Source organism: Stegostoma tigrinum, chromosome 10 (genome assembly GCF_030684315.1).
Source record: "Stegostoma tigrinum isolate sSteTig4 chromosome 10, sSteTig4.hap1, whole genome shotgun sequence".
Lineage (NCBI taxonomy): Eukaryota > Metazoa > Chordata > Chondrichthyes > Orectolobiformes > Stegostomatidae > Stegostoma > Stegostoma tigrinum.
The window spans coordinates 15,271,291-15,559,648 of NC_081363.1; the positions used below are offsets into that span (position 1 = coordinate 15,271,291).

Sequence of the window (288,358 nt, forward strand, 5' to 3'; positions counted from 1 at the left end):
GCTAATGTTGTTCCATTGTTTGACAGGTAGTGAACTCAAGTCAGGGAATTACAGGCCAGTGAGCCTGACATCAGTGGTCGGTGGAGAGGATACTGAGGGACGGGATCAACCAACATATGGATAGTCAAGGTGTAATAGGGATAGTCAGCATGGATTTGTCTGCGGGAAATCATGTCTGACAAATCTTTTAGCGTTTGCTTGAAGAGGTAACCAAGAGAATGGATGATAGTAAGGCAGTGAATGTTGCCTATATGGACTAGAGTAAGGCCTTTGAAAAGGTCTCATATGGCAGGCTAGTCATGAAATTTCAGTTGCATGGGATCTAGGGAGAGCTGCTAATTGGATTCAAAATTGGCTTGATGGTAGGAAGCCGACGGTGATGGTTGAAGGTTGTTTCTCAGACTGGAAGCCTGTGAGTAGCGGTGTGTAATGGTGGTCGGTGTTGGGACCTTTGTTATTTGTTACTTAAATGATCTGGATGTAAATGTAAGAGGCATGATTAGTAAGTTTGCAGGTAATACAAAATAAAGTACAAAATACCAAAAAGAGTGTTGTGGAACTGAGGGACTGAGGAGTACAAGGACATAGTTTGTTGAAGTGGTGTCATAGGGTGGTGGAGAAGACTTTAAGCATGCTGGCATTTATTGGTCAAGGCATTGAGTATAGGAGTGGGGACGTTATGTTACAGTTGTATAAGTCATTGGTGAGGCCGTACTTGGAATATTGTGTACAGTTTTGGTCACTCTGTTGTAGGGAAGACATAGTTAAACTGGTAAGTGTGCAAAGAAGATTTACGAGGATGTTGCCAGGACTAGCAGGCCTGAGTAATAGAGAGAGGACTTTATTCCTTGGAACGTAGGAGAATGAGGGGTAACCTTACTGACATGTATAAAATCATGAAGGGCATAGATAGGTTGAATGCATACAGTCTTTTTTCCCTGGATGAGGAATTGAAAACTAGACAGCATAGGTTTAAGTTGAGAGGGGATAAATTTAAGAAGGATCTGAGGGGCAACTTTTTCAGGCAGACAGTGGTGCCTATATAGAATGGGTTGCTGGAGAAATTGGTGAGACAGGTACAATAGCCACAAATAAAATAGATTCGAATAGGCACATGGATGGGAAGGGTTCAGAGGGATATGGGCCAAAAGTGGATGATTGGAACTATGAGTGGGCACCATGATCAGCATGGACCGGTTGGGGCTGAAGGGCCTGTTTCCATGTTGTATTGCTTTGACTCTATGATTCTATTCAATACCAGTGGCTGTAGACATAGGATAGTAACAAATACATCCAATGAGTAACTCAGAAACTTCTGTATCCGGAGAGTAGCTAGAATGTGGAACTTCTTACTACAAGAAGCAGCTAAGATGAATAATATAGGTGCATCTAAGAAGCAGTTAGATCAGTACGGGGGAAGGAATAGAAGAATATGCTGATAGAATTAAATGAAGTCGGATAAGAAGAAATAAATATGGAGTTGGGTTGAATGGTCTGTTTCATTGTAAAGCCTGCAACTTACCAGTAAATTACAGAGTTGCTGGGAGAACTGAATATGTTACATTGTGCACATCAATCCTTATATAATCTTGCGATTTATTGTATTTCACCTTTGTACTGGACAAGCGTCAATTGTTGAAAACTGAAGATATCTTTAATGATGTAGTCCAGAGGGAACATACTTGTTATTTCAATAAATGAGGACAATATGAATTAGGAAATACAATGCAAGCTAGTTAATTAGGATTTTGCTCATTTTAAAAAAAGTCTGTTTTCTTAAAACATGGGATTTGTTATTTCACTATCTGTGAATTAAAAGTACGTGGTTTGCTTGCTGTTTCATTTGAATTTTAAATGAAGGAACACGGAATCCTAATTAGATTTCTCTGCCTGAGACTGAAATTGAGAATGAATTCCAATGAGATATCCTGTAACACCGAGACAATGATTGGCAGCTTGAATAAGCCAGGACCTGTTCAGGCACTGGCATCAGGGAGATTGGTTTTTAATGTATCCCAACCGATTACACCATCCCAGTTCAGAATTACAGCCGAGAGGTTTGTGGGTTAGCAAAAGAAATGGAGAGTGAACTTCTTCAGATGATTTGTACTGTTGGTCTGAGCAGTAAAAAGCAACTTCAAAAGTCTCTCTCTCTCTCTCTCTCTCTCTCTCTCTCTCTCTCTCTCTCTCTCTCTCTCTCTCTCTCTCTCCATTTATCTTGATGACTCTCCGATCATAGATTCTTTCTCATTGCAGTAGTAGTTCTTGGACCCTGAATGACGGGAGTTTTAGCTTCACTTAGACATAGTGAATTAGGTTACCTCAATAACTTAGAATACCAGGCCAACTAACAGAAACACCAGCATCTCCAACTTCACCCTCTTATTTGGACGGCATTTGTCCCCTTTGGCTGATTCAAACCCAAGGATTCCCTTCCCTAACATCAGTATGGAATAACTGTCAGTATAAGGGCTGCACTTTTCAAAGGGAATGGGGAAGTGAACATTTTCATCCTGATTTCCAGTGTTACCATCCCAGATGATGTGTTGACTAACTGAGTCATATCCCAGACAGGAACCTAGTTTGATAGATTATATTTTTATTTATGTCGGTTTTGACTGAGAGATTTCTCACTGAAACATAAGCGTGCAGTGCTGCAGATTTTGGTTTATGTTTTGAATTCATTCACAGGATGAAGGCATTGCTGGCCATGCCAGCATTTATTGCCCATCCCTAATTGTTCAGGGAGCAGTTAAGAATTAACCACATTGCTTAAGTCCTGAGTCACGTGATGGTCTGGCCTGGTAAGGTTGGCAGTTTCCTTCCCCATAGGACATTAGCGAGAACTGGATGGGTTTTTCCTGACAATCAACAAAGGTCATTTGTCACCAAAACGTTACTTGTGGAATAATCACCCGAGAGTCCCTGTACTTAACACCTTGGTAGGTCGAGGGCACTTCTGACTTTAATTTTTGGAACGGCAATTGCTTCTTCCTTGAGTTACTATATTCAACAGGCTTTACTGCAGTCTGATTTCACCTCTCCATGGGTTTTTAACCCAACACTTCTGAGCTGAGACTAATACTAAGTCTTTACGCCAAGGAAATCTAATTCACTTCATCTGTTGTTCTCTTCTCAGAAGTACTGCTGTAAACAACCTTTCTTTTCAAGGACTTCACAGGACTGGCTCACTCAAAGTCAAAGTAAAATTCTTTCTTTCTCAGCTTCGGGCATTTTGCTTAAGTCTAAAAATGAAGAGATTCCAGAAACGGCTAACAAATCTGAGGTCCCATTATTTACCATGCTGGGTCACAAAACAAATCTAAATGACGCAACAATTCATGAGTACACAAAATGCATTCACTCTGCAGCCAGGCTTCAAGAACAGCTTTAAAAGTTATTGCCATAGTTACAAATATTTGCAAATTAATAATTAACTTCAGACACATCAAAAAGCCCCACTGGTTACTAAATCAAAAACCAGAAGCCTAAACTCACAGCAAAGAATATTGAAATAATGTAATTCTCACGGTTTGCAACTCATCAGGAGCAGTGCCATACCTATGACTCTCCCATGTTGCAGTTCTACTCTTCTCACCAATAGATGGATAGATATGGAGTCAGTAAGCACCACAGAGAAGCCCATAAAGTAAAATCTTAGCTCTTTGTTTAAGATTACTAGGTTCATCCATCAGTGGATTTGTTTCTTCTGTATGTATGTAGCAAGTTAAACAACTGTGCTGCTGTGCAACAATCGCCACACTCCAGGTCAGAGAAGGTGAAGTTAGAGCTCCTTGTTACAAACATACAGGAGAAATTCAAACTCCAAATCTTCTGTCTTTCAAAGCCTCTGTCTCCCTTTCCGTCACTGAAAGTCTCTTGAAGCTGCTCACTAAAACCCCTACGCCTCTCTTTTGCTATCCGACTGTCTCCTCTCCATTGCTGCAAGACCCGGCAGAGCAAGCAAGATTTATTTATATAAAATTCTAACAAAAAAAAGCAAATACAACACTAGCTTCATAATATTCCACTATCATTTGCCTGTGTTCTCTCAGCCTCGGCAATTTCCTCTGGAAAGCATATCCTATTAAGTTCTCACAGATGAGTAGACTATTAGCAAAGCTAGAGAAGTGAATAAAAGAGAGAAAATAAAGGCCAGACTCTGAACCACAGTAACTTCATCTCTCGTCAGTCTATTAACATCTTCATTTTTTGCACCGTACTGTCTGAAATCTGCATTGTCCTCTGTCTGTCTGAAGCCTTTGGCACACTTGCCTATGAATGTTGGTGAGGCTTCTTCTAGACTACTGTGTGTAGTTCTGGTCACCCTGTTACAGGAGGGGAATATTATTAAAAGGGGGTGGGTTCAGAAAAGATTTGCCAGGATGTTGTTGGGAATGGAGGATTTAACATCTAAAAATAGACTAGCAAGACTGGGACTTGTAGGGGGTTGAGGGCTGACATTATTGATGTTGATGAAATCATGAGGGGCATGGACAAGGTGAATGACAAGGATCTTTCCCCGATGACGGGGGAGTTCAAAACGTGGGGTCAGATTTTTAGGGTGAGAGCAGAGAGATTTTAAAAAGGACATGAGAAGCAACATTTTTACACTTGTTTCTATGTGGAATGAACTGCTAAAGAAACTGTTGGATGCAGGTGGAGTTTCAATATTTAAAAGATATTTGAATTTGTGAATAGGAAAGGTCTGGAGGGATATGGGCCAAAGGCAGGCAGGTTTGTGACTGGTTTTGTTTGGGAACATGGTTGGTCTCGACTGGTTGGATCAAAGGGTCTATTTCCATGCTGTATGGCTCTATGACTCTATAATGCATCCAGTCAGCTGGGATAGCACTTACCTGGAATAAAGAACAAAGAAAATTACAGCACAGGAACAGGTCCCTCGGCCCTCCAGCCTGTGTCGATCGAGATCCTCTGTCTAAACCTGTGCTCTATTTTCTAACGGTCTGTGTCCATTTGCTCCCTGCCCATCCATGTACCTGTCCAGATAAATCTTAAAAGACGCTAACGTGTCTCGCCTACCACCTCTGCTGGCAATGCGTTCCAGGCACCCACCAATCTCTGCGTAAAGAACTTTCCACATAGCTCCCCGAAACTTTCCATCTCTCACTTTGAACTCATGACCCCTAGTAATTGAGTCCCCCACTCTGGGGGAAAAAGCTTTTTGCTATTCACCCTGTCTATACCCCTCATGATTTTGTAGACCTCAATCAGGTCCCCCCTCAATCCCCGTCTTTCTAATGAAAATAATCCTAACCTACTCAACCTTTCTTCATAGTTAGCACTCTCCATAGCAGGCAACATCCTGGTGAACATCCTCTGCACCCTCTCAAAAGCATCCACATCGTTTTTGTAATGTGGCGACCAGACATGTTTGCAGTACTCTAAATGTGGCTGACCCAAGTCTTATACAACTGCAACATGACCTGCCAAATCTTGTACTCAATACCCTGTCCAATGAAGGAAAGCATGCCGTATGCCGCCTTGACCACTCTATTGGCTTGCGTTGCCACCTTTAGGGAACAATGGACCTGAACACTCAGATCTCTCTGTTCATCAATTTCCCGAGGACTTTTCCATTTACTGTATAGATCGCTCTTGAATTAGATCTTCCAAAATGCATCACCTCGCATTTACCCGGATTGAATTCCATCTGCCATTTATCTGCCCAACTCTCCAGTCAATCTACATTCTGCTGTAATCTCCGACAGTCCCCTTCACTATCTGCTACTCCACCAATCTTAGTGTCATCTGCAAACTTGCTGTTCAGATCACCTACACCTTCCTCCAAATCATTGACGTATTTACATACATTTATGTATCATATACATAGACCTTTGTCTTTATCTGACAAATGGTAACCAGAGACCAATTGTAATGGTTTCTGTTTGCACCCATTGAAAAACATAGCATTGGATTTTTCCATGTGTGTGCTGACACATGCAGGATAATGAAACTTTTCAAATGTGGTTTTTAAAAGAGGGCTTCCTCAGAGAACCCAGGTGTTGATGTCATTTTGTATTGCAAACTAACCACCTGAGCTAACCGATCGTCTAACTAAGAGAACTGCCTCCTACCAGCTGAGGTTATTGCAAAGGTCCCACCTTCTCAATCTTCTCCATGTGGTTTTCCTCGGGTTAAGCAAACACCAGTCATCTCTCTCTAATAACAGAGCAGACCCGTGGTCCCCTGGGACTACAGTTACTTTGCCTTTAACTATGGAGGCAAAGTAATTGCTGGTCTAAACTTAGTGACTATCAAAAGTTCTATGTGGGGCTGTTGGGAATTAACAACTGGATGAATCAAAGAACCTTCAAGTAGACTTGAGGTATGACCTGTTGTGGCCACTAATGACACCTGCACAATAGCAAGTCACCCCAAACTACAGACATTTTGGTCTTTTTTTCCCCTTGGGAGAATTCTCAAGGACTGCTGTTAAAAGCCAGATTCAGCACAACTAGTGTGTTCTGGTGCCATTGAACATTCTTGTGAAAGTTGGCATTCTGTGCCAAATAACTCACCTGCCTCCCTGGCACCTCTCCACCATCTTTCAGGCACAAGCCAGGAGTGTGATGGGATAGTCCCCACTTGCCTGAATGGGTGCAGCTCCAAAAACACACAAGAAGGTTGACACCCACAAAAGGAAAAGGAATCCTACATGATTGGCACCAGATCCACAAGCATTTATTCCTTCCAACATCTAACAGTAGCAATAGTATACACCATTTGTATGCTGAAGCAGAGACAATGGCCTAGTACTATTATTACTAGATTGTTAAGCAAGAAACTCAGCTAATGTTCTGGGGACTTGGGTTTGAATCCTGCCACAGCAGATGACAGAATTTGAATTCAATGAAAATCTGGAATTAAAAATTTACTGATGATCATGAAACCATTGTTAATTGTCAGAAAAAACCTACATGGTTCACCAATGCACTTCAGGGAAGGAAATCTACCATCCTAAATGGTCTACTTGTGTTTCCAGATCAACAGCAATGTAGTTGACTCTCTATTGCCCTCTGAAATGACCCAGCAAGCTATTCAGTTGGGCCAATCATTAAGGTCTCAAAGAAATGAAATTGCACGGATTACCTGGCATCCACCTAGGCACTACGAAAGACAATAGCAGAGGCAGCACTGTTGACCCTGCAAAATCCTCCTTACTAATAACTAGAGACTAGTGCTAAAACTGGGAGAGCTTGGCATCAGTGCTACTGATTGAGCTGGTTGTCCTCAAGGGCATCGCTTCCAGACTGAGTCTGCGCAGGTGGTGAGGGAACCAACAAGAGGGAAAAACATACTTGCCCTCATCCTTACCATTCTTCTGACTACAGATGCATTTGTCCATGACAGTATTGGTAAGAATGGCTACCACACATTCCTCGTAGAGATGAAGTCCCGCCTTCATATTGGGAATAACTTCCATCGTGTTGTGTGGCACCATCATTGTGCTAAATGGGACAGACTTCAAACAGATTTAGCCACTTAAGACTGGGCATCTGTGAGGCACTGTGGGCCATCAGTAGCAACAGGAATGTACTCCAGCACAATCTGCAACCTCATGGCCTGATATATCCCCAGCTCAACCATCGCCATCAAGCCAGGAAATCAACCTTGGGTCAATGGAGAGTATCGGAGGGCATGTCAGGAGCAGTACCAGATATACCTGAAGATGAGATATCAACCTTCTGAAGCCACCGAACAGGACTACTTGCATGCCAAACAGAATAAACAGCAGTTCCACACTGTGTTGTCTCTGGCTCCAGCATCAGCAGTTTTTACTATTAAAAGATCCAACCCGGCCAACTACTGCTCATCAGTCTACTCTTGATCATCAATAAAGAGATGAAACGTGTCATCAACAGTGCTATCACGCAGTGTCTTCTCAGCAATAACTTGCTCAATGATGCCCAGGGTGGGATGACTCTTTGATTATGTTGGCTGCATTTCCAAGGCAGTGAGATCACAGATGGAGTCAATGGAGAGAAGGCTGGTTTGTAAGATGGACTGGGCTGTGTTCACAACTCTGTAGTTTCTTATAGTCTTGGGCAGAACAGTTGCTGTACCAAACAGTGATGCATCCAGATGGAATGCTTTCTATGGTGCATCTGTAAACGTTGGTAGGACTCTTTATGGACATGTCAGATTTCCTCAGCCTCTGAGAAAGGAGAGGTGGTGCTGTGCTTTCTTGATCATTTTAATAGTCACATGAGCGTACAAAAATTGTTTTTAGATTTTGAGATAGAATTAACCACTAACCATTGGTCACTCTTCAGACTATAAAAGAAATAGCTAATGCAAAGATTTAGGTGGAGGCTAATTAGATAGGATTCAACAACTGAATACATTGAGGAGTAGTACCAAATAACAGCAGACATCAGTCCCTGATAAGGAAAGCAGCGGCACAACAGAAATTCCAAAACATCTACCAGTTACAGAAAGGAAAATGCAAGAAATTTGAGAAGCACAACAACATAATGAAGAACGTGTTCTGATAACTAAATGAGGTCTGTAAGGTTGACCTTCTATGCACTTAATAATACTGCGGCAGTAATTCTAACAGAGCAGAGATCTCTCAGTTACTGATGAATTGTTAGTCTTTAACAACAGAGTAGTAACATTAACAGCTCTTAGCCTTGAAATTCTTAAGAGAATTAATCAGGGTCATTCGACCATTATAATGCATGTCCAAGACTAAAACAGTCAATATTGAATTGAATGATTTATTGTCATGTGTTTCTGAAAGAAAATACAGTGAAAAGCTTCAACTATTGCTATTCTCCACGTCATTTTGAATAATCCAAGCAAAGGTACAACTGGGTCTATCGTTTCCCTCATACACCTCTCTGACACTGCTGCTACACATCAGCACCAGAAATGATCAATAATTACATTTTGTGAATGTGAACAGCAAGAGAAAGAACTAGCATTACCATCAACTTCTCCATCAAGGCTATAGGAGCCAATGATGTGGAGGTGCTGGTGTTAGACTGGGGTGAACAAAGTCAGAAGTCTCATGACACCACATAACTTCACCTGGTGAGGGAAAAGCGCTCTGATATCTCGTGATTTTAAATAAACCTGTTGGACTATCACCAGGATAATAAAATGTGAGGCTAGATGAACACAGCAGGCCAAGCAGCATCTCAGGAGCACAAAAGCCGACGTTTCGGGCCTAGAACCTTCATCAGAGAGGGGATGGAGAGAGGGAGCTGGAATAAATAGGGAGAGAGGGGGAGGCGGACCGAAGATGGAGAGTAAAGAAGATAGGTGGAGAGGAGAGTATAGGTGGGGAGGTAGAGAGGGGATAGGTCAGTCCAGGGAAGACGGACAGGTCATGGAGGTGGGATGAGGTTAGTAGGTAGATGGGGGTGCGGCTTGGGGTGGGAGGAAGGGATGGGTGAGAGGAAGAACCGGTTAGGGAGGCAGAGGCAGGTTGGACTGGTTTTGGGATGCAGTGGGTGGGGGGGGGGGGGGGGGGGGAGAGGGAAGACCTCGGCTCCTGCATCCCAAAACCAGTCCAACCTGTCTCTGCCTCCCTAACCGGTTCTTCCTCTCACCCATCCCTTCCTCCCACCCCAAGCCGCACCCCCATCTACCTACTAACCTCATCCCACCTCCTTGACCTGTCCGTCTTCCCTGGACTGACCTATCCCCTCCCTACCTCTCCACCTATCTTCCTTACTCTCCATCTTCGCTCCGCCTCCCCCTCTCTCCCTATTTATTCCAGTTCCCTCTCCCCATCCCCCTCTCTGATGAAGGGTCTAGGCCCGAAACGTCAGCTTTTGTGCTCCTGAGATGCTGCTTGGCCTGCTGTGTTCATCCAGCCTCACATTTTATTATCTTGGAATTCTCCAGCATCTGCAGTTCCCATTATCTCTGGACTATCACCAGGAGTTGAGACTTCTGTCTTCAGCTATAGGTGTGTTTAGGAATGGATTTACTTGAGTTAAAAGGCAAATTCTGTTATCGTCATAGTCAATGACCCAAGGTGGGTTGAGGTAACCAATTTGTGCGAAAGATGCTTTGATAGAATGCTGGAAGAAAGTTTTCTCAGTGTATGGTATTCCAGACACTGTAGTCTCAAACAATGGTGCGCTGTTTTCAAATGAGTATCTTTATAGATTTGCACATAAATACGATTTAATTCATGTCACAACATCAATACAAGCGTCAACTAGACGGAGAAGCTGGATGAGGAGTTTGTATAATAAAATCATAATTAACAAGAAATGAGGATTTACCTCTTTCAGGACTAAGCTACAGGTCATCATCACAGTTCTCACAGGGTTTTGTGAAAGAACATGTGTCTATATGTTGCAAATAAGGAAGGTATAATAGACTCCAAGAAGCAGTACTTTCAGAGCCTAAATAGATCCTATATACATGACAAGAAACTGCCCAATTCTATTTTGTCACCACTCTCTCAATTCACTCACTGCTGATAAATGATCAGACTGCTTACTTACCATTCAGTCTAGGTGAGGAGAAAATTCCTCGAATCATTATAGGAAAGAATGAAGCCTTGGCTCTGGACCTCACTACAAATGCCACTAGGTAGCTACTGACTCGTTTCTGTCCATGGTAATATTCTGAGAATAAGCCAGTCAATTCACAACCTTGGTGTCTGTTTGATCCCAAGTCCACCTAGTTGTGCTATCACTAAGACCTCCTTTATTATACTTAGCTTATCTGTTTCTGAAATCACCATCCAGGCCTTTGTAGACTTAATGGTTCTAATGTGTTTATTGATACATTGTAATTCTCGCCTTGTTCACCAATTATGCCTGTGCTTGCTAACTTGCTTTGGCTCCTTGTCAAGCAAAACTTTGAATACAATCTCCTTCGACTCCACAACCCTCTGAGATCTCTGCTTATTTTGCTTCTTAGATCCTAATTTTGATTGTTTCATCATTTGTTATTGTGACTTCAAATGACAAAGGCCCAATTTCTGGAATTTCCTCCTTACATGTCTCTGCCTCACTTTCCTTCTTTAAGGCACTCTTTAAAATCTTTCATCCAGATTTGCTTTTCTATGAAGCACATTAAGGCACTTTATTGCATTAGAAATGCTATATAAGTACAAGCTCTTGTCGTGTATATCTTCCCTTGGAAAATAGTATGCAGTATCACAAAGACTGTAGGATGAATAACAAGATAACAAAGCGTGGAGCTGGATGAGCACAGCAGCCAAGCAGCATCTCAGGAGCACAGAAGCTGATGTTTCGGGCCTAGACCCCTCATCAGAGAGGGGGATGGGGAGAGGGTTTCCCCCATCCCCCTCTCTGATGAAGGGTCTAGGCCCGAAATGTCAGCTTTTGTGCTCCTGAGATGCTGCTTGGCTGCTGTGTTCATCCAGCTCCACGCTTTGTTATCTCGGATTCTCCAGCATTTGCAGTTCCCATTATCTCTGACTGATGTAGGTTGATTTGTAAACAAATGTATGGGAGAAGAAAACGAAGAACTAATGCTGGAAATCAGAAATTGCTGGAAAAATCTCAACAGGTCTGGCAGCATCTGTGGGCAGAAAGCAGAGTCAACATTTCAGGTCCAGTTCCAAAGAAGGATCATCGGATGCTTTAATTCTGCTTTCCCTCTACAAATGCTGCCAGAGCTGCTGTGTTTTCTGTCTAGTACTGTTTTTGTTTGTGATGGGAGAAAAACCATTTTCACACAGCGAGTAGTTTGGGTCTGGAATGAACAGTCTGGAAATAGGTGGAGGTAGATTCAGTTAGACATTGGATAATTATTTGAACAGAAACAATTTTCAGTCATGGGGAGAACGCAGGAGAATAGCTTTACGTCCTAATGCTCATAAGGCCATAAGAAATATGAACAGGAGTAGGCCATTTGGCCCCTTGATTCTGTTTTGCCATTCAATACAATCAATGCTAACACTTATGAACAGTTTCCTGTCCTTTCCCTGCAACCCCTGATTGCTCTCCTGATTAAGGATCTATTGATCTTGGCCTTAAACATTGTGTGATACCACAGCTTTATGAGGCTATGTTGCCCTGGTTTACTTTGAATACAAGTTTTAAGACCGAGGCACTGAAGAATAAACCAGAGCCAATGGAGTTATCAGCTTGAGACCGAGGTTTTTTTCTTAAGTTAGAACAATAGAAGCATCCTGAATACACATCCCAAATACACATCCCATTGAAACGACAGGCAGATGAGCAGAGGGGGTAGGGTTGCCTTGTTAGTAAGAAATTAAATTAAATCAAAAGCCAGAAGTGAGATAGAATAAGAAAGTGTGGAACCTTCACAGGCCTGGCAGCATCTGTGAAAGATAAAACAGACTTAACGTTTCGGGTCCAGTGACCCTTCCTCAGAACTGGTACATATTATAGTTGAGAGAAACTGCCATTTTCCCAGCCACCATCAGTTCTGAGGAAGGGTCACCGACCCGAAATGTTAACTCTGTTTATTCCGTCAAAGATGCCGCCAGACATGCTGAGCTTTTCCAGCAGCTTCCATTATTGTTCCTGATTTACAGCATCTGCAGTTCTTCTGGTTTTTTTTAAGTAGAGTTGAAGAATCACAAAGGGAAAAATGATTGCGATGGGGTATGTGAACAGGCTGTAGTAAGGAAGACCCTTTAGAACTGAGATAAGGAGGAATTTCTCCAGCCAGAGGGTGATTACTCTGTGGAATTCGTTGCCGCTGTAGAGGCCAATTCATCGAGTGTATTTGAGACAGAGAAAGGTAGGCTTCCATTAGTAAGGAGATCAAAGATTATGGGGAGAAGGTGGTTGAGAAGCATTTTTATTTCTGTATTCATTCACAGGATGAGGGCATCACTGGCCAGGCAGCATTTATTGCCCATCCCTAATTGCCCAGAGGGCTGTTAGGAGTCAACCACATTGTTGTGAGTCTGGAGTCACACGTGGGCCAGACCAGGTAAGGATGGCAGTTTCCTTCCCTAAAGGACATTGGGTTTTTCCCCAAAAATCAACAATGGATTCATGGTCATCATTAGATTCTTAATTCCAGATATTTTGTTGAATTCAAATTCCACCATCTGCCTTGGTGGGATTCGAGCCTGTGTCCCCAGAACATTATCTGGGATATTGGATTAACAGTCTAGTGAAAATACCACTAGGCCATCGCCTCCCCCATATCAGGCATGATTGAATGGTCGAGCAGACTCGATGGGCTGAATGGCCTAATTGTGATCCTATATCTTATGGCCTAAAATCATTACCTGGTTGATGCTCAAACAGGAGAATGTCAAGAAAAACAGCACCACAGTGATGGTTCAACTCTTCCGACTTGAGCCTCTCCAGCATTCTTGCTCTTATGGCTTATTAATTGGATGGGAATTTATCAACTCCGGAAGAATCTTTTCTTTTAATGTAATAGCACACGATGTCCAAGATGAGATCATCCGTAATGCTGACTGGGCGATGAAATGTGAATCTTATGCAGTCAGCCTGAATTGAAATTGTCTAATTGAGTGTTATGCAGTAATCTGCACTTGCGCCAGGGGTTTCAAACTCTGCCAGCATTTTTTTTGGCTTTAACTTGATCTTTTCTGATTACTCCTTACTTCAGGGGACTTGCCAGAGTTTACACATAATACCTTCTATCATGTCCAATTAGCATTCTGCCTTTCTGCTCAGGCAGGCAAACATTCACTCTTTTTAGAGATGGTAAGAACTGCCAGTGCTGGAGTGGGTGTGGAGCTAGGGGAACTCAGCAGGCCAGGCAGCATCAGAGGAGCAGGAAATCTGACATTTCACTCCTCTGATGCTGCCTGGCCTGCTGTGTTCCTCCAGCTCCTCACATTCTTGAGGTTCTATGAAAGTAGTGGTACAAGTTTTAAAGAGACAGGTCATACAGGAGGGTATGCAAGCACCAGTTACACTGCACCAAGCAGAAGCTCGACATGGAAATGAGGGAAGTGTCTACACCCAGTGCCAGTCCTTCCTCCCTCCTGAGGCTGGTGACTCACTCTGTTTCCAATATTCTCTCTCTTTAATCCAAACGTACAGACTAAGATGGAAGAAATGGAGGTTTTAGAACAGTAAGGGCTATTGGGAGGGTTGGGGGTGGGGAGAGGAGGTGGAGTGTGGATTTAATAAAGGTGTTAGATGTTAATAAAATTGCTGGAAAATCTCAGCAGGTCTGGCAGCATCTGCGAAGAAAAAAGTCACATTTAATGTTTCGGGTCCGTTGACTCTTCCTCAGAACTGATGTTGACTGGGAAAACATCAGTTTATATGCAGAAAATAGTGGGGGGGGAGCGGGTGTGGGGTTTGGAGTAAATGATAGGATAGAGCCTAAAGAGAGAGAAGAGCAGTTGGACAGGTAAAGGAGTTGATGATGATCAGGCTGGGAGGGTGAATAGTTAATGGGCAACTAGTGATTAGCAACATGGGCTGTGTACTGGCAGTCTGTGATAATAAGGCCTGGTGTGTGGGGTAGGGGCCTAGGACATGCGAGAGTTTAGACCCTAAAATTACGGAACTTGACATTGAGTCTGGAGGGCTGCAGGATCCCCAAGCGGAAATTGAGCTTCACTGGAGCACTGCAGCAAGCCAGAGACTGGGATATTGGCCAGGGAACAAGGTGTGTTAAAGTGGCAGGCAACAGGTAGGTTCCCTATTTTCTGCATGTAAACTGATGTTTTCCAGCCACCGTCAGTTCTGTGCTGAAATGCTAACTGAGTTTTTCTTCACAGATGCTGCCAGACCTGCTGAGCTTTTCCAGCAACTTTGTTTTTGTTCCTGGTTTACAGCATCTGCAGTTATTTTGGTTTTTATTTAGAATCACAGAACTCTACAGCCCAGAAGAAAGGTCCTTCAGCCCATTGAGACTGCGCAGGTCAAAAACAATCCCATTTTCCAGCACTTGGCTCAAAGCCTTGTACGCCTTGACATTACAAGTGTACATCTAAATACTTTGTAAAACGGACGGTTTCTGCTTCTACCACATGTACAGGCAGTGAGTTCCGGATTCTCACCATCTTCTTGGTGTAAAAACTCTTTCCTCGCACTCCCTGTAACTTTCTGCCCCTAACCCTGAGAGTGAAAGATGTGTTTGTGGAACCATCACATGGTTCTGGTAGACTGCTTCCACCAACCTTCCTTCTTGTATTGAGTTTGAGACTTGTTAAACACAAGTGGTAGAGTGACCATTAGTGAGTCTTAACAAGGAGAGGCACCTGGCTTTACAGCACCAAGTAGTTCAATGCATGTTCCATTTTTGATGAACAGAATGTGAGGAATAAGGGTTACCACATCTGACCAGACCGCAATCTAAAACTGGACTCCTCGACACTCCACTAAGATTGTGTGGTGTCATCAAATTGATTGGAGCCTAATGCAGTGTCCAATATTAACCCTTTCAGAACCATTGCCTGATACGACAAAAAGAACATGACCAGGCACATATTTACAAAAGGTGGGAGAAATTGAGCTGCATACAACTGCACCTCCTCCTCCTTCCACAGGATCCTCATGACAGTGGTCACAGGTGGGTCAGGTCTTGGCTTGTATTTCCTCCATTCTCCCTCCCCATCTCCTTGTTTATTTCTGATCCCAGTCAACATTGCTCAGCAATGAATGATGACTAATGAGAGGCAATTTTCTGAGTTTTCACTATCAATGTGGAACATTAATCAACAGTTGCACATATCAGGCTTCCCTCCCAGTGCATTGTGAATTATGCTGTTGTCCAGTGCTTATGCTGAAAATCCACCTTACAATTTAATAGGCCCTCTCCAGATTCATCAGTGAGTAATGAAGTAACATTCTCAGCACATTGAAGAAGAGAAAAAGAATCCAAAATATCAGATCACCATTTTTCTTGACATTATATGAGATCCAAATGAAGGATGACATAAATTATATACCATTCTATATCTATGTTAACCAAACCTACAGAAGAAAAGTTCTATTAAACTTTTAAGAGTGATAAATTCTGAGTTGAAAATATGAACCTGTGTTCCCTGGGGCTATTTCAATCCTTGTTAATGAAGCCTCATCTTTTTAGCATTCAGAATGTGCGTCTGACCATAAATTGTTCTGTTCAAGAATATAACCTGTTCGGATCTGCTAGTACATTTAAACCCGGAGCTAGAAGATAGGTTTTATGAATCTGTAACCTCAACAGAGCTTCATGCACCGGGGATAGCTATCAAGAATTGAGATTGAGTTAATTATATTCCGTACAAAGTCTCTATCCATGAGATTTATTTCACATTTCTCATTATAAATTGACCAACACTGACGTATGCTTTGGAAAAATGCAATTGCTCTCTACTGGCCAAACTGGGCAAAGGGTGATGTATGCATTGCATGTGCAGAGACTGACAAAAATGGAACTGCCTACAGTTAGCACAAAGTTTTGTGATTGAATGGTAACATTCTTTATGGCCATATCTTTCGGGTAACCTACATAAAACATAACTGGAAATGAGAGTGCATGCCATTTTTCTTTTGTATTTTTGTGAAAGAGGAATGATTAGATAAATGTAATTAGGCTGGAAGTACTGGCTGGATTACCACGTGAGCCTAGCCTCAGCTCTTAGTGCCTGTGTGCGCAGTCTGTGGCAGTCATTAACTCCAACACAGAACATGTCTTTAGAGAAGGCACAGATTACATTGAGACACAGAAGGCACATTGTCCCTCCAGAAAGAACAAGAATTACGGCCCTTCACGTACAAGATCTGGTCAGCACACTGCCTGAAGGATGTGGGTGGTTTGGAGAGGGTACAGAAAAGGTTTACCAGGATGTTGCCTGATATGGGGGATTTCAGCTAGAAGAAACGTTGCATAGACTGGAAAATCGCCCCGCTCTGATCGCATCCCAAAACCAGCCCAGCTCATCGCTGCTTCCCTGACCTGTCTGTCCTTTCTCCCACCTATCCCCCCCCTCCCACCTCAACCCCCACTCCACCTCCTACCGATCAGCCTCAACCCTGCCTCCTTGACCTGTCTGCCTTCCCTGGACTGACCAACCCAAACCCCAACACTCACCTGTACTGGTTCCATCCCCGCCTCTTTGACCTGTTTATCTCTTCTCCTTTAATCCATCTTCTACTCGCCTCCCCCGTCTCCCTATTTATTTCAGAATCCCCTTCCCCTCCCCCATTTCTGAAGAAGAGCCCAGACCCGAAACGTCAGCTTTCCTGCTCCTCTGATGCTGCTTGACCTGCTGTGTTCATTCAGCTCTACACCTTGTTATTTTGTATAGACTGGGTTTGTTTTCACTGGCACACAAGAAGTTGGGGGGAAACCTGACAGAAGTTTATAAGATTGTGAACTGCATGGATGGAGTGTAAAGCATGAGGCTTTGTTTCAGGATGGAGGGGTCAATTATTAGGGGACACAGATTCAAGGTGCGAGGTTGGGGGGGGTGCTTAAAAAAGAAGTGTGAGGAAGGTTTTTCACACAAACGGTGGTGAGTACCATGAGCGTGTCGCCAGAGGAGGTGGTGGGAGCATACACATTAGCAGCTTTCAAAAAGCACCTGGATGAATACTTGAATAGGAAGGGGATAGAGGTATATGGATCCTGTGAGTGAAGACAGTTTTAGTATGGAAGGGCAAAATATGTTGGTGCCGGCTTGGATGGCCGAAGGGCCTGCTCCTGTGTTGCACTGTTCTTTGTTCGGACTCCCTGTTGCCTCTGGCTTGATCCTTCCACTTTGGAAAAAGTCTGCCGACTCTTTTCTTTCCTGTACAACACCTTTAAAAAGCGAGTCGCTGACCTGGAATGAATGTACAGGAGAATAATCATATCAAGGTGTGGCAATTGCTTGCTCACAGCCCATGAACACAGATGCTGAAGCCTGAAATTGCAGTGCTACCTTTATGACCTTTCAGATGCTAGGTCAATATCACTTTTTTTTTCATTTTTGGCAAGCATGAAATGAAAGTGCTGTGTTCGATTGCTAACTTCAGGAGAATTGGCTCCAGTACAAGTGGAATCAGGCATAGAGAAATGCCAAGGACAAATACTGATAGATTTAGACAGATGTTTTGCTCTTTTGAGCAGAAAATTCAACGTTTCTCAGTGGGCTTGAAGTACAATATTTAGTTTGCCGTCAGTAGCAAGCTTGTAATCCCATTCGGCCCTGCTTACCATGCAAAATGAATGGTGTAACTGTTGGTGGAATCACAGACAGTCCAGCCATTTGAATGGTGGTGGGCACTAAATCACACATTGCAGGAGTAGACAGCACCTCCCATCCCCATCTGCAGTGATGGGTGAGTACAGCTTATAAGAACAAAAAAAAACGGTGAAATGCTTGCGACTGTCTCTCTTTGGAATGCCAATTGGATGATCAAGTTCAGTTTCCTTCTGGGCGCACCACCCTCGCAGATACCAGCCATGAGACAATTCAATGCACTCCAGGTGATTCCAAAAAACACATCTGTCCACTAGATACCGCCATGATCATTGATTCTGACATGGTAATTCTGCAGACTTCAGAACGAGTCACACTCCAAGCCAACCCAGGTCACATTAGTGAAAAACAGAAAAATTTCCCCATCTGTCCTTTCTGCAAACAGAAAATACCAATTTCAATTTGCGGGTCTGTTTTCAGTTTTGAGCAACCTAATGGAAAAGTGGTTATCAAGTGTGCTACCAAGTAGCTCTTGCTCATCAACAACCTGCTCACTGATGTTCAATAAGGGTTCCAACGAGACCATATGTTTCCAAGCCTCATCACCTCATGTTTCAAGATTCAACAAATTATCTGAATTTCAAGGTTACATAATTGTGCCGGTTCTAACAGCAAGGCAATGTCAATTGAACAGGGCATTAAACCACCTTTGTTATATTGAAATCAATAACAGTTAGGAGTCTGCCATAGCCAATTGGCAGATAGCGATCATCTTTAACAAGAGAAACTCTAGCCATGTCCCATTGATAATCAATGGTATTGCCATCATTGAGAGATCATTATTGATGAGGGACTGTGACAGTACATTATTAAGCATGTCTGCATGAAGAGGTCAAAAGCTGGGAACACACCAGTGAATATTTCAGAGCCCTGGCTCTCCAGAAACAGCCCACCATCTACAAGGCATATGATTATGACAGAATGCTCTCACTTTGTCTCAGTGATTCACCATTCAGGGCTGAACAACCTGCTTGATTTTGTACTTCTACTTACTACTGTGCCAATAGTGTGCAGCATCTGTTAAAGGCACTACAGCAGCTCACTGGAGTTTCTGCAACAGCACTCTCAAGGCCATGATCTCTACCAGCTTGGAAGGACGAGGGCAGTGAGTGCATGGGAACACAGATGCAAGTTCCCTTCCAAGTCACACATCAGCTTGATCTTGAAATAGTGTTGTTCCTAGTCAAAATAAATGCTCTCCTTGTGAGACATGGCCCATTAATAAAAGAAATTGCAGTAATATTGCAAAAAGTCCTTCTCCTTGAATTATTACAGTTTACAATTCCTGTGCAAGATACATAATTATCTTGTCTTTAGGGCAAGATTGAAGATGACAAGGACCATTCCAGTCAAGAAGGAAATACTGGTAATATACACATTTGTTAGCATTTATGAGTTCTTGGTAAGTGGGCTAGCATCATTGATTGTCCCTAATTGCCCCTATGAAAGTCGTGGTGAGTTTTATCTTGAATCACAGTGCTCCATCCTGTATGTGTGCACCCACAGTGATTTCAAGTAGACTTTCAGGAACATGCTCTAGTGACAGTGACGGTGCCGATGATTACGCCACACTTTATTATGTCACTGAAGATCTTCACAGAGTCAATTACTTTATGAGGGGCTAATGTCGTCTGAGAGGCTTGGGGGAGGAATTATCTGAGGATTGCGCAGGAGTGAATTGACTGCCCCTGACCCGAGGATAATATTGTGGCTACTGAAGTCTCTAATTTCTATAAATTGAGTGGAATATTTAACCAGTCAGAGCAGACTGCTGTAATCAGTCTGCAAATTACTTTAGTAAGAGACTCCCTGACTTAAGTGAAGTGTGTGCTGATTGTCAGTCAACATCAAGCTGCTCTTGTATAGACACCAGGTTCTTTAACAGTAACTGGAATCGCCAATTTGCAAAAGAAATTACAGACAGATTCTGATTGTTGCTGTGTTTTAGTTTTAACGTTTAATGGGAGAAATTATTGCAGACTATTTACTTGCTTCCCAGTTGGGATGAACTTTAAAACAACAGTCTTAGTCATTTTTGCTACAGTTCCCCTTTCCAACTCGCGGACTGCCATGCTCCCCCTAGTGGTAATGTTTCCCATAAACACAGCTTTTCCTAATATGGTGACTAAACAGTAAAGGATGCTCAAAGTCAGGTCAAACCAAGATTCTCGTTTCTCAACTCCCAAAGAGGAGAACGTTCTCCAGTGCCACAACAACTTTGACTTGTGACATTCCTTCAAAGTAGACAGATAGATGTGGATGAGAATGTGGGAGGAATGATACGTAAAGTTGCAGATGGCACTAAGATTGGCTGTGTGGTTGAAGATGAGGAGTAAGATCTTGGGTTATAGGACAATAGGAATAAATTGGTCAGATGAATAGCGGCAGATAGAATTTAACCCTGATAAGTGTGAGGTGGTGCACTTCGGAAGAATTTACAACAGAAGTGAGTACTCAATGAACATCCGGACATTAGGGATCACAGTGGAACAGAGGAATCTTGTTTACTGATCTCTGAAGGCAACAAGTTAGATTAATAGGGTGGGAAAGGAAGCAACCAGGACGCTTGCCTTTATCAATCAAGGGACAGATTACAACAGCAAGGAGATTCTCTTCGAGCTGGACAGGACTTGGTTAGGATAACAAAGTGTGGAGCTGGATGAACACAGCATCTCAGGAGGACAAAAGCTGACGTTTCGAGCCTAGACCCTTCACAGAAATGGGGATGGGGAGAGGGTTCTGAAATAAATAGGGAGAGAGTGGGAGGTGGATTGAAGATGGAGAGAGGAGAAGATGTGACTTGGTTAGGATACAGCTGGAATATGGCCTGCAGCTCTGGTATTGGCGCGATAGGAAGGATGTGAATGCTCTGGAGGAGAATCACCAAGATGTTACCTGGGATGGAACCTTTCAGCAATGAAGAGAAGCTGGACAGGCTTGAGGTGTTATCTTTGGAGCAGAGAAGGCCGAGAGGAGACCTGATAAAGGCATATAAGATTATGAGAGACATGGACAAGGTGAATGGGAAGTAGTTGTCCCCCTTGGTTGCTGGGTCAGTAACAAGGCAGCATTATTTTAAGGTGAAAGGCAGGAAGCATAGAAAATACGTGCAGAAATAGGCCCATTTGGCCCTTTGACGCTGCACTACTATTCAATATGATCATGGATGGTCATGCAATGTCAGTTTTCCATTCCCGCTTTTTCTCCCTGCCCCTTGATCCCTTTAGCTGGAAGGGCCATATCCAGCTCCCCGTTGAGTGTATCAAATGAACTGGCCCCAACAGCTTCCTGTGGGATGGAATTCTCTCCGAGTGAAGAAATTCTTTCTCAATCTCAGTCCAGGATGACTTACCCTCTGTTCTTAGACTGTGACCCCTAGTTCTGGACTTCCCCAACATCAGGAACATTCTTCCCCATCTAGCCTGTCCACTCCCATCAAGATTTTATATGTTTCTATGAGATCTCCCCTCATTCTTGTAAATTCCAGCGAGTACAAGACAAGTCGACCCAGTCTTTCCTCATATGTCAGGTCTGCCAACTCAGGGATCAATCTGATGAACCTTCGCTGGATTTCCTCAATAACAAGAATGTCCTTCCTCAGACTAGGAGACCAAAGCTGCACACATTACTCAAGATGTGGCCTCACTAAGGCCTGTCTCACTGCAGCAGGACAATCTCGTTCTGACACTCAAATCTCCTTACTATGAAGGCCAGCATGCCATTAGCTTTCCTCACTGCCTGCTGTACCTGCATACCAACCTTCAGTGACTGTTCCACCATGACACTCAGGTCTCATTGCATCTCACCTTTTCCTAAACTGCCACCATTCAGATAATAACCTGGAAGTTTAAAATGGATGCGCTGAAAAACCTTTTCATCCAGAGGGGATTCTGGAATACGCTGTCTGGGAGAATAGTTGAGATCCAAAACTCAAATTTTGAAATGGCCTTGGATGAGAATTTGAAATGTCATAAGATTCAAGATTGTGGGCCAAGTGCTGGAAAGTGGGACGAGAGTAAATTTAGGGTCATTTTGTTGGTACAGATTCGATGGGCTGAAGGGCTTGTTCTTTACTGTATGACTCTAGGAATAATGTCTCAAGGGGTTTTGCAAATAAATAATAACACTTTGCCATTGAAGGTGGCTTGAAGGAAGAGAGGGAGATGAAGGGACTTGAAATACAATGTCAAAATTTGAGTCCAGGCCTAATGAGCAGAGCCAGCACCAGTGAGGAAGTCGTAATTGGGAATGTATTTTTGTCATTTCCTGGCATGGGGTCAAGTCACCATAGGCCCAATATTGGACTTTCTAAATGGACTCTCATCTGGAAAAATCAGAAAATTGGCTAAACTCAATAGAGCAGCAGCCAGAACCAATCAGTTATACAGAACAGTGGAAACCAAACTCCAAGAGACCATGAGATCATAAGACCATTAGATATAGGACAGAATTAAGCATTCAGCCCATCGAGTCTGCTCCAACATTTGATCATGGATGATATGTTTCTCAAACCCTATTCTCTCCATAACCCTTGATTCCCTTACTAATATGGGAGGCAAATGGCCCAATGGCATCATCACTTGACTAATTCCAGAGACACAGGCAATGCTCTGATATTGGAATTTGAATCCAATAACAATATCTGGAATTAAGAGCCTAATGATGATCTTGAAATTGTTGTTGATGGTCGGAAAAACACATCTGGTTCAATAATGCCCTTTAGAGAAGGAAACTATTGTCCGTACTGACCTTATAGAGGTTTATAAAATGATGTGGGCCATAGATGAGGTGAATAGCAATGGTCTTTTCCCTAGGGGGCACATTTTTAAGGTGAGGGGAGAAAGTTTTGAAAAGAATGAGAGGAAATGTTTTTACCTGGGAGTGGTTTTTATGTGGAATGAACTGCCAGAGGAAGTGTTAGATGCAGGCACAGCTACAACATTTAAAAGACATTTGGATAAATTTATAAATAGGAAAGATTTGGAGGGATCTGGGCCAAATACAGGCGAATGGCACTAGTATAGTTTGAAAATGTGGTCAACATGGACTGGTTGGACTGAAGGGTCTGTTTCTGCGTGATGTGACTCTATGGCCTAGTCTGGCTTATATGTGACTCCAGACCACAGCAAGGTGGTTGACTCTGAACTGCACTCTGGGAAGTTAGGGATGAGAACTAAAGGCTGGCCCAGCTAGCAGTGCCGAGATTCCAAGAAGTAATTAAAAAAAATTCAAGAACCTATCTATCTCTGTCTTAAATACACTCAACGAAATGTCCTCCATCCTTTGTGTCAATAGGTTCCACACACTCATCTGTTTGAAGAAATTCTTCCTCCTCTCAGTTTGAAAGGGTTGTCCTGACCACGAGAAAGCCTGTACATGCTACTGTTTTCTGAAGAAGGGTCTAGGCCTGAAACGTCAGCCTTCCTGCTCCTATGATGCTGCTTGGCCTGCTGTGTTCATCCAGTTCTACACCTTGTTATCTCTGTACACTATTCCTGTCAGGTTTTCTTTTTCTCCGTTACAGTTCCTCAACTCTACCTGCACAGATTCTATGCCTTCTGACTCCAAATGTGGTCCGACCAGAGCCTGATACAGCCTCATTGTATATCTCTGTGCTTGTACTCTAGCCCATGTGAAATGAAAGCTAGCATTGCATTTGTCTTCATGAACCTGCATGTTAACTTTAATTGAGCTAGGACTCCCAAGTCAATTTGTGCTTCAGATTTCTGAAGCCTTTCCTGTTTAGAAAATAGCCTATGCCTCTATTTGTCCTACTGAACCTCACACATGGCCACATTGTATTCCATCAGTCACTTCTTTGCCCACTATCCTGGCCTGTCCAAGTGCTTCTGCTGCCTCCCTATCTCCCAACAATACCTGCTCCTCACCTATCTTTATGCCATTTGCAAACTTAACAACAATGCTCTCAGTTCCTTTGCCCAGAAGGTTAATGTATAATATCAATAGTTATGATCCCTATACTGACCCCTGTTGATCTCCAGTAGTCACTAGCTGCTATCCTGAAAAAGACCCCTTTATCCCGATTCTCTGACCGCGGCCATTCAGTAATCCACTATCCATACCAGTACCTTGCCCATAACACCATGGGCCCTTATCTTACTAAGTAGCTTCCTTTGTGACACCTTGTCAAGGGATAGAGTTTACAGAGGTAAGGGGGCGACCAGTTACAACCAGCCCTAGGGTTGTGAATGGGAAATGTTTTGATTGGACGTTTGGGCATCTTGGCTTCCAGACAGTGCCCAAGGAGATGCACTTCATAGTGACTGTGAAAAGTGTTGCCATTGGATGCTTTGAACCCAGCTCATGATCCCATTCTCCAAAGGCTGCAGAACTTTTCAGGAAGGTCTGGACAAAAGGCGATAGGGACACACCCCTGGAAGCCACCCCCTCAGTGAAGACTCTCAAAAAACACTCACAGAGAAGATTTGTAGCAAAAGACTGTGTAGCAACCCAAGGAGACCCAGGAGAAGATCTGATCTGACCTCCAAGACTCACCTTTGTGGAGGAGATGTTGTTGACTTGCTCGCTGAGCTGGCTTGTTTTTGTTCAGATGTTTCATCACCATTCTAGGTGACAGCATCAGTGCAATCTCTGATGAAGTGATGTTATTCTACTCCGCTTGGAATTTATATTGTATGTTCCATTATGGTGAATAGTGTCATTTCAGGTTTTGTTCTGTCTGGGTTTGTATATGGGGTCCAATTCTATGTGTTTGTTGAGTGCATTACAGGTGAAGAACCATGCCTCTAAGAATTCCCGTGTGTGCCAATGTTTGGCTTGGGCTACTATAGTTACCTTGTCCCAGTTAAAATGATGGCCTTCATTGTCTGAGTGTACTGATATTAAGGAGAGTTCATTCTGTTGTTTTGCTGCTAATTGATGTTCAAATATTCTGATGGCTAGTTTCCTTCCTAATGTTTGTGGCTGTTGTTGCATGGTACTTTGTAAACCCCATTGGTTCTGCATGTTGTGGGAATGAGCTCTTTAATCCTTGTGAGTGTTTGTCGTAGAGTGGCTGTGGGCTTATGGGCCACCAGGGTTCCTAGTGGTCTTAGGAGTCTTGTTGTCAGTTCTGTTATGTTCCTGATGTAGGGCAGTGTGGCCAGTGTGTTAAAGTGTGCTGTGTCCTCCTGTTGTTGACTATTTAATAGGCATCTGCAAGTGAAGTTGTGGGGATATCCGGTTACAGTGAGGTGGTCTTCCTCTTTCCTGTGTAGTTCCGGAGTTTTATCCTGGCCCATTTAAATAGTGCCCGAATACAACTTTGTTTGTGGACGTTGGGATGGTTGCTGTGGAAGTTGAGCATTTGATCAGTGTGGGCTGCTTTCCTGCATGCTGAGGTTTGGAACTCCCCGTTAGTCATACACTCAACTCTGATGTCTAGAAACGGAAGCTGATTATCGTTTTCTTCTTCTCATAAAGCTATCAAAGGATACCATAATATTGTTGTCGCTGATTTTTACATTCTTGAGGGTACTGGGGGAATCTTGGGTTGAGTGGATAGAATAATGGGTGATCCATCGACCAGTTGTTTCAGTCTCTGTTGTAGGTCCTTGGCCAGCTTGTGTGAAGGAGTGGCTGTTAGGGAAACAATGGTTCTGAGGAGACTATCTGGTTTGTGTACAAGTCCATAGAAGTCGGGGTGTTCATGCCTTCTGGTTTCGTTCGCATGTAGTCCGTCTCGGTTATCTGTCCTGCATCCTTTCATCTCTTCAGTGTCTGGCTGATCCCATTACCTCGCTGCGGTGTTGGATCACCTGTTGTAGGTTGTACCTACAAGCAGTGCCTGTGCTTTCTTAATGTAGTCTGGTTTGTTCATAATGACGTTCATGCACCCTTTGTCCACTGGCAGGATTATAATGCTCTTGTCTATTTTTGAGTTACTCATGTGCTTTTCTCTCTGTGTTTAAGGTAACTCCTTTGTTCCTTCTGTGTAGCGTGCGGATTATAGTTTGTCAGAAGGGCTGTTGTGTTTAATCCGTGAGTCTGTTGTCTTTTAATGTAGTCTCCGGGACAGCCATGAAGTCTGTTCTGTTCACATCTTTGTGGTTATGATGCAGTCCATGTAATAGGACAGCTTTCTCAGTTTCTGCGAGTTGTCTGCTGGATAGGTTTCTTATCCATGCGTTGGGCTTATTGTTGTCACTGTCTTTGTGGTGGACCAGTCACTGATCTCTGATCGCTCGCCCTTCAGATCCTGGATGACCTGATGAGTTATCCTGACATTTTCTGCTTTTAATCCAGATTTCCAACATCTGCAGTGCGCAGTTGTTGTTTTGAGCTCTCAAAGTGGGGCCTCAAACCTGAACCTTCTGAATCATAAGTAAACTTGCTATGATGGGTTATGTGAGGTGACTCGATGTCTTCAAATGACAGTGTCATTACAAAATTCACTGCAGAGGAAGACATCACTCTGACTATTGAGCCTTCACTGACGAAAAGCAAGCCACCCCACACAGGGTTGCGTATCAGTATTTGACCATAGCCCCGCACTTGAGGTGCATTTTGTGATACCTTTTAAAAGAATTAGAGTCTTTTGTCACCACTGTCCTTTCAGGCAGTCAGTTCCAGACCTCTATTGCACACTGGGTGAAAAGTTTTCCTCATCTCCCCTGCAGACTTTCTATCAATCACTTTAAATCTATAAGCCCTCGAAGTCACTAACCTCTGTGCTAAAGTTCCCACTTTATCCAGGCCCCTCACAGTGTGTGCATCTAAATCAAATGTCTCTTCCTCTCATCCTTGGAGCATCTCAGTGGCTAGCACAGCTGTTTAACATCACCAGGGGCCTGGGTTCCATTCCATCCTCAGGTGTCTGTCTGTGTGGAGTTTGTAGACTCTCCATGTTTCTGCCAGGGCTTTCTCCAGCTTCCTCCTACTGTTCAAAGATGTGCAGGTTAGGTAGGTTGGCCATGCTAAATTGCCCAGGGATATGTGTGCTAACCATGGGAATTGTGGGGTTACAGGGATAAGGGTTGGATCTAGGAAGAAACAGCAAATGCTGGAAATCACAGCGGGTCAGGCAGCATCCATACAGAGACCAAGCTAATGTTTTGAGTCGAGGTGACTCCTCATCAGAAATGATGGGGAGAGGGCAGCATTTTTGCTATATTCATATTGAGCCCTTTCTCCCTGAGCACTCTACACTCCAACTCCCCTCCCCAACTATACAATATATGATAACCCTTCCACACTTTACATCAGTCTGATATTAGAATAGAATCCCTACAGTGTGGAAATGGGCCATTCAGCCCAATGATTCCATACTGACCCTCTGAAGAATATCCCACTCAGTCTCATGTCCCTCCCAATAATTCCCATGGCTAATCTGCCTAACCAACACACTGGATGCTACGGGCAATTTATTATGGCCAATCCATCTACCTTGCACATCCTTGGACTCCGAGAGGAAACCAGAGCACCCAGATGCAGGGAGAGCATGGAACTCTATTCGGAAAGTCACCCAAGGCCGGGATTGAATGCAGGTCCCTGGTGCTGTAAGACAACAGTACCAAACACTGAACTGTTGTAGACACAACATGCCGAGTGGCCTGCTTCCACACTATAGGGACTCTATCCAATCCTTGCTCATAGCTACAGTTTTCCAGTCTTGGTAACGTTAGTGCAACTCTCCTATGTGTCAAGTCAAGTGTAATTACATCCTTTCTACGATGTACATAAGATGGTTGCAGAAACTGCAGTGTCATTTTTCAATTTGCACCCCAATTATCTTGCGACTTTCCTGGGACAATGTGACGAATTTAGGAAGAAATGAGTTTAAGGAACCCATGTCCATCACTAATTGCCCTTGAGATCAATTAGGAGTTAACCCACATTGCTATGGGTCTGGAGTCACGTGGACACCAGACTGAGGTTGGCACATCTTGCTCCCTAAAAGGGATTAGTGAACCAGATTGATTTTTACAACGATCAATGTTAATTCTCCATTAGCAAGGCTAGTATTCAGTTCTAGATTTTTAAAAATATTTGATTGAATTTAAGTTCCACCCAATACCGTGGGTGGGATTTGAAACAGTCTTCCCTGAAGATTAACCTGAGCCTCTGAGTGTATTATTACATTATTCATACATTATATGTTAATTATATATATATATATATATATATGTGTATATATACACATACATATTCTATAGAATATATATATATTCAAACCATCTTCCATAACAGTACATTTTCAAAGGGAAGTTTTAGCTGAGTCAAAAACACTTGTATGCAGTTAAAATCAGGCTCAATGTTTACATTAGTGAAAAAATTAAAAATTATAATTGCCATCAATTATGTGAAACATATGAGCAAATGCAACTAAATATATTTCAGTAACACAACATAATTGATTTATACTTGAGTTTTTAAAAGTGTTAACATTTCAAGAACAGCAGCAATCTCTGTTTAAAAAAAGACTAATCTCTCCAAGCGATGAAGTCGATTACATATTTTCAGAGGATTAAAACCTCAAGGCCCTAAACTGTTTTAATTATTAAGTGAGTTCATTGGTTACATTTTACTTACAAAGAAACTTTCATTTAATTCCTGCTTGCTGTTGGGAGATGAAATTAAATTAGCACAGCTACATTTTCTCAGGTATGAAGGAAAACAGGCTAATCAGGCTCAAGGGAGTGAAATTTACATAACCCAGTTGGAGAAATATTGGGACATTTGTATTTTCATAAATATTAGACATGACAACAAAATGTTGGTAATACAGTTCATTTTGATTTTTTCAGTATTGTGTGGTGCAGGTGAATGGGAACTGGGTGAAAGTATTTTCCCAAAATGCTGGGCAACTTGGAATGATTCTAAATGACAAAAAAAACTTTGAAGTTAACTGATTTAAAGCAGGTAGGAAGAATGCTTTCTGTTTTTAGAAAATCTTGCAGGATTAAGGATGACTTGTATCCACACTGGTTTAATGGGCACTGAGAGGTTAGGTCTATCCAAATAGTGATCTCAGGTTCTGGCACATGTTGGGGCAGGTAGTGTTTAAAATGCCTAATTGTGAGTTTTTTTTCCATTATTCATTTGTGGAATGTGGGTGTCGCTGGCTGGTCAGCATTTCTTGCCCATCCCTAGTTGCCCTTGAGAAGGTGGTGGTGAGCTGCCTTCTTGAATTGCTGCAATCCATGTGCTGTGGGTTGATCCACAATGCTGTTAGGGAGGGAATTCCAGGATTTTGACCCAGTGACAGTGAAGGAATGGTGATATATTTCCAAGAGTGGATGGTGAATAGCTTGGAGGGAAACTTGCAGTGGTGTTCCTATGTATTTGCTGCCCTTGTCCTTCTCAGATGGAAGTGTTTGTGGGTCTGGAAGGTGCTCGCTCAGGATCTTTGGTGAATTCCTGCAGTGCATCCTGTAGATACACACACTGCTGCTACTGAGTATTGGCGGTGGAGGGGGTGGATGCTTGTGGATGTGGTGCCGATCAAGTGGGATGCTTTGTCCTGGATTGTGTCAAACTTCTTGAGTGTTGTTGGAGCTGCACTCATCCAGGCAAGTGGGGAGTATTCCATCACACTCCTGACTTGTAAGATAATAAAATGTGAGGCTGGATGAACACAGCAGGCCAAGCAGCATCTCAGGAGCACAAAAGCTGACGTTTCGGGCCTAGACCCTTCATCAGAGAGGGGGATGGGGAGAGGGAGCTGGAATAAATAGGGAGAGAGGGGGAGGCGGACCGAAGATGGAGAGTAAAGAAGATAGGTGGAGAGAGTATAGGTAGGGAGGGGATAGGTCAGTCCAGGGAAGACAGACAGGTCAAGGAGGTGGGATGGGGTTAGTAGGTAGCTGGGGGTGCGGCTTGGGGTGGGAGGAAGGGATGGGTGAGAGGAAGAACCGGTTAGGGAGGCAGAGACAGGTTGGACTGGTTTTGGGATGCAGTGGGTGGGGGGGGGGGGAAGAGCTGGGCTGGTTGTGTGGTGCAGTGGGGGGAGGGAACGAACTAGGCTGGTTTAGGGATGCAGTAGGGGAAGGGGAGATTTTGAAACTGGTGAAGTCCACATTGATACCATATGGCTGCAGGGTTCCCAGGCGGAATATGAGTTGCTGTTCCTGCAACCTTCGGGTGGCATCATTGTGGCAGTGCAGGAGGCCCATGATGGACATGTCATCTAGAGAATGGGAGGGGGAGTGGAAGTGGTTTGCGACTGGGAGGTGCAGTTGTTTGTTGCGAACTGAGCGGAGGTGTTCTGCAAAGCGGTCTCCAAGCCTCCGCTTGGTTTCCCCAATGTAGAGGAAGCCGCACCGGGTACAATGGAGGCAGTATACCACATTGGCAGATGTGCAGGTGAACCTCTGCTTAATGTGGAATGTCATCTTGGGGCCTGGGATGCGGGTGAGGGAGGAGGTGTGGGGGCAAGTGTAACATTTCCTGCGGTTGCAGGGGAAGGTGCCGGGTGTGGTGGGGTTGGAGGGCAGTGTGGAGCGAACAAGGGAGTCACGGAGAGAGTGGTCTCTCTGGAAAGCTGACAGGGGAGGGGATGGAAAAATGTCTTGGGTGGTGTGGTCGGATTGTAAATAGCGGAAGTGTCGGAGGATGATGCGTTGTATCCGGAGGTTGGTAGGGTGGTGTGTGAGAACGAGGGGGATCCTCTTAGGGCGGTTGTGGCGGGGGCGGGGTGTGAGGGATGTGTTGCGGGAAATACGGGAGACGCGGTCAAGGGCGTTCTCGATCACTGTGGGGGGGAAAGTTGCGGTCCTTAAAGAACTTGGACATCTGGGATGTGCGGGAGTGGAATGTCTTATCGTGGGAGCAGATGCGGCGGAGGCGGAGGAATTGGGAATAGGGGATGGAATTTTTGCAGGAGGGTGGGTGGGAGGAATACACCTCCTCCCACCCACCCTCCTGCAAAAATTCCATCCCCTATTCCCAATTCCTCCGCCTCCGCCGCATCTGCTCCCACGATAAGACATTCCACTCCCGCACATCCCAGATGTCCAAGTTCTTTAAGGACCGCAACTTTCCCCCCCACAGTGATCGAGAACGCCCTTGACCGCGTCTCCCGTATTTCCCGCAACACATCCCTCACACCCCGCCCCCGCCACAACCGCCCTAAGAGGATCCCCCTCGTTCTCACACACCACCCTACCAACCTCCGGATACAACGCATCATCCTCCGACACTTCCGCCATTTACAATCCGACCCCACCACCCAAGACATTTTTCCATCCCCTCCCCTGTCTGCTTTCCGGAGAGACCACTCTCTCCGTGACTCCCTTGTTCGCTCCACACTGCCCTCCAACCCCACCACACCCGGCACCTTCCCCTGCAATCGCAGGAAATGCTACACTTGTCCCCACACCTCCTCCCTCACCCCTATCCCAGGCTCCAAGATGACATTCCACATTAAGCAGAGGTTCACCTGCACATCTGCCAATGTGGTATACTGCCTCCATTGTACCCGGTGCGGCTTCCTCTACATTGGGGAACCCAAGCGGAGGCTTGGAGACCGCTTTGCAGAACACCTCCGCTCAGTTCGCAACAAACAACTGCACCTCCCAGTCGCAAACCATTTCCACTCCCCCTCCCATTCTCTAGATGACATGTCCATCATGGGCCTCCTGCACTGCCACAATGATGCCACCCGAAGGTTGCAGGAACAGCAACTCATATTCCGCCTGGGAACCCTGCAGCCATATGGTATCAATGTGGACTTCACCAGTTTCAAAATCTCCTTTTCCCCTACTGCATCCCTAAACCAGCCTAGTTCGTTCCCTCCCCCCCACTGCACCACACAACCAGCCCAGCTCTTCCCCCCCCCCCCACCCACTGCATCCCAAAACCAGTCCAACCTGTCTCTGCCTCCCTAACCGGTTCTTCCTCTCACCCATCCCTTCCTCCCACACCAAGCCGCACCCCCAGCTACCTACTAACCTCATCCCACCTCCTTGACCTGTCTGTCTTCCCTGGACTGACCTATCCCCTCCCTACCTCCCCCACCTATACTCTCTCCACCTATCTTCTTTACTCTCCATCTTCGGTCCGCCTCCCCCTCTCTCCCTATTTATTCCAGCTCCCTCTCCCCATTCCCCTCTCTGATGAAGGGTCTAGGCCCGAAACGTCAGCTTTTGTGCTCCTGAGATGCTGCTTGGCCTGCTGTGTTCATCCAGCCTCACATTTTATTATCTTGGAATTCTCCAGCGTCTGCAGTTCCCATTATCTCTGACACTCCTGACTTGTGCCTTGTTGACAGCAGACAGGTTTTAGGGAGTTAGGAAGTGAGTTACTCACCGCAGGTTTCTGTGTTATCTGATAACTCAGTGCACCTCTGCGTCCTTCCAATGAAGTCTTTTGATGGGTCTGGTGCCTTCCAAAATTAACCTTCTTTGTTTTAGTTAATCAGTAACTAGGGACTCCAATAAGTTAGTGTCTCAGAGAAATGTCAAGCCCATCGCTACGGCACTGCGATCAAGTTCAGAGTTGAGTGTTCACTCTGAGAGCATGGTTTCAGGTGTACGAGCAACATGTCACTTGCAGCCAAGCTGCTTTGCAGTCGTTCGTGCTTAGATGCGGGGAACGCAGGTTTAAAGAATGGATTAGGTTCCTCACTTGGCAAAAAATATTGCTTTTGAAAATCTTTCATGCATCTGTCACAAATCTGTACAGCATGTTGTGTAATATAGGAGCTTACTGGTAATGCAGTTTTTCTAATGTGGAAGGTCACGGCTCATCTGTATTATCCCATCTGTAACATGTGGGGCTGTAACATGAAGGCCTGTCCATTCTATTGTGTTTGTGAGCTATTTGAGCGAACAATGTTTTGGCCAGATCTACATTGGATGGGTTCAGATATCTGGCTCCTTGCCTTTTGCAATGTTTCATACCTGAATTCATTCCTAACTAGGAGCTCAAAGTTGTAGGACAGTGGTTCAGAACACTGACCATTTACTCCGAGTCAGAATCTGTACCTGACACCAGGGATGAGAGGTTGTTTTTCGTGACAAATGTTATTAACACATGAAAATAGGTCATTTGCATACAAATAACCGAAGGGTCCAGGCCTGAAACGTCAGCTTTCCTGCTGCTTTGTTGCTGCTTGGCCTGCTGTGTTCATCCAGCTCTGCACCTTGTTATCATCATTTCATGCTAACTGTTGTTGACCAAAGACAAGAGGCCATAAGCTGTGGCAATGGAGATACTGCCATCCTGCTGAGTGAGGTGATTGGAGACTGAGATTGATGGCATTAGGAGAAGATAGTGCAAACGTGGATCAGCCTGCCCAAGGAGCATCATAGATACAGTCATTAACCTTTACAGCATTTAAAAGGTCCTTCAGCCCATTAAGTCTGTGCCAGGCAAAAATGACCACCTAACTTTTGTTGATTTGTGACCAGGCCAGCATTTATTGCCCATTCTCAACTGCCCACAGGACAGCTAAGACAGGACATTGCTGTGTGTTTGAAGTCATATGTAGGCCAGACTAAGTGAGGATAACAGTTTCCTTCCCTAAAAGGACAATAGTGAGTCAGCTGGGCTTTATCTTCCTAACAAAAGACAATGGTCATCATGAGAAAGTTCGTTCTTGTATTTAACTGAATACAAATCCCACTATCTGCCTTATCAAGTTTCAAACCCGGGTATCCAGAACATTATCTGGTTCTCGGGATTAATAGTCTGCTGATAATACTGCTGGATTGTCACCTTCCCTGGTATAATCCCATTTTCTAACACTTGGCCCAGTGCTTTGTATGCCTTGGAATCGCAAGCGCACATCTAACTATTAAACAAGGTGTTTGTGTCTGTCCAAGTGTAATCTTGGTAAGCCGGAGACTAATCTCCCGTCTCTGCCCCTGCTGAAATAGCATGATGAATATGAACAGAAGTGTATTAGTGGTGACGTTATCAGTGACAAGCTGTGGTAATGTTCCTTCAGTCCAGCAGCAGTGTTGATAAAACCTTTGACCACGGTAAAGGTCTTTCTTCATGTTATCGGCTTCAATGAAAAATACGTTGCAGGCGTCCATTGAAGTTAGTTTGATTTCTGTTCAGTGCTTGTTCCAGTGATGAAAGGTCATGTCTCTAGAGTCTTAATGGTTCCTGTCTCCGGTTATCTGGGATTGACCACTGCCATCAAGGCCTGGGGCACAAGGTTTATGCTCAAGGCTCTTCTCAAGCCTCACAAACTTATCTTTTAAATTGCAAATGTGAAAACAGAGCAGTGGGTGATCAAGAGTGGCACACTTGCCAATGTATCACAAGGAGGTTGTTCCCAATGACTGGAGTTAGGAAAATGTTCTTCCTCCAGAGAATGGCAAATCTGTGTTATTCTCTGCCTCATAAAGCTGTAGAGGTCAAAAAATTGAATATTTTCAAGACAGTTCTGAGGACTGACGGGATCAGAGAGTATGAAGTGAAAGTGAGAACAGGGGACTGTTTAGATGGTCAGCCATGAACAGGGGAGCAGGCTCGAAGAGCTGAATGGACTACTCTTGCTCCTGCTTTGCACTTTCCTACTGAATATTTAAAAATGCCAGCAACTTCTCGGGGTTCCAAGTGATGGACAATAGAATATTCACAGGTGACTTAAAAATAAGCATCCTGATGTAACATTTCCTATAATTTATTTATTTTGCCAGCAAACCACTATCTCATTAACTTTGTGCTGAATAATACCGTGGCAGGGAATAAAATTTTGTTTTTTTCCTCCCTCCTGTATATAATGCTGCTGTCCTTTACTGGACTTTAATTTAATAAATCGATAAAGTCCAATATAGTGGCATCAGCAGTTGAAATGCTTCAGCTCTTCATAAAATCACTGTCTGTTATAAAAGGCTTTGACACATGATAAATTACTTATAACAGAATGACAGTTTTCTTCCTGTTGTCACTAAGTCGGTATTATAGAACGTCTGGAAGGCTTGCGCAGTCTCCTGAATTTAATGAGGTTCTTTCTATCCACAAGATATAGTTGGCAATTCCAGTGTCTTTTGAAATCCCGATTTGAGAGAGGGTGGTGGCAAGCTTTGACCCTCTGCTGCCCACCTGAGGTGTAGATGCGCGCATGTTGGTAATGATGGGGACACAACATAGGAGTTTGAGGTTGAGATCAGACAAGGATGAGCCTGTGAGTGAGCAGGCCGGCTGAAATGCCAGTCTTCCTTCCCTGGTCCTTGGTTAATCTCTTCTGGCCAACACTGGGATGCCACCCTCACCAAGCAAAGCCATCTGCTCCTGTGTAGCAGGCAGAGCCTTCACCTGGCCGTGAGCCTTGTTAAACTGCCCGGGAACAGGAGGCGAGCAGAGGGCCAAGGTAGACAGGGAATGGTAATGTTGCACAAAGACTGAGAGGTTTGCTTGCCTGGGTAGGGGCCAGACCATGACTGTCCATGGGCATCCCTCCCTGTTCAATGGTGCATCTTCTGCTTTAAAATAAAATTTTTATTCAAGAAACAATTCGGTACATTCAACCTTTTGCCATGTTCCGTTCAGTGACTGAAAAACCCCTTATTTTTGTTACACTTCATTCGGGGAAGGTGGGTGTTATCAGCTGGGCTACAAACACGCTCACCATCTTCAAGTGAACAGGGAACGTGTCTCCATAAGGGGTTGACCCAATTAAACATCCATACATAGCTGTCCCTAAGTCCCTCCTGAGGGATGTGTTGAGGACTCAAAGAAAATGGCCTGGATCCCTATTTCCTGCCAACAGTGTATAAATCAGCTTGAACTTCAGGTTCCAGATTGTAAGGCCAACGCAGCTTTAGCTGGACACTCCAAATCTGGATTGATTAATATCGAGAATGCTGAAAAGAACGCCAGACTGCAGGAATACAAATATCTCAGGAAAAAAAAATAACGGAGAAGTCAGGGAAATGAGTACGAGAGTCAGGATGCCGTATTACAGCTTTATAAGACTTCGGTTGGGCCACACTTAGAATATTGCATTCAATTCTGGTTGCCACATTACAGGAAGGATGTCAGCGGGGGGGGGGCTTTGGAAAAGAGGTTTACCTGGATGCTGCCTGGATTAGAGGTATGTGCTATAAGGAGAGGCTAGAAAAACCCGGGTTGTTTTCTTTTGAGCAGCGGAGACTGAGGGGAGAATTGATAAGGTGGCACGGTGGCTCAGTGGTTAGCACTGCTGTCTCACTGTGCCAGGGACCTGGGTTCGATTCCACACTTGGGCAACTGTCTGTGTGGATTTGGCATGTTCTCCCTGTTGGTTTCCTCCGGGTCCTCTGGTTTCCTCCCACAGTCCAAAGATGTGCAGGCTGTGTGGATCGGCCATGCTAAATTGCCCGTAGTGTTCAGGGAGTTGTGGATAAGATGGGTTATAGGGGGATTGGTCCAGAGAGGATGTTCCAAGGGTCAGTGTGGACTTGTTGGGCAGAAGGGCCTGCTTCCACACTGTCGGGATTCTATGATCAATAAAATTATGAGACACATTGGTAATGTTGACAGTCAGAATATTTTTCTCAGAGTTGAAATGTCTAATACAAGGGGACATGCATTTAACGTGAGAGGGGCAAAGTTCAAAGGAGATGTGAGGGACAAATTTTTTACACAGAGCATGATAGAAGTCTGGCACATGCTGTCGGGGCAGTGGTGGAGGCAGGTGTGATAGGGCACTTAAGGGACTTTAAGATAATAACATGAATATGCAAGGAATGGAGGGGCATGGACCACGGCCAGGTAGAAGAGATTAGTTTCATTTGGCATCATGTTCGGCACAACACATGGGGCCAAAGGGGCCAATTCTGTGCTATCCAGTTCTCTGTTCTACATTCTAATTCTCTGAGGAGGTGATGAGAAAGTGAGGCAAAGGAGAGCCAGTGAGCATGATCTATTTGGATTTCCAGAGGTCTTTGACAAGATGTCACATGGGAGGCTGCTAAATAAGACAAGGGCGCATGGTGTTAGGGGCAATGTACTGGCATAGATACAGGATTGACTGGCTGGCTGAAGGCAGAGAGTAGGAATAATGGGGTCTTTTTCAGGATTGCAGCTGGTGACTATGTTGGGGCCGCAGCTATTTAAAATGTGCATTATGAAGGAACTGATAGCATTGTTGCTAAGTTTGCACAGGACATAAAGAGAGACAGATAGTGTTGAGGAAACAGGAAGGCTGCAGAAGGACTTGGACAGGCTGGAAGAGTGGGCAAAGAAGTAACAGATGGAATACAATGTGGGAAATTGTGAGCTTATGCTCTTTGGTAGGAAGAATAGAGGCATAGACTATTTTCTAAACAGGGAAAGGCTTTGGAAATCTGATGCAAAGGGCCTTGAGAGTCCCCGTTTAGGATTTTCCTAAGGTTTACTAGCAGGTTCAAATGGCAGTTGGGAAGGCCAAAGGAACATATTCATTTCAGGAGGACAATACAAGAGAAGGGAAATACTGCTGAGGATCCATAAGTCTTTGGTCAGATGCATTTGGGAAATTAGCAATCATTCGTTTTCCCGAACTGGCTTTTACTCACTCCTCTGTCTGACCGACTGGTTTCCTCTCTCAGTATGGCCTCCTTCTGTCATTTAATCTTGCCCCCTCCCCCAGCACCTTTTCTAGTTTAGAAACCAGCCTTTCTGAGCTAATGTCAAATATGAAGACGGGTACTGGACCCAAACATTAACTGCTTTCTCTCAACAGTTGCTGCCAGACCTGCTGAGTTTTTTTTAGTAATTTTTGTTTGTGTTTATGATTTCCAGAATCCACGGTTCCTGCTTTGTTGGAATATTGAGTGTAGTTTTGGGCTCTATATCTGAGTATGTGCTTGCATTGGAGTGTGACCACTGCAGGTTTACAAGATTGATCCCGGGGATGAAGGGCTCGCCGTATGAGGTTGGAGACTGAGGACTGTGAGGAATAGAGAAGGATAAGGGTGGGGGTGGGGCGGTGGTGGTTGGAATTTGATTGAAATGTACAGAATACTGAGAGGCTTGGTTAGAATGGATGTGGAAAAGATGTTTTCATTAGCAGGAGAGATTAGGACACAGCCTCAGAGTGAAGGAATGGCCTTTTAGAATTCAGATGAGGAGGAATTTCTTCAGCCAAATGGTGGTGAATCTGTGGAATACATTGCTGCAGATGGCTGTTGAGGACCAGTCATTGAGTATCTTTAAGACTAGGAGGGATAGGTTCTTAGAAAAGCTCAGCAGGTCTGGCAGAATCTGTGAAGCAAAAAAACAGAGTTAACGTTTCGTTAACTAACCCAGTTCTAAGCAAGGGTCACCGGACCCAAAATGTTATCTCTGACTTTTTTCTTCACAGATGCTGCCAGGGCTGCTGATCTTTTGAGCAACTTCTATTTTTGTTCCTGATTTACAGCATTCGGAGTTCTTTCATTTTAAGATAGGTTCTTGATTAGTAAATAGGGAGAAGGCAGGAGAATGGAGTTGAGAAACAAATCAACCATGATTGAATTGCGGAACAGACTCAATGGGCTGAATGGCCTAGTTTGGCTCCTACACCTTTATGGTCCTATTTTTGGGCTGAGATTATCACTAACTCTATAAAGTCACGCTGATTGTTTCTTTTCAGGAATACTGATCTGTATCGCCATCTTCAACCAAAGTCTTTACAACTTTAAAACTTTGGTTAGACCGCACTTGGAATACTGCGTCCAGTTCTGGGCGCCCTATTATAGGAAAGATGTGGATGCTTTGGAGAGGGTTCAGAGGAGGTTTACCAGGATGCTGCCTGGACTGGAGGGCTTATCTTATGAAGAGAGGTTGACTGAGCTCGGTCTCTTTTCATTGGAGAAAAGGAGGAGGAGAGGGGACCTAATTGAGGTATACAAGATAATGAGAGGCATAGATAGAGTTGATAGCCAGAGACTATTTCCCAGGGCAGAAATGGCTAGCACGAGGGGTCATAGTTTTAAGCTGGTTGGTGGAAAGTATAGAGGGGATGTCAGAGGCGGGTTCTTTACACAGAGAGTTGTGAGAGCATGGAATGCGTTGCCAGCAGCAGTTGTGGAAGCAAGGTCATTGGGGTCATTTAAGAGACTGCTGGACATGTATATGGTCACAGAAATTTGAGGGTGCATACATGAGGATCTATGGTCGGCACAACATTGTGGGCTGAAGGGCCTGTTCTGTGCTGTACTGTTCTATGTTCTATGTTCTATGTTTACAGGGTTATGTAAACACAGCAAGAATGAAAAACTGATCTCCCTCTCTAAGCTATGGGTGTTTCCTTTGTTTCAGAGATAATGGGAACTGCAGATGCTGGAGAATCTGAGATAACAAAGTGTGGAGCTGGATGAACACAGCAGGCCAAGCAGCATCTTAGGAGCACAAAAGCTGACGTTTCAGGCCCAGACCCTTTCTGATGAAGCAAAGCTTGGAAAATGCAGAAATGGTGAGACTTACCATCTCACTCGCCTCAAGATTCACTGAGTAATGAGACCATTAGCATGTTTGTATAATAATGAGGTGAAAGCATACGATTATACACAAAATTCGCTCTAGGCTGGAGCAGAGTTGATGCGATGAAACTCACTCACCACCACACTTTAACAGGAAATTCCCAGCCACACTGTATTGGGAGACACAGTGTTGTGGGAATGACTGTGTACTATGAGAGATACTGTACTGGGAGAGGCACTGTACTGAGATAGAGGGTGTTTTGGGATTGACACTGTACTGGGAGAGGCATTGTTCTGGGAGTGTCACTATAGTGGGATAGACAGTGTACTGGAGGATACACTGCGCTGGGAGAGACACTCTGTTGGGAGAGATAGTGTACTGGGAGAAATGGTGTACTGGGAGTAGCAAAGTATTTAACGTTTAAGATGATGACTTCCTCTGAGATGGTTGAACAGTGCAATGCTGTGTTAGTTTCACACAAATCGCTTCAGGTGAGGAATCGTCTCATAAATGCGAACTATCCCTGCTTGTTTCCTCACTAAATCATGAAGGGGAAAATCTGTTTTCCCATATGGTGCAATACTCATCAGCATTGGGGAAAACGGCTGGAGTTTGCAAAATCACCGCACGTCAAACTGTGTGAGCGACCACATAAATAAGTCTGTCAGAGGGCGATTCATACATCAAGTTTATAACTGCTCACAGAGTCTTTAAAAGAGGCATTTACTTTCCTCAGGATACTTTATCACAAAAATTGATTTATTTTGTGCTGTCAGTCAACGCTGCTATCCACATTTTCAAATACTGTTCTTGAGTATGTTGGGAGGTAGGTGGCTGTAGATACATTGTCCCTGAGGCAGCGTACTCCCTATCTCTAAGGAAAACTCTTCAATTCTTCATGTACTAAAACCTTGCTTGTTAAGGTCTGAGTATCGTAGGCTATCAAATACAGATCTGTAGTGTCTAAGGCCTCTCTTTCTTCACAAGCTCACTCTTGACTGAAGTCTTCTCTCTGATTTTGCCATCAAAATCATGGGATCAGGTACATCACCATGGTTTACATGAATCTCAAAATGTCATTTCTCAACCCAGGTTTGTCTAGATGTGGAGGTGCCTGTGTTGGACTAGAAGTAGACAAGGCCAGAAATCACCTGACACCAGGTTATAGTCCAACAGTTTTGTTTGAAAACACAAGCTTTCAGAGCCTCACTCCTCCTTCAGGTGTTAATGAGAGAGATGGCATCAGATACAGAATTTATAAGTAAAAGATCAAAGGTTTGCACCATTGAGGATGTACTAAAGAAACCTAAGACGCTGTTAACTCTTTAATCATTTAGAAGGTGTTAATTGATTAATATGTCTATGTGAAGCCCCAAATTCCTTTCAAGTCACGGTCCAGAGGTACCTTTCCAAGTATTCCACCATCTTGTTCTTAAGAATGGATTCTAAAATCTTACCCACAGCTGAGATCAGGTTAACATGCCTGTAATTTCCTGTGTTCTACCTCTCTATCTCTCTTCTTGAACAGGCGTGTTACATTTTCCATTTTCCAGTCGTCTGGGACTTTCCCTGACCCCAGTGATTCCTGAAAGATCACCACCAATCATGCGACAATCTCCTCAGCTACTTCCTTCAGAACTCTGGCGTGCAATCAATTTGGTCCAGGTGACTTATCCACCCTCAGCCCTTTCAGTTTCCCCAAAACCTTCTCCTTAGTGTTGGCCACTAAACTTAACCTCCACCCCCTGACTCTCGTGAAATTCTGGTATGTTGCTGATGCATACCACTGTGAAAGCTGATGCGAAGTTCCTCCACCATTTCTTTCTCCCAAATTACTACTTCTCCAGCCTCATTTTCCAGTGGCCCTATGTTCACTATTGCCTCATTGCACATCACCAAATCAAGAATTGGTCTGTTCCCTAGTGGGCTGAAGGTTATACACATTCCACAAATGCCCTTGCTTGACATTCATTACCAACCTGATTTTCCCAGTACACTTACATTTTGAAGCCCTCCATGAATATTGCAAAAGTATATTTACTGCATGCCTTTTCTATCCCCTGATTTATTTTCTTTGCTACACCTTGGCTACTGCAAAGCGGTCTGTACATATCTCCTATCAGGTTCATTTTTTTCCCTTTGTGGTTCCTCAACTCTACCCACACAGATTCTACTTCTTCTGACTCTATACCATTTCCTGCTATCAATGTAATCTAATTTCTCACTAACAAGGCAGCTCGCTCCCTCTGCCTGACTGTGTGTCCTATCATTAGAAGTTGCTGGAAAAGCTCAGCAGGTCTGACAGCATCTGTGGAGAGAATCAGAGTTACCATTTAGCGTCTAGTGACCCTTCCTCAGAAGAACGAAATGATAACTCTGATTTTTTCTTCACAGATGCTGCCAGACCTGCGAGCATTTTTTTTCCCTTTATTCATTCACAGGATCAGGGTGTCGCTGGCGAGGCAGCATTTATTGCCCATCCCTAAATGCCCCAGAGGGGCAACCACTTTGCGGTGGACTCACGTGTAGGCCAGACCGGGTAAGGATGGTAGTTTCCTTCCCTAAAGGGCATTAATGAACCAGATGCGCTTTCCCCCTGACAATTGGCAATGGATTCACGGTCATTATTAGACTCTCTTAATTCCAGATATTTATTGAGTTCAAATTCCACCATCAGCCGTGGCGGGAGTCCCCAGAATGTTAATCCAGATTCCCAGAAAATAGTCTAGCAATAATACCACAAGGCTATCGGCTACTCTTGAGTATTTTCAGCAACTTCTGTTTTAGTTCCTGATTTACAGCAGCCGCAGTTCTTTTGGTCTCTCCTGTATCAATCTCTGAACCATGCATTTACCTCTTTAATCTTGTTGAGCCTGTGCCAACTAGCTTGTGGCTCAGGTAATAATCCCTCTTCAGTTCTGCTTTGTAATTAACCCCCTGGTTGCCCATACTCCCTTAGGAGAATCTCCTTCCTCTTTCTACCTATGTCATTGGTACCTGTGTGGACCATAATAACTGGATCTTTCCCATCTCTAGCTTTCTCTGCAGCCCAGATGAGAAATCCTGAACCTGGGTACTGGGCAGGCAACCCAGCCTGGGGGAACAAACCTCAAACCTGTTAGACAAGCTCAAGGACTGAGACTACTTCAGCACTTACCTCCGGGATTCCTTTACCTATCTCGCTATTAGTCACATGCTCTGTCCCTGAGCATTGGTCGAATTCAAAGTAGTTAATCTAAATGGTGTGCCTGCCTCCTGATACACTGTGTCCAGATAACTCTGTCTCTCCCTAACGTGTTGTAGTGTTCGAAGCTCAGACTCCAGCTTATCAACTCTGACCCTGGGTTCTTCAATTAACCACCAATTGCTACAGATCTAGCGAATGGGGCATCAGTGATATCTCAGATGCATTAATGACTGGAGGACTAAGAGATACCACTGAGCTACTCAGTTGCTCCTTGAAATGTGCCACTAGTTTAATGGCAACTGTGACCTTAGTGGCCACCCAGTCTTGGGGCACAGATCCTCATCCAGTAGCTGGCATAGCTCTGAGTTGGTGGAGCAGGGCACTGGTGTTCAGCCATTTACACAGAAAAGACCCTGGAGGAAAAACCTCTTCACCCAGAGAGTGGTGGATACATGGAATGCTCTACCCCAGAAGGCAGTGGAGGCCAACTCTCTGGATACTTTCAAGAAAGAGATAGATAGAGCTCTTAAAGACAGTGGAATCAAGGGTTATGGGGATAAGGCAGGAACAGGATACTGATTGTGGATGATCAGCCATGATCATAATGAATGGTGGTGCTGGCTTAAAGGGCCGAATGGCCTACTCCAGCACCTTTTGTCTATTGTCTATAAACCCTATGTCTCCCTATTCTCCTTCTCAGGTCTACACAACTTGTTGGCTAAATTCCATGACAATTACTGATCTCTGGATGAACAGGAAATTGAAAGCAGACAAGAGGAGATGTTCCACCATAGAACATAGAACATATAGCAGTGCAGCACAGTACAGGCCCTTCGGCCCACGATGTTGTGCCAAACTTTTACCCTCAACCTAAAGTCTATCTAACCTCCACCCCTACCTTATTCTATCATCCATATGTCTATCTAATAGTCGCTTAAATGCCCCTAATGAGGCCGATTCCACTACCCTCTCCGGAAATGCATTCCATATCCCTACCACTCTCCGAGAAAAGTGGGAGCATGGTTCCTGCCATGGCTCCAATCATGGTCACAAAGAAACAGAACTGATTAATCTCCCCCCCAAATCTCCAGGCCCTCTCTCGTTCACTTTGAAGCCCTACTCAATGATGTGCAGTAGCCTTCATCACGGGTGACCATTCCCTCAGAGGCTCTGTATTTGACCTGCCTGCTTTCTCAAGGACGCTGTGGATAAGTCCCCTATTGCTCTCTTGACCTGGGCCAAACCCTTCTCTGTGGAGGTACCCTGTGACTAATTGGGACCCAGCCTTACTCCAATGACCAGTCCTCCCCTTAAATTTCCTGCCATCCCCTTTTACTTCAAGAATGTGCATTGGGCAGGCTACCACGGCTCTAAAATTGACATTGCACCATGCTGCTCATCGCCTCTCTGACTAAGACACTCACTCTTCTGATTAATGTCTGGTAAACTTTAATGGAGTTGATTGAAAACATGAAAAATATATCCTAAGGGAATACTAATCCCTGGTTAAGGGCAAGAATATGTCCAGTAATCCCAAATATCACCGAGTGTGCTGAAACAACTTCTATAATGACTTGCAAGTATACATGTAAATATATTTACTTGTCTAAGCTGCTGCAATTTATACTTTGCTGTGAAGAATTTCAGACTGATCGCCAAGAAGATTAAAATGATGGATTTGAGACCTTAAATTTCCAAGTGAAGAGAACTGTCAGCTGAAAATCACAGTGACGGCCCTGGCTTGTTGTCCAGAAAGCTTGGAGAGAGAAAGATGTGCCTCAGCTAAAACCAAATGGAGATACCAACAGATAAAATCTGAAGTGACGACTGAGAAGAGATAATGCTGACGGGTTGCAAAGATAAGGAAGCTGGGCCTGCAAGCTAACGAGCTAACAAACGTCCCTCAAACTGCATGGTAATCAGGAGCAGAACCTGTCGAGTAATCCCTATAAAACAATCCCGCCCATGACAGCGCGACTCACAATCCGGGCAGGATTACTTCGGGAAAGTGACCGAGTCAGTACTTTTGTCTCTGATCCAGTTTAAGAGTCGCACCATGACACGAGAGCCCTCATCAAGACTGACACAGTGCTAAGGAAGTGATGCATTGTTGGAGACAAACTCACTGGGCTGAAATTTTCAAACATGTTCTATTTGTCCTTTCAGGACAAATTTCGAAATGCAGCAGAATTATCCCAAACGTCCCTCGCAAATATTTACAACCAAAAATAGATAACCTGGCCACTCTCCCAATGCTGCCTAGGTATGGGAAAATAGTTTGTATAGGGAGCTATTATTTTCTTTCTGGAAAAAAATCTAACAACAGTTTCTGGTGCTTTTAAAAAACAAACTTATGCATTCAAACAGGTGAGAAAGCACAATAACAACAGCAGAAAGTGCTACACAAGATCAGCAGATCTAAGGAGAAAGGGTGGGCCATTTAGAACTGAGGCGTGGAGAAATTTCTTCACCCAGAGAGAATGCTGAGCCCATGGAATTCTCTACCACAGAAAGCAAGTGAGGCCAAGACACAGTATTTTTTAATGAGGAATTAGATACAGTTCTTGAGGCTAAAGGGATCAAAGGGTATGGGGAGAACAGAGTACTGAGTTGGATGATCATATTGAATAGTGGAGCAAGCTGGACAGACCAAATAGCCTGTTCCTATTTTCTATATTTCTATGTGTGGCAGCATCCGTGAGAGAGAAATTAGTGAATGTTTGGAGTCCAGTGATTCTTCTTTGGAACACATAAAGTGCAGTGACCGAAACAGAAACAGAGATGTAATATCTGCAAGCCAGGGCTAACAAGCTTAAACACAGTGCACACACATCGCATCTGTATGGGCTAAAACTGACTACACCTGAGATTGGATACTTGACGATAATAGAGAGCTCCATTTCCCTACTGCTGTCTAATGAGATGGAGAATGAAAAAAGTGTTTTGTTGGTAATGACATGTTGTGACCTCACTTGCCCTGAACTTGGTTTCTCTTGTACCTCTCCCTTGCTCCCCCTGCCAAAAAGCTGCTTTCTCCTCATCTTACACCTGGTAATCTGTCCTACAGTCCCATTGTAGTGTGTGCTCCAGTTTCCTCTCCTTTCTGGAGCGAGTAGAGTGCAGGATGTGTCAGAGAGCCAGAGGGTTGTACAGCACGGAAGCAGACCTTGCAACTCGTCCATGCCAACCAGATGTAAAGTACTCTAGTCCCATTTCCCTCGAAACGCTTCCTATCCATATACCCAGCCAGATTCCTTTTAAACATTATAATTGCATCAGTCTCCACCAGCTCTGGCAACTCATTCCATCTATGCAGCGCCTTCTGCATGAAAAAGTTGCCCATTAGGCTCCTTTTATATCTTTCCTTTCTTACTTTAAACCTATGCCCTGCAGTTTTGGATTCCCCCACCCTGGGGAAGAAACCTTGGCTATTCACCCTATCCATGCCCCTCATGATTTTATAAACCTCTGTAAGGTCACCCCTCAGCATCCAACACTTCAGGGAAAATAGCCCCAGCCTATGAATGAATGGGTAATGGCCCCAGGATCTCCAAACTGAGGGACGGTCCTGATAGCATCTGCCTCTCTCTCCACCTAGTGACTTGTGTAAGGGTCAATCTTTTGCCAGGGTCTAACACCAGACTTTTGATGCCCTAATTAAAGTCCTTCTGGTTATTCATCAAGCCAATAGTTGTTCTGCTTGGCCTTATATATAAATAAAAAGATGTTTGAAAATAAGAAGAAAAACCATTTGCAGAATAGAAACAGATTAAGAGCTTATTATGGATTGTGACATTGTTTCTCAATCAATCAGAATGTACCACACATAATCTGTACCTCAGATAAACTTACAAAACACCCACTGAACAGGCATCAAGGCAAAAAAGGGAAAAAAGATACTGGAAATTACAAAAACCATTTAGAATCCAAAATATACGAAATACTCCACATATTACACTTGTCCATTTTAGAATGGGCATTACAATGTTTGATAAGTGCATGTTGAATAGATTTTATACCTATACACATTGGACAATAACAGAGAGGTGAGGTCACAGAATTCTGTTTCAGAAAGATGGGGGGGCGGGGTGCAGACAGGGTTTGGAGTGGTGAAGTTGGTTTTGCATATTTTGGTCCAGAGTCAATCCAGAAACACACAAGAACAGCAAACCTAGGCATAAATGGCACAACACTGATATTTGTTTTCATTAGCGCTTCATAGATTGCTGAAGTACATCCTGACCCCAATCACCACGACCTTCACAATGAGCCAACAGGTCAGCCATGAGGCGGGAGAGTTTGGGGAGCGATGGAACCATGTTGAGGAACTGAGCAGGAGAAGTGCAGAATAAAGGCACTCCATTGAGATGAAGGGTATGTTCAAGGTCAGGTCGGTTTCAAGCATAGCACCTTCCCTGGGACCTGTTGGCAAATGCATGCCATGCATTTGGGAATTGCATTGGGGCATTATGTTGACTTGCTGCTATTCACTGCAAACTGAAACAAGTGATAATGATAGGTATGCACAAGGAAATGAAAGGCTTGCATTTATATGGACCTGGATGTCCCTAAGCACTTAACAGTTAATTAAGTCATTTTGAAGTTATCAATATTGCAATGAGACAGCGAAAACTGCTCTCAGTAAACTCCCAGGTTAACAGCTCAATTGAAAGCCAGTGCCCCACAACAGTCAGCACACCCACATCAACATACCAGAGGGCCAGGCTTGGTTTCTGTGCAGAAGGTTTGCAGTGTGTCTTCAACCCAGAACCTTGGAAGTGGAGTGTCTTATTAACTGAATCATATCTAACAGTCAAGGTGTAATCACATTGTGCCAGTTTGTCACCTTCTCCTCAGAGTATGTACATGATTAGCACTTAAAGATGTAAAGCTCACACCACAGGCTGATACTGAGCGAGAGTTTCTGAAACAGCAGTGAATCATGGAATCTCTGCAGTGCAGCAAGAGGCCATTTGGCTCATCAAATCTGCACTGGCCCTCTGAAGAGCACCCACCCTATCTCGTAACTCCACAGTTACCATGACAAATCCACCTAGAGTGCACATTCCTAGACAATTTACATGACCATGCTACCTAACCGCCACATCTTTAAACTGTGGGAGGAAACTGGAGCACCTGGAGGAAACGCACACAGACAGTCACCCAATGCTGGAATTGTATCTGGGACTCTGGTGGTTTGAGGCAGCAGGGATAACCACTGTACCACCTATACAGGATATTATGGTTAGGATCTGTTTCAGTAACTCAGGATGGTATTAAAAGACTTACTGGTGTTCATCCAAGGTGGAGCTTCTCCTGGTCTCCTGTTAAGAATCCCTTTATCAAAACCACAGTCCAATTAATGCTTGACTAGAGTTAGTGATTGAAGAGTCCGGGCAAATTTAAGATTAAGTTAGATCAGAACTTAAAGGGAAGCAGGATAAATGATTCGGATTAGCCCTTGTTTCATCTGAAATAAAGCACCCCATGGAGGGGTTGTACAGAATGACTGATCTGTTTCCATGTTTGTGCATCAACACCAAAATAAATCAGCGCAAGTTTGAATTTGGAAACAACTCTGTAAAACCAAATGGGGCAGTGTCAGCCTAGTGATATTATTGCTGGACTGTTAACCTAGAGACCCAGGCAATGTTCTGGGGACACATCAGATGGTTGAATTTGAATTCAATAAAACTCTGGAATTAAGAGTCAAATAATGGCCATGAGTCCATTGTTCATTGCTGGAGAAAACTATTTGGTTCACTACTGTCCTTCAGGAAAGGAAACTGCCATCTTTACCTGGTCTGGCATAGATGTGACAGTAATGTGGTTGACTCTTTGCTACCCACTGGGCAATTAGAGGTGGACAATAAATGCTGGCTTAGTCGGTGATGCTCCCATCCCTTTCAAGCTCTATTGACTAATTCTCAAGTTTACCTGGTCTCTTCAATAACTCGCTCTGGTCAGGCATTAATTGGATAGTAGTTTTGATTAATGTATTGTTAACCAGGAGACCAGGAGAAATTTCCACTTGGATGAGCACCAGAACATCTTTTAATATCGTCTGGAACTATGGAAACAGATCCTAACCTTATAAACAGCAAAAATTGAAACAATCCATGGTAAAACATATGCACTGGCATGATATCTTTTCTTCGATCCTACTCAGATATATAGCAAACTAGAAAAGTGATCATGCTTGCATCTCTCAACAATATCTTTCCACTCATACATCAATGTGATTGTTTGCTTGTAATCTTCACTATTAATGCTAATGGAATGGTGTCTGTAGGCTGTCATTTCTGGTGTTTGTGCTGGGCTGGACTCTCAATCTTTGCTGAACTTGTCATTGCCTGCATAAGCAGGGCCAGAGACGTCAACCAATTCACATAACTTCAGGTGCTTGACACAGGAGCTAGGGCCTTGTGTATACTCTAAATATTTTCTATCAACCTATTAAGAGATGTTATTAAATATCTCTTGAGCAGTTGGGACTTGAACCTAGGTCAGACAGCACCGCTGTGCCACAAGAGCCCAAAGGCACAGATATATTACATGGTGCACTGATATTCTTTCACAGCAGTTGGTCTGACAACATCTTCCATACTGGCCATGATGGCTCTGATGTGGGGTTGGGTGTTGAGCCTGGGGGGCCACAGAAATCCTGACCTTAACCAGATCTGACAAGGCAGATACCAGAGAGACCAGCACTTGCTTTTTTTCCTGATATGTATCTTTACATGTCCATTTCCCTCTAACTCTATGAAGGCTTTTCTGTTCTTTCACAGGATGTCCTCATTGCTGGCTGGACCAACATTCATTGTCTATTCCTAATTAACCTTGAGAACATGGTGATGAACTGCTGCAGACACTGGGAGTAGGTAGGCGGACCGTTTAACTGGGAATGGAATTCTAGGGATGTTATCCGGTGGCATGAAAGGAATATCAATATTTATCCAAATCAGGACTGTGAATACAGCAAGCCACGCAGCATCGTAGGAGCACAAAATCTGGGCCTAGAATACGGGGAGGGGGAGAGGATTCTGAAATAAATAGGGAGAGTGGGGAGGCAGATCGAAGATAAATGGAGGAGAAGAAAGGTGGAGAGGAGACAGACAAATTAAAGAGGCAGGGATGGAGCCTGTAGGGGTGAGTGTAGTTGGGGAGGTAGGTCAGTCTGGGGAGGACACCTCACACCCTGTCCCCGCAAACACCACCAAAAGAGAATCCCCCTCATCCCCACCAACCTCCGGATCCAACACATCGTCCTCCGACACTTCCGCCATCTACAATCCAACCCCACCCCAAAGACATTTTTCCCTCCCCACCCTTGTCTGCCTTCCAGAGAGACCACTCTCTCCGTGACTCCCTTGTCTGCTCCACACTCCCCTCCAACCCCACCACACCCGGCACCTTCCGCTGCAACCGCAGGAAGTGCTATACCTGCCCCCACACCTCCTCCCTCACCCCCATCCCAGGCCCCAAGAAGACTTTCCACATCGAGCAGATGTTCACCATCACATGCTAATATGGTATATTGCATCCGCTGTACCAGTTGTGGACTCCTCTACATTGGGGAAACCAAGCAGAAGCTTGGGGATCGCTTTGCAGAACACCTACACTCAGTTCTCAATAAACAGCTGCACCTCCCAGTCACGAACCATTTCAACTTCCCCTCCCATTCCTTAGACAACATGTCCATCCTGGGCCTCCTACAGTGCCACAACGATGCCACCTCAAGGTTGTAGGAACAGCAACTCATATTCCGCTTGGGAACCCTGCAGCCCAATGGTATCAATGTGGACTTCACAAGCTTCAAAATCTCCCCTCCCCCCACTGCATCCCAAAACCAGTCCAACCTGTCTCTGCCTCCCTAACCTGTTCTTCCTCTCACCTATCCCCTCCTCCCACCTCAAGCCACACCTCCATTTCCTTCCTACTAACCTCATCCCGACCCCTTGACCTGTCCGTCTTCCCTGGACTGACCTATCCCCTCCCTACCTCCCCACCTACACTCACCTTTACTGGCTCCATCCCCACCCCTTTAACTTGTCTGTCTCCTCTCCACCTACCTTCTCCTTTAACCATCTTCAGTCCGCCTCCCCTCTCTCCCTATTTATTCCAGTTCCCTCTCCCCATCCCCCTCTCTGATGAAGGGCCTAGGCCCAAAATGTCAGCTTTTGTGCTCCTGAGATGCTGCTTGGCCTGCTGTGTTCATCCAGCCTCACACTTTGTTATCTCAGATTCTCCAGCATCTGCAGTTCCTAATATCTCTGGATAGTGAATGGCTTAGATGAGAACTTGCAGTTGATGTTTTCTGAACCATCTGTTGCCTTTGTTCTTCTGGATGGTAAAGGTCTCAAATTTGGAAGCTGCTATTCGAGGAACTTTGATGAGATATTTTAGTGCAACTTGTAGATGATGCACACTTTTGCTGCTGTGCGTTAGTTTGTGGAGGGAGTGAATATTGAGGTAGATGATGTGCTGCTTTGTCTTGGATGGTGCTGCTTGTGACTGTTACTCGTGCTGTACTTCTCCAAGACAAGTTTAATCATTTTAGTATGGAGTCATAAAGTTGTAAAGCATGGAAACAGACCCTTCAGCCCAACTAGTTCATGCCGACCAGATAAATAAGTAAGTCCCATTTGCCAGTATTTGGCCCATTTCCCTTGAAACCATTTTAAATTCAGATACCCATCCAAATACCTTTCAAATGTTATAACTCTACCCATCTACGTCTCTTCTTCTGGCAGGACATTTCATATACTCACCATCCTCTGTGTGAAAAAGTTGCTCCTCAGGGCCCTTTAGTATCTTTCCCCTCTTTCTTTAAACCTGTGTCCTCTAGTTTTGAACTCCCTCATCTTGGGGAATGAACCATGCCTATTTATCCTATCTGTGCCCCTCATAATATTCTAAACCTCTATAAGGTCACCCCTCAGCATCCGATGCTCCAGGGAAAATAGCGCCAGTCTATTTAGCGTCTCCCTATAGCTCAAACCCTCCAAACCTGACCGTAAATCTTTTCTGAACTCGTTCAAGTTTCACTACATCCCTCCTAGAGCAGGGAGACCAGAATTGAGCTCAATATTCCAAAAGCGGCTGAACCAATGTCCTGTACGGCTGCAACATGACCTCCCAACTCCTATTCTCAATGCACTGTTCAATAAAGACAAATAAACCAAGTACCTCTTCACTACCCTATCTACCTGTGACTCCACTTTCAAAGAACTATGAACCTGCACTCTGAGGTCTCTTTGTCCAGCAACAGTCCTCAGGACCTTATCATTAAGTGTATAAGTCCTGCCTTAATTTGCCTTTCAAAAATGTGGCAGCACACATTTATCTAAATTAAACTCCGTCTGCCAGTCCTTGGCCCAAAGACCCATCTGATCAAGGTCGTGTTGTACTCTGAGGTAGCCTTCTGCACTGTCCACTACACTTCCAACTTTGATGTCACATCTAAATCATTGATACAAGTGACAAAAATCAATGGATCCAGCACCAATCCTTGTGGCACACTGCTGGTCACAGGCCTCCAGTCTGAATAGCAACCCTTCACCACTACCTTAAGCTAGTTCTGTATCCAAATGGCTCGTTCTCCCTGTATTCCATGTGATATAACCTTGCTAACCAGTCTACCGTGAGCAATGTTGTAGAATGCATTTCTGAAGTCCATATAGATTATGTTCACTGTTCTATCGTCATCAATCCTCTTTGTTACTTCTTCAAAAGACTCAATCAAGTTAGTGAGACATGATTTCCCACACACAAAGCCATGTTGACTATCACCAATCAGATCTTGCCTTTCCAAATTCATGTAAATCCAGTCCCTCAGCATTCCCTCCAGCAATGTGCTTACCACGATGTCAGGCTCACTGGTCTATAGTTCCCTGGGTTTTCCTTACCATCTTTCTTTAATAGTGAACTACATTAGCTAATCTCCAGTCTTCTGGCACCTCACCTGTGGCTATTAATGATACAAATACCTCAGTGAGGGAGCCAGCAGGCACTTCCCACAGAGTTCTAGGGTATACCTGATCAGGTCCTGGGTATTTATCCACCTTTATGCATTTTAAGACATCCGGCACCACCTCCTGTGGACATTTTTCAAGATCATAGAATCCCTACAGTGTGGGAACAGGCCCTTTAGCCCAACAAGTTCACACCGACCTTCAGAGCATCCCACTCAGACCCATCCCCCTATAACCCACCAAATCTACGCATCCCTAAACACCAGGGTCAATTTAGCACAGCCCGTCCACCCAACCTGCACATCTTTGGACTGTGGGAGGAAACCGGAACAGCCGGAGGAAACCCATGCAGACACGGGGAAAATGTACAAACTCCGCACAGACAGTCGCCCGAGGGTGGAATTGAACTTGGGTCCCTGGCACAATGAGGCAGCTGTGCTGACCGCTGAGCCACCGTGCCACCTAATTCCCCACTTTCTCTATCTTCCATATCCCTCCCACAGTAAAAACTGATGCAAAATATTTTCACATCTCCTGTGATTCCAGACATAGGCAGCCTTGCTGATCTTTAAGCAGCCCTATTCTCTCCCTAGTTGCTTACAAAATCCCTTTGGATTCTCCTTAACACTTTTTGCCAAGGATATCTCACGTCCCCTTTCTTCCCTCCTGATTGCCCTCTTAAGTGTATTCTTACTGCCTTTGAATTCTTACAGGGATTCACTTCATCTCTGGTGTCTGTACCTGACATATGCTTGTTTTCTTGAGTCATACAGCATTCCCTTCACCTCCCAGCCTTGGCTTTTGCCCTAACAGGAACATATTGCCTCTGGATAACAAAGTGTGGAGCTGGATGAACACAGCAGGCCAAGCAGCATCTCAGGAGCACAAAAGCTGACGTTTCGGGCCTAGACCCTTCATCAGAGAGGGGGATGGGGAGAGGGTTCTGAAATAAATAGGGAGAGAAGGGGAGGTGGACCAAAGTTGGATAGAGGAGAAGATAGGTGGAGAGGAGAGTATAGGTGGGGATGTGGGGAGGGGATAGGTCAGCCTGGGGAGGACGGACAGGTCAAGGAGGCGGGATGAGGTTGGTAGGTAGGAGATGGAGGCGCGGCTTGAGGTGGGAGGAGGGGATAGGTGAGAGGAAGAACAAGTTAGGCAGGTGGGGACGAGCTGGGTTGGTTTTGGGATGCAGTGGGGGAAGGGGAGATTTTGAAGCTCGTGAAATCCACATCGATACAATTACGCTGCAGGGTTCCCAAGCGGAATATGAGTAGCTGTTCCTGCAACCTGCGACTCTGGTTATTTCATATTTGAAGGCTTCCAATTTTCCAGCCATCCCTTTACTTGCAAACATCCACCCCCAATTAACTTAGTTTTATCAAACAAATGATTATAATGTTCAGATTCCACACAATCCAAATTTCAGCCATAACTTGTTTGGTCCAACTGACTTCTGCCAGTGTTAGCCTTTCACATAAATCTCCTTCCACTCTAAATATCTCTTCTCACTTCAGCTCTATGGCCCTTTGCATTGAATACTGAACTACCTTCCTTTTCATGGATCTTAATAACCAATCCCCAAGTTTCCTGCCTTGCATTTGTTCACAATACAAAAAAGAACCTCTTGTTAATGTAGAGAAACACTGCTGGGTGCTGTCCAGAAAGAGGCCATCTAACTTGGTGCATGCTGTCTCTCCGAAGAAGAAATTTACCTAGTGCCTCTCTCCTATCCTCATCCTGTAATCTAGTACATCATTATTTTTCCGATAGTGTTACAATTCCATCTTGAAGCCACAATCGAATGCCTCCATGTCCCCTCAGGCAGCATATTTCCAGAAACAAATCAGAAATTGCTGGAAAAATGCAGCAGGTCTGGCAGCATCTGAGGAGTGAAAGTACAGTTCCTGCTTTGGGCTGACTGACCCTTATTCAGAATGGATTTGAAATGTTAGCTCTGCTTTCTCTTTCCAAGGGTACAAAGGCAGTAAGAGTACACTTAAAAGGGCAATCTTGCGGGAAGAAATGGGACATGAGGTAGACTGGGCAAAAAGTGTTAAGGAGAATCCAAAGGGATCTTGTAAGTACATTAAGGACGAAAGAGTAACCAGTGAGAGAATAGGGCCCCTTAAAGATCAGCAATGCCACCTTTGTGAGAGATCCTACCAGACCTGCTGAGCTTTTCCAGCAATTTCATGTCATTGCTTCATTTTGCCAATTAACTGACATTCCAAGTCAATCTAGATTCCAGTGTTAATATCTGTTATTCACAGACTCTCCTTTAAAGTCACATGAAGAAATTGTTTGTCTTCAGTTCCCACTTTCAAAGTGATTCCTTGCAACATAAACTATGTTGGTATCATCAACAACTTTCCTAAGATACGCCTTAACTGATTGGCCATTTGTATCCATTCTCATGCAACCCTATTCGAAACATCAATCCATTTTAAACCCTTTACCACAACCCAGGCAGATTTTAAACCGAGCTCCTAATCTCTGATAGGAGCTTTGACAAAAATGCAGATATTCATGAAAAGCCTAGGTGGATAGGGCATGAGTGAGGGCCTGTGTCAAATTTGGAGACTTACCTTGCTGTGTTTAGTGAGCAGCAGTAATTTAAGTACAAAATTCCCGGGATTAATTCATCGATCGAGATCTCCTACCAACTTGAAGTGCTCTTACTGTTGTCGTTGGATGGCTTGCCGAGCTGGTTCATTGTTCTGTAAACATTTCATTACCTTGCTGGGTAATGTCATCAGTTCAGCCTCCGATGAAGCATTGGTGTGTTTTCCTGCCTGGTTTTTAAACTCTGGTGCCCATTGAGCTGGGTTACCTCACTTCCGCTTTTTTCTTTGTATTGGAAAGTATGTGTTTAATGATGGGTTTCTTAGAGGAGTACCAGGTTTCTAGGAATTTCTGTGCTTTGCCTCTGCTTTGCTTGTCCCAGGATCCTCGTGTTGTCCCAATCAAATTGGTGGTTCTCCTTATCCATGTGGATGGAGATTAGTGAGTATTAGTGTGTCGTTTGGTTGCCAATTGATGTTCGCATACCCTTGTGGCTAGTTTCCTTCCTGTTTGTCCAATGTAGTGTTTGTTGCACAACATCCACAACCTGAGCTACAAATCTACTCTAAAAACCTGCTCTTATTGTTCTATGTTTCTCTATTTCCATTTTCTCTACTCCCTGTTAGGACACTCCCTCATAAATGTCAGCCTGAGTGGCCCGTTATGTCGAGGGTGAACTTTATACCCATCTTTACAAATGTTTGGAATGATTGTCTTTCTCAAACTACTGGGCACTGTGTGCAACAAAGTTCCTAATAATGTTTGTCATATGTGACCAAAGTCTTTCAGGATTGTTTGGCTGTGTGTCTTGTCGGATTCTTTCTGCTAACTAAGAAGCCATGGCATCCTCATTCTGATTTGCCATTTAATTAAGTGTATTGAAATAGCATATATAAAATATCTCATAAGAACTTAACTATATACACTAAATAGTAAGGTCCTGGGGAGTGTTGTTGGGGACCTTGGAGTGCAGGTTGATAGTTCCTTGTAAGTGGAGTCACAGGTAGACGGGGTAATGAAGAAGGTGTTTGATATGCTTACCTTTAATGGTCAGTGCATTGAGTATGGGAGTTGGGAGGTCATGTTGTGGCTGTATAGGACGTTGGTTCGGCCAATTTTGGAATATAGTGTGCACTTCTAGTCTCCCTGCTATAGGAAGGATGAGAAAATTGAAAGTGTTCAGAAAAGATTTACAAGGATGTTGTCAGGACTGGAGAGTTTGAGCTATAGGGAGAGGCTGAATAGGCTGGGGCTGTTTTCCTGGACTGTCAGAAGCCGAGGAGTGACCTGATAAAGGTTTATAAAGTCATGAGAGGCGTGGATAGGGTGAATAGTCAAAGTCTTTTCCCCAGGGTTGGGGAATCCAAAACTAGTGGGCATATGTATAAGGTGAGACGGGTAAGATTTAAAGGGAACCTAAGGGTTAACATTTTCATACAGGGTGTGGTGCGTGTATGGAACGGGATGTCAGAGGAAGTGGTGGAGGCTGGTACAATGACAACATTTAAAAGGCATCTGGGCAGGTGTATGAATAGGAAGGATTTCGAGTGGGGTTAGATTAATTTAGGATATGTGGTTGGCATGGACAAGTTGGGCCAAAGGGTCTGTTTCTGTGCTGTACAGCTCTGTGACTCTTTGACTCTAGCATAAGAGCAAGAGTTGGCATTCACCTCCTCGGACCTGCTCTGCCATTTGAAATGATCATGGCCGATCATATCTGGGCCCCAACGTCACTCTCCTGCTGGCCTAATTAACCCTTCAACCCATTACTCATTCAAAATCTGTCTATCTCCTTTTTAAATGGACCAGCTTCCATTGCATTCTTCCTCTCACCTATCCCCTCCTCCCACCTCAAGCTGTACCTCCATTTCATACCTACTAACCTAATCCTGCCCCCTTGACTTGTCTGTCCTCCCCAGACCGACCTATCCCCTCCCGACCTCCCCACCTATACTCACTTCTACAGGCTCCATCCCCGCCCCTTTAACTTGTCTGTCTCCTCTCCACCTATCTTCTCCTCTACCCATCTTCAATCAGCCTCCCCCACTCTCCCTATTTCTTTCAGACCCCTCTACCCCTCCCCCTTTTCTGATGAAGGGTTGAGGCCCGAAACGTCAGCTTTTGTGCTCCTGAGATGCTGCTTGGCCTGCTGTGTTCATCCAGCTCCACACTTTGTTATCTCAGCTTCCATTGCACTCTGGGGTAGTGAATTTCACAGAGTTACGATGGTTTGAAAGAAGTAGTTTCTCTTCATCTCTTTTCAACCTTTTAGACCTTATCCTAAAGCAATGACCTCTCATTCTTACTGATGTTAAGTCCATTGTTTTTCAATCTCATTTTATCAATTCTTCTTTTGAATAAATGTATTATTCCTCTTGATGTAGTGACATAAACCATTCCTTTTTGTGTCGAAACCCCTCATAACTGCTGATCGTAAGAATTAAATGGATTTGTGCTTTATAAGCTTGACTTGGTTCTAGGGTTGGTGGAATCCCTATTAATGCTGTTGTAGGTATGCAATCTTGGGCCTGTTGACATTTTGTCAACGCTCAGATACTTAGTAAAGCTGAGGTTGATGTTAAGCAAATGTCAGAAGGAACAAATATAACCCAGCGAAACCATACTCCTTTTTCATTAACACACATTTACCAAAAGAAAACAGAACTTTAGATACAGGGGGATCCATTGACTGTGGTGACAGGTTAACGTGTGATTTCAATTGGAGGGGAACTAAATAGAAATTTAAAAACAAGGTAAACCCAATCAATGTCCATGACGGGGAATGATAAATGGTGAAACAGATATTTCTTATTAGCTGGATCCTGAAGGTCGCAATGTTGTGAACCTGTGTTTGTCATATCTGAGTGTTCGATGTGTAGGTTGATAATAGTCAAGGCATGATATTAGCTTTGGATGAAATCAGATTTCAGTTTTAAAAAGTCACATTTCATTTTCAGAATATTTTTGACTTCCACAAAATAAAACAGTATGATTGTACATTTATAATGGGATCCAGGCCTTTTTTTTATGTCACACAGCGTTTAGAACAGACCGAGCATAATCAGAGGTAGACTTTATGACACAGCTACATTAACATTAAACAGCTAATTATGGCATAATTGGCTTATTGAGAGAGAATGACCCAGGGCATAGTTTGCTTAGCAACAGCAAATGGCCTATTTCAATAACATTGGCTTACCTACTCTTGCCCTAGACCAGTTATTTACATTTGTACAGAATTATTTCCTGTCCCCTTGCCTTAATCTCCTTCAATTTTGGCATTTCCTGTTCTTCCTGCTTCCTTTAAGCCATCAAAAGAGGGAAGGTGAGGCTACTCTTTTCTCCCCCATCTGCAGCACCATCCCCAATTATGTGTTAGCTCAACAGGGTAAGATGGCAATGTGGTAGGGTGTCCCTCAATCCCGCTTCCCTTCCATCGTAAAGTGCTTTGTTTCTTCCAAGGCATCTCACATGGCTGTCCAGTCCAGGACTGAGGAGACACTAATGGACTCGAGACTTGGCTACTGTTACCACTCAAAAGCTCCCAGTGCAGAGGTATGAAGCAAGCATCTTAGCCCTCCTCATTACCACATAGCACATCCAAAATGGTCATACGATGAAAAATACACACAGGTTACTCAATTAACAGGGCAATAAAATTGGATAATCAAACAGCTGAAGAACCATCACTCGAAGACCAGTCTGGAGTTCAACACTATACATGTCCTGGCTTTGACAAGTATGCAATGAGAGCCACAATGACTCCCACATACACTCCTGTCCCAATGGTGATTGAGAGTGCTGCTAGGAATAGGGCTCTTCGCGAAGCTGAGGTCGCACGCTGATAGTCTCCTTTTGCAATAGCCTTGCTTGTCTGAAAAATAAGAAGTCATTTATTAGCACCAAAATTATTCATTCTTATAGTGAAGATTTTAACCCACCCTTGTCAGTAGTGGCTGATTGTGTGTTAATCAGCCAATATGAAATAGAATGATGAAATCCTGTTAAACATGGCTAATGACATCTCACATAATCTTTGGCATAAACAATCAATCACAATGTCACTTATGGATCACTCCAGTTCGCACAGCCGCCAACACAGTCACATCAATCTCACGCTGGCAGTAACCTAGTTCACCAGTAGTCATATCTCATCTCTGACAGGGCCTGATGTTGGCCTAATTCCACCAATTACAGTTTCAGAACCATCTCCTCCCATCATTCCCCACTCCGATCCCAGTGACAGGAAATCACCCCATCACTGTGTACTCTGAATCCAAATAGCATCACTTGACACACATCCAAGACTGGTGTAGGGAACTTCCAGCTTTTGGGGGTGCCTTGTCAGGGCTGAATAGATGGAGATTGAAAAAATATTCAGGCATAATATAACCTAATGATTCGAACATCCAACATCACACACTATTTGGTAACTGCTAAATTCTAACTATGAGGTATTTTTAAGGAAGCAGTTCTACGGCCTAGTTTTTATTGGACTCAGCCTCCCTGCACATGTAAAGCCATTCAGGTCAATGTTAACCACCTTCATTGGTGCCTATTAGAGTACTTCTGCTGCACAAAAGCAGCAAAATCCCTTGGAACCCAGGAGAAGGTTTGGCATCATTTAGTTTTGGGATATGGATGGTCCATAGAATCTATGCTAAGAAAGTCTTTGGAGTTGCTTCTGTTCTGCTGTTGTAACTTTTTACAGAACCTGGAGAGAAGCTTTCACCAGGGTACAGTTTCTTCTGGCCTAGAGTCCTACTGGAGCAAGTACAGTACTGATCACCTTCTAATTTTGCAATACAATCATTGACATCACCTTATCCACCAATGAAATGAAAGTAAACTGGAACTTGGAACAGAGTCTATTTTACAGCAAGCAGAGTTGACTTAAACACTTTACACATCACAGAACGTTAGGTCTATAGGAACCACAGCAAACATTGTTCATGACTGGAACTACAGCACAACCTCCCAATAAAGGTAAGATTAACTCAGTATTAGTTATTTGCACAAATCAATCTAGTCATCTCATTCATCCTCATTCTGGTCAGGACTGTGTGTCCAATGTTTTCGATGATTTCAAAAATTTTTATTGCTCATATTGTCAGTGGCAGAGATATTCTTCTCAACTTTTAAACTTTAAAGACAATTATTAATTGTTTAATTTGCAAATCACAAAGGAAAGATGCCAGCAGTAAATTGGAGATTGATTTAATAACACATTTCCCTTATAAAGCATTGACAAGGCATTCTAATGTGACATGTGAGGACAGTGTCCTTTATTTTGTGCATTTTATAAAAACTGTGGACAGAAATTAGACAGAGCCACTTTATAATCAGTGTTTGAAAGGCTTGCTGTATGTTTTGAAAGCAGGCAACATTGTAGACATCTTCTGAGCAACTGTGAGATCAAGCAATAATTGAGGTTAGACTTGCAGATGATTAAGAGACAAAAGAGTATAATAGACCCAGCTTTTGCTGGCAATGAAATGCTAATTGGTCTATGGGCTAGTGACCAGTTAACAATGACAGAGACCTTGTTTTCTGCAAATAGCTGTGATTGGATCTCAGGTCACAGAACAGCCTGCAGCTAGGAGTAAGTTGATGAGAAAGAGAGAGATGTTCAGTTCTTTCCTCAACTCGGGAGAGGCCACCCTGTTCTCTGCAGTCAAAACTTGCAGTAATATTTTAAAAAATCAGTTTATCTTTCTTGAACAGTTGTTGTAAACTCTTGACTTTTAACAAATTAGTCAGAAACTTGTCATTAGTAAACCAGCCACTTTGTGTTTCTTACCAACAAGTGGAAGCATCTAGAGAAAGACAACTGAAGCAACTTGCTGACCAGCAGAAGAGTCATAAAGATCACCTTAACAACTAAACCTAGGAACTATGTCCGCTGATTAGTCTCTGTGTGAGTGTGTGTGTGTGTGTTGGTGTGGTGCTACCTGTAGCTACAGTCCAATTGCTTATAATAAACAGCAATTCTTGTTTAGTACAAAAACCTGATCCATGATTTGCAATGATGCAGCAATAGTGGAGGATACTTTCCAGTGCACTTTCGATGATTCAGTTTACATTGAAAACAACATGGCTATTTCCTGTTTATCATGTAGCAGCAAAATGAAGACTTTTAAGAAGATCTTGAAGATCTTCAAGAAGGCAGCGAGTGGTAGTAGAAGGAAAATATTCTGCCTGGAAGTCAGTGGTGAGTGGTGTTCCACAGGGCTCTGTCCTTGGGCCTCTACTGTTTGTAATTTTTATTAATGACTTGGATAAGGGGATTGAAGGATGGGTCAGCAAGTTTGCAGATGACACAAAGGTCGGAGGTGTCGTTGACAGTATAGAGGGCTGTTGTAGGCTGCAGCGGGACATTGACAGGATGCAGAGATGGGCTGAGAGGTGGCAGATGGAGTTCAACCTGGATAAATGCGAGGTGATGCATTTTGGAAGGTCGAATTTGAAAGCCGAGTACAGGATTAAGGATAGGATTCTTGGCAGTGTGGAGGAACAGAGGGATCTTGTTGTGCAGATACATAGATCCCTTAAAATGGCCACCCAAGTGGACAGGGTTGTTAAGAAAGCATATGGTGTTTTGGCTTTCATTAGCAGGGGGATTGAGTTGAAGAGTCGTGAGATCTTGTTGCAGCTCTATAAAACTTTGGTTAGACCGCACTTGGAATACTGCGTCCAGTTCTGGTTGCCCTATTATAGGAAAGATGTGGATGCTTTGGAGAGGGTTCAGAGGAGGTTTACCAGGATGCTGCCTGGACTGGAGGGCTTATCTTATGAAGAGAGGTTGACTGAGCTCAGACTCTTTTCATTGGATAAAAGGAGGAGGAGAGGGGACCTAATTGAGGTATACAAGATAATGAGAGGCATAGATAGAGTTGATAGCCAGAGACTATTTCCCAGGGCAGAAATGGCTAACATGAGGGGTCATAGTTTTAAGCTAGTTGGAGGAAAGTATAGAGGGGATGTCAGAGGTGGGTTCTTTACATAGTGAGTTGTGAGAGCATGGAATGCGTTGCCAGCAGCAGTTATGGAAGCAAGGTCATTGGGGTCATTTAAGAGACTGCTGGACATGCATATGGTCACAGAAATTTGAGGGTGCATACATGAGGATCTATGGTCGGCACAACATCGTGGGCTGAAGGGCCTGTTCTGTGCTGTACTGTTCTATGTTCTATGTTCTATCACATGAATGTACATTTGTTAAGAAAGTTTGTTTACTCCGTTACAGAAGCAACCGGGACCATTATTGTATAATTGATTGGGCTTGTTAATGATTTCGCACCATCTGTCACAATGTGTTTACAATGTCTAACAACAATGAAGTCCATAATAGAGACCATCACATATTGAAATATGTTGAAATGGGCTCAACATGTTCTTTAGTCACATTGCAAATGACCTAATTTACAGAAACAAGGATTGGAGCAAATGGAATTCATTGGAAGAGGCTTGCTGAGTTGACTACTGAAGGAACCATACTATCTTCTTCCCCAAAGGTGACATGGAAATTTTAGGCAGTTATTATGACAACACACAACATGCACAAAAACCTAAAAATACAAAGTCAGAATTGACCAGAATTGTAGGACAGAAGTGAGCCCACCCTGATAGCAAAGTGTGAAGCTGGATGAATACAGCAGGTGTAGCAGCAGCCAAGCAGCATCTCAGGAGCACAAAAGCTGACGTTTCGGGCCTAGACCTTTCATCAGAGAGGGGGATGGGGAGAGGGAACTGAAATAAATAGGGAGAGAGGGGAAGGCGGACCGAAGATGGATAGAGGAGAAGATAGGTGGAGAGTAGAGTATAGGTGGGGAGGTAGGGAGGGGATAGATCAGTCCGGGGAGGACAGACAGGTCAAGGAGGTGGGATGAGGTTAGGAGGTAGGAAATGGAGCTGTGGTTTGAGGTGGGAGGAGGGGATAGGTGAGAGGAAGAAGAGGTTAGGGAGGCAGGGACGAGCTGGTTGGTTTTGGGATGCAGTGGGGGGAGGGGACGAGCTGGGCTGGTTTTGGGATGCAGTGGGGCAAGGAGAGATTTTGAAGCTTGTGAAGTCCACATTGATACCATCCCCTATTCCCAATTCCTTCGCCTCTGCCGCATCTGCTCCCAGGATGAGGCATTCCACTCCCGCACATCCCAGATGGCCGCGTTCTTCAAAGACCGCAACTTCCCCCCAGCAGTGGTCGAGAGCGCCCCAGACCATGTCTCCCGCATTTCCCGCAACACATCCCTCACAGCGTGCCCCCGCAATAACCACCCAAAGAGAATCTCCCTTGACCTCATACCACCCCACCAACCACCGGATACAACGTATCATCCTCCAACACTTCCGCCATCTACAATCCGACCCCACCACCCAAGACATTTTTCCATCCCCACCCTTGCCTGCCTTCCGGAGAGACCACTCTCTCCGTGACTCCCTTGTCCGCTACACATTCCCCTGCAACCCCACCACACCCGGCACCTTCCCCTGCAACCGCAGGAAGTGCTACACTTGCCCCCACACCTCCTCCCTCACCCCCATCCCAGGCCCCAAGAAGACTTTCCATATTAAGCAGATGTTCACCTGCACATCTGCCAATGTGGTATACTGTATCCACTGTACCCAGTGTGGCTTCCTCTACATTGGGGAAACCAAGTGGAGGCTTGGGGACCGCTTTGCAGAACATCTCTGCTCGGTTCGCAACAAACAACTACACCTCCCAGTCGCGAACCATTTTAACTCCCCCTCCCATTCTTTAGATGACATGTCCATCATGGGCCTCCTGCAGTGCCACAATGATGCCACCCGAAGGTTGCAGGAACAGCAACTCATATTCCGCTTGGGAACCCTGCAGCCTAATGGTATCAATGTGGGCTTCACAAGCTTCAAAATCTCCCCTCACACTACTCATAACACACCAGACAATTCAAATTCCAAGTGGAGTAGAAAATATTGCTTCATCAGAGGCCTCACTGACAATGTCACCATGCTGGATGATGAAACATCTGAACGAGAACAAGCCAGCTCAGCGAGCAAGTCAACAACCTCACCCACAATGCGAACTACAGATCTTTGCTAAATCTTCAAACCCTGAAGAAAAGATAGATGGCTTAAACTCATCCACCAGTCACTGCTATTGTCGATGGTTAATAAAGATGCATACTAACAGCTGGGGTTGATGGTTCTCTAGATATTACCTACTATCCTGATCAGAGATAATGGGAACTGCAGATGCTGGAGAATTCGAGATAACAAAGAGTAGAGCTGGATGAACACAGCAGGCCAAGCAGCCTAAGATGCTGCTTGCCCTGCTGTGTTCCTCCAGCTCCACACTTCGTTACTTACTATCCTGATCTCTGTGGAGTACCTCATTGCATGGCATGGCTGAGACTATTAGGTTTCAGACCATTACTGTTCACATCCAGCCAAATACTGCTGTACTTTGATGTTCTAACGTGTTCAGTGGATTCCTATAGTAACAGTCATGTTTAAGGGATATTTCATGAATAAAACAGGCAATGTCATTTTACAAAGCGTGTGACTGGACTTAAAGAAGTGACATAAAATGTTGTAAGGATGGCTGTGAAAAAGCATGTGATTTTTGGTATTTGGACTATTGACAGCATTAAGTCTCCTGCGAATACCTAATTAAACATGGATGTAAGTGAGGTCCATTGTGAAATTCACAAGATTCAGTTGTTTTGGGATGGGCTGAGACAAAGCGATGGTGGAATTTTTGGAACGTTTATCACCATATTTTATGCTGGCCAAAGAGAAAAATGAAATTCTGTGGCTGTTATGAACATTCTATTGTGTTACAAGGGCCTCCCCACATCAAAACTAGGCTGGGGGAGACTTAGAAAGGCTAACCAACCACACAGAATGTGGAATCAACATGAACACAACCTCGTACTTGTAAAATAACCTGTGAAAATCTACATGGTGGGACAACCCTGTTTTTTGGCTCTTCTAAAGTTCAGCAGTTTGTAGTTAGCTCCAACAGAGCCATCAGTTGACAGCCAGCCTGAGAACCAGAAAGGGAAATGGGCTGCGAGCCATCAAGCAGCAAAAGCACTTGATCTGTTCCAATTTCAAAGTTCACCTGGGAAAGAAACTCACTGATATTTCACCACAAGAAACCTCACAATCTGCTGTGAACCTCTCACTACACAAGATCTTCATTTTAACCTGAAAACATTGAAGCCATTCATGAAACCACAGATGCTATCACATGGGAGATCATGGATTCCTGAGTTCTGTGCCAATGCACTGTCATTTTCTGTTTCTAAGCTTTGTTGTGAGGCTGAGAACGTGCAATTGTGTTAAGTTGGGATGAGAGCTTGGGAATAAATAAACTGCTTCATTTTATGAACTCACCAAAGCTTGCTGCTGACTTACTGAATTGGAATATACGCTCCAAGGGCACAACAAAACACAACTGTTTCCATACAAAACCTACTGATTATGGGCAGTAACACAACACACTCGTTCTTGTCTATGACAGGTACGTAGGAACATAGGAATAGGAGTATGCTGTTCAGCCCCTCCATCCTATTCTGTTGCTCAGTGAGATCATGGCTGATCTATGGCCAGCCTCCAGATTCATACTTCCAGTCCATATCCCTTAATCCCCTTGCTTAACAATAAATAATCACCTTCAGATTTAAAATGTCCAAAATCCACTTTTGAGGAAGACAGTTCCAAACATCTATGGCCCTTTATGTGTAGAAGTGTTTCCTAACATCTCTCCTGAATGATCTGGTCCTAATTTTTAGACTATGCCTCTGAATTCTGGAATCCCCAACAACTGGAACTAGTTTATCTTTATTTGCTCTATCTGTTCCTGTTAATATCTTGAAGATCATAAATTCTAGGGAAAACAGGCCTACTTTGTATCGTATCTCCTCACAACACTCGAGGTCCAGGTGTCATTCCTGTATACCTACCTCCAAGGCCAATATGCCCTTCCTAAAGTACAATGCCCAGATCCGCTCAGAGTACTCCAAGTGGGGTCTAATCAGGGTTTGAATTCTGTGCTTCATTCTTCCAATTGACTGGAAGCATGTTTTGGATTTAACTGTTCAATCCTGACACTGTTGGACAAAGCTCAGAAATATTCTCCATGCAAATACAAATGATTGACAAAAACAGAAGAGAATGAACATTCTTCAGACAGTCTGTCTCTCTGCTGAGGATAGATTTGAGAAAGTTGCTGTGATGTTGAAAGATACCACCTGAACGTTGGATGATTGAAAAATGGTAGGTTAAATTCCCAGTGCGGACTGCACACTGGGGGCCTCCTTATCATAAGATTATCACCGTAGGTTTTCACCAGGAATCCAAGAGCATATATTGGAAAATCGCAACAGCCTGTGATAGATCTTGTGAAGTGTGAAGATGGGAAGTTGCCAGGTCAATATGTCAACAGGAGGAATATTAGTTTTCTCAAAAAGCATTACTCATGAGCAAGAGATGAAGAGTCTCTCCATCCAACTCATGCCTGACTTTAGGATTCAACTCCACTTTCCTGCCCTCTCCCCATATTTCTTGATTTCCTGAGAGACCAAATAATATCTCTCCCATTTTAAATGTATTCAAGAATGGAAAATCCACAATGTTCTGAGGTATGGAATTCTGCAGAGCCATGAGATTTTTAGTGAATAAATTTATCTTCATCTCGGTCCTAACTGATCAGACCGGGAATTTAGATTGCTCAGCTAGGGGTAATAATCTCTCTGTGCCCACCCTGTAAAGCCCCTTCTGAATCATACACGTTTCAATGTGAACAACTCACCAAGGAATCTCGGTGCAACGTATGCGGCTTGTCATATTGGAGATAAGTCTCATATTCTAGTAATCGCTGTAACAGCTCCTACTCAAGGATGGGGTACAATAAATGGCTCAGTTTTGAAAAGTGCTGACAAATAGAGATGTCACATAGCTGCTAATCCTTAAACATGGGATAGCAAGTTAATAAGGTGATTGAGGATGCTAAAGGAAGCAGGGAAGCACATTGTCAACACACTAACTGAAATCTTTCAGAATTCTCTAGATACAGGAAATCATCTCTCTGGATTGGAAAATTGCATGTTACTCATGTTTTAAGAAGTGGGAAAGAGGAAAACCAGACTGTAACACTGGTGTGGTATTACAGGCCAGTTAACTTAACACATGTGGTGGGGACATGGTTGGAGTTTATAATCAAGGATGGGGTAACTGAACACTTTGAAAAAGCAGCGGCCCAATATCCACTCTTGCCTCTCTCTTATCTCTTAGATATCGAATAAAGACTCATGCAAAACTCTTCTATATTACTTGCCAGCTTCCTCGCATATTTCTTTTTCTCAGCCCATTATCAGTGTTACATCAACAATTCATACAAGTTGCAATTCAAATAAACCTCATTAAGAGTCAGTTTCAGGTATCGTTCACCTAATCCATAATATAAGTAGTTGCTCTGTTGCCTTCTATGGCTCAGTACAATTCACACTATAACAGCCAGGAGATATGCAAGTGCGCAAATGACCTCTTTATTTTATCAACCTTATAACAGTGATATTGGCTGAGAAATAGACCATAAATTTTAATTCATTGAGATTGCTTTTTAGACTATTAAACTGTGTCATCTTGGGTCAGTAATTATGAATTCCTATCTCTGCACCCAGCAGTAATGTATTTCGGCGTGTTCTTCTAGCTGATGTTAGTGCTACACAGAGGGAGTACAGCTGGAGGTTTGGTCATTTCGGTCATCTTTGGACACAAGATGCACTGATTTCAGGCAGCCTTGGAATCTTCTGAAAAATGTTGCCTGCCACTCAATATTGCCCATTAGCAGATCAATGTCCTTGCTGGATTGTAAGAATGTTGCCAGCACACAGTGGGATTTGATTCAAATAACAATCATTAAATACGAAGCTAACTATGATCAGAGGCATTGGAAGAGCTTTCAATTCTGTAAGAGTTTCAGGAAATTCCATAAAAATATGGTTTTTATGGTCCACAACATACTTTTGCAAAGTGTGGTAACTGTGAAAAAGTGGCAGTGCATTTTTACACAGTATGATCCCAGATGGCCATATTTGTTTTAGTCATTCGTGGGTCAAGGGCATTGCTGGCTGGGCCAGTATTTACTGCCCAGAGGGCAGTTAAGAGTCAACCCATTGCTGTGGGACTGGAGTAATATGTAGACCAGACCAGGTAAGGATGGCAGTTTCCTTCCCTAAAGGGCATTAATGAATCACATGGGTTTCTTCATCAATCAACAATGGTTTAACGTTCATCTTCAGACCTTAATTCCAGATTATTTGTTATTGAATTAATACATCTGCCATGGCGGGATTTGAACCTGGGTTCCCAGAACATTATCCGGGTCTCTGGATTAACAGTCCAGCAATAATACCACTTGGCCATCACCTCCTCATAATCTTCTACCTGCCCCATGGTCTATATCCCTCCATTCCTTGCTTATTCATTCGCTTGTACAAATGTCCCTTAAATGCCCCTATCATATCTGCATGCCCCTATTGCATTCCAACACATAGGTAGAATAGGTAAGTTGGGAAGAGGGCAAAAGAATATCAGTACCTTGAATCAGTGAACACAGATCTGCCAAACAGAACGGAAAGAACACAATTATGCCCATTTTGGCAGGAAGAGTAATGAAGAAGTATATCATCTAAATGGTGAGAGATTTCAGAACTCTGAGATTGCAGAAGGACCTGGGTATCCGCATTCATGAATTGCAAATAAATGCAATGCAGGAACAGCAGGTGATCAGGAAAGCTCATAGAATATTTATTAATGTTTACTGTGGGGAGAATTGAATACAATAGACAGGAGCTTAAGTTTCAATTATACAGGGCACAACCTATGGAATTTGCATCTGGAGTAGTGGAGCATCGGACATCTTATTTATGGAAGGATATAAATCTGGTTGAAGCATTTCATGAAAGGTTATTAAATCGTGACCTGGAATATCTGGGTTGTCTTATGGCTGAGCAAGTATGATGTGCCTGTTGGAGTTTGGAAGGGTGAGAAGTTTAAAGATCTGTAGCCTGGGTTGTGGGTGAGGTTGCTGACTTGCTCTCTGAGCTGGCTTGTTCTCGTTCAGACATTTCAACACCATGCTAGGTGGCATCGTGATGTTACCTAGTATGGTAATGAAACGTCTGAACGAGGACAAGCCAGCTCAGTGAGCAAGTCAGTAACCTCAGAGTGAGAGGTGAATTAATTGAGGGATACAAAATCCTAGGTGGACTTGAAGGGTGGAAACAATGTGACGTCCTGAGGGCGATCCTGCCACTAAGGGTCACTGTTTCAAAATAAAGCATTAGCCTTGTGTTGTGCGTCTTTGGGACTTTCCTTCTGATTGAATAGAGCTTTTGAATATTTGAAGGGAGAGGCGGACACAATCTTGAAAAACAATTGGTAAAAGATTAATTGAGGAGCAGGAATGTGGAGCAATCAGATCAGATGTGATCTTTGTGAGTAGTGAAACGGGGTCAAGCAGCTGGGTGGCTTAGTCCTGCTCCACATTAATATGTCTGTACATGTGTTCACAAGTGGGTATAGTGGCAGGTGGGTAAGGTGGCATGTGGTTAGGATGGATGAGATGGCTGAAGTTGATGGACGAGTGTACGGGTTATCATTTTAAGGGAGGGTCCCATCAGCAGGTTGGGTTTGGAGTTGCAGTTGGATAATGGGGGGACAGTCAGATTCATTCAGAGAGAGGATAGTTTGGCTGAGCAGCCAATCAGTTTGACATGGCAATTGGGCATTGAAGAGCATAGAACGGGGACGGGCATTGTCAAACCTGGTTGAGTTGTGTGTACTTGGGTCAGATCTAACAATGGGATAGTTAGACCATGAGGCCATAAGACATAGGAGTGGAAGTAACGTCATTCAGCCCATCAAGTCCACTCCGCCATTTAAATCATGGCTGATGGGCATTTCAACTCCACTTCCAAGCACTCTCCCTGTAGCCCTTGATTCTGTGTGAGATCAAGAATTTGCCGATCTCTGCCTTGAAGGCATCTAACGTCCCGGGGTAGTTGGGAGAGAGGGATTGATGGAAGGTGGGGGAACTAGTAAGGTCAGTTTTTTTCTCTTCATTCATTAACAGGATGACGGCATCACTGACCAGGCAGCATTTATTGCCCATCCCTAATTGCCAATAGGGCAGTTCAGAGTCAACCACATTGCTGTGGGTCTGCAGTCACATGTAGGCCAGACCAGGTAAGGATGGTTTCCTTCCCTAAAGGACATTAGTGAACCAGATGGGTTTTTCTGACAATTGTCAATGGGTTCATGGTCATCATTAGATTCTTAATTCCAGATATTTCACTGAATTCAAATTCCATCATCTGTCACAACAGGGTTCAAATCCAGGTCCCCAGAGCATTATCTGGAGCTCTGGATTAAAAGCCTAGTGATAATACCTCTAGGCCATCACCTCCCCTTGGGGAATGGTCAAGAGGTTGAGGAGATGTAGTTGAGGACTCAGGGAGGTTAGTCCAGGGAAATGAGAGGGATCAGGGTGGTGTCAGTTTATGTGATGACTCTGTTGGGGACTGTGGAGGGCGGGGGATGTGAGGACGTGGCCTGCTGGTGGGGATGGGAGAGGCTAATTGTGCCATTATCCAGGATTTATACTAATCTTTTTTGGATCTAACATCTGAGGGTAACTATCTGGGCAAATACTTTAAAACTGTACAAATTCTCTGACTCTCACTCAGAATCGAAGCCTTTAACAGAGATTTCAGGGTAGAGGGGGAATTGTGGGTCAGAAGCTCAAGCTTCCCAGGCAATTCCATGAATGGCAACAAATCAACACTTTTGTGGCAAATCATGGGTCACACTTTGCCATGACCATGTTCCGAACCCTGCAGTAACATTATGGCCGTTTGCAACTTGTAATTCTAAAATGGGGCACAGTCGCTCAGCATTTATCATCACCAGGGACCTGGGTTCGATTCCAATCGTGGGCAACTGTCTGTGTGGAGTTTGCATGTTCTCCCCGTGTCTGCATGGATTTCATCTGGGTGCTCCAGTTTCCTCGCGCAGTCCAAAGATGTTTGGGTTAGCTGGATTGGCCATGGGAAATGAAGAGTTATGGGGTGAGCACCTGGGTCTGTGTTGGATCCTCCTCAAAGTGTTGGTGTAGACTCAATGGGCCGAACGGCCTCTTTCCGCAGTGTATGTATTCTGTGAGAAGAGAACTGATACAGTCAAAAATAGCTATGGATGAAAATTAAGCTGCTGCCTAGAGATAGCAAGCCCTGTGAAATGTCACACCTAAAGATGCAAAGGGAACTTCAAACAATTTCCAACCAAAATAAACAACCAGTTATGTCAAAACAGACTGTTTTTTTGTGGTTACAGTGATAATGAGGAGTTGACAAGTCATTGATTAACAACAGGCATCCCTGATGGATGATGTACCAAACTGCAGGCATCATTTATGCAGTTTCCCCCTAGAGAATGCATAAGGATAGGGGTTAAAAATGCCAGTTTCATCTCTAGTGGAGTGTGTTTGTGGGACTGAATGTTGTCATGTGAGCCAACAGGCTAAGGGACTGAAGTGCACTCGCCTGGGTTTAAGCAATAGCCTGCCCTGAAGCTGTCAGTCAAAGAACCGTCCCCGATTTCTTGTGCGTTGCTGGTAAATGAATTCTCTCATTCTGAGTACTAGACATCAGATCACTGGCAAAGCAGACAAAAGGAACAGAGCATTTAAAGTGCTTGAACACACCCTGAATGCACCTGGAATTTAGCTATGGGTTGAAAGGTATCGGCATAACAGAATCTCAAACAATCGCAAAAGGATCGCAATATTGATAACTCAATTAACAACACCGATGCTACCAGTAATCTCCACTGAAGTGGCTGCAATATTCTATTATCTACTCTTTAGGAATCATTCAGAGATCAACCTGCATTTTTAAAAAAATTTTTAACTTTTGAACTCATCTCTGATTTCTATCCTGTGTGTTGTGTCACTAATTCGTTGCTTTAGAAATGAATAAACTCTTTGTTGACTCAAGGAACGCTGGATAATGAGAACTTCTTAAAACATAATCCAATTCGGATTTAGGAGCAAGATATTCACAAGGGAAGTGATCAGTTTTTAAATTGACCTTGTAGTGAAATTTGAAGATTTTATAAACATAAGTTACAACAGGATTAAGGTGACATCTTACAAGCTAGTATTATAAGTCACACTTTAACAGGTGTGAACATTGAACACTCTAAATGTTCACATCAGCACAAATAATCTTGTACACATTAAAGTCTGTATCAGCCTTGATGGCAGATTATAGACAGCAACTGATAAAGACCCAGGAAGGAAGATTACTGTTTATGGTACAACATTGCAATAAAATCAATGCACGTGTATAAAGGTTGATGATTTTCTGTATGTATCAGACAAATGTGAGACAGACATAGGACCGGCTTTGGGCTGGATAGGACAGATGTGGAATGGATTTGGGACAGAGTATCTGACAGATTTTTCTTTAGCCAGTCTAGTTTTGAGGTTTTTTAAATAAGCACAAAGCTAACCTGCCCACACAAATCCTCCTGGGGTCTCTTTAAGGACCTTGTTACTGCCCTCCAAGTTGGTGAGTCAAAACAGCTCCTCCCTCCACACTCAGAGCCTTTGATGATTTTGAACGTCTGGTCTGGATAACAAATTGGGGAAGTTTGCCTAGGATCTGAACACTGCAATATCCACTTTCTGATGATCGGGACAGCAGAAGGTCTGGACTTAAGCAAACGGTTGATACTCAGAGCATCCAGCACAATTGCATCAGAGTGAGTTATCCCTTTGGAAATGCCTACATTCTTTGAACATATCCTTCTGCAAATTAGAACTAGAATTTGAAGGGTCTAGGCCTGAAACATCAGCTTTACTGCTCCTAAGATGCTGCTTGTCCTGCTGTGTTCATCCAGCTCCACACCTTGTTATTTCAGATTTCCCAGCATCTGTAGTTCCTATTATCTCTGATACTCTTCAACTACTTAGAACAATTGGTTCAATACAAAGCCTGAGCAAACATTTCTCAGAGAGAAATCAAACTGAGCTCCCACTAAATGTCAATAAATCTATTCTCTAGATTTCCAAAGTTAAGACGAGAGTTGAAGATTTTGCACTTCCTGGAATTCCTGATGGATTTACTTTGCACCAGTTCCTTCACTTTTTATTCTATTGTATAACCTCACAAGGAGAAGCTCCAGCAGCAGATGGCTTTGCTGCTGTACTCTGCAGTTGCTGATGTCATACTGAGATGAGAACCCTTGCACATCTCATCAGGTTAGGCCATAGAGTTAAAGGAACACTACCTCAATAAAAGATGCTTGAGAAAAATCCTTTCATTTGATGTAATGGACAGTGAAATAATGTGGGAATGGTGCTGATCAGACCTATGCCACTTGTCATGGTGCCTCAATGGTTAGCACATACACCTAACAGCACCAGGAACAGTGATTCGATTCCAGCCTCAGGTGACTATCTGCGTCGTGTTTGGATATCCTCTCCCCCTCACCTACCCTGTGGTGTCACTGGGTGTTCTGTTTTTCCTCCCACAGTCGAGACATGTGCAGGCTAGGTACCCAGCACATAGCACACAGCACACTGGCTGTGCTAAATTGCCCATAACTTCTGGGATGTGCAGGTTAGGTGGACTGGCCATGGTTACAGGGATAGGGGAGTGGGGTGGGGTGGGTCTAGGTGGGATGTTCTTCAGAGGGTTGGTGTGGACTTGATGGGCTGAATGGCTTTCTCCCACATTGTAAGGATTCTGTAATTCCTGATGTTGTGCTAGTGTTGGACTGGGGTAGACAAAGTCACACGTTACCAGATAATAGTCCAAAAGATTCATTTGAAATCAAGAGCTTTTGGAGCATTGCTGTGAAAGCTTGTGATTTCCAATCAAGCCATTGAATTACAACCTGGTGTTGTGTGATAATGGGAGCTGCAGATGCTGGAGAATCTGAGATAACAAAGTGTGAAGCTGGATGAACACAGCAGGCTGAGCAGCATCTGAGGAGCACAAAAGCTGATGTTTCGGGCCTCGACCCTTCATCAGAAAAGGGGGATGGGGAAATGGTTCTGAAATAAATAGAGAGAGAGGGGGAGGTGGTCCTCAGGGGATCTCTATCCATCTTCAGTCCGCCTCCCCCTCTCTTTCTATTTATTTCAGAACCCTCTCTCCATCCCCCTCTCTGATGAAGGGTCTAGGCCCGAAACGTCAGCCCTAAGATGCTGCTTGGCCTGCTGTGTTCATCCAGCTCCACACTTTGTTACCTGGTGTCATGTGACCACTTTTCCTATCAGTACTTGGCACCATCAATCACAACAAAAAAAGGTTCTATTCCCTAGCAACATTGCCACTTGCCTTTCCAAGCAGTCAAATGAACGGCAAGAAAAGTAACCGCGAAGTGAACATTTCGCCAAAAGCTCTGAGCATTTGCAAAGAATCTTCAGCCTCCAGCATCCTAATTCCTTTGACGTTTTAGTATCACCCTATAAATATATTAATGATTGCTGAAGATTCCCTTGCTGAGATGTTGCTGGGTATGGAAAGTTCGAGCTACAAAGTAAGGTCGGGCAGGCTGGGTCTTTATCGACCGCAGTGCACGAGGTTGAGGTGTGGACCTTATAGAAGTTTATAAAATCGTGAGGGTTATAGATAGGGTTAATGGCAGGTGTGTTTTCCCAAGGATGCGCGATTTCAAGACTAGGTGGCACATTTGTAAGGTGACAGGAGAAAGATTCAAAAAATCACACGGAGGGCAAATTTTTTACACAGAGAGTAGTTTGGGTGGGTTCAGAGGAAGTGGTGGATCTGGGTACAATTACAACATTTAAAAGACATTTGGATAAGCACTTGAATAGGAATGTTTAGAGGGAACTGGGCCAGGAGGGGGCAGGTGGGACCAGTTCAGTTTGGTATTATGGTCAGCATGGATCAGTTGGATTGAAGGGTCTGCGTCTGTGCGAGATGATTAAAAAACGTTAAAACGGTGGAAGAGAATGAATAAGTGAACAAAAGGGAAGAAAAGAAGAATGAAGATAAAGAAAGAAGGATAAGAAAATATAGGGACAGAACAGAATGTGTGAATGTAGCAATTTAAAAGAGAAAAGTACAGAAAGAAAATAAATGAAAGAAATGAAAAAAAAGTGATTGAAAAACGAGGAAGCGACAGGAAAGAAGTAAAGACTTTAAGGCAGCACAAGGAAATAAAGCCACAGAAAGGAAACAGAAAAATTAAGTGGAAGAAAGGAATGAGGAAGTGAGACAAACAAAAACTGAGGTCTTGCATGTTATAAGGTGTAGAGCAGGATGAACACAGCAGGCCAAGCAGCATCATAGGAGCAGGAAAACTGATATTTCAGGCCTAGATCCTTCATCAGAACCAGACCTGCAGCATTTCTGATGAAGGGTCTAGGCCCAAAATGTCAGCCTTCCTGCTCCTATGATGCTGCTTGGCCTGCTGTGTTCGACTAGCTCCACCCCTTTTTATCTCGGATTCTCCAGCATCTGCAGTTCCTATTATCTCTTGCATATTATACCACCTGCCCTGGGGACATCAGAAAGATTCGCAGTAATGAAGGGCTTTTGACATCTAGGTGTTCTCATGCAGTGAAGTTGGAAGGGAAACAGGTGAAATAAGTGAATAAAAATTAATTTACACTGACTGATCCTTCAACACCTCTTCATCCAGATGAGACAGAAAGCGCTGTTGTGACTTTCTGACCTTACTACAATTCTATAATAATGATGTTTCAAATGGCCTTCAATCTGGATGTCCCCCAGGGACAGAAGTTGGGAGATTGGCCACTATACAATATTGACTCTGGGAGTAAGACTATTTACTGAGGCTACATCATGTCAGTCAAGGTTAAAAGCTGGCTCCTTCTTTTGATAGCGGTGAGATAAAAATTAAGCCGTGCAACGTAATGATGAAAAACTGGAGAATGTTCCACTTGAGAGCAGTTCCCAAAGACAAACTATTTTCTCCCTGGCAAGAACAAGGCATTTGAAGGGAGGCCCCAAAGTATCAAAACATTTGTTGCGAACAATGACAGACTTTGAGAGCTCGTGATAGAAAATCAAAGGATTTCTCATGCCCCTGATGATTCCTGTGGCTGAAATTAAATATTATCGTAATCTTCCATTAGTTTCTCTCCCTTGAAACACACGCCTTCATGTCAGATTTTGTTTTAATTATCTGCTTACATTTCTGAAGATTGAAATGTTGCGAATGAAGTGAGTTACCCACTTAATGAGTTTTCTGCAGCCAGTCATGAATGATATTAATGGTCCTTTACAGCACATCTTTTACATTCATGTGAGTGGTTTTAGTTAAGACTGGAAATTTTCTTCTTAGATCTTAGATCTTAGAACCTGTATGGTGTGGAAACAGGCCCTATGGCCCAACAAGTCCACGCTGACCCTCAGAGCATCCCACTCAGACCCAGTTCCTCAAGCACCCACTTCCCTGAGCACTACGGGAAATTTAGCATGGCCAAACCACCGAGCCTGCATATCTTTGGACTGTGAGAGGAAACAAGTGGAGGAAGCCCACATAGACGCAGGGAGAATATGCAAACTCTACACAGACAGTCGCCCGAGGGTGGTATCAAACCCGGGTCCCTGGCGCAGTGAGGAAGCAGTGCTCACCACTGAGCCAAGAAACAAATGCAACTCCATGTCTATTAGTAGTCAATCATCACCAAGGAAATTGCCAGGAAGGAGGGTGGAATACTTTGAATGTGTCCAGAATATTCCAAACAAACATCAGTGATGCAATTGCTTGCCTTGAGTGAAAGAATGAGATAAACCTATTTCACATATCAGGCATTAGAAAGCTAATGGAAGCATAGGGATTGTTGGTGTGAAAGGCACAGAAGAAGATTGGAATTATGTACAGGGTCGTTATCGAAACTAAGGAAGCGAATGCGTTAATCAGGAAAATGTGATGAGAAGAGAAATTGCCAGAGAAACTGAGCAGGTCTGGCAGGTTCATTGGAGAGAAAACAGAATTACCATGTCCAGCCCAGTGGCCCTGCTTCAAAATAGACATAAGCAGTGAAAAGATGAGATATAACAAAGTGTGGAGCTGGCTGACCACAGCAGGCCAAGCAGCATCTTGGTAAGATGCTGCTTGGCCTGCTGTGTTCATCCAGCTCCACTCTTTGTGATCTCGGTTTCTCTAGCAGTTCCCATTATCTCAAAGATGGGATATATGCTGATGACAGGAGGTGCGGAGGAGAAGGAGTAGGCAGATAGGTAGAGATGGATTTGAGAGAGAGAGAAAGGAGAAGGAATGGTTGATCATGAGCCCGGGAGGAAGAGAAGCTGATAATAGGCAACATGAGTAGTTGAAAATGAGTTGGCTGTGCTGAAGGAAGCCCTGGGATGTTGGTAAAGGACACGGAAGAAGATGTTCAGGTCCTGAAATTATCGCACTCGATGCTGAGCTCTGAAAGCTGTAGGGCCCCCAAGCAGAAAACAAGATGTTATAATGCAGAGGCTGGGAATGCATTAAAGGGGACCTGTGACTGGGTCAGAATCTTTGGAACTGTCTTCCCAACATCATTGTCCACCTCGAGGATTGCGACAGCTTAGTAAAGCAGCACACCACTACCTTCCACAGGCCAATTAGCAACAGGCAATAAAAACTCTGTCAGCAATGGCCACATCCTATGACCATCTGAAAAGAAACAATTGTGGGTACAGATTGGAAACGAGACTGAAGGCGGCCAATTTTCTCTCTCTTTGTTATTGTCTTGTTCTCTCCCTCTCTCTGCAATCCTAGCTCTCTTTGGTGAATTAATAGGCATCCGAAATGGCACAATTTTTTTTACAAACAACTACCTATGGCGATAGCTGGCAGATGGAATAGCAGGAATCCTCATTCTGGGTCCAGGCTACAACTTGGGAGAATTTGATAGAATACAAGTGCTTTAAAAATGGAGTGAAAATACAGAATTCTCCCTTCGAAAATGTGAAGGAGTGCTCCAGCTAGGATTTCACACGCCATATTTCAACACTCCTGATTGTGCTGCATTTGGAAACACTTCCCACTGACATGAGAAAGTTTCACGAAATCTTGATTAATGCTAGAAGTCCATGTGCGTAATCAACTGTACAATGTGGGCATTACATCTGTACCCAGCAGATGGGAGAATAAATCAGGGGAAGGGAAACTTTTGAAAACTGATACCATTAAAATAACAATGAGTTTTACCTTTAATGATTTTGACAACAACAACTTCAGAATTTTCTATCCCAATGACAAACGTTTCCTCGCATTTGCTTTGATTAAGTAAGAAAATGGGGAGAAGTTAAAAAAGATATGGCAGTGCTCTGGTGGGATTGAGAATTGGCTTCACAGCTCCCCCGCAGAGACTGTAAGGCAATCTCTCTCATGAATGGTAGATTTTCGAATCGATGTTAATTGAATCAGTGAGCAAACCTGCTGGGTGAATGACAAGTGGAATCTTTGGTTTTATTTATTCATGGGATGGGGCATTGTTGGTTGCGTGAGCATTTATTACCCATCACTAATTGCTCAGAGGGCAATTAAGAATCAGCCACATTGCTGTGGATCTGGAGTCAAACGTAGGGCCAGAAAAGGCAAGGACAGCTGTTTTCTTCCCTAAAGGAGGTTAGGGAACCACATGAGATTATCCCAACAGTTGTTAGTCTCTGAAATAATTGCACAGAGGCTGGTATCCCATCACCAAGTCACCCTTTAGTTACATGAGTACAATAACCTGGCTGTGACCAGCCAGCTCAGAGTCAGTCCCCAAAGCCAGGAGACTCTGTGACTCCCCATGTTTATATCTGCCAGCCACGGATCCCTGATTGACCAAGGTTAATAACTTTAATCAAGGATCTCATAGTCAGTGGATCCGCCTGGTTCTAACCACGACAGATTCTCAGTTCCTGAGCTTTATTGAATTCAAATTCCACCATCTACTAGGGGGCAAATTGAGCTCAAGTCTCCAGACCATTACCTGGGTCCCTGGATTAATGGTACTGCAATAGTACCATTAGGCCATGACTACACAAATTCAAAATATACCAATATCCTCTTTTTTTTAAGTATGTACTCAGAAGCAGAACACTTTTTAAGATCCTAGAGTGGAAAGAGGCAAATTTTAGGGGACTTCACCTGTTGGGCATCAGCACTTCAATCAACCTTCTGGTGTATTATGATGCAGCTCTGATGTCGGAGGGACCTGAACATGGACCTCCTGTCTCATAAGTAGGGACACTATAGCTATACCAGAAGGCCCCCATGTGCTGGGTATTGAACATAGAACATAGAACACTACAGCACAGTACAGGCCCTTTGGCCCTCGATGTTGTGCCTACCTGTCATACCGATCTGAAGCCCATCTAACCTACACTATTCCATGTACGTCCATATGCTCATCCAATGATGACTTAAATGTACCTAAAGTTGGCGAATCTACTACCGTTGCAGGCAAAGCGTTCCATTCCCTTACTACTCTCTGAGTAAAGAAACTACCTCTGACATCTGTCCTATATCTTTCACCCCTCAATTTAAACGCTATGCCCCCTCGTGCTCGCCGTCACCATCCTAGGAAAAAGGCTCTCCCTATCCACCCTATCTAACCCTCTGATTATTTTATATGTTTCAATTAAGTCACCTCTCAACCTTCTTCTCTCTAATGAAAACAGCCTCAAGTCCCTCAGCCTTTCCTCGTAAGACCTTCCCTCCATACCAGGCAACATCCTAGTAAATCTCCTCTGCACCCTTTTCAAAGCTTCCACATCCTTCTTATAATGCGGTGACCAGAACTGTACACAATACTCCAAGTGTGGCCGCACCAGAGTTTTGTACAGCTGCAGCATAACCTCTTGGTTCCGGAACTCGATCCCTCTATTAATAAAAGCTAAAACACTGTACGCCTTCTTAACAGCCCTGTCAACCTGGGTGGCAACTTTCAAGGATCTGTGTACATGAACACCGAGATCTCTCTGCTCATCTACACTACTAAGAATCTTACCATTAGCCCTGTACTTTGCCTTCTGGTCACTCCTACCAAAGTGCATCACCTCACACTTGTCTGCATTAAACTCCATTTGCCACCTCTCAGCCCAGCTCTGCAGCTTATCTATGTCTCTCTGCAATCTACAGCATTCTTCGTCACTATCCACAACTCCACTGGCCTTAGTGTCGTCTGCAAATTTACTAACCCCTCCTTCTACGCCCTCATCCAGGTCATTTATAAAAATGACAAACAGCAGTGGACCCAACACCGACCCTTGCGGTACACCACTAGGAAATGGTCTCCAGGATGAACATTTCCCATCAACTACCACCCTTTGTCTTCTTTCAGCAAGCCAATTTCCGATCCAATAGGCTGTGATTACATTGATTTTTTTGTATTTGTAAGCTGCATTTGTAAATTAATAGGCCACGTATCAATGATTCGAAAATCCCAATTGTTTTAAGGGATACCAGCAGAGGTTGAAGATTTACTCACATTTAATTCTCACCATGGTCATTACTGGATAGCAGACTGACATGTACAGTAAGCATTGGCCAGTAGTTCAACAGATATTGATATGCCTGTGGCCCTTTGTCAGCTCATTAAGTATTGATGCCCACAGAAATCTCCCTCAGATAAGGATGTAGGGAAGGTGTCTAAATAGACCAGTAATATTTAGACCTGATTTGACTGTGTTTGCACCAGCGCACAGTTCAGTGGGAAAGGTCTGAAATGTCAGCTTTCCTGCTCCTCTGATGCTGCTTGTCCTGCTGTGTTACTCCAGCTCCACACTGTTTTATCTCAGTGGGAAAGGTGTTTGACACAGATAGTTGGGGCTAATGGTAGTGTCAAGTCAAAATGTGCAAACCCTGAACCCCACCTCCTCAAAACATTCTTACGTTTATGAGAGTTCCCAAAAAGTGAAAATCTGGTGGTCTGGCTTGTGGGCCATCTATTTAATTTGACAGCTAAGGATAGATTATTAGGAGCAGAAGCGAGCTGCGTTGTCTTAGCCAACATTTCTCATCGTTCATGCTCTGTTCTCCCCAAGGCATGTATGAAATGAGGCATCACATTAGACTATTCCGATTAAGTCGGTTTATGGCTCTCATCACTTGCAGAGTAGGCAATGAACATTTCACTGTGAGCTGCACAGCAGCTCCACAGGGCAGACCAGGCAATGTTAACTGGCCTCTGTGTGTCTGGCAATGGTTTGGAAATGTTTTTATGGAGCATTCTTACTGATTAAAGTACAAACACTTCCCTGAGGGATGGAGATCAGACTCAATGGGCCTTAATGCCATTGTGACAAATTTACTTCATGTTTTCCATGGTAATTGTCTGTAATTATGTTTATAGTTGATGGTGACAGCTGATTAATCACATTTCCCTGAGGGTTAAAGAGCAGACTTGAGTGTTGCATACCAGGGGGCTACTTTATGCCTCCCTTTTCATTCTCTCTTCACTCATATTTATTGTTGGGGGTGCAGATTACTGCAGATCCTGGGATCTGTAATGAAAACAACAAATGCTGGAGATCACTGTAGATCAGACAGCCTCCATGGAGAGAGAGGAAGCTAACATTTCACGTCTAGATGACTTCATCACAGCTGAAGTGAAGAATGGAGGTGGCAGGGTTTATGCTACATTTGGAGGAGGGGATTGAGGTGCAGAGTACTGGGGGAGAAAAGATGTTGATAGCTCACATGAAGTTGTTTTGGCCACATTTGGAATACTGCATTCAATTCTGGTCTCCCTGCTATAGGAAGGATGTTGCAAAAGGGTTCAGAAATGAAAGGGTTCAGAAAAGATTTAAAAGGATGTTGCCAGGGTTGGAGGGTTTGAGCTGTAGGGAGAGGCTGGGGCTATTTTCCCTGGAGCTTAAAAGGTTGAGGGGTGACCTTATAGAGGTTTATAAAATCATGAGGGGCATGGATAGGGTGAATAGCCTTTAACCCACTGAACCATTCTCTCTTAATTTTATATTCGGTCCTCAATGCTATATGACTTTTTCAAATATTACATTTCCTCCTCATGTGGGCCAATCTGGAATGAGAAGTCAGGATGAGAGATCAGGATAGCTTCAGGATAAGGGGGAGCAGATTTAAAATGGGAACGAGGAGAAATGATTTCTCTCGAATTCTCTTAATCTGTGAAATTCACTGCCCCAGAGTGTGGTGGATGCTGCGTAAATTTAAGGGGGAGAGACAGACAGTTTTATTGAGTAATGGGTTGAAGCATTATGGAAAATGGGCAGGAAAGTGGAGTTGCGACTGGGATGGTGATTGTATTAAATGTGGAGCCGGTTGCAGGTACTGAATTGCTTCATCCAGCCCACAGTTCCTCTGTTCTCATGGATTATTCCCCACCATTTCAAACTTGTTCAAAAATTCACAAACACATTTAACCTTGTTCTTCCTGCAAACTACTGATCTTCCCCAACTCCTCCTGCTTTTCAAAGTCCTTGAACCTGTTACATTCTAATTTCATGATCTTTTCTCCCCACAGTGAATCTCTTTAGGCCTACCATCACAAAGGGCACTCTCACCCTTCTGAACTTCTCTGCAATCTTTGGTTCAGTCAACCAAATCAAACCAATAGATGAAACTAGATTTCTGATCAATTTGCCACTAACGTTTGTTCACTTGGAAGCATGGGTAAAGTGTTAGTGTATATGAACATTGTGACCTTTCCATTCCCATTGTGAACGACTGGAGGAGCTGTGGTTTAAAGGAAGGAATCCCTTGTAATATGATAGAGCTCACAAAATCCCCATGTAAGTGAAAATCTATAAATTCTTGTGAAACGTATTGGGTCGATCGACTCTTAATAAAAAAAAAGATTTTCCTTTATTTTCTGCACTTGTGATATTTGTCCTCAAGTTAGGCACACCCCTTTTTCACCAGAACAAGCCTTTCTCTTTTGCAGGAAGGTTTAATAAAGTTGGACTGGGTGACTGAAGCCTCTGTGGGCTTGAAGCTGACAAAATGCATCCCAGTTATTACGTTTTGCCTTAAGCAGAAATAAATAGAACGCCAATGAAAGCAGCATCTGTCTTTCTGCAGGTTGAGGAGATATTACAGATGAAAGCTTCAGTCTCTGGAACACAGAGTTGAAGAACATTCAACTATAAAGCCCACCAGAAAGTTCAGATACAATGCCACCTGGTGCCAAGGAAATCCTGGTGGGATAAATACCACTTAATTATTAGTGGTAATTAATTATTAATTAATTAATTAATGTCAATATTCCAGCTCAGTTGTAGGCTATCGAGTTTTTTTGTGTGCTTTTTGGGGATTTGAACATTTCTTTTGAGAAACTCTAAAAATGACTATTTGCCGCAGGCAGAATCTGACTGTTCAATCGGATTGCATGTTCTGTTGACATCACATGATTAGATATGACCATTTTTCTATTGACTAGTTTACTAAGTAAATTTCAGAGCTTGTGGGAAAATGCCGATAAATAGCTGTGACCTTTCATGAACAAGAAGAAGATTAAAAAAAAATCTGCACTGTCACACCAGGTAATCTAGTGAACTAGTCACCGGAATGTTAAAATTAACACAACATCCAATGTGCAAAGATGTGAGGAATGAAAGAAATTTCACATCTATACAACATCTTGTTCTGTCTTTCAAAGCATCTCAAAACATGTCACATCTAACAAATTGTGTCGAAGTGGCTTTGTTATTGTAGCCAAACACATTTGCGCGCAGCTTGAGTTGGCTCTAGGAAAGCAGGAGGGTATTGGCTCCGGGCCAATTAGCAGTGAGGTTGCTGAGCTGGCGAGAACTGAAGAGGTACAATCTGTTCTTTCTATGTAAGATAATCATAATCCTTTGTTCATCTCTGTATTCCAATCATATTATACTCCATACACCAATATCAACAGCTGCAGTTCAGTTAGGAGCATTAAAGGTGGCATGGTAGCTCACATGGTAGCACTGCTGCCTCACAGCACCAGGGACCTAGGTTTGATTCCACTCTCAGGTGACCAACTGTGTGGAGTTTTCATGTTTTCCCTGTGTCTGCGTGGGCTTCCTCTTACAGTCCGAAGACATGCAGTGTAGGAGGATTGGCCATGCTACATTGCCCATAGTGTCCGAGGATGTGCAGGTTAGGTGGATTAGCCTTTGGGATTGCAGGGACAGGGATGGGGGAATGAGTACGGGTGCAATGATCTTTGGAGGGTCAGTGTGGACTCAATGGGTGGAATGTCCTGCTCTCACACCATAGAGCTTCTGTGATTAAAGGACAAGGAATAAAATCTCTCTTCCGTGGACCCCAGGTCAACCTCTACTGTTGTCTGTACAGCCCGGATCTTTGATTAAGAATTTAAAATTGCAGTTTTGTGGGATCAGTCTGGATAGAGTGATGAGTGAGTGGGATAGCTCAGGGAAGGAAAATGGGTGGCAAAGTTAAAGCTGAATTGGAAACGTGAAGGTTGGATGTTGATAGGTAGGACATCAGTATATCTGCTTCTACAAGCGATGATGCTGGCTGGTGAATGCTTCAGCAGTTGATTAGGTGGCAAGGTGGAAGGTAGAATGAGCATGGCTTTCATGATAGAGAGGCTACATTTTAGTAACTCAGGCTGAAGTTGAATAGATTCCAAGATAGAATTATTTTCATGCATTTGTGGGATGTAGGAGTTACTGACTAGATCAACATTTATTGCCCTTCCGAATTGCCAAGGGGGCAGATAAGAGTCAACAACATTGCTGTGGGTCAGGAGTCACATGTAGGCCAGACCAAGTAAGGATGGCACTTTCCTTCTTGTAGTGATTAGAGCGGAAGGCCAGGTGGATCATATTGATTTTGAGTTCCCTATTGGCCCAGTTTAACAGCCCCAGTCAAGGATCTCATGGTCAGTATGGTCCACCTGGCCCTCATTCCAATCGCTACACTTCTCTGAAAGACATGAGTAAACCAGATGGGATTTTCTGATAATTGACAGTGGTAAGATGATCACCAGTTTTTCTACTCTTGCGAATGGGGCGATTGGGAGGGATGGAATTAGTAGGTAATAGTCACTATTTAACTTGGTACTGAAAACCATGGCTTCAGTTGCATTGATGTCTGACAATTGTGGATTGTATAAAATGTCTGTCCCTCCAAAGAGTGAATCCACTGACCCATTAAGATAGATATCAGGGCACATCGGTTTGCACAGTAAATAAGCTTGAAATCAAATACTTTGGCAATACATTGGTGAGCGTGTGATATAGAATATAACTGAATGCAGTACAATAGCATTGACTACATTTCTATGGTATTACTGAGGCATTTCAGTAACAGCGCTCATAATCACATCAGCTAGGTTGGAAAATATATGTAACCAGAAATTTCACTTCATTGCTATACAATGATTCTCTCTATCGGTTTTAGAATTTGCAAACTTTCAAGGCTTGCCTCTCCACTATAAGATGAAAAGGACATGTTACATAGCTGGGGTTCTACAGTATTCTCAGAGAATAAGGTGAGAGGGAAAAGATATGGTAAAGACCTGAGAGCAACCTTTTCATGCAGAGAGTGGTGCATATACAGAACGAGCTGCTAGAGGAAGTGGTAGAGGTGATTACAATTACAACCTTTAAAAGACTTTTGGACAGATACATGGCTAGTAAAGGTTTAGAGTTTTAGAGATTGTGAATCTGTGGAATTCTCCATGCAGTGAAGCAGTTGAGGCTACCTTGTTGAATGTTTTTGAGGCAAAGATGGATAGATTTTTGAACAGTAGGGAAATTAAAGGTCACAGTGAGTGGGCGGGTAAGTGGAGCTGAGTCATGCAGACATCACCCAGAATATTATTGAATGGCGGACTTGGCTCAATAGGTCAGATGGGCCTACTCCTTCTCCTCTTTTGTATGCCCTTATGTTCTTATATGAACCAAATGCAGACAAATGGGATCAATTTAGTTTTGGAAACTTTGTCGTCATGGACTTGTTGGACTTAAGGGCCTGTTTCCATGCTGTATGAGTCAATGGCTCCACAGTAGGACTGAGCAATTTTGTCAAAAGGTGATTTCTTCATTTCTTGTTATTTTTCTCCATTGTTTTCCTGTACGTGTTCCCATGCTCCTTAGCCTGTGAACCAAAAATGATGCCTGAGCCACTATGGAGTATGTGTTGGACACTGCCCCGTGGAGGTGCTTTGCCTTTGCTGAGGGTTCCAGAGGTTTGTTTAGTTACTATTTTTGGGCAGGGAGATATTCTGCAGTTCATTGTAAGTGAAGAATTAAGTAGGTTATTTTGCTTTATTCTTTATTCGGGTTTGGGCATCACTGACAAGGCCAGTGTTCATTGCCTCACCCCTACTTGCCCTTGCACTGAGTGACTTGCTCGGGCCTTTCAGAGGGCAGCTAAGAGTCACCCACACTGCTGTAGGTCTTGAGTCACAAGTAAGACTTACTCAGTAGGGATGGAAGACTTACTTCCCTGAAGGTTATTAGTAATCTGGTTAGGATTTACAACAACAAAAGGGTAGTTTCATGGTGACCATTACTGAGCCTGGCTTTAGATTCCAAAATTATTCATTTGAATTTAATATCCACCATTTGGTATGGTGGAATTTGGATCCATGTTCCATTAGCTTGGTTACCTCTGGTCACTATTTTAATGAATCACAGGATCATAGAGTTGTTGTTTAGCTCACTATCATCTTCTCAAGGGCAGCAAGGGACAGGCAATAAATACAAGCCCAGCCAGCAGTGTCGACATCCCACAAATGAATAAAAACAAGGAGGCTATTCAGTCCGTCATGTCTGCAAAGACTTTCCATAGGAACATAATGTCCTTGTGCCAATCTCCTGACTTTATCGTTGCACCACGACATGGCCAACAGTAAGCTTTCATTGTTGCATGGCTGTCAGATAGGGACATAGGACTAAAAATGTGCAAGGCATGTAAGAAATAGTTGCATATCGTTGCAGTTCTTCAGATTTTTGTCAAATGGTTTTCCTCCTACAACATACAAGTCATTGTATTAAGCAGGATTGGAGGGAGCATTCAATGGTGTTCACAGGTCAGCCACTTCCCCAGTAAATCAAATACTCATCAAAGGTCATCCAGTGCTGTCACATCTATCCAATAATATGGATTCCAGAAATGCACACAACGCTCTAGCAGTGGTCTAACTAATATTTTATATGGTTTCAACATGGCTTCCCTGCTCTTGACTAATAAATGCAAATATCCTATATGCCTTCTTAATTACTTTACCCACTTGCCTTAATTCCTTAAGGGACTGGTATACAGCCACACCAAAGTCCCTCTGACAGGGTCCTACATCATCGTTTGTCCTGCCTGGGCCATCACCTCAGATTGAATTTCCATTGCAACTGTCCGATGCTGAATCAAACTATTCACAGCCTCGATAAGCAACTCTAAGCGAATGGTCATCCGCATGTACTCACTCCCACTAATCCGACTCATTTCCTCTTCAATGACAACTCTAGAATCTACAACTGATTCAGTTCATCTTCTGCTGAAAGCTTCATTCATGCCTTTGTTACCTTTAGCGTTGACTATTCTAACACTGTTATTGTGGCCCAATAGCAGTGCCCTTTTGTCTGGGCTGGCGTCTCTGGGTCCAAGGCCCATGTTGTTAGCCATGGAATGTGCGTGAAAATCTTGGCAAAAGAGGTAAACCCTTCCAAAAGACCTGGTAGTAGGTGGTAAGAGTGAGAGGACATCCTGGTCAGCTCTCCTGGAGAAGGGTATGGCAAACACTGCAATACTTTTCCTTTAAGTAGTGGGCAGTCAATGGAAGTTCATGACACCGTCAGAGGTGAAGGGTGGGACAAAGACAGGCAGACATTCTCATGCGCTCCTGGCTGGTCTCCCACATCATATCCTCCATAAACGTTGAATCGTTCTAAACTCTGCTGCCCGTGTCTTAATTTGCACCAAGTCCTTTCCACCTATCGCCCAGTGTTTGCTGACGATTAAACAATGTCTTTGTTTTAACATTCTCATCCTTGCTTTTAAACTGTTTGTGACCTTTCCCCTTCCTATCGATGTAATCCCTTCCAGCCAAATAATCCTCCAGGATATCTGAGCCTTTCTAATTCTGGCTTCCTGATTATCCTGATGGTAATCACTCCACCTTTGTTGGCCAATTGTTGACTTGGCCCAGGGCTTAGAAATACACTTCTGAAACTACCTCACCTCACTACCTTGTCTTCCTCAGTGATGACATTGCCACAAAACGCATTTTTCTGACAAAGCTCCCAGTGTCATATTCTGTCATTGTGAAGGTGAAGGTTGGATGTTTTAGGAAATTGGAGTATCTTTGGGAAGAACAAATTGCCCATCTCACGATCCCTGTTAGCCCAGCTCTTCCTAAACTAGTATCCCAAAAGAACATCTGGAGAAGAGAAGAAAGCAAGTTTGCTTCATTATACAGAGCTCACATGCTGGGATACCCAACTGAAGAATGAATTTAAAAGGAACACATGGTGAATCATTTTGTACCGAAGGATAACAGAGTTTTAGAGTCTTTTATCAGGACAGGTTAGTGAATCATTGCATAAGGGATTATTGAGTTTTGGAGAGAGAAGGATTCATTTTCATTTCAATTAAAGATAAAGTAGTCAAATTGTGTCTGTTCTTTAAACACACTTCCAGGGTCATTTATTTACGCAGCTACATTTTACAAGCAAGCACTTCTTGATTCAACAGCAATGGTTTGCAGTCTGTATGTATTGATTCCAATAGAAGTTTGCCAGCACTGAGAAACTAAGTGCTTCTTCTGAAAGGGGCCAGCTAAGTCTTCTCTAAGAAGAAATCTAACCCAGGCAATCACTGCCCCATCAGTCTACTCTCGACCATCAGTAAAGTGATGGAAGGTGTCAATAACAGTGCTATCAAGCAGCACCTGCTCAGCAATAACCCGCTCAGTGACGCCCAGTTTGGGGTCCGCCAGGGCCATTCAGCTCCTGACCTCATTACAGCCTTGGCTCAAACATGGACAAAAGAGATGAATTCCAGAGGTGAGGTGAGAGTGACAGCCCTTCACATGAAGGCTGTATTCAATCGAGTGTGGCATCAAGGAGACATAGCAAAACTGGAATCAATAGATATTGGGGGCAAACTCTCCACTGGTTGGAGTCAAACCGAACACATAGGAAGCTGATTGTGGTTATTGTAGATCATCTCAACTCCAGGACACCTCTTCAGGAGTTCCTCAGGGTAGTGTCCTCGGCCCAAACATCTTCACCTACTTCATCAATGCCCTTACCTCCATCATAAAGTCAGAAGTGGGGATGTTTGTTGATGATTATGCAATGTTCGGCAACATTCACAGCTCCTCAGACACTGAAGCAGTCATATCCAAATGCAACAAGATCTGGACAATATGCAGGCTTGGGCTGACAAGTGGCAAATAACATTCACACCATAAAAATGCCAAGCTATGACCATCTCCAATAAGAGACAGTCTAACCACCGTCCCTTGACATTCAATGGCCTTAATCACCGTTATCTCCCACTATCAATATTTTTTGGGTCACTGTTGAGCGGAAACTCAATAGAACTCACCACATAAACCGTGGCTACAAGATGTGTTCAGAAGCTAGAAATACTGCATCAAGTAACTCACCCCCTGACTCCCTAAAGCTTGTCCATCACCAAAACGGCACAAGTCAGGAATGTGATGCAACACTCCCACAATATTTATGAAGCATGACACCATCAAGGACAACAAGCACCCACTCCCTCCTCCACCAACGCTCAGTAGCAGCAGTGTATACTGTCTACAAGATGCACTGCCGAAAATCACCAAAGATCCTCAGACAGCACCTTCCAAACCCACAATGATCTCCATCTAGAAGGACAAGGGCAGCAGATACATGGGAACATCACCATCTGAAAGTAACCCTCCAAGCCACTCCCCATTCTGACTTGGGGATATTTCACCATTCCTGGGTAAACATCTTACGATTCCCTCCATAACAGCATTGTGGGTCAACCCACAGCAGATGGACCGCAGTGATTCAAGGAGGCAGCTCATTACAACCTTCTCAAGGGCAGCTAGGGATAAATGCTGGCCAGCCAGTAATGCCCACATCAGCCACTTTTAAACTCCCTGAACATTAAGGGGAACTTAGTGAATCAGATAGATTACTGTCATGTTCCTGGAAGTGATAGTGCACCCCAGTAATGCCCCATCTCCCATTTCTCTTCGTGCCCGCTGCTCTGAAAATTTTGTATTGGGCCCATTGCTTTTCCTGGCTTTGTTGGCAACAGTGTCCTGCCGATCAGTTTTTAATTTCTTAGAGATTCCAAGCCAAATCCAGAGGTTGCCTACCTCATCCAAACCCGAGTCTCACAAGGGGATAGGATGGTATAGCATGTTAACCAAAGGGAGATGGCATCTTATGGTAATTCTGGGACCCAGGCTAATGTTTGAGGGATGCAGGGGGAAAATCTCGTGGGTTTAAACTAAATTCAAGTTGGAATTGAAAGTGAGTCGTTGATTGTGGAACTGTATTGAAAGGGTTTTTAAAAAAAATTAATTACCAGAAGGAAATCTGCAATCCTTAGTTGGCCTGTCTGAGATGTGACTTCAAATACACAGCAATGTTGTTGACTCTTACTTCCCCATTGAATTGGCCTAGCAAGCCACTCAGCTCAAGAACAATTCAAGACTGGCAACAGGTACCAGCCTTGCCAGTAATGCCCACATCCCATCAAGAACCTTTTAAAAGCCATTGCTGCTCACTAGCACTGTGGCCTGTATTTTCCTTCCTGTCTCGCCAGATAGTCACCAAAAGATTGTCGATCTGGGGTCCTAACTGGTGTCAGGCCCAGCATCCCTTAGAATGAGTTCAGAAGTAGGGACATTTTAATAAAAAAAAACAAATCATTAATGGGGCATGGGGACCACTGGTTGGGGTAGCCTTTGTTGGTCATCACAAAAATCACAACAAATTGGTTTGCATGTGCAGCAAGTAGTTAAGAAGGCAAATGGAATATTGTCATACACTGCTAGAGGAATGGAGTTTAAGAATAAGGAGGTTACGCTGCAGATATATAGTGTTCTGGTGAAGCCACATCTGGAATACTGTGTACAGTTTTTGTCTCCTTAATTGAGAAAGGGTGCTGGTACTGGAGGGGCAGCAAAGGAGGTCCACTAGGTTGATTCTGCCAATGAAAGGGCTGCCTTAGAGGAGAGATTGAGTTGACTGGAAATATATTCATTGGAATTTACAAGAATAAGGGGAGTAACTGAGGGGAAACTTTTTCACACAGATGGTGGCTCCTGTATGGAATGAGCTGCCAGAGGAATTGGTGGAGGCTGGTACAATTACAACATTTAAAAGGCATCTAGATGACCATATGAATAGGAAGGGTTTAGAGGGATATGGGGCAAATGCTAGCAAATGGGACTAGGTCAGATTAGGTTATCTGGTCGGTATGGACGAGTTGGACCAAAAGGTCTGTTTCCATGCTGTATGACTCTATGAAATCGCGCTGACCCATGATCAGTGCGACATGAACAGCTCATGACCTTGCTACATAGCCAAACCCCTCCAGAACACCAGATCTATATTGGTTTAACTAAAACAAAATCAATCATTTTAATCAGCAGAAAATAAACAAGAATGCCTGCAATAGCATTAAAACCAACCTGTCTTTTTCCCTTACTATTTTAAAAATTTTAAAGTTAGTTCCTCATAAGTGTGTTAACGCTGAGCTGGGCCTAATACCTCCTAATATGCTATACTCCGACTGAACTCTAAAATATATATCAGGTAGCCACTGAAATAACTCTGCAGAGATTGGTATCCCGTCAGCAAGTGACCCTTTATTTATACATGCATAGTCCAGCTTCCTTGGAGCCAGCTCTCAGAGTGAACAGAATCTCCGACAATCCTGTTTATGTCTGTCAGCCAAGGAGGTGCTGCAGAACAGAAATAGCTTTCTTCAACATCCTGTATGTCTTGTACAGAATCAACAGACTCTGGGCACAGTTCTAAACGTGAAAAAGCTTCCAACATATTTTTTTCTGCAGTGCTGGAATATTAATCGGTGCTGTTTGCACTCAAATGAGGTGGAGAATTGATTTTTTTTTCTCTACCCCCAGTATTAGCCAGTCAGTTCCATCGTCTTTTCCCATCAGCCTTTGCCAGGTTAGCGAGTTTAGATAATAGCTTGAAGGTCTCTCTGTTCTGCCCAGCAACACGCCGCAACCTATTCTTCAGAAAAGCATTCCCTGTTATCTCAATGCGACAGTTCCATTTTCCACAGCACTGGCCCCTTGATAACATTGCCAATTTATCACATTTGTGTTCAGCAGACTTCGACTTAGAAGAGGGGTGTGCCCAACGTAATGTCACAGCAGTGCCCTGAGGAGTGTTCATTTTTACTGGCATTTGAATTTAACCAAAAAGGTACCATAAAAAGGCCCAATCAGCAGGCTGGCCTTCCATTTTCCCCAATTATGTCACTTTGCAGAGCTTGAAGCGTTGTCAGGCAGGGAGAATATTTTGAATCTAATTCACATCAATCACCTTTTGTTGTTTTGTATTTTGTGTGACAAAGTGCCACTCATTCAATCGTTTCAGAGCGGATCATTCTGCTGCAAGCGTTTCTCAATTTTATTTTTACAGCGTGTTCTGAAGGTGCTTTGGAAGAAATGTCTGCAGATGATAGAAGTCAGAGTCGATAAAATGTGGAGCTGGTGGAGTACAGCAGGTCAGGCAGCATCAGATGAACAGGAAAGTCGATGTTTCGGGTCAGGACCCATCATCAGGACAGGGAAGGGGGAACGGATCTGGGAAATAAATGGAGGGAAGAGGGGTGGGGCTGGAGGAAGGTAGGTGGGGTGGTGATAGGCAGACGCAGGTAGGGAGTGGTGGGGATTGGTCGGTGGGAAGGGTGGGGCAGATAAGTGAGAAGGAAGATGGACGGGTTGAGTCAGGTCAAGGAAGCAGGGATGAGAGGGAGGGTTGGTCATGGGATGAGGCTGTGGGGTGGGGAGATTTTGAAGCTGGGAACTCTACATTGAGGCAATTGGGCTGTAAGCTCCTAAGGTGGAATAGAAGGAGTTGTTCCTCCAGTTTACGTGTGGCCTCACTGTGACAGTGGAGGAGGCCCAGGATGGTCGTGTTGCTGAGGGAGTGAGAGGGGAAGTTGAAATGACTGGCAACCAGAAGGTGGTGTTGATTGGAGCATACAGAGTGCAGATGCTCCACGAACAGATCCCCGAGTCTGAGAGATAATGGGAACTGCAGATGCTGGAGAATTCCAAGATAATAAAATGTGAGGCTGGATGAACACAGCAGGCCAAGCAGCATCTCAGGAGCACAAAAGCTGACGTTTCGGGCCTGGACCCTTCATCAGAGAGGGGGATGGGGTGAGGGTTCTGGAATAAATAGGGAGAGAGGGGGAGGCAGACCGAAGATGGAGAGTAAAGAAGATAGGTGGAGAGAGTATAGGTGGGGAGGTAGGGAGGGGATAGGTCAGTCCAGGGAAGACGGACAGGTCAAGGAGGAGGGATGAGGTTAGTAGGTAGATGGGGGTGCGGCTTGGGGTGGGAGGAAGGGATGGGTGAGAGGAAGAACCGGTTAGGGAGGCAGAGACAGGTTGGACTGGTTTTAGGATGCAGTGGGTGGGGGGGAAGAGCTGGGCTGGTTGTGTGGTGCAGTGGGGGGAGGGGACGAACTGGGCTGGTTTAGGGATGCGGTGGGGGAAGGGGAGATTTTGAAACTGGTGAAGTCCACATTGATACCATTAGGCTGCAGGGTTCCCAGGCGGAATATGAGTTGCTGTTCCAGCAACCTTCGGGTGGCATCATTGTGGCAGTGCAGGAGGCCCATGATGGACATGTCATCTAAAGAATGGGAGGGGGAGTGGAAATGGTTTGCGACTGGGAGGTGCAGTTGTTTGTTGCGAACTGAGCGGAGGTGTTCTGCAAAGCGGTCTCCAAGCCTCCGCTTGGTTTCCCCAATGTAGAGGAAGCCGCACCGGGTACAGTGGATGCAGTATACCACATTGGCAGATGTGCAGGTGAACCTCTGCTTAATGTGGAATGTCATCTTGGGGCCTGGGATAGGGGTGAGGGAGGAGGTGTGGAGGCAAGTGTAGCATTTCCTGCGGTTGCAGGGGAAGGTATCCTACGAAGAGGCAGGTATGAAGATGGTGTTTGGCATAATTGCCTTTATTGGTCAGACCACTGAGCTCAGGAGTTGGGACATCTGCTATGGCTGTACAAGACATTGGCGAGGCCACTTTTGATGTACTGTGTACAATTCTGGGCACCCTGCCACTGGGAAAGGTGCAAGAGAGATTTACAAAGATCTAACCAAGACTGCAAGGTTTGAGTCATAAGGAGAGGCTGAATAGGTTTTTCCCTGGAGTGTAGGAGGTTGCGGGGTGACCTTGGAGAGGTTTATAAACCTTTATAAAATCGTGAGAGGCATAGATAAGGTGAATAGCCGAGGTCTTTTCCCTAGGGTAGGGGAAGACCATAACTAGAGGATATAAGTTTAAGGTGAGAGGAACAAGATATAAAAGGGATGGGATAACTTTTTCATGTAGAGGGTGGTGCTAATATGGAATGAGCTGCCAGAGGAAGTGGTAGAGGTGGGTGCAAATACAATATTTAAGGATATATGGGCGGTACATAGATGGGAATGGTTAATATGGATATCAGCCAAACAGAGGCAAATGAGACGAGATCAGTTTAGGAAACCTGATCAGCATGGACAAGTTGGACTGAAGAGTTTGTTTTGTGCAGTGATGACTCTATGACTACATCTTGAGGATTCCATGTGAGAAAACAACTATTTTCTCTGAAAGGCTTCTAGAAAACTCAACATCCCGAACAAACTGTGTCTATAGAAATCACAGAGGGATAGCTAAATGTGTATGGTGACTCATCCACTTGTACATGAAAGCCAGATTGACAGCAATTTGAAATATTTCATATCATATCCTCTAATTCACTGAAGATAGACAACTATTGGGGGCAATGTTTTTATCCAATGTGAATATTCAGGGAAAGTTTACTTATTTTTCTTTAACTTGTATTTGTGTGTATTCGGGTTATTTAGAGGGTAAATGTTTATGCCGTCACAACTCACCAGGGAACTGTACTGGAAATGAAATCCCACTGTTACCATAGCCATCACAAAGGTGAAAGGTTTTATCAAACTTTTCAATGTACCCAATTTATCTGATTGACTGATCCAGGCTGAAAGAAAACACTTATTACTTTTCAGTAATTAACAAGAACACTTATTTATTGCATATATTTATTTTATAAATATAAAAATATTTATTTATTTTATAAATAGACACATTCAAACAGAGGCACAAAGAAATGAGACAATGTTATGGGTGAAGAAGGAACAAAATAAGAAACCAGTGAAATACAGGATGGCCATCAGTCTGGATTACAGGTGATGAGATGTGTTCTTTCAGTTCCCTTCCTAATCCTTTCACTCTTTGATGAGGAGTCGCTTTGAGTGAGGGGGACCCCATGCTTCTGAACTAGCTTGGGAAAGAATGGGATAGTAGCTTCATAAAGAGCAACACTGTGGCAGCAATGGAAGAAGATAGAACTGGTAACAGAGAGCCCTTTCAACACACTTGTAGGGTGCCAAAGTGTGACATGACATGAAAACACATAGATGGCTAGAGATAATGGGAACTGCAGGTGCTGGAGAATCCAAGATAACAAAATGTGGAGCTGGATGAACACAGCAGGCCAAGCAGCATCTTAGGAGCACAAAAGCTGACGTTCCAGGCCTATTTCTTTTGTGTCTCTTGATTGGCCAAGTGGTTTAAATCAGAAGGTGCTGCTGAAGCTGAAGAGTATAGTTAAGAAGATTACTTTCAAAATCATTAACATGCAAATTAATTAATAAGCATATAGATCACTGCAAAGGTGATTTGTTCCAACTGTAGTATGTGAGAGCTAGTGGACCTCTGCAATCCATGGTGACAACATTTGCAGCAAGTGTAGGCAACTCCAGGAACTCTGGCTTGGAGTTGATGAGCTGGAGTCCGAGGTGTAGACACAGCAATGCATCAGGGAGGGAGAGAGGTATCCAGATACTGGGTTTCAGGAGACACTCACATTTCTCAGAGTAACCATAATCAAATATGGCCCGTGATCAAGGAAAGAAGTGTGTGAGGCAGTTATAGAGATCCAGAATGTAGCTTTAAGGAGCCTCAGCCCTTGTCCATTGGGTATGAAGCTCTTGCTCCATGTCAATGAGGTTATAGTTGGCAGGCAGGATGAGCAAACTGATTATAGCACCATGCTGAAATGAGGAGAGGAAGGAGAAATGCATTAGGGGCAAGCATAGTTAGGGAAATAGATCTTGTTGTGTGCAGCAAAGGCACAGAGTTTCGAAGGTTGTGCTGCCCACCTGGTGCCAAGGTTTAGGATTTTTTTCTCGGTTTGCTTTGATTTATTGTTGTCACACATACGTCAGTGCAGTGAAACATTTTGTTTTGTGTGCAGTACAGGCAGATTATCCCATACAAAGTATATTAGGATAATAGAACGGAGCGAGGAATGCAACGTTATGGCTGCAGAGAAAGGTGTGCAAAGAGTGAGATCAACATTAAATGTTAAATTTCCGAAGCACATTCAGAAGTTTACTAACAGCGGGGAAGAAACTGTTCTTGAATCTGTTGGTACGTGTGTTTGAGTTTTTGAATTCAATGGTACAGGGTGGAAGAGACTATAACTGGCGTGAGAGGAGCCTTTCACTACGTTGGCTGCCTTCCTGAAGCAATAAGAAGTATAGATGGAATCAATGGATGGAATGTTTTTGAACTGCAGATGAACTTAAGAGCAGGAGAAAGCATCCAGATGTTATGATTCACATATGCACCAACAATATGGGCAGCTCGTGGCTAAGTTACAAGCAGGTGGATGTTGGGTCCTTGGATTTCTGGTAGGCTTTCAATAAGCTATTGCATAAAACACTCATCCATAAGATAAGAATGCAAGGAGTTGCAGGGAATGTATTAGCATGGATAGAGGACTGGCTCACCAATAGAAGGCAGAGAGTTGGGATAGATGGGTATTTCTCTGGTTGGAGATCAGTGGTGAGCGGAGTGCTGCAAGGGTTGGTGTTGGGTCCACAACTGTTCATGACATATATAAATGATTTGGAAGAGGAGACCAAGTGTAACATATCTAAGTTTGCAGCTAGCACTAAATTGAGTGGAAAGGTAAACATTGCAGAGGATGTGGAGAGTCTACAGAGTTTGAGGTACATTAAGTGATTGGGCAAGAGGTCAAGAACACAATGTTGATAAATGTGAGGTCATCCACTTTGGAAATAAAAATAGTAGGTCAGAATATTATTTAAATGGTGAAAGATTGCAGCATGCTGTGGTGTGGAGAAACTTAGGAGTGCTTGTACATGAATTGCTGAGAGTTGGTTTACAGGTCCAAAAAGTAATGAGGAAGGAAAATAGAATGTTGGCTTTCATTGCTCGAGGGATTGAATATAAGAGCAGGGAGGTTCTGATGCAATTGTACAAGATGCTGGTGAGGCTGCACCTGGAATACCGTGCGCAGTTCTGAACTTTGTATTCAAGAAAGGATATACTGGCTTTGGAGGCAGTGCAGAGGAGATTCACCAGGCTGATTCCAGAAATGACAAAGTGTGGAGCTGGATGAACGCAGCAGGGTCTAGGCCCGAAACGACAGCTTTTGTGCTCCTAAGATGCTGCTTGGCCTGTTGTGTTCACCCAGCTCCACACTTTGTTATCTTGGATTCTCCAGCATCTGCAGTTCCCATTATCGCGGATTCCAGAGATGAGCGGGTTATCCTGTGAGGAGATGTTGAGCCACCTGGGACTGTACTCACTAGAATTTAGAAGAATGCGGGGGGTATCTTATGGAAACATATACAATTATGAAGGGGACAGGTAAGATAGAGGCAGGCAAGTTATTTCCACTTGTGGGAGACACTAGGACGAGAGGGAATAACCTCAAGATTAGGGGGAGTGGATTTAGGGCAGAGAATGAGGAGGAGCTGCTTTTCCCAGAGAGTGACGAATCTATGGATTTCTCTGCCCAAGGAAGCAGTAGAGGCAGCTTCATTAAATATATTTAAACCACAGTTGGATAGATTTTTGCATGGTCGGAGGATTAAGGATTATGGGGATAATGAAGGTGGGAGGAGCTGAGACCATGGACAGATAAGCCATGATCTCATTGAATGGGGGAGAAGGCTCAATGGGCCGAATGGCCTATTCCGGCTTCTATCTCTTATGAGCCATGAAGACAACAATCTGAGCCCACAAAAACTGGCAGACGGTAAATAAGAATAGAGAGATAAATGGCCTGGCTCAAAGATTAGTTTAGGGGACAGTGGGTATCTGCTTTATGGGGTGACTGGCACCAGAGCTTGGGAAACAGAGAGCTGTTCGACTGGGTGGACTTTATTTAAACCATGCTGGTAGCATACTCCTGTTGAATGATATGATGGGAAAGTGTGATGGGAAATGGTTGAATATATAAGATTAGATTCCTTACAGTGTGGAGGGCCAACAAGTCCACACCACCCCTTGGAGCATCCCACCCAGACCTAGCCCCCTATAACCCACACACCCCTGAAAACTACGGGCAATTTAGCATGGCCAATCCACCTAGCCTGCACATCTTTGGACTATGGGACGAAACTGGACCACCTGGAGGAAACCCACACAGACACAGGGAGAATGTGCAAACTCCGCACAGAGGCTGGAATGAAACCCGGGTCCCTAGCGCTGTGAGACAGCCGTGCTAACCACTGAGCCATCGTGCCACCCTAAACAGAACAGTGCAGCAGAAATTAAAGGTAAAAAGTTTAAGGCTCTTTACTTGAATGTATGCAGCATTTGTAGCAAGGCAGGTGAGTTGATGGCACAAAAAAAATAAACAAAATGGCTTGATAGTTATTTACGGAGACAGTTACAGGGTAGCCAAGACTGGCAATTTAATATTCAAGTGTATTCGACGTTCCTGGAGAATAGGCAAATAGGAAAATAAGGTGGTGGGATATCTTTTTTAATAAAGAATGGTGTCAGCGAGATATTAATGAATGAAGTGCAATTAGCAGAACCCCATGCCCCAGTTAACTCAGCCACATTAGGTGCATTTAAACAGTCCTTGGATAAGCATATGGATGATGATGGGATAGTGTAGGGGGAGGGGCTTAGATTAGTTCACAGGTTGGCACAACATCGAGGGCCGAAGGGCCTGTTCTGCGCTGTATTGTTCTATGTTCTATGTATTCTGCCGGTATCCCACTCAGGAAGCTAACCCCCTTCTCATCTAAAGCTAACTGGGGTGATGGTGAGTCAAGGCACATATTTGTCCATTAATCAACAACTTAAGAGCCTTATTTGATGATGTATTAGGAAATACCTAAGAGACTCTCTCACTCTCTGGAGAAGCTGTGAAAATGAGACAAGTATCTCACCAAGGCTGACTTGCCTAACTATTTCCCCATCTTGCCATCTTCTCATTATCATCAGGGAGGGGAAAATTCCACCTGTAGGGTGTAACAGAAAATAAATATGTAAATGTGGAGGGAGGAAAGGGGATAGCATTCAGGAAACCTGCTCCTTCTAGCGCCAGGGGACCTCTACAGTCTATTTACTCCCTGAAGTAGGGTAGTGAAGATCTTGTGGTGCAGTGGGTGGTGTCGATGCCTCTCAGCCCGAAGTGCCATGTTCAAGACCTGCTTGTTGGCCAGAAAGTCACATTCACATCAGATGCTGAGTACTAACTTGGAAACCCATCCAGTTCACTCCAACAGCAGGAGGCAACAGTGGGAGAAACTCCTGGTTAGCAATGTGGTGGAAGGGAATTAGAGCATCGACCGTCACGATGCATAGCTCCAGGCTACAACACCTATATACAGAGATAATAGGAACTGCAGATGCTGGAGAATCCAAGATAACAAAGTGTGAAGCTGGATGAGCACAGCAGGCCAAGCCGCATCTCAGGAGCACAAAAGCTGACGTTTTGGGCTTAGACCCTTCATCAGAAAAGGGGGATGGGGAGAGGGTTCTGAAATAAATAGGGAGAGAGTGGGAGGCGGACCGAAGATGGAGAGAAAAGAAGATAGGTGGAGAGGAGAGTATAGGTGGGGAGGTGGGGAGGGGATAGGTCAGTCCAGGGAAGACAGACAGGTCAAGGAGGTGGGATGAGGTTAGTAGGTAGGAAATGGAGGTGCGGCGTGAGGTGGGAGGAAGGGATGGGTGAGAGGAAGAACAGGTTAGGGAGGCGGAGACAGGCTTGGCTGGTTGTGTGATGCAGTGGGTGGAGGGGATGAACTGGGCTGGTTTTGGGCTGCGGTGGGGGAAGGAGAGATTTTGAAGCTTGTGAAGTCCACATTAATACCATTGGGCTGCAGGGTTCCCAAGCGGAATATGAGTTGCTGTTCCTGCAACTTTCGGGTGTCATCATTGTGGCACTGCAGGAGGCCCATGATGGACATGTCGTATATACATGTGTGTCACCACAGCAGCCTGGACCCACTGGTTGGACTGTTTGGCTGAACAGCTAATGTCGATCAGATTGGCACCTAAAACTGATAATTCAATCCCTGTTCTATCTGGGTGGTTTTAGGACCTGCCTGCTTGCCTTGCGCTTGGTGGAGGTCATGGGGTTATGGGTCGGATCTGCCTTCAGACAGCGAACCCATGGAAGGTTGAATATTTCCAATAAAAACTGCTGGAAGATGACAAAGAATACATTGGCTCTTGACAATAAATGAGCTAAAACCGATAGTGAGCAATCAATTGAATGCTAACCACCGCCAACACTGAACACCATCACGTTACATTCCACACACGCAGATGCCAGAACTGGGAACACCATCACTGAGCTGTAGCTTATCATCAGTGCCATCACTTTCCCTGTAATAATTGCAGTTCTAAGCAGAAGCAGTGATTGTAGAAATCATTGAAACGCCTACATTTCATTCCCTCTCAAAATTTCATTCCCCTTCAGAAATCACTGGGTTGCTTTTGGAAGTTTTGTCATCATGCAAGTAAATAGTTTCATAAGTGCCAGTTGTGGAGAGCATGGCTTTTTATTTTGTCTTTTTCTTTAAAAAAATAAATTGTGGATGAAATGAGAAAGAGCTGCTATAAAACCAGTGTTTGAAAGGATAGCCGTATTTTTTGAAAGGAAGTAGACTCACACCCTTTGCAATCAAAATCCCAACAACTTTTTGAACATGCAGTCACTGAAGTTGGAGGTGCAGGCAGCTGAGAGCTGAGATGGTGTACAAATGCTGCATCTGCTGGCAACACAAAGTTGTTTGGTCTATGTATTAGTGACCAGTTATCAATGACAGGGATCTTTTTGCCTGTGTGGTTGGCTGTCAGATAACTGAGCAGCTGGAGCTGGGAACAATTTGCAGAGAGTTAGAAAGAGAGACAAGTGTTCAATTCTTCTCCAACTGAAGAGCGGTCTCTCAGTTTTCTGCAGTCAAAGCTCACTGCCAAACAGAGGAAAGTTCACCTTTCCTGCAATATTTCTTGCAAGCTGTGACTCCTAGCTGATAAATTGGTGACATTTTACTAGTGAAACAACCACCTTGTCTCTCTCACCAATCAGTGAAAGCATCTGGAGAAAGACAATTGAAACAACTGCTGAAGAGACTCTTAACAACATTTTAATATCAGAACTGCGAACAATGTGAAGTTTTTCCCTTCTGTCCATAGCCATTTTACCCTCTGTCAGTGTGTAAGGGGACGTTTACATGGGGATTAAAGTTTTAATTAGTAGTGCATTTGTGCTAATGTTTACCTGTAGCTAATTACTTGTAATAAATAGCAATTCTTGTTCATGCATTCTATCAACTTGGATCTGAAAATCAGGTAAATTGGGGAACATTTTCTAGTGTGTAAAAGCTTTAATTTCTGCAACATCTCTGGGAATAGTGGAGTCAGAAGTCTAATGCACACTACCTCAGTGAGTTTGTAAAGCATTTTCAAAGAAGCACTGTGCTGCATACAACATCCAATGCTAAAGAAATAGGATCCGATTCATTGCACAGTGAGATCAGTGAGAACAGTTCCCCTATTGAAATGCCCCCAAACTGCTGTTAGATTTAAAGGCAGAGACAGGATGGGGCTGAGGTCAGGTATTGTAGCTCACAGCCCTGACTTGGTAAGAAATTCATGATATGGAGATGCCAGTGTTGGACTGGAGTGGACAAAATCAGAAGTCCCCCAACTCTAGGCTATGGTCTTACAGGTTAATAGATTCCCTATAGTGTTGAAACAGACCATTCAGCCCAACGAGTCCACACTGGCCCTCCAAAGAGCACCTCACCCAGACCCATCCCCCTGGACTAACTCTGTAACCCTGCATTTCCCATGGCTAATCCTCCCCCGGCCTGCACACAATGGGCAAAAATTTTTTAAGCACAACCAATTCACCTAATGTGCACAGCTTTGGACTGCGGGAGGAAATCAGCACACCCGCAGGAAGCTCACTTGTACGTGGGCAGAACATCCAAACGCCACACAGACAGTCACCCAGGGCTGGAATCAAACCTGGGTCTCTGGCACTGTGAGGCAGCAGTGCTAACCACTGAGCTATCATGCCAGTTTACTTAAAATTACAAGCTTTCAGAGCGTTGCTCCTTCGTTAGGTGATTTTTAAATAACCATGTCAGACTATAACCTGGTGTCGTGTGTCTTCTGACTTTGTTGAGATATTGAAACTGCTGTATATCTTGCGTTCCTTCCACATGTATTGGATCACTACAGATACTTTCATTTAAGAAATTACTCAGTTATTAATTTCATTTCTTTTGCCAGAAGAGCGTTAATTTGATTTAATAGACATTAGATGGTGTTTTGCAAAAAGTGTTTATTAATTTCATTTCGCAAATGTATAGGATTGAATTAGGACTTTGAAAGAGAGCTCTGGCAATTCAAACAGTTATTGATTTGGGAGACAGAACTGCACATGCCAACATTTAAAAGTATATTTCACAATTACTCTGTTTGATGAATATTTAATTGTTAACGTGACAAGGTATCCTTAGTCTTGAGATAAAACCTACTGTTATTCACCATTTCCTACCTACCTCAGGCTGGTCATCTGTCTTCTCCTGTCAACTGCTTTGGTTTCCATTTTAATTTCCTTGTCATGTTTTAGAAAGGACTATTTATGCATTTTTCTTGCCTTTTCTCTCCACGCCCCGAAAGGAGGTTAGAAATTTAATGATCAGTGAGGGGTTTAGTTGACGGCTTCAGGAGAATATAGACATACTCATGAAATGGGCAGGCAAATGTCAGATAAAATTGAAATTAAAATGAAATAAAATGTAGTGAAGCTGGAATTCTTGACCACAGAAGACTGTGAAGGCCAAGTTTCCAAACATATTTCCGGATAGATAAAATTTTAGATTTTGAAGGCATCAAATGTATAGGGAGACAGTGGGAATACTACATCGAGACAGAGATTCAGCCATGATTGTGATGAATAGCACAGCAGGATCAAAGGACTGAATGGCCTACTCCTGCCGCTAGCTTCTTTCTTTTCAGTGTACTTAAGTGTGAAATGATGCATCCCGGGTGCAGGAGCAATCCAAACTAAGAGGTATATTTTCAATGTTATGATCTGGAATGCGTAACTTGAGAGGTTGGCAGAAACCGATTCAAGCATGAGTATACAGAAACCTAAAAACATAGAAAACAGCAGGTGTAGGTCACTCGGCCCTTCGAGTTTGCTCCGCCATTCAGCATAATCATGGCTGACCATCCAACTCAGTCTCCTGTTTCAGTTTTCTCCCCATGCTGTTTAATTCCTTTGGCTCCAAGGGCTAGGTCTCACCGTAACAGGACCTGGGTTCAGTTCCACCCTCGGGTGACTGTCTTTGCGGAGTTTGCACATTCTCCCCGTGTCTGCGTGGGTTTCCTCCGGGTGCTCCGGTTTCCTCCCACAATCTAAAGATGTGCAGGCTAGGTGGATTGGCCATGCTAAATTGCCCCGTAGTGTTCAGGGTTGTGCAGATTAGTGGGTTATTGAGGTTGGGCCTGGGTGGGATGCTCCGAGGGTCAGAGTAGACTTATTGGGCTGAAGGGCCTGTTTCCACACTGTAGGGATTCTATGAAACTATATCTAAATCCTTCTTGAGAGCATTCAATGTTTTGCCCATAATTGCTTTCTGTGGCAGAGAATTCCAAAGGCTCACCGCCCTCTGAGTGAAGAAATTTCTCCTCATCTCCGTCCTAAATGGCCCACCCTGTATCCTTAGACCGTGACTGTACTTAAAGAGGATTGATAAATGGGCAGGTAGCAGAGAAATGGGTAGAATGGAATGCTTTTTAATAAGGTGCAGCATAGGCATGATAGGCCAAATGGTCCCCTTTTGGGCTGTAAGATTTGATTATTCGAGGAGTCAAAGCTCTACAGGATCCTAACACCCTTTGTCATGTGTCAATTATTCATGTATGTGCCTGAGTGCTAAGTGTTGGATGGCTATTTACTGCAGAGGGAACTCAGCCCAGTTCTGTTTCAGTGATAGCATTAACAGTACGAGTAGCTCAATATTGATTAAGAGTAGGAATGCTGTTGGAATGACTTCTCCCCAACTCAGGACCTATGAGTGCCATTTATTACCTGTCTAATGCTCTGTTCTTCAGACTATCTGGCATCAGTTACAATCAAATATGATGTGATCTCAGGGGAGGAGCTTAGTTCTAAGATTTGATCAAATTTGTCAAGCACAATCTTCCCTTCACAAATCAATGCTGAGTATTCTGGATTAATCATGTGTCTCCAAGTGCTGATATGTTCCTTCAGTAAGAATTCTCTGTAATAACTTTCCAGCAACTGAAATTAGGCTGTCTGATTTATCCTTTCCTTCCTTTTTGAAAAAGAGGACAATGTTACAATCCTCTAATCCTCAAGCACCTCATCTGTAGCCAGAGTGGATTAGAAAATTACTGTGAAAGTGCCCCATATCTCCTCCCTTATCTCTGTTCAACAGCCTGGGATACAGCTTTTTCTTTCTTTTATTCATTCATGGGATGAGGGTGCTGCTGGCCAGGCAGCATTTATTGCCCAACCCTAATTGCCCAGAGGGCAGTTAAGAGTCAACCACATTGCTATGGGTCAGGAGTCATGTGTAGGCCAGGCCAGGTAAGGATGGCAGTTTCATTCCCTGTAGGGGATTAGAGAACTAGTTGGGGTTTTTTTACCCCTGACAATCGACAACAGATTCAAGGTCATCATTAGATTCTTAATTCCAGATATTTATTGAATTCAAATTCCACCATCTGTCATGCTGGGATTCGAACCCAGGCCCCCAGAACATTATATGAATTAACAGTCCAGCAATAATACCACTAGGCCATTGCGTCCCCCTCATCCCTGCCCTGCTTTTAGTACCATTAATCTCTCCACCAGTATTATTTCACTCATGCCATTTTCCTTTCATTTCTCCTTACAAAAGATACTTGTTTCCCCAACACTTTGGGAAAAGGTTTTTGTGTCTTCTTCTCTGAAGACAAAATCAATGTAGCTGTCTAACTGTGTGGCATTTGAACTCCCTAATGGAATTGTGGGTCGGCCCACAGCTGGTGGACCGCAGCAGTTTAAGAAGGCATCTCACCGTCACCTTCTCAAGGGCAACTAGGGAGGGGCAATAAATGCTGGTGACTTTTTTTATGAAAGGACGGAACAGTATAGTGAGTTGGTTTCAGAACTTGGCTGTCATGGCAGGAGAACCTCCTTGGGTAACCAGAGGCCTTATTAGCCATCCCACAGTCCACCATCCATCCTAAAAGTTGCATTAAAAATCATCTGCAGTGAGGTTTCAACATGCTCCTCTGGATCGCTAACTGCCATGGCAACAGACCAAATGTCTTATAAACTTGGTAAACTTTTATTAAAAGAAAGAGCATACAGCTAATTTCAATGGCTGGCCAGGGATATAGAGAGAGAGAGAGAGAGGAAGAGACTGGAAAGCCACGCATGTTCTGAGGAACGGTCACCAGACCCAAAACGTTAACTCTGTTTTCTCCTTCACAGATGCTGCCAGGCCTGCTGAGCTTTTCCAGCAACTTTATTTTTGTTCCTGACTTACAGCATTCGCAGTTCTTTCGGTTTTTATTCGAGTTGTCAGCGATGTTCCAAAGGCATGGATTTAAAAGGGGGAAATTCATTACTAATTAGACTAGAGCGGCCTGAAAATTATTTTGGTCTGTGAACATGATGGGTAAAAGGACATTGTATATTTTCCCCCCTTTCAAAAAAAATACGAACAACCACAGCAGTGTGATTGACTCTGAAATAAGCCAGGTAGCTGCTCAACCATATCAATTGCTACAAAATCTCAACAAAGAAGCAAAACTGGACTGACCACCTGACATTGACCTTGACAATGGAAAACACAATGGCAGAAACAACTCTGAGATACATTTGCATCTATCAGCTATACCTCCCACTATTCTATCCTCAGCATATATACTATTTTTTTCCAAAAGAGGGTCACTGGACCCAAAATTTTAACTGTGTTTTGTCTCTCGAGATGCCGCTGAACCTGTTTTTCCTGCATTTTCTGTTTATATTTCTGATTTCCAGCAGCTGCAGTTTTTTGATCAGAGATAATGGGAACTGCAGATGCTGGAGAATCCAAGATAACAAAGTGTGGAGCTGGATGAACACAGCAGGCCCAGCAGCATCTCAGGAGCACAAAAGCTGACGTTTCGGGCCTAGACCCTCACTGATGAACGGTCTTGGCCTGAAGCGTCAGATTTTGTGCTCCTGAGGCGCTGCTTGGCCTGCTGTGTTCATCCAGCTACACACTTTGTTATCTTAGCTGCAGTCTTTTTTGATTTTTTTTAAACAAGTAGCAGATCCTTACCTGAATATAGGATTGATGTAGCAAATTGACCCCAATACCAATAGTGCAGATAGCCTCTTACAGTACAGTGACCTACAGCAAGGACTGCTCATGCGACACTACCTCCTGCTGTTTGGGTAAGTATTGAAATGCTGCCTATCTCTGTGCCAGTGAGAGTGTTGGGCTAGATGGAAGAGTTGCAAGAAAGGTTTTGATTGGATCTGGACTGTTTAATCTCATGCTAATGTGCTAGTTCCTCCCTGGAGAAGGTGAGGGGGTATCCAATTGAAGCTTAGAGAATACTGAATGGCCTGGAGGGAGTGGACATTAAAACATGTTTCAATTAGCAGGAGAGATTAGGACCCGAGGGCACAGTTTTAGAGTAAAGGGAAGACCCTTTAGAATGGAGATACGGAGAAATGTCTTCAGCCAGAGAGTGGTGAATCTATGGAGTCTGTTGCCACAGAAGGCCGTGGAGGCCAGGTCATTGAGTATATTTAAGACTGAGATGGATAGGTTCTTGATTGTCAAAGGGATCAAATGGGGAGAAACTGGGAGAATGTAGTTGAGAAACTTGTCAGCCATGATTGAATGGTGGAGAAAACTGAATGGGCTGAAAAGCCAAATTTCTGCTCACATGTCTGCTGGTCTTATGGTGTTATTTATACATCTGCCCCCATCAATACTCTGCAAATAACATGACTGTTGCAACTTGTTCACCACAACATAGACGCACGATTAAAACTGACACACACACCTACTCATGCATTCATATCCAAACACAAATGTATACATGCACACAATACGTAAACACAGACACGTACACACACACACACCCACCCAAACACACACACAGACACACACACACGTGCGCACACGCACACACACGCACATATCATCCTGCTTGCAGCTCATGTGAAGAAATGAAACAACACAAGTCTTACCCCTTGGGAGAAGTAGAAAGCAGCAATACCGAGAGGCCAGAAACAGCACAGCATGGAGAAGATGGCCAGGCCCAGGTGGTCACGTGGAGGGATCGTAATAAAGTTGTCTTCACTATCACTGTCACTTGAGCAGTCACTCTAGAGACAAGCAGGAGGAGAATGATTGAGTCCATCAGCGGCAGCTCAACACTGATTTTCATTAATAGCACACAAGTAGATAAAAGACTGAATTACCAAAGCCATTAGGAAAACATTCCCAGTAATCTCATCAGATCACATAATGAAGGGAAATGGTAGCTGGGAAGAAAATGTAGGTCATGGCCTTGGGGAAATGCCTGTAGAACGTTGTTTGTCAATCTCTGTCTCTATGCGTGTGCGTCTGCATGTGCATTTGTGCTTACATATCTTTCTGTGCCTGTGTATGTGTCATTTGTGTGTCTCTGTGTCTCGTAGTGTATCTGTGTCTGAATGCATTACTCTATCTGTGTCTGTATCTGTGTTGCTCTGAGTGTTTGTCCATCTATGTCTGTATTTGTGCATGTACATGAATGTGTATGCCTATGCCTGTTTGTGTGTGCACATGTGTGTGTGTGAGAGAGAGAGTGTGTCTGTGAGAGAAAGTGTGAGTGTGTGCCAATGTGTGAGTGAGTTTGAGTGCATGTGAGTGAGAGTGTGAGAGAGTGTGTGTGGGTGAGAAAGTATGTATGAGAGAGAGAGTGCACAGAGTGAGAATGTAAGTGATTGTGTGTGTGTGTGTGTGTCTGTGCATGTGTGTGTGTATGTGTGAGTGCGTGCGCATGTGCATAAGGAGTATGAGAGTGTGGGTGCATGTGTGAGTGAGTGTGTATGTATCATAATGTATGTCATGGTGTTTGATTGGTTGTGTGTATGTGAGATACTGTGTATGACAGTATGGGAATGTGAGTGAGTGAGTGTGTGCACGTGAGAGTGTGAGTGTATGTGTGCGAGACTATGTGTGTGAGAGAGTGTGCATTTGTCTGTGTGGGTGTCTGCAGGTGTGTGTGTATGTAACCGCCACAACTTGAAATTTCCTTTAGAATCATAGAAGAGGCCTTTTGGCCCATTGAGTTAATACTGCCACATATACATTACTACCTGCACCAGTTCCACTTTGCTGCAGTTGGCACGTAGCCTTACGTGTTACTACACTTCAAATGTTCATCCAAGTACTTTTAGAAAGTTGTGAGGTTTCCTACCTTATCTACTCTCTGGGTGAAAACATTTTCCTCAGATCCCCTGCCATTCACTTTAAAAGTGTGGCCCCTTGTTCTTGACCTTTCTACCAGGGGCAACAGCTGCTTCCAATTCACCTGGCCCATGCCCCTCGTAATCTTACACTCCTTGATCAGATTTCACTCTAACTTCAGTTGTTGGTGAAGTCAAATTTAAAGAGAAGCATAGGAAGATCTAGAGATCAGCTGAATCCATCAGCAGCTTCCACCAACCTGAATGAATGGGCAACTATGTAGTGACATACACAAAATTGAAGATTAAAGTTGACAAAACCTTCATGGTGCAGAGTTTCTGATGGGTGGCACAGCAAATTACACATAAGAATTGACTCCAAAGCCAATTTTCCTGTGTTATTTATATGTATTTGGTATGAAATCAGGAGGATAATTTTACACATTTGCCCCATCAAAAGAAATCCCCAGTTAGCTCCACTCTGCTATTTTCTTGCCCCCTGCCCTGTGATTCCTTCCCAAGTGAATATCCAACTCCCTTTGGAAAGTTATTATTGAACCTGATCTTATGTCACAGTCTATTCTTGATTGCAACAATGCAAGAAGAGCAACCTTTCTCTGATTCTTGGTGCACGCACATTTTGTCACTACACAGGAGAGATTTTTGATATTTTTGGTTTGATCTATTATTGTCACATGTACCTTGGCACAGTGAAAAGTTTTGTCCTGTGTGCAGAAGATCATGCCATACAAAGGTCATTACGGTAGTCAGACAGAGAGAGGAATATGATGTAATGGCTATAAAGAATGTGCACAAGGAACAAGTTCAACACTAAATTTAAAATTTGTGAGTCATAGAGTCATATAGCATGGAAACAGAGACCCTTCAGTCCAACCAGTCCATTGCCGAACATAATCCCAAACTAAACTAATCCCACCTGCCTGTTCCTGGCCCATATCCCTCCAAACTTTTCCTGTTCATGTATTTATTCAAATGTCTTTTAAACATTGTAATGGTACTCACATCCACCACTTCCGCAGAAAGTTCATTCCACACGCAAACTGCCCTCTGTGTAAAAAATTTGCCCTCCATGTCTTTTTTAAATCTCTTTCTTTTCACCTTAAATGTTGAACCCCCTAGTCTTGAAATCCCCCATCCTAGGGAAAAGGCACCTACCATCAATCCTATCTATACCCCTCATGATTAAAAAAAACTTCTATAAAGTCATCTCTCAACATCTTATGCTCCGGTCAAAAATCCCCAGCCTATCCAGCCTTTCTTTATAACTCAAACCTTCCATACCTGGAAACATCCAGGTAAATCTCTTCTGATCATCTCCAGTTTACTAATATCTTTCCTATAACAGGGGGGCTAGAACTGGACACAGTATTCCAGAAGAGGCTTCACTCAGAAATCTAATAACTGCGGGGTAGAAATTGTTATTGAATCTGCTGGAACACGTGTTTCAGCTTTTGTATCTTTTGCCTGATGGAAGAGATCGGAAGGGACTATAACTGGGTTGGGAGGGGTCTTTAATTATGTTGGCTGACATCCTGAGGCACCAAGAGGTATAGATGGAGTCAATGGGTGGAAGGTTGGCTTGTGTGACTGGCGTTGCTGATGCGTTTTCAAGGCATTTAGGAATAAATGAGTATGATACATTGAATGTATTACCTGAGACAATGGTGCTTCATAGGAAGCAACTAGACATGCATTTGAAGAGAACTAATTTGCACCAAAAACGGGGAAAAATCTGGCATGTGGGATTCAGTTGAACAACTGTGAAAGGCCACCTTTCCTATTTCGCAGTACCTAATTTTCATCAACCAAATACATAGAGGAGAGACGAAAATCGAAGTTTATATCTTTGTACCTACATTTATCCATTTAAACTACAATTCTGCTCCAAATAGATATCAAGGTGCCTATTGGACAATAAAGTTAATTGGATATGTTTTTCAAAAAAAAATTCTTTCAAGGGATAAATGTGGTACTGGACAAGTCAACAGTTATTGGCCAAGCAGTATTTAAGATTCAAATGTAGGCCAGACCAGACATAGAAAGCAGGCTAAAAACCAAAAAAAAATGCATATGCTGTGAATCAGAAACAAAAACAGAAATTGCTGGAAAAGCTCAGCAGGTCTGGCAGCATCTGTGGAGAGAAATCAGAGTTAACGTTTCAGGTCAAGTACCCTGATAAAAGATTTCCTTCCTCAAAGGATACCTGCAAAACAGATGGGTTTTAATAGCAGTTGAGAGTGGTAATATGGATAATATTACACTATGTTTTTGTTCAGTGCAAACTTTTATTGAATTCAAATTTCACCATCTTACACGGTGGGATTTGAACCTGTAACCCCAGAATTTTAGCCAGGGATTCTGGATCACTAACCCTATGACAGTACCACTAGCTACCCAATTCTTGCAGGTGCATCCTACATTGTTATTCTGACAGAAGGTAAACATGGCATTCAAGGCTGTAGAGAGAAGGATGCCATACACCCGCACAAACGATGTATTTGCCAACAGACAAACAGTTTTCTGAACATATTATGTCAGTATTTATTCAGAATAGTAGTTCAACAATGGCTTTGAGCTACGATTTTCACAACTGAAGATTACAATGACAGCTCATCTCAGCTATCAGATTTATTCACAGAGACTCCCAAGAGATATGTTTACAATAGCATCATGAGCCTCTCAGTGTAATCTGGAGTTTTGATTGTCAGACCTCGGCCAAAGAGATTCGATGCCTTCCACGTTTTTGCTGGATGGAAGGAGTCAGTGGAATGACAAAGTTCAAGGATCAGTAGATATAGTCCCAAAGGTGGACTATTCCACAGAAATTGGTATCATTAATATCCAGCTGCATAAGAAAAAAAATTAAAATGGAACATTCCTGCAGTAAGTTTGAGTTAAAGTGTATTGAACAACAGGAGAGGCTGATGCTTTGGCTCTTACGGACAATCTGGCTGACCCAGGAGAGTCTGATACAAGAATAGAAAAAAGGTATTTCATTCACTACCAATGGCATCCCTCAGCTTAATGAGCAAAACCACCACAAGCACAATTTATTATTTCTGGAAACCATGAAGCAACTTATAACGTAGCATGGATCTTCTCCAATGGAATTAATAACCATAAGTTTGAACTTGCCTCGTATTGCAGGAGTGCGGGATTTAGCAAATGCATAAAATTCAGTGCCAGCAGATCAGTGCAATTGCACAACTTTATGTTGTGATGAACCGAATGACTGACTGAGATGACCTCAAATTAACCCATTCACCAGACAATGGATCCTGTCCAATATGTCTGTCAGCTCTCTAGCAATATGTTGCTGGCAGGAAAGATTCATCTTTAATGGAACTTCAAAGTGCAGCAATGATAAAAGCAATAACGTAAATAACATTTCTTGGCTTTCCACATTGCAGCTGGACCGTATCTGTCCTGAAAATGCCACTTCAGATTTGGTATGTAACTCCTGATGTCACGCAAGAAGTCAGCTATTTGCCATCTATCAATACAATTTAATTTATGAAAGTGTGTCTTGGGGTCCCATTATTAGTATGATTTTGAGCAGAATGCTAGAACTAGGGGACACAGGCTAAGGATAGAACATCCCAAGTAAGAACCAGGAGCAGGAGCAGGCCATCTGGCCCCTTGAGCCTGTTCTGCCATGCAATAAGATCACGGCTGATCTTTTCATGGGCTCAGCTGCACTTACCTGCCCACTCACCATAACGCTTAATTTCTCTACTATTCAAAAATCTGTCTATGTTTGCCTTAAACTCAACTTAAATACAATGTGACAACACAGTGTGGAGCTAGATGAACACGGCAGGCCAGACAGCATCAGAGGAGCAGGAAAGCTTTCAGATTTCTTCTTCAGGATTTCTGAAGAAGGGTCTCAACCTGAAACATCAGCTTTCCTACTCCTCTGATGCTACCTGGCCTGCTGTGTTCCATCAGCTCCCACTGTGTTATCTCTGACTCCAGCATCGGCATTTCTCACTATCGCTGATTAAATTCAACAAGGTAGCCTCAGCTGATTCACTGGGCAGGAGGTTCCACAGATTCACAACCATTTGGGTGGAGAAGTTACTCCTCAACTCCAATCTTAAATCTGGTCCCCCTTATTTTGAGGCTGTGACCCCTAGGTCTAGTTTCTCTCAGCAGTGGAAACATCCTCCCTGCTTCTATCCTGTTTATTCCCTTCATATTTTTAGATGCTTCTATAAGATCCCACCTCATTCTTCTAAGCTCCAGTGTATATATTCCCAGTCTACTCAATGTCTCCTCATAAGGCAACCTTCCCATTTTCAGATTCAACCTAGTGAATCTCCTCTGCACCCCCTCCAGTGCCAACACATCCTTTCTCAAGTAAGGAGGCCAAAGATGTACAAGTCTCAAGGGTGTGGCCTCACCATCACAATGAATACAACAGCAGCGTGACCTCCCTATTTTTAAAGCCCATCCCTCTAGCGGTGAAGGACAATATTTCATTTGCCTTCAGAATTACCTGCTGCGCCTGCACATCAATGTTTTGTGATTCCTGCACAAGGATACCCAGGTCCCACTGCACAGCAGCATGCTGCAATTTTTCACCACTGTTATTCCCACCAAAATGGATGGCCTCACATTGATGAACATTGTACTCCATCTCCCAGACCCTTGCCCACTTACTTAACTGTCCTATTATCCCTCTGCAAACTTTCAGGGTCCTCTGTACACTTTACTATATCACTTATTTTAGTGTCATGTGCGAACATTTGACACACTATAGTTGGTCCCCAACTCCAAATCATCAATGTGAATTGTTAATACCTTTTAGGACTCCGTTTTAGGATAGAGAGGAAAAGAAGCTTTTTCTCTCTCAGAGAGTCATTTGAATGTGGAATCGTCCTCTCAGAAAGAAGTAGAAGCTGGGCTGTCAATTTGCTTTTTGGCTAAATTACATCGATTTTTGATGGATAAGGCATCAAGGATTTTGAGAGTTGAAGCTATGACCAGAACTGCCATATTGATAGGTTAAGTAACAGCTGAAAACAGAGAAATTAAAGTATAATGAGAGGAAAATAGGAAGTTGTTCACTTTGGAAGGGAGAACAAAAGGGCAGAGTATTATTGAAATGGAGGAAAACTGCAGAGAGCAACAAGGGACTTGTAAATAAAACACAGAAAGCTAGCAAACAGGTGCAGCAGTCAATCCGGAAGGCGAATGGATTTTTGGCCTTTGTTTCCAGGGAGTTTGACTTTCACAGGAGGGATGTCTTACTGCAACTGTACAAGATGGAGCAGGCTTATACAGCCAAATGGTGTAGTCCTGCTCCACATTTGTCACTTCATGTCCTCAAGAATTAAACACACATCACTTCTGAATTTCCTCAGCATACACAGGTCTTGTGGATTATTGAAATTCTGAATTTCCTAATGAATCATCCACAGTGATCCTGAGTGTCCTCAAAGGTCATATATACAATGAACCCTGAATAGCCCTGTACCTTCCTATTAAGGCAATTTTGTGGTATTGCTCGTGCAACCATCTTGAGCTGAAGAAAATTCCTGGTTATTTCAGAACCAGCCATTTTCTGTTTTGGGACATTGCGGCCTTTTATAATTTAAAAGTCTCTGATGCCCAGGGAATGAGTTTTCAAAGTATGTTCCAAATTGTGAGTACACACAACGAGGTGGAATACACCAAGTGTCCAGCTATAAAGGGGATGGAAATATTAAAAGGAAAAAAACAGGGAGAGACCCAAGATCTACAGGTCTGATTCTAACTTCCATAACAATCTATCACGAGTAGTGAGGTATCAAACCAAAGAAGAGAAAATGCATGCTTATGATCAGTGGCTTCTGACACTGTTTCCGACCTCTGCACATTATATGTAAGCCCTTTTATATTTCTTCCATCAAGTTACTTCAGCCAAACTTCCATAGAGTGATGTTTTATTCATTTGATTTACAGATTTTCTGAAATGTTATCAGATAATGGCTTGAGATACTCTTCCTATGTATGTAGCATTTAGGGTCGTGACAGAGGGAATATGTAAGATAGCGCTAAAGCCATGAATTTGGTTCATGCGGCAAATTCAATTCGGAATTTATTTTAACATCTAAAATTTGACTTGCATACTGAAAATTGAAATATCCTCCTCGAGAATTAACGAACAATCAGTTGAAATAATTTCCATGAATTAGTGTTTGCTCATAAGGGAGGATCTTAAACTGTAATTTACGAGTGAGGAGATGCTGATTTCTCAAGGAACAGTGTGAGCAATCGCACAATTTGTGAATCACTGAAAGCGTGAATGAATCCATAAGTAACATAGTGCAATGACTGTAGATGTGTATAACAGTAAGACTGTGCAGTGACTGTGGATGAGTGCATTAGTAACAGACTGCAGTGATTGTAGATGAGTCCATCGGCAACAGAGTGCAGTGACTGTAGATGTGTCCATGAGTAACAGAGTGCAGTGACTGTAGATGAGTCCATCACTAACAGAGTGCAGTGACTGTAGATGTGTCCACCAGCCACACAGGGCAGTGAATGTAAACGAATCCATCAGTAATATAGTGCAGTGACTTTATCTGATTGCAGATGTGTCCTTCAGTGACCGAGTGTAGAGATTGTCAATGTGTCCATCAGTAACAGAGTGCAGTGATTGTAGATTTGTCCATCAGTCACAGTGTGCAGTGCCTCTAGATGAGTCCATCAGTAACAGAGTGCAATGACTGTAGATGTGTCCATCAGTAATAGAGTGCACTGACTGTAGATGACTCCATCTGCAACATACTGCAGTGAATGTAAATGTGTCCGTCAGTAACAGTGTGCAGTACCTTTGGATGAGTCCATCAGTAACAGAGTGCAGTGACTGTAGATGAGTCCATCAGTAACAGAGTGCACTGACCGTAGATGACTCCATCTGTAACAGAGTGCAGTGATTGTATATGAGTCTTTCTGTAACAGAATTCAGTGATAGTAGATGCATCCTTCAGTAACAGAGTGTAGTGATTGTAGGTGTGTCCATCAGAAACAGAGTGCAGTGACTGTAGATGTGCCCATCAGTATGAGTGCAGTGATTGTGAATAAGTCCAAAAGTAATAGAGCGCAGTAATTGTAGATGAGTCCATTAGTAAGAGAGAGCAGGGACTATAGATGTGTGCATCAGTAACAGAGTGCAGTGAGTGTAGATGTCTACATCAGTAACAGTGTGCAGTGACTGTACATGTGTCCAACCATAACACAGCGCAGTGAATGTAGATGTGTATATCAGTAACAGAGTGCAGTGACTGTAGATGTCTACATCAGAAACAGTGCGCAGTGACTGTACATGTGTCCATCACCAAGTTGGGTGGCAGTGTGAAATGTGAGGAGGATGTTATGAGAATATAGGGTGACTTGGTCAGGCTAGGTGAGTGGACGGATGCTTGGCAGATGCAGTTTAATGTGGATAAATGTGTGGTTATACACTTTGGTGGCAAGAACAGGAAGGCAGATTACTATCTCAATGGCGTCGTTAGGTAAAGGGGAAGCACAACGAGATCTAGGTGTTCTTGTACATCAGTCAATGAAAGCAAGCATGCAGGTACAGCAGGCAATGAAGAAAGCTAATAGCATGCTGGCCTTCATCACAAGAGGAATTGAGTATAGGAGCAAAGAGGTCCTTCTGCAGCTGTACAGGGCCCTGGTGAGACCGCACCTGGAGTATTGTGTGCAGTTTTGGTCTCCAAATTTGAGGAAGGACATTCTTGCTATTGAGGGAGTGCAGCATAGGTTCACAAGGTCAATTCCCTTGTGGATGCATCTACTATCACTGAATTCCCGGAATGGCGGGACTATCATATGTTGAAAGACTGGAGCGAACTGGGCTTGTATACACTTGAATTTAGAAGGATGAGAGGGGATCTGATTGAGACGTATAAGATTATTAAGGGATTAGACACTGTGGAGGCAGGAAGCATGTTTCCGCTGATGGGTGAGTCCAGGACCAGAGGACACAGTTTAAAAATAAGGGGTAGGCCATTTAGAACAGAGTTGAGGAAAATCTTCTTCACCTAGAGAGTGGTGGATATATGGAATGCTCTGCCCCAGAAGGCAGTGGAGGCCAACTCTCTGGATGCTTTCAAAAAAGTCTTAGACAGAGCTCTTAAAGATAGTGGAATCAAGGGTTATGGGGATAAGGCAGGAACAGGGCACTGATTGTGGATGATCAGCCATGATCATAATGAATGGTGGTACTGGTTTGAAGGGCCAAATGGCCTACTCCAGCACCTATTGTCTATTGTCTATCCATAACAGAGTGCAGTGAATGTAGATGTGTATATCAGTAAAAGAGTGCGATCATTGTAGATGAGTGCAGCAGTAACAAGTACAGTTATTGTAGATGAGTCCATCAGTAACAAGTGCAGTGACTGTAGATGTGTCCATCAGTAATGGAATGCAGTGACTGTAGATGAGTCCATCAGTAACAGAGTGCAATGATGTAGATGATTCCAACAGTAACAGACTGCAGTGATTGTAGATGCGTCCATCACTAACAGAGAGCAGTGACTGTAGATGAGTCCATCACTAACAGAGAGCAGTGATTGTAGATGAGTCCATCAGTAACAAGTGCAGTGACTGTAGATGAGTCCATCAGTAACAGAGCGCAGTGACTGTAGATGATTCCATCAGTAACAGAGTGCAGTGACTGTAGATGAGTCCATCAGTAACATTGTGCAGTGACTGTAGATGATTCCATCAGGAACAGAGAGCAGTGATTGTAGATGGGTCCATCAGTAACATTGTGCAGTGATTGTAGATGAGTCCATCAGTAACATTGTGCAGTGACTGTAGCTGAGTCCATCAGTAACATTGTGCAGTGACTGTAGATGAGTCCATCAGTAACAAGTGCAGTGATTGTAGATGAGTCCATCAGTAACAAGTGCAGTGATTGTAGATGTGTCCATCAGTAACAGAGATCAGTGATTGTAGATGAGTCCATCAGTAACATTGTGCAGTGACTGTAGATGAGTCCATCAGTAACAAGTGCAGTGATTGTAGATGTGTCCACCAGTAACAGAGATCAGTGATTGTAGATGAGTCCATCAGTAACAGAGCGCAGTGACTGTAGATGAGTCCATCAGTAACAGAGCGCAGTGACTGTAGATGAGTCCATCAGTAACAAGTGCAGTGATTGTAGATGAGTCCATCAGTAACAGAGCGCAGTGACTGTAGATGAGTCCATCAGTAACAAGTGCAGTGATTGTAGATGAGTCCATCAGTAACAAGTGCAGTGATTGTAGATGAGTCCATCAGTAACAGAGTGCAGTGATTGTAGATGAGTCCATCAGTAACAAGTGCAGTGATTGTAGATGAGTCCATCAGTAACATTGTGCAGTGATTGTAGATGAGTCCATCAGTAACAAGTGCAGTGATTGTAGATGAGTCCATCAGTAACAGAGTGCAGTGACTGTAGATGAGTCCATCAGTAACAAGTGCAGTGATTGTAGATGAGTCCATCAGTAACATTGTGCAGTGACTGTAGATGAGTCCATCAGTAACAAGTGCATTGATTGTAGATGAGTCCATCAGTAACAAGTGCAGTGATTGTAGATGAGTCCATCAGTAACAAGTGCAGTGATTGTAGATGAGTCCATCAGTAACAAGTGCAGTGACTGTAGATGAGTCCATCAGTAACAAGTGCAGTGATTGTAGATGAGTCCATCAGTAACAAGTGCAGTGACTGTAGATGAGTCCATCAGTAACAAGTGCAGTGATTGTAGATGAGTCCATCAGTAACAAGTGCAGTGATTGTAGATGAGTCCATCAGTAACAGAGCGCAGTGATTGTAGATGAGTCCATCAGTAACAGAGAGCAGTGATTGTAGATGAGTCCATCAGTAACAGACTGCAGTGACTGTAGATGAGTCCATCAGTAACAGAGCGCAGTGACTGTAGATGAGTCCATCAGTGACAGAGCGCAGTGATTGTAGATGATTCCATCAGTAACATTGTGCAGTGATTGTAGATGAGTCCATCAGTAACAAGTGCAGTGATTGTAGATGAGTCCATCAGTAACAGACTGCAGTGACTGTAGATGAGTCCATCAGTAACAGAGCGCAGTGACTGTAGATGAGTCCATCAGTGACAGAGCGCAGTGATTGTAGATGATTCCATCAGTAACATTGTGCAGTGACTGTAGATGAGTCCATCAGTAACAGAGCGCAGTGACTGTAGCTGAGTCCATCAGTAACAGAGCGCAGTGATTGTAGATGAGTCCATCAGTAACATTGTGCAGTGACTGTAGATGAGTCCATCAGTAACAGAGCGCAGTGATTGTAGCTGAGTCCATCAGTAACAGAGCGCAGTGATTGTAGATGAGTCCATCAGTAACAGAGCGCAGTGATTGTAGATGAGTCCATCAGTAACATTGTGCAGTGATTGTAGATGAGTCCATCAGTAACATTGTGCAGTGATTGTAGATGAGTCCATCAGTAACATTGTGCAGTGATTGTAGATGAGTCCATCAGTAACAGAGCGCAGTGATTGTAGATGAGTCCATCAGTAACATTGTGCAGTGATTGTAGATGAGTCCATCAGTAACAAGTGCAGTGACTGTAGATGAGTCCATCAGTAACAAGTGCAGTGATTGTAGATGAACATTTCAATAACAGAGTGCACCTTCTGTCCATCAGGATAGTTGAACCTCATGCAGCAATATGCTTGTTAGTTCAAAAATGTAAGAACTAGATGTGATTAATAGGGTATAAAATGATTGAACAGATATTTCTTATGGTTTTCTGAAAAGCACAAATATTACAGGAGGCCTTCTTGTGGTGCAGTTATAGTGTCCCTATTCATTGACCAAGAGACTTGAGTTCAATTACCACCAGCACCAGAAGTGTTGAATGAAATCTCTTGAACAGAAAGATTATAAAGGCAGGTTTCAATGTTACAGGTTTCGCACTTCAGAGTCTGATCTTTTATGAAGCTGTTTGCAGAAAGTAGGCTTCTCTTTCTAACTGATGTATCCTTTCTTCAAGTAACCCCCAGATAAAATAAGTTTGTAACCTCTATATCCTTTGGTCTCCTCATAATGTAGGGTTATTATCATGAGCATGTATCTTAAAGGCGTACTGACTGTGAAACACAACGTAGCACGTTCTTTTTTCCAAAGATGTAAAAAAACTGTTTCTTTTGTTCATTAATGGAATGTGGACATCGCTGGCCAGGCAGCATTTGTTGCCCATCCCTTATTGCTCAGTGGGCAGTTCAGAATCAACGCCATTGCTGTGGGTCTGGAGTCACACATCGGTCAGATCAGGTAAGGATGGCAGCTTCCTTCCCTAAAGGACATTTGCGAGCCACATGGGTTTTTCTGACAATTGACAGTGGATTCACAGGCATCATTAGATTCTTAATTCCAGATATTTTAATTGAATTCAAATTCCATCAACTGCCATGGCAGGATTCGACCCCATTATCTGGGTCTCTGCATTAACAATTCAGTGATAATACCATGAGGCTATTGCCTCCCATTAAACTTAGTTTAAAACTCACAGAAACTTCTAAAATTCTAACAGTGTTAGACAGATGAACTGCAGGAAATATATACCCGATGACCTGGAGTGTCAGGAACCAGCCTGAGGTGGCTCAGTGGTAAGCACTGCTGTTTTGCAGCATCAGGGACTCGGTTCGATCCCGCCTCAGGCAACTGTTTGTGTGGAGTTTGCACATTCTCCCTGTGTCCGTGCGGGTTTCTTCTGCGTGCTCTGGTTACCTCCTACAGTCCAAAGATATCCAGGCCAGGTGGATTGGCCATGGCAAAGTGTCCATGGATGTGCAGGCTAGGTAGAGTAGCAATGAGGAAATGCAGGGTTACAGGGACAGTGCAAGTGTAGATGGGATACCTTTCAGTGGTTTGGTGTGGCCTCGATGGGCCGAACGACCTGCTTCCACAATTCTAAGATACGGTCCAAACTATTTACGACTGAGGCGAGAAGAAACTACGTCACCCAGATTGTGGTGAATCTGTGGAATTCCCTGCCACAGAAAGTGGTTGAGGCCAAAACATTGAATGATTTCACAAAGGAGTTGGGTATCACACATGGGGCTAAAGGGTATTGGGGGTAAGGCAGGAAGATGCTTTTGGGTTGAATGATCAGAATGCATGGTGGGATAGTCTCAAAGGGCCAAATAGCCTTCTCCTGTTCCTTTTTTCTACTTTTCTATGCTTTTATGAGCGCTATCCTCTCCATCGTTGGACTCCTCATCCTCAGTAATCGATGTGGTTGAGCACTGGCATTCACTTTCATAGTCACTTCTAGAGAAACATTGTTCACAAATGGAAATAGAACAGCTCCATGTCGAATGAAGTGTGTGATTTGACTGAGAGATTGTGATGCTGGTAGCACACGCTATACTCCAGCCAGAGACAAGTGGGCTGAAATTTAAATATCCATTCTTCAGAATGGTCCAAATGAACTGTAAGTAATATGATGGCACAATGGAAACCTCTCGATGCTGTTTTATCTTAACTTGGTAATTATCTATTACCTTTACATCTCACTCCCACTCTAAAATTGGATGCATTGTAAAATCCTTGTTGGAATTAAACATGACCACCTATCGTGCGATCAACTAAACATCCATAGTACAGCCACGTAGGGTATAAGACTTTTCCAATTATTGCCCTTGATGTCTGAACCCTGAAGGCATACATTCCATGCTGTTCAGGGATTTGGTGCTTTTATTTCACTGTCTGTGCCCTTGTCCTGTACGTACACACAGGGGTAGTATTGTTGGGTTGTAATTCTCTGCCCCCAAGGGTTATTGAGACTCTTTTGTTGAGTGTGTTCAAGACTGAGATCCACAAATTTTTACATCTTATAAAAAGAAGAGATATAGAGATAGTTAAGGAAAATGTCTGAAGATCAGCCATGATTGAGCTGAAGAGGCTGAATGGCCTCCATTTGCTCCTAATTGTATGTTCCAATATATTCATTACACACTTATTTTTCAGACTCTACATCCTACTGAATCTGATCCCTCAATGTGTTGTATCTCAAGCCTCAAAAATTGAACTCTAGGCACCAGGATACTGAAGATTCTCAATACTTTTGATTGAAGAAGTTTCTCAATGTTCCAGTTTTAAATGAGCAGCCCTTTTCTCTCAGCCTGTTTCCCCAATTCTCGATTTCCCAGCTTTGGCAGAAACATTTCCTCAATACCTACGCTTTTAATGCTTTTAAGAATTTGTGATGTTTCTACAAGGTACCTACCTACAACCTACCTCACATCATTCTAGACTGTGGGGATCAACAGCTTAGTCTACTCATGAAATCTGTGGGGTGTTGGGAGGATTGGCCTGAAGACAGGAAAGAGCGTGAAGTTAAAATAAAGAGGAATTTGCATTAATACAGTTTCTTTAATGGGTTAAAGCAGAGGAGAACTATCTTTTTCCAAGGATGATAACTTCAGCTTGTACAAGGGGGCATAGCTACAAATTGAGGGGTGATAGATTTAAGACAGATGTCAGAGGCAGGTTCTTTACTCAGAGGGTGGTAGGGGAGTGGAACGCCCTGCCTGCTAATGTAGTGAACTCAGCCACATTAGGGGCATTTAAACAGTTCTTGGACAAGCAGATGGATAATGATGGCATAGTGTAGGGGGATGGGCTTAGATTAGTTCACAGGTCGGCGCAACATCGAGGGCCGAAGGGCCTGTTCTGCGCTGTATTGTTCTATGCTCTGTTAAATGAAATATGACAATGAGGATATCGTTGGCTAGGCCAGCATCGTTAAGAATCATAGAATCCCTATGGAAACTGGCCCTTCTGCCCAACAAGTCCACTCCGATCCTCACAGCATCCCTCCCAGACCTATCCACATTTCACCCACCTAATCTACACATGCTTGGACACTACGGGCAATTTAGCATGACCAATCCATCCAGCCTGCACATCTTTGGATTGTGGGAGGAAATCGGAGCACCCGGAGGAAACCCATACAGACACGGGGAGAATATGCAAACTCCACACAGACAGTCAGCAGTGGGCAGAGTCAAACCCCGGTCCCTGGCGCCATGAGGTTAACCACTGAGACACCGTGTCAAAGTATGATTAGACTTCCTACAGTGTGGAAACAGGCCCTTCGGCCCAACAAGTCCACACTGCCCCTTGAAACATCCCACCCAGACCCATCCCCCTATAACCCACACACCCCTGAACACTAAGGGCAATTTAGCATGGCCAATCCACCTAACCTGCACATCTTTGGACTGTGGGAGGAAACCGGAGCACCCGGAGGAAACCCACGCAGACACGGGGAGAATGTGCAAACTCCACACAGACAGTTGCCTGAGGCTGGAATCGAACTCGGGTCCCTGGTGCTGTGAGGCTGCAGTGCTAACCACTGAGCCACCGTGCCACCCTTTGAGCTAGGTGTTGTCACATGTCTCTAGAAAGATACCTTGAGAAGTGTTTTGTTGCTACAATTTGGTACTTTTTGAGTTACAAAAAGAATAAGAAGAAATTCCATAAATAGAGTTCATCTTCTGCGCAAGGGGTCTCCAATCACAGTTCTGGGGTTTCTACAACGTCTCTGTAAGTTGTTCTGAGCCTCAAGACCCTGCCAGGGTCCACAACTGAGGCCTAATGCAGTCAGGAGTCCTCACTCTAGGCATCACCACTAGCTGCCGCCACCAGAAGTTCTGAGCACGGCCACTACCGCAGCTGAAGGCCTGCCAACTCCCTGAGTCCATCTTCCAGGCAGCTCCTCCACCCTGTGCACCCCTCCCCACCCCCCGCTATGCCTGATGCCCTGCCGATGACCCGTTCCAACTTCCCTTTGACGGCAGAAGATGGAGCAAAGAAAAAGAGAAGGAAAGAGACGACAAAGGATAGAGAGAGAGAGAGAGAGAGAGAGAAAGAGAGAGAAAGAAAGAGAGAAAGAAAGAGAGAGAGAGAGAAGGATATGGCTGGCCTGGAGCGGATGGGCTCAGGAGCCCGAACACTACTTTCTATGACAGCACTGCAATCTTGTGATTAGAAGATTAATTGTCCTGGAGAAGATGGTGATGAGCTTCCTTCGTGAACTGCCACAGTCCTTGTTGCACAGAGACACCTACACTGCAGCCAGGGAGGGAATTCCAGGATTCTGACCCAGCGACACTGATAAAACATGTATTTCCAAGTCAGGATGGTGAGCATGTTGGAGTGGAACTTGCAGCTAAAAGTCAACTACATTGCCATGGCTTTGGATCACATGTAGGCCAGATCAGATCACAGTGGCAGAGTTCCTTCCCTAAAGGAATTGGGAACCAGAGTCTTTACGGCAGTATGGTCACCATGAGGTCACATCCTCATTTCAAACTTTTACTGGATTCTAACTTTTATCATCTGCTGCATTCAAACTCGTGTCCCTTTGGACATTAACTTGGAGTTCTGGACTACGAACCCAGCGATAATACCGCTGCCTCCCTCCCGGGGTAACACTTGGGAGGCCATAGAGTTATATAGCTCGGAAACGAATCCTTCGGTCCCGCTCATCTGTTGCAACTAGATGCCCTGGATAAATCTAGTCCCATTAGCCAGCATTTGGCCCATATCCCTCTGAACCCTTCCAATTCGTATACCCATCCAGATGCCTTTTAAATTTTGCAGTTGTACCAGCCTCCACCACCTCCTCTGGCAACTCATTCCATACATGCACCACCCTCTGTGTGAAAACATTGCTCCTTAGGCCCCTTATAAATCTTTCCCCTCTCACCTTAAACCTATGCTGCCCTTTAGTTTCTGACTTTCCACCCCAGGGAAAAGACCTTGTCTATTTACCCTATCCATGCCGCTCATGACTTGATAAACCTCGATCAGCCTCCAATGCTCCAGGGAAAATAGCCCCAGTCTATTGAGCTTCTCCCCTTAGATCAAACCCTCCAAACCTTGTAAATCTTTTCTCAACCCTTCCAATTTTCGCAACATCCTTTCTATAGTAGGGTGACCAGAATTGAATGCAGTATTCCAAAAGTGGCCTAACCAATGTCCTGCACAGCTGCAACATGACATCTCAATTCAATGCACTGACCAATAAAGGCAAACATACCAAACACGTCCTTCACTATCCTATCCACCTGCAGCTCCACCTTCAAGGAACTATGAACCTGCACTCCAAGGTGTCTTTGTCCAGCAGCAATCCTCAGGACCTTACCATTAAGTGTATAAGTCCTGCCCTTATTTCCCTTCCCAAAATTCAGCACCTCACGTTCATCTAAATTAAGCTCCATCTGCCACTCCTCAGCCCTCTGCCCAATCTGATCAAGATTTCGTTGTACTCTGAGCTAACTTTCTTCGCTGTCCACTACACTTCCCATTTTTGGATCATCTGCAAACTTACTAATCGTACCTCCTATGTTCACATCCAAATCATTTATATAAGTGACTTTGTCCTAAATGGTGTTATTATTTGAGAATGTTGTTGGTGCTGTAGTCATCCAAGTGGGTGCGGAGTATTCCACTGCTTTCCTTACCTGTGCCATGTGGATGGTGGACAGACATTTGGGAGACAGGAAGTGAGTTACTCATCACATAATTCATAGCCTCTGACCTGCTTTTGTAGCCACAGTATTTACATGACTCACCCAAGATGGTATTAGTAGAGATTCAGTGACAAGCATAAATGGGCTTTGGTTAGATTCTTTCTTGCCGGACATGGCTATTGCACAGTATTTGCATGATGTGAACGTTACTTGCCATTTATCATCTTGAGCCTGAATGTCGATGGACACAGACCGCTTCAGTATCTGAGATGTCACAGATGGTCTTTAACATTATTCAATAATCAGAGTACTTCCCTCTTTTAATCCTGTGATGGAAGGAATATCATTGATTGAAGCAATTGAAGATCGTTAGGCCTATGACACTTCACTAAGGAACTCTACCAGAGATATCCTGTGTTTCGCATTATATGTCACGGCTAATATGCATAGCATGTGACCTGAGAATATAGAAGTCTCAGCCTCCATCTTAAATGGGGACACTTGAAGCATATCACACTGACACGAGATGTCACTATTTGTAACTGAATAACTTGGTGTGGTCATCTTTCATAAGGTGTACAAGGTAATGAGAGGCATTGATAGGGTCGATAGCCAGAGACTTTTCCCCAGGGCAGGATTGACTGCCAGGAGGGGTCATAGTTTTAAGGTGTTTGGAGGAAAGTATAGAGGAGACATCAGAGGGAGGTTCTTCACCCAGAGAGTTGTGAGCGCATGGAATAGTTTACCAGTGGTAGTCGTGGAAGCGGAGTCATTAGTGACATTTAAGCGACTGCTGGACATGCACATGGACAGCAATGAATTGAGGGGAATGTAGGTTAGGTTATTTTTGGACAAGGATTATTCCATGGCACAACATCGTGGACCGAAGGGCCTGCACTGTGCTGTACTTTTCTATGTTCTAAATTATGTAACATTCAAACCATACCCAATGTGGTGGACTAGAAAAGGAGAAGTGCTATTAAACCAGTCAACAATTTCAAATAGTTTAGCCAGACACTTTTGACATGCTGGGCAGTTTAAATAAAGACACAATATTGCATCTCAAGGACAACATTTATTGATCCTCCAGTGTGCAAATTCAGGAGAAACTTTGAGTGAAACCGAATGAATGGAGTGAAACGTTATTATCCTGAAAGTTGTCCACTGCACAGACTGGTGTAGATCATTCACATGTATCTTAAAGAAAGGTGGCACTATAGGAGATAACCATGCATAGAGCTGGATGAACACAGCAGGCCAAGCAGCATCAGAGGAGCAGGAAAGCTGATATTTTGAGCCTAAAATGAAGCAAATTTTCTGAAGAAGGGTCTGGGCCTGAAATGTCAGCCTTCCTGCTCCTATGTTGCTGCTTGGCCTGCTGTGTTCATCCAGCTCTACACCTTGTTATCTCAGGTTCTCCAGCATCTGCAGTTCCTACTATCTCTGGCACTAAAGGAGTATACCTAAGACCTAAGATGCCTTAACCTTTCATTCCAAAGACCTCCACATACAATATCAAGAAGAACTAAATTCTATTGGCCCGTCTATCTAGCAGAAGAATCTCAAGAGTTCAAAATGTTTAGGGTTCCATTTGGACAATTCTGTTTCCGATGTTTGGGCTATCGGTAACTAAAGGCCTATTCCGGTAGGACCTGGCTTAGGATTTTTCAAGAATGTACCAGCCTGTGTTTGCATAGCTGACAATTTCAGTGTTACAGTTACCTGCTGATGTCAGCTGTGTGACAACAAGAAGAAGTATTTAACAGTGTCATGCCCCACGTCAACAGCCAGGTAAACGTTTTGATATTCGTTGTCTCTACACATGGGATCTGTCCTGATCCAAGCAAGATGTTGACTCAATGCCCAAACCCCGGATAAAGAGGATCTACATTGTCACCTTGAATTTTCCAAACACTTCTGAGTTGGTATTCCCATCTCTGTGGAAAAAGTATCTCTGCTGAGAGATCTGCTCAAGAAGGATGTTCCCTGTGCGTAGCAAGAAGGATGTTCCGTTTGTGCAGCAAGACAAGCACCAATACACCTTTGACTCCCTTGTATAAGTTCTGCAATACCGCAATCCCAGGGAAAACAATTCTGAAAGTGGGCATATCACCAGGCGCTCCAAGCTTACATCTTCTGCAAGATGAAAAACCTATTACTTTCGGTTTGAAAACCTGTCATCTGTGCAAGCCAACTATTAAAATATGGAGTGCGAAATAAAAAACGAAAGAACTATGGATGTGGAGCGTGAAACATTAGCTCTGGTATTTGGCGAATTACATTTCACATGTAGTAACTTGGTAAGACATTCACAGCTCGAACAAATCACAAGCCACCATGAGAAATGATTTACTGTAAACATCTAATGAGCAGACTGTCATATTTGCAGCATATACTCATCAAGGTGCAAATGATATGAAAAAATCATCGTGGATGCTGGACAAACTGAACAGGTCTGGCAGTATCTATGGAGGGAGAAACAGAGTTAATGTTTCAAGTCTAATATGGCGGTCAGAACTGCAAACTTCTGTCAGCGTACCATGCCTCAATGGCCGAGTTAAAATGGAGCTGAAGTCTGTTAGACCCTCAGGTAACATGCTGTGATATGGTGACAATATTGAAGTATAGCCGAGGGTGTATAGCATACTAGCTGTGAGATATAACACTGGGCCTCGGATTATTGACCTCTAGCCAACACAATCATCTTCCTTAGTGTTAGGTATGAATCTTACTAGTCGAAGGATTTCCCCCTTAGCGCACTTCGACTCCAGTTTTACTAGAGGTCGATGTGCCACTCTTGATCAAATGCTGAACATCAGTGAGCAGGTTATTCCTTTGTAACTGCTGTTTGATAGCACTGTTGACCTCACCCATCGCTTTGCTAATGATCAAGAGCAGACTGATGAGGCAGGAATTGGTCAGTTCGGATTTGCCCTGCTTTCCATGCATAGGATGTGCCTGGGCAATTTTCCACATTGTCAGGTAGTTGTCAGGAATGTAGATGTACAGGAGCCACTTGGCTAGAGGTGTGGTGAGTTCGGGAGCAGCTATCTTCAGTAGTATTCCCAGAGTGTTGTCAATTATAGTCTTTGCAGCAATACCTCCAACTATTTCTTGGTATCATATGGAGTGAATAGAATTTGTGATGCTGGGTCAAGATGAATCATCAACTCAGCAGAAGAGAGATGTAATATTTCACTGATGTGCCAAGCGTAGGCCATTTTTGGAGCCTCCAACTCTTGGAATGTTAATTGCCCACCACCATGTACAACTGAAATAAAAGCAAATTACTGCAGATGCTGGAAATCTGAAACAAACACAGTCGATGCAGGAGAAACTCAGTATGTCTGGCAGCATCAGAGAGAAACAGAGTTAATGCTTCATGTCTGGTACACCTCTTCTTTAGAACAGTTCTGATGAAGAGTTATAACAGGTGCGACGAGTATGATCAGTAAGACCATGACCATAAGAAATTGGAACTGGAATAGACCATCTGGCCTCTTGAGCCTACTCCGCCATCCAATGGGATCATGGGTGATCTAAAATTCCTCATGTCCACTTTCCTGGTCTTTCCCCATAATTTTGATTCCCCTACTGATCAAAAGCCTATCAACCTCAGCCTTAAATATAGACAACAACTCGGTCCCCACAACTGTCTGTGGTAAGAAGTTCCAAAGACTCACAATCCTCTGGAGAAGATACTGCTCCACAGCTCAGTCTTAAATTGACATCCTTTCATTTGGAGACAACACCCTCTGGTCCTAGATTCTCTCACGAGGAAACATCCTGTCAGCATTTACTCTGTTAAAGCTCCTTAAGAATATGAAACAGGGCACTATTAGAATACTGTGTGCAATTCTGGTCTCCCTGTGATAGGAAAGATGCTGTGAAATTTGAAAAGCTTCATAAAAGATTTACAAGGATGATGCCAGGGTTGGAGGGCTTGAGATAAAGGAAGAGGCTGAATAGACTGAGGCTATAGTCCCTGGGGCATTGGAGGCTGAGGAGTGATCTTATAGATGTTGACAAAATCATGAGTTGCATGGATAGGGTAAATTGACAAGGTATTTTTCCCAGGGGGTGGGGGGGGGCGGAGTTCAAAACTAGAGGGCATAGGTTCAAAGTGAGAGGGGAAAGTTTTGAAAGGGGCCTAAGGGGCAACTTTTCACACAGAGGGTGGTGTGGGTATGGAATGAGCTGCCAGAGGAAGTGGTGGAGGTTGATACAATTACAACATTTAAAAGGCATCTGGGTGGGTGTATGAATAAGAAGGTTTTAGAGGGATATGGGCCAAACGCTGGCAAATGGGACTAGATTAATTAAGTGTATCTGGTCAGCATGAATGAGTTGTACTGAAGGGTCTGTTTCCTTGCTGTATAACTCTATGACTCTATTTCAATGAGATCATCTCTCGTTCTTCTAAGCTCCAGTGAGTAGAGCCCCAGTCTCTTTAGACTTTGCTCATAAAACAATCCCTCCATACCAGGGATCATCCTAATGAATCTTCTCTAAACTGACTCCAACAATTTTCTCAAATAAAGGGATCAAATTTGCTCACAAGACTCTACCTGTGGTCTTACCATCAGCTAACTTATCATCTGTTGTTGGGAAAATGTTAGACTCTATTGAAGAGGATGGAAAGCAGACCACTTAGAGATACATCATATAATCAAGTAGAGACAGCTTGGCTTTATGGAAGAGAAATTATGCCTGACAAATTTACCCAAATTATTTGAGGAGATACCACGCAGGAAAAATAATGGAGAATCTATGGATGTAATACACTAGCTATCCAGAGGCAATTGTTAGGATATCACACATCAGGCTACTTCGTAAAATTAGAGCCTATGAGGAACAATAGAGGATTGGCTAACTGTTAGAAAACAAAGTGCTGGGATGGAGGGCATTTTCAGAATGGTAACATGTAACGAGTGGAGTACCACAGGGATCACTGCTGGGGTCAGAATTTTTTACAAAATTATGAATGACTTGAATGAGAACAGTGAATGTAAAATAGCCAAGTTTGTTGGTTTTCAGAATGTAAGACTTGGACTGCACTGGAGGCATTCTCAAGAACAATATTCTTCACTGAACCAGTTCACTTGGCCAATCCACCTAGGCTACACATCGCTGGACACTACACTTACACTAGTGGCAATTTAGCATTGCCAATCCACTCAACCTGCACTTCTTTAGATGGTAGAAGGAAACTGGTGGACCCTGCAGAAACCCACAGAGACACAGACTGATTGTGAAAACTCCACAGAGGTCATCACCCAAGGCTGGGATCGGACCCAGGTCCTTGGCAGCAATGCTAATCGCTGAGCCACAGTGCTCTCCACCATCAAACAGGTTCAAATTAGGAACAGGTGCCACTCAGCTGGTTGAATGTAAAAGCAATTCAGGAGTGTTAATGTATCAAGAACAAAGTGGTACAAATGCTTTGCACTTCTGTGACAGAGCTAAATAAATTGTTGGCTTTAAGTGGCTGAAGCTTGCATAACAAATAGCAGATACAGTGAGCCCACATTGAGAAGGCTTGCCAGCTCAAAACATCATCAGTGACATTGAGCTGACTGATGGAGAGGCTTGTGCTGAGCTTGGAAAATTTTCCTGTGCTAGGCTGGTGGTGAGTGGGCAGAGGTGGGCCTTCGTTAACAAAGGCCCCTGCCCCATCCCTAGTGTAACCACTCCTCAGTTACTCTCACCTCCTGGCCTTTCTCCCTGCCCCTCGCCACCTCACCCATGTTCACACCAAAGCCCCCACCACTCTCCTCACTGGGGCCTGCTAACTCGGTCCTCAGGTAGCCCAGACTGAGGCGTTGGCCTGGATTCTTTATTCATTAACATGATGAGGGTGTCACTGGCCAGGCAGCATTTATTGCCCATTCCTAATTGTCCAGGGGGCAGTTCAGAGTCAACCATGTTGTTGCGGGTCTGGAGTCACATGTAGATCATACCAGGTAAGGATGGCAGTTTCCTTCCCTATTCGTGAACCAGGTGGGTTTTTCCCCACAATCAACAATGGATTCAGGGTCATCGTTAGATTCTTATTCCCAGATATTTATTGAATTCAAATTCCACCATCGGCTGTGGTGGGATTCGAACCCAGGTCCCGCAAACATTAGCCGGCTTTCTGGATTAACAGTCCAGCAATAATACCACTAGGCCATTGCCTCCCCTAATGCAGCACACCACGTCCCCTCAAGCCTTGAGTGCAGTACTGGCATCATGCATGATGGCACTGTGGAGCAGTCATCATTTTGCCAGGCATGCTCAGCTTGACATGTCCACTAGCACCACAGGAACCAGGTATCCTGATAAGATCAGCTGATTAAGGGAAAAAAAAACTGCAGTTACATTGTGCCTTTCAGAACTGCAGGGCATCCCAAAGGTTTTTACAATCAATGAAGTACCTTTGAAGTTTGGCCACTGTTCCAAAATAGAAGAGGCAGTGGCCAATTGTGCACAGCAAGATCCCACAGAATATTGTGATAACAGTGAGATAATCTGGTTCAGTAACGTTCATTGAGAGTTAAATATTAACCATGCTGCCAGGGACAGCTCCCCCATTCTTCCTCAAAATAACACCATGGGATTTTTTACATCTACCTGAGAAGGTAATTTAATGTCTCATCCAAAATACAGGACTTCAGCAATGCACAGAAATGGGCTTTGAAACCACAACCTTCATATTCTGAGTCCTGACAGCTACCAATTCACACAACAGTAGCACCTAGCTCAGGGCACAAAAATGAGCTCTATGTCAGCATTCATGCTCTACAGGCAAGTCACTCTTAGCACTCTGTTTATCTTCCTTGCACTTGCATTCAATAATAGTCTGGAAATGGCGTAGGAGTAAAACAAAGGATGGAAGAGGAACAAAGTTCTTTAATTAAAAATTGGAATATAATTCAATGATGTTTAGAGTGATTCAGATCTTTTTGTCTAATTGTATTCCATACTATTCATACTTTTGTGTAACTACCTTTGGTATGATGAAGATGCACTGCTTGCCTATGTATGTATTACTGTATGCTGTAGTGTGCAGTCAGGATCAGAGAAATGCAACTTCAGTGTCAGCCAATGTAAAATGTCATGTCAATTGATAAAGTAAGGAGCCATAGTAAATTTAATTAAGATTTTAGCTAAACTTGATAAATCATTGCTCAGTAGTGCAGAACTTAAGTGTAGATGAAAAGAAAGATACATTTTGTCAAAGTTTTTCAGCTTGCACTCATACCAAATTTCAAATAGAGTGACAACTTACACTACTTGGAGAAGGGCCCTGATTGGTTGGCAAGTTGATGATAATGTGCACATGCATCAAGTTTGGAGCTGTTGTCCCTCTAATTTTTGTTCAATTCAAAAAGGCACAATGTTTGTTTCTTGTTTTTACATGCTCCTTCTTTACGCAGAGGGTATAAGAAAGTATTTCACTTCTAAAAATGCACATGAGCTACATTGCAAGCCTGACTGATAATCTTAAATTGGTTGTTCATGTAATTTATAGCACAGCCATTTCAATTTCTGCCCTTTAACAACAAGAATACAATGAGATTTATCTCAGAGGTGTTTAGCTCCTTACTTTGTTAACGCATTCCACAGAGAGAAATTGTTCATTTCTCCCCCTAAACCTCTGAAGCTGATCTTCCCTCAAGCTCTTAACCTCCTTAAGAGGCTATTTCTAATCACTGTCCATGCACTAACTTTTCAGATTTCTAAATTCAAGCTTCTGCAGGTATCTCTTCCTGCTTCTTAATGAAGAAGTGTAGAACAGCTTCAGAATAAGGAATTTGTCAGGCATGACGCTTTAGACACTCTGGTGATCTTCCTTACGCTTGTATGCAAAATATTTCTGGCAAATGTCCAAAGACCAAAACAAAGGCTGAAGGAGAAAGATAATTCCCTAAAATAAAGGAGGAATGTAATTCAATGATGTCCACTGTGATTTGGGAGATTTGTTTTTGTGTAATTGTGTTCCGTGCCATTCATAATTTTGTGAAAAGAGCGGAGATAAAGCCAACTGAGAGGGTCATTAAATAGGAAATAGCAAAGAATAAATTGAGATGGGACTGCTAAATAATTAGAATTTTAATTTGTATGTAATGAATAATGTTATTGCGTTTACATTTAGGTGAATATACATAGTGAGTGACTTGCAACATACTTCTCCAAAGCGGATGTACAGTTAAATTAAATCCTTATGCAATGAACCTCATGCTTCCTTCAATCCCATCAAATTGTCAAAGGTCCACTTCCAAACCATTTATGCTAAAGGGCATACCATTCTGTTTAACTTACCTTTTACATCTTTCACTGTGCCAAGAAGTCACTCTCTTCCATGTCCAACATACAAAATAGAAAACAAACTTGAGTGAAGGCCACTTTATCACACAGTCATAACCAGAATGGGAAGAATGATCCACCTTTAGGAACGAGGAGCTTAGGTTGAATGGAATAAAGCACTTCCACAATTGGAAATATTCAGAGTTTTATGAAATATTGTCATTTGTGCCATTTTGAAGGATGTGGTTATTAGGAAATTACAGTCACACTGTCGACTCTCCTGGGTGTGTGTTCTCCAGTCAATAAAACAGGCGTGAAAATCTGGCACCAGCATTAATGTGTGCTCAATTTATTGGAATTCTGTATCTTGCTGAAACAAACCAGCGTCTCGGTTTCGAAATTGGTTCTAAGCTTTTGAGATTCCATCAGCTACTTTCCAGTGAACAGGGAAATAATGATGTGATCTATGAATGTAGCACAGAATTTAATACAAAAACCACTTAAGAAAATACTTCATCGTGTAGTAAAACAAAAAATAACCGTTTCCCAAGAGTTCTTCAGTTCCCATTGCGAGCCTGAAAACATTTAGCAAGTCAGTAAGTTGTAGGAGGACATTCTTGCTAAATATTAAGAAGATATTCTGTGACCCATGACCATGGAGAAAGAGGGACATGGGTCTGTTGGACAGCAGATTTCCTCAGCTCCACACAATTCTCCCGATATCACTTTGGTTAAGTGAGAGCACCTTGTTTCTAAGATAGAAAGTTGGGGGTTCAAGTTATAACCTAAGAATTAAGGAGTAGTAGATGGAGCTTAATTTAGATAGATTTGAGGTATTGCATTTTGGAAAGGCAAATCAAGGCAGGACCTACACACTTAATGGTAAGGTTCTAGAGAGTGTTGCAGAACAAAGAGAGCTTAGGATGCAGATACATAGTTCCTTGAAAGTGGAATCGCAGCTAGGCAGTGTAGTGAAGAAGGCATTTGAAACTCTTGTCTTTATTGGTCAGTGCATTGAGCATAGAAGTTGACATGTGATGTTGCAGCTGTGCAGGACATTGGTCAGAGATAGTAGGAACTGCAGATGCTGGAGAATCTGAGATAACAAGGTGTAGAGCTGGATGAACACAGCAGGGCAAGCAGCATCATAGGAGCATAAAAGCTGACGTTTCGGCAGGAAAGCTGACCCCCAAAGGGCATAGGCCCGAAACGTCAGCCTTCCTGCTCCTATGATGCTGCTTGGCCTGCTGTGTTCATCCAGCTCTACACCTTGTTATCTCAGGACATTGGTTAGGTCACTTTTGGAATATTGTATTTGGCTCCGGTCTCCTTGCTATTGGAAAGATGTTGTGAAATTTGAAAGGGTTCAGAAAAGCTTGAGAAGTATGTTGCTGGGGTGGGAATGTTTGAACTATAGGGAGAGGCTGAATAGGCTGGGGCTATTTTCCCTGGAGCATCGGAGGCTGAGGGGTGACCTAATAAAATCATGAAGGGCATGGATAGGGTGGGTAGCCAAGGTCTCTTTCCCAGGGTAGAGGAGTCCTAAACTAGACGGCACAGGTTTAAGGTGAGAGGGGTAAGATTTGGAAGGGATCTGAGGGGCAACAGTTTCATGCAGAGCATGGTGGGTATGTGGAATGAGCTACCAGAGGAAGCTGGTACAATTACAAAATTTAAAAGGCATCTGGTTGGGTATATGAATAGGAAGGGTTTAGAGGAATATGGACCAAATGCTAATGAGACTAAATTTACTTACAATGTCCAGTTGGCTCGGATGAGTTGGACCGAAAAGTCTGTTTCTGTGCTGCCCGACTCTATGACATTATCATATAGCCTGAACTGAGGGAATTCCAACACGTTAGCAGATTTTAAAAAATTCTTCTGTGGGATTTAGATGTCACTGGCAAGGCTGGTATTTATAGCCTGCCCTGGTTGCTTTTGCACATTAGCCTTGAGTTGCTGGATTATTAACAATAACATTATGACCGCTTCACCATCTCACCTTATGAACATTCAAATCACATGCTAAGCTAATGTGCTGTCAGCTGCATAGCTGGATGTAAAAACATCTCATGACAGTTTTTAAAGAGTAGTGATGAAGTCATCTTTAGCCATCCCCACCAACCAAACTAACCGGTTCGCTGTCATTCATGCAATGCTGCTTGTGGGATCTTGCTGTGTGCGAACGTGGTCGCCATGCTTGTCCTCAAAGCAATGACTGCGCATTAAAACATTACGTGTTGCAGGTAAAGCATTTTGTGTCCCGAGGATGTGAAAGCGGGCTGAACAAATGCAAGTCCATTCTTTGTTACATCTACAAATTGTGCACAATGCCACATTTTTTATTCACTTCAAGATAGCAAAATTTCACATAGCTACCTGTGTCTTAGTTTTCCGCTCATTTACGGGATGAGGGTGTCGCTGGCTAGGGCAGCATTTATTGTCCATCCCTAATTGCCCAAACAGCAGTTAAGAGTCAACCACATTGCCGTGGGTCTGGAGTCACATATAGGCCAGACCAGGTAAGGATGGCTGTTTTCTTCCCTAAAGGACAGTAGTGAACTAGGTGGAATTTCCCCTGATAATTGATAATGATTCATGATTGTCATTAGACTCTTAATTCTAAATTTTTATTGAATTCAAATTCCACTATCTGCCGTGGCAGGAACTGAATCCAGAATATTATCTGGATTAACAGCGCAATCACAATATCAGTAGGCGTTTACCTCCCCAACTGGTCTTCTAGTAGGCTTTGGGGGCAATTAACCTTGGGTGCAACTTTCTTTCTTTGGGGAATAAGTGTGGTGCAGGAGAGATTTCCATTTTTGAGGGGTGGTGGTGGGTCAGGTTTATCTACTTGATTGTGTTCTTCAGAGCTCATTGCATCATCATGCCTGGGTAAGATGCCAAATTTAATGGGCAGGCAGCATGTTCTGATGTCCACCTGGACCCTTCGTTCTTTGCCATCTGGGTACCATGTTTAAAAGGCAGGGTGAAGCCATTTTACTCTCTGCCATTCAGGAACATCACTTGATGTTGGCTCATCACTGCCACTCTCCCCTGGAGATGACAGAGACCAGGCACACAGCTCTCCTCATGGATGGCAACAAGAGTCCACCTCAGCGTTTAAGGCTGCCATAACAGAGGTGGACGTGGAGGCCAACGTCACCACAGCTAGCACCAGAGGATGAATGGTCTCCCTCCTGCACTCTGCCTGGGCTTGAATCTGCTCGATGTTTTCTAAGTGTGAGTTCGCATCGCTTGGTCACCACTGCAGAGGGCTGTCACTCCAGAGCTTGGGTGCTAGGCACCACCATCACATGCCCCATCTACGAACAACATCTGTTGACGCCAATGTGGCTCCACTGGCATCACAGTGGGATGGTCTCCCACAGATCTGCCAGGGCTCACATTTGAAGCAAACACTCATGCTCCATCGCTTCACGACCTTTCACCACAACCAGGAGAATGTACACTTCAGGGCGATGGACCTAGTGCTGGAAAGTGGGATTAGTGTCAGTTTTAGTGTATTTTTTGGTGGTACAGATTGGATGAGTTGAAGGGCCTCTTCTGGACTGTTTTATTCTATGATTCTATGTTCTGATAGCTTCCCACCAAAGGCTTGAATGGGATAAGCACATGACCAAAAAAAAAGGATATTTGAGTTCAGCCCAATTGCCTATTCCAGCCAGGTTTTTCAGCATGGCTACTTTGTTTGTGCAGCCTGGTTGGCTTGGTTAGGCATCACCCTGGGCAGTTAATCATAACACTCCAGACTGCATATAGCTGAGACTTCGAATGAGCTGATTAACATGTCGAGGCTTCACTCCAAATACTGTAAGTAGCAGCACAAGGAAATGCCTTATTTATGAAGGAACCAAATAACTGAAGACGATTGGAGGGAGACATTGATCCTATTAAGTGTACACTTTCGATGTTTAGATATCTTTGTGAATGCACATTTTGTCCGTTTTTGCCTCCCCAATTACATCCATGAAAATAAATCCAGTAGATTGGGGTCAGAGATAACACAGTGTGGAACAAAAACAAAGTTGCTGGAAAAGCTCAGCAGGTCTGGCAGCATCTGTGGAGGAGAAAACAGAGTTAACGTTTCGGGTCTGACGACCCTTCCTCAGAGATAACACAGCGTGGAGTTGTAGGAATGCAGCAGGCCAGGCAGCACCAGAGGAAAAGGAAAGCTGGCATTTTAGGTTGGGGCCCTTCTTCAAAAATGTGGAGGGGGAAGGGAGCTTGGAAATAAATAGGGAGGAGGAATGGGTCTGGGAGAAGGTAGGTGGGATAGTGATAGGTGAGTGCAGGTAGGGAATGATGGGGATTGGTCAGTGACGTGGGAGGTATGGATAGCTGGAAGACAAGATGGACAAGTTGAGTCTGGTCAAGGAAGCGGGGATGAGAGGGAGGGTATGGCATGGGATAAGGCTGGGGGTGGGGAGATTTTAAAACTGGTGAATTCCATGTTTAGGCCTTTGGGCTGTAGACTCCCAAGGTGCAACATGGGGTGTTGCTCCTCTAGTTTGCATGTGATGTCATTGTGGCACTGGAGAAGGCCCAGGAAGGGCATGTCACCCTGGTGTGTTAGTGAGAATTTATGACATACTAATGGACATAAAATAGATTTCCCATCAAGTATGGAGTGCCAAGCCCCATGAAACATTGTGAGTACTTACTTGGAAAAGTTTTACCCAATAGCAGGAAATGGAACTTTTGCTCCTCCATCAACTAAGATCCTTCATCTGTCCTTCTAAAAGTCTGGAAAATTCCATCCCTTATATCTCTCGTGCATCACTCAGGTGCATTGAAGGGTTCTACTGTAGGGCCGAAGGGCCTGTACTGTGCTGTAATGTTCTATGTTCTAGTTGCCTCCCAGATTTCCCTCTTTGACATGCTGACTTATGCTATGCTATTGTCGACTGGGTAGTAGGAGCCCTCTAGTGATTATGCCAGTGATGTTCAGAGTCCACAGTGTACTCTTATCACATAGCACCTCAGGATTCAGTAGCTGGTATGGTGGCTCACAGCACCAGGGACCCGTGCTCAATTCCAACCTCGGGTGACTGTCTGTGTGGAGTTTGCATATTCTCCCTGTGCCCAGGTAGGTTTCCTCTCCCCATCAAAAGATGCTCAGTCTGGATGGATTGGCCATGCTAAATTGCCCTTACCATTCTGGGATGTGCAGGCTTGGTGGCTTGGTTAGGGGAATAGTGTGTGTCTGAGTGGGATTCTCTTCAGAAGGTTGGTGTGGACTTGATGGGCTGAATGGCCTGTTTCCACACTGTAGAGATTCTATGCTTTAATACAAAGTCTAATGTTACGCAGTTAACATCGGCATACTATTCCAGAAGTGGGAGAGAGGGAAACTAGAAAGTAGTCATAAATGAAAGTAATTTTTTCCTCCCTTAACTAAGAAACAGGGAAACCTAAAGGTTCTTGCAAAGATTTGTAGCATGAGTCGTTGATGAGGTCGTTGACTTGCTCGTTGAACTGGCTTGTTTTTGTTAAGACGTTTCATCACTATGCTAAGTAACATCATCAGTGCGGGCTCTGATGAAATGATGCAGTACTACTCCGCTTGGAATTTATATGATCCAGTCTGTTAAGTTGGGTAGTGTCATTTCCAGTTGTGTTCTGTATGGGTTTGTATATGGGGTCTATAGTAGATTGCATATGGTGCTTAGACCTCATATACAAACCCATGCAAAAACAAACCCGGAAATAACACAAACCAACATAACAGGCTGGATCATATAAACAGAACAACATCGCTTCATCAGAGGCCGCACTGATGACGTTACCTAGCATGGTGATGAAACATCTGTATGATAACCAACCAGCTCAGCGAGCAAACCAATAAACTCAAACAAGGAGATGTACTGGAAGTGTGAACTACTTCTGTCACTGAGGTTGACTGGCTTCAAGAAACATTTGGAATTAAACCAGGGGCCTTCTGGTCTTGGTCTTATTAACATTCTATAAGCGGCACATTTGTCACTACACCTATTGGTATTGATCTCTCATCTTGTCGCTTTAATCAACATTAATATCTTGCTGATCTGTGGTTTATACATGGGTTTTGACAAAGCTGGTAAAAAACGAACTGTTCCCATTGGGAGAAGTGTTGTTTGCAACAGAGGATGCAGATTTAAAGATAATTGGCAGGTGAAAAGGAAAAATTGAGCAGTTTGTTTTTTTAACATAGGCAGGTATGATGACCAGGACTCTGAGGTGGGCAGTTGAAACAAATTGCAAAAGCCAAATTCTAAAGGTAACTGGGTGTACTTGAAATAATGAAAATTTACGGGACTATAGGAGAGAGTAGGGAGTGTATAACTCTTCCAAAACACTGACTCAGGCTCAGTGGATTGAGTGGCCTCTTGTATTTTCATTCATGGGATGTGGGCGTCATTGGCCAAGCCAGAATTTATTGTCCAGCCCTAATAGTTCAGAGGGTAGTTAAGAGTCAACTACATCGCAGTAGGTCTGCAGTCATGTGTAGGCCCAGTAACATAAGGGCAGCAGTTCTCTTTCTTAAGGGACATTAGTGAACTAGATATGTGTTTCCTCGTCACATCATCATCCTCAGACATTTAATTTCAGACTATTTTTATTAAGTTCAAATGTCATCATTTACCATGGCAGGGTTTGAAGCCAAGTTCCCAGCGCATTGCCCGAGTCTCTGGGTCAATAGTCTAGCAATTATACCACAAGGTCATTGCCTCCCCTTTTTGTACTCTATGAAAGTATGTCGGCGTTGATGTTTGAGATTCTAACTCATGTTCAGTTTAGTCTTAGAATGAGTGACTTACAAAATAGGAGCAAAAGTAAACTCATTTGAACCTGCTCCACCATTTAGGGCAGTCATTGATGATTTTGAGTTTCAACTCCATTTTCCTGCTTGTTCCCCAGGCACAGTCATACTCATGGAGGTCTATAGCACAGAAAAAGACCCTTCAGCCTCCCAAGTCTGTGCTGGTTAAAACAGTCATCTAACTATTTTCATCCCATTTTCTGACACTTGGTCCATAGCCTTGTATGCCTTAGCATCACAAGTTCACACCTAAATACTTCTCCAATGTTATGCTGGTTTCTGTTCCAATGCCCTTGCAGGCAGCAAGTTCTAGATTCCCACCACCCTCTGGGTGAAGAATTTTTGTCTTTACATCTCCTTTCAATCTCATGTTGATGTGATGTTTGAGCTGCCTTCTTGAACCAATGCAGTCTATAATGCATGTAGAGAACGACTTCCAGATTTTGTTTGTCAAAATACTAGAACTCAATCCCTCCCCCGTGCCAATTAGGGTCTACTTATACCAAATGGATTGTAGTGGTTCAAGAAGGCATCTTCTTGAGGGCAACAAGGGATGAGAGATAAATGATGGTCTAGCCAGCAATGCCCTTATCCCATGAGGGAATAAAGAAGGAAATTTTCCTTGATAATTTCGTCTGACTTAACTCTTACTTTAGCTGCACTCTTCTACTTATAAATGCTCTTCAATTTGTTTTTATATTCCAGACTAAAGTTACACTAGATTGATTTCAGGCATGAGAGCTTTGTCTTATGCAGAGATTGGGAAATTTAGGCCTGTACTGTCTGAAGTTAGAAGATTGAGAGGAGATCTAATGAAGGTAAATAAGATGCTAAAGGGGGTTGACATAGAAAGGATGTTTCCTCATTTGGGGTAGTCTAGAAAGGCAATCTGTAGATTTAGGATAAAGGATAGCACATTTAAAACTGATATGAGGAGAAATTGCTTTTCAAAGGATTGTGAACCTGTTGAATTCACTACCCCAGAGTGTTGTCAGGACATTGAATAAATTTAAGGTGGAGATAGGTTTTTAATTAACAATGAGCAGAAGGTTCATGGAGAGTGAGCAGGAAAGTGGAGTTGAGGCTGAGAGGAGATGAACCGTGAGCTGATCAAATGGCAGAGAAGGCTCAAAGGGCCAAATTACATACTTCTGCTCCTAGTCCTTATGTCCACCTGCTATTTTCCCTCTTGAGAAATGTTTTGGTGGCTGTTTGCTGATTTCTAAAGCATTCCAATCCCCAGGCTTACTTGTATGCCTTGCAGCATTGTAAATCTCTTTCAATCTAAACTATCCTCGATCTCCTTCATAAGCCATGAATTTCACTTTTTTTTGTTGAAATGTATTTTTTATTGAGCATGTTGAATTGTTTAAATATTTCCCACCATGTAATTATTGCAATAATTTTTAGTCCACTTACCCGATGAACCTTAGCCAGCTCTCAACAATTACTGATTTACTTGACTTTGCTTAAGTTCTTGTTAAGATTGGAATATGCTGTATTCAAACCTAAATGCAGAATTTGACTATGTTATGATCACTATTTTCCCTGTGGATCTTTTACGAAAATATTATTAATCATCCTCGCCTCATTGCGCAGTAGTAGGCCTACAATAACATTTCCTCCAATTGGTTCCCTCAATATATTGCTCCAAGAAATTGCTCTAAAAGCAGGCTACAAATATATCTTCCATACCATCTTTGCCCGTCCTTCAAGAAATCAGAACACAGAAAGAGATTTGGTGTTTCCTTGTAATCTGTGTATCTCTGACTAAAACCCTGTACGTTTGAGCTTGGCGTCTCAAGCAGGCAGGGAACAAGCTGGTTTTGCACTGGAGCAATTTACTCAGTGGCTTTTACAGCTCACATCTAACACAAGCAGTGAAACATACTCAAAGAAGATAATGCCATAGAAGCACTAGATTTGCCCTTGTCATGTTTCTTATTTCATAACAAGTTTATGTCAGGAAGATTTGAAGGGTGCTGCTTTGTATTCTGTCAACATTCCTGATACGCACTGACAGACAAGATTAAGAGATTACTTTGCCCTTGAAGCCTTTTTGAAAAACAAGAACATTTATATGGTAATTTTTTTTTATCTTTCTCAATTGTAACGAAAAACACAACAGAGCTTTCTGATGGTTGTTGAGTCTGCTTTTCATTCCACAGATGTTACCATCACATTCGACTCAACCCATTTTGCAAGACTGCTTCCCCAGCAAATTTGTGTGAGGAAAAGACTTAAAAAAAACGCTTTAAAAGTCATTGAGTCACAGTCATCGGGTCACACAGGATCGACACAGGCCCTTTGGCCCACCATGTCTATGCTGATCACCAAGCACCAAACTGCACTAATCCCATTTACGTACACTCGGCCCACAGTCTCCTGTGCCTTGGCACTCTAAGTGCTCATCCAGATGCTTCTTAGAGAGTACTGGTCCCAACTACCTTCTAAGGCAACATGTTCCATATTTCTACCACCCTCTGGGTGAAAATCTTTTTTCCCTCAGATCTCATCTCAATTACTTACTCTCTCCTTAAACTTACACCCTCTGGTCCTAGACATGTCTGGTGTGGGGAAAAGATTCTCAATATCTACTCTCTCTGTGCCGCTTATATTCTGTATACGTCAAAGAGGTTTCGAGGATATTTAGGTAAGTCCCTGTTAGTTGAAAATTGGAAGGGGAGATGGTAGCATTTGACTTTTCACTAAAAATCAGGAGAAACAACGCTTTCTCAAAAATTAATGAAGTCCAAATGAAACTGCTGGAATGCATGACTCTCAACAGTACAATTCCTGAGAATGGTGTCTTAATTAGCAGTGATGGGGAAAGGAGCAGCCGATCATGGTACGTGTGCAATGATGATCCTCTAACTTTCCACAAAACAGCTAATGAGTTGCTTAATTAGTACAAATGTCAAAAAGGTTCAGCCACCCAGCCGCGAGGTGCAAGGTCACTGAGGAGAATGTCTTAATGCTAGTGAAGGGAAAATGGAAAAAAAAATCAATGAAGCCTCACTGCAATTGCTGCTACCTGCTGTATGTTATGACTGAATGAATGAAGGCAGTTTCTGATGATAGGGAACTAAACCCTTTGTATGCACAAAGACAGCAATGCCTGATCGCACCATTTCGAAACCACGGATATGGAGGGTCTAAGCCCAGAAGAGGTGGTGAAGCATCTATATTGCTTATTGCAGAAAAAGCACATGATCCAGAAGCACAGGATCCCTACAGTGCGGAAGCAAGCCGCCCATCGATTCCACATTGACCTTCCGAGAGTATCCCACCCAGTCCCCTACCTTATTCCTATCACATTGTATTTCCCATGGCTAACCCACCTAACCTGTACATCTTTGGACAGTGGGAGGAGCACCCAGAGGAATCCCATACAGACACGGGGAGAATGTGCAAACTCCACACAGAAGCTGGCATTGAACTAGTGAATAAAATTGAACAATTGAATTGCACTACTGGAATTGTCCCTGGTGTTGTGAGGTAGCAGTGCTAACCACTGAGCCCTTGATCTATTATAAGGAAAGCATGAGTAGCTCACAAAGGACACCAATCATAGGATCTTTCACACAAAGTGAGTAGCATAGAAGAGTTTTCAGGCATACAATGCTGTTCAAGCAGGCAAATAGGGAGGTTCCCCAAAACATCCTTGGATAGGTCAAGCCAAATCATGGGACTCTCTGACTGGCGACTGCCCTTAAAGGGGAAGACTCACCCAAGTAGGAAAATATCGACAGACTTTGTCAGGAATGTCCAGGAAGAATGTCTACAGATCTCGCAAGCCTCCAAACAACCTCTGTACCCAACACTACCAAAACCGCCTGTCCCACAGGTGGCAGTGTCCATAGATCACATGTTGAATTTATTGACCGTCTCTGAAATCATTGAAATGGGAGCAGGAGCAAGTTACCCTCATCCTTAGGGAGTGCCTAGCGAGAGTGCAGAAGGCAGAGGAGAAATTATTCCGACTGCAGAACTGTGAAAATTTCACGGAAACCCTGCTGGAATGCATATTGTATCAGAGATAACGGGAACTGCAGATGCTGGAGATTCCGAGATAACAGAGTGTGGAGCTGGAAGAACACAGCAGGCCAAGCAGCATCTTAGGAGCATAAAAGCTGATGTTTCGGGCCTGGGCCCTTCATCAGCTTTTTTCTGATGAAGAGTCTAGGCCCGAAATGTCAGCTTTTGTGCTCCTGAGATGTTGCTTGGCCTGCTGTGTTCGTCCAGCTCCACACTTTGTTATCTGGGATGCATATTGGGCAGGTTTGAGGAGACTTGACCCAATGCCCAGGGTCATTTATACACTAATGGATAGAAAGGGAGAGATTTTATTCATGGTACCTTGTAACAGCACTGGGGGAAACTTAATTTCTTATGGGAACAACTAATAAGCGCTTGATGTCCCTTTCCCTGTTCTGTCAGTTTTGACAGGAATTTATGAAGTTTAAATTGTGTTTCCACCTTCAGCACTTCTGGTCACCAGGGGCACACTGGCAACTTTCAAAACTAGCTTAGCTGGAGAATATGTTGTACATTAAATGCCCCTGACCATTTTTTAAAAATTCATTGACAGTGAAGATGTCACTGGCTGGCCCAGCATTTATTGCCCATTTGACAGGATGGTCAAGAGTCAATTGCAATGCTGTGGGTTTGGAGTCACATATAGTCCAAATCAGCTAAATATGGCAGTTTCCACCTAACAATTTGGTTTGCTTTTCCCCTAACAATTGACAATGGCTTTGTGGTCTTCAGCAGACTCTTAATTCCATATTTTTTTATTGAACCCAAATTCCACCACCTGCCATGGCAGGATTTGAAACTGCGTCCTCAGGATGAACAGTCTCATGACAGTACCACTAGGTCATTGCCTCCCCAATGACTACATAACACAGGCAGTATTTGGTGGGTGTAACATGTACCTAATGGGGCGTGCCAGCTGTTGGAATTGCAACCAGGACCTGCATTAGCCAGCACATTGCACAGTCCGAGATAGTAAGAACTGCCGATGCCGGAGTCAGAGATGACACAGCGTGGAGCTGGATGAACACAGCAGGCTACACAGGATCAGCGGAGCAGGAAAGCTGACATTTCGGGTCAGGACCCTTCTTCAGAAATCCTGAAGAAGAAATCTGAAGAAGGGTCCTGACCCAAAACGTCAGCTTTCCTGCTCGTCTGATGCTTCCTGGCTTGCTGTGTTCCTCAAGCTCTACACTGTGTTACACTGCATGGTCCTCCTGCTATGGCCCAATCGTGCTGGTGGAAACCTCTCGGCTCCAAAGCTGCATCAATGGAGTCCACAACCCGGGTGTGAAAGAGAAGGAGGGTGTAGTACTGCCAGTCCCGGTGCAAATTGCTCTGGTTCCCAGCCAGTTGTGAGATGGTCCTGAATGCATGAGGACAAATACGTATTCTGTTATTGTACAGCATGTTCCACAGATAACACACAAGTCTGATGATGCTGTCACTGTAAGGAGTTATTTTGTCCAGTTTTGCTTGAAGCGAGGTTATAAGCTGGAGGTACTGAGCAGCCTCGGTTAATGTAAACAGCTTGGGAGGACTTGGACGTTTTTTCAAACAGCCTGAATGGGTATAGGCCAGCCCTCACAGATCCATATCTCTGGGTTTTGGTTTATTCAGTGTCATCAGAAGCTATTGGCGTCTCAACAGAGTTGGAGGCCTCAGTGAAAGTGTTCTGGCTGTTACACTCTCTGAATTTTTTCTTGATGATTTTCCCTCCTGGATGGGAGAACTGCAGTGGTCTGAATTTTCCTTTTTGCCAAGGGGTATTTTTATAGGCTGCTACATACTGGAACAGGTAATTAGTAATAGATTAAGTATGAATTATTTTAAGTTTTCCAACAGAGTTAAGTTATTCTAAATTCCTCTTTCTTTGCTTGCATTTTAACTATAGTGTTCAAATAAATTGAGTTTTGCTTATTTTGACCAGTCGCATTGCATCTGGATCATCCACTTTACATTTGCTTTAAATTAAGAAAAAAGTTACGGTCTAGGCTACCTTCTTAAAATGTTTTGAGGGGGTCTGGTCTGGTGCTGGTCCATAACACAAGGCAACAGACAATTCAGTTAAGGGAGCCATGTTAACCAAACACTGTGCTTCCCACTTTGTTCCAGGGTATATTGTAATTCACCAGGTAAGGCCCCATTTCTTCTTTCAGTTAACAACACAATGCCCTTTTCAGTGTAACAGGGAGTATCACGCTGAATTAATTACTGAGTCTCAGAGTGGAGTCTCTGACTGTATCTTGACTTCCAGTTCTTGAGCTGCCTGATGGCCTACCAGTTGAAGCAAATGTCTTGCTGCTGCTGTAACTGGTTCACAGCATGTGTCATCGATATTTACTGCATGTAACTAATGTCGATGGTAAAACCCACCTGGTTCACGAATAACCTTTAGGGATGAATATCTCCTGCCTGTATGTGACTCCAGACCCACAGCAATGTGCTTGACCTATAATCTGTCTGTTGAAATGGTTCTAACAAACCACCCAGATCAAGGGGCAATTAGGGATTTAATACAGGATGCGAATAAATGCTAGCCTAGCCAGTGACATTCACATACTGTGAATGAATTAAATAAAAGTTTCTTTCAACCAGACCCAGGTTCAGGCAGCAGGTTCTACATCTGATAAGCCAAGTTGCTAATAAAATCCATGAAAGAATTCACTTAGATTCCGATAGCACCTTTCACAACCTTAAGCTGTCCCAAAGGGTTTTTGCAACTAATTAGGCCTTTGCCAAAGTATAGCTGCTTTTCCAATGTCAGATGCATGGCAGTCAATTTGTGCAGAATACAAACAGCAATGAGTTAACAACCAGAGCATCCGTTTTTTTAATGATGCTGTTTTGAGGAACAGATAGCAACCCAGACACCATGGGCTCATTATCATCTCCACTACACAAGATCTCCTGTTCGTAATTGTATTCTACTCAATCTCCCTTTTAAAGGGACAGTCTAAGGTATGAAATACATCTCTTCTCAACTCTGTTACCCTTTCCATTCTGAAAACTGCAATTTTGATAAGCATAACATGTTAACATTTCACAACAGTATTATATCAGCTATAGTAAGAACTGCCGATGCCAGAGTCAGGGATAACACAGTGTGGAGCTGGAGGAACACAGCAGGCCTGGCAGCATCAGAGGTGCAGGAAAGCCTACATTTCGGGTCGGGACCCTTCTTCAGAAATTGGGAAGGGGTAGTGGGCTCTGAAATAAATAGAGAGGAGGGGTGGGACTGGAGAAGGTAGGTGGGGTGGTGATAGTGAGTGCAGATAGGTAATGGTGGAGTTTGGTCAGTGAGGTGGGAGGAGCGGATAGGTGGCAGATAAGACGGACAGGTCAAGGAGGCGGGGAGGTGAGCGAGGGTTGGTCATAGGATGAAGTCGGGGATGGGGAGATTTTGAAACTAGTGAATTCCACATTGAGACCATTGGGTTGTAGGCTCCCAAAGGTGGAATATGGCACCATTGTAACACTGGAGGAGGCCCAGGACTTACCAAAGACAAAGTATAGGCAAAGTAGGAATGGTGGTAGTGAGCTTCCTCAAACAAACCTTCCTCTGAAGCACAGATTGGCAGCAGATATCATCAAGTGTCTGTCAAGGCAGTCAGAATAATACCACATCTGCTTTTGCCATCTGCACCGGTATAGTTTCTTCATCCATTCATGGATAGTCTTCGGAATCTGTGAACTCTCACAGCACGACCGTGACCAGAGGTACTGAACTGTCAGGATCTGACCTTTTATAATTGCCTATGCACTAATGGTTGGACACTGCAGGCAGGTTGGGAGTCACATGAGCAGAACTTTGCGCTCTGTGGCTCTCTGCTTGCCCGTCACTCCAGCGGAGAAGGAGTATTATGTGGCATTTAAAGAAGTGAAGATTCTTGTTGAGCTGACAGTTTCTAAGAAACTCAGTCAACGAATTGGTTGGTTAGGTAGAGGGGTTCAGTTGTTTGGATAACTGGTTTGCCAAGCAGAGTGAGGCCAACAATTCCTAAACTAACTGAGATTACCTCGAAGTATTCCTCACAGTCTCTCCCCCCCAAGTTAAACCACCTCGAGCTGTCTCTCTCAAATGAGAGAGAAGCCCTCTGGGCTTTACCTTTTACATCATGTTTGGTCAGTGTGCAATATTTGAGAGGTGTGAAATTCACCTTGCACCAGAGCAGGAGATTTTGATGGGCAGCAGATGCCAGACACAAACAGCGGGAGGGACAAGGGTGGACTTGCTCAGAACAAAGAACAGTACAGTACAGGAGCAGGTGCTTTGGCCCACCAAGTCTGTGCCAACACATGATGTATTTCTAAACTAACAGCCTTTTGCCTCCACATGTTCTGTATCCCTCTATTCCCTGCCTGCTCATGTATTTGTGAAGATCTCTCTTAAATGTTGTGATTGCTTCCACTACCCCTTCTGGCAGTACATTCCAGGCACTTCTTACCATCTGAGTAAAAACACCTGCCTCTTACACCTCTTTTAAACTTTCCCTTTTTTACCTTAAACCTATGTCCTCTACTAGTTGAGGTTTCTACTCTGTCCATTCTACCTATGACTCTCATGTAAACTTCTGTCAGGTCACCCTTCATCGTTCAACATTTAAATGAAAACAAATACATTTGTTCAATCTCTCCCAATAGTTGATACCCTCTAAACCAAGAATCATCTCAGTAGGCTGTTTCTTAACCCTCTTCAAAGCTTTTACATCCTTCTGGAAGTGTGGAGGCCAGAACTACACACAATATTTTAAGTGTGACCGAATTAAAGTTCTATTAAGCTGCAACATGACTCAACAATTTTTTACTCTCCGCACCAATCAATTGGGGGTAGTGTACTGAGATGGATAGGAAACTGGTTGACAGAGAAGAAACAAAGAGTAGGAATTAACGAGTCCTTTTCAAATTGGCAGGCAGTAACTAGTGGGGTGCCACAGGGATCGGTGCTGGGACCCCAACTATTCACAATATATAATGATTTAGATGGAGAACAAAATGTAACATCTCCAAGTTCGCAGATGATACCAAGCTGGGTGAGAGGATGAACTGTAACAAGGATGCATGGTCTCAACAGATTGGGTGAGTGGGCAAATCAATGGCAGATGCAGTATAATTGGGATAAATGTGAGGTTATTCACTTCTGAAGCAAAAACAAGGCAGCAGATTACTACCTGAATGACTGCAAATTGGGAGAGGGGAGTGTGCAGCGGGACCTGGGTATCCTTGTGCACCAGCTGCTGAAGCTAAGCATGCAGGTGCAGCAGGTGGTAAAGAAGGCAAATGGTATGTTGGCCTCCATTGCGAGAGGTTTCGAGTGCAGGAGCAGGGATGTATTGTTGCAGTTGTACAGGGCCGTGGTGAGACCACACCTGGAATATCGTGTGCAGTTTTGGTCTCCTTTTCTGAGGAAGGGTGTTCTTGCTCTCCAGGGAGTGCAGTAAAGGTTTACCAGGTTGATTCTGGGGATGGCAGATCTAACGTATGAGGACGGATTGACTAGGTTGGGATTGTTTTCACTAGAGTTCAGGCAAATGAGGGGAGATCTCATAGAGATTTATAAAATACTAACAGGCCTAAACAGGATAGATGCAGGGAGGATGTTCCTGATAGTGGGTGTATCCAGAACCAGGGGTCACAGCACAAGGATTCAGGGTAGACCATTTAGAATGAAGATGAGGAGACATTTCTTCACCCAAAGAGTGGTGAGCCTGTGGAATTCATTATCGCAGGAAGTAGTTGATGTCAAAACATTGAACGTATTCAAGAGGCAGCTAGATATAGCACTTAGGGCAAATGGGATTAAAGATTATGGGGAGAAAGCAGGATTAAGCTATTGGGTTGGACGATCAGCCATGATCATGTTGAATGGTGGAGCAGACACAAAGGGCTGAATGGACTCCTCTGCTCCTATCTTCTATGTTTCTATGAATGAGATGTGATTTCATTGAAACAAATAAAGAACCTGAGTTTACCTGATAGTGTAGATGCTTTCCCCTGTGGGAGTAGCTAGAACTAGGAGCACAATTTAAAGATGAGGGTGTCTAGATCCCATCTAAGATGGAAATGAGATTTTCTTCTCACAAAAAGTCATTAATTTCGAATTTCCTTACTCGAGAGATATTACGTATTTTCTTGACACCAGGGCGGTGATTCTGGCAGTGTTACGAAGGCAGTGGGATCCCCTGTGCTATCTGATTAAATGTCCCCATTGCCAATGGAAAATTCCCTCTTTGTACAAGTTTTCAATCACAAAAAATCTGAGCAAAAAATTTTCTTGATGAATCGAGAAATAAAACTGGAAGGATAAATCGTTCCTCAAATCCCACGGCTGTTTTCATGATCCCAGGCCCCAAAATTGCAGTTGTCCATCTGTAACCTATCTCATGACAAAATATCAATGTACACACACACACACACACACACACACACACACACACACACACACACACACACACACACACACACACACACACAGCTGAACATTCATAAACATGCAACGTTTTAAAGTTGAGGGTTCCAACATTAAGAGAAAGGTAATTAAAAAGGGAAAGAATTTACCTCACAGTCATGAAACTCCTCTTCCTCCACCTCATAGGACACAGTTTGAATTTTGACATCGTTTTCTGTGTACTCCGCATGTTTAGATTCTGAATGATCGGGGGAATCAATTGTCAAGTTTTTCCTCTCAGTGAATGTTGTCTCAGAGCTGTCGTTCCTGTAATCCTTGACACCCTCTTTCGTCTCGTCCTTATACAAAATAAAATTTGGCCGGTAAAAGGCCTCGACAGCCAGATGCAGCGAGCTGGCATCCAGGAGCTGATGTGTGAAGTTGCCTTTAGGTTTGTTCTTGGCAGAACCATTGCTCACAAAGTAGTTCAAGATCTTCTCCTGGTAGTGTTGCTGTTCGCTATAATCATCCTGGTAACCGTAATCGTGCTTGTTGCTTTTCTCTAACAGAGGGTTCTGAAGTTCTGTCAGGTTTTCCATTGTTTCGACAGGGCAGGGTGGGTGATGGGATTGTGGAAAGGGGCGGGGCAGTGTCACGGGTCCGCTAGTCAGGTGATCAATTGACCTTAAGCGCTGTTAGGCCGCGAGGATGATCATTGGCCCAAGGCCTACAGAGAAGAAGGAGAGAAAATCATGTTTGGTCATCTTCATTCTAACATTTGAGGATTCAGTAAGCAAATACTTTTTATTTGAAGCTCATGACATCACTGAATTACTATCACTGAATCCCCCACTATCAACATCCCAGGTGTGATCATGAATCAGGAACTCACCTGGACTCACCACATAAACACAGGGGTGACAAAAGTAGGTCAGAGGCTAGGAATATTGCGGCGAGTGACTCACCTCCTGACTCCCTAAAGCCTGTCCACCACCTACAAGGCAAAAGTTAGGATTGAGATGGAATACTCCCCACTTGCCTGAATGAATAAAGCTCCAACAACATTCAAGAAATTTGACACCATCAGGACAAAGCAGCCTGCTTGATTGGCATCACATCTACAAGTACCCACTCCCTCCATTACCGATGTTCAGTAGCAGCAGTGTGTACTATCTACAAGATGCACTGCAGAAATTCACCAAAGATCCTCAGACAGCAGCTTCCAAACCCACGATAACCTCTATCCAGAAGGACAAGGGCAGCAGATAAATGGGAACAGCACCACCTTCACATTCCCCTCCAAGTCACTAATCATCCTGACTTGGAAATATATTGCAGTTCCTTCACTGTTGCTGGGTCAAAATTCTGGAATTCCCTCCTCCAGAACTTCCAATTCCCTGGCCCCCAACACCTCATTTTCACCATGGACGTCCAGTCCCTATACACCTGTATTCCTCATGCAGATGGCCTCAAGGCCCTCCGCTTCTTCCCGTCCCGCAGGCCCGACCTGACTCCCTCCACCGGCACCCTCATCTGCCTAGCCGAACTCGTCCTCACCCTCAACAACTTCTCTTTCGATTCCTCCCACTTCCTACAGACAAAGGGGGTGGCCACGGGTACCTGCATGGGCCCAAGCTATGCCTGCCTCTTTGTAGGTTACATGGAACAGTCCCTCTTCTGCACCTACACAGGCCCCAAACCCCACCTCTTCCTCCGTTACATTGATGACTGTATCGGCACCGCCTCTTGCTCCCCAGAGGAGCTTGAACAGTTCATCCATGTCACCAACACCTTCCACCCCAACCTCAAGTTCACGTGGGCCATCTCCAACACATCCCTCACCTTCCTGGACCTCTCAGTCTACATCTCAGGTAACCAGCTAGAAACCGATGTCCATTTCAAGCCCACCAACTCCCACAGCTACCTAGAATACACATCGCCCCACCCACCCTCCTGCAAAAATTCCATCCCCTATTCCCAATTCCTCCGCCGCATCTGTTCCCAGGATGAGGCATTCCACTCCCGCACATCCCAGATGTCCAAGTTCTTCAAGGACCGCAAATTTCCCTCGGCAGTGCTCAAGAACGCCCTCGACTGCGTCTCCAGCATTTCCCACAACACATCCCTCACACCCCGCCCCTGCCACAACCAAGAGGATCCCCAAGAGGATCCCCCTCGTTCTCACATACCACCCCACCAACCTCCGGATACAACGCATCTTCCTCCGACACTTCCGCCATCTACAATCTGACCCCACCACCCAAGACATTTTTCCATCCCCACCCTTGTCTGCCTTCCGGAGAGACCACTCTCTCCGTTACTCCCTTGTCCGATCCACACTCCCCTCCAACCCCATCACACCCGGCACCTTCCCCTGCAACCGTAGGAAGTGCTACACTTGCCCCCACACCTCCTCCCCAACCCACAACCTACGCCCAAAGATGACTTTCCATATTAAGCAGATGTTCACCTGCACGTCTGCCAATGTGGTATATTGTATCCACTGTACCCGGTGTGGCTTCCTCTGCATTGGGGAAACCAAGTGGAGGCTTGGGGACTGCTTTGCAGAACACCGCCGCTCGGGTCGCAATAAACAACTGCACCTCCCAGTCGCAAACCATTTCCACTCCCCCTCCCATTCCTCAGATGACATGTCCATCATGGGCCTCCTGCAGTGTCACAATGATGCCACCCGAAGGTTGCAAGAACAGCAACTCATATTCCGCTTGGGAACCCTACAGCCTAATGGTATCAATGTGGACTTCACAAGCTTCAAAATCTCCCCCTCCCCCACTGCATCCCAAAACCAGCCCAGCTCATCCCCTTCCCCCACTGCATCCCAAAACCAGCCCAGCCTGTCCCTGCCTCCCTAACCTGTTCTTCCACTCACCTACCCCTTCCTCCCACCTCAAGCCGCACCTCCATTTCCTACCTACTAACCTCATCCCGCCTCCTTGACCTGTCCGTCTTCCCTGGACTGACCTATCCCCTCCCTACCTCCCCACCTATACTCTCCTCTCCACCTATCTTCTTTTCTCTCCATCTTCGGTCCGCCTCCCCCTCTCTCCCTATTTATTCCAGAAACCTCTCCCCATCCCCCTCTCTGATGAAGGGTCTAGGCCCGAAACGTCAGCTTTTGTGCTCCTGAGATGCTGCTTGGCCTGCTGTGTTCATCCAGCTCCACACTTTGTTATCGAAGAAGCAATCGAAGAAGACTTTTCCCCAGGGCAGGATTGACTGCCACGAGGGGTCATGTTTTAAGGTGTTAGGAGGAAGGTATGGAGGAGACGTCAGAGGGGGTTCTTCACCCAGGAGAGTTGTAAGTGCATGGAATAGTTTACCAGTGGTAGTCGTGGAAGCAGAGTCATTAGTGACACTTAAGCGACTGCTGGATATGCACATGGACAGCAGTGAATTGAGGGGAATGAAGGTTAGGTTATTTTATATTTGGATTAGGAATATTCCACGGCACAACATCGTGGGCCGAAGGGCCTGTACTGTGCTGTACTTTTCTATGTTCTATGTTCAATATGTTCTCTGTCATCACTGTCTTTCTCCACCAGTTTTTTGGTGGATTCTCCTCAAACTGCGATCACTCGATTGAAGACTGTTTTTGACCATTGATGCTATCCCAGCCCCCAACGTGTTACATTTGGCACAATAAGCAATGATTTGCATTGAAGCCTCTATTCATTCCTACACTATTGTGTCACTATGTGGAGGTGGTGAGAACGGGTCACACATGTCATCACAGTGTAATATGGCAGTGTGTTAGCCTTCCTTGGAAGTAAGTGCTTTGTGGGTAAAAGCCCAAGACAACAAATTGCCTGCTTGTATTCTCAGCTTATGCGTGGTCAGGCAAAACATGAAGAACCGAAGAATGTGACAGGATGCTCTCCCCCTCCCTCTATCACCTGTTACTAGATCACTCCCATTTAACCTGTTTGATCGAAGTTGTTTTAAAGGATGGGATTAAGTCAAATGGCTTTTCCTTGATAAAGATCATGGATGACATATTGACCACAGTGCTCCTTCTGACCTTTGCAATGTCGATTGAATTGAAATTTTGATGCCAATTACATGCATTTTGAGAGACACCTCTGTCTGATGCTGGCGACATATGGAAATAAAAATTACAAATCACTGGAAACTGCTGTAGTGAAACTGCCAGAGCTGGAATAACATCCCTGTCATTCAGCATCGATGTCACATGCTGACAGCCATCTTGTGTCTGGATTAATGATGAAAAGGTTAAATAAATGTTAAACAATGGGAGAGCAGTTGGCCATTTCGGCAGACAGGCTGGTTACAACATTAGATCACGGAAACACTGTGCTCTAAGCTCATTTACTCACGTTGGTTCCATAAACCTCGCGACCCTTTCCTGCCAACAATCGATCCAATTGTTCCCCAAAACACAATGGCTCACTGGGTGGGGAGGAACATTCTAGATTTCCACTCCTTTTGTATGTGGACTTCTTGACATCTCCACTGAATGATTCAGCTCTAATTTGCCCCTTGTTGCACATTTGTCAGTGATTTTTCTTTATCTGGTGCTTCAGAGCTTTCCACAATTTTGAACACTCCGATAACCTTTAAACCTTCCACACTCAAAGGATGCAAGACACAGCCTGAGCTCATTGTTTGACCCTTAATCTCCGGTATTGTTCTGGAAATGAGAGAGATCAATTCTACCCATGACGCAGGAGCCACGAAGCGCAAATTTATCTCCCAACGTTTGCACCAATTTTGTCAGGTGAAGTAACTTTATGATGGAGAGGACACCTCGGCAAGGATGGAATCGATCTGATTTGGAATAAGCAGTGTCTGTAATCAACTGTGGATTATTTATTGATAAAGCTGAAGTGATAACATCAGGTTACTCGTGTGTGCGAGGAATCAAACGTAATGCGCCAAGTGCATCAATACAAAGTTGTGCTGACTGCAAGTTCAGTTCATTAGCAAAGCTACATGACTGTGGCAGAATTTGAATTCATGAATTCTGAGTTACTAATCCTGGGCCATGACCTCGAGACTACTGAATGCACAACATCCCGTCCTTAATCGCACAAGTGTTTTTGGATCCAAACAACAAAATCCGTTCAACGTATAAAACACATTAGGCAATACCTCATCGAAGCTTCTTAGAAGGACTGAGACAGGCAAATTAGAAATATTGGAGCTAACGCATTATGTTTAGAAGCAGCCTGTTTGATTCCTCGAGCCTGCCCTGCCGTTCAATAAGATCACTGCTAATTTGTTTATCATAGAGTCACACAGCATGGAAACAGACCCAGAGATAATGGGAACTGCAGATGCTGGAGATTCCAAGATAATAAAATGTGAGGCTGGATGAACACAGCAGGCCAAGCAGCATCTCAGGAGCACAAAAGCTGACGTTTCGGGCCTAGACCCTTCATCTGATGAAGGGTCTAGGCCCGAAACGTCAGCTTTTGTGCTCCTGAGATGCTGCTTGGCCTGCTGTGTTCATCCAGCCTCACATTTTATTATCATGGAAACAGACCCTTTGGTTCTGACTAATCAATGCCGGCCATGCTCTCAGACGAACCTAGTCCCACCTTGCCTGCATTTGGCCACACCCTTCTAAATCTTAAATAAAAACTGAAAGAACTGTGAATGTTGTAAATCAGGAACAAAAACAGAATTTGCTGGGAAAGCTCAGCAGCTGCGGAGAGAAATTGGAGTTAACATTTTGGGTCCAGCAACCCTTCCTCCACCTGCCAAAAGGCCTGGCCTCTCATGTGGGTGTGAATGCTTCGACAGTGCTACTTAAAGAGGAAGGGAATTCTCCGAGACATACTTTGTTCTCTAACCAACACCCGAAACGAAACAAAAGATTGGGTCATTAGTTTTGTTTCTGTATGCAAGCCCCATTCCAGGCGAAGACCAGTCACCATTGTGAGAGCAGCATGACCACAGAGGCGCACCAGCCACGAAGAAAGGGGACGCAACAGGGTCCCATGAAATGAGGAATGGCACACAGCAGGGTATCTGTCCATTGGGAAGTGAGTCCGATGTCAGGCAGATGGGACAGTAAGCACTTGGGCAGCACAGGGGTCATTGTGAGGGAGCGCTTAACAGGAGAGAGCAAACACAACTGAAGGCAGCCAGATTCCAGCATGCCTTGAGACCTTCCAAGCTCCTCAGAACATAATGGTCTTGAGGAATGAAGTTAGGGCACTCCAGTGGCAGCAAAAGTGATGTCTGCTGTTGTCACTTCAAGTCTTGCCAATACATGAACTGCCCTCTGCAGGAACTCACCTTTGAGACAGGACTTGTAGGGGCCCAAATAAGTTGCATTCTGAGATAATACATGGGAAGCTGAAGATGGAAGATACAATCTGAGCCATTGTACACAGGTTGGGAAGAACCCAGACATAGATTTACCAAACTGACTCCTGTATTGACAGGACTGACAGGCAAGTAGTGATTGAGTTGGTTAGGGTTGAATTCACTGGAGTTTAGAAGAAGGAGGGGCTTCTATTAAAAAATTATACATTTCTAATAGATTCGATGCAACAAGGACGTTCCTGAAGCCCAGAACCGGGGTCATAGTTTAATGCTAAGGGGTAAACCTTTCAAAACTGAGTTGAGGAGAAATTTCTTCACCTAGAGAGTGGTGAGCCTATTGAATTCATTACCACAGAAAGTGGCTGGAGTCAAAATATTGCGCATTTTCAAGAAGAAAATAGATGTAGCTCCTGTCAGCGAGAGGGGTCAAAGGGCATGGGGGAGGTCAGAATGAGGCTATTGAGATCGAATTAAGCTAATGAATGGTGGAGTACGGCCAAAGGGTTGAATAGCCTGCTCCTGCTCCTTTATTCTAAGTTTCGAGGAAACATTCTTTGTCCAGGAGTGATGGTATAGAACATAGAACATAGGAAAGTACAGCACAGTACAGGCCCTTCGGCCCATGATGTTGTGCCATGGATTAATCCTAATCCAAAAATAAAATAACCTAACCTACGTTCCCCTCAATTCACTGCTGTCCATGTGCATGTCCAGCAGTCGCTTAAATGTCACTAATGACTCCGCTTCGACAACTTCCACAGGTAAACTATTCCATGCGCTCACAACTCTCTGGGTGAAGAACCTCCCTCTGATGTCTCCTCTATACCATCCTAACACCTTAAAACTATGACCCCTCCTGGCAGTCAATCCTGCCCTGGGGAAAAGACTCTGGCTATCGACTCTATCCATGCCTCTCATTACCTTGTACACCTCAATCAGGTCACCTCTCTTCCTCCTTCTCTCCAGAGAGAAAAGTCCAAGCTCAGTCAACCTCTCCTCGTAAGACAAGCCCTCCAGTCCAGGCAGCATCCTGGTAAACCTCCTTTGCACAATCTCCAAAGCCTCCACATCTTTCCTATAATAAGGCGACCAGAACTGGACACAATATTCCAAGTGCGGTCTCACCAGGGTTTTGTAAAGCTGCAGCATAACCTCACGGCTCTTAAACTCAATCCCCCTGTTAATGAAAGCCAAAACACTATATGCTTTCTTAACAACCTTATCCACTTAGGTGGCAACTTTAAGGGAGCTATGCACTTGAACACCAAGATCTCGCTGTTCCTCCACACTGCTGAGAATCCTGCCTTTAATCCTATATTCTGCATTTAAGTTCGACCTTCCAAAATGCATCACTTCGCATTTATCCAGGTTGAACTCCATCTGCCATTTCTCAGCCCAGCTCCGCACACTGTCAATGTCTCGCTGAAGCCTGCAATAGCCCTCGACACTATCAATGGCACCTCCAACCTTTGTGTCATCAGCAAACATACTAACCCACCCCTCAACCTCCTCATCCAAGTCATTTATAAAAACTACAAACAGCAGAGGCCCAAAAACCAAGCCTTGCGGGACACCACTCAGCACTGACCTCCAGGCAGAATACTTACCATCTACAATCACTCTCTGCCTCCTGTCAGCCAACCAATTCTGAATCCGGACAGCCAAATCACCCTGTATCCCATACCTCCTGACTTTATGAATGAGCCTGCCGTGGGGAACCTTATCAAATGCCTTGCTGAAGTCCATATACATAACTTCCCCTGCTCGACACTCGTCAACCTGTCTCGTGACTTTCTCAAAGAACTCAATAAGATTTGTAAGGCATGACCTGCCCCTCACAAAGCCATGCTGACTCCCTTTAATCACGCTATGCTTTTCCAAATAGTCATAAATCCTATCCCTCAGAATTCTTTCCAAAACCTTGCTGACCACAGACGTAAGACTGACTGTAATTTCCAGGGATTTTCTTATTCCCTTTCTTGAAAAGCGGAACAACATTCACCTCCCTCCAATCTTCTGGTACGACTCCTGTGGAGAGTGAGGAAGCAAAGATCTTTGCCAGCGGCTTAGCAACCTCCTTTCTCGCTTCCCGGAGCAACCTAGGATAAATCTGGTCTGGCCCTGGGGACTTATCAATCTTAATCTTTGACAAAATTTCCAGCACATCAACTTCCTCAATCTCGATCTGTTCAAGCCTGTTTTCCTGCTCCTCAAAGTTCTCATTCACAACAAGGTCCCTTTCCTTAGTGAAAACTGATGCAAAAAACTCATTTAGAGCTTCCCCTATCTGCTCAGACCCCACGCACAAGTTCCCTACGCTATCCCTGATCGGCCCTACCTTCTCCCTGATCATTTTCTTATTCCTCACATATGAGTAAAATGCCTTCGGGTTCTCCCTAATCCTTCCTGCCAAGCCTTTTTTGTGCCCCCTCCTGGCCCTCCTCAGTACACTTTTGAGCTCCTTCCGAGCAAGCCTGTAATCCTCTAAAGCTGTGCTAGACCCTTGCTTCCTCCACCTTATGTACGCTGCCTTTATCTTTTTGACGAGAAGCACCTCTGTACCCGTCATCCAAGGCTCCTTAATCTTACTCCTTCTTACCTGTCTCAGAGGAACAAATTTATGCATCACTCGCAACAACTGCTCCTTAAACAGTCTCCACATGTCTGCTGTGCCCTTTCTGTGGATCATTTGCTCCCAATCTGTACTTCCCAACTCCTGTCTGATAGCGTCATAGTTTCCTTTACCCCAGTTAAATATCTTCCCCTAGTAACTGCTCCTTTCCCTTTCCATGGCTATGGTAAATGTGAGGCTGTTGTGGTCACTGTGACCAAAGTGTTCTCCCACCGCGAGATCTGACACCTGTCCTGGCTCATTGCCGAGCACCAAATCCAAAATGGTCTCCCCCCTCACCAGCCTGTCCACATACTGAGTAAGGAAACCCTTCTGAACACACCTGACAAAAACGGCTCCATCCAAACCATCAGCACTAAGGAGGTTCTAATCAATATTGGGAAAGTTGAAGTCACCCATAACAACAATCCTGCTACGTTTGCACTTTTCAACAATCTGCCGGCCTATGAGCTCTTCGATCTCCCTACTGCTATTTGGGGGTCTGGAGAAAACCCGTAATGTGGTGACTGCTCCCTTGCTATTCCTAACTTCCACCCATACTGACTCAGTCGCCAAACCTTCCTCATCAACCTTCATTTCTCTTACTGTGATGCACTTTCTGATTAGCAACGCTACACCCCCTCCTCTTTTCCCCCCCTCCCTGTTCTTTTTAATTGTTCTAAACCCTGGAACATCTAGCAACCATTCCTATCTCTGAGCCAGCGGGCCAGGTTTTAAGTCCCACCTGCACCAGAATTACATTATAACATCTCTGAAAAGCTTGATTGAAAGAAAAACCAATGAAGCTCATCTCAGTAAATGAACACATCATTGACTCTCATCAACACTCCTCTGGTTTGCTAGTGACCACCATTTCCTGGCCTGAGATATGACCAAAACTACAATGATTATAATATCTCTTAGCTGGCCTTTGCAAGACACTTAGTTCAAGGGCAATTAGGAATGGGCAGCAAATGTTGGTCTTGCCAGTGAAACTCTTATTCCATGAAAAGGCGAAGGAAAATTTAAAAATGAGATTGGTTTAAAATTATATCCCAAAGGATCACAGAAGGAATTCTCTACAGTTTAAGGGAACAGCCCATGCATTTTAAAAACTCATTGCTCCTTAAAGACATCCCTCACCTTTTAAAGCTAAGGTTAATATGTTTTGATTGATTAATTGGTTAATGTCACATGTACTGAAAGACAGTAAAAGCACAGTGTGGAGATTAGATTAGGCTCCCTACAGTGTGGAAACAGGCCCTTTGGCCCAACAAGTCCACACCATCCCTTGGAGCATCCCACCCAGATCCCCTCCCCTCTAACCCACACACCCCTAAACACTATGGGCAATTTAGCATGGCCGATCCGCCTAGCCTGCACGTCTTTGGACTGTGGGAGGAAACTGGAACACCCGGAGGAAACCCACACAGACACAGGGAGAATATGCAAACTCCAAACAGACAGTTGCCCGAGGGTGGAATTGAATCCAGGTCCCTGGCGCTGTGAGGCTGCAGTGCTAACCACTGAGCCACCGTGCAGCTGGAGAAAAACAGCAGGCCAGGCAGCATTAGAGGACCAGGAAATTTGATGTTTTGGGTCGGGGCCCTTCTTCAGAAAATTGCTCCTATGATGCTGCCAGGCTTGCTGTGTTCCTCCAGCTCCACTCTGTGTTATCTCTGGCTCCAGCATCGGCAGTTCTTACCATCACCGAAAGACAGTGAAAGGTTTTGTTTACGAGTGATAGAGGCAGATCACAGCAATCAAAAGATGTACAGACCAGAAAGACTTCAAGGCATACAGGTTACACTGCAGGTTACATTATTTGAGGCTGGAGTCCACTTAACAGTCTGATAATGGCCAGAAAGAAGCTGCTCCTGAACCTGCTCTTGCATGTGTTTGGGCTTCTGTTTCTTCTGCCTGACGGAAGAAGTTGTAGGAGATCATTATCGGGGTGGGATGGGTCTTTCATGATGTTGGCAGCCTTTCCATAGCAATGGGCCGAGTAAATACGGTCCATGGAAGAAAGGTTGGCTTCCAGAGATTTAGATCTTGACAGAAGTGGGAGCACGGCTCAAACTGCAGCCTGCTGGCCTGGCAGGTACAGAGTTACTGGGAAATATCTGGGGAAAGGTGCCCTAGGCTTTATCTTAAATAGAGAAACCTATAGTGATATGTTTGACAAAACTCAAGATCATGAGAAAAAGGATGCTTTCTCATGGAGGAAATCATAAAGGTGACTCAGATGATTGATGTAACTTTAACTGTTTTATTATTTCATTTCTATTGATCAGACTTGGGCACTCCAATAAAATGGTACACCTGGAGAATATTAATCAGCTTTAACTCACACAGGAGTCCAGAAACCTGAATATAATGAGATGGCAAACTTGCTCCGTTGCGGATAAATTTAATTCCAGAACAGGATGTTTCTTCAGCAAATATTACCATAAAATGTGTTTGATCTGTGATATTTCACACTGTTCGTCAATACTGAAATGAGACGGCCTTAGAACATGTGGGAAATGATTGGACATGATGTGCAGGATAATTCATTTCTATTGTAAAGACATACATTGTGTCAATATTTATACATGACATTAATATGATTTTTAAAATATTTTGTAATATAAAAACTTAAGGGCATTTTAAGAAGCGTGGAAGTGATTGAGATTCATAAGGGATTTCTTTGAAATATGGACTAAAGAGATGAATTAGATATGGCCACATTTATAGAGCATGGATGTAACTGTATCATGGTAACTGTATCAGGGAAAAATAAGTGTAGTCTATGTACTTCCAATAGTACACATCTCTGGGTAAGAAGATAGCTTGATTCACCACCTTCAACATTCACTCCTTCCACCACAGGCACAATGTGGTTCCAGTGTGTTCCATCTGTAGGATGTAAGATAGCCAGTCTCCAGTGCTGTTAGTGAAAATGTGCATCATTTCCATTCCGAATACAGAGCTGGGTCCCTGCTCTATTCAGAAAAAAGCCCACCCATTGAAAAATCAATGTTATTTCAACTCTTTCTGATGCTTATCCTTCTCACCGTTTCAATAGAAACAGGATTCAATGACTGCTGAGCGTCAATGGGCTTCACTGTCTTTTTTCAACATGCCCACGTGCCTGAGTGCACCTGAAAAACAGTAGAAATATCGGTGCCATATTCATTTATTTTTGTTTTCTTGGCTGCAACACACTCAGTGTGCTGGTTTAAATACGTAGTGCATGCTGTGCTGTGCTTCAGGGCCTGAGACAGAGTTTGACACTAGACAGTCTCATATTGGGATGTTTTACAGATAGTAGGAACTGCAGATGCTGGAGAATCTGAGATACCAAGGTATAGAGCTGGATGAACACAGCAGGCCAAGCAGCATCGTGGGAGCAGGAAAGCTGATGTTTCAGGCCTACACCCTTCTTCAGAATAATTAACACACCATTTTGAATCATCTCCAACTATGATTCCATGCTAAATTGTAAGAGAGTTTTTGACCTTTATAAATAGGAGCTGGGACCAGATTCTCAGCCCTATTCCTCGTGTCCTGGTTTTCACTAGCATGGGATTATGATGTGGTTTATTGTGGGTTGCTGATATTCTCAGCCGATTCAGCCTCTCCATATAACTCAAGCCCTTCAATCCCAGCAAAGCCCTTATCATTGTTTTCTGCACCCTTTCCAACTAGGGCAACCAGGACTGTACACAATGTTCCACAAGTGGCCTCACCAACATCCTGTATAACCACATCTTACACGAGTCTGAGCAATGAAGGCAAGCATGCCAAACACCTTCTTTGCCACCTTGTCTACCTGTGACACAACTTTCAAGGAACTCTGTACCTGAATCCCAAGGTCTTCCTGCTCGACAACACTCCTTGGGTCCCTACCATTAACTGTGTAAATCTTGTCCTTGTTCGTGTTAGCAAAATGCAACACATCACAATTAATGAAATTAAATCTTCTTACAAATCTTCTTTGATTCTAAGTGGAATACAACTAGTGGATTTGAAGCAACCAGAACATCTTCTACTGAGATATCCCTTAGTATATTTCCATCTTCGTCCTGATAAAAATGACAAAATAGAGAAACTGATTATTTAAATGGAGAAAGACTGCTGAAAGCTACAATACAGAGGAAGTTGGAAGTCCTTATGTGCTGCAACAAGCAGGTATCTAAGTTCAGCAGGCAATAGGGAAACCAAAAGGAATGCTAACTTTATTAAAAAGGGAATGGAGATCAAAAATAGCTCAAGCTAAACAAGGCACTTGTCAGACCACTGCTGGAATAGTGTGAACACTTTGGGCCTGGTTTTTGAGGGAAAGATATACTGCCATTAGAGGCAGTTCAGGAAAGATTCACTGGGCTAATCCCGGGTGTGGAAGGACTACTGTGTGAGGAGAGGTTTAATAGATTGGGCTTGTAGCCATTAGAGTTTAGAAGAATGAGAGTGAATCTTATGGAAATATAGAAGACTCTTAGGAGACTTGACAGGGTAGATGTGGAACAGTGGTTTTCCTTTGTGGCATTGTCTAAGAGCAGAAGGCAAAAGAAATTACCCATTTAAGACAGATGAAGAGGAATTTCTTCTGGGGGTAGTGAGTCTGCATAATTATTTACTGTCGATGATATGTCATTAAGGATATTCAAGGCTGAGGTGGACAGATTTTTACTCAGTGCGGGAGTCAAGGATTATGGGGAAAATGTAGGAAAGTGGAGTTGAGGATTATCAGATCAGCCACAATCTCATAGAGGGGCGGAACAGACTTAAAGGGCTGAATGGCTCACTTCTGCCTTTGTGTGTTATAGTTTAACCCCGAGCAATGGGTATGTTTCAGAAAAGTTATTAAAAATTGCAACTTAAAATTTTCAAGCACTTTCCAACTCAGTCATCACTTGACAACCAATCAGCTCACATTTTCTTGAGCTATATAAATCATCGTTCACTCTTAAATCTATTCTTACAGAATCATAAAACTTAGGAGCAGGAGTAGGTCATTCAGGTCTCTTGTCTGCTCCATCATTCAATATGGTCATGGCTGATCATCCTGTTACTGCTTTCTCCTTGTTCTCTTTGATTCATTTAGCCCAGAACTATTTCTAACTCCTTCTTGAAAACATTCAGAAACATTTTTGACCTCAACTTTTTTCTGTGGCAGAGAACTCCACAGGCTCACCTCTCTCTTGGTGACAGAATTTCACCTTATTTCAGTTTTAAATTATGGCTCATCCTGTAGCTTGAGACTGTAACCCTTAGTTTTGGACTCCCTTATCATTGGAAACATCCTTCTTGTGTTTACCTCATCTAATCCTGTTAGAATTTTATAGGTTTCAGTGAGATCCACCCTTATTCAATTAAACTCCAGTGAACATAGTCCTAATCAAACCAGTCTCTCTTTATATGTCAGTCCTATCTTCCCAGGATTATGCCTTGTGTATTCTCTGATTGCAAAAAGCAAACCTTTGAGGGCATATCTTTTTCCAGCAATGTAATGATTTGATTTTGAAAGGATAATAAAGTTGTCTAAAACATATTGGCACAAGAAATAGAAACAGGAATAGCTATCTGGCCCATTGAACCTCCTCTGCTGTTAGTTTCTGGCCATAAGAGACAATGCTCCAAATCATATTTACCAACATCATTGTGATCTAGAGTGCTTTGTCCGAACAGGACACTAAGTGTTTTGCTTCACCCTCCTATGAAGCATGGAATCAAATGGGAAGTGGCTTTAGTTGATTGATACAATGCACACTTGTATACATATTTCTTTGTTACATATTTCTTCACACATATACTTTGGTACATATTTATTCAAGTTTGGCTTTGACAACACATGGATGGCCAGATTCATTGTTTAAATTTCAGATGTGTTAAGAAAAAGAAATCCAAATACTATAGGAAACCGGAATAAAATTTTGCATCCAGGAGAGCATAGGAAGAATAGTGGCCCCATTTTATTTTAGGGGGTAATAAAATGTGAGGCTGGATGAACACAGCAGGCCAAGCAGCATCTCAGGAGCACAAAAGCTGACGTTTCGGGACTAGACCCTTCATCAGAGAGGGGGATGGGGGGAGGGAACTGGTATAAATAGGGAGAGAGGGGGAGGCGGACCGAAGATGGAGAGTAAAGAAGATAGGTGGAGAGAGTGTAGGTGGGGAGGTAGGGAGGGGATAGGTCAGTCCAGGGAAGACGGACAGGTCAAGGAGGTGGGATGAGGTTAGTAGGTAGCTGGGGGTGCGGCATGGGGTGGGAGGAAGGGATGGGTGAGAGGAAGAACAGGTTGGACTGGTTTTGGGATGCAGTGGGTGGGGGGGAAGAGCTGGGCTGGTTGTGTGGTGCAGTGGGGGGAGGGGATGAACTGGGCTGGTTTAGGGATGCAGTGGGGGAAGGGGAGATTTTGAAACTGGTGAAGTCCACATTGATACCATATGGCTGCAGGGTTCCCAGGCGGAATATGAGTGACTGTTCCTGCAACCTTCGGGTGGCATCATTGTGGCAGTGCAGGAGGCCCATGATGGACATGTCATCTAGAGAATGGGAGGGGGAGTGGAAATGGTTTGCGACTGGGAGGTGCAGTTGTTTGTTGCGAACTGAGCGGAGGTGTTCTGCTTTGTTTCAAAATCTCCCCTTCCCCCACTGCATCCCTAAACCAGCCCAGTTCATCCCCTCCCCCCACTGCACCACACAACCAGCCCAGCTCTTCCCCCCCACCCACTGCATCCCAAAACCAGTCCAACCTGTCTCTGCCTCCCTAACCGGTTCTTCCTCTCACCCATCCCTTCCTCCCACCCCAAGCCGCACCCCCAGCTACCTACTAACCTCATCCCACCTCCTTGACCTGTCCGTCTTCCCTGGACTGACCTATCCCCTCCCTACCTCCCCACCTACACTCTCTCCACCTATCTTCTTTACTCTCCAACTTCGGTCCGCCTCCCCCTCTCTCGCTATTTATTCCAGTTCCCTCCCCCCATCCCCCTCTCTGATGAAGGGTCTAGGCCCAAAACGTCAGCTTTTGTGCTCCTGAGATGCTGCTTGGCCTGCTGTGTTCATCCAGCCTCACATTTTATTATCTTGGAATCTCCAGCATCTGCAGTTCCCATTATCTCTGATATTATTTTAGGGGGTGATGGGTTACGGGTGTGAGGGGTCATTTCACTACAATCCAAGGGCTGGAAGTGTTCATTAATGAGCCAATTTTAGTGCTCAGATTGAATATGTTGTCTGCAAAGTGAAATGGTTGTCTGTCATTTTTGGTTTGATTGGAGACAACCTGCTGAGAATGAAAGGATTTTCAAATATTCTGCTAATTGAAGGTGCTGAATGGGCTTTTACAGACCTGCTGCTAAAGTAAACAACTGAATGCAGGGCATATGACCAGTACAGCTTCTACCAAAATTGTCAATATGTTCCCACTGATGTTTAATGCATCAACACTTTGACCTGTCCTACTGCTATTAATTATTGCTCACACATTATTGCCATGGAAGGAACAAAATAAGACATGCAACAGTTGGAAAACTATATTTGGATGTCAGAAGTTTGCTTTGAATCAATCAACTAAAGCCACTTCCCATTTGATTCCAGGTACAGTCTCAAGGTAATTCAAAAGCACTGTAAAAACTTGCAACAGATCAAGCTAATCTTATTTACTGGAACAGTGCAGAACTCCAACGAGAATCAATTTCATTGAGCTGCACTGTGCAGAAGGGCAATGGACTGGACTTGTCTTTCATTGTGATTGAAATCCATTGGGAGAACAATTCCCTTCATTAAGCAGCGATATTCAGTGAATCAATCGCAGGTTCTTTATTTTAATGCAATCTTGGCTGACATATGTTTTCTATGCATTCCCATTTATTAAGAATACTTGTGAAATACCGCATGCAATTTGGTCTCCCTGCTATAGGAAAGATGTTATGAAACTTGAAAGGGTTCAGAAAAGAAATACAAGGATGTTGCCAGGGTTGGAGGGTTTGAACTTTAGGGAGAGGCTAAGTAGCCTGGGGCTATTTTCAATGGAGTGTTGGATGCTGAGGGGTGACCTTATCGATGTTTATGAAATCATGAAGGGCATGGATAGGGTAAATAAGCAATGTCTTTTCCCCAGGGTGGGGAGTCCAAAACTAGAGGGCATAAGGTGAAAGGGGAAAGATTTAAAAGGGGCAACTTTTTCACGCAGAGAGTGGTGCCTGTATAGAATGAGCTGCCAGAGGAAGTGGTGGAGGCTGGTACAATTGCAACATTTAAAAAGCATCTGGATGGCTACATGAATAGAAAGGGTTTAGAGGGATATGGGCTAAATGCTGGCAAATGGGACTAGGTTAATTTAGGATATCTGGTTGGCATGGACAAGTTGGACCGAAAGGTCAGCTTCCATGCTGCACAACCCAATGACTCTATGACTCTTTCACCCCTATTTCCATTATGCTGGAGATTCTAATCCCGGGTAAGTCGACCAATGGACCAAATGCCATTCCATTTATTCATGCTGCAGGAGCCCAGCTCCAGTTGCATCCATTAAACAGAATTTATGCTCCCTACTTGACAAGATAATCTCAAAAACTCCTCACCCAAGCATAAACTGTGCTCCAATTATCCAGTGTTTCTTTTTATAAATAAACAACACAGCTGATTCCATCAATCTACTTCTGGATTTGACCTAAAGTCAACAACACATTTCAGGGATCTAATTAGTTTTATGTAAAATATGTGCTTTTACTCATAGTGCTTTCTAGTTATCTGTGTTTCAATTGAATTCTGAATGAATAGATTTAATGGTCCGTGGTACAATGATTTGAGAGCTGACAATTTTCCCTTTTTTTTCTTTCCTGCTCTCTTCCCTTCTCTGACAGGCTTTTTTAAAATAAGATTTGATTCTAGGAAATCCTTAAAACCCCTACAAAGTGGTCACTTTATGTACAACAGTTAGGAGATGATATTGTATATTAGGAGTTTGTGCATACTATCAATCAACTAAAGCCACTTTCCATTGAATTCCATGTACAGTCTCGAGGTAATTCAATAGTACTGTAAAACATTCTAACAGATCAAACTAATTTCATTTGCTCGTACAGTGACAGCAACAGTCAGTGGACAATTCTGTATTTTGAGATATGTACTGAAGTTCTTTACTATTGCAAAAGTAGTAGAAATGCACGCGGTGTTTCTAAACTTGGTCTTCAATCTTCATCAGCAACTTGATATGTTCTGGCTGCCTCCCCAGAATCAATGAGTAGAATTAAATGTTTTTAAGTGTAGCACTTCAGTGATCTCGATTCCCTACAGTGCATCCAAAGGAGTCAAAACAGAAATATGAAAAAAAAATACAAAGAACTGTGGATGCTGGAAATCAGGAACAAAAACAGAAATTGCTGGAGTAACTCAGCAGGTCTGTGGAGAGAAAGCAGAGTTAATGTTTCGGGTCCAGTGTCCCTTCCTTCAGAAATGAACACAATTGTAGAGGGAGAAAATCTTTCCGTGACTCCCTTGTCCGCTCCACACTCCCCTCCAGCCCTATCCATTCTGGTCACTTTTCCCTGCAGCCACAGGAAGTGCTACATCTGCCTCTACCGCTCCCCCCTCACCTCCATCCCAGGCCCCAAGAAGACCTTCAACATCAAGCAGATGTTCACCTGCGCATCTGCTAATGTGGTATAGTGCATCCGCTGTACCCAGTGTGGCTTCCTTTACATTGGGGAAACCAAGCGGAGGCTTGGGGACCACTTTGCAGAATACCTCCGCTCGGTTCGCACTAAACAACTGCACCTCCCAGTCACGAACCATTTCCACTCCCCCTCCCATTCTTTAGATGGCATGTCCGTCCTGGGCCTCCTGCAGTGCCACAACGATGCCACCCGAAGGTTGCAGGAACAGCAACTCATATTCCGCTTGGGAACCCTGCAGCCTAATGGTATCAATGTGGACTTCACAAGCTTCAAAATCTCCCCTCCCCATACCGCATCCCAAAACCAGCCCAGTTCATCCCTAACCTGTCCTTCCTCCCACCTATCCCTCCTCCCACTGAAGCCCCACTCCATCTCCTACCTACTGACTCATCCCGCCCCCCCCGACCTGTCTGTCCTCCCTGGACTGACGTATCCCCTCCCTACCTCCCCACCTACACTTACCTCTACTGGCTCCATCCCCACCTCTTTGACCTGTCTGTCTCCTCTCCACCTATCTTCTCCTCTATCCATTTTCTATCTGCCTCCCTCTCTCTCCCTATTTATTTCAAAACCTCCTTCCCATCCCCCATTTCTGAAGAAAGTTCTAGGTCCAAAACGTCAGCTTTCCTGCTCCTGTGATGCTACTCTGTTCATCCAGCTCTAGACCTTGTTATCTGAGCACAATTGTAGTTGTGCATTAATGTGGTATTTCCCATGGATGAGATGGCTCTGGTATGTGTTAGAAACAGAAGCACAGGAGATTATTTCAGATTGTTGTTAATCAGCCAGAATAGAAACAGAAAAGTAGAAGATCCACTTATGGACCTAAAATTCCTAGGCTGGAATCTGCAAGGCTGGCAGGGTGAGTATTGAACATTTGATAACTGTGCCATCTAGGAGCGCAACAAATGTTTAATTTACAGTGCTTTAAAATTTTGACTCCTTGCTTCAATTCAGGCTTCCAACTCTTTTTACAGCATGGACTTGACAAAGTAGATGCAGAAGGTTGTTTAACAATATAAAATGAGAGGGCATATTCTCAGAATAAAAAGCCACATATATTTAAGACAGAGATGGGGAGAAAGTTCTTCCCTCAGAGGGTTGTGGATCTCCGAAATGTTTTACTGCAGAGGGGTGTAGAGGCTGGCTCATTCAGGGCAGAGAGAGACAGATTTTTAATCAGTGTGGAAAAGGCAGGTGAGGTGGAGTTAAATATTATCACATCACTCATGATCTCGTTGAATGAGGGAGCAGATTCGGTGGGCGGACTAGCCAAATTCTGCTCCTATCTCTTATGGTCTTTGTGTGTTTCTTTGTGAGTCCACATGATGCTTAACCAATCAAGCATGCTGAGCATCAACAGACTCGCAATCAGACAGGCAACAACTGAATCATTAAAATGACTATAGATCTATTCCATACTCTTCTTTTCTTTGTCATCATTTGTTTCCTTATAAACCTTTGATTACCAAAGCTTTTGAAAAGCACACTGATCCTCTCCTTTCCTCAACATCCTTCATTAGAAATCATCCAAATTCACTGCATTTTTCCCTCACTTTTGTCACTCCCTGATTATCTTCTCGCACTCCAGTCATTTTCCCTCTCACTTTCAAAAATACTGCCCATTAAGGGCTTTGGGGTGATTCAGGCTGATATCTTGTCCATAGAAGGGTTCCCATTCTTATGAGAATTTGTCTTTATATTAAGCCGGACCACAATCACCTATATTTGCAAATGAAATCGGATAGATGTGGTGCTGAGGGACTCAGTCCCCAACACTTTCATGTCGGCCCCCAAAACAGGTAGGATATATTAGTCTTGAAGGGAGTCAAATGTAGATTTACAAGAATGATATCTGGACTTCAAGGTTAAGCTAGTGGAGAGATTATATATTTTAGGTTTGTTTCTCCAGGATTTAGAATGTTAAAGGGGTCATCTGATCGAAGTCTTCAAGATATGTCAGTAGCTAGGAGGTCACAATTTCATGACTATTAGGAGTAAGATGAGGAGAAAATTCTTTACTCAGAGAGTTGTTAGAATTTGGATATGTTGCCTGGGAGAGTGGTGGAGATGGATTCCATACGAGGTTTCCAAAGAGCTGGATAGATGTTTGAAAGTGGTGAAGTCAGAGAATTACAGAGATAGGGTTGGACAGTGGGACTAGCTGGGCAGGTCTTTCAGCAGCTGATACAAACACAGAATGTAAAATTCTATGAGTCTATATTAACATTCAAAAGTGAGTTGGATAAAGCTAAATTATTTCCAGTCTCTGGGGATTCTAGAGCTAGGGAGCAAAGTTTGAGAATTAGGACCAGGCCATTCAGGAGAGATGTTAGGAAGAACTTCTACACACAAAGGGTGCTACAGTTTTTGAACTATGTTCCACAAAACACAGTTGATGCTGAATCACTTGTTAATTTTAAATCTGAGATGGATAATCCTATACCTATATATTCATATGTCAGCAAGAAAAAATGGCAATCGATGTGTACGCAATGAAGGAGGACTCCAGAAATCGCACTTCACAGTTTCTTAACGAAGATGAATCCACAGAATTTTCCAAATATTGATTTCAATGTATATTTAATGGAGTTTCACTGTATTTAACACATTGCGGTCAATTTTAGCAACAGATAGTGTTCAAACTCAGACTTGATCGAACCCAATTGTTTTATTTTCCATTCAAAGGTATGGAAGGTTATGGTCAACACAGAAAGTGAGAGAAAGCAGCCCTGAGTGAGGTAATTTAAGTGTGGTCAATAAACGGTAGTAGCTACCCACTGTGAAGATATAAAAGATGATAAGATTCAATATGTGAAATAAGAGAGAAAACTGTACTTTGGGGCTGAGCTGAGGATTCTACATTGTACTTCCTACAGCAAACTTGAACATTCCTCAATAGATTTCTGTAAAAAGCGTAATTTACACTGATTTATTGTGCGCCATTTGAAGGATAGAAAGAAGTCGATGACAAGTTCTCTCTATCCTTCTACTCTATAATATGTGCACATTACAGTGACTCAATGACAATCATTTATATAATGGCTATTCAAATAGTCTGAAAGTGCTTCAAAATGATGAATAGATGCAGTGAGAACACAGTGACCATTCTACAAAGCAACTTCCTATTAATGAATTGGTACACATTTTTTTTTGCCTAGGGAGGCGTGTTGGTGAGGTGCTCTCCAGCCTGTCATTGAGACTTCAAGAGATCTTAAACATCTACCTGAAGCAGGCAAATATGATCTTCATTCAAACACATAGCAATATAATACTCCAACAAAGCCACACTTGAGTGTCAGCATAGATTATAAACTCAAATCCTTCAAATTGCCTGATCCAGATTGAAGAGTGTTACTAACTGATTCAAGCAGATGTAAGTGTTGCCAAGTCCATTACTGTTCAAGAAGTAACATCACAAATATTGGCAAATTCGAAAACTTGGAAATTAAAAACCTCAGGATTGGAACCACAGCATTAAGGAACCGGGGCAGGTATCAGATCTTGTGGTGGGAGAGCATTTTGGTGATAGTGACCATAACTGCCTCACATTCTACATAGCTATGGAGAAGGAGAGGATTAGGCAGAATGGGAGGATATTTAATTGGGGAAGAGGAAACTATGATGCGATTAGACATGAGTTAGGAAGCATGGACTGGGAGCAGTCCTTCCATGGTAAGGGAACTATAGACATGTGGAGACGGTTTAAGGAACAGTTGTTGGGAGTGATGAGTAAATATGTCCCTCTGAGACAGGCAAGAAGGGGTAAGATTAAGGAACCTTGGATGACGAGAGCGGTGGAGCTTCTAGTGAAAAGGAAGAAGGTAGCTTACATAAGGTGGAGGAAGCTAGGGTCAAGTTCAGCTAGAGAGGATTACATGCAGGCAAGGAAGGAGCTCAAAAATGGTCTGAGGAGAGCCAGGAGGGGGCACGAGAAAGGCTTGGCAGAAGGAATCCGGGAAAACACAAAGGCATTTTACACTTACGTGAGGAATAAGAGAATGGTCAAAGAAAGAGTAGGGCCGATCAGGGATAGCATAGGGAACTTGTGTGTGGAGCCTGAGGAGGTAGGGGAAGCCCTAAATGAGTTTTTTGCTTCTGTCTTTACGAAAGAAACCAACTTTGTAGTGAATGAAACCTTTGAAGAGCAGGTGTGCATGCTGGAATGGATAGAGATAGACGAAGCCGATGTGCTGAAAATTTTGTCAAACATTAAGATTGATAAGTCGCCAGGCCCGGATCAGATTTGTCCTCGGCTGCTTTGGGAAGCGAGAAATGCAATTGCTTCGCCACTTGCGAAGATCTTTGCATCCTCGCTCTCCACTGGAGTCGTACCTGAGGACTGGAGAGAGGCAAATGTAATTCCTCTCTTCAAGAAAGGAAATAGGGAAATCCCCGGCAATTATAGACCGGTAAGTCTCACGTCTGTCGTCTGCAAGGTGTTAGAAAGGATTCTGAGGGATAAGATTTATGACCATCTGGAAGAGCATGGCTTGATCAAATACAGTCAACACGGCTTTGTGAGGGGTAGGTCATGCCTTACAAACCTTATCGAGTTTTTTGAGGATGTGACTAGAAAAGTTGATGAGGGTCGAGCTGTGGATGTGGTGTATATGGACTTCAGTAAGGCATTTGATAAGGTTCCCCATGGTAGGCTCATTCAGAAGGTCAGGAGGAATGGGATACAGGGGAACTTAGCTGCTTGGATACAGAATTGGCTGGCCAACAGAAGACAGCGAGTGGTAGTAGAAGGAAAATATTCTGCCTGGAAGTCAGTGGTGAGTGGTGTTCCACAGGGCTCTGTCCTTGGGCCTCTACTGTTTGTAATTTTTATTAATGACTTGGACGAGGGAATTGAAGGATGGGTCAGCAAGTTTGCAGACGACACAAAGGTCGGAGGTGTCGTTGACAGTGTAGAGGGCTGTTGTAGGCTGCAGCGGGACATTGACAGGATGCAGAGATGGGCTGAGAGGTGGCAGATGGAGTTCAACCTGGATAAATGCGAGGTGATGCATTTTGGAAGGTCGAATTTGAAAGCTGAGTACAGGATTAAGGATAGGATTCTTGGCAGCGTGGAGGAACAGAGGGATCTTGGTGTGCAGATACATAGATCCCTTAAAATGGCCACCCAAGTGGACAGGGTTGTTAAGAAAGCATATGGTGTTTTGGCTTTCATTAACAGGGGGATTGAGGTTAAGAGTCGTGAGATCTTGTTGCAGCTCTATAAAACTTTGGTTAGACCGCACTTGGAATACTGCGTCCAGTTCTGGGCGCCCTATTATAGGAAAGATGTGGATGCTTTGGAGAGGGTTCAGAGGAGGTTTACCAGGATGCTGCCTGGACTGGAGGGCTTATCTTATGAAGAGAGGTTGACTGAGCTCGGTCTCTTTTCATTGGAGAAAAGGAGGAGGAGAGGGGACCTAATTGAGGTATACAAGATAATGAGAGGCATAGATAGAGTTGATAGCCAGGGACTATTTCCCAGGGCAGAAATGGCTAGCACGAGGGGTCATAGTTTTAAGCTGGTTGGTGGAAAGTATAGAGGGGATGTCAGAGGCAGGTTCTTTACGCAGAGAGTTGTGAGAGCATGGAATGCGTTGCCAGCAGCAGTTGTGGAAGCAAGGTCATTGGGGTCATTTAAGAGACTGCTGGACATGTATATGGTCACAGAAATTTGAGGGTGCATACATGAGGATCAATGGTTGGCACAACATTGTGGGCTGAAGGGCCTGTTCTGTGCTGTACTGTTCTATGTTCTATATGCACTCTGTCATCATTTCTTTGATAATCTGAGCGGCCTGTTATTCTCTTCTAGTCCATTACAGAGGAGAAACAGGATAATGCTAAACATCCTGCCAATTAAAGTTATCTCATTAAAACCGACTTACGTCCAGATATATCCACATCACATTGCTAGCAAGGGCTGAGGCTTATTGAGATTTTCTCAACAAGAGAGTCCCACAGCTCAGCAGTAAATTCTACCTTCCTGCACTCAGCAAATGTAAATGAAGCACACCTATTGAGACAGTGCTGTAGTCAATCTCATCGACATCAGCCAAAAGCCCAGCAAAATAACCCAGTCAGGTTTATCCAGTGAAGCTGCAGAGTCTTTTGTTAGTCAAGAAGGCAGCGTAAACCGGAAACACAACAGGTCACTGAATCTGTGATAATGGGAACTGCAGATGCTGGAGAATCCAAGATAATAAAATGTGAGGCTGGATGAACACAGCAGGCCAAACAGCATCTCAGGAGCACAAAAGCTGACGTTTCAGGCTTAGACCTGTCATCAGAGAGGGGGATGGGGTGAGGGTTCTGGAATAAATAGGGAGAGAGGGGGAGGCGGACCAAAGATAGAGAGAAAAGAAGATAGGTGGAGAGGAGAGTATAGGTGGGGAGGTAGGGAGGGGATATGTCAGTCCAGGAAGACGGACAGGTCAAGGAGGTGGGATGAGGTTAGTAGATATGAAATGGAGGTGCAGTTTGGGGTGGGAGGAAGGGATGGGTGAGAGGAAGAACAGGTTAGGGAGGCAGAGACAGGTTGGGCTGGTTTTGGGATGCAGTGGGTGGAGGAGAAGAGCTGGGCTGGTTGTGTGGTGCAGTGGGGGGAGGGGATGCAGTCGGCTGGTTTTGGGATGCAGTGGGGGAAGGGGAGATTTTGAAGCTGGTGAAGTCCACATTGATACCATTGGGCTGCAGGGTTCCCAAGCGGAATATGAGTTGCTGTTCCTGCAGCCTTCGGGTGGCATCATTGTGGCACTGCAGGAGGCCCATGATGGACAAGTCATCCAAAGAATGGGAGGGGGAGTTAAAATGGTTTGAGACTGGGAGGTGCAGTTGTTTATTGCAAACCAAGCGGAGATGTTCTGCAAAGCGGTCCCCAAGCCTCCGCTTGGTTTCCCCAATGTAGAGGAAGCCACACCGGGTACAATGGATACAGTATACCACATTGGCAGATGTGCAGGTGAACATCTGCTTGATGTTGAAGGTCTTCTTGGGGCCTGGGATGGGGTTGAGGGAGGTGTGGGGGCAAGTGTAGCATTTCCTGCAGTTGCAGGGGAAGGTGCCGGGTGTGGTGGGGTTGGAGGGCAGTGTGTAGCGAACAAGGGAGTCACGGAGAGAGTGGTCTCTCCAGAAAGCAGACAAGGGTGTGGATGGAAAAATGTCTTGGGTGGTGGGGTCGGATTGTAGATGGCGGAAGTATCGGAGGATGATGCGTTGTATCCAGAGGTTGGTGGGGTGGTGTGTGAGAACGAGGGGGATCCTCTTGGGGCGGTTGTGGCGGGGGCGGGGTGTGAGGGATGTGTTGCGGGAAATGTGGGAGACTCGGTCAAGAGCGTTCTCAACCACTGTGGGGGGAAAGATGCAGTCCTTGAAGAACTTGGACATCTGGGATGTGCGGGAGTGGAATGCCTCATCGTGGGAGCAGATGCGGCGGAGGCGGAGGAATTGGGAATAGGGGATGGAATTTTTGCAGGAGGGTGGTTGGGAGGAGGTGTATTCTAGGTAGCTGTGGGAGTCGGTGGGCTTGAAATGGACAACAGTTACAAGACTGAATCTATTGTCGTTTTCAATGAATGAAAGGAGAATTTCGTCTCTTTCTTAAGAAAATAGCCATATCAGTGTTTTTTTCAATAGGAATGTGTAGGAGAATAGGAAGGATATTAAACTGGAAAGCATACAGAAATGATTTACAAGGATGTTACCAAGACTGGAAGGTTCAATTTATAAGGAGGGGCTGGGGTAGGCTGGGACTTTTTTCCCAGACCATCGGAGCCTGAGGGGCGACCTTACAGAAGTTCATAAAATCATGAGGGGCATTGACAAGGTGATTAGCAAAAGTCTTTTCCTCAGGGTAGGGGAGTCTGAAACTGGAGGGCATAATTTTGAGTTGAGGGGGGAAAGGTTTAAAAGGACCTGAAGGGCAATGTTTTGGCACAGAGGGTGGTTGGTGTGTGGGATGAATGGCAGAGGAAGTGGTAGATGCAAGTACATTTGTAACATTTAAAAGATATTTGGACAGGCACAGAATGGGAAAGGTTTAGAGGGATATGGGCCAAATGCAAGCAAATGGGACCACTTTAGTTTGGGAAACCTGGTACACGTTGGACCAAAGATAATAAAATGTGAGGCTGGATGAACACAGCAGGCCCAGCAGCATCTCAGGAACATGTTAGACCAAAGAGTCTGTTTCTGCGCTGCATTACTCTCTGCTCCTATTTTGTGCTTCTTCCGACCAGGAAATAAAGCATCGGGCACTGGCACATTCTACAGCAGCAGCATTTGATGTTAGCGGACTGGCTCAAGGTAAATAAAGATGACAATTAAATGCAAGGTTTAAAGATTTCTGTGGGTGGACGTTCATGGGGCAATAGCACTATTAGTGGGTAAAAGGGAGCTTTTCCAGTCAGACAGACTCACTTGAGCCTTGCTGGAACCGATTTACTGATGAACTGAATAACTCAGGTACTTTATCCTAATGGGATGGGGATTGGGGCTATCAGAGGCCTTGGGAGGGTGATATGCAGCCTTAAAAAAGGCAAGGGGATATGACGGCAGAGTGTACAAACATTAAAAAAATGGTAGCGAATAGGGTTGGGACCTAGGGAAACTGGTAAAAGAAAGCCCAAATTAATGGCTTTTTACCTAAATGTATGTATATTTTGAAAGAAAATAAATGACTTAATGGCACAGGTAGATGCTAATGGGTATGATTGTACAGCCATTCTGGAGAGATGGTCATAAGGATATCGAAGTCGGGAACTAAATATTCAGGGTATGTGACTTTTTGAAAGGATAGTCAGGAAAGGAAGTGTGGTGAGTTAGCATTGTCAGTATGAGGTGAAGTACAATATCAAGAAGTAATCTTGGATCAGATAATGTAAAATCCATATGAATGGAGATAGGAAATAACAAAGGAAGAAGACACTGGTAGAAATAGTTTGTAGGCCTGTTAACACTACCTGTTCTGCAGGACAGAGAATAAATAATGAGGTAATGAGGAGGACACTTTGGAAAGGCAGCACATTAATCACTGGTGGTATTAATCTTTGTGCAAATTGGGAAAAGCAAATTAGCAAAAGTAGCATTGAGGGAGAATTTGTATAATGTGTTTGGTACAGTTTCCTGAAAAAATATGATTATGGATCCATCTGGGAACAGGTTATGTTTTTAATCTGGTGATGTATAATGTGGCAGGCTTAATAAATGATTTCAGAGTAAAAGATATGCTAAGGAACAGTGATCACAATGTGGTAGAATTTAGCATTGTGCTTGAGAGTGAGAGACTTAGGTTTCAAACAGATGTGCCAACTTAAATCAGAGCAATGACATAGGGATGAAAGCAAAGTTAATTGGGGTGGACTGAGAAAGAAGTTGGGACAAGACAGAATTGAGAAACAAAGGCAAACCGTTGAAAAAATATTTCATGACTCACAGCGAGGTATATCCTAATAAGGAAAAATATACTGTAGGAATGGGATAAGCCATCAGGACAATAGCAAATTAAAAGGAAACTAACATACAATGTGACAAATGTTAATTGTAAGCACAATGCTAAATTCTACCACATTGTGATCCCTGTTCCCTAGCATTTCTTTTACTCTGAGATCATTTATTAAACCTGTCACATTATATGTCGCCAGAATAAAAACATAACCTGATCCCTGGATGGATCCACAATAATATTGTATTAGGAACGTTTTAAAAGTCAATAAAATATGATTAAAACAGTAATATAGAAACAAAAGTAAATTATGAGGTCAAAAAAGCAAGTAATATGAAAACAGACAGCAAGAACTTCTTTAAACATATTAAAAAAGGAAGTGGGAGGACAAATTGAATATTGGCGCCTTAGAGAGAGAGGGTGGTGAAATAACAATGGGAACCAGGAAATGGTGTTTGTTTTCATGGTAGAAAGCACTGATAGTAAATACTAAACAGTTAAGCAATAAATGGGAGGGGAGGAAATAAATGGGAGGGGAGGAGATAAATGGGAGGGGAGGAAATAAATGGGAGGGGAGGAGATAAATGCAATAACTAAAGGAAAACGTACTAAAGTTGCTAATGGGGCTCAAGGCCCACAAATCCCTTGGACCTGATATTAAAGGAAATACCAATAGATATAGGAAGAAGACTGATAATAATTTTTACAAATGCTTAAATTTGGGAAAAGTCACAGAGAATTGAAAAACTACCAATGTAATATCCTTATTCAAAGTGGACACAAACAATAAACCAGGTAACTATGGACCAATTAGCTTACTGTCTGCCATCGGTAAGAGTTCATAGTCTACTTTAAAGAATGTAATTGCTCAAAATTTTGAAATTCATGGTAAAATCAAACACCATCAGTATAGCTTCATGAAGGGGAAATCATGCCTGAAAATTTTATTACAGCTCCTTGAGGAGGTCACATGCAGAATAGATGCAGGGCAACTAGTAGATGTAATTTATTTGAAGTTCCAAAAGTGTTTTTTACTGAACTGCATATGAGGCTACTTAACAAGACAAGAGCCCATGGTGTTGGGTGTTGTGTATTAGCATGGGTAGAGGAACAGATAAATAACAGAGAGCTGGGCTAAAAGAGTATTCTCAGGACAACCTATCACTAATGGAATGTCACAGGATCAGTGCTAGGCCACAATTATTTATTATAAATTCATTACTTGAATGATGAAAGTGCATGCACTATAGCCAAGTTACAGATGATATGAAAACAGATGGGAATGTAAGTAGTGAGTAATGAGTGTACAGAAGAATATAGACATGTTAAGTGAGTAGACACAAACTTGGCAGATGGAAAATAATGTTGTAAAATTTAAGCTATTTATTTGAGCACGAAGATGAAAGGAATTGAATATTATTTAAATGGGGAAAGGCTATAGGGATCTTTGTGCACAATTCATGAATAATCATCTAGGTTCAGCAAGTAACAATGAAGACAAATGGACTGTTGGACTTTATCTAAAAGAAAATGCTTTACAGAAATAATGAGGTCTCAGTAAAGCTATGTGAGGCAGTGTCAGACCATATGTGGAAAACTGTGAATAGTTTGGGCCCCTTATCTAAAGAAAAGTTATATTAGCATTTTAGGCAGTTGACTGAAGCCAGTTATGGAGGGACTGTCTTATGAGGAGAGTTTGAGTTTAGAGGTTGGAGTTTAGAAGAGTAAGAATTCTTATTTTTAAATAAGAATATGAAACATATAAAGATAATTATTAGGCTTGGAAAGTGGATGTGGAAAGTTGTTTCCCCTTAGGGGGAGTCTAGAACCAGAGGGCATTGAATAAATGTTCACCAATTTTAGACAGAGATGGAGAAAAAAATTTCTCAGACGGTAGTGAATCTGTGAAATTCTTTACCACAGAAAGCTGTCGAGGCAGGGTCGTTAAATATACCCAGGGCTGAGATTGACAGGGTTTTTACTCTGTAAGGGAATCAAGGGTTGGGAGGAAAAGACAGGAAAGTGGATTTCAGGAGTGTCAGGTCAGCATGATTTCATTGAACAGCACTGCAGACTCTATGGGCTGCATGGCCTACCTCTGCTCCACAAGATGCAGTTTATTGCATGATAGCAACTAAGTGCATGTTTTATTGGCATGATTGACACAATCCTAATTACAACGAGGGAAGCCTTGGTGTTGAGGCTTATTCCTTCGAGATACAAAACTGTTCACCAGCCAAGTCCATCTGACATTGTCATATTGGCTGATGTACCCCTCAGCACTAACCCTTTTAGTCCCTTTCCCCTTATACAATGTCTTCCCACTGAGTATCTCCCCACCTCTGTCTCTCCCTCCACCCCATATTTAGCACTACCCTAGCTCCCTCCCAAGCCTGTGGCTTCAAAATTGAGGTGAGGCAGAGGTTTCACTTTTTGTACCAGGAAGTTTCAGATGGCTCCTTAGAAAATGCCTTTCAAATCCACAACTGCTACCATCGAGGACAAGCGCAGCAGAAACAAGGGAGCACCACTAACTACAGACTCTAAGCCAACCACCGTCCTGACTTGGAAATATACCGCTGTTACTTCATTGCCACTGGGTCAAGCTCCAGGAATTCCCTCCCGAAGGGCTTGTGGGTCTACCTACAGTATGTGGACTGCAGAGGTTCAAGAAGCTCACCATCACCTTTTCAAAGGCAACTAGGGACAGGCAATAAATGCCCAGTTAGTGACACCCACATCACAAATGAATATGAAAAGGTTGAAAGGTTGATAGATGTCTTGGTGTTAGACTATTGGCATCGATCCCGTTCTTGCTGTGTTAGGTCTTTAAGTCTCTACGAAGTGGAATACCTTTTGTTGCTTGGATTTTCTTAGTGGGGAAAGTCTTTTCCACTGAATTAAGTACTTGACTTTTTTTTGCGGTATCTTGGATCTCAGCAAGAGGGAAATTCCTCTTTTTGATGGATTCCTGAATCTCTGAGCCAAGCTATTTTTTTGGACTGTGTGCTCAACCTATGAACATTAGTCATTCCATCTCAGTGGTGTCTTCCATAGAATCGCCCGCACCACACCTTCCTTCAAGTTAGGCAGATTTTCATTCTCAATTTGAATCTAGTCAAATCTGTGCTGAAACCTCACTTTACTTAAATTTGTTTGTTAACTTAGATGCTTTCATTCTCTCTCAGCAATTGTTGGTGAAGCTAACACATTCACATTTTCAGTCATTCTCCACAAGAATTGCTTCTTGCTTGGCATGATCTCTGTCACTGGCATTAATGATTCCTCCTGGGATGATAAAGACATAAAATGTTTTGCTTGAAATTGCATCTTCTGATGCTGATATCCGATTTCATTCTAACGTTAATGAGTTCAAGTGGAGCTATTCTGTTAATTAGCCCTCTCGTCAGTTCTGCTTCCTCACAAACTTTGCTGATTCTAGCAGTCTGAAGTCTCTTCAGTGTTGATAAAAGCATCAAGCATCCATGCCAAGCCTATGTAGTCTCAGATTTCCATCCTGTTGTCAATATAAAACAATTCTCTTATGCCAATATAACTAATCATAATGGATTTCAAATTCTGTTTGGATTCTGCCATGAGTCTAAGAAAGCCCCATGAACTCTATTAGGGGTTGTCCCTTTGGTTACTTCTTAAATAAAAATTTATTTGACCTATTGTTCCATGACCGGTTGTTCTTGGATTGATTGTAGTAGGATTGGCTGTTGCTTCTTAGCTTAGTTTAATGCATCTCACCTTAAAAATAAGCCCCCAGTCTTAAAATCCCCCACCCTAGAGAAAGACCCTTGTCATTATCTCTGTTCCTATGATTTTATTAACCTCTGTGAGGTCACCTCTCAACCTCCTACATGTGACAAAAGGTCCCAGCCTGTACAGTCTCTCCTTATAACTCAAAGTATCCAGTCCCAGCAACATGCTGGTTAACTTGTTCTGAACTTTCTGTGCTTAATAATATGTTAACTAAATGATATATGTCATAATTAGTGATATGTTCTTGACAAGAGAACAGATGAATCTTGGGGGCTTGCCCATTGATCCCTGAAGGTGGCAAGACTGGTTAACAGGGTAGTTTCAGAAGGCATGTGGGATATTTTCTTTTTTCAGTTGTGGTGTAGCAGGGAGGTTATGTTGGAGCTGTGCAGAAATTTGATTCAGCCATAGCTGGAGTACTGTGTGCAGTAACATTATAGGAAGAATGTGACAGCATTGGAAGGGGTGATGACGAGATTCACCAGTAGGTTCACTGTGATGGAATGCTTTAGCCGTAAAAAGAAGTTGGATAAACTTGGGATGTTTGCTTTAGAGCAGAGAAAGATGAAGGAGACTTTTTGGGTCAGTTTATAAGGTGCAAGGACAGAGTGGGTACTAAAAAGCTGTTCCTGTTAGTTGACGGGTCAATTACAATTGAGCATACATTTAAAGAGGGGATTTAACGATTTATTTTCACTCAGAGGATGGTGGGAATCTCGAATATACTATCCAGGAAGATAACTGATGCAGGAAACTTCACAACCTTTAAAAAGTATTTTGAATGAGCACTTGAAATGTCATAACATCCAAGTCTACAGGTCAAGTGTTAGAAAGTGGAACTAGCGTGGATTCGGAGTAGTTGGTGCAGACATCATAGGCTGAAGAGCCTCTTCTGTATTGTATGAGTCTATGAAACTATCACACCAATATCTTTCCTCCGAAAGCTAGTTTTGGGCAAATAACATGTCCTCTGAACATTTTCAGTTTATTCTCTATTAACATCTGTTCTATCTCATTAACTTCTTTGTGAAAATACCTATTAGTCATTTTGCTCATCTGTGACCGTGTCCCACTCATTTTTGTAAAGTGATCTATTGTGTTGTAGATAAAACATTATTTTCGATAGCTGAGCACTATGTTTGCCTGAAAGGCTTTCTTGCTCCATAGCACTGCCACTGATTTTTAGTCTCTGTTGTTGGGCTTCTTACATGTATATTTAAGGATCCTGCAAACCTTAACATCCATTGAATGGATTTTGATAATCTTCTATTCTCTTACATGTTGCTTCCTGACTTCTGGTCTTTCCAAAGTTAAATTTTTCTTTGTTTGTGATAAATATGTCAAAGATTTGTCATAAGTCAAACAATTCCGTGTTTTATGAATTGTATCTTTAAAGCTCCCTAGTCATATTTTTCAGGATTGCTGAATAAATTATCTATGATTGCCCCTTCTACTAATTCTTGCTCTTTCAAGTAATATATTTGTTCTGAGGTTGAATCAGTTGTTAAAAGCTTGCAGAACTTGATCAAAATGTATCAGTTATTCCTTTCATGCTATGGGCCACGATAGTATCAGCTATCATCCCAATTGAAAACAAAAGTATTGCAGTATCTGTATATTAAGAATTGTTCTCTCCAAGATGTCTAATTCTCTGTTCTATCTGGCCCATCTCTGAAATTAAGTCTTCCTGGCAATATTATTTCTGCTGCTATGCCTTACTAAAATAATCATTTATTTGCTTTGCTTTAATGTTGTAGTGCGATTGCTGTGTAGTACAGTGCTGTAGTATTTCCCACTTTCTGCAAGTAAACTGGATGATTCCTACCTCTTTGCTTTTCTATGTGAATTCTTCTGTTTGTGGTCTTAATATACTATTACCATTCTCCTCACAATTTTACAGAATTAATCCCAATCTCTATTGTTCTGTAAAATAATGTCATTCCTTCTATGGAATTCCCTAGATGATTTGTACAGTCTGTGACATGTCTGGTAATTCCTGTGGCTTTACAGTTATGTTTTTCTTAGATGAATCCTATTGACTGCAGTTTAAATAAATGATTCCTGCCTCTGCCATAATTCTAACAATTAGATCTCCCTTCTTTTATGGCCTCATCAGTCGAGTAAACTTTAATCTGCAATTTGACTTTGTTTGTTTAGGCTATTAAATTGCCCTTTTATCACTTTAATTATGGCTTAAGTGACATCTGTGACCCCATTTAAAATAACTTCTGGGGTTCTTGATTTGCCTTGCTGTGGCCACACGTGATCTTGTGTATTTCAGTGGTAGGGAATGAATAAATGAGAGGATGTTGTGTGGGTGCCTTGCAGTCCTGGGTAGCTTTGACCAATTACTGCATTGCATTTTCTGGATCATACCAATCATAACTACAGTTATCAGTGCTAGATGAATGGATATTGAGTTGAGCCCAGTGTGTACTATTTACAAATCAAATCCTTCTCTCCTTCAAAATCTTCCATCCTTATTATCTCTGTATATGAAAATTTTGCAGTGGCAAATATCCTTTATATGCAAGAATTAACAGTTCAAGTGGGATTGTTTATTGCCTAAAACTTTCCAATAAATACAAATTTGATATCAACTTAAACTTATTTATTGTCTGTCCAGCAGCACTTGCCTTTTGTCTAGGAGAGTCAACTCAATTAGAGGCCATTACATTGCAAATTAAAGTGTCATGCAAAACACTGGGCTTCTGAATTGAAACCAGTCAGATCAACCAGCAGATAATGGGAACTGCAGATGCTGGAGAATTCCAAGATAATAAAATGTGAGGCTGGATGAACACAGCAGGCCAAGCAGCATCTCAGGAGCACAAAAGCTGACATTTCAGGCCTAGACCCTTCATCAGAGATCAACCAGCAGTTTTGTGATTACTGATGCGACTGATGAACACACAAATAGCCTTATACCCGAGTGGACTTTAAGGATTATGAGATATTGTGGCTGCTACCAGACAAACAATTCGGGTAGTTTGACAGCAATATTGCTACGAAGGATCAGGACCATGATAGGGTGCAATGACAGAACAGGTATTTCTTTCACAAGAAGACCAACTCCATGTAAGCCCCACACTGTAGGCATTCATTCCAACCAGTTCCTGAATCTCAGCATCAAACCATGGGGAGGAGATGCCCCCCAGATTTGTTAGTTGTGAAGACAAGATCAACTTGGTCTCTGTTTTTGAAGGGAGTGAATTAAATGAAGAAGAGGAATAGTTGAGAGAATTGTGAAGTCTTTGTCAACATGTCATGAAATTGTTTGTTGGCATAACTTTTTTTCTAATGTATTGATTAGATTGACAGATGCATCAGAGTTCACACAAGCAATACTGTCTTGCCTTAAATAGAGTGCCAGGGAGCAGGCTTGTGGATGATGTACCGTAGAGCATGAAAACTGACTGCTACACATAAGATGACACACCTCCTGGCGCCTTGGCAACCAACAATCTGTTCAGTTTGCAGACACAGCTTCTCCAAATGTAGAAATATCCCATACACCTCATCCCACTTTGTAGCAAAGCAAACAATAAGCGAGGTGATGGTGTACAGGCGTTAATCCAGCAATCCAGGTAATACATGGGAGACCCACATTCAAATCTTATTATGGCAGCTGGAGTGCTTTGTAATAAAATAATTAGTAAAAAATATGGAACTAAGAGACTGTTTTAAAAAAAACCATCTGGGTCACTAATGCCCTTTAGTGAAGGAAGCTGTCAACCTTACCTGGTCTGGCCTACAGCTGACTTCAGATCCACAGCAAGGTTGACACTTAACAGCCCTCTGGGTATTTAGGGGCAGATAATAAATAAAATTCCAGCTGGTGTCATCCATATTTTTAAAAAAAGTCTTATCTTTGTGGAATTTCAGATCTTTACATACTCTAAAAGTAAAAGCTGACTTCAGGGGAATAAAGTGTGCCAGGATTGTCCATTGAAAGGTCTCAAATTAGGAATACAAGTCGATTTTTGGATCAATTGTCAACAAATGCTGACCCCACCGGGACAGTCTGTGAAAAACATCCACTTATGGTGGCTTTGTATTTAAGAACACCCAGGCAACAACCTTAGTCACACGTTAGCCTGAGGCACATGAACTGATCTCACTCTGTTGGTGCAGTGACTTCAAAATTCCCTTTAACAAAAAGACTCGCCAAGAAAACAGAGAGATTCACTGATAATAATAACAAAGTTGTAAAAATAAATGTGATTTTGAATTAAAGGGTCACAACCTGCTCAGCTTGTCTGCACTTCTTGAAAATTGGGAAACCGGTTAGTTACACTTCAATGTCAAGGGTAACCATTCGTTCACTAGCTTCAGCTCAGAATCTTGCATGCTTCCATAAGATCACCACTCCTTCTTCTAAATTCGACTGTTTATCAGTTAATGATAGATCAATTGCTTCATTCCAGGAATCAGCCTAGTGACTCTTTTGAAATGCATCCAATTTGTTCCACTTGTTGGTGATCAAGATGCTGACCCAGCCGATGACCATTCCATCAATCTGCTCTCAATCATCTAAAGTAAGGCCACCATAGTTCCATAAGACTGTCCTCCCACCAGAGAAAAACAGCTGCCAGGTAATTTAACTCGAAGGTCACCACACTTCCAGCAAGGGTCAAGGGTATTGATAACATTGGACCTGAGCTCATACAAGAACTGAACCTATGCTGTTGGTGTCACTCTGATTGCCAACTAGTCATTAAGCCAACTGAGCTAACCGACGGAAGGTGTCATTGATGTTGCTATTGAACAGCACTGGATGAACATTAACCTCTTTCACTGACATTCATTTTGAGCTCTGCTAGGGCTGCCCAGTTCCTGAGCTCTTTACAGTCCTGACTCAAACATGAACAAAATATTTGAATTCCAGAGGTGAGAGTGACATTGTCCAGGCCGCATTGAACCCAGTGTGGCATCAAGTCTTCCTCACAAAACCAGAGGCGATGAAAATCAGGAAAAAAAACAATCTCCACCGTCTAGAATCATGCTCAGTACAAAAGGAGATCGCTGTGGTTCTTAGTCATCACAGCTTGGGAACATCTCTGCAGGAACTCCTTGGTATAGACCAACCTGTTCAGAAAATGCTATGACACAGTTCTGAAGCAGGTGGTAGTTGAACCTCAGTTCCCTAGCCAAGAGGTAGGGATACTACCATAGCACCAGAAGACTCCTCAGTGCCATGCACCCAGGTCATCAGTGCTTGTCTGAGGCCCAAGCACCTTCAGCAACAAATCTTCCCTACATCAGAAGGTCAGAAGAGAGGATGGTCACTGATGATTGCACAATGTTCAGCATCATTCAGATAATGAAACAGTCCAAGATAAAATGCAGAAGGACCAGGATGATACCCAGGCTTGGGCTGACAAGTAGTAATTAACATTCATGCCACACAAGTGCAAGGGCAATGATCATTTTCAATAAGAGAGAATCTAACAATTGCCCTTGACATTCAATGCAGTTACCATCTCTGATTCCACTACTATCAACATCTTGGGGGTTACCATTGACCAGAAACTTGACTGGACTGGACATATAAATACAACTCAACTCCTGACTTCCCAAACATTATCTGCAAGGCACAATATAGATGTGCGATGGAATATTCCCCATGTGTCTGGATGGGTGCAGCTCCAACAGCCCTCAAGAAGCTTTACAGCAACTGGGACAAAGCAGCAAATTTTTTTCCTTTATTCATTCACAGGATGAGGGCATCGCTGCCCAGGCAGCACTTATTACCAATCTCAAATTGCCCCGCGGGCAGTTCAGAGTCAACCACATTGCTGTGGGTCTAGAGTCACATGTAAGCAGACCAGATAAGGACAGCAGCTTCCTTCCCTAAAGGACATTAGTGAGCCAGCTGGGTTTTTCCTGACAATCAGCAATGGATTCGTGGTCATCATTAGATTGTTAATCCCAGACATGTATTGATTTCAAATTCCACCATCTGCTGTTGCGGGATTTGAACCCAGGTCCCCAGAACACTACCTGGGCCTCTGGATTAACAGTCCAGTCATAATACCATGAGGCCATTACCTCCCCATTTGTGTTGACACCACATCTATAAATGTTCTCTCCCTCCTCCACCAATGCTCAGTAGCAGAAGTGTGTGCCATCTACAAGATGCACCATAAAACAGGCTGAAAGGCTCCTTAGACAACACCTTCCAAACCCATGACCTCTACCATCTAGAAGAATGGGTACATATGCCATGTGGACAGCAGCAGTTTAAGAAGGCAGCTCACCACCACCTTCTTGAAGGCACCTATGGGTGGGCAATAAATACTAACCCAGCCAGAGATGCCCATACTCTATCAATAACCAATCTACAATCAGACCCCAGCACCCAAGACACTTTTCCATCCCCACCCTTGTCTGCCTTCCGGAGAGACCACTCTCTCCGTGACTCCCTTGTTCGCTCCACACTGCCCTCCAACCCCACCACACCCGGCACCTTCCCCTGCAACCGCAGGAAATGCTACACTTGCCCTCCCACCTCCTCCCTCACCCCTATCCCAGGCCCCAAGATGGCATTCCACATTAAGCAGAGGTTCACCTGCACATCTGCCAATGTGGTATACTGCATCCACTGTACCCGGTGTGGCTTCCTCTACATTGGGCAAACCAAGCGGAGGCTTGGGGGCCACTTGGCAGAACACTTCCACTCGGTTCGCAATAAACAACTGCACCTCCCAGTCGCGAACCATTTCCACTCCCCCTCCCATTCCTCAGATGACATGTCCATCATGGGCCTCCTGCAGTGCCACAGTGATGCCACCCGAAGGCTGCAGGAACAGCAACTCATATTCCGCTTGGGAACCCTGCAGCCCAATGGTATCAATGTGGACTTCACAAGCTTCAAAATCTCCCCTTCCCCTACTGCATCCCTAAACAAGCCCAGTTCGTCCCCTCCCCCCACTGCATCCCAAAACCAGCCCAGCCTGTCCCCACCTCCCTAATCTGTTCTTCCTCTCACCTATCCCTTCCTCCCACCTCAAGCCGCACCTCCATTTCCTACCTACTAACCACATCCTGCCTCCTTGACCTGTCCATCTTCCCTGGACTGACCTATCCCCTCCCTACCTCCCCACCTATACTCTCCTCTCCACCTATCTTCTTTTCTCTCCATCTTCGGTCCGCCTCCTCCTCTCTCCCTATTTATTCCAGTACCCTCACCCCATCCCCCCTCTCTGATGAAGGGTCTAAGCCCGAAACATCAGCTTTTGTGCTCCTGAGATGCTGCTTGGCCTGCTGTGTTCATCCAGCTCCACACTTTATTATCTTGTATTTTTACCATTTTTAGTTTGCAGGTTTTCAGGTTGTGTTAGCCTACATTAATAGGAGTACCACAGGATGGTTGCTGACTCCCTGGCAGTACAGGCTGCAAATAAAACCCTCCCTTGAACTAATTGACTGCTTCTGATAATTTCTCTGAATTTTAAGAAATCTGCGATTAACTGCAATCGTCAGGCTGGAGACAGCTCTAGATATTGAATAACAACTTGACGCAAAGGAATGTGTCAATATCTGTTTTACAGTATCAAATGTCTATCAGCATAAAAACAGACTGAAATCTCAAATTGTATATTTATCTTGAATTGCTCAAGAATGCAGTTATTTCAGTGTGGCTGAAGATCTTGAAGGTACATGATGGTCACAGCTGGAGTCTTCTTGCTTTACACCAGCTACTGTGAAGTGCCTTAGGCATCTCCTCCAATAGAACTCCTTATTGCATTCTCTTCTACACTTGAGAATTGTATTTCACGGAACAGTAAATGCAGCTAAGGTGCATAAATTAAGCGATCCGAGTAGCTTTGTTAGTATTCATTGAAAATACTCTCCTCCGCTAATTGTAATGGATGACTTTGCAGTATTGCAATTATGTTTGGAAAGAGAATCGTCACATTTAAGTTAACTAAATTCTGCAATACCTTAGGCATTACACAGTTATTTCAAATGTATACTGTGCACAGAGTTGGAAGAATCTGATAAATGATTGGAATAAGAATTTGGTGAGAGTGGGAATTAGCTGCAGTGAATTGGGTATCAAGTCTTTCAACTAAGGGGCAGTAGTATTAAATAAATATCTGCATTTGAACTATTTGTTAATTGTACTGCCTTGTTTTCTAAGTAGTCAAATCTGACAAAATGAAAGTGAGAATTTCAAATAACAAGGTATTGCTTTGTCTATTTAGCATCATTATTGGCAAGTATTAAGACAAGGTTTGTAAGGGTTTAATATTGGTGCAAGTAAATTCAAGTCAAATGAAATCACACTAATTAATTAATTACTAATTGTAGTTGAAAATATTGATGAATGGCCATGTAATTAATTACAGAGCCCAATTCATTTTAAAACAAGCTACATCCACCTTTTTTAAATAACATTAGAGCTCAAGCAACCACTCAGTTAAAAAAAACACCACCTACATGAAATACATAAATGAAATCAAAGATGGGGCAGTGTATCAGAACTGTATGATGTGGGTGTTTGTGGACAAAGCAACTACAGTAATTGGTGATCAGAGATAATGGGAACTGCAGATGCTGGAGAATCCAAGATAACAAAGTGTGAAGCTGGATGAACACAGCAGGCCAAGCAGCATCTCAGGAGCACAAAATCTGACGTTTCAGGCCTAGCTCTCTGAAGAAGGGTCCAGGCCTGAAACGTCAGCTTTTGTGCTCCTGAGATGCTGCTTAGCCTGCTGTGTTCATCCAGCTCCACACTTGGTTATACAGTAATTGGTATGTCTTTTTTCACATGAGTCTGTATACTGATCAATATATTAGTGTTCGATTGCTTAAGCTTGTAGGTCATGCTGCAGTCAAGTTACTGACTCGTTGCAGCTAAAGATTTTTTTAAAAACCCTGCAAAAATCACATGTTTTGGAACTTCTGTAAGGAGTAAGATATCCAGCTATGATCTTATCAAATGGTGGAACAGGCTCATGGGCTTACTTGTCTAGTTCTGCTCCTAGTTCTTATGTTCTTAAATCCTTTAAATAAACTGTTTGCTCCTCTCTGCATTGCTGTAAAGCAAGGCAGATAAAATAAGATACACAGAAACATGATGAATACAAAACAATTGGTGGATTAAATATAGACCCCTAGATTTTGTTCAGGGGGTCTTGATGCCTTCGATAAGGACTGGTTCAGTACCTGAGGAGTTGTGAACAGTGCTGAAGATTGTGCACTCATCAGCAAACATCCCAGCCCATGGCATTACACTGGAGAGAAGGTCATTGATGAAGCAGCTGAAGATGTTTGGGCCTAGCACACCAACTCCTGCAGAGATGTCCTGGAGCTGAGACGACTGACCTTCAACAGCTACAATCATGTTCCCATATGTCAGGTATGACTCCAATTAGCAGAGTCTTTTCCCCGGACTCCTGGTGACTCCAGTATTGCTAGGGCTGCCTCATGCCACATTTGATGAACTACAGCCTTGACGTCAAGGGCTATCATTCACCAAATCCTGGAATTTTGAACCTATAATGAGGTTAGGAGATGCATGACCTTGGCAGAAACCATGCTGTACATCGGTAAATAGCGTATTGTTGAGCATCTGCTGTTTGATAACACTATTCCATCATATTACTGATTATTAACAGTAGATTGATTGGCCAGGTTGGATGGTCCTGTTTTATGCAGATAAGGCATACCTGGGCAATTTTTCACATTGTCAGGTAGATGTCAGTGATGCAACTGCAGTGGAACAACTTGACTGGGGGAGCTGCAAGTTTAAAAGTGTACGGCTTTAGTACAATTGTCAGAATGTGGACAGGGCTCATTACCTATCAGTTTCCAGTGTCTCCAACCATTTCTTAAGAAAGAGGCCAGCAACGCTCACATCCTGCATTCCCTGGAGCTTCAGAGGCTGAGAAGTGACCTTACAGATGTCATAGAAGTTTATAAATTCATGAGGGGCATACATAGGCTGAATAGCCAAGGTCTTTACCCCAGGGGAAAGGAGTCCAAAATTAGAGGGCATAGGTTTGAGGGAATGCTGTAAAAGGGGCCTGACAGGGAACATTTTCACGCAGAAGGTGTTGTGTGTTTGGGATGAGCTGCTGGAGAAAGTGGTGGAAACTGGTACAATTACAACATTTAATTACAATAGGAAGGGTTGAGAGGGATCGGGGCTAATGGTGTCAAACGGGGCTGGATAAATTTAGGATATCTGGTCGACATGGACAGGTTAGACTGAAGAGTCTGTTTCTGTGCTGTACAACTATATGACTCCAAAAAAGATGATTGAACTGCAGTCAATAACTTCCAGAGATCTTGTGAACATAGAAGGAGTGGCAGAAACATGGATACGTGGAAAACAAAATTGACAACTAAACTGTTGTAAGATATTGCACATTTGGGAACAAAGGAGAGAAGACAGAAAAGCTGTACAAGAGCAGTGGGAATGTAAAGGTAATTGGCAGTATTGCAGATACTGAATCTGTACACGGTGAGTCAAAGATAAGATGTGTCCTCATAACAGCACACTGCAGACCAACAGCAATGGGAGACAATTGGAGGAAGAGTTATGTACATAACCTTACAAGGTGAGCAGTAGACTTTGAATTATCATCATGGGGGATAACTACCTTGAAATAAAGTGGTCGGAAGTAACAGCAAAAGGACAAGAGAAATTTGAGGTTTTGCAGTTCATGCAGGAGTACTTGCTTGCACAATAATGCAAGTGTGACAAGAGGAAAAAAAAATTACTGTTAGGTTTTATTATGGGTAATTAACCAGAATAGGTAAAAGAGGAGAGGTGCATTTCACTAATAGTAATCACAAAATAGTAAAGTTGGTAAATTGGTTTGACGGGAACGTAAGAAGGACAAACTTGGCCAGAATGGCAAAGAGCAAATGTTGAGAAAGTGAGATTTGGGCTAAATTTGGTAAATGAAGAAAAAAATTGACAAAAAGAATGAAAGACATGTGGAAATATTTACATATCATTCCACAGATATCATAAAAAATAATTAATTTTGGAGTGAATGGACAAAGAAAGAACTGAAGGGAAAATTCAAACTATAGAAGAAAACATGATAAAACTAAAGGAAAAGGAATATGTAGAATTTAGAATATGTCAGAATAAAATAATCAGGAATCCTTAGAAACTGGAAAATCAATTAATTTAGGATTATTATCACACAAGTATCAAAAGTTTGATGTAGGGACAGGGTCACTATAGGATGAGCAAGGTAAGTTTATGAGTAATGAGTTAAGTGGTAGAAATAATCAATAACTGTGTTGCCTCACTTGATGCTAAGGATGGTGAGAATGTGGACTCTTTGACAGAATAAACTTCGAAAGAAAATTCCATTCTAAGATCGAAAAGGAAAAAAAATTGACAGATTAGAAAACTTTGCCATATCCAGAGAATATACACCAATTTATAATCGTGGGCACTAGGACAAACAAGGAAACTCACAAGTTTAAAAAAAAGTGGATAGTAGTAGAAAACAGCTGAGCAGCGCAGGCATACAGAACACTAATTCCACTTAAATTTTCATATTTCATTGGAGTAGATTAGTTGTTCATTGTATTTCTTTAAAATGTTACCAAATTAAACACAACAAGCATTATAGATGAACAACAATTGATCCTGAAACTGCAAGTTGAATTGTGGCTCATTTTTATCCTAAGTTGCATTTTCAGAAAGAAAGGAAAGCTTAAATTTATAGCATGCTCTTTGTGGCCACCAGATGTCCCAAAATGCTTTCCAGCCAATTAAGTTAACACTAACTATATTTCAGAGGTAATGTAGTGAACACAATAGCCAATAAGTTTAACAAACTTGCACAAACAAATGATGTCTTCTTTGTATGTGATGAGAAGTAGCTATCTTTCTCTCTGTTCTTCTATGTCATTGTCTGTCTGTGGTGGGAGACGAGCTTCTAATTTAGTTATTGTGAGCTGTAGTTAATTGACATGCAGGGTCAGTCAGCAAGAAGAGGTAGAAGCTAATAAAGGCATCTGTAAAGGTTTTCATGGAAAATGGGTTGAGGTAGGGCCAAAGATTGCACCCAGTGGAAAAAGAAGCAGTCTTGTTATTAAGGGATGTGGGGATTACAGCTCAGTTCTGGATCAATTAAGGCAGCTTGGTCCAATTTGGCCTGATGAAGTGGTCAGGGTGTAAGACTGTATCACCGACAAAAAGGGGACAGTGACAACAAAAGCCAACGTTGATGACTGTGATCCTTCCTGAGTTGGAGTGGAGAGAATTGTGACTCATTCAGAACTGGATGTCAGACAAGGGGGCTGATGATTCAGAGGTGGTGATGAGAATCGGAGATGAGAGATCACAAAAGGTGTTCACATGCCAAGCAGCAACATTTGGTTGAGGAAGTCAGGCAGCTTGGAGATTACAGTCATGAGGTAACAAAGAGAATCCATTGTTACAGGCGCTATGTCAGTGACTGGATATGTAGTACTGGAGCCATAAAAATACAGCCACCTGGAAGTGTTACAGCAGAATGGCTTGGTTTAATATAACAAAGAACTGAGTAAGGTCAGAGACAGGCAAAGATCCAGTTGCACACAAAAGAAATGTAATGCATTTTGTTGTTAACATTGTGCATTGTAATATGCTTTGCATGGCATAACATTGTTAACATTATAAAAAAGCTCATTTCCTGATACACAGTGATTAACACCACAGGAGGTCCATTACTAATATCAATATAACAAAGCTTGCATTTATTCAGCACTTGATGTTGTTAAGACACTTCAACTAATTTCACACAATGACTTGCTTTCAGTGTGCAGATAATGTTGTGTAGGCAAATGAATTTGGGCAAGGGTCAGAATTTGTACAAATAGAATTGCTGGTCATTTCTTAACAAAGAGGGTGCTATTAATATCACAATCATTGATGGTGAGGACCTCCAGCTGCGCAGTGGAAATGATCTTATGTCTCATTGTGAGTTCTGGGCGGTTGTAGTTGGTTGGTTGTTAATGTGGGATGTGTTATTATGTGAATACCATTTTGATTAGGAATTGGCCGATCAAATTATGACCAACCTTGGTTTTGTGTCTCACTGTGGGAGGAGTGGGAACTGCGTGGCAAACATATCATTGGAATTTTAAATAAACTGACCTGAGGTGTACATTTATGATTCAACTCCACAGCCAGAATGTGGAAGAAACAAGAAACAGGATTCTTTTTCCATTTGTTAGTAAAAGCTGTGTATTCAAATATCATAGCCCCACATTAATATGGCCCTGCAAGTAGCTATCTGTTCAGGGATGGGTAGATTCTGGGGCAAGGCAATGCAACAGCAAATCCTGGCCTCTTTTTGTGCCCTACAGAAATTCTAAAATGAGATTACGTACAGAATACGACAGGGAAGTATTACCACACAGCCATTGTATGAAATATATGATAAAACATGCTGCAGCAATCCAAAATGAACAGAGACCAGGGTATTACTGACAATCAGAGTTTCCAGTGACCCTTCAAAGGGGTTCTAAAGTAAAAGGGAAGATTGCCCTTTGGAGAGGGTGCAGAAGTGGTTTATCAGGATGCTGCCCGGATTAGAGGGTATGAGCTATAAGCAGAGGCTAGAAAAACTCAGGTTGTTTTCTCTTGAGCAGCAGAGGCTGAGGGGAGACATGACAGAAGTTTATAAAATTATGAGATGCATAGATGGGATTGACAGTCAGAATCTTTCTCTCAAAGTTAAAACATTTAATTCTTGGGGGGCCATGCATTTTAGGTGAAATGGCGAATGTTCAAAGGAGACGTGAGAGGCAAGTTTTTTACACAGCGATTAGCGGGATTCTGGAATGCACTGCCAGGGTAGGGGTGGACAGAGATATGATAGAGGTATTTATGAACTTTTAGATAAGTGGGTGAATGTGCAAGGGATGGAGGGACATGGACCAAGAGCAGGCAGAAGGGATTAGTTTCATTTGGCTATGTTCAGCATAAAATCATGGACTGAAGGGTCGGTTCTTGTGCTGTTCTGTTCTACGTTCTATTTCCCATTTGGTCATGAGTTCACTTACACTGTGATAACACATTGTAGCTTAAATCCCACATTAATTGCAATCAACTACAACCACCCAGAGCTCACAGTGAGACATAAGGTCACTTTCACTGGGCAGTGGAGGTCCTCACCATCAAAGATCATACCATAAAATGGATTTGTCTGAATTTCTCAATCCACATTTCTGCAGTCCTGCTTCAGACCACAGTGGAAATGGTGCCCTAGTCAGGTGTAAAGTGAAACTTTATGTATTTTTATATATTGTTGTGACAATAGACCAGAACCATGAGATATAAAATATTTTTAAAAATTTGATTCCATAATGTGTTGTCATTAAAATGGGGACTGCTACAGAAAAGGCAGTGGATTTAAATTTAATGACTGGAGAAAAGTCCTGTGTGGAGGTCATGAAATGATAATGGGGAGGGGGTCATGCGGTTGGCTGACTATCTACCATTCCCTCACAGGAAGCCACCTCTCACAGACGTTTCTGTTTTATCCTCCAATAATGTGCAATGAAGTTTAAAAAGCCAGTTTCAACTCTACTGGGAGGGACGAGTGGTCAGAACAATCTCACATGTACCAGCTTGTGTCTGAGTGTTAGCATGCAGTGAAAGTCACGGTTGAAGAACTATCCCCTATTTTCCCATGTTTACAGGTAAAAAGACCATCCTCTCGCACCCGAAGTACTAAATCCAGTTACAAAAAAGACATTAAGACAAAGGAGATGTATCGGGCCTAGACCCTTCTTCAGAAGTTTATGAAGAAGGGTCTAGACCCAAAACATCAGCTTTCGTGCTCCTATGATGCTGCTTGGCCTGCTGTGTTCATCCAGCTCTACACCTTGTTATCTCAGATTCTCCAGCATCTGCAGTTCCTACTATCTCTTAAGAGATAGCTTCAATCAGCCTGGAACACCAAATGGGAGTCAATGGCCTAGTGGTAATATTACTGAACTGTTAACCCAGTGACCCAGGTGAGCTCTGGGAACCTGGGTTCAAATCCCACCATGGCAGATGGTGGAATTTGAATTCAATTTTTTAAAAAATCTGGAATTAAGAATCTAATGATGGCCATGAGTCCATTATTGACTGTTGGGAAAAGCCCATCTGGTTCACCAATGTCCTTTAGGGAAGGAAACTGCCATCCTTACCTGGTCTGGCCTACATGTGACTCCAGACTCACAGCAATGTGGTTGACTCTTAGCTATCATTTGGGCAATTAGGGATAATAAATGCTGCCTAGCCAGCGATGCCCTCATCCTGTTAATGAATAAACAAACTTGAAAAAATACTGTTCAAATACTAAAGTCAATGGTGCCAGTAACCTCTACTGCAACAGTTGCAATGTTCATCATGAACAATTCATAGTCTGACCTGTACATTTGTTTTTTCGAAGATTTATCATTCTGAACTTACCTCTCATTTGCCAATCTATGTATATTTGTATTTCATTGTGAATTCTTCCTGCATTTAATCATTAATGAATTCACATGATCTTATTTCAAGAAAGCCTGCTTAAATTGATTCATTTTACAACACTAAGTTCATTTGCACATGGGAGAAAGGTGTGAACAAGGAAAAGGACCCCTTTCAAATTAAGTTTGTTCCAGCCAATCACGAGCATAGGTGATTAAACATAAAAGGAGCCACATCACCTATCTCTGGCAATTTTGGGTGTCCCATCTGAAACCATAAAGAATTGGTTAACATCTCCTGGAGCCAGCTCATGACACTATTAGATTTGGTGGTTACCTGTAATATTTATTGTATTTCTAAGTGACAACAGGCGTTTTGAATGTCAATGATATCATGCTTACTGTCATAGAATCACTCGATCCCGAGTGACACGTTAACTTCTAATTTTAAGACAGAGTGCCACAATAGAATTCTTCAATGTGGCCACTGGATTCGTAAACATTGTCTAAATTTTTTTCTGAAAATTTTTGACTTTTGTTGAAATTAGAAATTCCAAACCAAGTGTTTAAATCTAAAGAAAGACCCTTGTGAAACCATTTCTCAGTTGGAAAGTTCAGTGGCTTTTCATGGTTTAATTTAAAAGCGGTGGCCTTTTCCTAAGCACCTAGGCTTGTAACTGGCTGAGGTGTTTTTTTGGATGATTCCGTCTGAACATACACAATGCAGTTAATTTTCCCATCATGTACTATTCAGTTGTGCAGAATACCAACCAGGCAAGATTTATTGTTTATGTTTGATTGGGGCACGAAATATCCACCATATGGTGCAGGACTGGAGTTTTGCATCTGGAGCTTTTAGTCACATGATAATTTTTTGTTTGTAGTCTACAGATTGTGAGATTGCTTGACAATTTTTCATAATTTTCACAATTTCGGCATTGTTATCTTAGTTGTTATAGTTGTTCTGTTAAAATATTTTCATTCAGCTTCTAGTATTTTCTACCCAATAAAGAATATTGCAAATGGACAAATTCATTGAGGCAAAATCTACATAGTATTTAAAAATCCAGAGGCAGACAAGAGAGAGTGAAAGATTATATAGCAATTTTCCTTTTAATTTTCAAACTATTAGAAAGTGCATTAAGTAAGGTAATTACAGAGAAAGGTCAAGGGAGTGAGTGCAAGAAGGAATATGCAATGAGGGGGCAGAGAGGGGAGACAATGGTAATGTTTGATCATCTTTCACAGAATACACTAGGAGAATGTTAAAGCCAATTATCTCATTTTGGATTAATTCAAAAAGTTAATTGTTGATTAGTGCTTACACAAGTGAGTCATATTCCAGTTGCTAACCTCTGTGAGACAAAGCAGCAAGAGATAAACATATTACCAGACACCTTTTTGCACACTGATTTAATTTCTGCAAGTTGAACTATGACAGTTAAAAAAAGTGTTTCTGCAAATAAACCAGGAAGGAATGGTATGATGGGGAGAGGGAAGAATGGTACAGCTTAAGAGTAAGGAAAGGTCTAGCTGCCCAATCGTTGGGAAATCATGTAGGAATGGGAAGCAGGATTGGGATATGCTCACAAAAAACATTGAGATTGAGGTGATCTATACAAAGACAGGTGGAAGCTGCTTACAGTGAATTAATGGAGTAATTAAAGGGGAAAAGGAACAGGTCGTGAAGAGATGGCAGGAATTGGTGAAAATATGGAAAAGGTGAATGTGATGTGATGGGAAAGGGAGGCAAAAATAAATCATCAGAGAAGCTGTGAGGGGAGCCAATGGGAGTCATGTTTTGCCTTCAGTTTCTGCCCCAAATGCCCCATTATATTGAAGCCAATAGGAAAGTAGAAACAGAAGCTGAAAATGATAGAAAGGGAAGCAAGGAATAGAATTATAGGGAAAGAGGTAAAACTGAAAAAGCGACAAATTTTTTTTCATTAGGTTCTGAGCTGTAACTAGGTACCTACTGATGCCTGAATAAATTTTCCAGTTGATGCACCTGTCTAACTTTTTTCTGTCTTGAATACAATTTTGAAAGCTATTTTATAAAGCATACCACCACATTTCTCCCTTGTTTGTTTTTATCATAATTTCAATTTGAATTGATCATATGAAACATGACGGTTTATGTAGTACTGCTACTTAGCAGCTCTGGTATCTTTCCAACCCAGTTACACACTCACCGCACTTTGGTGAAAACTGCAACTGTACAGCTCTTAGGTTTCAAGTGTCACTAATTGTACTGATCTGTTTAAATTGTGTACTTTGGATGAGATAAAGGTCATCAGACTCATATGTGTTTACCAGGCTTTTCATTGCACTTGTTCCGAACCCTCTCCCCATCCCCCTTTTCTGATGAAGGGTCTAGGCCCGAAACATCAGCCTTCCTGCTCCTCTGATGCTGCTTGGCCTGCTGTGTTCATCCAGCCCCACACTTTGGTATCTCGGATTCTCCAGCATCTGCAGTTCCTATTATTTCTGATACAATCTCCCCAATCTTTTTGCTCCTTTTCTCTAGAAAATGATCTGTCAAAAAGATATTGTGGATTCCTCAAAAGATGACCAAGCATGTCTCAGGAGGTTCAAATTTATTACCAGAATTCTTCATTCCACTGTAATCTTGCAGTTTTCATAAATACTGTGGCTATATGAGCAGGTCAGAGGCTAGGAATCCTGCAGCGTGTAAATCACCTCCTACTCCCCCATAGTCAGCCAACCATCTACAAAGCACAGGGCAGGGTTGTGATGAAATACTGCCCACTTGTCTGAATGGGTGCAGCTCTAACAACACTTGAGAAGCTTGACACCTTCGAGGACAAAGCAGCTGGCTTGCTTGGCATCATAGTCACCACCTCCCACATTCATTCCCTTGCTATCTATGAGGTACACTGTAGCAACTTATCAAAACTTCTCAGATATCACCTTCTAAATCTGCGACCTCTACCATCTAGGAAGACAAGGGTAATGGTTACATGGGAATGCCATCAATTTCAAGTGCAGTTCCAGGTCACTCATTATGCTGACTTGGAAATGTATTGGTATTTCTTTGTTATCATTGGGTCAAAATCCTGGAACTCACTTCCTGACAGTATTGTGGATCTACCTACAGCACATGAACTGCAGAGGTTCAAGAAGATTGTTCACCACTCCATTCTCTAGAGTCATTAAATATGGGAATGCATGTTGGTTCCTCCAGTGATGCCTACATCCCATGAATAAATAGGAAAGTACATTGTGCAGGATATTTGGCATAGGAACAGGCTATTTGGCCCAACCAGTCCATGTTTGTGTTATTGTTCTACTCTATCTCACCATCCGCACAGAAGGTCATGAACTAGTGGTACTATTGCTCTACTATTAATCTACAGATTCCCAGGTTTTGGGGACTTGGAGTCAAATCTGCCACGACAGGTGGTGAAGCTTGAATTCAATTAAAATCTGGAATTAAGAGTCTATTAGTGACAATGAATCCATTGTTGGGGGGTGGGGGGGAGGAATCTGGTTCACTAATGCTCTTAAGGAAGAAAAACTGCCTTCTTTACTTGGTCCAGCCTTCATAATGACCCACAACAATGTGGCTGTCTCTTAACTGCCCTCAGAGCAATTACGGATGGGCAATAAATGCTGCCTTAGCCGGTGATGCCCATATCCTGTGCATGAATAAATATAAGTTGTCTTGAAGAGTCAGCTCTTGTCATTACCTCCAGAATCCTGTAGCTTTGGGGAAAGAAAATTCCTATTCTATTACAATTTCTGTTTCCTCAGTTACAAATAAACGATCCCTAATTCCCACTCTCCCATCACATCACCCAAGTCCCTTTCGGAATGTAAACGCTTGAAGCAGACACAGACTGAGTCTACCCTTGTTCAGTGAATGAAGTGCTCACAAGTGCATTACAATGTTTGATCATTCTCATTGTTCATTCTGTTCATTTTGTCTACAGTCACAATGCAGTTCCTGAGGTAAGTGGACTAAATTGGTAAACAATTCTCCAGGATTACCAAGGTTTTAAGCAGCTGAGTGCTCATTTACATCAATAGTACATTTACAGTGTGTCAGAACAGCTTTGGTAAATGATGAGTTAAATATAAGTTGACTGAAATCTGGTAATGCATTGATTATCTTTAATGGTGACTTGATTGGACAACAGTGGGCAGACTGGCACAGCAGGGGAGTGCACTGGTTGAGCTGGTAAAAGACGTGTTTATATTTGTTTTCCCAAAACTGGCAAAGCAACACCTTCCATAAAAGGTACATCCCTAGCAATCACTGTAAAGTTGCAGGACAGAACGAGGTCATTCAAGCTGCCATATCTACGTCTGCTCTCTACAGGAGCTACTAAGCTGGTCTGATTCCCCATATCCCATTCTTCTGATATTCGGGGTTTAACCAATTTCCTATCTCTTCTCACGTGCAGCCTTGTCCGAGCCTCACCTTTAACCCAGTAAATATCGATTAATTGCAGCTCAGTCTGAGGTCAACCTGTCCTCCGTAAAAGTAGCACAAAATAGTTGGGACTGACAGAAAGGTTAAACCTGATGTATAGAATAAGCTTTGGGAAAAGTAATTCAGAAGCAGTCTCTACAGTTGGTGTTAATTGTCTTACACATCAGTCAGGATCTGATGATTTATATATGGAACGTAAAGAATAGCTAGAAGTTGAATTTCAGGCTTGGAGCTAACTGCAGAGCTCCAAAACTTTATGCAAGGGATAATGAGCTACCGTCTTGGCTTATTTATATAATTGTTAAATTTCAAAGCGTTAAGTTGCCGTCATAATAGCAGAATTATTACTTGCAACATTAATTGAACGTTAAAAGATGCATTTAGATAGCACTCATTACGATTACACGTTCAAAATGAGTCACAGTGAATTTCATTCTGAAATAGTCTGTCGCCACGATCAGCGGCCGTTTGACAAGCACTCGATGTTCAATTTTAATGACATTTGGTAAACTTTAACGGCTTGTTGTCATTTCTAAAAGGATTGGAGCTTCCGGGCTTTGAGGCCCACGCCGTTCACAGCCCAGCTCGATCGCCAGTGCCGCTTCCCCTATTTTCAACCTCTGCCTGATCCTGTCTGGTCACTCAATTCCTCGAAATGGACGCCCAGAAATCGTTTCACCGACCCTCTTGGGTCCAGCTCTCTACTTTGGAAGCTGTTGCCAGTCTGAGAATCTGAGGATGCTGGAAATTTCAAACCAACGAGAGAAACACAGCAGGTTCGGAGGCATCTCTTGACCAAAGGTCACTGGGCTCGAAATTCTTTCTCTCTGAAGAATGTTTCTGAGTTTCACCAGACCTCACTGGTCTTTGTTGTTGGAAATCCTTTAAGAAGCTTGCCGAGGCCTGGAACTGTCAAGATTATGGTAGTCATGTCAAGGACGTAATTGGGTCAAATTTGACGTGTTTTTCTTTTCCTTTTTCCTACACAGTCTGCTGTCCAAATGTTACAGCAGGAATTCCATGGATTCGCCATTGCAGCTGACCTGTCACCTTGTAGCAGTAGTACAATCCCATCCCTCCCCCATGTGCAGCCTCCCACTACCTTTCCCACTGTTGTCCCTTTAGGTGCATTAATCACTCCAGAGCGGCCTGGCCTCGCTGCATTCACACTGACTAGACCTGCCTGAGGCTCCAGAACTGGGGGTTGAACGAGAGAACGATTTCCCCACTGGGCTCTTAGTTAAGACCAAGCCGCCTGTTCCCCTGGCTCCACACGAGCGACGCCACGGAGGGATTGGGTTGGGTTAGGAATAGAAAGTTCCGGTCCACCAGTTTGTTTAAAGCCCTGGGTTAGGGCTTAGAGGCTATCCTCTCTGTGCAGAGATGGGAAGGGTAGACGGGCGCAGGATTGGGTTGTGATGCTCCATGTAGTCAAACAGCACGGTTGGAACTCAGACAGTTGGTCGGAGGTAGCAGAGATTGGCGGGCTTTAGTGGGAACGAGGACTTAAAGTTCGGGGGCGAGGAGAAAGCTAAGGAGCATTTTTATTTTGAAAGGAATAACAAACCGTGACTTTCCCCATGAATGAAGCCAATGAACTTCTATCCTCGTTAACAAAGTGTGGGGCTGGACGAACACAGCAGGCCAAGCAGCATCTTAGGAGCACAAACCTCGTCAGCTTCTCTCCCCCACTCTCTTTCTCTTTAATTTACCACATCCGCGCTTCTACTCACCTCGACCGATTCGATAAGATAATTTCTTAGCCGTCTCTAGTTTGAGAGGTAAGAGGGAGTACAAGGCAAGCGCTCAGAATCCATATTGGGGCTGAAGTGTCAAATCTCCTTATAATCATTGAAACAGCTGATGTGGCCGCAAAGTCTTGGATCAGAGATTCTCATAATATCTGCAGACACGGTGAGTGGAACCATTTTCAGATGGCAAGACTGAAGGCTATGCCGTTTTCAGACACTGAGACAACTGCACCTCAGTTTAACCAGAATTGGTTTTGTTTTGATATTGATAATTCCCCATTCGTTTTTCAGGACTTTATGAAGGGCTTCTGAAGTGACCTAGAACTGTGTGTGAGCCTAGAATTCTCCTATCACTCAACAGCTCGCACTAAACATGCATTATCCGAGAGCTCACGCTCGAAATTACATTCCTACATCTCTCGCTCTGGACAACAGATCAAATCCCCAATTCACTGGTAACTTCTGAAATCCTTCTGTAGCCCTCACTGAGCTGCAGGGATGTCTAGCAAATATATCAGGAACAATAACCTTAAAACACATCCAACAATTTAAAGTCGAGGAAGCGACAAGCGTTCACTTTTTTTAAAAACCATTCCCACCATCCCTCCCCTATCTCCAGTTTAGTACTGGGACCACTTTAGCTCCGATTGTTTGTACCTCTCTTACCGCAACGCTAGGTACATGCCATCGACTGGAAAGTTGAGTAAGACCGGGACATTCCGTTCTGCAGCGGGTTAAAAGGCGAACGGACTGCAAATTTCCCTCTTCCTACAGGAAAATGGTGGGGATTTTGTTCTTCCCTTCAGGAACCGGAGCGAGAGCTGTTCCTACAGGAGAGCGGTCCAAACAAACAATAACAAAAAGAAAGCGTTGAAAGGTGCTCCTTTTCAAATCAATCGATCACTTTATAGATCCTGCTGCACTCTCTCGGTAGTTGATTCACCCTCTCTCTCACACACACACAGGTTATAGATGTTCATCGCCGGCTAACAGCCGTCCTGCGCCCTTTCACAGTAATCCGAGATCGAGCTCGCTCATCTGTAAGGCTGCAGGTTGGTAGCTCTTTCTGGGTGTTCAGACAATGTGTGTGAGTGAATGTGTATGTGTGTGTGGTTAGGAGCACTAGGCTAGCCTTCTGTCTACTTGTCCCTTGCCAGCTGCAGTTCTGGCGCTGGTCTCAGGCTTCACTGCCTGCCGCTCACCGTACTCAGCTCCTCTCAGGAGCACTGTGAGCGGAATACTAATCAGACCCTGCACGTTACTTTGTTTCTTCGCTCCTCTGCTATTTCTCCACTTTCTTTTGAGAGGTTTCAGGGCAAAACCTGCATCTTGTCTTCGCTTTTTCCTTGTTTCCAGCTTTTGTTATCGCTCTTCTGTTTCATTTCCTCTTAATTTCTGCTTGTTAAATTTCCATGTCCTCTGTCTTTCCCTGCTTTATGTGCTGTTTCTCGCTCCCTCATTCAGTTGCTGTTTTTTAAACTGGCATGTTCTCGATTTTTAGCAAACATCTTACAGATCAAGTGACTGCATAGTTTCTTTGCCTTCTCCTTCCTATTTCTCAGTCCTCAACAACATGGAAACTGCTCCAAGACCCTGTGCTCCAGTTTAACCTGTGTTTTTCATAGACCAGTGGGCAAACCATGTGCTATTATCCCAACTGGAGCTGAAACATTCTAATATCTTTAATTCATTGTAACTGTTTCAATGAACTAAGCCAATGTTCATTTATTGCAGCTGAACCGGAAAATTACATCGTATCTGTTCATTCCTAGTTTGACAATATTCTAGTTTTTTTTTAATACCGCGATAGCAGTGTCCCTACTTCTGGGTCAGAAAACTCAGTTTCAAGTCCCGGTTGTCTCAGAAGTTGAATAAATTTGTTAAAAATATCTACCTATGGTCAGAGGTTCTGACTTCTGGTGGGTGTGTCATAAAATGGCTGAACAGGTTGATTAAAATAATGACAAATTTCCAACTTAAATGTGAAGTACCCATACTTGGAACACCCAGCACATGGCTAACTTTTGATTCAATATTTTCTGTTGGCCATTTATTGTGAAACAATGACTTATATGTTTGAAGCTGGTGACTAAAGTTTACATTACGTCGAACATAGAACATTACAGCACAGTGCAGACCCTTCAGCCCTCAATGTTGTGCTGACCTGTCATACCGATCTCAAGCCCATCTAACCTACACTATTCCATGTACGTCCATACGCTTGTCCAATGACACCTTAAATGTACCTAAGTTGGCGAATCTACTACTGTTGCAGGCAAAGCGTTCCATTCCCTTACTACTCTCTGAGTAAAGAAACTACCTCTGACATCTGTCCTATATCTTTCACCCCTCAATTTAAAGCTATGCCTCCTCATGCTCGCTGTCACCATCCTAGGAAAAAGGCTCTCCCTATCCACCCTATCTAACCACTAGGATGTTGCCTGGTATGGAGGGAAGGTCTTATGAGGAAAGGCTGAGGGACTTGAGGCTGTTTTCGTTACAGAGAAGGAGGTTGAGAGGTGACTTAATTGAAACATATAAAATAATCAGAGGGTTAGATAGGGTGGATAGGGAGACCCTTTTCCCTAGGATTGAAGTTTACTCGCAGGAACTCGTGACCATGTGTGGATTTTCTGATAAAATGTCAGGTCTAGAAGTATCTGAGGGTCTGTAACTGTGCCCCCGGTGTCATTAACACCTCTACTGTTTGTTTAGTATTATTTTTCATCAAACTGTTCGGATGTGTCAGAAGACATTCTGGAATAAGTGGCAAAGAAGAGTCATTGGACTTAAAACATTTACTTTATTTTTCTGTTCCCAGATGCTATTAGACCTGCTGAGTTTCTCCAACCCTTTCTGTTTTTGTTTCAAGTTTCCAGCATCCCAGTTCTTTGCATTTACATCAGAGATTAAATGGTAATTAGACTATATGTAATGTATTAAAAAAACAGAAGTATGTGTGCGTGTAAAAGGTCAATCTTTATACACAAAATTGTGTATAATTATAATTCAATATTATAACATGTATATCAAGATCTATTAATATTGCAATATTAATTGAAAATACAAATAGTTTCAGTTTATGATTAGAATTTCATCAGCAGCTCTCCAGTGCTTTCTGTTTGTATATTTGATCTTCACTGACATTATTTATGAACAGTCAGATGATGTAATTCTCTTTAGTCATTTATGGGGTATAGGCATTACTGGCTTGGTCAGCATCAACTGCTCATTCTAAAATGCCCTGGAGAAGGTGATGGTGAGCTGCTTTCATGAATTGTTGCAGTTCTTGAAGTGTAAGGACAGCCACAACACCTTTAGGAAGAGATTTCCAAGATTTTGACCCACTGGTACTGAAGGACTAGTGATATATTTCTGAATCAGGAGGGAGTGGGGCTTGGATGGGAACTTGAAGCGGGTGCTGACCCCATTTATCAGCTGCCTTTGTCCTCTCAGATGGTAAAGATTGCTGGTTTGCAATGTGCTTATGAGGAGCCTGGTGAGTTATTACATAATGCAGCTTGTAGATTGTAGATTGCAGATCATAGAATCCTTAGTGTGGAAACAGGCTCTTTGGCCCAACAAGTCCACACTGACTTTCTGAGCATTGCACTCAGACCCATCCCCTTCTAACGCTTCGAAACTACACATCCCTGAACACTACAGGCATTTCAGCATGGCCAATCCATGTAGCCTGCACATCTCCGGACTGTGCCAGGAAACTGGAGCATCCAGAGGAAACCCACACAGACACAGGGTGAATGTGCAAACTCCACACAGATAGCTGCCCAAGGGTGGCATTGAACCCGGGTCCCTGGCGCTGTGAGGCTGCAGTGCTAACCACTGAGCCACCGTGCTGCCCTGAAAGTGAGATAAGCCTTTGTGTCTGGGTGGTTTCAAACCACCAACCTTCCAGTTAACAGCCAAATGCACTAACCTATTGCACCACAGAGAGAGACATTAGAACTTCTATTCCCTGACCAGGAGTCAAACCCAGGCTGCAGCAGTGAAAGCACCAAATCCTAACCACTAGATTACTAGGAAAGTTAGATAGCATGCATTGCTTCCATTCGGTGCGTGCTGAAGGGACTGCATGTTGAAGGAGTACCAGTTAAGCAAGCTGTGTGTCCTGGATGCTGTCAAGCTTCTTGGATGTTGTTGGAGTTGCACTCATCTGGGAAACTGGAGAGTATCCCTTTACACCCCTGACTTGTACCTTGTAGTTGATTATCAGCCATTCAGGAGACAGGTATCTTGCATAGACTCCGTGGTCCCTGTGTTTCTCTCATAGCCACAGTAGTTATATAGCTAGTCCAGTTTAGTTTCTGGTCAGTGGTAATCCCCAAGTTGTGATAGTAAGCAATTCAGCTATAGTTACCCCATTGACCATCAAGATGTTGATGGTTAGATTATATCTTGTTGGAGGTGGTCATTGCTTGTCACTCCTGTGGCACAAATCATAGTTGCCGCTTACCAGCTCTTGTTCTCCATCAATTTCTGTTTTCTTTCAGAACAAACTGGGCAAAGCGCAATCATTAATGAGCATTCCCACTTCTGAGAAACAATGCAAGTTTGATTCATTGATGAAGCAGCTGAAGATGGTTGGCGTTAGGAAATGACCCTGAGGAGATCTTGCATGACATCCTGAAGTTACGATGATTGACTTCCAACAAATACAACCATCTCCTTTGGTGCCAGGTTAACTCGTGGGCAATATAATCAGAGGACTATTTGAAGTGTTACACTGTGTAGTTTTCAATGTGTTAGCTTGCTTTTAGAGTGCTAGTTATGTTTGTTTGGCCTGGTCTGTACCTTGGACATCATTTGGTATAGTTAATTAAATATTTGTTGAAAATACAGAGGGAATAAGAGGGCTTTTTTTATGCAGCAAGTTCTGACAGGGTAGAACCATTACAGTAAAACTGGAATGGAGCTGACTCCATGGAACATTCCAAAAGGAATGGGAAATTCACTTGAAATGGAAGCAAAATAAATTTCAGGACTGTGTATAAAAGCCAGAGGATTCCGTTTTGGACTAATTGGAAAGGTCTTTCTACCAGCTAGTACAGGCAAGATGTCCGGATTGGCCTCATTCTGTGCTTGGGAGTTCTATAAATTGCAGTAAAAAGCGTCATCATGAAGCTGATTAGTGCCAAGTGGCCATCATTGATGAAAATTTGTAAATTGGCAGGTGCTCAAAAATGTCTGTCTCCATTTTAGAAACTAATTTAGCACTAAAAGATTATCTTGCTTTCCCTTATACTGCTTTGCAGTGTGAGATCTTCAGTGTGACAACAAAAACATATGGCTCATAGAAGCAACTGTAAAATAGCAAAGGTCTCAAGCCTCATCACACAGGCTAAAAATAAGCAGATTCAGAGTGGACTTCCAGCTGAGGATATTCCAGGAAATCTGGTAGTTCCAGCAGAGGATGGCAGTCATTAGGAATGTATCCAGAGTTGTATTCCTTTGCCACTGGAATTGTGGATTGACTCCTATCACACCACTAGTCGCACATTTTTCTTAGCTATCTATTCTAATTAACATGTAACAATTGCCAGAAGTATATCACTGTTTCGGTGGTTGTAAACACCTTGATAGAGATATTACTTAGACTTTAAGATTTGGACATTTTTCTCACCATTTGGCTTTCTTTTATTTCTGCTGTTTTTTTTAAAATTCTGGTTCTATAACCTAGATGGTACTGGAGAAAGGCAGCTTTGGACACTTTCCACTGTAAGTACAGGTGAAAATATTCATATTTAATATTCAAATATTAGATTGATGGAACTGTGATATGTGAGCCAAATATCCTGCATTTACAGTTTGTCTTCAGGCAAAGGTTTGTATTAGAAAGATAGAAAATATGTGTAGGGGTAGGCCATTTGACCCTTCGAGCTTGCACTGCCATTCAATATGGTCACAGCTGATCATGCAACTTCAGGATCCCACTCCCACTTTCTCTCCATCCCTCTTGATCCCTTTAGCTGTAAGACCCATGTCCAGTTCCCTCTTGAATAAATCTAACAAACTGGCCCCAACCGCTTCCTGTGGTAGAGAATTCTGCAGGTTCGCAACTGAGTGAAGAAATTCTTCCTCATCTCAGTCCTGAATGGATTACCCCTTGTCATAAGACTGTGATCTCTAGTTTTAGGTTTCCCCAGTTCAGTGCACAATTAAGTATTCTCTGTAACCATGCCTTTTGAGGGGTGTAACTTTATTAACAGATGTTTTGGGGATATTGTGGAGAATCATCTCCCTCCTCCTGACTACAGATAATACGTGCCAGGAAATTGCACACCTCCCCCCCCACAATCTGTGATTATCTCCCCATTACAACTAGAATTTGAAGTGGTAAGGATGCTTATCTGTACTAATAAGGTGTGGAGCTGGATGAACACAGCAGGCCAAGCAGCATCTCAGGAGCAGGAAAGCTGATGTTTCAGGCCTAGAACCCAAAACGTCAGCTTTCCTGCTCCTAAGATGCTGCTTGGCCTGCTGTGTTCATCCAGCTCCACACCTTGTTATCTCGGATTCTCCAGCATCTGCAGTTCCTATTATCTCTGCTTATCTGTACAGTCAGTTTGACAGAAACCATCACCCATTAGCAATGCCACAGGAGATGCATGAATGGGGAAGAGAATCCAAAACTATGTTTTCAAAAGGCAGGGAGGAGCAGTAATGGTGAAAGAACCGAATAGGATGCTGAACTCTGACGGTTCCAACAGAAGCAAGGTGCCAGTGAAATATCGCCTGTGCTGTTCACACCCATCCTTCATTTTGTGAAGAATTCTTTTGGCACGGTTCTCGACATAACCATAAGATATAGGAGATGGTGGAGGTGATGGCCTTGTGGTATTATTGCTAGATAGTTAATCTAGAAACCCAGAAAAATTTCTGGGAACCCAAGTTCAAGTCCCACCATGGCAGATGGTAGAATTTGAATTCAATAAACTGCCTAGAATTAAGGATCAGAATCTAATGATGACCATGAAATGCCCTTTTAGGGAACGAACTGCCAATATGCCTGAGGACTACATGTGACTCCAGACACAGCCATGCGGTTGACTCTTAACCTGCCCTCTGGGCAATAATGACACCCTCAGCCTGTGATGGAATAAATGGCAAAAAAGGCCATTCAGCCCAACAGGTCTATCTGCCATTCAATGAGATCCGATCGTACTGAATTCCTGCCTTTTCCCATAACCCTTCCCAATTAAAATCTGCCTATCTCAGCTTTGTATATATTTACTTACTCAGCCTCGCTGCTCTCTGCGGCAAGGAATTCCACAGATTCACAACCCTCTGAGAGAGGAAATTCCCTCTCACCTCTGTTTTAAGTCTATGACCTGGTGGCTGGATTATTTGTTGGGATTGGTGTAACTGTGACATTTTATTTCAAATATCCTTTCTGGCTCTCAAGGGCCTCCTTCCATCGCACACGACTCACTTTGGAGATGGCGTGATAACCAGCTGTTAATTTTCCAGCAGGAGGCAGTCTAGAGCAGTCTCTCAGAATAAGCCATGGTGCTTTCGTTTTCCCCTGGCCGGAACTCGCGTTATTACTAGCTCTGTGCTAACTTGCATCGTGCAAATGCACAAAGCTATCCACCCTGCTGTTCCCAATCTGTTAAAGTTGACCTGGCTAATTCTGGAAGCTTCATACTGTCTTCCTTATTTCTTTAATTTATTGATGTTTCCTGGGAGTTTCTCTCTAACTTCCTCTCCATTCCTTCCTTGCTTCTCAGTATTGTCTTTATCGTCCTCTCTACCCACGCTACCGTGTTCTCAATCGTTGCTGCTTTAGAGAAAGTGTGTGTCGGTCACCATCATAACCCCAATACAACAGAGACTGCGCTCGCTAGCGACGCTATGTCCACTTTGATCGATAGAGGGAACCTGTGTATCGAGCAGACTGTACACCAAAAATAAACTTTTTCCCAGTCCTCGGATCCATCTTCATGCGAGACTGTTTGCCTTGTAATTCTGCCTCCATTTTCATGCAATCAGTTATAGTGGATAGCCTGTAACCAGGGACTGAATAATTCCTCTTCAGAACTGAAGAATGGGATATGACAGGCACGAAGCTTTCGCTCCTGCGTGCGCTGCGGATCCCAGCATCAGAGTGTAGCATTGCGCAGCATTGTACGAATTCGCGCCTGTCAGCATTACACAGAATGAGCACCGCCACGGAGTTTCCCGTCAGCTGAACTGAAAACATCTGCAATGTTCAAGCTATAAGGGACTGTTGTGGTGCAGTGGTAGTGCCCTTACCTTTGAGCAAAGAGATCCTGATTCAAGACTTACCTCCTACAGAGTGGGACAAAAATAGAAATTGCTGGTGAAAAGCTCAGCAGGTTTGGCAGCTTCTGTGGAGAGAGATCAGAGTTAATGTTACGGTCAACTGACCCTTCCTCAGTATTTGATTTTTGTTTCAGATTTACAGCATCTACAGTTTTGTTTTGTTTCCCCCAGAGGCCTGTGTGAGCATCTCTGAGGAACTTTTCTGAAAGACCGAGTCCTTAGTAACATAAAATAAATCTGGAGGTCTGAAATAAAACTAAAGAGTTTAGAGACCTGAAACAAAGACTAGAAAAAATTCAGCAGGTCTGACAGCTTCTCAGAATCCCTACAATGTGGTAGCAGGCCGTTTGGCCCAACAAGTCTACACTGCCCTTCTGAAGGGCATCCCACCCAGACCCATTCCCCATGCCTTACCCACCTAACAAAAACACCCTGGACACTATGGGACAATTCACCTACACTGCACATCTTGGAGCTATGGGAGGAAACCAGAGCACCTGGAGGAAACCCACACAGACACAGGGAGAACATGCAAACTCCACACAGACAGTCACCCAGGGGTGGGACTGAACCAGGGCCCCTGGTGCTGTGAGGCAGCAGTGCTAAACACTGCGCCACCATGCCACCTCTGTTTAATGCAAACGAGCTGCTGAAGCCTCGAGCCCTCGATTTTAATGCAAAGACAAGTATGCCTTCTCAGATGTGAGCCTGAAATAGGAGGCTTCATTCCTGCTGCAGAATAGAAGTAAAATTGACTGCATCAACTTTGATCAAAATACACAGTAACAAGCTGCAAGATGGAATGTTCTCCAGAGTTGATACAGAATATACTCCAGAGCCTATCTCATGTAAATTTATGACACCACAGACATTTCCTTGGGGTGTAACATACATCTTGTTGATGTGTTGCCATTGTCTCCACATGCCATCGCCTTCTTACTCCAGGCTTTTTCTTTAGTGTATCTCTGTGCACAGCTTATCAGCACAGTGTGAGATTTTTACTCCATGCTGTCACTTGGTACTGCCTTGTGTGTTACTAACATTCAATATTACGTCAAAGTATGAAGTGACTGAACGTTTTGACTACTTGATGTGTTCTCTGAAGCAAGTATCTGATTTAACTCAGGTGGGCATCTCATTTGTCCAAGGTTATTTTGAGCTCTGCTTTTCTGAAACAGATTGATATAGAAGGTGCAGAGACTAATTGAGTAATTTACTTGGCAATGCAATTGCTTACATCTGCATGTGCTAGTTCACAAACACTCCAGCACCCTACTGTTGATCACACATTGAGAAATTCAGCACATATTTAAAACAACGCTTCATTGCCCTATAGTGTCCAGGGATGTGCAGGCAAGCTGGATTAGCCATGGGAAATGCAGGGTTACAGGAATAGGGTTGAGATGCTCTTTGGAGGATCAGTTGAACTGGATGGGCTGAATGGCATGGTTCCATGCTGTCAGGATTCTATGATTCTAACAATCATTCGCTGCCTGTCCCGTGTCACGCTCTGTTTGTCACACACTTATCCTTGTTGCTCTCACAGTTTAACCATCAATTTCCTGCTTTGCTCAATATGACAAGCTACCTGAAACACCTTCTTGTTGTATATGATACTCTACCTGACACAAACTATCCTAGTTATACATCACATGCTGCCTGTGACACACACTCCTGATATATCACATGCTGCCTGTCACACCCTGTCCTTGTTATATATCACATGCTGCCTGTCACACCCTGTCCTTGTTATGTATCATACTCTGCCTGTCTCACACTGTCCCAGTTATATATCACAATCTGCCTGACATACCCTGTCCTAGTCATATATCACATGCTGCCTGTCATACCCTATCCCAATTATATAATCACATGCTGCCTGTCACACCCCCTCTTTGTTATTTATCACATTCTGCCTGTCAAATTCATTCTTTATTATATCTCTCACTCTGCCTGTCACATCCTCTCTTTGTCATATATCATACTCTGCCTGTCACATCCTGTCCTTGATATACATCACAGTTTGCCTGTCACACCCTCTCTTTGTTATGTATCACAATCTGCCTGCCAGATCCTCTTTGTTATAAATCACACTCTGCCTGTCACATTCTGTCCTCGTTATATATCACAAGTTGCCTGTCACACCCATTCTTTGTTCTGTGTCATACTTTGCCTGTCGTACCCACTCTTTGTTATATATCATACTTTGCCTGTCACATCCTGTCTTTGTTATATATCACGCTCTGCCTGATACATCCTCCCTTTGTTATCTGTCACACTCTGCTGTCAGACCCTCTCCTTGTTTTATATCAGCCTCGGCTTGTCACACCCTGTCATTGTAATATAACACACATGGCCTGTCACATCCCTCTTTATTATATCTCACACTCTGCCTGGCACAAGCTCCCCTTGTTATATGTTACACATGGCCTGTCACACCCTCTCCTTGTTATCTCTCACACTCTGCCTGTCACATTTACTCTTTGTTATATCTCACTCTGCCTGTCACACCACGTCCTTGATTTATTTCAAACATTGCTTGTCGCACGCACTCTTTGTAACATATCACACTCTGCCTTTCACAGTCTTTCTTCGAAATATCTCACACTCCGCCTGTCACAATCTGTTTGTTATATATCACACTCTGCCTGTCACCCGCACGCCTTTTTATATCTCACACTCTGCCTGTCACTGCACTCTTTGTTATATGTCACACTCTGCCTGTCACTGCACTCTTTATTATATATCACACTCTGCCTGTCAGACCCTGTCATTGTTATATATCAGATGTTACCTATCACACACACTCTTTGTTATAGCTCAGACTCTGCCTGGCACAAGCTCCCCTTGTTATACATCACACTGTGCCTGGCATGAGCTCTCCTTGTTGTATGTTACGTCTTGCCTGTCACACCCTCTCTTTGTTATATCTCACACTGTGCCTGACACACCTACTCTGTGTTATATATAACACTCTGCCTGTCACACCCTCTCTTTGTTATATCTCACACTGTGCCTGACATAACCCCTCTTTGTGATTTATCACACTCTACCTCTCACATCCTCTCTTTGTTCTCTATTACATTCTGCCTGTCACATCCACTCTTCACTATATATAACATGTTGCCTGTCACACTCTGTCTTTGTTTTATGTCATACTCGGCCTGTTACACATTCTCCTTGTTATATGTCACACTCTGCCTGACACATACTGTCCTAGTTATATATCACATGCTGCCTATCACTCACGCTCCTTGTTATATCTCACACTCTGCCTGTCACTCCCTCTCCTTGTTATCTCTCACAATCTGCTGTCACATCCTCCTTGTTTTGTATCACACTGCCTGTCAAATCCTCTCCTAGTTATATATCAAACGCTGTCTGCCACACCCTCTCACTGTTATATCCCATACTCTGTCTGTCACACCCACTCCTTGTTATATATCACACTGTGCCTGTCACACCCCCTCTTTGTTATATCTCACACTTTGCCTGTCACACGTGCTGCTTATTATATATCACACTCTGCCTGACATACTCTGTCCGAATTATATATCACATGCTGCCTGCCACACCCTCTCCTTGTTATATATCACATGCTGCCTGTCACACCTTCTTTTTACATGTCACAGGCTAGTTGTCACACCCTGTCCTAGTTATACAGCACACTCTGCCTGACACACATTGTCCTAATTATAGATCACATGATGTCCTTGTTACATCTCCCACTCTGCCTGGCACAAGCTCTCCTTTTCATATATCACACTCTGCCCGGCACAAGCTCTCCTTGTTATATCTCCTACTCTGCCTGGCACAAGCTCTCCTTTTTATATGTTGCAAAATGCCTGTCACACCCTCTCCTTGTTATCTCTCACATGCTGCTGTCACACCCTTCCTTGTTTTGTATCACACGCTGCCTGTTACACCCTCTCTTTATTATGTATTACACTCAGCCTATCACAGTCACTCTTTGCTATGTATCACACTCAGCCTGTCACACACACTCCTTGTAGTACCTCATGCACTGCCTGTCACATCCTATGCTTGTTATATTTCACACACTGCCTGCCACACATACTCTTTGTTATATATCAGAGTCTGACTATCACATCCTCACTTTTTTATGCCTCACACTCTGCTGTCACATCCTCTCTTTCTGATATCTCACACACTGCCTGTCCTCTACAGACTAGATGGTCTACACCTGAACCAGAGGGGTACCAAAATCGTGGGGGAGAGATTTGTTAATGCTCTTTGGGAGGATTTAAACTAATTCAGCAGGGGTGTGGGAACCTGAATTACAGCTCCAGTGTACAGGAGGTTGAGAGTAGTGAAGTCACGAATGAGGTTTCAAGGTGGCAGGAGTGTACCGACAGGCAGGAAGATGGTTTGAAGTGTGTCTACTTCAACGTCAGGAGCATCCCGAATAAGGTGGGTGAACTTGCAGCATGGGTTGTTACCTTGGACTTTGATGTTGTGGCCATTTCGGAGACATGGATAGAGCAGGGACAGGAATGGTTGTTGCAGGTTCCAGGGTTTGGATGTTTCAGTAAGATCAGGGAAGGTGGTAAAAGAGGGGGAGGTGTGGCATTGTTAGTCAAGGACAGTATTACAGTGGCAGAAAGGACGTTTGATGAGGACTCATCTACTGAGGTGGTATGGGCTGAGGTTAGAAACAGTAAAGGAGAGGTCACCCTGTTGGGAGTTTTCTATAGGCCTCCAAAAATTTCCAGAGATGTAGATGAAAGGATAGCAAAGATGATTCTGGATAGGAGCGAAAGTAACAGGGTAGTTGTTATGGGGGATTTTAACTTTCTAAGTATTGACTGGAAACGCTATAGTTCGAGTACTTTAGATGGGTCAGTTTTTGTCCAGTGCGCACATGAGAGTTTCCTGACACAGGACGCACATAGGCCAACAAAAGGCGAGGCCACATTGGATTTGGTACTGGGTAATGAACCAGGCCAGGTGTTAGATTTGGAGGTAGGTGTGCACTGTGGTGATAGTGACCACAATTCGGTTACATTTACTTTAGCGATAGAAAGGGATAGGTATATACCACAGGGCAAGAGTTATAGCTGGAGGAAAGGCAATTATGAGGCGATTAGGCAAGATTTAGGATGCATAGGATGGGGAAGGAAACTGCAGGGGCTGGGCACAATTGAAATGTGGAGCTTGTTCAAGGAACAGCTACTGCGTGTCCTTGACAAGTATGTACCTGTCAGGCAGGGAGGAAGCGGTTGAGTAAGGGAACCGTGATTTACTAAAGAAGTTGAATCTCTGATCAGGAGGAAGAAGGAGGCTCATGTAAAGATGAGGTGTGAAGGCTCAGTTAGGGCACTTGAGAGTTACAAGTTAGCCAGGAATGACCTAAAGAGAGAGCTAAGAAGAGCCAGGAGGGAACATGAGAAGTCTTTGGCAGGGAGGATCAAGGAAAACCCTAAAGCTTTCTATAGGTGTGTCAGGAATAAATGAATGACTAGAGTAAGATTAGGGCCAGTCAAAGACAGTAGTGAGAAATTGTGCGTGGAGTCCGAAGAGATAGGAGAGGCGCTAAATGAATATATTTTGTCAGTATTCACAAAGGAAAAAGATAATGTTGTCGAGGAGAATACTGAGATACAGGCTCTTAGACTAGATGGGATTGAGGTTCATAAGGAGGAGGTATTAGCAATTCTGGAAAGTGTGAAAATAGATAGGTGGGCCGGATGGGATTTATCCTTGGATTCTCTGGGAAGCTAGGGAGGAGATTGCAGAACCTTTGGATTTGATCTTTATGTCGTAATTGTCTATAGGAATAGTGCCAGAAGACTGGAGGTTAGGAAATGTTGTCCCCTTTTCAAGAAGGGGAATAAAGACAACCCTGGTAATTACAGACCAGTGAGCCTTACTTCAGTTGTGAGTAAAGCTTTGGAGAGGATTATAAGAGATAGGATTTCTAATCATCTGGAAAGGAATAATTTGATTAGGGATAGCCAACACCGTTTTGTGAAGGGTAGGTTGTGCCTCACAAACCTTATAGAGTTCTTTGACAAGGTGACCAAATAGGTGGATGAGGGTAAAGTGGTTGATGTGGTGTATATGGATTTCAGTAAAGCATTTGATAAGGTTCTCCATGGTAGGCTATTGCAGAAAATATGGAGTAATGGGATTGAGAGTGATTTAGCGGTTTGGATTAAAAATTGGCTAGCTGTAAGAAGACTGAGGGTGGTGGTTGATGGGAAGTGTTCATCCTGGAGTTCAGTTACTGGTGGTGTCCCGCAAGGATCTGTTTTGGGGCCACTGCTGTTTGTCATTTTCATAAATGACCTGGATAAGGGCGTAGAAGGAGGGGTTAGTAAATTTGCAGATGACACTAAAGTCGGTAGAGTTGTAGATAGTACAGAAGGATGTTGCAGGTTACAGAGGGACATAGATAAGCTGCAGAGCTGGGCTGAGAGGTGGCAAATGGAGTTTAATGCGGAGAAGTGTGAGTTGATTCACTTTTGAAGGAGTAGTAGGAATACAGAGTACTGATGGTAAGATTCTTAGTAGTGTGGACGAGCAGAGGGATCTCGGTGTCCATGTGCGTAGATCCCTGAAAGTTGCCACCCAGGTTGACAGGGTTGTTAAGAAGGCATACAGTGTGTTAGGTTTTATTGGTAGAGGGATTGAGTTTCAGAGCCATGAGGCCATATTGCAGCTGTACAAAGCTCTGGTGCGGCCGCATTTGGAGTATTGCGTATGGTTCTGGTCGCTGCATTGTAGGAAGGATGTGGAAGCATTAGAAAGGGTGCAGAGGAGATTTACCAGGATGTTGCCTGGTATGGAAGGAAGGTCTTATGAGGAAAGATTGAGGGACTTGAGGCTGTTTTCATTAGAGAGAAGGCTAAGAGGTGACTTAATAGAGACATACAAGATGATCAGAGGATTAGATAGGGTGGACAGTGAGAGCCTTTTTCCTCGGATGGTGATGGCTAGCATGAAGGGACATAGCTTTAAATTGAGGGGTGATAGATTTAGGACAGATTACAGAGGTAGTTTCTTTACTCAGAGAGTAGTAAGGGTGTGGAATGCCTGGCCTGAAACAGTAGTAGACTTGCCAACTTTAAAGGCATTTAAGTGGTCATTGGATAAACATATGGATGATAATGGAATAGCGTAGGTTGGATGGACTTCAGATTTGTTTCACAGGTCGGCATAACATTGAGGGCCGAAGGGCCTGTACTGTGCTGTTATGTTCTATGTTCTATCTCACAATCTGCCTGTCACACACAGTCTTTGTTATATCTCACAGCTGCCTGTCACACCGTCCTTTTGTTATATCTCACACTCTGCCTGTCGCATCCAATCTTTGTTGTGTATTACACTTTGCCTGTCACACCCTATCCTTGTTGTATATCACACTCTGCCTGTCACACACACTCTTTGTGATATATCACGGTCTGACTGTCACGTCCTCGCTTTGTTATATCTCATACTCTGCCTGACATACTCACACTTGGTTATAAATTACACTCCAACTGAAACACCCCGTCCTCGTTATATACCACATGCTGCCTGTCACATGCTCCTGTTGCTTTATATCACACTCTGGCTGTCACATCCTCTCTTTGTTATATATCATCATCTTACTGTCAGGTCCTCTGTTTGTTATATATAACATGCTGCCTGTCACACTCTATCCCTGTTATATATCACGCTTTACCTGACACACCCACTCTTTGTTATATATCACACACTGCATGTCACACCACCTTTTTGTTATATATCACACTCTGCCTGTCACAGACACTCCTTGTTATATCTCATATGCTGCCTGTCACACCCTCCTTGTTACATATCACACTGTGCCTGTCACACACTCTCTTTGTGATATATCACAGTCTGACTGTCACGTCCTCGCTTTGTTATATCTCACATTCTGCCTGAAACACCCTGTCCCAGTTATTTATCACATGTTGCCTGACACACCCTCCCGTTGCTTTATATAACACTCTGCCTGTCACACCGTCTCTTTGTTATATCTCACAATATGTCTGTCACATCCTCTCTCTATTATTTCTTTGTTATATCTTACACTTTGCCTGTCACACCTTCTCTTTGTTATATCTCACACACTGCTTGCCTCACCCTCTCTTTCTTAAAAATCACATGCTGCCTGTTACACCCTCCCTTTGTTATATCTCACACTCTGCCTGTCACACCCACTCTTTGTCATATCCCACACTCTGCCTGTTAGATCCTCTCTATGTTATATATCATACACAGCCTGTCATACCCTATCCTTGTTATATCTCACACTCCGCCTGTCACACCCTTTCTTTGTTATGTATTGCACTTATCCTGTCACACCCACTCCATGTTATACATCACACGCTACCTGTCACATCATGTACCCACCCAGAAGCCTTTTGAATGTTGTAACTGTAACGGCCTCTATCACTTCCTCTGGCAGCTTATTCCATACATGCACCACCCTCTGCATGAAAAAGTTACCACTTAGGCCTATCTTATATCTTTCCTCTCACACCTTAAACCTCTGCCCTCTAGTTTTGGACTCCCCCACCTTGGAGAAATAACCATGCCCCTCATGATTTTATAAACCACTTATATGATCACCCCTCAACCTCCAACACTCCAGGGAAAATAGCCCCAGCCTATTCAGCCTCTCCCTTTGGCACAAATCCTCCAAATCAAGCAACATCCCCATAAATCCTATCGGAACTCCTTCTGGTTTCACAATATCCTTCAATACTCCAAAAGTGGCCAAACTAATGTCCTGTACAGTCTCAACATTTCCTCCCAACTCGTATGCTCACTCCACTGACTAATAAAGAAGAGCATATCAAGTACTTTCTTCACTTTCCTATCTACCTGCCACTCCATTTTCAAGGAACTACCTCATTCACTGCTTTGTTCCTGTCTGCCCTGATTGTTTGATATACTCCTTTTCCCAACTGTATCATTCTCAGACTGCTCTCTTTCCTCACGATCTCCCTAGGCCCCACCCTGTTTCCCCCACCCCATACTTGTTTAAAACCTCCCAAGCATCTCTTGCAAATATCCCTATCCGAATATTAGCCCCCGTCCACTTCAGGTACAATCCATCCCTCTTATACAGATCCCTTCTACCCCAGGAGCAATTCCACTGAGCCAGAAATATGGATCCTTCTCCCCTGCACCAGCTCCTCAGTCAAATTTATCTACTCTGTCCTTCGATTCCTAACCTCACTAGCTTCTGGCACCAGGAGTAATCCAGATATTACTGCCCTCAAGGACCTGCTTTTTAAATTCCAGCCTAATTTCCTATATTGTCTCCTCAGAATCCCTTCCTTTTCCCTTCCTATGCTGTTAGTTCCAATGTGTGTAACTCCTGCTAGACCCTTTGAGAATATTCTGCACCATCTCCAAGATATCTTTGATCCTGGCACCAGAGAGACAGCACACCATTCTGAAGTCTTGCTGTCAGCTGCAGAAATGTCTATCCGTGCCTCTAGCTAGAGAGTCCCCTCCCGCAACTGACTGTTTGGAGCCTGACGTAACCCTTGTTATATTAGAGCCAGTCTGTGTACCAGAAACCTGGCTGTCAGCGCTACATTCCCCTGAGGCTCCATCACCCCCTACATTTTCCAAAACAGCATAATTATCTGAGATGGGGACTGCCACAGGAGAACCCTGCACTACCTGCCTCCCTCTCTTACCTCTCCCTTCATTCTCCTAAACTCTAATGAATATAGACCTAAACTGCTCAATCGGTCTTAATAAGATAAAGCTCTAATTTCTGGTATCAAACTAGAGAACCCTCTCAACTGCCTCCAATGCAATTACATTCCTTGAGTAAGGGGGCACAGTACCCCAGGTGCGATCTCACTAATGCCTTGTGCACTTACAACAACAATTCCCTATTTTTTTTCCTCCATTCCTTTGGCAGCAAATTCCAAAATTCCATTTGCACCCCCCCACCCCCCAGCTGTGCCTGTATACTACACATAGGAAAAACAAAACACTGCTACAAATTAGGAACAGAAACAGAATATGCTGGAAAAATCAGCAGGACTGGCAGCATCTGTGGAGAGAAATCAGAGTTAGCATTTCTTCTTCTGAAGAAAGATCACTGGACCTAAAGCATTAACTCTGATTTCTCTCCACAGATGCTGCCAGTCCAGCTGAGTTTTCCCAGCTATTTCTATTTTTGTAGTTGTATATTTGTTTTCTGCAATTTATGCTTGAGGACACCCAGATTTCTCTACACCAAGGCACTTTGAAGTTTCTTTTCATTCAGATAATAAATTGCCTTATTATCCTTCCGACCAAAACAGATAGCCTCACATTTATGTTCATTAGCTCCGTCTGCCAAATTTTGGCCCTAATCTATCAATATTCATTTGCAAATGTCTTATTTGTTCATTGCAACTTACCTCCCCACCTACCGTGTAAATTTGGCTCGAATACATTCTACCCTTGTGTCCAAATCATGAACACAGATTGCACAATGAGAAGTCAAATAGGATTAAGGATCGGTAAAGGGCAGGGAGTAAGGGATTGCACAAGGGGAAATGGTTCACTTCACTTTGTGTAAGTGGATTTGTATTTTCCAATCGGAGTCCTTTATTGTTGGATCTTGGCCAAGGGGATGAAAAGGATCAGATATCCCAGGTGAACAATGTGTGGAGCTGGATGAACACAGCAGGCCAAGCAGCATCTCAGGAGCACAAAAGCTGACATTGCGGGCCTAGATCCTTCATCAGAAAAGGGGGAGAGGGAGAGGGTTCTGGAATAAATAGGGAGAGAGGGGGAGGCGGACCGAAGATGGAGAGAAAAGAAGATAGGTGGAGAGGAGAGTATAGGTGGGGAGGTAGGGAGGGGATAGGTCAGTCCAGGAAAGATGGACAGGTCAAGGAGGTGGGATGAGGTTACAAGAGAGTTGCAGTGGGAGAGAGATTCCCTGAGGTTGGTCTGGAGGGAGGAGGGTAACTTCTTCAGGTTAGGCATCCCAGGCAGAGGCTTCGCAGTACGGTTAAAATTGTATCAGTGATGGTAGCTGTGGGAGTCAGTGGGCTTGAAATGGACATCAGTTTCTGGCTGGTTACCTGAGAGAGAGACTGAAAGGCCCAGGAAGGTGAGGGATGTGTTGGAGATGGCCCAGGTGAACTTGAGGTTGGGGTGGAAGGTGTTGGCGAAGTGGATGGACTGTTTGAGCTCCTCTGGGGAGCAAGAGGCGGCGCCGATACAGTCATCAATGTAACGGAGGAAGAGGTGGGGTTTGGAGCCTGTGTAGGTGCGGAAGAGGGACTGTTCCACGTAACCTACAAAGAGGCAGGCATAGCTTGGGCCCATGTGGATACCCATGGCCACCCCATTTGTCTGTTCGAAGTGGGAGGAATTGAACGAGAACTTGTTGAGGGTAAGGACGAGTTTGGCTCGGCTGATGAGGGTGTCGGTGGAGGGGGACAGGTCGGGCCTGCAGGCCTCCTTTTCTCTCCATCTTTGGTCCGCCTCCCCCTCTCCCCCCACCCGCCCCGGGGCCCTCTCCCCGTCCCCCTCCCCGGCGGGGGGTCCGGGGCCGGGGCGCCGGCCCCCTTGCCCCTGGAATGCCACCTGGCCTGCCGTGTCCATCCAGCCCCACACTCCGCCATCCTGGATTCCCCAGCATCTGCAGCTCTCACCATCACCGACACAATCCCAACCTCACTGCGAAGCCCCCTCCAGGGACGCCCAACCTGAAGAAGCCACCCTCCTACCCCCGGACTGACCTCAGGGAATCTCTCTCCCACCGCAACTCCCCCGCAACCCCATCCCACCTCCCCGACCTGTCCGTCCGTCCTCCCCGGACTGACCCATCCCCTCTCCACCTCCCCACCCACACTCTCCCCTCCACGCATCCTCCCCCCCCCCCCCCCCCACCCTCGGTCCGCCTCCCCCTCTCCCCCCACCCACTCCAGAACCCTCTCTCCATCTCCCCCCCCCACTGACGAAGGGTCCAGGCCCAATCACAGATATCCCAGGTGGTTGGGAAGGGTGGAGCCAAGATGCTGAAGGGAGGACAGGTTATCCAGGCTGAAATAATCCCAGACCCACATTCTCTGTCTCTTTCCCTCTTCTTCCTATGTTCCCTTTCTCACCCTAACCCTATCCAAGATGGTCTCCAGATACCTGTTGGCAATGTTTGAGTCTTCAGGATTGCTATACTGTGGATGACATGGCTGAAACTTAGAGAAAAACGTTGGTATATAACAGAGGACTCCCTTTTGTCCATCTCCAAACTCCAAGCAGTCCAGGCAGGCCAGGGAGACTTGAAGTTCACTTGAACATTCTCCTTTTCTTATATGTTTTCTGTCCTCTCATGGTCTGGGCACAAATTGGAGTCATCAGCCGATAACTATCTTTGCTCCCTGAGCAACTGCCCTTCAGGTCTTCAAGACCTGAAGATGGTGGGAATGGCAGACCACCCTGGGATGAAGACAGGGTGGCAGCTACCAGGGCAATGGGCATTCCCAGATACTGTGGTACATAGATGGTCACACAAACTGTACATTGTTGGAATGGGTTGCTCCTTGTCATTCCCTTATGTCTCTTTGTTGAGGTAGGGGATCCTCAGAGATGCCTGTGCTCACTTTGCCATTGGGAAAACACCTCTTTTTGCCCAAGCCACATTCCATCTTACCCTTCCTATATGTCTCTTGACCTGGGGTCCTCAGCTCCCACAAGTATGGATGGATGATGGAGACATTGGCTGTCATATTTAATCTGACTGTGACCTTTACCTCTACTGGCACTATCATTCCTAGCCTGGTATATGGTTCTAGGTTATGTTGAAGGAGTTAGCACTAATCATTGGCTTGCTCCTTGTTGATGTGAGCTACCTCAGGAATTGTTCCTGTGTCAGATAGAAGCTTTGGGAACCCGTGGTGGGAGGATCTTCTGTAGAAACTCTTTCCTCCTGTCCCTTTATGAATCTTCCTGTCCCTGTGGCCTCCACTCCATTTCTTGAATGTACGGCAGGTTAGAAGCTCTGAAACTACAAACCCCTTACTTCCAATAGACCAGTGTCTCTTGCTCTTTTGATCCCGAGAGCAGTGCCAATGAGAACTCCACTGGGGCCCAATGGGTAGTTCACAGAGTCAGACCAAGTCCTCTGCCCTGATTAAATCCATCAGCTCACCAACAGATGTCCAAGAAGAAGCCACAATATTTCCACAACCTTCTTGAGAGTGGAAGTAGATGAAAAGCACCCATCAGCAGGAAGTTGGATAACATACTCCAGGAAGGATGGGGGATTGTGATGAGGGTGGGAGAGTATGTGGGGGAAGCCCTCCCACAGGTGAAAGAACATTGAGTTCAGAGCCATTAGGACATGCCTAACTGGATCTTCACATTCCAACTTTTGAAAGCAACTCACCTGGAGCTGCTGATTGACATTAGAATCCAACCTCTACCAAGATATAGGAACAAAAATAGGCCATTCAGCCCATTGCATCTGCTCCACCATTCACTGAGAACATGATTGTTCTTATAATCCCATAACCTTTGATTCCCATACTGATTAAAATCGGTCTATCTCAGCCTAGGATACGCTTAATGGCCCAACCTCAACAACCCTCTGTGGTGAAGACTTCCATAGGTTGACCACTAAGCCACCAAGCAACCCCCAATTCTGAGATTATGCTCACCGATCTTAAACTCTCCCACAAGGTGAAACAATCTTTCGATATCTACATTGTCACGTCCCCTAAGAATCTTCTGTCTCTCAATAAGGCCCATTCTTCTATGTTCCAGTGAGTAGATGCCCCACCTACTTAATATCTCCTCATAAGATGATCCTTCCTTACTTTGTATCAGCATATTAAACCTGAACTATTTCCCATGCTAGATGAGATAAAGAGCCCTGAAAATGTCCACGCCATTGCAGCTACTGTCTAGCTATTCCTTATCAAGGTATGACTAGCCATTTGTGTAATTGCTGCAATCTTCGCTATCTTATAAACCATTTCCACACATAGTGTACCCATTGTTGGCACCCTTCCCAGCACATGGTGACACATGCTTGGCACAAGATTGGCTGATAATGCCACCCATGCTATTTAATGCCTTCTGGAATTTCCATAGCAACAGGAGCAGCAGTGCTCCCGAGCCCAATTTTGCAGTCTTTGTCTTTTATGCTGTTAATTTAGGCATACACCAGGTTTTACATTGATTTGTGACCTTTTTAAATGTTGCTGGTTGGACGACTGCGAGGTGAGATTTAATTATGTTCCTGGCATCAACCAGTCTCAATTACTTTGTTCAGTAATGCATCTGCTGCTCCAGATGTTACAGCTCGGAATGCCATCCAAGTCAGAATCCACGATCCTACCGTACATAAGGAGAGCAACTGGCAACTGGCAAGCTCGTGGAAATTATCCAGCTGCAGAAATCCAGAGAGTTCTGCTTTTGTTGACTGCAACAAAAGTGTCATTGGACTATAGAGCCATAGAATAATTGAGTCATACAGTACAGAGCCTTTGGTTGACCTTGTCCGTACCAACTAGGTTTTTCAAGCTAAACTAGTCCCATTTGTCTGCATTTGGCCCATATCCCTCTAAAGCTTTCCTATTCATGTACCTTCCAAATGCCTTTTACATGCTGTAAATGTACCTAGTTCCACTATCTCCTCTGGCAGTTCATTTCCACATAGGCACCACTGTCTGTGTGAAAAAGTTGTCCCTCAGGTTCCTTTTAAATCAGTTCCCTCTCACCTTGAGCCTCTGCCTTCCAGTTTTGAACTCCCCTACCGCAGGGAAAAGCCCATTGTTATTCACCTTATCTATGTCCCTCATCATTTTATAAAACTCTATAAGGTCACCCCTCAGCCTCCGATGCTCAATCCTTCCTCATAACTCAACCCCTCCAGTCTTGGTAACATCCTTGTAAATCTTTTCTGCACCCTTTCCAATTTAATAATATCCTTGCTGTAGCAGGGCATCCAAAATTGTGCGCAGTACTCCACAAGTGGCCTCAGCAATGCCTTGTACAACCAAATCACGGTGTCCCAAATCCAATACTCAGTGCTCTGAACAATGAAGTCAGAAATCACACAGCTACAGGTTATAGTCAAACAGGTTTATTTGATATCACAAACTTTCACAGCGCTCAGAATAGCTTGTAATTTCAGATAAACTTGTTGCACTATGACCTGGTGTCATGGACTTCTGACCTTGCACACTGCAGTCCAGCATCAGCCGTTCCACATCCTGATCGATGAAAGCAAGCATGCCAAATGCCTTTTTCACCATCCTGTCTGCCCATCACACCACTGCATCCACTGATGCTGGAAAACAACATTACAATGAATGTCTGTCTTGCAGGGCCAGGGAATGTAAAGGGGAAAGGCAGATGTTAACAAGCCAGAGAGAAAGCATTCATGGACAGTCATATCTTTCTCTATTCAAACCAAAATTCTCACTTCATGCTCCGTTCATGTGTGTAGCCTGTCCCAGTTATTCATAAATAGGCTTTCTGATGAGGAGTTTTATTCTAGCCTGATTTCAGATCAATAAATCTGTCTTCCATGAAATTTGTCATGAGGATATATAATATTTTAATCAAGCCAAATGATGCTAGCAGGAAAAAAGAGATATTTTAAATAATAAATGCTTGCAAAGAGGCTCATGTATAATGTATGGTCATAATGAAAGCGAAAACTTGTATTTATTATTGTGCTATTAATACGATGCAGTCACACCCAGGCGGGATGACAATGAATGGTTTTGGAAGAAGTTATTGTAGTTAACTATATCAAAGACAGGTTGAAGAGAGCGAAGGGAGAAAATTTGCCTTTGTCACAGACACAAAGCATGCGATTTGTGATATTTATAAAAGTCATTTTGAAAATGCACTGGTTGAAGTTACCGTGAAAATCCCACCTTCTCAATCTTAGCCTTTGCCAGAGACACTGTGATCCTAAGGTTAAACCACCACCAATCATCCTGCCTTTAATCCTATATTCAGCATTTAAGTTCGACCTTCCAAAATGCATCACTTCGCATTTATCCAGGTTGAACTCCATCTGCCATTTCTCCGCCCAGCTCTGCATTCTGTCAATGTCTCGCTGAAGCCTGCAATAGCCCTCGATACTATCAACGGCACCTCCAACCTTTGTGTCATCAGCTAACATACTAACCCACCCCTCAACCTCCTCACCCAAGTCATTTATAAAAACTACAAAGAGCAGAGGCCCAAGAACAGAGCCCTGCGGGACACCACTCAGCACTGACCTCCAGGCAGAATACTTACCATCTACAATCACTCTCTGCCTCCTGTCAGCCAACCAATTCTGAATCGAGACAACCAAATCACCCTGTATCCCATACCTCCTGACTTTATGAATGAGCCTGTCGTGGGGAACCTTATCAAATGCCTTGCTGAAGTCCATGTACATCACCTCCACTGCTCGACACTCGTCAACCTGTCTTGTGACTTCCTCAAAGAACTCAATAAGATTTGTAAGGCATGACCTGCCCCTCACAAAGCCATGCTGACTCCCTCTAATCACGCTATGCTTTTCCAAATAGTCATAAATCCTATCCCTCAGAGTTCTTTCCAAAACCTTGCTGACCACAGACGTAAGACTGACTGGTCTGTAACTTCCAGGGATTTCCCTATTCGCTTTCTTGAAAAGAGGAACAACATTTGCCTCCCTCCAATCTTCCGCTACGACTCCCGTGGAGAGTGAGGAAGCAAAGGTCTTCGTCAGCGGCTTAGCAACCTCCTTTCTCGCTTCCTGGAGCAACCTAGGATAAATATGGTCTGGCTCTGGGGACTTATCAATCTTAATGTTTGCCAAAATTTCCAGCACATCAACTTCCTCAATCTTGATCTGTTCAAGCCTGTTTTCCTGCTCCTCAAAGTTCTCATTCACAACAAGGTCCCTTTCCTCAGTGAAAACTGAAGCAAGAAACTCATTTAGGGCTTCCCCTATCTGCTCAGACTCCACGCATAAGTTCCTACGCTATCCCTGATCGGCCCTACCTTCTCCCTGATCATTCTCTTATTCCTCTCATATGAGTAAAATGCCTTCGGGTTCTCCCTAATCCTTCCTGCCAAGCCTTTTTTGTGCCCCCTCCTGGCCCTCCTCAGTACACTTTTGAGCTCCTTCCGAGCAAGCCTGTAATCCTCTAAAGCTGTGCTAGACCTTTGCTTCCTCCACCTTACGTATGCTGCCTTTTTCTTTTTGACAAGAAGCACCTCTGTACCTGTCATCCAAGGCTCCTTAATCTTACTCCTTCTTACCTGTCTCAGAGGAACAAATTTATGCATCACTCACAACAACTGCTCCTTAAACAGTCTCCACATGTCTGCTGTGCCCTTTCTGTGGAACAATTGCTCCCAATCTGTACTTCCCAACTCCTGTCTGATAGCCTCATAGTTTCCTTTTTCCCAGTTAAATTTCTTCCCCTGGTAACTGCTCCTTTCCCTTTCCATGGCTATGGTAAATGTGAGGCTGTTGTGGTCACTGTCACCAAAGTGTTCTCCCACCGCGAGATCTGACACCTGTCCTGGCTCATTGCCGAGCACCAAATCCAAAATGGCCTCCCCCCTCGTCGGCCTGTCCACATACTGAGTAAGGAAACCCTTCTGAACACACCTGACAAAAACGGCTCCATCCAAACCATCTGCACTCGGGAGGTTCCAATCAATATTGGGAAAGTTGAAGTCACCCATAACAACAATCCTGCTACGTTTGCACTTTTCAACAATCTGCCGGCCAATGAGTTCTTCGATCTCCCTGCTGCTATTTGGGGGTCTGGAGAAAACCCCCAGTGAGGTGACTGCTCCCTTGCTGTTCCTAAATTCCACCCATACTGACTCAGTAGCCAAACCTTCCTCAGCAACCTCAGCCCATACCACCTCAGTAGACGAGTCCTCATCAAAGGGTTCTTTCCGCTGCTGTTATACTGTCCTTGACAAACAAAGCCACACCTCCCCCTCTTTTACCACCTTCCCTGACCTTAATGAAAGATCTAAACCCTGGAATCTGCAACAATCATTCCTGACCCTGCTCTATCCATGTCTCCGAAATGGCCACAACATCGAAGTCCCAGGTACCTATCCAAGCAGCAAGCTCACCTACCTTATTCCGGATACTCCTGGCATTAAAGTAGACACACTTAAATCCAGCTTGCTGTCTGCCAGCACACTCCTGTGACAGTGAGGTCCTGACCATGTCCTCCCTATGCTCATCCTCCCGTGTACTAGGACGACACCTCAGTTTCCCATCCCCCTTCTGAGCTAGTTTAAATCCACCCGAATAGCACCAGCAAATGTCCCACCCAGGATATTAGTGCCCCTCTGGTTCAAGTGGAGACCGCCCTGTTTGTAGAGGTCCCACCTTCCCCAGAATGAGCCCCAATTGTCCATGTACCTGAAGCCCTCTCTCCTGCACCATCCCTGCAGCCACGTGTTCAGGTGAAATCTCTCCCTGTTCTTTACCTCGCTATCACGTGGCATGGGTAACAACCCAGAGATAACCACTCTGTTTGTTCTAGCTCTGAACTTTCACCCTAGCTCCCTGAAATCCTGCCTGACATCCCTATCCCTCTTTCTACCTAAGTCATTGGTGCCTGTGTGGACCACGACTTGGGCTGATCACCTTCTCCCCTCAGGACCCCAAAGACGTGATCTGAGACATCACGGACCCTGGCACCTGGGAGGCAACACACCAATCGTGAGTCTCTTTCGTTCCCGGCAAACCTTCTATCAGTCCCTCTAACTATTGAGTCCCCAATGACTTATCACTCTCTTCCTATCCCCCCTTCCCTTCTGTGCAAGAGGGACAGACTCTGTGCCAGAGACCTGCACCCTACTGCATGCTCCTGGTAAGTCCCCCCCCACCAACAGTATCCAAAACAGTATACTTGTTTTTCAGGGGAGCCACCACAGGGTATCCCTGCACTGACTGCTTTTTCCCCCTTCTAACAGTTACGCAGCTTTCTTCACGCTTAGGAGTAACTATTTCCCTGAAACTCTTGTCTATCACTGACTCTGCCTCCCAAATGATCCGAAATTCATCCAGCTCCCGCTCCAGTTCCCTAACGCGGTCTTGGAGGAGCAAGAGTTGGGTGCACTTCCTGCAGACGTATTTGGATGGGACACTAATGGCGTCCCTCACCTCATACAGCATGCAGGAGGAACATTCCTCTACCTCCACTGCCATCCCTGCTAATCCCCTAAACAGAAGGTAAAAAAAAAAGAAGCTTACCTTGAGATAATGGGAACTGCAGATGCTGGAGAATCCAAGATAATAAAATGTGAGGCTGGATGAACACAGCAGGCCAAGCAGCATCTCAGGAACACAAAAGCTGACGTTTCGGGCCTAGACCCTTCATCAGAGAAGCTTACCTTGATTTGTCCCTGGTGTATAAGGTTAGAGGAGGTGGATGAGTGGGAGGCCCTACAAGGGTAGGGTCTCGGGTTCACACAACGATCAGTTATATAGCCGAGGGATGAAAAAAAAGTCACTCTTTTCCCAGAAACCTCTGCTCTGAGGTGCTGCTGATCGAGATAAGCCTTTTAAGGATTCATAAACAGTGACTCACCGGCTTCCCGACAGGGTCCTGGTTCAAGGTCCCACTCACACCGCTGCTGCAACCGGAAATGGTATGGTAGACTGATTAGTAATGTTAGATCATATGGGATCCAGGGAGAGCTAGCCAATTGGATACAAAATTAGCTTGAAGGTAGGAGACAGAGGGTGGTTGTAGAGGGTTGTTTTTTGGACTGGAGCCCTGTGACAGTGTTCTGCCAGGGTGCTGGGTCCACTAATCTCTTTGTCATTTCTGTAAATAATTTGAATGCAAATTTAGGAGGAATGGTTGGTAAGTTTGCAAATGACACCAAAGTTTATGGTATCATTCACAGCGATGAAAGTTATCTAAACTTACAAAAGGATCTTGATCAATTAGGACAACGGGCTGAGGAGTGGCAGATGGAGTTCAATATAGATAAATGCAAGATGTTGCATTTGGTGAGAAAAACAAGGGCAGGACTTATACTATTCAAGATAGGGCCTGGGTAGTGTTTTCAAACACTTTCATTGAAGCCTATGAGGTTTATATAAGGAGCATAGATAAAGTAAATAGCCAAAGTCTTTTCCCTGGAGTAGAGGAGTTCACATCTAGAGGGCATATTTTTAAGGTGAGAGGAGAAAGGTTTAAAAGGAACCTGAGGGGCAACTTTTTCACACAGGAGGTGCTCATATGTGGAATGAACTGCCAGAGGAAGTGGTGGATGCAGGCACAGTTACAACACATAAAAGACATTTGGACAGGTAAATGAATAGGAAAGCTTTAGTAGGATATGGGCCAAAGGCAGGCAAATGGGATTAGTTTAGTTTCGGAAACTTGGTCGGCATGGACGAGTTGGAATGAAGGGCCTGTTTCCATGCTGGATGACTCTAGCCAGTGACGTCCACACCCCATTAATGGATCAAAAACAAAACTACCTGGTTTTTGTTATCCACCTCTACACCTTGTTATCTCAGACTCCAGCATTGGCAGTTCCTATATCTCTCACTGTATTAATCAACCTGTCTGCCTGTGATGCAAGTTTCAATGAACCAGCAGGTTCAATGAACTATCTGTCCTGCTGGTTAAACAGTGAGGAGGTGAGTGAATGGGTTTATATACATGAGGGATTATTAGCCATGCCAGGTCTCTGCCAGGAGTTGAATGGCTTCATGGCAACAATGCCGTTACTTTTCCTGCTAAAGTAATGCCAGATTGCCAATGTTCTTCTGGGTACACAGCAGCCTTTTACAGATGGTGTGGGAACAAAGAATGCTGGCCTTTTGGTGTATACCCACTGAATGGCATGTTTGTTTCAGGAACAGTATATGGTAAGAGGGGACGAGAAGCAGATGATAGAGATAGCATAATGGTGGCATAGCCAACTAGTCAGGTTAGTTTTCTAAGATACTGCAAGAAATCTAGCTTTGCCTTGAGGGGAGAAAACCCTCTAAAAATTGCATCAGATCTTGCACGTAGTCAAAAATAACTAAGATTCAACTCATTTTATCCACATTAAATTGGTGATGTCTTATTTTGAGTCTGTGCCCACTCATTCCAGATTCCTTCATGAGGGTAAAAAAATCCTCTTCTGTCAAGCTCTCTCAGAATCTAAGGTTTCACCCCTCATTCTTCAAAACTCTGATGGATACAGATTCAGTCTTTCTTCTATAGATAATTCCTTCATCCTAGGAACCAAGTTTCATGATGCTTCTTTCAATTACCACCAATCCATGTATGTCCCTCCATGAAGTAAGTTGACCAAAACTGGGCTCGGTACTTCGGGTGTGGTCTCCCCTAGGCCCCACACAATTGGAGCAAGAGTGTCCATTATACTCCATTTCCCCATTTCAATAAAAACCTAAATTCTGTTTTCCTTCATAATGACTTGCTTTAATGGCATGCTGAATTCTTCTGATTCATACGCAAGGACACTCATGTCTCTCTGTACAGGTGTATTCCATAGTCTCCCTCCAATTTGATAATACTTTGCTTTGCTAATCTTCCTGCAACAGAGGGCAATTTCACAGTTTCTCACATTATTATTCAACAGCAACATTTTTGTCCATTCACTTAATAAAATACAATGCAGCACACAAAAAGGCCCCCTGCCCTGCAAAGCCTGCACCAATTCCTAATCCTTAGTTAGACCCACTACTTATTGCCCATATCCAATTTCTGTCCCTCGGTTCTCCTCCTGGTCATGTATGTATCAAGATATGCCCTAAATATTGCCAACATGCCTGCATCCACCACCCCCCACCCCGGCAGTGCATTCCAGGCCCCCACCACACTCTGGGTGAAAACTTTTCCCCACACTTCTCCCCTAAACTTTCCCCCATTTCACCTTGAACCTGTGCCCTCTTTTAATTGACCTTTCCACATAGGGAAAAAAGCCACCGACCATCTACTTTATCCCTGCCTCTCATGATTTTGTAGACCTCTACCAGGTCGCCCCTCAACCTCCGTACTTCCAGTGAAAACAATCCAAGTTTGTCTCACCTCATAGAACATAGAACATAGAACATAGAACCTAGAACATAGAACATTACAGCACAGTACAGGCCCTTCGGCCCTTGATGTTGTGCCGACCTGTCATCCCGATCTCAAGCCCATCTAACCTACACTATTCCATGTACGTCCATATGCTTAACCAATGATGCCTTAAATGTACCTAAAGTTGGCGAATCTACTACTATTGCAGGCAAAGCATTCCATTCCCTTACTACTCTTTGAGTAAAGAAACTACCTCTGACATCTGTCCTACAGTCAACACGGCTTTGTGAGGGGTAGGTCATGCCTTACAAACCTTATCGAGTTTTTTGAGGATGTGACTAGGAAGGTTGATGAGGGTCGAGCTGTGGATGTGGTGTATATGGACTTCAGTAAGGCATTTGATAAGGTTCCCCATGGAAGGCTCATTCAGAAGGTCAGGAGGAATGGGATACAGGGGAACTTAGCTGCTTGGATACAGAATTGGCTGGCCAACAGAAGACAGCGAGTGGTAGTAGAAGGAAAAGATTCTGCCTGGAAGTCAGTGGTGAGTGGGGTTCCACAGGGCTCTGTCCTTGGGCCTCTACTGTTTGTAATTTTTATTAATGACTTGGACGAGGGAATTGAAGGATGGGTCAGCAAGTTTGCAGACGACACAAAGGTCGGAGGTGTCGTTGACAGTGTAGAGGGCTGTTGTAGGCTGCAGCGGGACATTGACAGGATGCAGAGATGGGCTGAGAGGTGGCAGATGGAGTTCAACCTGGATAAATGCGAGGTGATGCATTTTGGAAGGTCGAATTTGAAAGCTGAGTACAGGATTAAGGATAGGATTCTTGGCAGCGTGGAGGAACAGAGGGATCTTGGTGTGCAGATACATAGATCCCTTAAAATGGCCACCCAAGTGGACAGGGTTGTTAAGAAAGCATATGGTGTTTTGGCTTTCATTAACAGGGGGATTGAGTTTAAGAGTCGTGAGATCTTGTTGCAGCTCTATAAAACTTTGGTTAGACCGCACTTGGAATACTGCGTCCAGTTCTGGGCGCCCTATTATAGGAAAGATGTGGATGCTTTGGAGAGGGTTCAGAGGAGGTTTACCAGGATGCTGCCTGGACTGGAGGGCTTATCTTATGAAGAGAGGTTGACTGAGCTCGGTCTCTTTTCATTGGAGAAAAGGAGGAGGAGAGGGGACCTAATTGAGGTATACAAGATAATGAGAGGCATAGATAGAGTCGATAGCCAGAGACTATTTCCCAGGGCAGAAATGGCTAGCACGAGGGGTCATAGTTTTAAGCTGGTTGGTGGAAAGTATAGAGGGGATGTCAGAGGCAGGTTCTTTACGCAGAGAGTTGTGAGAGCATGGAATGCGTTGCCAGCAGCAGTTGTGGAAGCAAGGTCATTGGGGTCATTTAAGAGACTGCTGGACATGCATATGGTCACAGAAATTTGAGGGTGCATCCATGAGGATCAATGGTCGGCACAACATTGTGGGCTGAAGGGCCTGTTCTGTGCTGTACTGTTCTATGTTCTATGTTCTATGTTCTATGTTCTATATCTTTCATCCCTCAATTTAAAGCTATGCCCCCTCGAGCTCGCCGTCACCATCCTAGGAAAAAGGCTCTCCCTATCCACCCTATCTAACCCTCTGATTATTTTATAAGTTTCAATTAAGTCACCTCTCAACCTTCTTCTCTCTAATGAAAACAGCCTCAAGTCCCTCAGCCCTTCCTCATAAGACCTTCCCTCCATACCAGGCAACATCCTAGTAAATCTCCTCTGCACCCTTTCTAAAGCTTCCACATCCTTCTTATAATGCGGTGACCAGAACTGTACACAATATTCCAAGTGCGGCCGCACCAGAGTTTTGTACAGCTTCACCATAACCTCTTGGTTCCGGAACTCGATCCCTCTATTAATAAAAGCTAAAACACTGTATGCCTTCTTAACAGCCCTGTCAACCTGGGTGGCAACTTTCAAGGATCTGTGTACATGGACACTCATCTCGTGACTGAAATCCTCCAGACCTTTTCTTTTCTCCTTCTCTCTCCCTCTCCCCTTTGCAGTATTTCACCACCCCCCTCTACCCCTTAACTATTTCTATCTTCAACTATTTAACTCTAACCTGGAGAAAAGAGTCACCTCCGGTGGCCCAGGTGGGAGCTGAGTGCGTGGGCTGTGTCCTGCAGCGGCATTGGTGTGAGCGCGGGCCGGAGTGACGTTGGCAGATCAGACGTGGCTTAGAGGGAGTCTCGGAGGGGCCGAGTTCCCAGAGAGACAGAAGGGCCAATGGGCCACATTCCGGAGGAGCCGCGTACCCAGGCATCAAGGGGCCTGAGTCCCAGCGTGACGTGAGGCTGAGAGAACTCTTCAGTGGAATAGGGTTTCAATGGGATCCGGAGCGGGCGGCGGTGTTTTCGGATGCGGAGGCTGAGTTGGACTGTCGGCCTGTAAGGCCTGGAGTGGGCCTTTCGTTTTCCACGTGGAGTAGGCCCCTCCAACAGCTGCATAAAGCAGTCTGGTGTAGCCTGGTACAGGACACTCTCGGTGGCATAGCGGGGGCTGGAAAGCCCAGAGCGGGACTCTAGCTGTGGTAAAGCAGCAAAGTTGGACGCTCTTTATAAATGATCTTTCTCTATTTAATATGTGAATTGCGCTTACATACAAGCAACTGTATTTTATTTTGAATGTATGTGACAATAAAGACACTCAATATTCAGAATCTCTCCAGCTTCACCAAAGCTTCCATGTCCTTCTGATACTGTGGTGACCAGAACTGCACACAACTTAACCTGTCCCTTTGCAGTAATGTTCTAGAGCAGAGGAACCGAGGGATGCAGGTACATAATTCTTTGAAGTTTGTATCACGCAGAGACAGGTTGGTTAAAAATGTGTTTGGCACATTTTCCTCCATTGTTCAGTCCTTTGAGTTGAGGAGTTGGGAAGTCATGTTGAGAGTGTACAGGTGAGGGCCCTTCCAGAGTATTGTATCAGTGATAATGGGAACTGCAGATGCTGGAGAATCCAAGATAATAAAATGTGAGGCTGGATGAACACAGCAGGCCAAGCAGCATCTCAGGAGCACAAAAGCTGACGTTTCGGGCCTAGACCCGTCATCAGAGGGTCTAGGCCCGAAACGTCAGCTTTTGTGCTCCTGAGATGCTGCTGGGCCTGCTGTGTTCATCCAGCCTCACATTTTATTATCTTATTCCAGAGTATTGTGTCCAGTTCTGATCGCCTAGCCAAAGGAAGGATATTATTAAGCTGGAGAGGGTTCAGAAGAAATTTACCAGGATGTTGCCAGGTAGGGAAGGTTCGAGTTTAAAGAAAAGTTGGATAGGCTGGGACTTTTTTCAGTAGAGTGCAGGAGGTTGAGTGGCAACCTCAGAGAAGTTTATAAAATAATGAGAGGGACAGATAGAGTTAATGGCAGTGGTCCTTTCCCTGGGATAGGGGATTTCAAGACCGGGGGCACTTTTTAAGGTGAAAGGAGAGAGAATTAAAAAAGACATGAGGGGAAAATCTTTTACCCAGAGGGTCGTTGGCGTGTGGAATGAACTGCCTGAGGAAGCAGTGGAGGTGGGTGCAATTACAACATTAAAAAAACATTTGACTAAATCCATGAACAGGAAAGGTTTGGAGGGACACGAGCCAGGACCAGGCAGGTGGGAGTAGTTTAGTTTGAGATTAATTTCATTGATAGGTTTCACTGAAGAGTCTGTTTCCATGCCCTATGACTCTATGACACTTTATATAAGATCATAAGATGTGGGTGCAGAAGTAATCCATTCACCCCAGAGAGTCTTTTATGGAAGAAAGAATAACAGGACACTTACAAATGCCAACAGAAGCAGAGCAATAGGTCAGCATGTCTCACCACCTTCTTAAGGCCAAGTAGGGATGAGCAAGAAATGCAGGCCAGCCCGCTCTACCCACAACTCACTAATGAATAACATTTTAAAAAATAAACCACCTTCTGGCATCAACTTAAAAGCACAGAAATAAACCAAGATATAGCATACAAAGGTAGAAATGTGTAGGAGTGAGAAAAAAATTCACATCATCTAAACTATTGGGCAAGACTTTTCTAATATCTAAAATCACTGGACAAAATCTGGAGATCAGGCTGTAACAAATACACACAGAGCCAGAATGATTTCACTTGGACCATTGTTGAGCCTGGAAGTCCAACTTACACCTCCACCCTCAGAGAATAATCAACTAAACCTAACACTCTCGACTGAAACCAACATTTACACCTTGATCTACCTAGCGCAGACAGATACCAACACTCAACTTGAATCAAAATCCATTCACAGAGATATCAGACATTCACCTTCAATCAAATGCCATTCACATATACTCTTAATCCTTCTGATTACAGAGGGAAACACCAGAAACACAATGGACAACAGATTTGAGGGGAGATAATGGGGCACACAGCCCTGATTTCACCTTGGGGAGAGCCTTTCCAATGACAAGCTTTTGCAGAAACAGCTTTGCATGGGCTTCCATTCCCCATCATTCAATTTCAGAACCAAGAACCACAGAGGAGGAACAGAGAATCTGAATTGGGAAGCCAAACCAAAGGACATCTGTTGGGAGGAGCCAACCAGGCACTATCTGACCAAGAGCTTCCAAAAACGGGCCTGTTCTGAATCAAGAGAACCAACAGCAAGAACCTCAGCAACCGAATGTACTTTAAAACTGTGTTTTCCTCAGTGGTGAGCTGTAACCTCTGCGACATCAAAGTCTCTAATTTGGTTAGCAGGGTCGGGGAGGCAGGTGGTGTCAGTGCATGGGACGCCAAGGCTAGAAAGTCTGATTAAAGTTCCTGTGATTAAAACTGATTCAGAAATAGTAGGAACTGCTGACGCTGGAGTATCTGAGACAGCAAGGTAGAGAACTGGATGAACACAACAGGCCAAGCAGCATCAGAGGAACAGGAAGGCCTGGACCTGAAATGTCAGCTTTCCTGCTCCTCTGATGCTGCTTGGCCTGCTGTGTTCATCCAGCTCTACACCTTGTTATCTGTGACTAAAACTGTTGTTTAGGGGGGTGGCACGGTGGCTCAGTGGCTAGCACTGCAGCCTCACAGCACCGGGGATCTGGGTTCAATTCCACCCTCGGGCGACTGTCTGTGTGGAGTTTGCACATTCTCCCCGTGTTTGCATGGGTTTCCTCTGGGTGTTCCAGTTTCCTCCCACAGTCCAAAGATGTGCAGGTTAGGTGGATTGGCCATGCTAAATTGCCCATAGTGTTCAGGGATGTGTGGGTTATAGGGGGATGGGTCTGGGTGGGATTCTTCAAGGGGTGGCGTGGACTTGTTGGGCCAAAGGGCCTGTTTCCACACTGTAGGTAATCTAATCTAATCTAATGTTTAATCTGTGTTTAATTTAATAGTGTACTTCATTACTGTCCTCTGTATAACTGATGGTGCCAAATTCCCTGTTTATTTTATTTACTATTATTTCTTGTATCACACTTACTTTTTGTGTTGCAAATAAAGACAGATTTTTTTTGTCCTGAGACACTTGTCTATAGCCTTCTTCATTTTACATTCCCTAAATATGTCCATTGTCTAAAATCAATGATTTGGATGAGAATGTACAAGGCATGATTAGTAAGTTTGCAGATGACACTAAAATATGTGGTATTGTGGGCAGTGAGGAAGGCTATCAGAAATTGCAGCTGGGAGGTCAGTTGAGAAATGGCAAATGGAATTTAACATAGAAAAGTGTGAGGTGTTGCATTTTGGAAGGTCAAATCAAGGTAGGAGTTTCATGGTGAATGGTAGGGCCTTAAGGAGTGTAGTGGAACAGAGGGACGTTGGAGTTCAGGTGCACTGTTCTCTGAAAGTGGAGTCACAGGTAGACAGGGCAGCAAAGAAGGCTATTGGCACACCGGACTTCATCAGTCAGGGTACTGAGCATCGAAGTTGGGAAGTTATGTTGCAGTTCTACAAGATGTTGGTGAGGCAGCACTTGGAGTCTTATGTTCAGTTTTGGTCTCCTTGCTATAGGAAGGATGTTATTTACACTGGAAAGAGTGCAGAAGACATTTAGAAGGATGTCGTCATTACTTAAGGGACTGAGTTATAGGGAGAAGTTGGACAAGCTGGGCATTTTTCTTTAGAGTATACATGACTGTGGGGTGATTATATAAAATGAATAAGATCATGACAGGCATGGATAAGGTGAATGCTCTCTGTCTTTTTCCCAGGGTTGGAGAATTGAGGACTAGAGAGCATCAGTTTAAGGTAAGAGGGGGAAGAATGCATGGGAACCTGAGGGGCAACTTTTTTACACAGAGAGTGGCACGCATATGGAATGAGTTGCCAGTGAACGTTGTTGAAGTTGGTGCATTAATACCATTTAAAAGGTATTTGGACAAATACATCGATAGGTTTCGAAGGATATGGGACAAATGCAGGGAAATGGGGTTAGCGTGGATGAACATTGTGGTCAGCATGGACCGGTTTGAGTTGAAGGGCCTGAGCTGTAGGACTCTATGACTCTAACCAGGGACCTGGGGGTGATTTGAACCACCTAAAATCAGGGAGTTACTGTTTGAAAACCAGAACCCTACAAAAATAAGGAAATAAATTTAAAAGCTCAACATCACAACCCGAATCAACTCACAACTTTATTTCTCAAGGGAGCTTGGCGGAGTCATTCAGTCTGGAGGGTATTCAGAGATGTGTCACATGACAAGCTTGTAAGTGGAATAAGATGGTTGCAATTTGTAATTCATTGTGATGTAACTTGACCTGCCTGAAGAGCAACTGCCCATTGCTTTATCTTTTTATCTTTGCAATTCCTCTCAGCGATATGGACAGAATGTTTGCTCTTGTTGAGTCTGTCCAGAACTGGAGCAGGGTGAGGGGCACTTCTTTAAAATGAGGAGTCGCCCTGTTAAGACAGATATGAAGGAGAACTTTATCCTCTCAGAGAGTTGTGAAACTTTGGAACCCTCTGCGCCAGAAGGTGGCAGGGGCATGCCCATTCATCATTTCTGAGGCCGAAGTAAATTGGTTCTTGTGGCTCAAGGGAATCAAACGTTATTGTAGTAGATGAGAATGAGTGATCTGAAACACTTGCAGATCAGCTATGATGTTGTTGAGTGGTGGAATATCCTTGAAACGTTGACGCAGATGCCTGCGTACAGCTGTAGAGAGATGGAGTTATACAGCATGTAAACAGGCCCTTTGGTCCAACTCGTCCTCACCACCCAGATATCCTAAACTGATCTAGTTCCTTTTATTAGCATTTGGCCCATACTTCTCATGATTTGTATGTTCACAAGTATTGGGAGCTGTAAACCAACTGAAAGTCAGAACTTAGCAAGTGTCACCGGACCCAAAACATAACTGATTTTTCTTCACAGATGCTGCCAGACCTGCTCAGCTTTTCCAGTTACTTCTGTTTTTGCTCCTGAAAGTCATCTTTACAACTTGAGGCGAATTCCTCAAGAAGATTTTTTTGGAAACAACTGTACCATCTGGGACAATTCATGACTAATTCTTTCTTCTTTATCCATTACTCAGTCACAGTAGTTAAAGTTTACATTTTGCAGAGTGCATTTTTATTTGGTTATTCTCAGACTGGTGTGTCTGTATGCATGTGCATTAGTTTCTTGAAAGGGTCAATAAAAGGGGCAGCTCAATGTTGCTGGGCACAGAAGCTACAGGCATGACAGCAGTATAAGTGACTGAGGAGGGGAAGCTGCCCTTTTGATAACAGAGGACATAACAACAGAACTCACAGAGGATATTCTTCAGGGATCATCAAATGAGGCCATATGGTTAGAACTTAGAAACAAGAAGGGGATGGTCACTCTGTTGGGACTGTATTATAGACCTCCAAAAAGCCAGCAGGCACTAGAGGAGCAGATGTGTAGAGAGATTGCAGATACCTGTAGGAATAAGAGAATAGTATTGGTTGGAGATTTTAATTTCCCCTGCATCTTTTGGGCCACCCAGAGTGTAAAAGGCCCGGATGAAATGGAATTTGTCAAATGTGTCCAAGGAAGTTTCCTGAATAGAGGGCCCCACTCAGGACGGTACAACAATAGACAATAGACAATAGGTGCTGGAGTAGGCCATTCTGCCCTTCAAGCCAGCACCACCATTCATTATGATCATGGCTGATCATCCACAGTCAGTATCCTCTACCTGCCATATCCCCATAACCCTTGATTCCACTATCTTTAAGAGCTCTATCCATCTCTTACTTGAAAGTATCCAGAGAGTTGGCCTCCACCGCCTTCTGGGGCAGAGCATTCCATATATCCACCAGACGTTTTTCCTCAATCCTGTTCTAAATGGCCTACCCCTTATTTTTAAACTGTGTCCTCTGGTTCTGGACTCACCCATCAGTGGAAACATGCTTCCTGCCTCCAGAGTGTCCAATCACTTAATAATCTTATACGTCTCAATCAGATCCCCTCTCATCCTCCTAAACTCAAGTGTATTCAAGCCCAGTCGCTCTAATCTTTCAACATATGATAGTCCCACCATTCCAGGAATTGACCTCGTGAACATACGCTACACTCCCTCAATAGCAAGAATGTCCTTCCTCAAATTTGGAGACCAAAACTGCACACAATACTCCAGGTACGGTCTCACCAGGGCCCTGTACAGCTGCAGAAGGACCTCTTTGCTCCTATACTCAATTCCTCTTTTATGAAGGCCAGCGTGCCATTAGCTTTCTTCACTACCTGCTGTACCTGCATGCTCTCTTTCATTGATTGATGTACAAGAACACCCAGATCTCGTTGAGCTTCCCCTTTACCTAACTTGACTCCATTGAGATAGTAATCTGCCTTCCTGTTCTTGCCACCAAAGTGGATAACCACACATTTATCCACATTAAACTGCATCTGCCATGCATCCGTCCACTCACCTAGCCGGTCCAAGTCACCCTGTATTCTCATTACATCCTCCTCAAATTTCACATTGCCACCCAACTTTGTGTCATCAGCAAATTTGCTAATATTACTTTTAATGCCTTCATCTATATCATTAACGTATATCGTAAACAGCTGCGATCCCAACACTGAACCTTGTGGAACCCCACTGGTCACTGCCTGCAATTCCGAAAGGGACCCGAACATCATTACTCTTTGCTTCCTGTCAGCCAGCCAATTTTCAATCCAAGTCAGTAATTTGCCCCCAATACCATGTGCCCTAATTTTGTTCACCAATCTCCTATGCAGGACTTTATCAAAAGCTTTCTGCAAGTCCAGGTACACTACATCCACTGGTTCTCCCTTGTCTATCTTCATAGATACATCCTCAAAAAATTCCAGAAGATTAGTCAAGCACGATTTCCCCTTGGTAAATCCATGCTGGTTCTGACCTATTCTATTACTGCTATCCAAATGACTTGTAATTTCATCTTTTATAATTGACTCCAGCATCTTTCCCACCACTGATGTCAGGCTAGACAGTCTATAATTTCCTGTTTTCTCTCTCCCTCCTTTCTTGAAAAGTGGGACAAGATTAGCCACCCTCCAGTCCACAGGAACTAATCCTGAATCTATAGAACCTTGGAAAATGATTACCAATGCATCCACGAACTCTAGAGCCACCTCCTTAAGTACCCTGGGATGCAGACCATCAGGTCCCGAGGACTTTTCTGCCTTCAGACCTAACAGTCTATCCAACACCATTTCCGCCCTAATATAAATACCCTTCAGTTCGTCCATTACCCTCGGTCCTTCAGCCACTGTTACATCTGGGAGATTGCTTGTGTCTTCCCGAGTGAAGACAGATCCAAAGTACCTATTCAACTCATCTGCCATTTCCTTGTTCCCCATAAAAAACCACTGGACATCCTGTTAGGAAACAAGGTCAGGCAAGTGATTGAAATGTCCGTCAAAGAGCGCTTTGCGTCCAATGACAGTACCTCTCTTAGTTTTAACATTGTTATATAAAATACACGACAGGTCCACAGGTTAAGGTGCTCAACTGGAGCAGAGCTATTAGGCAGGGTCCAGCAGTGGTTGATTGGATGAGTCAGTTAGAAGGAAAAGGAACAACTGGCAAATGGGAGACATTTAAAAGTGTAATATCAAGAGGCCAGGGACAGAATGGGAAAAAGCTGACAGGTTCAGGCATCCCTGGCTGGAGAGGGATTTTGAGACTCTGGTCAGGAAAAAGAAGAAGGCATACATTGGGTTTAAGCTGACAGGCTCAAGTGAATCCCTGGATGACTGTAAAAAGTGCAGAATCACACTTAAAGGGAAATCAGAAGAGCAGAAAGATGGTGTGAGATGGCACTTAGGTTAAGGATAATCCCAAGAGGTTCTATAGCTATATTAACAGTAAATGGGTGGCTATTGGTTGAGTGATAATGGGAACTGCAGATGCTGGAGAATCCAAGATAATAAAATGTGAGGCTGGATGAACACAGCAGGCCCAGCAGCATCTCAGGAGCACAGAAGCTGACGTTTCGGGCCTAGACCTTTCATCAGAGAGGGGGTGGGGTGAGGGCTCTGGAATAAATAGGGAGAGAGGGGGAGGCGGACCGAAGATGGAGAGAAAAGAAGATAGGTGGAGAGGAGAGTATAGGTGGGGAGGTAGGGAGGGGATAGGTCAGTCCAGGGAAGACGGACAGGTTAAGGAGGTGGGATGAGGTTAGTAGGTAAGAGATGGAGGTGCGGCTTGGGGTGGGAGGAAGGGATGGGTGGGAGGAAGAACAGGTTATGGAGGCAGAGACAGGTTGGACTGGTTTTGGGATGCAGTGGGTGGAGGGGAAGAGCTGGGCTGGTTGTGTGGTGCAGTGGGGGGAGGGGGTGAACTCGGCTGGTTTTGGGATGCGGTGGGGGAAGGAGAGATTTTGAAGCTGGTGAAGTCCACATTGATACCATTGGGCTGCAGGGTTCCCAAGCAGAATATGAGTTGCTGTTCCTGCAACCTTCGGGTGGCATCATTGTGGCACTGCAGGAGGCCCATGATGGACATGTCATCTAAAGAATAGGAGGGGGAGTGGAAATGGTTTGTGACTGGGAGGTGCAGTTGTTTATTGCGAACCGAGCGGAGGTGTTCTGCAAAGCGGTCCCCAAGCCTCCGCTTGGTTTCCCCAATGTAGAGGAAGCCACACCGTGTACAGTGGATGCAGTATACTACATTGGCAGATGTGCAGGTGAACCTCTGCTTAATGTGGAAAATCATCTTGGGGCCTGGGATAGGGGTGAGGGTGGAGGTGTGGGGGCAAGTGTAGCATTTCCTGCGGTTGCAGGGGAAGGTGCTGGGTGTGGTGGAGTTGGAGGGCAGTGTGGAGCGAACAAGGGAGTCACGGAGAGTGTGGTCTCTCCAGAAAGCAGACAGGGGTGGGGATGGAAAAATGTCTTGGGTGGTGGGGTCGGATTGTAGATGGCGGAAGTGTCGGAGGATGATGCGTTGTATCCAGAGGTTGGTGGGGTGGTGTGTGAGAACGAGGGGGATCCTCTTTGGGCGGTTGTGGCGGGTCGGGGTGTGAGGGATGTGTTGCGGGAAATGCAGGAGATGCGGTCAAGGGCGTTCTCAACCACTGTAGGGGGAAAGTTGCGGTTCTTGAAGAACTTGGACATCTGGGATGTGCGAGAGTGGAATGCCTCATCGTGGGAGCAGATGCGGCGGAGGCGGAGGAATTGGGAATAGGGGATGGAATTTTTGCAGGAGGGTGGGTGGGAGGAGGTGTATTCTAGGTAGCTGTGGGAGTTGGTGGGCTTGAAATGGACATCAGTTACAGGCTATTGGTTGAAGCTTGTTTCTTGACTGGAGGCCTGTGACTAGTGGTGTACCACAGGGGTTGGTGCTGGGACCTTTGTTATTTGTTATTTACATAAATGATCTGGATGTGAATGTTCAAGGCGTGATTAGTAAGTTTGCGGATGATACAAAAGTATGAAATATCATTGTTAGCAAAGAAGGTTATCAAAAATTACACAGGGATCTTGATCAGCTGAGGATTGGCAAATGCAATTCAACACAGATAAGTGTGAGGTGTTGCACTTTGGAAACGCAAACCAAGGTAGGACTTATACAGTAAATGGTAAGGTCCTGAGGAGAGTCGTGGAACAGAGAAACCAAGGAATACAAGGACATAGTATGTTGAAGCGGTGTCACAAGTAGATAGGATGGTGAAGCAGATATTTAGCATGTTTGCCTTCATTGGTCAAGGCATTGAGTTTTTGGAGTTGGGATGTTATGTTACAGTTGTACAAGTCATTGGTGAGGTCACACTTGGAATATTGTGTACAGGTTTGGTCATCCTTTTAGAGGAAAGGCACAGTTAAACTGGAAAGTATGCAAAGGAGATTTATGAAGGTGTTGCCAGGCTAGGACTTTGTTCCTTAGAATGTAGGAAAATGAGGGATGAACTTGATGAAGTGTGTAAAATCATGAGGGGCATAGGTAGGATGAATGCATATAGTCTTTTTCCCAGGGATGGAGAATTTTAAACTGGAGGGCATAGGTTTAAGGTGAGAGGGGAAAGATTTAAGAAGGACCTAAGGAGCAACTTCTTCACAGAATGGCATGTTATTAGAATGGGTTGCCAGAGAAAATGGTTGAGGCAGGTACAATAGCTACATTTAAAATCAAGCGGATATGAACATGGATGGGAAGGGTTCAGAGGGATATGGACCAAATGTGAGCACTTGGAACTACCTGAGTGGGCACCATGGTCAGCATTGACCAATTTGGGCCAAAGGGCCTGTTTCTATGCTGTATTACTCCACGACTATACAAATGTATAATCACATATATCAAACTGTTGGTCATTACTATTTGCATCTTTATTGGGAGAAGTTCAGTTTTGAGAATTCAGTGTTGACTAGAGAAACCTTGCTGACCTTTCCTAACACTGAACCCAAGGCAGTCTTAAACTAATAAAATTGGCCACATCACCACCCTGGTAACATTTCATATTTGCTGCGACCAATGGAGGAGTGAGACTGGAAAAGGAGGTAATGTATCTTTCAAATATTGGTCATAAAAGCACCTTAAAGGAATCAGATCTTAAACAGTTGTTAATTACTATCACCTCAACACAAGAAGGGATCAAGTAATCTGATGATTACTCATTTACATAGAATCCCTCTAGTGTGAAGACAGGCTATTCAGCCACTTGAGCCCATACTGACCGTTTGAAGTCCATTCGACCCAGGCCCACCTTCCTGCCCTCTTCCTGTAACCCTGCATTTCCATGGCTAACTCAGCTAGCCAAAACATCATGGGTAATTTAAGCGTGGTCATTGCGCCTCACCTGCACACCTTGGAATGTGGCAGGAAACCAGAGCACCCGGAGGAAACCCACACAGACACAGGAAGATCTTGCACATAGTTAGTCACCCAAGGATGGAGTCAAACACAATTCCCTGATGCTGCGAGGCAGCACCGTTAACACCTGAGCCACTGGACCACCCAGAAGGAACAATTGAGGTCAGGTGTATATATGGCCTCTCAGTTAACAGTTTCTGTACCAGTCTTATTTTTAAATAAAGAAAAGATTGTACTGTTAGACAATCCTTAAATTATTGGTATGTTTACATTGTAACTCGCTCAGCAATCTTCCCATCATCACCGCTTACCACACCGACTTCAATTGCTCCTTCTGTGATGAGCGGTATTTGATTTATATTAATTGTCAGGACAGATCTTCCTGGGAACAGCAATCTCATACAGGTAGCTACTCCAAAAGGAATGAGCTGAGTCTTTGCCGACAGTATGTTCTAACTGGGGCTTTGCAGAAACTTGGAGGCCTGCTTTCACTTTGACAGTTCGTTCGTACCACTGACCTGTCAGAGGAAGGTAGCCAACATCCCACGGCTGCCGTATTCTATTTCGAGAAACAGACAGCTAATTTGACAGCTGCTGTCAAACAGTAAACATGTATAGCACGTGTGAGGTTAGTAATCTAGCTGGGCAGGATGCCTGGTAAAATGTACCAGCTGGATAGATTGCTACCTGGGCAAGGATTAGTGTGCCAAGGGTACAGGTGGCAAGCCGGGGGGGGGGGGGGGGGAGGTGGGGGAGGTAGATGATACAGTATTTAGTTTACATCAAGGTGGGTGAGGGAAGTTAGGGTGCTGGGGGCTCCTGAGGATGGGGGATGGAGGCAGATCTAGTTGAGAAGAGGGCAAGGTGGGGCAAGGGAAGAGGGCAGTGGGTTGGGAGTGGCAGAAGTTGGATGCAGGGGCACAGGGGAGAATGTCCGCAGAGGCATTCACTTCCAGGGGTTGGGGGTTGGGGAATGCTGGTGCGGTGAATGTGGGTCAGGTCTGGAGCAGAGATGGGTGAATTGGGTCCTGAGCTTAAAGTAGTGCCTGTCCCTTGGGTGAGGGGTGAAGGGCAACAAGTCAAGAGCCAATGAAGGGTCATCAGGTGTAAGACAGGGAAGTGGTATGCCAGACCTGGAGGATTGAATGGGAGATTGGGTCTGGAATTGGGGAAGTGCAGTGCAGTATTAAGGGTGGGATTATGTCTCGGGTGTATCATGTCAGGACGTTGAGAGGTGTCGGAGGTCTCTCAGGGCTCTGTTTGGATGGTGTGATGTAACTGTAGGATCAGTTGAACAGTTGTTAAGGACTAGACTATGCATTTAATCGTCTAACATTACCTGAGTGACAAAATACTTAATGCTATTCTAAATTCCCTACTGTAACTGGAATATTTCAGGGATTTGGGATGTGGAGGAATTGATCAGTAGAATCTTCAGTTTCCTGGATAATTCCTTTAACGTCTGCTGTAATTGTGAATCCATAGGAACTCATACCTACACAGGTATAAATGACTGCCCAGCTATCAGAAAATTTGGCAATCATTTTTAGAGTTTAAAATAGATTTTAAAATAATGGCCTATGGGATTGGTTAATTTCTGAAGTTTTTAGAAAGAAATAACTAGGTCAGACAGTCTTTCCAGAATTTTGATCTAATCGAGCGTGTGTCAGAGAACAAGGGCCCCTGGAGTGTTAATGGAAGATTGCTAGCACTGTGTTGGTTTGCAAAAGGGATTGCAAACATTGAAAGCTGTGCAGGTTCAAAATAATCAAAAGTTGATCTTACTTTGGAAAACCCAGAGGTGGAAATATGTTCGGGCAATTTGGAGGTCACCTCACTGAGGTCAGAAGCAATTTTAATTTCTCTCAGAAAAAAATATAGAACAAACAAAATCCAATTACCTCAGTGGAAAAGTTTAGTGTGTGAATCTTCCAGACAAAGAGTTATTGGAAGCTGAGGAAATCCAATTTTGCGAGCATGGTTGGGTTGGCACGGTGGCTCAGTGGTTAGCACTGCTGCTTCACAGCGCCAGGGCCCCAGGTTTGATTCTAGCCTTGGGTGGCTGTCGGTGTGGAGTTGGCGCAATCTCCCTGTGCCTGTATGGGCTTTAGTTTCTCCTGCAGCCCAAAAATGTGCTGGTTTTAGGCAGATTGGCCATGCTAAATTGCCCATTGTGTCCAGGGATATATAGGCTAGGTGGATTAGCCATGGGAATTGTTGGGTGAATAGGTGTGGGGTGGTTCTGGGTGTAATGACCTTTGGAGGGTCAGTGTGGTCTTGATGGGCCAAATGGCCTGCTTTCACACAATGAGGATTCTATGAAAACTTCATAGTTGACAGGAAAGCACCAAGGAAGAGCAGTTGAGTTGAACTTAAAATTTTATATAGCCTGTCTTTTTTTCTCTGCTTTTAAATCAATATAAAAAAATAACATTATTGGGGAATAGATTAAAGCTTTGCTTTGCTGGATGTATTAAGATGTTTTAAAAGCTTCTGCTTTTAAAAAAAATCAGCCTCATGTGACTATGTTTCATTGAATGGCCTCCATGTTGCTTATTTCTTTTTAAAAAGCCCATGATCCATAAAGCCAGATTTCATTTTGGTATCTGACTTGTCCAGACATATCATCATCCAGAGCCTTTATACTTCCACCCATTTCATTTCTTGTTTAATTTCCTCATTTCCTATAACCCACAAGAATGCTTTCTATTTTCCACCTCAGTCCTTATGTTTAGTGTCTCCTCACCTTCAGTGTCTTCAATCCCCATTTCAACTCATCACTTCTGTGTTGCTTTTGACATGGCCACCCTCCTTCAATGCCTCTCCTCTTTATCCAACTTTACTTGTTTCCAATCTTATCTAATCCTAACCAGCATGTCTCCAGAAATGGTGTTTCTTCTGGACACAATTTTCTCCTAAATATTGACCCTCTCTCCTTCCTCATCCATAAATTGCACTTCAATGGCATCACCCAAAGAGATGAGGTCAAGTTCCATATGTACGGTGATGTCACCCGGCTCTCCCAAAACTCTTATCATCTCGTGTGACCTCTCAATGATCTCTGTGTGGTTCAACTGAAATCATGTAAAAGATTAAAGTCATCACTTTGATTTCCATCCCAAAGTCTCACTATCAATTTCAAATGCCTACCTTGCCACTGTTAAGCTAAAATGAACTATTTGTAGCCTTTCAAACCGAGTTTCCAATCTCATATGCAATCTGTCATAAAGTAGTGAGCTTGGAGCAAGATACAGTTCAACAGCTGGGTTTACAGGATCAGTGCACTCAGAATTCAGCGATGGCCAGAGAGGTGAGGGAAGTGATATAAAACTATTGCAAGAGGAAAAGGTAGCATTTTGCATAGGTGGGAGGGAGCTGTATTCTGTGTTATTACTGATCTCAAAGTGATTATTAAGGAAAAGATTTCTTCTATGAGTTTTGTGCGATGAAATCATAAACTTGCTCTTTTGAAATAGATCAACGGCTGCCCTACACATCCTCCCTCATAGGGCAAGACGAGAGCTTTCGGTTCTCAGCACTGATGTCATTTACCACAACTCACCGAAACCTTGAAGAAAATTTGCACAATCAGACAGAGAATTTTGGAGTTTCATACCTGTTCTATATGTGGAATTTGTTTCTGGATGTCAATAATATGCAAAGGTTATGACTGGCATTTTATTAATATGCTTATGCTGCCATTTTGTCTTCACTGTTCTTTCACTGTGAACATTTTTCAGTATTGTTAATGCAAATGTAGTTTTAATGATTGTCTACACGCTCAAGGTCAAAGCACACTATGTGCAAATTTCTTCCTTTGAGATTGGAAGGAAGATTTCTCATCAGAGAGTGGTTGTTAACAGCAACAGACCTAGAGAAGAACGTGTTAATACCAAGTTTGTTAACACAGTCAAAAAATAACTGGATAAACATTACACTAGAAGTGGTTTGTGAGCTATAGTTTCTCAACAAATAGGGATGATGGTCAACTTAATGTAGCATGTAGCTTCTGATACAAATAATATCTCTATTAGGTTTTCTAATGCACTAATGCACACTACTACAGATGCTGGATATCTGAAATAAAAGCAGAAAGAACTGAATTTTGCCATATATTGGCTGAGTAACATTTTTGTCAAATTTCATGGAAGCTTTCTCTCTGTGAGACCTAATAGGTTTCCTCAGGCAAGAAAGTGTGGAGGAGCGCAGCAGGTCGGGCAGCATCAGAGGAACAGGAAAGGCAACATTTCAGGTCGGGACCCTTAATCAGGATTCCTGATGAGTTGACCTGCTGCATTGCTCCACCTCCACACTGTGTTGTCTCTGACTCCAGCAGCTGCAGTTCTCGGCACGCCTGAGGTTTTCTCAGGCTATTGTTCCCAAACTTGTGTTATTGGCTTCTTTCCTCGCCCCACCTAGGATGGCCCCCCTTATTTGCTGCTAGCCAGATTCTGCTTATCACTTATTGATATCCCGGGCTGGACCATCATCCCTGGCACTGGCACTATATTTAAAAGACCACAGTGTACTTGGCAAATGCTGGGCAGTGTGGAGCTGCCCTTCACTGTCAGCTTGATGACGCAGCAGTTGTGATAAAGCACTTCCAACAGGACAGCTGCTTTGGACATGTACTTGCGTCCATCTCTACCCCAGAGATCACTGGGCTGCAGGCACAACAATTCCACAATGATCTCTAAGTCACTGTAACCACTTTTCCCTGTGCCCAGCATCTTATCAATGCTTCATGTGGGACCATTCTCTAAAGGGAACCGTTGAAAAGTGTACAGCTCTATTTGCAAGCCATGAAAGCAAACAGAATTCAGGCAAACAGAAACTACATTTGTCTCCAGGAATACAAGTAAACTACCTGCACAATAAGCAGTGAGTATTTTACAGACAACGAGTGATTACTGTAGCCAGCCCTTTAAGCCCTGGCTGGCTCACAGTGCTCAATCTGCCATGAGCAAGGTGCTTTTCCCCCTGCTCAATGACCTCCTCTTCTGCCTCAGAAGACTCCTTCTTGTTCCCCTAATTCCTCAGCATCGATCACATACCTCCATTGCTGACTCGAGCTGTGCAGAGCATGGAATGCTGAGAAGATGTGGCAGGCACGTTGGGTCCTCCCAGGACGTGTCCAAGCTGTCAGTACATCACCCTCATGAGGCCTACCAGCTGCCCCATGCCTGCTGGGGTTGCATGTTCCAACTCAGCCAGGGGAACGCATTAGACATGGTCACAGTGGGTAAGCCCTGTCTGTCAGTAAGTATCCCTTGCAATGCATCTGGACCCTCAACTGCAGCAGGAAGATGAGCATTCGCAAAGATACAGTAGTCATGGCATCTCCCAGGCAACCTGAAGCAAACCTTGAGGAAGTGGTACTGGATTATGGAGGGCAAAATCAGGTTGTGTTGACACCTTGGGTAACCAGTCTCGGCTGGCCCATGACCTTTTCCACCTCACGCTCTTGGGATAGCCCAACTTGATAGAACCCCCACATGTTCTCATCCACTCCCTTTGAACTACAAATTCAACTGTTTTCCGTACCTCATGAGTCCTGTCAATACAGTTTGGTGACACCGTCCATCATGGTGACCTGTTGTGTCCACAGTGATAGTGACTGCCGATCTCCCAGCCCTCCTGCAGAATCCCTTGTCCTCCAGTACACGATTGCTCATCTCCTTCTTGCCCTATTTCCCCTCTAAATCCCAGCCTCTTGCCTACTATCTATAGCATTAGTCCCCTTCACCTTCCTACCACTATGTAGCCTCTCAACAATGCACATTTTACTGATGCATGGGGTTGACAGTAACCCATACCTAGACTGCACTGAGTTAGCCCTCTTGACCCTCATCACCCCAAGTTGGCAATTGACTGTGCCAAACCCCTGACCTAGGAGCAGATGCTACCCTTGGTTGACTGAACCAGGACCCCAAACTGGCAGCAAGTCCAGTTTACTCCACCAAGGACTACTTCCCTGTGACTCAGATACATTCCCATTTGGTTGAAGAGAGACCTAGGAGTTCAGGCTCATAATTCTTTTAAGTTTGCATCACGTTTAGATTGGGTGGGAAAGGAGGCATTTAGCAAGCTTGCATTCATTGTTCAGACCTTTGAGTAGAGGAGTTGGGACATCATGCTGAGGTTATACAGGGCTTTGGTGAGGCCTCTTCTGGAGTACTGTGGGTAGTTCTGGTTGCCCTGCTATACGAAGGATATGTTCAAGCCGGAGAATATTCGGTAAAGATTTACCACAATGTTGTTGGGAGTGAGTCTGAGTTATAAGGAGAGGTCGGCTAGGCTGGGACATTTTTCACTGCAGTGTAGGAGGTTGTGGGGTGGCCTTATAGAGGGGTGAGAAAAGGTGAACAGCAGATCCCTGGGTTGTGGGATTTCAAGGCTAGGGGATGTAATCTTATTGTTAGAGGAGAAAGATGTGAAAATGACATGAGGGACAGTTTTTTTTAACACAGAGAATGGCTTGTGTCTGGAATGAACTTCCAGAGGAAATGGTGGATGCAGTACAGTTACAATATTTAAAAGACATTTAGATAAATTTATGAAGAAGAAATATTTGGAGGGATATGGGTCAAGCGCAGGCAGTTGGGGCCAGTTTAGTTTTGGATTATGGGCAGCCTAGGCTGGTTGGGCTGAAGGGTCCGCTTCTGTGCTGTATGACTGTATGCCTTTAAATACATGCAGTGTTTTGCTTTTATTGTACTCTATTTGTGGTCTTGCTACCCACTTACCATAATCAGTCCATGATCTTCCCAGAATCTTTGTGTCCTCCTGACAGATTGTATTCCTCGCCGAAAGAATGGTTCAACTTGCAAAACTGAAAAGGCTGAAACGGGCATCACCGTCTTCAGACTTAGATTTAGCAAAGCTCTGAATATTTTAAAATGCAACATTTAACTGTGTTCTGAATGCTGAATTTGCCAGGCAGGCAGCTAGCACAGGCTGCAGGTCTGAGATTGCTGTAGCCCGTTGCCATACAGCAACATGCACAGTGATATTCGCTGATGCTTGCACAAGGTTCAGCAGCACTTGTGATTCCTCAGATACTGAAGCATTCCATGTCCAAATGCAGCAAGACCCAGACAGCATCCAGGCAAGTGGTAAGTAACTTTTGTGCCAGGCAGTGGCCATCTCCAGTAGGGGACAGTCTAATCACTGCCCCTTGAAATTCAGTGGCGTTGCCATCACTGAATCCTCTGCTATTAACATCCTTGGAGTTACCATTGATTCACATCAGCTGGACTCACCATATAAACATAGCAGTTGCAAGAGCAGGTACGAGGCTGGGAATGCTGCAGAGGGTAACTCACCACCTGAGTACCCAAACCCTGGCTATCTACACGGCATGAGTCAGGAGTACAATGGAATACTCTTGACCTGCCTGATTTCTGCTCCAACCACACGCGAGAAGCTTCCAGGACAAAGCAGCCCACTTCACCACATTCACAAACATCTGCTGGCACCATCAGTGAGTGACGCTCAGGAGCAGCAGCATGTACCCTTTACCAGATGCACTGCAGAAGTTCAGCAAGACTTCTTAGACAGCACAATCCAAACTCCTGACCACTTCCATCTACAAGGACAAGGGCAGCTGATGCATGGGCACATCATAACCTGCAACTTCCTCTCAGAGCCACTCACCATCCTGATTTGGAAATATATCGTCGTTCCTTCACTTGCGCTGGGTCAAAATCCTGAAATTTCCTCCCTCAGGGCACTGTGGGTCACATGGTCTGCCGCTCTCAAGGCAGCTCACCACCATTTCCTCAAGGGCAACTGAGAATGGGCAATAAAATGTTCTGTTGAGCCTATGATGCAGCAGATGTTATATGCCCTGTGGAGGGAATGTGCTGTATTTAGATAGTTTGTTCCAACATTTGATTTTGCTCTAAAGCAAACTTTAGTCTCCCCATTCTCGAACATGGTTATCACTGACTAGGTCACTGTTTTTGCCCATTCCTTTTCATCCTGTGTCTTGCCCCGATGAAGTAGCAGTGAACTTTTGTTTCTCCTCTCAGAGGGTTGTGGATCTGCAGAACTCTATTGTAGAGGGGTGTAAAAGTTGGGCCATTGAGTATATTCAAGGTTGAGATATATTTTTAATCATTAACGGAATCGGGTTTATGCAGAAAAGATAGGAAAATAGAGTTGAAGTCTGTGCTGGCCAGACCATGGCTGGAATGCTGTGAGCAGTTTTGGGCCCCTCTTCTAAGGAAAGGTGGCATTGAAGGCAATCCAGAGAGGGGTTGCTACATTGATACCAAATATGGAGTGATTGCCTTATGAAGGGAGGTTGAGTAAGTTAGGCCTGTACTCACTGAAATTTGGAAGAATGACGAGTGATCTATTGGAATATATGATAATTTTAGGAGACTTGACAGGGTAGATGCAGAAAGGCTCCTTCCCCTTGCGAGAGAGTCTCGGACCCCCCGAGGCATAATCTTAGAATAAAGGTTTGCACATTGAAGAGAAAGAGATAGCGATTAATTTCTTCTCTTGGAGGATTGCGAATCCGTGGGATTCTTCCCTGCAGAGGATTGTTGAGGCTGGGATATTAAGTGTATACAAGGCTGAGGTAGATTTCTAATCAATATGGGAATAAGGAGAAAAGGCAGGAGAGTGAAGTTGAGGATTATCAGATAAGGTATGGTCTCACTAAACAGTACAGCACCCTCAATAGACTGAACGGCCTTTATGTCTTATGGTGTTATGGAGATGAAAGATTTCTGTCTGCAGGCTCTGGAACCAGAGGAGAAGTGGGTGAGCTGGAATCACCAGGGAACTGCACTGACTTCCACGCTGGGAATTGTCACCATCCAAATTCTGTTCGACAGGTGGGAGAATGGGAAACTGTATACCAATGAAATGAGATTTTGTGTTATGTGATATCAGTACAAGTAGGTCTCTAGCGGTTTACTACTGAGAATCTCATCGTGCCATTCAACGCTAAGCTTAAAAATTGGACTTTTCGCTCTTGGCATCTGGAATTTCTTCACCACTGAGCTCACACAATTCTCCCAATGTTCTCGTCATGGCCCATTGTTGTTCAGGCTCTGGCCATGGTTTGTGGGATTATATACCACTTTGGGTTGTTCTTGCTTGTCTCTCTTTGCTCGAATGTTAAAGTGTCCCACATTCTTCCCGGCCCCCAGAGTGCCTCACACATCACCCGGATGGCAGCTGTGGAGGTAACCATCTAGCCAGCTCACTGGTGTTTGCCAAAAACTGCTGTAGACCCACGATCAGTGTAGCAGTGGATAGGGAGCTCTCTGTGTGTTAAACAGTGAACAAACACAGCAACTGGAGAAGCCTAGCAGCGCTGGCAGCATTTTTGGAGAGAGAAACAGAGTTAGTATCTTGATCGAAGTTTTGAAAATTTCTGAAGAAGTGTCATACTGGGCTAACTTTGTCTCTTTCTGTGTAGATGCTACATTTCTCCAGCAGTCTCTATGTTTGTTTCAGAATTCCAGTATCCCCAAAACATTAGTTCAGGCCTCTGGAATCCTGGTCCGGTGGAATTGCTGCTATTAAAAGCATTGCTGGTAATAGAAAGGCTACAGAAAGAGAACCTATAATGGCCCCCATTATCAGTGGGCGCAGAGGGGCAGAGTTGGGAGAGGAGATGGGTGGTATATAATACCAGGTGTCTGGAATTCGTGGAATCCCTACAGTGTGGAAGCAGGCCATTTGAGTCCACAGTGATCCTACAAAGAACATCCCACACGGAGCCAATACCCCACCTCACTCTACATTTCCCATGGCCAATCCACCTAACCTACACATCTTTGGGACTACGGGAGGAAACCAAAAGACCCAAAGAAACCCCATGCAGACATGATGAGGATGTGCAAACTCCACACAGACAGTCACCTGAGGCTGGAATCAAATGCAGGTCCCTGGCGCTGTGGGGCAGCAGTGCTATGCACTGAGCCACCGAGCCTTGGAGCTTCTGCTTTTCTCTAAAGTTAGCCAGCCTGCTGTCTGTTCTGAACTTCCTTCTTCAGTGCCTTGCTGGTCCTATTGCTTTTCAAGCACACCAATTAAAATTAAAAGCAGGCATTCCACAGCCATTTATTGGTTGCTGCCATTTGATATTCCTGCCTGTGCCCCAATGCCCTTCTCACAGATTACACCAAAACAGTAGTTAATGAGTGTTATGAGGAAAGAGTAGCTCACTTGTGTAAAGGCAGAAGAGTACCTGAACAGTGCAGTTATTATTGACACTTCGCAGCTGGCTGTTTGAAATAGGATCTCATTTTTCCCGTTACACACTCTGCGGCATGATAGACTCAAAATGTTAGAGTTTCAATCATCAGCAGAACCACAGTGCTGAATCTAAGTTTCCCCTTCAGTCGTGATCATGATTTGACTCAGTGTCCCGCTTTCTTTCATTAGCTGCCAGCCTTTGCTGTGCTGTAGCACACTCACCCCTGAGCTAGGAGATCATGAACTCAAAACAAAAAACAAAAGAACTGCGGATGCTGTAAATCAGGACCAAAAACAAAGTTGTTGGAAAAGCTCAGCAGGTCTGGCAGCATCTGTGGAGGAGAAAACTGAGTTAACGTTTCGGGTCCGGTGACCCTTCCTCAGAACTGAAAGTGGCTGGGAAAACGCCAGTTTGTATGCAGAAAATAGGGAGGTGGGTGGGGTAGGGAGTAAATGATAGGATAGACCCCAAAAAGAGAGAAAGACAGTTGGACAAACAAAGGAGTTGCTAACGATCAGGCTGGGAGGGTGCGTAGTTGTTAAAGGGGACTGTTAGTGAATAATTTAGTGACTGTTATAATCAACTGTTCAACTGTTTTTCTCTCTCTCTTGGGCTCTATCCTATCGTTTACTACCTGCCCCACCCACCTCCCTAGTTTCTGCATATAAACTGACATTTTCCCAGCCACCTTCTGTTCTGAGGAAGGGTCACCGGATCCAAAACGTTAACTCTGTTTTCCCCTCCACAGATGCTGCCAGACCTGCTGAGCTTTTCCAGCGACTTTGTTTTGATCATGAGTTCAAACCCTGCTCTGGGCACTCCAGCTCTGATATGCCAGTGCTCTATGGAAGCCCCTATGCTGGGTGAAATGAGATATTATGTTAACTCCTTGTCTGGTCCCTCAGAAGGATGTAGCAGATCCCATGACACCCTCTTAAGTGAAAAATTAATGCACTTTGCTTGCAGCCCTGGTCACTATTTATCCCTAAATCAACTGCACAATTAATAGAAGAGATTAACTGGTGATTATCTAAATTATTGGGAGCTTGCTAAATGCAAGTTACAGCATTATATTACAACAGTTGCCACACTTTGGTGCAGTTTTCTCTGGCATTCTGAAGTTGTGGTATGTGCTATACAAAAGCAAGGGTTTTTTTTTGGTTTGACAAAATAGATTTGCCTGAAAATGTGACAAAATTCATACCTAATGTGGAGATGCTGAATATCCTCTCTGGAGAATGCAATGCAACATTAAAAGTAACAGTAAATCAAAACGAAGTTTTGCAAAGTTAAAGAACCTTTGAAACAAGAGTTAATATTGTGGAAATGAGGCAGAAGTTTTGGTTACTAGCACATATTGATGGGTAACTAATGCGATTGTTCAAAAGTGAGGAATCAAATTGCTCAAAATGAAAGGACTCAGACGTCATAAGAAATTAAGATGGATCTCACACCTCGTTCCCAGTGCAGTGAATTTCTTTGCCCGTGTCACGGTTTAATTTGCACTATTTAAAATTTGCATAAAACCAATTACATATTAGATGAAGGGGCTGGACAAGTTGCTCCATTGAACAGTGGGAGCACTGAACTCAGAACCATGGGCCTAGATTCAAATCCCAACCCAATTGACATTTTGGGCTCACTGTATATTTTTAGACAAGCCTTGGCAGCTGTAACTTTGCTCTTTCTTGCCATATTCTGTTGAGTGTGTTGGAAATATTAATAAGAACCAAAGAGCAATTGTAGAATGATCAATAAGAGACAGGCAAGAAAATCATGAAATATAACTAAAAGACCCAAAACATTCCTTCCATAAGAGCTTGCCATGAGAAGATGTGTTCTTATTTAGCACCATCTTGCAAGTCCCTCTGCCAGTCACCTCAATGTGGCATTGTCCACGTCTAAATGTATTTTTTTGTTAGAGAGCCCTGAACCTCCTTTCCCACGTTCATCCAGCTTCTTGCCGCTTTCCCAGCAGCACTGATAACGAAGAGTTGGGGTCTTCCTCAGAGTTTCTCTGGCTCTGCTGTCACAAGTTTCTGTAGAAATTCTGCGGTCTCGTGTAAACAAGATTTCCATGACTCGAACAAATTTGTAACCCTTCTAATTGATAAAAATGGACAACTGACTTATTCTCCAATAGAATACTGTGTTATTAGAAAATACTGAATAGAATTGAATTAACTCTATCGTTGCATGTACCCACTTGAGGATAATGAAAAGTTTAGAAGTTGCCACTCATGGCGCCATCTTAGTCATAAGGTACCTAGGTACAGAATCTTCAGCACAAGTTCTGAGGAAAGAAAATTAGAAAAATAAATAAATAAAAAGTCCGTCATTACAAGTGATAGGAATATATTAGAAAATAGAGAAATGTAAAGTTCAGAACAACAGTTGTTCCGGCCCAGTCCACACCGACACCTAGCCTCCAGACTGTACCAGGCTTCACCATGAGGCTCTCTTGGCTGGGATACACCTTTGAATAACCTCAAGGCTGGGAGCCCACACTAAGGCTGGGTCAAGAGACTACCATGTGCTGCCGAGAGTCTACCACATTGAGCTGGGAGATTGCCTTTCTGGCCCTGGGGACTAGCATGCCAGGACAAGAAGACACCACACCCTGAGAGGACCATATGTAGAGAGGTATCCTGCAGTGCCTTGACCAGAATAGCCCATCTTTTCAAATGCGGTTTATTTGAAAGACGCATTCCTGAGAAACGTGTTTTTGTTCAGTGAATGTGAGAATCGCTGGCTAGGACAGCATTCATTCCCATTTGTGAATTTCTCTTTAGAAGGTGGTGTTGAGACCCAGTCCATATTGTTTGGGTTGAAATGCAGTCATATTCAAATGTGTTCTTTTCCTGATTTTTAGTACACATGACTTTTATCATGAAGCCTACACTCAGCATGCAGCTACCTCTGAGACACTTTAGTAAAGACACTGTTCAGGCTTACTGTTACCTTACGAATGACCGATCAGTGAGGTTCCAGAAGGCTTTGCTGTAAAGCTGCTCCCACTGTTTCTGCTGAAAAGATGGAGAAACGTAGCCCAGGTGGCATCAGCTCTGGCCATTGTAAATTTCTATAGACCCATTGGTGATAAGTGTGTTTCTTGAAGATAATGTCACAGTTAGGCAGGATAGTGAAGAAGGCATTTGGTATGCTTGTCTTTATTGGTCAGTGCATTGAGTTAGGAGTTGGGAGATCATCTTTAGGCTGTACAGGACATTGCTTAGGCCACTTTTGCAATACTGACTTCAATTCTGGTCTCCCTGCTATAGGAAGGATGTTGTGAAACCTGAAAGAGTTCAGAAAGAGTCTAAAAGATATTGTCAGGGCTGGAGGGTTTGAGCTGTAGGCAGAGCTGAATGGGCTGGGGCTATTTTCCCTGGAGTGTTGAAGGCTGAGGGAAAGAGGCTTCTGAAATTATAAGCGGCATGGATAGGATGAATAATCAAGGCCTTTTCCCTAGAGTGAGGGAATCCAAAATTAGAGGGCATAGGGTTAAGGTGAGGAAAGTAAGATTTAAAAAGGACTTAAAGGGCAACGTTTTCATGCAGAGAGTGGTCTGTGTATGGAATGAACTGAATAGTAAGGGTTTAGAGCGATATGTGCCAAATGCTGGTAAATGGGATTACATTACTTTAGGATATTTCCTTGGTATGGATGAGATGATTGATTGGTCTGTTTCCATGCTGTGTAACTCTATGATTTTATGAGTGTATCCCAGGTCAATGGTGCATCAGTCCATTGAGGTGGTGTCTAGTGCGAATGTACGATATACGAATTAGAAACAGGAGTAAGACATTCAGTGTTCAATAAGATCATGGCTGATTTGTTTTTCCTCAAACTCCACATTCCCATCTGTCCCAAATAATCTTTGATTCTCCGGCCTGACAAAGATTCCAGTGCCCAAGTATTTCATTCCCCTCTTCCCACCAAGCACAGTGACTCCAGTGAAATATAACACCCAAGATTCTGGCTCCTGGACTGCGCACTGAACCGCTTTAACATGGTCCATTGCAGGACACGACAGCATAGCCTTAGTGTGAGTACGCTGCTACATGCTTCACTGTGGGTCTCCTACAGCATGCCCCAGTGCAGGTACACTGCAGCATGGCCCAATATGGGTCCACTGCCACACAATTCAGTGTAATTTCACTGCGGGATTCCCCAGTGCAGTTTCACTGTAGCATTTCCCAGTGCTTTCTCACTGCAGCATTTCCCAGTGCAGTATCACTGCAGCATTTCCCAGTGCAGTTTTGCAGCTGCATTTTCCCAGTATAGGTTCACTGCAGCATTTTCCAGTGCAGTATCATTGTAGCATTTCCCAGTGCAGTTTCACTGCAGCGTTTCCAGTGCAGTATCTTGCAGCATTTCCCAGTGCAGTATCATTGCAGCAATTCCCAGTGCAGTTTTACTGAACCTTTTTCCAGTACAGAATCATTACAACATTTCCCGTGCAGTTTCACTGCAGCATTTTCCAGTGCAGTTTCACTGCAGCATTTCCCAGTGCAGTTACACTAAAGTATGCTCCAGGCCATGATGATATGCATGATCCAGAGCTGCAGAGGAGGAGATGGCTCTGACTAAGGATGGCATGGTGAAGCATGAGGTAGCTCTCTGTAGCTGTGAATGACCTGGATATGAAGGCAGAAAGATTGGCAGGCTTTGCCCTTCCAACATCAGACCTGAGAATGTACTGCTGGTAATATCGACCTGTTAATGTTGGAGAACACAGGAACACTCATTCATAACAGTGCTCATGCGTCTATATCTCTGTATGAGAAAACTACATTACTAACACACGTGACATATGAATGCTAGGAGAGGATCAGCTGCTCCTTGAAACCTGCTTTGCATCCTCTGGACTGTTGTCGATGGAACAGGGCTGTATTGAACTAAAACAATTTAAAGAATATATATTTGCTGCAGTGGATGGTAAGATATTCTACAAATAAAGAAACTCCTCCTTCATTTTGATTGAGCCTGAAGTCAATTTTAAAATCAAGCCCTTATCCTAATTTCAAATTCAGTTCAAAGCATTAATTATCTTCCATTTTGTCTGTGTGGTACATTATATGGCATACTTTAATCAAGTTTACTTTCAAGATTTTAAATTGAATAATCTCATTTCCCTTAACCGGATTAATTGATTTAAGTCTGAGTGTTATCTTTGTTGGTTGCCTTTCCTTTGATGTCTGTTTGAAAGTATGGTCCATAAAGATAGCCTAAGTGTGGTCTCACTCGAGAATGATTGCTGAGAGTCTGCACATAATTCCATTTGACTCATCCTCTGGCTTCTCAATGATGCTTCACATTGTGTTTGTCTTATTAATTGTTCTCTCCTGCTGTTAAGACATATTACTGCTCCCCCAAGTTCCTCTTCTTGCGTTTACATTGTGGTCTGGCCTGCCAGATTTGATAAATTACCTTGAACAGCAACAGGTCAGGCTTCAGGAGTGGTGGCCAAGGTAACTGATTGAGCACTGGTACTTGAGAATTCACATCAAAGGACAACCTGGGAATATGTTATTAATTTGTTATAATTCTGAGTGCCAGTATGAATACTTGCAACCTGTGGAGTGACTATAACTCAGAATACATTTCATGCGGGGCAAGTACAAACAGTGCCCTTCTAAGTTTCAGAAATCAGAGTATTTTTAACTTTCAAATAAATGGTGCCAATTGCTTTCAACAAACCATTATGAAAGTTTATCTTTTTGGACTGTTGGACAATAGTTATAAAACTATTGCTGAACTAGAGTATAGTATCAGTAAATCAATAGGCATAGGAGCAGGAGTAGGCCATTCAGCCCGTTGAGCCTGCTCTACCATTCAATGAGATCGTGGCTGATCTGATAATCCTCCACTTTTCCTTTTCCCTATAAACCCTTAACTCCCTTGTTGATTAAAAATCTGTCTGTCTCAGCCTCAAATATACTTAATGACCTAACCTTATCAGCTAGCTATGAAAAAGAACTCCACAGTGGCTGGTATCTTGTCACTAAGTCACCTTTTATTTACACATGCATAGCAGTTGACACTGGCCTGGCTTCCTCAGAGCCAGCTCTCACAGTGAGCTGAACCTCTGACACTCCTCTTTGTACCTGTCAGCCAGGGGTCCCTGATTGGACCAAGTTAACAGCCCCAATCAAGGAAGTCATATTCCATGAGGTCCACCTGGCTGACCTCATTACAATTACTACACTCTGTGGCAAAGAAATCCATAGACTCATTGCCATCTGAGAGAAGAAATTGTTCCTCATTTCCGTCTTAAATGTGTGAGCCCTTATTTTAAAATTATACTGTCTGGTCTTAGGCTGACCCACAAAGGGAAACAAGCTTTCCACATCTACCCTGTCAAATCTAAGAACCTTGTCTGTTTCAATAAGACTGCCTCTCATTCTTCTACATTTCAATGAGTACAGATCCAACCTACTCAACCTATCCTCATGAGACAGTTCTGGTTTTCAGTACAGAGCAACTAAAAGCCCTGAGTCTGTGGGAGCTTGACCCCACCCATTCAGGCTGCTTCTATTGTTCCAATTTTTTATAAAAAGAACATAACAAAAACAAAGTTGCTGGACAAGCTCAGCAGGGATGGCAGCATCTGTGAAGGAAAATACAGAGTTAACATTTCGGGTCTGGTGACCCTTTTGTTTTTGATTTACAGCATCCGCAGTTCTTTTGGTTTTTAATAAAAACCCAAGGCCCCACAAACTGCTTACTTTATTGGCCTTGAGTAGACCACTAGTCACCTCTCAACCTTTTTTCACCAAAAGAAACAGGAAAAAATACACCTCTTGAAGCCATAGTATTGTCACACTTCACCTGGCTCAAAGTTAGCAACTGCTGTCTGCTCCCAAAGGCTAAAATCTTTGGATGTTTGCTGACTTGGTACACTAAGGATTATGAAGACTCTCTATATATTTGGTGCATGCAGCTCCCTACAACTATCATGACTCAGAGAGAGTTTTATTTTTAGCCGTTGCAGACCTGCCGGTTTCTCTTCTGTCCTAACTTAGCTTCTCAACAGCTTCCTAACAACTAATCATATGATCCTTGGTTGGCTGAGGATGTTTGTCTTTGATAACTTGTCTGTCCTTCACAGCTTCATTTGTTAAAAAATATCCCCTTGGCTCCACTTCATCTACGCACTCCTGGAACCCAGTGCAATACAGAGAGTGCTCAGAACAGTAATCAGATACTTTACTTTCAAAACATGCAGGCATCAATGTAAAACCCTGCTTTTACACTGATTCTTTTTATTTCAAATAAAAAGACAAATCTTTGCACAATGCCCCTGTTTTTGGTCCTGGCTCTGTCTCCATGTGCTGAATCTTATTTGCATGTATCTGTGATTTCCCATCAGAGCAACCACTGGACTCCTCTGAAAAATCCATTTTAACAATAGTCGCATCTGCAGCCACAATCTAGTGTCATCAGTAAAATGGGCCTTGCTGCTTTTTGTCCTGATAATTAGCTCAGCACAAAAATGCTTGAATGAGGAAGGAAGAAGCTCAGTGGGGAAAGGAAAGACATTCAGCATCAGACTGTGAATTGAAGTGAAGTGAAGATTTTATTTGCATGATGGTGGTCTGTTTGTTCTGAGGTGTGCGGTCTGGGTCCTTACCCAAAAGGGATCTCTTCAATTCCAGAAACCTTTTACTAGCAACTACTACTGAACTACCTGCTGAGACTCTCTGAGAAAGCACAGAAGATCAGGGCTGTCACTTTGGTCCAATATGCTCACTGCTCATCCTTTGGGTAAGGGGGCATGAGAAGGAGCAGATTCTGAGAGGAAGCAAAATGAAATGAAAAGGAGGTGGGAGATAGAGAGAAAGAAAGAGCGAGAGAGAGAGAGGGGGAGAGAGAGAGAGAGAGAGAGGCTGGTGTGGAGAGAGAGAGTGTCAAAGAAAGCAGGATAAAGGGAGAAAACACAGGGGATGGAAGAAAGCGCACTGCAGTTTTGTTTGAATTGATGAATGACAGCAGCAACAGTGGTATTGTGTGTATATGTTTACATGTGTATGTGTGCATGTGCCTTTGTGTCTATGTCTGTGTGTACCTGTGTGCCTCTGCATCTGTGTGTGTATATGCAAGTGTGAGCATATGTGCTATGTCTGTGTGTGTGTGTGTGTGTGTGTGTGTGTGTGTGTGTGTGTTTGTTTGTTTGTTTGTGTGTGTGTGTTTGTTTGTTTGTGTGTGTGTGTTTGTGTGTTTGTTTGTTTGTTTGTGTGTGTGTATGTGTGTGTGTGTGTGTGTGTGTGTGTGTTTGCTTATGTGGTATGCTTGTGTATGACTGCTTGTGTTTGTATGTGTTGTGTGTATGTATGTAGGCTGATAATAAGGGGAAATGTTCCGTAAGCTGTTGGTGTAGAATATAGCAATTTTAGGAGAAGGCCAACTAAGACATTTTCATAGTCAATCGCTGAATTTAGAAGCTGTTTATCAAGTGGAATGGATGCAGTGCTGACTGAGTACAGTCCAGTTTGAAGGAAAGCAATTCAAATGGATTATTCCTAATTCTAGGAAGCATCACATGACAATGCCAACCAATCACCACCTTGATAATAACACAGGGTTTACAAGTCCCTGCGTGAGGTTCCTCAGTTTGTTACTATTTCCCAAATTGTCAAGCTCCCTGGTGAGGAAGAATGAACTGGATCCCCTTCTTTATGCACCTGTCATTCCCAGTTGTTCAGAACAGCGTTAATTACAAAATATCCCCTCTTTTGTGGATACCTTTCTCCGCGATTAAATGAATTTGTTTTTTTTTAAAAGAAGCCATTGAATCAGCCAATACTGAGTAAACAAAAGAGTGTGTTTATTAATTACTGAATGTGGGAAGAAATCACAACACAACAGTTATATACACAGACTAGAAATGATAGTAAAAGCTTCTTTCAAAACATAAGAAACAAACGAGAGGCAAAAGCAGATATTAGGCCGCGCCAAATTGATGCTGGAAGGCTAGTGATGGGAGATAAGGAAATAGCTGAAGAACTTAATAATTACTTTGCGTCAGTCTTCACAGTGGAAGACATAAGTAGTATGCCAACAATTAGGGAGAGCCAGGGGGGCATATTTGAGTATGGTAGTCATTACAAAAGTGAAAGAGCTAGAAAAGCTAAAAGGTCTGAAAATTGATAAATCTCCTGGCCCCGATGGGCTACATCCCAGAGTTCTGCGGGAGGTGGCTGAAGAAATAGCAGAGGCTTTAGTTGTGATCTTTCAAAGCTCACCGGAGTCTGGGAAAGTCCCAGGTGATTGGAAAATTGCTGTTGTAACCCCATTGTTTAAGAAAGGATCAAGGCAAAAGATGGAAAATTATAGGCTGATTAGCCTAACCTTGGTTGTTGGTAAAATTCTAGAATCCATTGTCAAGGATGAGATTTCTAAATTCTTGGAAGTGCAGGGTCAGACTAGAACAAGTCAGCATGGATTTAGTAAGGGGAGGTCGTGCCTGACAAACCTGTTAGAATTCTTTGAAGAGGTAACAAGTATGTTAGACCAGGGAAACCCAGTAGATGTTATCTATCTAGACTTCCAAAAGGCCTTTGATACGGTGCCTCACGGGAGGCTGCTGAGCAAGGTGAGGGCCCATGGTGTTTGAGGTGAGCTACTGGCTTGGATTGAGGATTGGCTGTCTGACAGAAGGGAGAGAGTTGGGATAAAAGCCTCTTTTTCGGAATGGCAACTGGTAACGTGTGGTGTCCCGCAGGGTTCAGTGTTGGGGCCGCAGCTGTTCACCTTATATATTAATGATCTGGATGAAGAGACTGGGGGCATTCTGGTGAAGTTTGCAAATGATACAAAGATAGGTGGACAGGCAGGTAGTACTGAGGAGGTGGGGAAGCTGCAGAAAGATTTAGACAGTTTAGGAGAGTGGTCCAGGAAATGGCTGATGAAATTCAATGTGAGGTTTTGCACTTTGGAAAAAAGAATACAGGCATGGACTATTTTCTAAATGGTGAGAAAATTTGCAAATCAAAAGCACAAAGACATCTGTGAGTGTTGGTCCAGGATTCTCTAAATGTTAACTTGCAGGTAGAGTCCGTAATTAAGAAAGTGAATGTAATGTTGTCGTTTATCTCAAGAGGGTTGGAATGTAAAAGCAGAGATGTGCTTCTGAGGCTTTATAAAGCTCTAGTTAGGCCCCATTTAGAATACAGTGTCCAATTTTGGGCTCCACACCTCAAGAAGGACAGACTAGCCATGAAGCGTGTCCAGCGGAGTTTCACACGGATGATCCCTGGAATGGTAGGTTTAACGTATGGTGAACGGCTAAGGATCCTGGGATTGTACTCATTAGAGTTTAGAAGGTTGAGGGGAGATCTAATAGAAACTTACAAGATAATGTATGGCTTAGAAGGGGTGGATGCTGGGAAGTTGTTTCTGTTAGGCAGGGAGACTAGGACCCGTGGGCACAGCCTTAGAATTAGAGGGGATAAATTTAAAACAGAAATGAGATGACATTTCTTCAGCCAGAGAGTGGTGGGCTTGTGGAATTCATTGCCACAGAGTGCAGTGGAGGCCGGGACGTTGGATGCCTTCAAGGCAGAGATCGACAAATTCTTGATCTCACAAGGAATCAAGGGCTACAGGGAGAGTGCAGGGAAGTGGAGTTGAAATGCCCCTCAGCCATGATTTAAATGGCAGAGTGGACTTGATGGGCCGAATGGCCTTACTTCCACTCATATGTCTTATGGTCTTATGGAGTCTGAAAGAAAATGTTAAATGATATACACGGATTATGGGAACTGCAGATGCTGGAAAATCCAAGATAACAAAGTGTGAAGCTGGATGAACACAGCAGGCCGAGCAGCATCTTAAGACCACAAAAGCTGACATTAGTCCAGGCCCGAAACGTCAGCTTTTGTGCTCCTAAGATGCTGGTTGGCCTGCTGTGTTCATCCAGCTCCACACTTTGTTAAATGATATATAGTTCAGTCTCTGGGTTGTTTGTGAAGAATAGATTGTGGAGCATCAGTAGCTGAGCAGTTAATTTTGAGACTCTCGACTTTGGAAGTTGATTGAATGGGATTTCTATCAGCATTCACAGCAAAAGACTCCTTATTTGTCCTGTTTCCTTTTGAACAAGTTTTCTGATTGGCTCCCAGCATGCAGAGTGCAAGGTTCTTTCAGTGCCCCTGCATCACTGGGGCGATTAGTGAATGGTTCAATAGCAGTGCCAGTTCTCAAACTCAGGCTGGTACACCAAGTAATCTCACTCCACTGGCACAGACACAGGCTGGTACACCAAGTAATCTCACACCACTGGCACAGACACAGGCTGGTACACTAAGCAATCTCACACCACTGGCACAGACACAGGCTGGTACACTAAGTAATCTCACACCACTGGCACAGAAACAGGCTGGTACACCAAGTAATCTCACTTCACTGGCACAGACACAGGCTGGTACACTAAGTAATCTCACACCACTGGCACAGAAACAGGCTGGTACACCAAGTAATCTCACTTCACTGGCACAGACACAGGCTGGTACACCAAGTAATCTCACACCACTGGCACAGACACAGGCTGGTACACTAAGCAATCTCACACCACTGGCACAGAAACAGGCTGGTACACTAAGCAATCTCACACCACTGGCACAGACACAGGCTGGTACACCAAGTAATCTCACACCACTGGCACAGACACAGGCTGGTACACTAAGCAATCTCACACCACTGGCACAGACACAGGCTGGTACACCAAGTAATCTCACACCACTGGCACAGACACAGGCTGGTACACTAAGCAATCTCACACCACTGGCACAGACACAGGCTGGTACACTAAGCAATCTCACTCCACTGGCACAGACACAGGTCAGATTACCGGCAAACACAGATTAGGCTCAAAACCTTTTTTCAACCTCTGTTACAGTGTCTGCTTAAGGGGGGGAAAGCTAAACACCTAAACTCTAAACTCTCTATACCCTCTCACCCAGACTGTTGCCTTTACTTGCATCTTGTTCACAGTTGGAGATAATTCCTGGGAGATTACAGCTCGGTTTATGGTGCAATTATCCCTTTGTATCTTCCTTGACACTTTAATGTGTGACATTCTAGATTTCCTCTCCACGCTGTCACTGAATTTGTATTTGCAGTCACTTTTCTAGCTGTATATCCTCTTTGTAAGGAATATATATTAAAACAAATGTTCATAGGTGACTTGGGATTATCTACATGGTCATGACATTGACAATGGGCACATATCTACTACCACCTGATCCAGTTGTCGCAATGAACGTTGTTAAGAAAGGCCAACATACATTACCTGTGACTCCCTCTGTTTGTGCACAATGCATCAACAACATCCTCCACATCTTCCTCAGCTTTAACCTATTGCAAGATCTCTGTCTGCCCATGCTTCTCTCTTCACTCATGTTTTGCCAAAACCTTCCTTGGCTGCAAACCTTCCTCAACCAGTAAATTTTCCTCATTCCTGTTGGGTTTGAATTCCTGTGAATGCACTCAGTCGGCATTACAAAACAGGCAGGCAGCCGCTAACCGCAAACTGGAGGCCTACTCTGAAGCAAAAACAGAAATCGCTGGAACAGCTCAGCAGGTCTGGTTACATCTGTGCAGAGAAATCAGAGTTAATGTTCCAGGTCCGGTGACCCTTCCTCAGAAAGACTCTGAAACCTTGAGCTTGTCTGAGAAGGTTGAAAGTTGCCAAAGTGTACCAGTGATAACAAAGTGTGGAGCTGGATGAACACAGAAGGCCAAACAGCATCATAGGAGCACAAAAAGCTGATGTTTCTGGCCTAAACCCTTCATCCAGCTCCACACTTTGTTATCTCAGATTCTCCAGCTTCTGCAATTCCCGTAATCTCGAGTGTACCAGAGTTGCCCAGTTTTGTGAACAATCGTCATACATTGTTAAAAGAAAGTGAGGCCTGTTGGGAGCCCAGACAAAATCCTGCTCTTTGTACCTTCTGCTCTGAGTGGAGCAACCAAGCCTATTGAAGTTGGCACCATCCAAACGAGTTCATATAGTTCTAGAATCACATTTCGGCACTTCATGCTGTATTCCTTTTTGCTTGTCCATCTGCTCAACCTACTTCAGAATATTTCTGCTTAACACTAACTTTGCAAATATAGATTCAGAGCAAACATTCTTCGTTACAATTCTCTTACACTTATCTCCTTTTCTCTGGTCTACACACAAAGCACCTTGGTTTGGTCAGCTCCACTGAATGGGCAACTGGCTTGTGACACAAACAACACAAGTTCAATTACCACCTGAGATTGCTGTAAAAGTTCCGTTTTCTCTATCTTGCTTGAGGCATAGTGACTCTCAGATTAAACTCACTATTAAACTCATTTGTCGGTCTCTAATGAAAGAGCAGATCTCTGTAACTATAGCGACTTGAGTAGAAACAATTTGCTTCTGTTTGCCTTGTCCCATCGTTTCAAAATTTTAAACAATTCCATCATATTACACAAAAATTTCACTGAGGACAACCGCAAACAAAAAAAAATAGAATTCTTGGGGTAGGGCAAGAACTGCAACACTCACCCTCACTGTTCATCTTCCCTGCAGCCCACTCTTGTATATGTCCCCTTGACATGCAAGAAGCGGCTATAAGATTCAAAATAAACTTTGGGTTTTGAAGAAGTCATACTGGAATCAAAATGTGATCTGTTTCTCTCCCTCCACTGATGCTACTGGACCTGCTGAGTTTCTCCAGCACTTTGTGTTGTTCATTCAGATTTCCACCATCTGCAGTATTTTACTCATTATTAGAACAGAAGATTCACCTTTGTTCTCTGTTCCACAGGACAGAAAGAGCAACGAACCACGAGCCTTGTGTAACTAGTTTCTGCCACAATTTTCTATCTCCGCTGATGGATAAGGGGGTCCTTGTTGTGGGAATTCTAAAATGTTTCTGCCCCTCTCTTTGTTTTGTATCTACTGCCTTTCATCTCCTGCTTTTACTACTGTTGTCCACCTTCCCATTTCGATTCATAGAGTTGGGACATCTTTCACTGGAGCATAGGAGGTTGAGAGATGACCTGACAACGTCTATAAAATAATGAGAGATATCAATAGAGTTGGGACTTCTTTCACTGGAGCATAGGAGGTTGAGAGATGACCTGACAACGTCTATAAAATAATGAGAGATATCAATAGAGTTGGGACATCTTTCACTGGAGCATAGGAGGTTGAGAGATGACCTGACAACGTCTATAAAATAATGAGAGATATCAATAGAGTTGGGACATCTTTCACTGGAGCATAGGAGGTTGAGAGATGACCTGACAACGTCTATAAAATAATGAGAGATATCAATAGAGTTGATGGCAGTTGCCTTTTCCCTAGGATGGAGAATTTCAGTGCCGGGGACGCATTGTTAAGGCGAGAGGAGAGAAATTTGAAGAAGACATGAGACAATTTTTTTACACAAAGGGTGGTTTGTGTGGAGTGAATTTCCTGAGGAAGAGGTAGATGTGGGTACAATTGCAATGTTTAAAAAAGATTTGGATGGATACATGAATAGGATAGGTTCGGAGGGATATGGACCAGAAGCAGGCAGGTGGGACTCGTTTAGTTTGGGATTATGTTAGGCAAAGGCTGGTTGGACTGAAGGGCCCGTTTGACTCTATAAGTCTAGTTGTATGGGACAGAAACAGACCTTTCAGTCCAGCTTGCCCATGCTGACCAGATATCCTAAATTAATCTAAAACTATTTGCCAGCATTTGGTCCATATCCCTCGAATCCCTTCCTATCCATGTACCCATCCAGATGCTTTTTAAATGTTGCAATTGCACCAGCCTTAACCACTTCCATACACACACCACCCTCTGTGTGAAAAAGTTCCCACTTGTATCCCTTTTAAATCTTTCCCCTCTCAACTTGAACCCTTGCCTTCTAGTTTTGATCTCCCCCACTCTGGGGAACAGGCCTTGACTATTTACTCTATCCATGCCCCTCATGATTTTATAAACCTCTATAATGTCACCCCTCAGTCTCTGACTCTCCAGGGAATATAGCCGCAGCCGATTCAGCTCTCCCTATAGCACAAACACTCAAACCCCGGCAACATCCTCGTAAATCTTTACCGAACCTTTCAAGTTTCACAATATCTTTTCTATCGCAGGGTGGCCAGAAATGACACTGTACTTTCCTATCTTCTCTCTTTCTTTCCTGAGGTATTTGTTTTGCATGTCATCCAATTTACAATTTTCTTCGTTAAGCAGGGCCATTCCTACACCACATCACAAAGCCCAAGGACCCCTCCTGAATATGTAAATGATTATGTCACACAGAATGTACATGGCTAGATTTATTTTTCCATTCTTTCACAGGATATGGGCCTCACTGGCTCAGCCAGCATTTATTCCCCATCCCTAGTTGCCTCGAGAGTCAAACACATTGCTGTGGCTCTCGAGTCATGTGTAGGTCGGACCAGGTAAGGATGGCAGATTTCTACCCTAAAGGGCATTAGTGACCCAATGGGCATTTCCCCTGAAATTTGTTGATAACTTCATGCTCATCATTAGACTCTAAACTGCAGATATTTTATCAAATTTAAACTCAGGGTTTGAACCAAGGTGCCCAGGACATTACTCTGGTCCACTAGATCAATAGCTTGGTGATAACAACACTCAGCCATTTCTTAAGACAGCCCCATTACACCATGGAATGTCAGTCACTCTCTCTTTAGACAGTGAAAGGACTGAAATGTCCCAGAGGGACTAACAGAACTCTGCAAGTATCGGATTTTACTTTGGCGATGTCAGGAAAGGGTTTTAGTGGTTGGGCGTTGAATGCTGTAATTGGGAAGATTGATATCCACAACTTAAGGAAAGAACTATCTTCCTTTGTGTTGACAGTGATACTCTCTAGAGACAAGATAAGGAGACAATGCTTGTTTTCCTAATTGGAGCCAATACCACGGCCACAGAGGATATGTGCATGATCCTCTGCCTCTGCTGCTGCCCTGTGTTGTAAATCATTTTTCTCACTCCTTCGGTGAGTCTGCCTATATTTTGAAAGCTGTTGGAAGCCTGTTTGTGGATGATGCTGCAAAGCCATCCAACTTCACCGCTCTGCTCCCAGTCCATGATGTGCCTAGCCTCTTTGTCAGTGCCATCTTTGTCAGAACAACTGAGGTTGCCTCATTTAGTACATGAGGAATCAGGGGCACAAAACCAAATTGACATGCAATTACAGACATGAAATTGTATTGTATTAATGCCTTTATGTTCTTTTAAAGAACTGAGGTCCAATAGGACTGAAATATGAACTGATTCACATTTGTTCTTAATTGAGAAATTATTTGATCAGACACGTATTTAACAATTAAATAAAAGCAAAATATGGTGGACAGTGAAAATCTGAAACTGACACAGGGAAGGCTTGAGAAACTCAAATGGGTTTGGCTGCATCTGTGGGGAGGGAATCAAAGCCAATGTGTCAGGGTCGGTATAACTTTTTAAACTTTTATAATTTTTGCCTGATGGAAGAGTGTGGAAGAGATTATAAACAGGGTGGGAGGAGTCTTTGATTATGTTGGCTGCTTTCCTGAGGCAGTGGGAAGTGTAGGTGGAGCCAGTGGATGGAAGGCTGGTTTGTGTGATGGACTGGGCTGTGTTCACAGCTCTTTGTAGTTTCTTATGGTCTTGGGCAGAGCAGTTGCCATACCAGGCTGTGATGCATCCAGACAGGATGCTTTCTGTGGTGCGTCGAGAAAAATTGATAAGAGTCTTTGTGGACATGCTGAATTTCCTTAGCCCCCTGAGGAAGTAGGGACACTGTCGTGCTTTCTTGACCATTGCATCAACATGGATGGGCCAGGACAGACTGTTGGTGATCATCACTCTCAGGAACTTGACACTGTTGTCGCTCTCCACCTCAGCCAGAGGCGTGCCCTCCACTCGGCTTCCTGAAGTCAACAAATGACTCTTTCATGTTGGTGACGTTTATGGAGAGATTGTTGTCTCTGGGGGAAATGAGGAGAGTTTGTTATCTTTGAAGTGGATTGCTGTGATTTGGCATGGATGACCTGAAAAGGTAGTAGAAGCAGCTTCAAAATGGAATCAGACAAATGCTTGAAAAATAAACATTTGTTGGAGTATGTGGGAAGGGAGGGGTGGTGTGAGGAGAATGAGATGGATGGCTTCCTTGTGTACTGCAGGACACACTGAGATCAAAATTTCTGGCCCTCTGTTATGAGGAAGTTCTTCAGGTGGCCTAAAGGGAAGCCTTAGGAGTCCCTAGGGAGAATTTAATTTCACACATAGCAACGCACAGAGAAACTAGGAGCAGGAGTAGGCCATTTGGCCCTTCGAGCCTGCTGTATCATTCAATACGATCATGGATGATTATTTTATCTCAATGCCATATTCCTGCTTCTTGAATACAATCAGTGACTTGGTCTCCAAAGCATTCTGTAGTATGGAGTTCCACAGATTAAAGACATTTCTTAGAAGAAATTTTGAAGCACAGATGTCTTCTAATGACATATTTAGAGTGACAAATCTCTTTTGGAATGAAACTCGCTGTGTTTTGAGTTCGCCCTCTTACAAATAGACCCCCAGGTCTTGGTTGTTCGGGGCTAGCAAGAATTAAATGGTCCAAATGAGGTCTTCTGTTTTTCAAAAAGAATATCTAAAAATGCTAAATTTTAAATATTTAAGTTGAGTTTTATTTTTGTCTATTTGTTCGGAGCTCAGTTTATTTTTGGGAACCTTGAGCTTTTCTGAAGGTCTTTCTGTAGTTGTGTATTTAGTTGCTACAGTGATGGTTTGAAAATGGCCATTCCAGGGCACCTCCCCCTCTCTGTTCTCTTGCAGGATGGAAGAGGGAATGTCAGGAATTCCAATTCAGAGAATCCTAGTCTCACGGCATTGTTACTGGGCCAACCGAGAGGAGCTCTCGCAACAGGCTGCCTTCATATCATGTTGGATAATAGGTGATTGCCCACATGTTCTCTTACTCACAAGGACCTCCTTACAGGCAGTGACACTCCAAACCCGAGATGATGAAGGAAAATTTTGTTGCTGACTGCACTTCAGAAAGCAGGCAATGACTGGATTATGCTATTAACTGGAAAAAGGCTTCTGGCTGAATTCAAACAGTGTGTGTGACTGTGAAGGTTATCATCCCCCCTGACTCATTGTTCACCTGGCTTCTTTCAACATGTCACATAAACAAGACACATCATGTAGGCAATTGAAGCTTTGCATAGTGGTCATTGGAGGAAAGGCTAAGGTGTGATTTATGACACTTGATGCTGGTTATTAGAGGTAAAGCCATTGTGGCTGAGGAAACCTAATCTCAGCCCCTCTCACTTTGAGGGAGTGATTGGAAAAATGATGAAATATAGCCCAATAGACGTAACATTTCTCGGTTGCTGAGACCGATGACACTGGGCAAAAGCAGTTTTATAAATAATTGCGGGCCAGGACCATTTCCAATTTGTGTTCTCGCTGCTTACTGACAGCATATGTAATCTACCAGGAGGCACACTCTTCATTGTCAGCTCGGGTCCCAGTCATAGAATCCCTTACAGTGTGGAAACAAGCCATTCAGATAATCAAATCCATACCGAACCTGCAAAGAGCATCCCCCCAGTCCCAACCCCCACTTCTCTTTATCGGTGACCCTGCATTTCCATGGCTAGTCTACTTAGCCTGCACATCCCGGAACACCAGGGGAAATTTAGCATGGCTAACCCTCTTAACCTGCACATCTTTGGAATGTGGGAGGAAACCGGAGCACCCAGAGGAAACCCACACAGATATGGGGAGAATGTGCAAACTCCATACACATAGTTATCCAAGGCTGAAATCAAACCCGGGTCCCTGAGGCTGTGAGGCAGCAGTGCTAACCACTGAGCCACTGTGCCACCCAATGTCCCATGAAAGACTGCAGCATATATTTGAGGTCGGAGCAGTCAGTCCTGCGCTCTTGGGAAGGACAGCAGCCCTTCTGATAGGTGTGCGCTGAATGGCCAAAGGAGGGCAGAGGGATGGAGGTGCGGTCTGATAATGCCTCCATTGTTTTAAAATGATCTGTCAGGCTAGGGAAAATCTTTGAGAGGAGGCAATGCCACAGCTCTGCCACAGTCATTCCTGAGGCTCCAGTGGGGTGGTAAGTGTCAGTCTCCATGGCATCTGGGCTTGGGCCACAGTGGGTGATGTGGTGCAGTGACTCCTGTACAAACTCCTGCTCCCTCTCGCTTCAATTTCCAGCTGATGTTGCCATTAGCAGGAACTCGCCTCCACTGGCCTACCTTTCTCCCAGTCCTGCCAGCAGGCCCGTTTACATGGACCAGGAGGATTCTGCCCAACTTATGTCCCTTGGATGGGAATTCTAACATCTTCACATTCTGCCATAGGAGTTATTACTCCATTAACATGGGGGCCACCCATAAACACCATAACAAGATCTCTTAGAGAAACAGCTCGCTTCCTGAGAAGAACAATTTTTAGCACCCTCCTGATTGCTCCTGTAAGATTCACCAAATCTAATATTTATGCAGTGGGTGGAGTGTTTATTGCCAACCAGTTACATCTGATCCATCTTTCTACTTTCAGAGCCCAGAAGAGAAACATCACGGGAATCTAAGTAAGCTTAGATACTACAACTTGGCACACTCTTAGGCTGTTATTTGCACTTTGGGATGTATATGCCCCATATCCAGGTTGACTGAAGGCAATATAAATCCACATTTCTACAACTTCAACTTAAGTGGCGGGTTTATTCTAGACAACAGTGAGATTTTTGTATATTCCCCCCACCCCCAAAGCTGGACCATGGTCACATCATTTAGCAAGGTCAGAGATTTGTTCACATATCTGTTAAAAAATATCATCCAACAACAAGGAAAAGCCCCAGTCAGCGGGTCTCCCTCACACACCTTTCATTAGCTGCATACATGGTCTCCTCCACCCTTCACGTGATTGCAGCCTCATTTCTCTACAGAATGGTGTGTTATCCTAACAATTGAACCATGACCAGAAGGATAGAGCTAGGCAGTTGAAAGTGCATGTCCACGGCAGCCACCCCACAATTGCTTTATGCTGAATCAATATGAGCAGTCGATTATATCTGAACGGCCAGGGACAGGCGTACAGACTCTGCAAGGAGCAAAGGTGTGCTCTCAACCTTGGCTCATGACATCCAGGCAGCATTGAAGGACAAGACATTGGGAGGTTTGCAATGTGAGTATCTCCACTTCCATAGCGAAGTGGCGGGTGACTGGACGAAACAGGAATTCAGTGTCCAAGGTGCTGCTATAACAAAGTGTGGAGCTGGATGAACACAGCAGGCCAAGCAGCATCTTAGGAACACAAAAGCTGACGTTTTGGGCCTAGACCCTTGAAATGTCAGCTTTTGTGCTCCTAAGATGCTGCTTGACCAGCTGTGTTCATCCAGCTCCACACTTTGTTATCTCCGACTCTCCAGCATCTGCAGTTCCCATTATCTCTGATCCCAAGGTACTGCTGTGCTGATTGAGGGCTCACTGAGCTTGATTGTACATTTTGGGGGGACATCACTTTCACCATCAAATCAACAATAGCTCTGATGGACTGAGACTGCCACCTGAGGAATAAAAGTAAACATTTCTTTTGGTAGGGAGAAGGTCGGTGAGGAATGTGAGGAATAGATGCTGCAAAAGAGAAGAATTCCAAAACAAATCCTGACACTGTCTCTTAGCCGCTTAGCTCTACTTCCTGATCACAATATTAATACACCAGTTAGTTATTTTGTCACAGCAGTGGTGAAGCAGAAATACATCTTTAATCTGTGCGTTTGGAAAAGCCCTTAGATGTAAATGAGTGAGAAGTAAGATTTAAATGAAAAGTATTTTTTCTGAATTTTCCAAAGAAATGATTTTCTGAAGAAGGGTCTTGACCCGAAACGGCAACTTTCCTGCTCCTCTGATGCTGCTTGGCCTGCTGTTTTCATCCATCTTCACACCGTGTTTTCTGAGATTCTCCAGCATTGGTAGTTCCTACTATATCTGAGAATTAAGATCGATGTGTATCTTTTCTTTCTTCTTTGTTAAGAATTTCTCAATAGACTTGTACAATATCAAGATGGAATTGAAGCATTAATAGCCCATTTTAGAAACGAAGCTGTTGAAAAGCAATGCTGAAACTTATAATATATAGGCTAATAATTTTTAAATCTTTTGATTGATATACTACTTGGGACTTTTATTTGAAAGAAAAAAGCTTTAAATGAGCAAGGACACGATTTTAAAATGGCAACAGAAGCCACTTGCCCTACAAGAGTGGTCACGTTCCAAAAACAAACCTCTAGTGTGGATGAACAGAAGATACATCTGTGTGTTTCCCCTGCAGCATTTCACATTTCTCTTTTTTGCATTATCTAGGGAAAAAAAGTCCTGAGGAGAACAATGTAGAGGTCGCTCACCTGTCCAATCTTCTCTAGTGACAGCAAACCTGTCTGAAGTCATCATTTAAACAAGGGGGACTGAAAACTTTCACATTTACTTTAATGGCATTTTGATAGACTTGACAATGGTAGACTGTGTTTCATTCGTACAGTTTGTCGCCCGTTAAGAATATTAGAACTGGGAGCAAGAGTAGGTAATTCAGTTCCTCAGGTCTGTTTGGCTTTTCAACATGACCAAGGCTGATTTCATCTTGTCTTCAACTCCATTTTCCTGCATACTCCCCATACCACTTCACCCTGTCACTAATTAAAAGTCTCTCCATCTCCTCCTTAACGTCCCTGCGTCTACGCACTCTCGAGTAACAAATTCCACAGACTCATGGCTCTTTTAGAGAAATAATTTCTCCTCATTTGTTTTAAAATCTGCCACTCTTTATCCGAAAGCTATGACCTCTTGTTCCAGGTTGCCCCACAGTGGGAGCACCCGCTGTCTTCCAGCTGTGACACCAAACCGAGGGGCTCAGGGGTGTCCGCAGCTGGTGTGGGAAAGGAACGTGGTGGTTTCCTCGGGTCTTTGTCAATAGTTATCTCCCTGAAGCAAACATCACAAAAAGAAAGCATTCACCTTCATGTTATCACATTCCTGATTGTGGGTGTTCACTGTGTGTAAAATGAATTGAGGAGTGAATGTCCTGAGACTTACCCCATTGGCTGTAAATCACTTTCAGGTGCCCAGTGGTTATGAAAATGCTTTATAAAGACCAGATTGTCTTTTATAGCAGGAATGAACTTCCTGAGGCAGTGGTGGATGTGGGCACAGTTACAATGTTTAAAAGACATTTGGATAAGTACGTGAATAGGAGACGTGTGGAGGGATATGGGCCAAACACAGGCAAATGGGACTAGTTTAGTTTGGGATTATGTTCGGCATGGACTGGTTGGATCAAAGGGTCTATTTCCACCCTGTACAAATCTATGATTCTACGACTACAAAGTGGTACTTCAGGAAGTTCAGGGGCTGTGTTTGGGATCTTATTTATACTGTGTCCAGTTCAAACAGACACTCCACAAAGAGTACAAAAACTCAGGTGATGCCCAGTCAGGGAATGCACAGTCACGGCTATGGCATGTGTCCAAAAATGTTCATACCTCAGATGACACAAGGTGTTAGTTAAGCTTCTTCTTCACTTTTCTCAAAGTTATTGGGTCTTATCTGATTTACAGTATATCTAAGACCGTTAAATGTGACTATAAATATAAAGGTTTGCAAGTCGGAAGATCTAAAAATAGCTGTGGGAAGGATTATCCACCAGAGTTCAGCCTAAGCCCAGCTCTCTGAATGCTACAACTTGCTAATACGTCAAACATGCCTGACAGCAATGAGAATGATCCTAATAAACATGCACGACCTTTCCCAGGGCTGTAGATGCCCCCATGGCTGCAAAGGGGAGTTACATTTCTTCTTCTAAAATAAGAATTACAAATGTAATTTTTCCTTGATGACATAATGTTGGTGACAAATAACAGAGCCAGATGGAAACATGGGAGCACTGAACCTCATAAAAATTCTCTTTATCTTCCATTCATTTATTTATTGCTATACAACTGAACATTTAATGAACATAGTTCCTTTTGTGTTTTCAATGATCTGTTTGATTTATGGGAAACGTTTTCTTCCATTCTAGTTAAGAGATAAAGGAAGAATGAGGTTTTTTTTCACTCATGGGATGTAGGCATCACTGGCGGGCCCAGCATTTCTTGCCCATTCTGAGTTGCCCTCTAGAAGGCCGTGGTGAGCTGCCTTCTTGAACCACCTACATGTGCTGTAGGTGGACCTACAAAGCCCTGAGGAAGGGAGTTCAGGATTTTGACCCAACTGTGTTGTAAGAACGGTGATGTATTTCCACATCAGGATGGTGAGTGGCTTGGAGGGGAACTTGCAGGTGATGGAGTTCCCATGTATCTGCTGTCTTTGCCCTTCTAGATGTAAATGGTTGTGGGTTTGGAAGGTGCTGTCTAAGGATCTTTGGTGAATTTCTACAGCGCATCTTGTAGATAGTACACACTGCTGCTACTATGTATCAATGAAGAGAATGGATGTTTGTAAATGTTTGTGGATGTGGTGCTGATGAAGCTGGCTGCTTTGTCCTGGATGGTGTCAAGCTTCATGGGTGTTGCTGGGGCTGCACCCATCCAGGCAAGTGGTGAGTACTCCATCACACTCCTGACTTGTGCCTTGTAGATGTTGGACAGACTTTGGGGAGTCAGGAGGAGAGTTACTTGCCACAGTGTTCCAAGCCTCTGGCCTGGTCTTGTAGTCCCTGTGTTTATGTGGTAAGTTCAGTAAGTTTCTGGTCAATGCTAACCCCCAGGATGTTGATAGTGGATGATTCAATGATAGTAATGTCATTGAATATCAAGGGACAATGGTTAGAATGTTTCTTATTGGTGATGGATCATTGCCTGGCACTTGAGCGGCACAAATGTTATTTGCCATTTGCCAGCCCAAGCCTGGATATTGTCTAAAGATAATAGGAACTGCAGATGCTGGAGAATCGAGATAACAAGGTGTGGAGCTGGATGAACACAGCAGGCCAAGCAGCATCTTATTGTCTAGTTTAGTTGCACTTGAACACAGACTACTTCAGAGTCTGAGCAGGTTTGAACGGTACTGAACATTGTGCAATCATTGGTGAACATCCCCACTGCTGACCTTGTGATGGAGGGAATGCCATCAATGAAGCAGCTGAAGATGGTTGGGCCAAGGACACTTCCCTGAAGAACTCCTGCAGAGATATCCTGGAGTTGAGATGACTGACCCCCAAAAACCACGACCATCATCCTATGTGTCAGGTATGACTCCAAAGTTTATCCCCGATTCCCAGTGCAGGAAGATGGCATGGACTTAGCATACTGGACATCATCCAGCTGAACAGGTTCAATGGATCAGGCAGATGACTCCTGCTCCCTACTTCTCACATAAGATGGTGAGTGTCACTGGTGCTGTGGTTAGTAAGGACCGATCACTGATTTTTTGAGCAAGAGTAAGTACTGATCCCTCCCACGAACCTCTTTCCCTGCTCTTCCACCAGCTTTCAACTGATTTGAGTTCCACTCCTAAATATCCTCTCCATGCAATGCCAGGTGCTGCCCTCTCTGTGTTGATCCGAGGATCGGACGTACGCTCCTTGAGTGCAGACTCTCAAGTTTCAACTCATCTGCCTGAGGTCAAGTCTGGAGATCCATCCTGATTGGGGTCAGGTCTCAAGGCTCTGCAACTGCAGAGTTAAGAAGGAAAACATGACAGACACGTGCAGGACAGGCCCTAAAACATTGGCTGGGGACAGTGTGAGGAAATTGTACATGTGTGTGGTGACAGCTGACTGCTCACAAAGGCTGGGATTTCTATTATTGTGCATGCAACACAAATTGTAACGCCATCATTCATAAGTAGATTCAGAATTTCATTACATTGGATGCACAGAAGGAAATGCTTCCTTTCATTTCTTACAGAAGCCTGCAGGGCCTAGTTTGAGCACTTGTCTGCATTCGTTGGCACCATTCTGGAAGATGATCGTGTTGAGTAGTTCATATTACATGGTGTGAAGTTCAATGAGGAATATCCTCTGTATGTTTGTAAATAGTTAAAGAAAGTGCAAGAAAGTCCAAAGATGCACAGGGTAGGTGGGTTGGCCGTGCTAAATTTCCCATAGTGTCTAGGGATGTGTAGGCTTGGTGGATTAGTCATGGGAAATCCAAGGTTACATGGATAGGGTAGGAGCCTGGATGGAATGCTTTTTGGAGGGTTAGTGCAGACCCAATGGGCTGAATGCCTTCTTTCTCCATTGTAGTGAACCTTTGCTTCTATGACCCTAGCAGTGCAGCCAATTAAACATTACATGAGTAAACATTGCTGTATTTCCGTCTGGGATACCACCAACCCGTTTAAATTTTATATTTGTTGAGATTGGAATGTGGACATCGCTGGCTGGCCAGCATTTATTGCCTATCCCTAGATGGTCTTGAGAAAGTGCTGGTGAGCTGCCTTCTTGAACCAGCCCATGTGCTGTGGGATGACCCACAAAGCCAAAAGAGAGGCAATTCCAGGATGTTGACCCAGTGACAGTGAAGGATTGGCAATGTAATTCCAAGTCAGGACGGTGAGTGGCTTGGAGGGGAGCTTGCAGGAGACGGTGTTCCCATGTATCTGCTATCCTTGTCCTTTTAGATGGAAGTGATCATGGATTTGAAAGGTGCTGTCGAAGGGCCTTTGGCGAATTTCTGCAGTGCATCTTGTAGATAATACTCACTGCTGCTACTGAGCGTCGGTGGTGGAGGGAGTGGATTCTTGTGGATGTGGACAGGACAGGAGTGGGACTAGAAAAGGAAAGAATGACTCCTCCAACCTCCGTCATATCGCCAAGAAATAACATAAAACCTGCCTCAGGTAAGGAGATGAAAACCGTACACCATACTCCAAGCGTCGTCTCACCTAAACCCTGTACGTTAGCAGTAAGATATTCCCGTTCCTGTATTCAAATCCTCTTGCCAGTAGGCCAGCATATGTTGCAATTGTATGCTTATTTCAATAACTGATGTACAAGGGCACCCAGGTTTCCTTGCAAATTTCTCTTTTCCTAATTTATCACAATTCAGATAATAATCTGCCTCCCTGTTTGTGCTGACAAAGAAGATAACCTCACATTTATCCACATGCATTTTCCAACTCACTTAGCCTGTCCAAATCACACTAAACCATCTCTGCATCCTCTTCTCAGCTCACTCTCCCAGCCAGCTTTTTACTGTCTGCCAACTTGGAGACATGTTAAATCCCCTCATCCAAATCATTAACATAGCAGCTTGCATTGTTATAGTAACGTTCACACCCTCAGCTGCTTCAGAGTGGTTCATTTCTAGCAAGATAATTTTGAAGTGCAGCCACTTTCATTGCACAGTCAAAAATTTGCACACAGCATGAGATACACGGACTGCCAGTTAATTTTTGTTTTGTACTGTTACATTGAGGATAGGACATCAGACAAGAAGGCTTCTAACTTTTTCAAATAGCGCTATGGCAATTTTAGTACATCACTCTGAACAGGCAGGGCTGCCTTTTAATTTCTTATCAGAAAATGACATCCTGCCTCTTGCTTCCCATCTGTCTCAGCGCTAAACTGCAGTGACAGTGTCTGTTAGGATCTCAGGTTTTGAAGTTGGATCAGAAGCCATACCATTCTACCTTAGTAGTGTTTGCCAACCTGCTAAACTGACACAAATAGATCATGAATCTACAAAAACTTCTATCTGGTGTGTCAAATAAGGAAGGTGAGTGTCAGATCTTGTTACGATCCCCATAGAGATGGGTAACATTTTTTTAAAGCGTCATACTTCTACCTTGTAGCTGAAAGGAAGACACATGAAGATTCCACATTTTAAAATGACTCAAAAGCTACTTCCAGCCAAGCACTTGTCTTTTTGTCAGCAACTTACGTTTTAAATTAAAGCATATAGGCCTTTTATACCTCTTGCACATTGCACTCCAGATGGAATCACAGGCTTTTTAACAAAATACTCACAGTCTGACCCAACTTCCAATGAGTTTCCAAACTGCTGTCTTGACAAGTATTCATTCTGAGTGGCTGGCTCCAAGCCCTTTACCCAGGTGTGGAAAATCCTAAATTCACGAATTGTAGTAAAGCCTGTTCCATGCCAGGAGGAATATCCCAGAAGCCACCCAGTGCTGTAAGATGCATTAGGGACTGTCTCCCATCTGTATAGTTGTGACAGCACATAAAGCCAAAACAGTCCTTCTTTCCTGCTGACCACACAAAACTGCTGTCTGTCCAGTACTTACGATTGTTAGCAATGCTTGTAAACTGATGTTGAATGAAAAGTCTTCCCTGCCCTCGTCCTCATGGCACCATGAAACATCCAGATGCAAAATGCTTCTTTCCTTATTCTTAACTTCATGTACTTTTGATCTTAGAATTAAAGGTGCAGCCTGCAACAAAACTGTTCACAACCTTGTACTATCAACAGCTTTCTGGGAATTTCAAAGTCTATTCATTTTACATTCTGAGTCTGCTGCCATTGTCTTCCAGCATAAATACCCTGAAGCTTCCTTTCAGTGAAAGAATCTAACCGTCTTTCATCTCTAACGAACAAACCATTAAACTGTGCATTTAGGTCACTAACACTTCAGTACTGTGCTGGAGTTTCCAGGTATTAATGCTTAAACACCCCTAAGAACACCATGAGACCACAAGAAATAAGAACAGGCAAAGGCCTTTCGTCCCCTCAAGCTTGCTGTGCCATTCAATGGTATCTTGGCTGATCCGATATTCCTCATGTGCACTTTCCTGTATTTTCCCTGTAACCAATGATTCCACTATTTATAACTATTCTGTCTATCTCAGTCTTAAAACCTGAGAGCTGTGAGTTACCGAAAAAAAGATTTTATCAGGGCATTCAAAAGACGTGTTTTCTCAAAATTTCTCTTTTGAGGAAAATTCTCTCCTAGTTATAGTAATGTTTCACTGAGATGTTTCACTGATTGTTAGAAGTCATCTGCCTGGACAAAATAAAACTTGCACTTTCAATGGTGATGAAAAGACAGTGATACATTGAATGGCAGGGTATGGACTCCGGGTCTGTTATAAGTGGGAAATCTTTAGAATCTCTACAGTGTGGAAACAGGCCATTCAGCCCAACAAGCCCACACTGATCCACAAGGCATCCCATCCCCTTTTAGCCCACACATCCCTGAACACCACAGGCAGTTAGAACGGCCAATCCACCTAGCCTACACATCTTTGGACTGTGGGAGGAAACTCATGCAGACACAGGGAGAATGTGCAAACCCCACACAGATGGTCACCCGAGGGTGGAATTGAACCTGGGCCCCTGGCAATGTGAGGTAGCAGTGCTAACCACTGAGCCACCGTGCCACCCAACTCATTACCAAAACTTCCCACAGATTGTTCTCCCAGAGTCACCCAGCCGAATCTTGTTGGGCTTAATATCTTTTTTGAGTAATTCCTGGGAATGCAGACATCGGCAGCTAGGCACATTTTCCTTAATTGCCCTTGAGAAGGGAGCAATGAGCTACTTTCTTGTAGTGTCATAGCTCTTGTGAAGAGGGGCCACTCACATTGTTGTTAGGGAGAAATTACCCAGTGAAGGAGCAGTGATGCGGTTCCACATCAGGATGGGCCTGGGACATCGCTTGTCCCTGAGCCACCCAGTGTGGAGAGGCTAATGGTGGGCAGGTATCATGCATTGGTAAGCAAGGGAGACATCACATGTGATTCTGCAGACAGCTTACTAGCAACATAAAGGTGGGCTTTGCCAAAGTGACCTGAAACATTCCCTCTGTTTCTCCATCCACAGACACTGCCTGTCCTGCTGACCACTGCCAAGTGTTTTCTGGTCTCATCCTGTAAAGAGACAATATCATGAACGTGAGATCCTCCAGTACATGAAAATACAAATACTGTCTTGTTCAGTCTCACAGCCCTCACAAGGCTGACAATGCCTGTCACTTATTAATGGTGATATTCATGACTAATGCATTTACAGCAGCAAATAATTAACCAGTGATTGCTATGTATCTCAGCGGCCAGTTAATATTAATATTTATCACATTTCAGTTACCTCATCCCTTAAGTGATGTGCTTAGCGATCACTGTTTTTGTTTGGAGATGAGCACTCTGCAATCCTGTCTGAGGCTCCAGCACAAACAGCGATACCACAGATAGAGAAGAGCTGCCAGTTTATTTCACAGCAGCCCTGAGGGGCAGGTTATATTTACCCTTCAGCAAAACCACCTCCGTCCAAACATTACATCACTTTCTTTGTAGCATCTGTCACAGCATTTCAAAGTACTTCTGGTAAATTCTATTTTATAATTAGCTGGGAGGCAACACGGGGGCGTCCAGTTTGTAGCTTTTTTTGCTTGTGCAACGGGGAGTGACTGGAGCGGTAGCTTTGCTCACAGTAATCTGTGAGAATAATCACCACTATTCACCTTGACTCAGAGGTGTATATAGCTCTTGTTGATAACCAAATACAAGGCAGTGGAATGAGAATATCAGACTGGGCGCACAATTCCATCTTAATTACGCCCCTCATTGCTGAGGAGGTATTAGAGGATGCCTGGCAGGACAGGCGGTGTCTGTGGATGGAGAAACAGAGGGAATGTTTCAGGTCACTTTGGCAAAGCCCACCTTTATGTTGCTAGTAAGCTGTCTGCAGAATCACATGTGATGTCTCCCTTGCTTACCAATGCATGATACCTGCCCACCATTAGCCTCTCCACACTGGGTGGCTCAGAGACAAGCGATGTCCCAGGCCCATCCTGATGTGGAACTGCATCACTGCTCCTTCACCGGGTAATTTCTCCCTAACAGCAATGTGAGTGGCCCCTC

General features: G+C 43.7%; 1 protein-coding gene across 3 annotated transcripts; it reads right to left on the minus strand.

Moving 5' to 3' along the window:
- Window positions 1–58,170: 58,170 nt before the first annotated feature.
- syndig1l (synapse differentiation inducing 1-like) lies at window positions 58,171–206,350 on the minus strand. 3 transcript variants are annotated; one of them, XM_048537044.2, is made up of 4 exons: window positions 205,401–206,350; window positions 151,470–152,026; window positions 108,039–108,176; window positions 58,171–59,099 (listed from the first exon to the last, which is right to left on the minus strand). In XM_048537044.2, exons 2-4 carry the CDS (start codon window positions 151,896–151,898, stop codon window positions 58,941–58,943), a joined length of 726 nt encoding a protein of 241 aa, XP_048393001.2. In that variant the 5' UTR covers window positions 151,899–152,026; window positions 205,401–206,350; the 3' UTR covers window positions 58,171–58,940. The 3 variants fall into 3 exon arrangements, with proteins under 3 accessions (XP_048393001.2, XP_048393002.2, XP_048393003.2); XM_048537045.2 differs by having other exon boundaries at window positions 205,392–206,350; XM_048537046.2 differs by lacking the exon at window positions 205,401–206,350 and adding an exon at window positions 204,717–204,810.
- Window positions 206,351–288,358: the final 82,008 nt, after the last annotated feature.

Excerpts from the sequence above, each read along its gene's own strand:
- syndig1l (XM_048537044.2), bottom strand. The coding sequence starts at position 151,898 with ATGGAAAACCTGACAGAACTTCAGAACCCTCTGTTAGAGAAAAGCAAC. Across the intron at positions 108,177-151,469 it reads AGGAGTTTCATGACTGTGAG|AGTGACTGCTCAAGTGACAG; the intron begins GTAAATTCTTTC and ends GCTTGTCTCTAG. Across the intron at positions 59,100-108,038 it reads CTTTCTACTTCTCCCAAGGG|ACAAGCAAGGCTATTGCAAA; the intron begins GTAAGACTTGTG and ends CTTATTTTTCAG.